General features: G+C 45.8%; 4 protein-coding genes across 9 annotated transcripts; 3 read left to right on the forward strand and 1 right to left on the reverse strand.

Moving 5' to 3' along the window:
- The first annotated feature begins 18,105 nt into the window (after positions 1–18,105).
- Positions 18,106–166,731, forward strand: OXSR1 (oxidative stress responsive kinase 1). 5 transcript variants are annotated; one of them, XM_030549993.1, is made up of 20 exons: positions 18,190–18,274; positions 35,661–35,863; positions 36,057–36,261; positions 66,337–66,449; positions 76,527–76,635; positions 88,016–88,157; positions 111,843–111,898; positions 119,646–119,755; positions 122,786–122,887; positions 132,275–132,408; positions 133,730–133,778; positions 135,738–135,803; positions 136,074–136,196; positions 144,661–144,696; positions 146,717–146,875; positions 159,512–159,597; positions 161,103–161,155; positions 162,295–162,363; positions 163,347–163,411; positions 164,104–166,731. In XM_030549993.1, the coding sequence occupies exons 2-20, from the start codon at positions 35,822–35,824 to the stop codon at positions 164,176–164,178; spliced, it is 1,794 nt and encodes a 597-aa protein (XP_030405853.1). In that variant the 5' UTR covers positions 18,190–18,274; positions 35,661–35,821; the 3' UTR covers positions 164,179–166,731. The 5 variants fall into 5 exon arrangements, with proteins under 5 accessions (XP_030405855.1, XP_030405853.1, XP_030405858.1 ...); XM_030549994.1 differs by lacking the exon at positions 18,190–18,274 and adding an exon at positions 25,500–25,571; XM_030549998.1 differs by lacking the exon at positions 36,057–36,261.
- A 14,411-nt stretch (positions 166,732–181,142) lies between these two features.
- Positions 181,143–216,746, forward strand: LOC115647283 (solute carrier family 22 member 13-like). The gene is given in 11 exon segments (XM_030554182.1): positions 181,143–181,209; positions 181,212–181,480; positions 188,739–188,842; positions 196,177–196,331; positions 196,924–197,092; positions 199,262–199,382; positions 208,000–208,015; positions 208,018–208,078; positions 212,347–212,555; positions 215,484–215,583; positions 216,533–216,746. Coding segments are annotated over 11 exon segments (1,485 nt in total).
- A 7,252-nt stretch (positions 216,747–223,998) lies between these two features.
- Positions 223,999–245,669, forward strand: LOC115644831 (solute carrier family 22 member 13-like). Its single transcript, XM_030549292.1, has 10 exons — positions 223,999–224,370; positions 226,309–226,412; positions 230,130–230,284; positions 231,281–231,449; positions 231,903–232,023; positions 235,461–235,555; positions 236,277–236,491; positions 238,137–238,245; positions 239,118–239,327; positions 245,560–245,669. Exons 1-10 carry the CDS (start codon positions 223,999–224,001, stop codon positions 245,633–245,635), a joined length of 1,626 nt encoding a protein of 541 aa, XP_030405152.1. The 3' UTR covers positions 245,636–245,669.
- A 19,837-nt stretch (positions 245,670–265,506) lies between these two features.
- Positions 265,507–278,249, reverse strand: XIRP1 (xin actin binding repeat containing 1). 2 transcript variants are annotated; one of them, XM_030550000.1, is made up of 4 exons: positions 278,113–278,144; positions 276,309–276,362; positions 269,747–274,438; positions 269,170–269,262 (listed from the first exon to the last, which is right to left on the reverse strand). In XM_030550000.1, exons 3-4 carry the CDS (start codon positions 274,436–274,438, stop codon positions 269,254–269,256), a joined length of 4,701 nt encoding a protein of 1,566 aa, XP_030405860.1. In that variant the 5' UTR covers positions 276,309–276,362; positions 278,113–278,144; the 3' UTR covers positions 269,170–269,253. The 2 variants fall into 2 exon arrangements, with proteins under 2 accessions (XP_030405859.1, XP_030405860.1); XM_030549999.1 differs by having other exon boundaries at positions 265,507–274,438; positions 278,113–278,249.
- Positions 278,250–288,358: the final 10,109 nt, after the last annotated feature.

Consider the following 288,358-nt stretch of genomic DNA (forward strand, 5'->3'; position numbering starts at 1 on the left):
GCTGTGGCTATCTCTTTCGGCTAGAAAGCCTTACAACTTACGCAGGATTGGTTTTGTCTATTACATTTCTGATTCATTGTGGCAACTTTGACTTCAAACTTTAGCCATTAGCCTCTGATGTGCAAAGCTGTCCAGATGGTGGTGTTTTAGTTTTTTTGTTTAGCTGGGTTTTTCGGACCCATAGATATGACGCTCACGTCTTCCTAGCTCCCTTTTCCTGCTATAGTCTCCAAGAATCCAAGCAACTTCAGGACACTGCCAAGGGGAGGAACTGAGGCTTCCTGTGGAAGTTTCTTATGAATCTTTCTGTTTAAATTGCAAGAATTGGGGGGTTCAGGCCTAAGGCCTCAACATCCCTTGAGATTCTCATGGATCTTGAGAATCTGCTGGAGGAACAATGGACATCTGAACAGAAGCCTTCTATTTCTGTGCTGCCTACATGCTCTCTATGGCTCTCCTCTGGCCTTTTGTCAGCTGGCAGGGCTTCTCCTGTGGACAGTAGTCCCTGCAACCAATTTCAAGGTCCAGGATGGGAAGTGAGGGACCTTACAACATGAGAGAGTCAGCATTGGTGCCTGTAAGATTTGGTAAAATACAAAGAGCTGATCCTCTCCCCCAAAGGCAAAACAGCACAAAGGCAGCCCCAACATGTAAAAACTTGGTTCTGGTATAATTTATTCTTTTATCTGTATAATCCCAATGAAACTCTTTTTATAGTTAGATTACATCTATCTGTTCAAAACATTCCTAAACTCCCTTAGAGGACTGCAATTACAAGTAGTTCCTGATTCTTCTCTATACAAAGTACTTGGTTTCCTTCTCCGACTATCTCTCTGATTCTAGTCCTTCCTAGATTTTATATACACAGAAACTGACCTATTTTTTATAACCAGCAATCAAAGAAATAGGAGTTCATGAGTGGGGAGGAAAGGGTGTTAACTCTCCAAATTGCATTTTTTAAAATGATCTCTCTTTGCATGGCTATGTCTAAAGTAATACGGAATGAAACGCAGTTGCACAGCATCGTTATGCTATTCCTCTAAAATAACAGATTCTGATTATGTGATCTTAAAGCACTAGCCTGTTAGCATGCTTGGAGGTGGAAGACTCTCTTACCTTTCCTGGCCTCAATTTAGTAACATTCAACGATTGAATATTTATATGGATAACAAGAATATCTCCTCCCACTACTTATTTCCAGTGAGATTAAATTTTCCTTTGTTCTGCTTCATCCTGCTATTCCAAGCAATTTTTATTGCCCCCCTTCTAAATAATTTTATCTTCCTTGTGAGTTTGCTAATGGAAATTCTTTCCTTTCCTTTCCTTTCTCTTTTTCATTTCAAAGGGATTGTAAAAGGAGGCATATTGCACTTTTCAAGGCCATAAGACCTAAATTAATTTATGTCACACGTAGTTTGAGCAGTAGCAGTGAATGCTTCCCACGCCTTATACCACTAATGCAGGGGTTCTCAGACTTCATTGCACTGTGACCCCCCTTCTGACAACACAAATTACTACAGGACCCCAGGAGGGGGAACCAAAGTGTGAGCACACCCAAGCCCTGCCACACTGGGGTGGGGGACAAAGCCACATTCCTGGAGCCAAAGCCCCATAGTCCTGACCCATAGTTTGAGAATTGCTGCATTAATGTTTCCCACTGGGGAAATCCCAGGGGACCAAGATGATAGTTCAATCCCCAGGGTCCAGGACATTTAATCTTGGGCTCTGTATGGAGACTACAAAAGAAGTGACAATTGTGGTATACGCATGTGCCCATTACAAACTGGAATGAGGCCATCCAACTCCTTGCACATAGGCCATCAAAGAGCAACATCTGTGCCAGTGGTGGATTCAGACAAGTGATCAAGAGGTGAAAGGCTTCATAGCCCATATCAACCCCTCTGAGCCATTCACCTGCCCAGAAAACCTTTCTTAATGAAGAATACCCCTTTGTTGAAAATAGCTCGGGAGAAGCCTGTCTCTCACACAATGAAAAGTTGTTCCAAAGAGACAATTATACCCCAGTGGCTAAAACCATGCTAGAATAAATGTGGAGTGTCTTTTACAGACTTATTAGAAGACAAAGTAATATAAAAATGCGACTGCGATCCCAGTGGAGAAGCTAGCTGAAGTCACTCAATTAGGGTGAACTGCAAAGAATGGGGCAGACAAACCCCAAAGCTGGTGGCAATACTTAAATACTTAAATTTACCAAGCCAGCATTAAACAACTTCTGTTTTACCTTACTGGTTACTCAGAAGTCCAAACAACACAATTCCCTTGAAGTAACCCAGCCTCAGGCCTCCATCCAGGTAACCAAGTCAAATATGATGAAGATTTCTGAAAATTTTATTACATCATATAAAAGAAAAGTTTCTACCAATCAGATTGCCTCATAGTAAGGCCAGCCCTGGTGCCACACCATGGGCAGTGTCCCTGGCAGGCAGTGTGGCTGGAGGCTGTCTGGGAGAGAGCAGCCGCTGCGTGCCACACCATGGGCAGTGTCCCTGGCAGGCAGCATGGCTGGAGGCTGTCTGGGAGAGAGCAGCCGCTTTATGCCACACCGGGTAGTGTCCCTGGCAGGCAGCGTGGCTGGAGGCTGCCTGTGACAGAGCATTAGTGGCTCCACATGTGCCAAAGGGACTTGAGCAGAGCCCCCACCGCCAGGTAACGTGGGATGGGGAGGAGATGGGGAGAGCGTGGGGCTCCCGTGCTGGGAGTGCGGTGGGGATGAGTCATGTGTGGAGGTCATGTGGAGAGCAGTCACAAGAGGGGGTTGGGGGGGGCAGGGATGAGTCACGTGGGGGGGGGTGTCATAAACAGATAGTTAAGGGTTAATGTCTCTTTTACCTGTAAAGGGTTAACAAGCTCAGTGAACCTGGCTGACACTTGACCAAAGGACCAATCGGGAGACAAGATACTTTCAAATCTTGGTGGAGGGAAGTCTTTGTTTGTGCTGTTTGTTTTGTTCTTTGTTCTCTCTTGGGACTAAGAGGGGCCAGTCGTGCAACCAGGTTTCTCCAATCTTTCTGAAACAGTCTCTCATGTTCAAAATAGTAAGTACTAGCTAGAAGCCGGATCAGTCTTTTGTTTGTTTTCTTTATTTGCAAATGTGTATTTTGCTGGAAGGATATTTTACCTCTGTTTGCTGTAACTTGTAACTTAGGCTAGGAGGGAGGGAGTCCCTCTAGTCTATGTACAGCTGAAGACCCTGTAAACATTTTCCATCTTGATTTTACAGAGATAATTTTTACTTTTTCTTTCTTTAATTAAAAGCTTTTTTTTTTTAAGAACCTGATTGATTTTTTTTCTTGTTTAAGACCCAAGGGGATTGGGTCTGAACTCGCCAGAGAGTGGTGGGGGGAAAGAAGAGGAAGGAAAGGTTGATTCCTCTCTGTTTTAAGATTCAAGGAGTTTGGATCACAGTGATCTCTCAGGGAAAGTCTGGGTGGGGGAAAGGAGGGGGAATTGTTTATTTCTCTTTGTTTTAAGACCCAAGGGGTTTGGGTCTTGGATCCCCCAGGAAAGGGTTTGGGGGACAGAAAGTGTACCAAAACACTATATTTTTTGGTTGGTGGCAGTGCTATCAGATCTAAGCTAGGAATTAAGCTTAGAAGGGTACATGCAGGTCCCCACTTTCTGAACGCTACAGTTCAAAGTGGGAATAATACCTTAACAGGGGGTCACATGGGGAGGTCACATGCCCCTCTTTAGCTGGTGCCCCCTTTGTGTCCCTCCCACTAGTTCCCTGTCACTTAAAACTATGGAAGCATTTTCAGTGAAGCAATATGTGGAGAGAATGTAATGTTTCTGTTAACTGGGAAGAGGTGTGGATGGTATAAGGGGAAACTGTTTATGGAGCAAAATGAGAGCAAAATCTGGATTCCATAAACGTACTCTGAGAACCAGAAAGCACCTGTTCAAACCTGGCATTTGGCTACTTCAAAGTGACCTCAAAGGTGAATTTAAAATTACTTAATACACTAGCATGGAGTGCAATGAATGACCGGAGGTACTCAATATTACACAGACTAGTTGGTGCAAACCTATTTAGCAGTTTAGGCTTGCATTTGGCTTATGTTTTGAAAACATTCTGCTGAGCTGATTGTAAGAACAGTGCATTGGTCGGAGGGTTTGAAAGCAAGGCTCCTTGCTGCACTGTCCAATCCTAGTCTTATTCTTTTCTCAAGAACAATCAAAGCACACATGATTCGAGAGAGCCCAGGAGATAAAGTGCAGTCCTGCCTTTGTTGGCTACAGAGCAAACTGCCATGTAATTCGTTTAAATAATCATCCACAATTTGAGAGAGTAAATTCCCTTCAATAAGCCTGAAAGGATTTCCATCAATGAAGAACAGCATGCAAATTTCGTACTGAAACAAGGTCAGGCATTCTGCTTGCTAATGCACACTTGCACTATTATGAATGCAATAAGACAGGCATTGTTAGGTTCCCTCTTGCTTTAGTAAACCATGACTGTACCGAGCAGTTCAGTAAGCACATTAACTACTATTGTTTGTGAGAATCATGGTAGCTAATGCACAGTCACTTATAAACACTGGCTTATGGTGCCTTAAAAAGCTTTTCACTAGAAATGTGGTAGCAAGTTCCATGGCCCTAAACCACAACTGAACTGTAAACACTAGATACTTCTGTATGGCTGTTTTGAAAGAGCAACTCTTTAACTCTAGCTAAAGGATAAAGTGTACATGAATAGTAGGATGATATATGAAATACCTGAATTAGCAAGATGGAGCTGCATCAAATTAGCTTTGCACATGCTAGAAGTTGCATCCCTATAGTTTCACTGGTGTTAATAAAACTTTGTACTTATTCTCTCTACCCAAAATTCTTACATATATTAATTCTTACAACATCCTTGTGTTGAATACTAAAATCATTATAATATCACAGCTAGATTATCTCTGCGATGGATGCTAATATCATTATAACAGATGGGGAAACTGAGGCACAAGGAGGGGGAAGGCTGAATTGTGCCATTAAAGCACAGGCTTGTATTGAGGCCAGTGTGGAGCTGTCTCTCCTCTTGGGGAATGACAGGAGGCATTCAGGAGAGCACAGGAGATAGGGGAGCTCCTTGTTCTCTATTCTTCCCTTGTACACCCATGTAAGGGTCACTCACCATGTGACACTAAGTGTCTTTCCCAAGGTCATACCCTAAGTCAGTGTCAAAACCTGGAAAAGGACTCACAAGTCCTGACTTCTGGGCCTCTCCTCTAATCACTGAACAATAGACCCCCATATGGTAAACATGGTAACCCCAGATATGAGATCAGCCTTGGAAGAAGGATGAACTGTACCACTCTTGAGTATCCCTGAAAGCCTGGCTCAGAATGGAGGTTCAGGCACAGAAGGCTGTGACTTCATTTCAGATTTCTATTAAGATTTAGGGCTATTATTATGACAAAACACTTACACAGCAACATAACTTCACCAGTTGCTTTACAAACAGAGATAAAAGACACTTCCCCTGCCCTCAAGAGCTGACAATCTAAACGAAACGAGACAAGACAAAACACAGCAAAGAATAATAGCTCAGAAGAAGTTGAGCAAGGGGACTATTAATGATAAGAGGTAGGGACATTGCTTGAAGTTTTGAAATTGCACAAGGGTTATGATTTTCCCCCTTCTTTTTTTAGACTGTATCCAATTCTGGTTAAAACAGACATTGAACTAATGACATTGCAATTTCTGACGTTTGAGGAGTTAAAGAAAGAAAGCTTGGAGTCATCATGGTTTGTGCCCTGAAAACATACACCCAGTTTTTTAAAAAGGCTCCAGAGGTGATCCCAACAATTACAGGCCAGTAAGCCTAACTTCAGTACCAGTCAAATTGGTTGAAACTATAGTAAAGAACAGAATTATCAGACACATAGTTGAACATGATTTGTTGGGGAAGAATCAACATGGTTTTTGTAAAGGGAAATCATGCCTTGCCAATCTACTAGAATTATTTGAGAGGGTTAACAAGCATGTGGACAAGGGTGATTCAGTGGATATAGTGTACTTAGATTTTCAGAAAGCCTTTGAGAATGTCCCTCACCAAAGGCTCTTAAGCAAAGTAACTTGTCAGGGAGAAGAGGGAACGTCCTCTCCTGGATCAGTAACTGGTTGAAAGATAGGAAACAAAGAGTAGGAATAAATTAGGGTTTTCAGAATGGAGAGCAGTAAATAGTGGTTTCCACCAGGGGTCTATACTGGGACCAGTACTGTTTGACATATTAATAAATGATTTGGAAAAGAAGGTAAACGGTGGGGTGGCAAAATTTGCAGATGATAGAAAACTACTCAAGATAGTTAAGTCCAAAGCAGAAAGTGAAGAGTTCAAAGGGATCTCACAAAACAGGGTGACTGGGCAACAAAATGATAGATGAAATTCAGTGTTGATAAATGCAAAGTAATGCACATTGGAAAACATAATCCCAACTATATATATCTAAAATGATGGGGTCTAAATTAGCTGTTACCACTCACGAAAGAGACTTGGAGTCATTGTGGATAGCTCTCTGAAAACATCCACTCAATGTGCAGCGGCAGTCAAAAAAGCTAACAGAATGTTGGGACTCTTTAGGAAAGGGATGGATAATAAGACAGAAAATATGATATTGCCTCTTTATAAATCCATGGTATGCCCACATCTTAAATACTGCATGCAGATCTAGTTGCCCCATCTCAAAAAAGATATATTGGAATAGGAAAAGGTACAGAAAAGGGCAACAAAAATGATTAGGGGTATGGAACAGCTTCCATATGGGAGAGATTAAAAAGACTAGGCCTGTTCATCTTGGAAAAGAGATGACGAAGGGGGGATATGATAGAGATCGACAAAATCATGACTGGTGTGAAGAAAATAAATAAGGAAGTGTTATTTACTCCTTCTCATAACACAAGAACTACGGGTCACCCAATGAAATTAATAGGCAACAGTTTTAAAACAAACAAGGTGAAGTGTTTTTTCACACAACACGCAGCCAACCTGCGGAACTCCTTGCCAGAAGATGTTGTGAAGGCCAAGACTATACAAGAGTTCAAAAAGAGCTAGATAAGTTCATGGAAGATAGGTCCATCAGTGGCTATTAGCCAGGATGGCCAGGGATGCAAAACCATGCGCTGAAGCCTAGCCTCTGTTTACCAGAAGCTGGGAATGGATGAATACTTGTTCTGTTCATTCCCTCTGAAGCACCTGACGCTGGCTGCTGTCGGATGACAGGATAGTGGTCTAGATCAGTGGTTCTCAACCAAGGGTCTGGGGCTCCCTAGGGGGTCTTCAGCAGGTTTCAGGGGGGCCTCCAAGCAGGGCCAGCATTAGACTCGCTGGGGCCCAGGCCAGAAAGCCAAAGCCCCACGGCATGGGGCTGAAGCCCAGGTCCCTGAGCTCCGCCACGCGGGGCTGAAACCTGATCAATATAGCTTTGTGGGATCCCCTGTAGCATGGGGCCCCAGGCAACTGCCCCGCTTGCTACCCCCTAATGCCAGCCCTGCTTTTATATGCAGGAAACCAGTTATTGTGGCACAGGTGGGCTGTGGAGTTTTTATAGCATGTTGGGGGGCCTCAGAAAGAAAAAGGTTGAGAACCTCTGGTCTAGATGGACCATTGGTCTGATCCGGTGTTCTTATGTTCTTATGTAATGTGCCATGGAAGTCAAACAGGCTAACAGAATGTTGGGCACCATTAGGAAAGGGTTAGATAAGAAAACAGAAAATATTACAATGCCACTGTATAAATTCATGTTATTCCCACACCTTAAATACAGTAACTCCTCATTTAACATTGTCCCACTTAAGGTTGTTTCAATGTTACAGCCCTGCTCAATTAGGGAACATGCTCATTTAAAGTGTGCAACGCTCCCTTATAACATCGTTTGGCTGCCTGCTTGTAAGGTTCTGTGGAAGAACAGCAACTTTACAAGGGAGCATTGCACAAGTTCCGCTTCTCCGTCTCCTCCCCCTTCACTTCTCCGTCTCCTTCCCCCACCGCCAAACAGCTGTTTGACAGTGCTTAGGACTTTCTGGGAGAGGGGGGCAGGAGCTAGGAAGTGCCGTGTCTCCACTCCTCCCCCTCCCTGACAGAAAATCCTAAGCGCTGCTAAACAGCTGTTTGGCAGCGCTTAAGACTTTCTGGGAGGGAGGGTCAGGAGCAGGGAAGCGCTGCATCTCCACTCCTCCCTCTCCCTCCCAGAAAGTCCTAAGTGCCGCCAAACAGCTGTTTGGCGGCGCTTAGGACTTTGCAGGGGAGGGATGTGGCGTGCTCTGGAGAGGAGGTGAAGTCGGGGTGGGAAGAGGTGGTCCTGGAATGGAGCAGGGACAGGAAGAGGCAAGCCTGGAGCATCCCCTGCAAAATCCGAGCCTGTTCTCCGGAGAAGCTGCCACTGCTGCAGCAAAGGTGCTTCCTAGCGTCCTTGCCTGCAGCGGGCTGTGCCTGTGTGAGGTAAGCCAGGGACAATTCCCAACTACAGTACAATACTGTACAGTACACAGTATAATGCCTTTTGTCTGCCCCCAAAAAATTTCCTTGGAACCTAACCCCCCGTATTTACATTAAATCTCATGCGACAATTGGATTCGTTTAACACTGTTAAAGTTGCATTTTTCAGGAACATAACTACAATGTTAAGTGAGGAGATACTGTACTACATGCAGTTCTGGTCACCCCATCTCAAAAACAATATATTACAATTGGAGGAAGTACAGAGAAGGGCAACAAAAATAGTTAGGAATATGGAACAGCTTCCACATGAGGAGAGATTAAAAAGACTGGGACTGTTCAGTTTAGAAAAGAGACAACTAAGGGGAGATATGAAAGAGGTCCACAAAACCATGAATGGTGTGAAGAAGCAGAATAGAGAAGTGTTATCTACCCCTTCACTTAACACAAGAACTAGAGGTCACTTGATGAGTTTAACAGGCAGCAGGTTTAAAACAAACCAAAGGAAGTACTACTTCACACAATGTACAATTAATCTGTTAATCTTGTTACTATGGGATGTTGTGAAACCCAGAAGTATTAGATAAATTCACGGAGAATAAGTTCATCAATCAAGATAGTCAGGGACACAACCCCATGCTCTGGGCGTCCCTAAACCTCTGACTGCCAGAAGCTAGAGCAGAATGACAGGGATGGATCACTCAAAATTACCCTGTTCTGTTGATTTCCTCTGAAGCATCTGGCACTGGGTTCTGTTGGAAGACAGGATACTGGGCTAGATGGACCATATGTCTGACTCAGTCATCCTTATGTTCTTAAAATATTTATTTTATTTGCAGAATTAAAATGTTAAAGGATTATCCGGGTTTTATGCATGAAGTGATTTTTGTGTGGAAATGGATAATTCTCCAAGGAGCTAAAAATTAAAATACATCTTTGATTTGTGTATGTTGATATGACCACCAATTGCATCATCAGTGCCTGCTTTATAATGTTGCTTTTGTCAGAGTCTATACCAATTCTTAGAGAACAATACTTACTATGGGCTTGATACTGCTCTAAGTCAATGGGAGTTTTGCTATTGACTTTAATGAAAGTAGGATCTGGCCCTAAAGTCACAGGAATTCAGAATAGGGCCCTGACCCTACAAACACTCGCTCAAGTTAGGTGGATGTGTAGTCATGGAAAGTTTAAGCGTGTGTGGAAGTATTTGCAGGACTGGAGCCTTACTCTTTTGTTGCTGCAGTGGTGGTGGTAGCAGGGGCGACTCCAGGCCCCAGCACGCCAAGCGCGTGCTTGGGGCGGCAAGCTGCGGGGGGCGCTCTGCTGGCACTGCGAGGGCGACAGGCAGGCTGCCTCCGTGGTTTGCCTGCGGAGGGTCCGCTGGTCCTGCACCAAAGCCGCGGGACCAGTGGACCGTCTGCAGGCAAGCCACGGAAGGCAGCCTGGCTGCCGTGCTTGGGGTGGCAAAATTCCTAGAGCCGTCCCTGGGTGGTAGAGCCTCAATGGCCATCTGAAGGCATTTTATTAGCAAGGTAGCTGATAGTCAGCACAAAAATTTGGAGTCACTAGCTTGGTGGGGCCATGGTAAAAATTCATAGCTAGCAACCTATGTAAAAAGACTATCAATTCTAACTTTTCTCCTTTGAAACCAACATTTGCCAGCAGATATCACAGTGTTTCTCTAGGGCAGGAATTAGAATAAAAAATAATAATTGCATAGTGCCTATCTGACAAATGATGGCTTTTTAATGGTGCTCACTATACTGCAGGTTGGAACTTTGGAGCCTGGAAATAGGCATTTGAGAGTAACACCAAAGGCTTTCTAATGAATACGATTCTTAAATACTAAAATTAAGAAATAAGCCATAAGAGAGGATGCATTAGTAAGCTGTTGATACGTGCCTCAGATGCATGTTGGCAACACATCTTCAGACATCAAAAATGTACCAATAGCCTTGTGGCCAGGGACTCTCTTCGTGCCAACTGGCCGAGGGAAAAAGGGTGCATATGGATGATAGGAGTCCCCTGTTTCTGTTATTTATATAATAGTTTACCAAAGGGTGAACTCTGCTGAAAATCTGTGTCACATTGGTAATTATAATAATTGCAAAATGTATGTATGGATAATATGTAAGGAGTTATGTATGTATACTGGAAATTAAATGTTCTTAAGGAGGACTGATCACCAAAGGTGATAAACAAATGTCTTTTGGGCAGGAGATGCTTATCTATCTGTCTGGCTATGTGTAAATCCTGTATTGTCTGTCTCACTGAGTCTGAGCAAAATGCTAATAAAATGTGGAAATATGCTAATCAAGAGATTGCAGAAACCTATAGGAAAGGACCTCTGCAGTGAAGCAGCAGCGAGGTGTCCTGTTTACAAGCAAAGGCAATGGATTGTTTGGGTTAACTAGGGGTACAGAGCTACACCCAGCATCCTTTGCCAAGGTGGCAAGCTGCCAGCGACTTGTCTCGTGAACAGAAGATCACAGCTAAGTCTGGCTGTTAAGTGCGTAAGAAAGATTTTGGGTGAGCTAAACTTCAATAGACAAAGGGGTAACTTGTTAACAAAGTTTAGGCTCTAGAAGATGTATTAAGGTTTTATTTTGTATGATACCTGTTGCTTCCAATTATCCTACTCACCATCACTAGACTCTCTAAGCTTCATTAAATAAACCTCTTCTTGCTTTCATTAAAAACATATCTAAGGGCTGTGTGTTAAGAGGAGCAGTGATCTGAGGTGTGACTGGTAAGCTGGGGTGTACTGTTCTTCTGGAAGAGTGAGTCTGTGGATTCTGCATGTATCATGTGGATCAGGGCTGGACACTCCAGGGAGACACTCAGGGTAAGAAATACCTGCGCTGCTGGCCCATGCCAGCCAACTTGGGCTTGCAGCGCTAGTGCTGTGGGGCTGTTTCATTGTCGTATAGACTTCCTGGCTTGGGCTGGAGCTTGAGCTCTGGGACCCTCCCACCTTGCAAGGTCCTAAAGCCTGGGCTCCAGGCTGAGTCCAGAAATCTACACAGCAATGAAACAGTCCCACAGCCTAAATCCCACGATCCCAAGTTGGCAGGCCACAGGCCAGCCATGGGTTTTTCTTTGCTGTGTAGACACACCCTCAGAGGAATCAAGGCTTGGAGTCTGCCTATTGCTAACCTGTAAAGAAGAAACGGAACCTGTGCAGTCCTGGAGGGCAGTGCTTGTGTTTCCAGAGGAACTGGGGCACTGACCCATGGCAGATGTACACAAGGCTTCCTCCTGGGTGCCTCGTAACCCTTGGTACTTCCAGGAAACATCACAAGCTCCACCAATGTATACCCTGGTACTGACAATTCCTTCCATAATAGAGATGATCTAGATAATACTTAGTCCTGCCTTGAGTGCAGGGATCTGGACTAGATGACCTCTCGAGGTCCCTTCCGATTAGCCAATCACAAGAGATAGTGTGGACTATAACTGTATTATACTTAACAAAAATAATTGTGCTGTGTATCACTCTACCAACCAAAGGAAAGAAGTAAAATTAACACTGTTTTTTAGAGGGTAAGTTCTGTGGAACAGGGATAATCTTTTGGTTCTGTGGTTATACAGCACCTAGGCATAATGAATTCCTGGTCCATACATATAACAGAAGAGGGGGTTGCTGTCGAATACATTAGGCAGTATTATGATGTCAGATAAAAATGGTGGACTCACATCATGCATTTTGCAGGATTTTGTGGATCTTCTGTGAATCTTGGTTTATCAGCTGCACCTCAGGGAACTTGTTCTAATCAGGTAAAAAATATGTATGACTGATGTTCCTTGTGGGAGAAGCTCAATGAGGTAATATCTTTTATTGGACCAATTTCTGTTGGTGAGAGAGACAAGCTTCTGAGCTTACACAGAGCTCTTCTTCAGGTCTGGGAAACATACTCAGACTGTCACAGCTAACTACAAGGTAAAACAGATTGTTTAACATAAATAAATATATTTCAAGGGACTATTCAAAGTGAAGTGGCCTATTGACACCTCTCAAGTCATGAGAAAGGGGGCGGGTTAGGGGATTATAGATCGTTGTAATAAACCATAAATCTACTGTCTCTACTCAGTCCATGATTTTCAGTGTCTAGCAAAGTTATTAATTTACCTTCAAAAGATGAGCCTGGGAGTTTATTGTGTAAGTTTCCATTGAGGATAAGAACTGAGAGGTCAAGTATGGAGTGAACATTTTGTGAAGTGGTCACTCACAGGTGATGTGGTGTTTTTGTCTTCTATCATTTTTCTGTGTGAGTTCATTTGAGAGTGTAGTGATTGTCTGCTTTCACCCACATAGTTGTTATTGGGATATTTAGTGCATTGGATGAAGTACGCCACATGCATCTGGAAAGGTATATTATGGGGGTGTTGATCATCGGAGCAGTGGAGATATGTCTACAGGTTTTTCAGCTGTTATTCTGACAGGGTCTGGTGCTGCTTTGGGTTGGTATGTCCTGGTATATGGGGATCTTGCTTCTGATGATGAGCTTAGAGAGGCTGGTGGGGTGGTTTGGAAGGCCAGAACAGGGATTCAGGAAAGATTTCTTACAAGATGTGGTCTCCATAAAGTATGGGTTGTTATTGTTTATGATACTCCTACAGGTTCCAGTGGGAGGTGACAAGTAGAGGTGCATGGCTGGACGGGGTTTCATTTCTGTATTGAAGCAAGTTCTCTTGGGGTATTTGGATGGCCTACTCCATGATGCAATCTGTTTCTCTGGGGAAGCATCCTTGTTTGATTAAGGTAGCTTTAAGTGTGTAAAGATGTATATCCTAGACTTTCTATTCAGAGCATATGCTGTGGTATCTGAGTGCCCGGCTGTAGATAACAGATTTCTTGGTGTGTCATTACTGAATCTGTGAAGGCAGATATGGTGATCAGTGGGTTTCTTGTATATAGTTGTTTGTAGGGTTCCATTGTTGAAGGTGATCATGGTGTTCAGGACGTTGATGCTAGAATAGGAGTGTTCTAGAGTGAATTTAATGGATAGGTGGCAGTTGCTGAAGTTGTGGTGGAAATCTATGAGGGAGTTTAGGTCATCTGTCCAGAGGATGAACATATCATTGATGCATCTTAGGTATATTATTGGTTTTGTGGTGCAGTTATCCAGAAATTCTTCTTCAAGGTGGCCCATGAAGAGGCTGGCATATTGGGGAACTATCCTAGTATCCATGTCTGTCCCATGGTTTGGACAAAGTAAAGAACTTTTTGCTAGACATTAAAAATCATGGATTGACTAGAGATACTGGATTTAAGGCTAATTACAACAACCTATAACCCACTAACACCTCCCTCCTCTTCCCAAGCATTCTCTCCACTCCCCATGACTGGAGCATTGTTGACAAGCCACTTCACCTTGAAATATGTGTTAACTACATATGCTAAACTATCTGGTCTACCTTATATTTAGCGGTGACACTCCGAGTACGTTTCCCAGAGCTGAAGAAGAGCTCTGTGTAAGCTTGAAACCTTGTCTCTTTCAATCAGTAGAAGTTGGTATCAGCTAAGATATAACCTCATCCACCTTGTCTCTCTAAGATCGTGGGACCCACAGAGCTACAACTGCACTGCAAACAACAATGGAAGATGTTCCTTGTTACTTACAGTAATATCTGATATGAAGCTGGATAATAGCCACTCCAGGTAGACTAGAAAAAGGTTCTGAGGGGGGGCAGTCAGGGGGTGGGAAGCAGGAGGGAGTGGATGGGGGTAGGGCGGGGGCAGGGCTAGGGCATGGCAAGGGCGGGGCTAGGGCAGGGCTCCCTGGGTGCACACCCTAATGAAATGTGCTGCGCACATCTATGGACAGAAGCTTTTTCCTGCTGGCTCACCTGCCTCTTCCTGTAGTGTGCTGGGCTCCTGCCCCTCCTCTGCCTCTCCGTCCCTCCCTCCCTGCCAGTGGATCAGCTGATGGCCCTTGTGAGGGAGGGGATCAGGAAGGAGCAGAGTCAGTGTGCTCACTGCTCCCGGCAGCGGAGGCAGAGAAGAAGTGGAGGCAGGGCCTTGGGGAAGGGGGGTGGAATAGGGGCATATCCCCTCCAGCCCCCTGCCCTGCTCTGCTCCCTCCCAAATGCCCCCAGCCCTCTGCCCCTTCACACCTCCCTAGCCCTCTGCCTTGAGCCCTGACTCACCCTCAGACACACTCAGCCCTCTGCCCTGAGCCCTGCACACCCCCCAGGCCCGTGCCCTGAGCCCTGTGCCCTGCACGCACCCCAGGCCCCTGCCCTGAGCCTTGGACCTCCCTTATACACACCTAGCCCTCTGGTTGACTCCTTCACATCCCACCACAAACCCAGTCCTGACTATGGCACCCCCACACATACCCGGCACCCCCGCCCTGACAACTGCACCCCCTCACATGCCCCCAGCTCTCTGCCCTGACTATTGCACCCCCCCACATACCCAGACCTCCCACCCCCATCCTGAGCACCAGATGAGAGCTCCTGCACCCCCCCACATTCCCACCTGCACCCCTCGCACCAAATGGGAGCTGCCCAAGCAGCCTGCCCTAACCCTGAGCCCCCTCCCTCATTCTAGCTCCTGGCCAGACCCTTCACCCCCAGCCCTGTGCTCAGTGCACTCCCACCCTCAGCGCAGTGCAGAGAGAGGAAGAGAATGGGCCAGAACCAGGGAGCAGGTAGGTACCCACTGTATGTGGGCAGGGCTGGGACCGCAGACCAGTAGTGGGCTGAGAGGGTCCGGCAGCTGGGATCCTGGCTGGCAGGAGCCAGCGGATGGAACCCCTGAGTGGCAGTGGGCTGAGCCGCTCAGTCCACTGATGGTTTGGGGTCCCGGCTGCAGGCCCCGCTCAACCAGCTGCCGGCCTAGGTGAACAGAACCCCAGACCAGCAGTGGGCTGAGCGGGCCAGCAGCGTAAGATCAACATTTTAATTTAATTTTAAATGAAGCTTCTTAAACATTTTGAAAATCTTGTTTATTTTACAATACAACACGAGTTTAGTTATATAATATATAGACATATATATATATAGAGAGAGAGAGAGACCTTCTAAAACACGTTAAATTGTATTACCGGCACACGAAACCTTAAATTAAAGTGAATAAATGAATACGGGGTACACCACTTCTGAAAGGTTGCCGACCTCTGTTATAGGGGCTACATCTTGCTGAGATACCCAGAAGATACTGCCAGGATTTTATGATGGTTAGTAATCAGTCGGAATACTTAGATTGCCAGGTATTTGAATCAGAAAGTCTGGCTGTATTACTCAATATTGAAATTAGGGAGGGGAGTTGTCATAACTCTAGTCCCAGATTTGGACCTTAGCGTCCAAAATATGGGGGTTAGCATGAAAACCTCCAAGCTTAGTTACCAGCTTGGACCTGGTACTTGCTGTCACCACCCAAAAAATTAGAGTGTTTTGGGGCACTCTGGTCCCCCTGAAAAACCTTCCCTGGGGACCCCAAGATCCAAATCCCTTGAGTCTCACAACAAAGGGAAATAATCCTTTTTCCCTTCCCTCCTCCAGGTGCTCCTGGAGAGATACACAGACACAAGCTCTGTGAATCCAAACAGAGTGACTCCCCCTCTCCGTTCCCAGTCCTGGAAACAAAAGCACTTTCCTCTTCACCCAGAGGGAATGCAAAATCAGGCTAGCAAATCCAACACACACAGATCTCCCTCTGACTCCTTCCTCCCACCAATTCCCTGGTGAGTACAGACTCAACTTCCCTGAAGTTTCCCAGTAAAGAAAACTCCAACAGGTCTTAAAAGAAAGCTGTATATAAAAAAGAAAGAAAATACATAAAAATGGTCTCTCTGTATTAAGGTGACAAATACAGGGTTAATTGCTTAAAAGAAATATGAATAAACAACCTTATTCAAAAAGAATACAAATCAAAGCACTTCAGCACTTATATTCATGCAAATACCAAAGAAAAGAAACCATATAACTTACTATCTGATCTCTTTGTCCTTACACTTAGAAACAGAAGATTAGAAAGCAGAAACTACTTCTCCAAAGCTCAGAGAAAGCAGGCAGACAGAAAAAGACCTCAGACACAAAATTCCCTCCACCCAAAGTTGAAAAAATCTGGTTTCCTGATTGGTCCTCTGGTCAGGTGCTTCAGGTGAAAGAGACATTAACCCTTAGCTATCTGTTTATGATAGGAGTATGCAGAAGAGTTGGGCAACTAGGAGATCTAGAAGAGAGGAGAAAGAGTGACCTTCCTTCTACACCAGATGACACCACCATAACCTCTCCCTGTATTTAAATGCAGAATATGGAGCCCAGAAGCATCTGTGGTGGAGTACTGCACCTGCCCTTGAATTAATACAAGCCTTTGGAATATACATACATTGAAGAGGGAACCCCAGTGCCTGGGGATGCTGGTTTAGTTAATTTAACACAATACTCTAAACCTCAGGGCTGAAATGTCTGTGTTCTCTGGATCAAATATTTCATAGCCCTTCATCTTTCAAGATAGGTAAGTTTGTGTTCACACAACTTAATATTGAGGGGCAGGGGGGTGTCATATGTGTGGGCATTAGAAATATTAGGGCACTTTTCCTAACAGGGGGTTAGGTTGTGCCTTATCCAAAATTTTCCTCCATTTATCAGAGGCTCTGTGCCAACTGCTTACCCTTCCCTAAGGATGCTTCTTTGAGATTGTCCAGTTTGGCAGAAACTTATAGTTTGTGATGTTTTGATACACTGCATCAAAACATCATGGCATTGCAGTGTGAAAGGGACCCTGGGGATCTGTTAATATCCCAAAGGATTGCCTGAAGCAGCTGGGATCATCACAGCAAAATCAAATGCTCCTGGACATACCAGGATGGGTGGCAAGTCTGATCGGGGATGGGTGATGTGACCATGTGACAGTGCCTAGGTGGTGATGTACTCAGTGGACATTGTGCATGAAGCCATGCTCCTCAAGCATTCCCTACCGCTGTTACCCCCAACATGGGCTCTGCACGCTAGGTCAGGCTCCAGGAGGAAACCTGGCTCACTTTGTACAGGGCCCCACAGAGGTGCATGCCCCTCCCCTATCCTTTCTGCTTCCCTCCCTTTTCTCCTATCCCTATGCAAGACCATGGCACACATACAGGCTGGGCCGGGGCTTCAAGCTATTGACAGGCTTGCAAGCCAATAGCTGCTGGACAGCTTATAGCCGAGGACCAATCAACACCGGTCTCACAGACTAGGGGGCGAATCCTCTTCCGCTCCTCCCTGGGACGCAAACGGCCGCCATCTTGTGTGTGGCATGTTCTCATTCCGCCACCTTCCGGATTATAGTACAGCCAAGTCTTTATCTTTCGCGGGATGTCTGGCTAAAAACAGCCCTTCATACGATGGTGGGGAAGGGAAGGCAGTGAAATTCTGGCGAGGCCTGGCAAGCGCCTCACTCAAGATGGCGTCGGCAGGCGTGCGCGGGTGACGTCATCCGCGTCGGTGCGGGCCGGTGGAAGGAGGGCCCCTGTTAGTGGTGGGGGGAGGTTGTCATGGTAGCGTTTACCTTGTGAGAGGTTGGTGGGTTTTTCTATTGAACTCTATAGGCTGCCTTTTCTATGGGCTTTTTGGGGGGGGGGGGTGGCGAGGCCCCGCCTCGCATGGCTGTGACGCCCCGCCCCCGCTGCTGAGCCCCCAGCCAATGGGGAGGCGGGAGAGGCGCGGCGCGGGGAGGGCCCGGGCAGGGTGGCTGTCGGGCCGCTGGGCTGCGCGCCTCTCTTCGTCCTTCCCCGCTGCCCTGCCTCGCCCGGGGAAGCGCCGCCATGGCCGAGGACCCCAGCTCCCTGCCCTGGTCCATCAACAGGGATGACTATGAGCTGCAGGAGGTGATCGGTGAGTGGGGCGCGCGGGGAGCCTGTCAGCCGGGCGGGGGCCTGGGCAGCGCGCCCTCTGGGCCGGGGGGTGGCTCCTGGGGGGGGGAGGTGTGTCCCAGCCCGGGGGCTGGGTCTGCACTAGCCGTGGGGACCGGCCTGGCTCCTGCGGGTAGGGTCCGGGGTGTGTGTCTGTGCCAGCCGGGGGGGCGGCGCGTGTGCGGGGGGTGTCTGCGCCAACCAGCTCCGGAGACCGGCCCTGGCTCCCAGGGGATGGGGCTCGGGGTGTGCTGGTGTCTGTGCCAGCCCGGGGGGTGTGTCTGCGCTGGCCCAGGAGCCCGACTCCTGGGGGGTCGGAGCCCTGGCGGGTGGATCTGCCCTAGCCCTGGAGACGGTGTGTGTCTGGCTCTGTTCCTACTCCGGGGGTGTAACGGCCGCGGGGGGGTGTGTCTCTGGTTGTCTCGCTTAGCTCCGGAGTCCTTATCTGTGGGGGTGGATTCCTGCTCGGGCGGGGGGATCTTGGGGCCTAGGGCGGTGATCGCATCGGAGGGTCTTTGTTACAGCTCAGGAAGTGGGAGCGCAAAGGGGGACTCTGGTCTTACTTCTTTGGTGGAGGGGCCTGGGGGGGGGGTGCGCGCCTCGGGTCTGCCGATGCGTTGAGAGCTGTATTTCTGCTCCGGGGGCTTGGGCGATTTTGAGCTTGGGAGCGGGTCTGGCAGCTTTTCTGGCTGTCTGTGTTTCTACTTCTGGGGTGTAGGGCTTCCAGCAGTGGGGGGGGTGTCTCGGCTAGAACTAAAAGGGAAGGGTTATACTTACTCCAGTTCTGTTCCTGGATCTCAAAAGTAATTGGTGTGTGCGTTTCTGGGAGCATCTTCTAGGGGACTCTGTATTTTTTCTCCTGAGGGGGGTATTTTATAGCTTATGGTCTAATGTCCACCCCCCGCTTCTGTTGGGGTCCGTGTGTGGGGAAGGAGTTATCTGTATTTTTCTGATGTTTTGGGATTGGAAGTAACTGCTGTGGGCAGTTGCCTGCCCCCTTTGGGTTTTGGAGGAGGGGTGCTCATATCATGCCATCCAGTAGGTGGTCTGTCTTGGCTGCTGGGAAGGATGAGGATGTAAGGTATTTGTTATGGCAGTTGGGAAGTTGGTAAATAATGAAGGGCAGTTCCTCCTCCTCGGATTCTGGAATATACTGTTTCTTTTATTGAGCAGCTGTTCCAAGCTCTATTCAGTCAGAAGGGAGAGTCCATCCATATGGTGATTATTAATTTCAAGGCACTGTATATTGATCTGTTCAAGGGATGAGGAATTTTGCTGTGTCTTTATAATTGAAATCTTTCTCATTCCTTCTCACTTCAGCTTGAGGCAGCAGCCTTTGCTCTCTATGAATGACTGAGCCTCTCTTGACTTAAATGCCTTCACCAATTCACTTGGTCTTTTTTTTTTAGTCACTTTATCAGTATGGCGGTGTGAAGGCTATATAGCTGCACACTATGGCCTGGTCTACACTACGAGTTTAAACCCAACTTAGCAGCGTTAAACCAATTTAACCCTGCACCCATCCACACAACAAGGCCCTTTATATTGATATAAAGGGCTCTTTAAACCGGTTTCTGTATTCCTTCCCGATGAGAGGAGTAGCGCTGAAATCAGTATTGCCATGTTGGATTAGGGTTAGTGTGGCCGCAAATCGACAGTATTGGCCTCCAGGCGGTATCCCACAGTGCACCATTGTGACCGCTCTGGAAAGCAATCTGAACTCGGATGCACTGGCCAGGTAGACAGGAAAAGCCTTGCGAACTTTTGAATTTCATTTCCTTTTTGCCCAGCGTGGAGCTCTGATCAGCACGGGTGGTGATGCAGTCCCAAATCCAAAAAGAGCTCCAGCATGGACCGTACAGGAGATACTGGATCTAATCGCTGTATGGGGAGACAAATCTGTTCTGTAACGGAGCTCTGATAGAAGACGAAATGACAAAGCATTTGAAAAAATCTCCAGGCTATGATAGATAGAGGCCACAGCCCAGTGCTGTGTGACAAGCGTAACGGAAAGCCAAAGAATCAAACGGATGCTCGTGGAGGGAGGGAGGGGGGACTGAGGACTCTAGCTATCCCACAGTCCCCGCAGTCTCCAAAAAGCACTTGCATTCTTGGCTGAGCCCCCAATGCCTGAAGGGTCAAAAACATTTTCCTGGGTGTTTCATGGTATATGTCATCAATTTACACCCTTCCCTCGCCCCAAAAGAAAAGGGAAAAAAAGTTTCTTGCCTTTTTTCAGTGTCACCCTATGTCGATTGTGTGCTGCTGGTAGACGGGGTGCTGCAGCGCTGAACACCAGCATCCCCTTCCCGGTGGCAGACGGTACAATATGACTGCTATCCATCATCGTCATCAGCCTGTGAGTGCTCCTAGCTGGCCTCGGTGAGGTTGGCTGGGGGCGCCTGGGTAAAAATGGGAATGATTCCCGGCAGATGATACAGAATGGCTGGTAACCGTCTTCATCGTAGCAACTGGAGGCTGAGCTCTATCAGCTCCCCCCTTTCATATCTAAAGAAAAGATTCTGTCCTGCCTGGACTATCATAGCAGCTGGAAGTTGCCTTCCCCTCATTTTATCTCACTAAAAAGTCAGTGTTTCTTATTCCTGCATTATTTATTACTTCATCAGACAAATCGGGGGACACTGCCATGGTAGCCCAGGAGGGTTGAGGGAGGAGGGAAGCAATGGGTGGGGTTGTTGCAAGGGTACTCCCTAGAATGGCATGGAGCTCATCATTTCTGCAGGGTCTCTGGGGCTCTGACACGGAGCGGCTGTGCTCTCTGGTTCACTAGTACACTTGCCCCATATTCTAGGCAGGACTGATTCTATTTTTAAACAAAACATAAAGAAGGGAATGACCCGGGGAGTCATTCCCATTTTTGTCCATGCACCCCCGGCCGACCTCAGGGAGGCCAGCCAGGAGCACCCATGACAGCAGCAGACAGTACATAACGACTGATAACCGTCATCTCATCGCCAGTTTACAATGGCATGGCAGACAGTGCAATAGGGATGGTAGCCGTCTCTGCTACCTTGCAAAGGCAAATGAATGCTGCTGTGTAGCACTGCAGTACCGTGTCTGTCAGCAGCATCCAGTACACATACGGTGACAATGACAAAAGGCAAAAAGGGCTCCATGGTTTCAATGTTATGGCGTCTGCCAGGGCAATCCAGGGAAAAAGGGCGTGAAATGATTGTCTGCCGTTGCTTTCATGGAGGAAGCAATGAGTGATGACATTTACCCAGAATCACCCGCGACACTGTTTTTGCATTGGGATCTCAACCCAGAATTCCAATGGGCGGGGGAAACTGCGGGAATTATGGGATAGCTACGGGATAGCTACCCACAGTGCAACGCTCTGGAAATGCTAGCCTCGGTACATGGACACACACCGCCGAATTAACGTGCTTAGTGTGGCCGCGTGCACTCAACTTTATACAATCTGTTTTACAAAACCGGTTTATGTAAAATCGGAATAATCCTGTAGTGTAGACATACCCAGAGTATCTAATACATTACTTATTGAGTGCTACAAGTGACTGTAAGGTCAGTGCCGCGTGTTCCATTTCACCAGAGAAGCAGAGAATGGAGTGGGTGGAGTGGAGGGGTAGGAGGAGTTGTTGGTCAACATCTTGGAAAAGTTAATTTTTAGTTTAATTTTTATGAGGAACTTTTATCTTTTGATGATTATAAATGAAGATGCTTCTATCGTGCCTTGGCTTTGCGTCTCTGTAACACAGAGACCTGCTTTATATTCCTAGGGTGGGAGAATTTGGGGAAATCATGGTTGCAGAGATTAAATTCTTGACATTGTTTTAAAAGTAGGAAGGATCTACAGCTATGGCTGCTATGTGATCCTTTTGGAAGTACTGAAAATCCCCATTGCTCCATCAGATCAGGTTCCATTCCCTCCCTTAGCCTATTGGGAGCAGCAGTACTGTAGAAGGGGGAGAGTCTAGTCCCTGCAGCAGGGGCTGGGGAAACTAAATAGTGAGAATGAGCACTTCTTAAACCCTTTCCAGGAAAACATGTCGGGGGGAGGCTGGTGTCCAAAAATTGGGATTGTCCTGTGAAGAAGCAAAAGCTGGAAAAAGCTGCCACTAGGCTCCAGTCTCTCTAAAGCTGGGGAGCAATTGCAGCTGTCTCTAGGAAGTGCTTTGCTTGTGAGAGTCTGCTAAGAGGTGGTGCTTCCCCTCTCCCCCACCCCAAGACCAAATCCTGGTGTGGATTTTTTCCGCTATAAAGTTCTGCTCTTATTTACCTTATTAGATGTTAGTCTGTGCTGGGGGAAAAGGGAATTCACAAAGGACTGAGGGAGACATTTAAACTCCCAGGAGCTGCTGACAGACACTTCTCAGGTAGTCTAACAATCACTAGAGGACATAGATACGTTGTTGTCTGTTTGTAACATATTGAGCTTGGGGAATAAGCTTTTTCATTCCTTTTTCGTATCTCCCCCCAACAATCTGTATGCCGAATTTCTGATTGCCAACTGCTACCTGAAAGACTGCATCAGGAGTGTGAACTATATTGCCTACTTTTTGGAACATATACTGAAATGTATTTATAAATTTTTATTGCCCCCCTTATCTTACTCCTTATAAATGTTGGAATGTCTGCCAATGTCTAGGATATAGGTGTGATTTAAGTCTCATAGCACATATGTAATTTGAGGGACAAAATGTTCTAGGGTTGGCTAAGCAACTGGACTTTTCCCCCTCCTGATTCCACATATCCTCTAACTCTCATCAGGGACTTGCTGGGTTCTCATTACTCTAGATTTATAGGCTTACAATTTGTGGTCACGGTCAAAATGGGAATCCGGTATGGAAAGTGCCAAGCCTTGCAGCAGTGCTTTAAAGGTACTTAACTAGATCTGTGATGGATGACTAAGGTTAAGATTTTATCGTGATTATTTTTAGTAAAAGTCATGGACAGGTTACAGGCAAGAAACAAAAATTCACGGAAGCCTGTGATCTGTCTGTGACTTTTACTAAAAATAATGGGAGGAGGGGCTGATGGGTAGGGTGTGGGGAATGACTGAAGCCCAAGCAGGGGGAAAGACAGCCTGAGCCCCACTGTGGGAAAGGGGGGAGAATCCAGCACCTGCTACTGCGGTGGCAGACAGCTCTGGGTCCACCCCAGCAGCTCAGAGCTCCAGAGTCTCCTGCTGGCTGACAGCTCTGGTCCCACCACCCTAGGGTTGGAGCGAAAATGTCACAGAGATCTCTGAAAGTCATGGAATCTGTGACGTAATCTTATCTTCGGTGAGGACAAACATTGTTCTCTAGGTTTTCAGCCTAGCACTCTGTATGTTACATAGTCAGCTATTTTTGATACCCAAGTAAAGGAAATCAGTTTTTCGCTCTTCTGATACCTTATTTCCTCACGCTAATTCTCTTCCTGTAAATATCCATGCAGATAACAGTGGGCAATGTGGCCTCTTCGTGTAATGGTTAAGAGAGAAAACATTCTTCCAGAGTCAGGAAAGAAGTTCCCTTATAAATCACCTTACAGTTTCTATCTAGAATTTAAAACCTGTTAGTCAGCAGTGGATCTGATTAGTTCAATTTTAAAGGTATAGATTATTGCCTAGATTCATTACACTGTGTTAGCTTTAGTGACTAAAGCTGAGTTTTCTCAAATATAGATTCCTTTTTTCATTGTAATGTTGCAAATTGTTTTGTTCAGGATCAAAACTGGACTTAATTTAAACAAACAAAAAAACTTACTGCAAACTGAAATTACAGTACAGTTATAGGGTGTGCCTGTTGTGAGTAGGCACCTTTCCTGGGTGACCTTTAACTACTGTGGAATCTGGCTTTGTTTTAAAATGTAGTCTCTTTCCCTTATGGTTGTAATGATAACCCTCCAGATGTGGGCTGCATGGAAATCAATGCAGTGCTGTTTTCTAAGGTCTGAGGGAAGATAGCCCTATTGCTGCAGCTGCTCAGAGCTTCCCCAAACTGCCATAGAGTGGAGACCAAATAAAATTCTATGGGTTCTTAGAGTTGCTATTGGGGGAAACCTGTGAGCAACAATGAAACTTAGCAGACTCATTTCACTCATATTCATTCTGCTGCATCTTCAGAAAGCTGTGAGCAGTATGTGAAGAAACAAAAATTCACGGAAGCCTGTGATCTGTCTGTGACTTTTACTAAAAATAATGGGAGGAGGGGCTGATGGGTAGGGTGTGGGGAATGACTGAAGCAGAATTCTGGGGGAATTCTGTGCCACTGTGTGCATGCATAATTAATGAGCTACATGTGGAATTTTTTTGCCAGAAAGCTGCTGCTGCAGTTCCACCTTTTGCCCACTAAAAGGAGCTGTGGCGATAGAACAGAGCAGCAGCTCCTGGCCAGCTAGGAAAGAGAGACAGCCTGCTTTCTTTGCAGTGCCTGTCTGGCCACATCAGAGACAGACAGCATGGGGCTGCCTGGGGGTCAGATACGGGCTCATAAGGGCTAGTGTGGGAGGACAGATGGAGGCAGGGGCTGAATGAGAGTAAAGGGCTGTGGGGGGGTAGGGGGGTGCAGGGCCACATGGGGATGGGGAAGGGATTGCAGGGCCACATGGGGATGGGGAAGGGATTGCAGGGCTACATGGGGATGGGAAGGGGAGTGCAGGGCCACATGGCGATGGGAGCATTGCTGAGTGGAGGTGGAGGGACACATGGTCAGGGGGTGCAGGGTCACATGGGGACAGGCAGTTGTGACTGACTGAATGGAACAGACTAGGATTTAGCCAGGGTCTGCAATGGGGGAAGCTCCCTGACAATCCCTCTCTGCTCCCACCCAAAAACCTCTTCCATACTTTTCCCACCCATACCCAACAACCCTCCAAGTTCACACCCCAGGCTCCTTCCCAGCAATTACATCCCTCTCCCTCAGCTCCTCTGTTACTCTGACTCCCCCAAGCCTTTGTGCTGCTTCTGAAGCATGTAGTAAGTACAGTTTTGTATTGTAGTTTAAATGAATATTACTCAAAATTCTGTATTAATATGCCTAGTAAGGAATCTATTTGTCAAAAAAAAATTTATTGAATCTTTTTTGTCGTCTGTATTGTTACAGACATACTTTCTGACAGGTATTTTGAAATAAATGACCAAAAATAATTGAAACTGATGTGATTATATTGTGGTGTTTTGACAATAAAATATGCAGAATTTTAAAATATTATGCACAGAATTTTTAATTTTTTTGGTGCAGAATTTCCCCAGGAGTAACATTGGCACAAGCTATTAACTGAGGAGGAGGAGAATGTACAAAACCAGAGGCAAGGTAGGGGTAAATTAACAGAGAACTCCTTCTTCTTCCTCAAATGCCCCCCCCCGACTCCTGCCTTCACAGCAGTCAGGAGGCTCTGGGTTGTGGGGAAGAGGAGGAACAAAGTGAATGTTAATGTTCCTTCTCCCTTTCAGAAATGAAATCTAAAATAAAGTTAATACTTATTAAGGTTTTTTCCTTTTCTAGCAGCTGGGTATGTGGGTAGCTGTTTTACACAGGCATTGCCCCTGAACACAGTAGAGCTTGCAGCTTAATTCTGTGGCATTTAGGTATGTTGTAAATTTTCAACTCCTGTGGATCGGGGGGGGAATGTGGTTAGGTAGGAGAGGTTGATTACTATTCTGTTGCACCCCCAAGAGCATCTCAATGAACATAGTCTAAGTTCTCTGAATTTTATCAAAATAAGGGACCTATCTCACAAATTAAAAATGCATGGTACAGAAAGAGTACTCATAAGTATCTACACACTGTAATAGCAGTTAGAACACTTTTATGTTGAGGGAGAAGGAGATGGAGTGGGAAAAATGTATCCGACATTAAGCTGTATAGAGTCTGTTGGATGAGAATTGATGGTTCACCTATGAGTCTTGTATGGTAACTGTAGGCAAGTTTCTGAGTGGTAGCTGTGTTAGTCTGTATCAGCAAAGAGAACGAGGAGTCCTTGTGGCACCTTAGAGACTAACAAATTTATTTGGGCATAAGCTTTTGTGGGCTAAAATGCACTTCATCAGATGCATGGAGTGGAAAATGCAGTAGCAGGTATATATACACAGTACATGAAAAGATAGGAGTTGCCTTACTAATGGGATGAGGGGGGTCAGTGCTGATGAGACAATTCAATTAAAGTAGGCAAGTTGTAACTAAGCCTAAATAATTTAAACAAACCATTTTTTTTGTTACTAATGCTATACATTGAAAATGAAAGTCATAAAATCCAGTTCAGTTTTCACTCTTTCTTGCTCTATTTGTTTCTGGCATTTCTCCATTTATTTTAATTGGCTAAGCTAAGTCAATTTCCATTGCAAGTTCTCAGTGTTCAGATTTAGAACACTGTAGGGAAATTTCTGTCTCAAAAAAACTCCGTAGAAGGTTTGATCTGTTCTTTTAAAGTGGAAACCTTTCTGTTGGTCTTAGGTTGTGTTAAAGCTTTTACAAAACCAACTTAAGAGGAACATAAAACGTATTCAAAGTGCTTAGCCTGTCTAGGCATCTATGCTCATAGCCCTCATCGCTATAACTTCTTCTTCGAGTGCTTGCTCATATCCATTCCAGGTAGGTGTGCGCGCTGCGCGTGCACGTCTTCCAGAAACTTTTTACCCTAGCAACTCCAGTGGGCCGGCAGGTCGCCCCCTAGAGTGGCGCCACTATGGCACTAGATATATACCCCTGCCGGCCCGCCCGCTCCTCAGTTCCTTCTTACCGCCGTGTCGGTTGCTGGAACTGTGGAGTGCGGTTCGCTGACCTCCACGTCCCTAGCTCTCCTCGTCGTTTAGCTTATAAACCCTTTTTTCTCAGTTAGTATAGTTACCTTTTCAGTATAGTTGTAGTTAGTTAAGTTTGTAAATAGTTATTGAACATTGCCTGTGGGTGGGCTGTTGCCCTCCCCGGCACCGGGCCCATGCCTGGCTCGCCGGGGTTTAAACAGTGCTCGACTTGCAAGAAGCCGATGCCTACAAGCGACCCCCACGACGCGTGCCTGAAGTGCCTGGGGGAGTCGCACATTAGTGACAAGTGCCGCATTTGTAAGGCCTTTAAGCCGCGCACAAAAAAGGAAAGAGACCAACGTCTCCGCGCCCTTCTCATGGAAGCGGCTCTCTCTCCGGCACCGGCAGCGCAGTCCACCGCTTCGGCTCCGGCACCGGACCGCGCTGGCACCGGCAAGACTCCCTGGCACCGACCATCTCCGGCACCGGGAGCAGACCTACGTCCCTCGACGTCTGTCTCCACACCCAGGCAGACCTGAGTGGACCGCCCGGCTCCTACCTTAGCCGTGGCACTGCCTGCAGGACTGTCGACTCCGGGCCCGGAGGGTCCGTCGAGTCCAGCTCCTCCTAGCTCCCCAATACGATCAGGGGTCGAGCTAAGGGTCCCGTCAACGCCGGAGACTTTCGCCTCGGCTCGGGACTTGATTGCTGTCACGGAGCCAACTCAACCACCCACGGGACGCATAGTATCCACGGGCAAGCCAATGCTTCGTCCATCCTCTCCTGCGTCCCGACGCCGATCACCCCGATGGCGTGACCGCTCACGCTCGGGGCACCGCTCGGAGTCCCGGCACCGATCGCCTAGACGGTGCCGGTCGTACTCGCGGCACCGATCACCATCTGGCCAGTCCCGATCGGCTTCATCTCACCATCGGCACCGAGCCTCCAGGAGTCGTTTGCCTAGGCGTTCGGCACCGCGGTCGACCTCCCGGCACCGACCCGGTGGCAGGCCCCGTACCCGGTCGACCTCCCGGCACCGCGCTGGTAGTAGGTCCCGGTCTCCATTGCCATCTCGGCACCGGGCCTCCAGAAGGTCGCGATCTCGCTCCAGACGTCGTCCTCGCTCCCGCTCCAGGTCGAGATCTCGGCGCAGGTCATCACGCCGCTCTCAGTCCCGGTCCCGGTCCTGGTATGAGTCACGGCACCGACCCCCGGCACCGAGGGCAACGTCAGTCGCAGCACCGGCGGCGCTATAACATTCCAGCTCAGCGCCTCCCTGGCCTGCTACGGAGCCCTCCGAGCAAGATAGAGGACATCCGCAGTGGGGATTCTGGACCCCGTGGGCATACGCCCAGTCGCAAGGTCCTCATCAGATCACCCCCCGTCCATTGGCGGAGCGTAGACCACCGGAGGCTACGGTGTCCAGGCCACCCCTCTCTCCACAAACGGAGGACACTTCCCGGGACCCGGAGCTCCCTCAGGATACCGAAGTGCAGCCCCTTGTGCAACCCCCCGTCGATACTCTGTTGCCCGGAGTCTCCTCATCTTCATCCCCGGATGAGGCGGTGGCCGGTACCTCTTCCTCCAGCCCCCCGCCATTGGATTTAAGGGCACATCAGGATCTCCTCCGCCGAGTGGCTCAAAATCTAAACCTCCAGGCGGAGGAGGTAGAGGAAGTGGAGGACCCAGTGGTGAGCATCCTGGCAGCTGATGCACCAACCAGGGTTGCCTTGCCCTTCATAAAGACCATACAAAATAATGCCAATACTATCTGGCAGTCACCGGCCTCCATTCCCCCGACCTCTCGGGAGGTGGAGCGGAAATACATGGCTCCATCTAAAGGGTATGAGTATTTGTACGTTCACCCGACTCCCTGCTCTCTAGTGGTCCAGTCGGTGAACGACAGGGAGTGCCACGGACAGGAGGCCCCGGCGCCTAAGTCAAGGGAGGCTAGGCGCATGGACCTTTTGGGCCGCAAGGTCTATTCGGCAGGGGCTCTACAGCTCCACGTATCCAACCAGCAGGCTCTCCTCAGCCGCTACTCCTTTAACACCTGGGTAGCGACGGAGAAGTTTGTGGAGCTCTTGCCACAGGACGCACGCCAGGAGTTTTCCACCATCCTGGACGAGGGCAAGAAGGTGGCGAGAACATCACTTCAGGCCTCCCTTGATGCCGCTGACTCGGCCGCGCGAACCCTGGCTTCCGGGCTCACCATGCGGCGCCTCTCGTGGCTGCAGGTCTCCGGCCTTCCGCCGGAACTCCAGCACACGATCCAGGACCTCCCCTTCGAAGGCCAGGGTCTGTTCTCCGACAAGACTGACCCTAGGCTAAAGGACTTAAAAGATAATAGGGTCATCATAAAGTCGCTCGGAATGCATACTCCGGCGACCCAACACAGGTCCTTCAGACAACAGAACCAGCAGCAGCAGCGGCGTCCATACCCCCCGTTCCGCCCGAGACAGGACCCCTCGCGACGCCGGGGCAGGAACAACCGCCGCAGGCAGTCGGGAGGTCAGGCGGGACAAAGTCAGGGTCCCGCTAAGGCCCCCCCAGGGCCTAAGCCTTCATTTTGAAGGAGCACCCGAGGGCGCTGTACCAGCCTCCCCTATGGATCCTTTCCCGCAGTTTTCCAACCGCCTTTCCTCTTTCCTCCCGGCGTGGTCCCAAATAACATCGGACCGCTGGGTCCTACGCACGATACAGGACGGTTATCGCCTGCAGTTTTCCTCACCCCCACCCTCCCACCCTCCTTCCCCGTCCCTCTTCAGGGACCCCTCTCACGAGCAATTCCTCCGTCAGGAGGTGCACACGCTCCTGACCAAAGGGGCCATAAAGGTGGTTCCGGAGAACGAGAGGGGCAAAGGGTTTTACTCCCGCTATTTCCTGATCCCCAAATCCAAGGGCGGTCTCAGGCCCATCCTCGACCTGCGGGAACTCAACAAGTACATCGTGAAGTTGAAGTTCCGCATGGTGTCCCTCGGAACTATCATCCCATCCCTGGATCCCGGAGACTGGTACGCCGCCCTCGATATGCAGGACGCCTATTTCCACATTGCTATCGCCCCCCATCACAGGCGTTTCCTCCGCTTTGTGGCCGACCGCCAGCACTATCAATTTGCGGTCCTCCCATTTGGCCTCTCTACGGCCCCACGAGTATTTACAAAATGTATGGCAGTAGTCGTCGCTCACCTCAGACGATGCCATGTCCACGTCTTCCCCTACCTGGACGACTGGCTGATCAGGGGTACGTCAGAGCAACAGATCAGGGATCATGTCACCAGGATCAGCTCCCTTTTTGCAGCTTTGGGCCTCATAATCAATGCCGACAAGTCCACTCTACTCCCCATGCAGCGGATAGAGTTGATCAGAGCTGTTCTAGACTCTACCCTCGCCAGGGCCTTGCTGCCCCTGCCCAGGTTCCGGTCATTGTCAGGCATTTTTCTCCGGTTGCAAGCGGCCCTGCTGACCACAATCCGAACGTGTCTGGCCCTATTAGGCCACATGGCGGCCTGTACGTTTGTAACGGCGTACGCCCGTCTCCGCATGCGGCCTCTTCAAACATGGCTGATTGCTCAGTATCGACCGACCAAACGGTCCTTGGATTCAGTCGTCACCGTCCCTCAGGCGGTGCTGGACTCTCTACACTGGTGGCTGGACCGATCCGTGGTGTGTGCGGGGCTCCCGTTCCATCCGCCCCAGCCTTCCGCATCCCTAACCACAGACGCTTCCGACCTGGGCTGGGGAGCTCACTGCGGCACCCAGAGGACTCAGGGCTTGTGGACCCCGCAAGAGATCAACCTCCACATCAACGTAAGGGAGTTCAGAGCGGTCCGCCTTGCTTGTCAAGCATTTGTCCATCTCCTCCACGGTCGTTGTGTTGCGGTATTCACCGACAACATGACGACCATGTTCTACATCAACAAGCAGGGCGGCACCAGGTCCTCTCCCCTCTGCCTGGAGGCGATACATCTCTGGGAGTTCTGCATAGCCCATTCTATTCACCTGTCCGCCTCCTACCTCCCCGGAGTGCGGAATACCCTCGCGGATCGGCTGAGCAGATCCTTCCTCTCACACGAGTGGTCCCTCCGTCCGGACTTCGCCCTCTCACTCTTCCAGAGGTGGGGTCGTCCCCGGATAGACCTCTTCACATCCCGGATGAACAGGAAGTGTCGAACATTCCGCTCCTTCCAGGGTCGGGAGCCCGGGTCTCTCGCAGATGCATTCCTGATCCCTTGGACAACACACCTCCATTACGCTTTCCTGCCGATCCCCCTGATTCACAGAGTTCTAATCAAGGTGCGCAGGGACAAAGCCCAATTGATTCTAATAGCCCCGGCATGGGCCAGGCAGCACTGGTACCCTGTGTTGTTGGACCTCTTAGTGACCAACCCCGTTACCCTACCTCTTCATCGGGATCTCATCACGCAGGACCACGGCAGGCTCCGTCACCCGGACCTTCCGTCGCTCCACCTCACGGCGTGGCTCCTCCATGGTTGACTGACTCTGAGCTGCGGTGCTCCGCCCCGGTCCGCGAGGTTCTCTTAGGCAGCAGAAAGCCTTCCACCAGAGCGACTTACACAGCCAAGTGGAAGCGCTTCTCCTGCTGGTGTGCAGAGAAAGCTCTTCGTCCTATGGAGGTTTCCGTCACCACTCTTCTGGACTACGTCTGGTCCCTTAAGACACAGGGGTTGTCATTGTCGTCCCTACGAGTTCACCTCGCTGCCATCTCTGCTTTTCATCCTGGCGTGGACGGCTGTTCTGTTTTCTCTCACCCCATGGTGGCGAGATTCCTGAAGGGGCTGGAGAGGCTCTATCCCCAAATTCGCCCTCCGGCCCCCTCATGGGACCTCAACCTGGTCCTGTCCCGGCTCATGATCCCTCCTTTCGAGCCCTTAGCTACCTGCTCCCTGCTTTACCTCTCATGGAAAACCTCCTTCCTTGTGGCCATTACCTCAGCTAGAAGGGTGTCAGAGCTGCGGGCCCTCATGGTGGACCCGCCGTATACGGTCTTCCACAAGGATAAGGTACAGCTGAGGCCGCACCCTGCTTTCCTTCCTAAGGTGGTCTCAGCTTTCCATGTCAACCAAGAGATTTTCCTCCCAGTTTTCTTCCCTAAGCCCCATTCGTCCCGCAGGGAGCAGCAGCTTCACTCGCTAGATGTCCGACGGGCGCTAGCCTTTTACATGGACAGGACAAAACCCTTCCGCAGGTCCCCTCAGTTATTCGTGGCAGTGGCAGACAGGGTCAAGGGGCTACCGATCTCCTCTCAGAGGTTATCGTCATGGGTTACGTCCTGCATCAGGACCTGCTACGACTTGGCCCAACTCCCGTCGGGCCGAGTGACTGCTCACTCTACCAGAGCACAGGCATCCTCGCTGGCCTTCCTCGCCCGAGTGCCCATTCACGAAATCTGTAGGGCAGCGACCTGGTCATCCATTCATACATTTGCTTCGCATTACGCCCTGGTCCAGCAGTCCAGAGATGATGCTGCTTTTGGATCTGCAGTACTCCAGGCCGTGACCTCTCACTCCGACCCCACCGCCTAGATAAGGCTTGGGAATCACCTACCTGGAATGGATATGAGCAAGCACTCAAAGAAGAAAAGACGGTTACTCACCTTTGTAACTGTTGTTCTTCGAGATGTGTTGCTCATATCCATTCCACACCCGCCCTCCTTCCCCACTGCCGGAGTCGCCGGCAAGAAGGAACTGAGGAGCGGGCGGGCCGGCAGGGGTATATATCTAGTGCCATAGTGGCGCCACTCTAGGGGGCGACCTGCCGGCCCACTGGAGTTGCTAGGGTAAAAAGTTTCCGGCAGACGTGCACGCGCGGCGCGCACACCTAACTGGAATGGATATGAGCAACACATCTCGAAGAACAACAGTTACAAAGGTGAGTAACCGTCTTTTATGTCCCACACTATGAAATCCAAACGCAAGGGCTTGGATTGTAAACCCACTTAAACAGCCTGGTGTCCCTGCCATATCCAAAGTATCCACTCATCTGAACAGTGGGGATTTCTAGCTACTTAAAACCTTGTTACCATCGCTTAGTAAAATCCAACCATTTGTCTTTGAAAGTTTCCTCCTATCTGATCATCTGGGAATGAAGGAAAGAGCTGTACTACAAATGCAGTCCAGCTTCTGTTGCCAGCCCCTACTCCCTCTAGTTGGCGTAAAAGGAGGATAGAAGGGAGGAAGTGGAAGTAGGATGGGGGCATTTAAAAATAATCAAGCAGCAGTAGCATATCTCTTCTAAAGAGGAGGGCTGGAAAGAGTTCCTCACAGAATCAGCTTGGCTGCCTTTCCAGCTGACTTGAGGGGAGGGCAAAGGACTCAGCTTCCTTCAGCTATTTTGGGGTGAGTGAGATACAGGGAAGCCTTAAATAGAAGCAGACCGCTGTGGTTTGTTCCTGGATGGCAGTTTCTTGGAAAGATTAATATTTTGTACTTTAATTTGTCAATAAGCCATTTTGTAAGTATAGTGTAACAGTCTGGGGTAGGCATTTCTCAGCCAGTAGTCAAATATCTTGGGTGCCCTTGGCTCCTCTGCATACCCGAGGGGTGCATGTATTGGCTGACAAATGCACACTCTAGAATGTTATTACTTATGTAACCGACTGAATCTCAGAGAGAGAATCGATTCTCCCCAGAACATTCAGCTTTTAAAGTTCACGGTGACTATTTTATTCCAGAGGCTGGAGCTGTTGATGGGAACAGGAGCTGATCCATTAAGACTCTAGATGTTGACTTGAGTTCTTCTGAAATTTAAATATCTGAGCCTTTAAAACTGCAAACAACTCGAGCTAGATATTTTAATTACAAATGAGTATTGAAACTGTAATCTGGTAAAATTTGATCTTTTGTGAAGTGTTTTCTCTGGTCAAACTGTTTCACTTGCAGTTTGGCTACTAGGGTGTCCAGTGCTAAATGTAGTTTATTAGACTTTTTACGTGCAAGTTTAGAGGATACAAAGCTGTGAGCAGTGTGAGGATAGAAAATAACCATGGAATAATTGCCAGTAAAAAAAGACTGCTGTATTAGGAAAATGGAAATTGCTGTACTAGGTCAGCCTAGCAATCTGCCCAGCCCGTTTTCCTGACTCCTGTCATAGCTGAGCAACTGAGGTGCAGAGATGAAGGGCCCAACTTTCAAAGTGCTGTAGTTCCCTTTGACTTTAGTAGGAGCCGTTCATACGCAGCCCTTCAGAAAATCAAGCCTTGTGTGACTTGCCTGGAGTCAGGCCTAGAACCCAGATTCCTGACTAATGATCCAGTGCCTTAATCACAGGACCACCATTCTGTTGAATTGTACTTGAAGAAGACTGGTGGTGTCTGAAAGGACTACGTCGTAGGTGCTGTCAGCATATTTAGTCATAACTATGTTAGTGAAGAGAACATATATTTAAAAATGAAATCTGAGTGAATGAAGTTAGATATTATGTTAGTAAGTGGTATGAGTATACTTGAATGGAAAATGTAGGCTTGGAAGGATGAAATTTTTATCCGTATATGTCAGTAAATGTTGATTTCACCATACATATACAAACTGATGGAAAAATATTTCCATTGATTAAAAACATGCTGGTTGGGAACTTATTGGAGTCAAAATCCAGTGTTTGACTTTTGAATTAGGCTTGTTACAAAAGGATGAGTAAGTGAATAGTAAAAACCAGTATGACTTGTTGATTTAAGCATATTTACTTCATATATTTTGACATGTAAGGGGGGACAGTTTGCGTTTTGACAGTTTATAAAACTTTAAATTTTTGAATCTCAGTGTGTCCTGTCATTAAATAATTGTGACTCCCAATAACTTCCTGCTACTGTAAACATTTAAACAGAGAAAAATCTAAAATAAAGCTTTAAAATATACAGCGATATTATGAGTTGAAATTACAAAAAAAAATAATAATAAAAATTGAATTCTGCCAATTCTATAGCTAGGTATATCTAAAGTGGCAGATAAAACCTTTATTGTATTGAGAAATGCTGTGTGTTCCCAGTACTTAAACAGCAGGGGGCAGAGCCAAGGCTTCATGTGCAACCATAAAGGGATACTAGACAATTGAAACAGTTTTTGTCCTACACCTGCCCTGAAATGCTCTGCCAACTTCTGTGGTTTTAAAATGACAGTTTTTGCTATCTTTTACATATCTTTCTCTTCCCTGTTGCTGTATGCCAAACTCACATGATCTGGATATGTCTACCTGTGGCTGGCCTATGCCAGCTGGCTTGGGTTAACAAGCTATTTAACTGTAGTTTAGATATCCAGGCTCTGGCTCGAGCTCTGGGACCCTCCCACCTCACAGGGTCCTAGAGTCCAGGCTCCAGCCCCAGCCTGAACATATACACTACAGTTAAACAGCCCCTTAGCCTGAGTCAGCTAGCATGGGCCAGCTATGGGGGTCTAATGGCAGTGTAGATGTACCCTCTGAGTAAGCTGACTAGGCTGAAAGGGTTCTCGAATGCACAAAGTGAACAAATTAGAAATGGAAATCTTTAATTTCTCAGTCACAATAGTCTTACTGGGTGTTACAGCTAACAATGGAATGTTTTTTAAAGTAACTTTAAGACAGTTATGACTTTTTTTGAAGTCCTTTAACTTTGTCACTTCCTGACTTTTGAGTGTTTAACGTGGCTTTTATTGTAATCTCCTAGGGAGATTAAAAGAAATTCTGTGGTATGGAACTGTTTGGCTACACAACATGACAACATCAAATGCTGCATCCCACACACCTTACAAGGTTTTCTTAGAGGGAGCTCTTCTACTCTGCACTCTGGGAAGTCTGCAGGAGACTGCTCTCTCCAGCAAGCCTTAAATGCTGCACAGATCATTTCTTTCGAGATGCACAGGGAATGAGGTAAGAGCTCTGGATTCACTCTGTGCATTTACTTTTTCGCTACACTGTTAAGTTAGCCCCAGTCTCCTGCTCAGTGTAGCTGACGTTTTCTGCAAACACTGCTTAAAGAAAGGCATACCAATTGTATTGTGTATGCATGAAGTGCAACTTTCAAAGGCTCATAACTCGGTCAAGTTAAAATGTGTTTTCACAGGAACACACAAAGGCTCTTCTCATCAAGGGCCTAACTTCTGGCCAAACTTCAACTTTCTGCCCCAGCCATCTTCACTCCCCTCATACTCAAAGGACAAAACTGGTTTTACTGAAACTTCCCAAAAGAAACGCCTGTTTGATCAGAGAGCAAGCCTGTGTCAACCCAATAAGTGAAAACTTCAGAAGGCGATGGGCAAATGAAAGAGGTGAAATTTGATGACAAACTGAAACACAAACTGTAGAATTATCTCCTGCTATAATAAACCCAAGCTGCTTATTGCTTATAGTTCTGCTGTCCTCAGTCATAAATAACTGTAGTCAAACATAAGCTTCTCCCCCCCCCCACTCCTTCTAGTGCCTCATCATCTATCTATGTAGGAGGGAAATCACTTCACTTTTTCATCCATCCACAGAATTGTTAACTAGATTCAGATTACAGTATCAAATTCTGTTCTGTTATCCCCCACTGAGCATTTGGGGTTGCCCAACATAACTGATTCCAGAACTTGGCCTGCAGTATCTCCTCCTAGAGGTGATGTGTGAGAGGAAAGAATTTTAATTGTCTCTCAGAGCAAAGGATGAGTTCCTAAGTTTGGCTGATGGGGGTGGAGGGTGTCGTCTTAACAGAGTAGATGTCACTGGGAAATGGCTGGACCACATATATGGAAAGACAATTCTGGTGAGCTTGACACAGGGTCACTAGATCCTGGGGTATTCTGCAACAGTTTCAGATAATTGAAAACCTTGCATTTTTTTTAGTTTAAACACACAAATCATAAATCAGTATAGTAGTTTTCTTCATATTCAATCCCTTTGTGCCCTTGTCATGTTGTCAGGTTTCAATATGCTGTACATTCTTGTCCTGAAGATGCTGGACAATTTAGTAGAAGCTTTTATGAGGAAATTTGGAAGTTTTGACAGAGTAGGGAATTCTGGTCTCTGGGAACTGAGAACCAATTTAGAATTGTGGGGGTAAGCACATCAGATTGGTGTTTCTGCTAAAACCATCAGCGGTGAAATAGCTATGTTGATATTGTCATCTCTAGGTTTCATAGTTAATCTCATTGAGATGATGAGTGGTGCAATTCAGACATCAGAGTTCTTATTTCAGAATGTTTGCAGACTTGTGCAGACAGTACAGCATTGGTTGAGTCCAAGATTAAGGTTTTCTTTACATCCATGAGGGCTAGAAACAATTCTTTAGTTTAAAAAAGAGCCTAGGTTTGTGAAAACAATTCTGTAACAGCCAGCTGAACCACTACGGAATCATGGACTCCATGGGGCCCTGAGCTTTCTGATGTTGTGTGTAATTGCTTCAGAACTGAAGTAAAGGGAAACATCTTGTACAATAGGATCCCCGAGTTATGAACACCTGGCGAATGGAGGTTGTTCATAACTCTGAACAAAACATCATGGTTGTTCTTTCAAAAGTTTACAACTCAACATTGACGTTATACAGCTTTGAAACTTTACTATGCAGAAAAAAAATGCTGTTTTCCCTTTATTTTTTGTCCTAGTTTAAAGACTTAACACAGTACTGTACTGTATTTGAGGGGTTTTTTTTTGGTCTCTGCTGCTGCCTGATTGTATACTTCCGGTTCCAAATGAGGGGTGTGGTTGACTGATCAGTTCATAACTCCGGTATTTGTAATTCTGAGATTCTACTGTATTTCGAAATGCCTAAGTTAAATTAAGAGGGCTGATTAGTGAATACATGGTGTCATAAACAGATGGTTAAGGGTTAATGTCTCTCTTACCTGTAAAGGGTTAAGAAGCTCAGTAAACTTGGCTGACACCTGACCAGAGGACCAATAGGGGGACAAGATACTTTCAAATCTTGGTGGAGGTAAATCTTTGTTTGTGCTTTTTGTTTTGTTCGTTGTTCGCTCTCGGGACTGAGAGGGGCAAGACATCATTCCAGGCTCTCCAAGTCTTTCTGAATCAGTCTCTCATGTTTCAAAATTGTAAGTAATAGTCAGGCAAGGCGGATTAGTCTTATGTTTGTTTTCTCAACTTGTAAATGGTTCTTTTGCTCGAAGGATTTTTACCTCTGTTTATTGTAACATTGAATCTAAGGCTGGAGGGAGGGGTGGTCCCTCTGGTCTATATGAATGTGAGTATCTTGTAAATCATTTTCGATCCTGATTTTACAGAGATAATTTTTACCTTTTCTTTCTTTAATTAAAAGCTTTCTTTTTAAGAACCTGATTGATTTTTCCTTGTTTTAAGATCCAAGGGATTGGGTCTGAACTCACTAGGGATTGGTGGGGGGAAAAGGAGGGGGATGGTTAATTCCTCTTTGTTTTAAGATCCAAGGAGTTTGGATCAGTGTGAAGCCGCTCAGGGCAACCCGGGGGGGGGGGGGGAGGAGGGGGATGGTTAATTTCTCCTTGTTTTAAGACCCAAGGGGTTTGGATCTGGGTTCCCCAGGGAAGGTTTTGGGGGAACAGAAAGTGTGCCAGACACTAAATTCTGGCTGGTGGTAGCGTACCAGACCTAAGCTAGTACTTAAGCTTAGAAGTGTTCATGCAGGTCCCCACTTTTTGTACTCTAAAATTCAAAGTGAGGAAAAAACCTTGACACATGGTAAATCTTTTCTAAAGTGCACGTGAGAATTACATGCATAAGTTGCATTAGTCCAGTGGTCACCAACCTGTCGTTCATGATCGACTGGTTGATCCTGGGAACTCTGTCAATCACAATGTCTGGGGCACTGTGGGGCTGGCTACCTGCTGCGGCCCCATGCCACTCTCGGAAGCTTCCAGAACGCCCCTGCGGTCTGGGGGAGGAGGGGGTCCGTGCACTGCTCTTGCCTGCAAGCACTGTCCCCGCAACTGCCATTGACCGGGAATGGGGAACTGTGGCCAATGGGAGCTTTAGGGGCAGTGCTTGCAAAGAGGGGCAGCGCGCAGAGTCATGTGCCCCCCGTGTTCCCCCTAGTCGCATTGGCCCCTTCTCAGGAGTGGCATGGGACCACGGCAGGCAGGGAGCCTGCCTTAGGCATGCTGTGCCTCCGATCGAGATAAGTGCCACCTGGCGGGAGGCTGCACCTTGAAGCCCCCCTCCTGTGCCCCAAACTCCTGCCCACACCCTGAGCCCCCTCCTAGATCCCGTAGCCTGTACCCCCTCCTTCATCCCTATCCCTTGCCTTAGGTTGACCTCCTTCTGAACCAGCACCCCGCACTCTCTCCTGTATCCCAACACTCCTGCCCCAGCCCGGAGCCCCCTCCTGCCCCCAAACACCCTGCCAGAGCTTGAACCCCTCACCCCACCTACATACCTAACCCCTGCTTCTGCCTCAACCGAGATCCCCCTCCCACACAGCAAACCCATCAGTCCCAGCCCAGAGCCCGCACCTCCTCTCGAACCCTAACCCCTTGCTACAGCCCAGTGAAAGTGATTGTGTGTGGGGGGGATGAAGTGGGAAGAGGTGGGGCCTTGGGGAAGTGAGCGGGAAAGATTCTGGGTTGCCCTTAAATTCAAAAAGTGACCTTGGATCTAAAAAGGTTAGAGACCACTGCGTTAGATTTCTGTGTGTGTGTTGTATGTCCCCTGATGGATGAATTCCTATTTATCCTCTTATTGTTTGTTCAGATATTTCTAATAGACGTGTAAAGGTAAACTGCTATACCAGGGAGTAAATATGCCCTCTACTCCCTCTTTATGATGTATAGAGACACTGTTAATGTTTCTTCAACTTTTTTTCTGCTGCTTGTTCTACATTAGTGATGCTGGTCCTGGCAGCCTCTTTTCTGGGGTGGTTGGGTGATATTTGGAGCTTCTGTATGGTGATATTGCAGCTCTTTTTCTTTAAACCCAACTGAATATCCCCTCTTCTCATTTGGGGATGGGAGAGCTGCAGACTGATATTTCAGCACTGAGCTGTTTTATCTTTCAGATTTTCCAAACATTTCCAAATACCTCTATTAAAAAGATGACAATTGGAACTTGATTTAAAATAGAGTAGTAGAGGATGCAAACTCTTGTCTAGTAACTACCTTGATATTAACATCCAACAAACAGCATTTCAACAGAAGAATTCTCATTAGATTGACATTTCTGCATATCACCGACCCAGACCTTGATTTGAACAGCTGTGAGGGCATGAGGGACAAGTATCCTTAACATAAAATTATTCATTCTGCATATAGGATCCAGAGTAACTCTTCTTACTCATGCTTAGGAAATACTCTTTCTAGCAATTCAACTAATCCTGTGCACTGAACCCACTAATAGAGACAGAAAAGATCCTATTACATCCAGCCTGTGCCTTGCAATGACAGGATAACTGCCTCCAATAAGGCAGGGGTTCTCAGCCTTTTCCTGTCTGAGGCTCCTGTCTGAGGCCCCCCTCGACATGCTATAAAAACTCCAGGGTCCGGGGGGGGGGGCGAGGGAGAAGGGCCTTGCGGCAGGGGCTTTGGGCATAGGTATAATTTGACTTCTGTTTTGGGGGAGCAGGGGCCAGTGGGGCTCGAGCCAGCCCTGCATGGCGGGGTCTGTGGAGGGAGCTCCACTTCCACCCCCTGACTCACCTCAGCAGGCCACACAGCCTGTCTGGCTTGGTGGGGATGCAATCAAAAATTATAACTCAAAGGTGGCAGGCTTAGCTCAAAAATTTGAAAACAGCTCAGGGTGCAGGGAGGGGGTAGCTCATGGTGTAGGGAGAGGGGTATTAGGGGCTGTCTGCTGGGAGAAGTCGCATGCAGTCCTTGTTCCCGGAAGGGTCTGCCAGCCACGGAGCAGGTTCTCCCCATCCGGGCAGCTCTGACTTGCTGCCTCTGCGGGAGCAAAGACGCCTGGGAGCTGAGGAGCAGCTTCAACCCCAGGCACCAGCAGGAGAGGAGGGAAGGCTGCTGCTGCTGGGTCCATGGCACCAGCTGGAGCAGCAGCTGCCCTGCATGGCCCGGTAACAGCAAAGACAGCAACCAGCACATTTTCCCACCTTTGGGTGAGCATGCTCAGTACAACCTAGATAGGAAATTCTTCTGCCAGGGAGCTGTTTGTGCCACTACACCGGCTCTGGCTTCCTGCCTCTGACCTGGCAAGTGGGCTGGGAAAGGAAATGGGGGAGATGGCAGGGGAGAGATGTGGAGCTGTGCTGCCCCCGGGGCTGCCATGTTCCTGCGCTGCAGTTTGGGGGTGACAGTGCTCTCCATGTCCCCAGCTCTGCCCTGGGCTCAAGGCTTCTGCCCCATAGGGAGCACCAGGGCTGGGGGATTTAGTCTGGCACCTCCCAGCTTCAGCTCCGCAAGGGGTGCTGGCAGGGATCAGGGCTTCAGCCCCGTTGGGGGTGCCGCAGCCTCCTTGAAAGGGCTCACAGACCCCCATGGGGCTGTGGATCCCCAGTTGATATCCTCTGCAATAGTGGACATATCAGATGGTTAAGCAGCTATATATAAAAACTTATTTACCTAAAATAACCACTGCTTTTACTATAAACATCTACTCTGTATATGGACAGCTTGTTTTTTCGGTGGAACTCCAGCCAAATAAAATATCCCTTACAGTTGACACATATTGTTCCAGATAAAATTCAGAGAGAGAGGTTGGGAGGGGAGGAGTGAGAATACTTGCTTGGCTACTGTATCAGGGCTGTGTTTTTGAGCCTTGGTAATAGGAATGCAGTAAGTATGGAATTTATGTTCATGGAAGATTAGGGTTGGAAGAGACATCAGGGGTTATCCAGTCCAACCCCCTGCAAAATATATTGCAGCATATACCATCAAGACAACTGAAGTGAATGCATTACTGGGTTTGGAAATAAGATGTTTTGGCTTGCCTTCCATCCCGAAAACTTTAAATTAACCAAGGAGGCTGGCAAGTAATGAAATAAATAGTTGGTTCAAACCGCAAATCTAATGTGGGCACGTTAACTAGCATCTTAGGTAAATGTGGCAGATCGCAAAGGACTTGTGTACCTGACCCTCGGTGCTTATCATGGTTGCCAATGTGTGGAATGCCTTTCCTAGAGACAATTCTCCAGATAACCCAGGCATCATAGAGGTACTGGAGAGTCTTGTGTACCCTCTGATGAACCTTGAGTTATTCTAAGCACCTCTGAAGGCTTGCTTATCCAAACCCATGGAGGCCCTGAGTGACACAATCCACTACAAAATCCTGCACCTGCTCGATATAGGATATTTCAACCAGTCTTTCTTGGAATGCAGAAGGATCTGAGGCCTTTTTCTTACTTAATTATTTGTATTACCACAGTTCCTAGGAGCCCCACTGTGCTAGTCACTGGACAAACAGCGACTGTCTCTGCCCTAAAGAACGTGTAATTTAAGGGTATGTCTACCTGCCAAAAAAGGTGTTCTTAACTTGGGTTAGCTAGCTCAGGTTAAAATAGCAACCCTATGATGCTGTAAATTTAGTTGCAGTGTCTTCACTGCTTTTAACCTGAGTTAAGAACACATTTTTTGGCAGCGTAGATATTCCCTTCCTATAAGACGAGAGAAAACAGATGGATGTGGACATATGAGGGATTATAAGGAAACAACTCCAACATTGGTCAGCGTCATATTCCTTCCACAAACATCTTTAGATGGGGCACCTCTCCACTTTTCTCCTCGCTGTAGTATTGGGGGAGATACAGTGGTTGGCTGAAGCTTCCATGGCTGGCCAGCAGAATGGAGATGGATGAGGAGGTGTCTGCTCTGCTCTGCACAGCCCCCTTCTAGTGGCAGAAAACCAGCTTAAAAAATCAGGCTGCTCAGCTTCCTGTGATATTAGCCGGGACTTAATATTTTTCTTTAAATAATATGGGTGCAGTGGTCAGGTATGGTTAACTGTTGAGAGAGGGGTTTCTACATAGTTTTCCAGGAAGCCAAAGTGCCTCAATGGCAGTGTATCTAACTCATCTACATTGATTTATATAGAGTGGCTACCACCTATTCTACTTTAATTATCTTCTAGTATAAGGCAGCTCCTTAGTGTTTGTGGCAGATTACCCATAGCCCCCTTTGTCCCCAAATCATCTGATTCCACTAGGGAAAGATTGAGAACCACTGCTGTAGACCCAGCCCATTCGGATGTTGAGGGCAGGTGGAAGAGGAGGAATGGGGGAACAGATCATTTTCCTGGCGCAACGCTCAAGTGATATTAAGATGTATGGGCAAAGGAGTAAAGTGCATATATAAGGGTGGTCAGCAACGAGGATAAGATTCCTCTTCCTCACTGTAAAGCCCTGATATGTCTGGTGAAGTGAATTGACCACTCGAGCTTCCCAATAATTCATCAATAAACAGTCCTATCTAATTATAGCACACAATACAACAGGATGGGGGAAATGTACCAAAACTGGCTATAGCAGCCTATTGGTGGCTGATGCCTTTGAGGACAAGATGACTCTTGCCAAGTGACTGATAAAATGTTTTCTGCTCATTTTTACATAAATTATGGAGCTGGGCAGTAATTCTAATTGTCTGTAAAATACTGCTTGAGCCCTTATTGATGTGGGGGTATTGGAGAGAATATAGTTAAATGAGTGTTAACATCAAACTATTTTTAGCTGTCCTCTTGGTACTTTCCTCTGTGTATGCTGAACATCAGGAATCTTGAATTAAAACATTGTCTGGTCTTGGACAGAAACACCCATGCTCTGAACTCAATGCTTGTTTTTGAATGGCACTGTAAACAGCAAGAGCTCTCATCAAGATTGTGGATTATTCACTGCCAGTAACTTTATATGCAGTTCAAATATTTCACATATAGCCATTTATTATAGTTGTTTGTGAATTCTGCATATCTTGGTTCTGTGTATATCTTTTCTGAAAACACTGGATCGATACTGAGATGCTGATTGAGTCTACTGATGTGACCAAATGCACGCTTTTATTCACACCGTACACACTGTTATATTTTGTACACAGATTATTACACCTTGTGAGGTATCAGTTGAAAACTAATAACTCACTGGTCAATAATATGGTGAAATATGTGTAGCAACATTATATGTAAAATTATGAACATACACCTCTACCCTGATATAACGCTGTCCTCAGGAGCCAAAAAATCTTACCGCGTTATAGATGAAATCCCATTATATCAAATTTGCTTTGATCCACCAGAGTGCACAGCCCCCCCCCGCCCCGAGCACTGCTTTACTGCGTTGTATCCGAATTCGTGTTATATTGGGTCGTGTTATATTGGGGTAGAAATGTATTAAATGGTGGCTGAAATGTGTTTAGCAGACAAGTCTGAGAAGGGGGTAAACCTATTCCTCAAAGATAAGGGACAGGCTGATGCCTCTAGCTGGGTGTCATCAAAGTTGATCAGTAATCACCAGTCAGGTGGCCATTCGGGGGCAGGAACAGATCGATCTGCATTGTAACAAACAGTAACCTGGAAGCTCTTTCACCACGAGACTCTGTGTCTCCATCTTTACAGTGGGAAGAAAGTTTTTCTGGGGGTAACTCTCAGGAAAATGCATTTCGAAGGGTGACTGGTCTATTAATAGTGAGAGGCAAAAACACTCTAGGTACACACACACACTGTCTCTCTCTCTCTTTTGCACACGTTTTCAAGATGACAAATCAGTATTAAGACTTTGGGCGGGGTTCTGAACTGAGAATTTGGTCAGTCCTTTTTCTGGGAATATGTATTAAGGATTTTAAATTGAGCCATGTCTAGCTTGTTAAGTTTTAGCTACTATGATTTTCTTTTTCTGTTGTAATCATTTGTGACTTTAATACCTTATACTTGTACTTACTTAAAATCTGTCTTAGTAGTTAAACTAGTTTTTATTTTTTAATCAAAACTAATCCATTGTTGTGTTTAAGTTTAGCTGTTTGGTAACTCCATTTAAAGTGGCAAACTTGCATATTGACTCCTTACGGGGCAACACACCTCTAATAACTGTCCAGGAGAGGGCTGGACAGTGCAGAATACATGTTTTTGGGGAAAATTTTGGACTGGGGGTGTCTTGGGGTTACCCTGCAGATAATAATCAACACTGTTGGAAGCCAGATTATGACTGGTGTGTCTCTGACAGGTTGCTGAGGTCAGAGTTGCTGGACTAGAGCTGTAGCTGTACAGACACTCAAGGTGTGACCTGCAGGCTGTTTGTGAGCAGAGCATTGTAAGACACCCACAGTTGCAGGGCAGGTGGTGACACAGCCCCTCACTGATCTGGATTGCACCCTGGAATGTGATAGTTGGCCACTATAATGGGTGAGGGATAAAACAAATGAGAAATGATTCAAGCTTTGGAAATATGAGATTAGAAATTTGTATTAAATTCTAACTTAAATTTAAGTATCTTTTCATAGGAACAGTGACTGAAACAAATAAAATGGCTCTGTGACTTGCAGAGAATTATGAACAGTCCTGGTATATTCAGGGATTGAATTTACCAGACACTATACTACAAAGTTACATTGACATAAGGCAACTTATGTTGAGCTATATGTGCATGTGTCTACAGTCTGTTGTCTCTGGCGGATGAAAGTGCCTTGTTGCAGCAATGCACTAAAACCACATCCCTAAATGGTGTAGAGCTGTGGTTGACCCTACTAAGGTGATAGTGAGAGAGTGTAGACCTTGCATGACCTGTGTTGACCCTAACAGTCCTCCAGCAGCTGTCCCACAATACCCCATTTCCTGAAACATTGACTGCGCTGGTCACAATTTTAAACTCCACTGCCCAGGGATGAGGGAGACCGGAAGCTGTCAGCTCAATTAAAGTTCCCCATGTGTTTTTTGAAATGCCTTTTCCTGATTGTCCACCTTGGCAAGCACATCTAGCAGCTCACCTTTGCTGTGTGCAGCTGCCCAGCCGACCATGCCGACTCCACGTACGCAGACAGGTACTAGACAAGCTCCAGCCCGGAGCATACAGGAAGTATTGGATCTCCTGCACCAGTGAGGAGAAGAGACTGCAAGCACAGCTACAGACCAGCTGCAGATCTCCACTTTCTGTGAGCAGATTGCACAGGGGATGTAGGGGTCAGCAGCAGTGCTGCATGAAAGTGACGGAACTTCGTCAGGGATACCACAGGGCCAGGGAACGCAACAGATTTGGTGCTGTGCTGTCACATTGTCGGTTCTACAAGAGCTGCATACCATACTTGGCAGAGACCCTATCAGCACTTCACAGACAACCATGGATACCTCAGAGGAGACAAACTCTTGCTGTGAACAGCGTGAGAGCGGAGGAATGGAGGGATGTGCATAGTGAGAACTTGAGTCATGCTGCGAGCCAGGGCTTGTTTGAAACGCTACCAGAGTGAGCCTGATGAAGGGGAAGAGAATGTGGGTAAGTGTGTGCCTATTTTCCCCTTATGAGCTTTCGTGCTCTTGAGGTCTCCGCAGTTCTCTCCTGAAGGTTTCTAGAGTGGATGCTTTATTTCTTTCTCTGCTGTAGGATGCTTTCTCACACCATTCTGATGGCTTTGGCAGGCTCATTGCAGTCACCAGTATATGGGCCTGGGTGGCTTTGGGACACCAGTAGCAGCTGTTCTGTGCCTTCGTGATCCTCAGTTGTGAGATGTCAGCTAAAATCACCACCACCTGTGGAAAATAGTGCCATTGCCATGTACTCAGACACACGGGAAAAATGGCTGAAAATTTTATAGCTTTGTGGAACAGAAAATCCACCCTCCCCTACTCGTGGTGGGTTGTATTCACCAGAGCTGGGCCTGGAGAGCAGTGTTGTGCCAAGGTGCTGCAAAGTCGACGTATCGACAAGTATCTCTTATTAAGTGTTTGTGGGAATGAGGGAAGAGTTTTGAAACATATCTTTCCTTTGCCGTTGGCGGCTGTCAATCCAGTAGTTTTTATCAGCAGCTCCTCCTGTGATGGCGTGAAGGGATGCCTGCTCCACACCTGCAGAAAGCATGACTTTGAGGAAGAGATGTTCTGTGAGATCCTGAAGGCATATGCTCCTCTGGATTGTCAACAAAGGGTTTGCAATGTGAATAGGCTAACAGCATGGAAAAAGACAGAGGACAGGAAAAAGGCCCAGGAGTCCAAGCAGGACAAGGGCTGGGAAATGCACCAGGACATAATGGGTCTTCTCAAGAAGCAAACTCAAATGCTGCAGGACCTACAAATCTAGAAATCCCAGCCTTTCCATCTTTTGTTTTCCTTAGTCATTGCTCTCTACACCCCTCTCCCCAACATAGTACGTGTCATTACAGGGTGCATCACCAGAAATGGAGGACAAGCTGGAGGGAATGCAGGCAGGAGGGACTTAGCCTTCCATGTGGACTTGGACCAAACCTAGACACTTAAAAAAAGGGACGAGATCAGGCTGGAGGGGATTGCATTCAGGAGTGTGTTTTCCATAGATCTATAACTCTTGTGCTCTTTAAGAATAAAGTGTATGTGTTCAAGAAATTCCTTGCTACCATTGTTTTTCCTTGTTCTACTTCCATGCTGTAACTAGAAACCAGAGCTCCCACAACGAGGTTGTCGGGGTGTATGTGTGTGTGAGTGCAGTGGCACTGGTTCGAGGGCCTGGATGGCTGGATTGTGGGTGTCGCTGCTAAAAATGGGTGTCAGACGTGGGTTTTGCTTCTGGGGAGTGTGCCTGAGTGACCCCGAGCTAGGAATAGCGATCAGTCACTACCTAGACCCAGGCCACTTAGCAGCACATGGAATTCAGTGGTAGGATCTCATCATAATAAGATAGATGCTCATTGAGAGATCTGGAGTGGACCAGTTGTGAGACCCTACGGAAAGGGATTGGAGTAATCGCTAGTGTAGGATTTGTAATGGGCAGCCACGGAAATTTCCTTGCCCCAAATAGTTTTGTTTCCTGGTTCTAAATGTTCAATGACTTCCCAGCCAGGCAGTGTCACCTCTCCTGAGCCCCCCTTCCTCCATATCTGTAGGTTGCAGTTTCATTTGCTGAATATACTGTGATGCATAAATCTTGATCCACTGCTTTAAGATTCTTGTCTTTCCCCTCTCCTGTCTCTTCCTCACTCCCAAGGAATTTCACAAATAAATCAAATAGCTGCAACTCCTTAAGCACCCTACCACTCTATGCAAGAAAACCACAGCTTCATATACGTTAATCTGTGAAAATCATGGTTGGTGTATGTATAGCATTAATGGACTACATTTGTTTACTCAAAACGGACATACATTTTTTTTGTAATTTTATATTTCCACTCCCATTTAGTTATGTTAAAAATGTATATAACTCTCTCTCTATGGGATTTTTCACACATTGAGTGAGAAAAAGAGCACCGAAAAATCATAGTTCTATATTTGGCGAATCACGTTCTTTATTAGTTCAGAGCAGAATGCATAGTGGTTGCCAAAGCAAATGGTATTGTAAATTCACACCAAGCACTACATAAGTCATAGCTTCAGGAAAACAGCCAGTCATATTCATTAATGTGTACAGCAAGCACTACACAGATCTCAACAACCAAAGCTCCAGGCCCAGAGAAACTCTGACTGACCATTAAAGTGCTTTTTCAAAGCCTCCTTCCACCACATAGCTCCATGCTGGGCTCTTAACAATAGCACTTGTCTGGCTGTTCAAAGTCATGGTGGCAGCTTTTCCCAATTTGCCTCACAGATATTACGCAAGACACAACAGGCAGCTATCACCGTTGGGATATTTTTCTCACTGAGATCCAGTTTAGTGAGTGAACACCACTAGCGTCTCTGCAGTCTATCAAAGGCACATTTGACAGTCAGTCTGCACCTGCTGAGTGTGTAGTTGAATCTTTCCATGGTGCTGTTGTCTAGTATATGGCTTGAGAAGCCAGAGGCTACCCCTCCCCGAATTACTGTTGGCATTTCAGTGTTACCAATGGTAATATGCTGGTCCAGTAGAGAACAGCTTTCTTAATAATCCCATATTCTTAAAGATGTCAGTGTCATGCACTTTTCCTTACCAGTCTATGCTGATGTTCGTGAGGTATCCTCAGTGATTCACCAGTGTTGCATAACCATAAAAAAATAACCCTTTCTGTAGGTGTACTCTGTGGCAAGGTGGGATGGTGCCAGAATAGGGATGTGCGTGCTATCTTATCGCTCTACCGCGGTTTGGGAACCCCAATGCTGCAAAACTATCTACTGTGACCTACACATTGCTGAGAGACAGTCATACATAGCAGGAGACAATTAATGACCCTACACCCTTGTATGACCACTGGGATTTTGCAACTTGAAAATGGTTTCCCACTGATCAGTAGCAATCTGCCATTGCATGCTCCCAGAAATGCCAAAATTCGCTAGTTTCTTCACTGTCAGTGCAGCTCTCAGTTTGGTGTCCATGTTGCTGGAGGCCTTGGGCTAACATGGCGCACAGAACCAGGAATGTGGCCTTTTGCAGTCACTGCTTGTTGTCCCAGACACACTTTATGATGCAATCCCGCCAGTCAGTGCGTACTTCTCAGACCTAAATGCAGTGCTCAACTAGTTGCAGCTGCGGCATGAATGGCACCAACAACTTTGAAGTGTTTTCGCTCTCTCTCTCAGCAAACTGTCTTTGAAGACATCTTGCCTTCCATTGTTCGAACCTCCTGTGGATTTGCAAATCAGGAGATAGTGTGTTCTGTATTTGCAGTGTTCATGAAAATAGTGGAGGTCTGTGGGCTCTGCTTCTGTCAGAGATGGCAGACCCCAAAAAATGCCGCTTGGGTTTATGGGCTTTTTTAAAAAAAGCGAAAATTATAGGATATGGGTGGCGTAATAAGCTGGAGAACATTGCATGTTGGGAGTTGAACCTCTGCTCCCAGAGATCTCTGATCCAGTCATCTCTATCCAATAATGCATTGCCAACATTTCCCAAAAGGCTTCGCACAGGATGGCGGCATGTGGCATCGATGCAGGCAGGCAAGTATGCAGTCATATAAGCAACAGACAAACTTTGGTGGCTGCATCCCAATGTAATCTGCCAACTTTGTTTGATGCAATGTAGACATAGCCTTAGGGCATGGCTACACTTGCAGATGTAGAGAGCTTTGAGTTAAACCAGCCTTTGTAGAACGTGGTAGGGAAAGCGCTGCAATCTGTTCACAGCTGCAAGTGCACTGGCGTGGCCACATTAGCAGCTCTTGCAGCAGCCACAGAGAGCAGTGCATTGTGGTAGCTATCCCAGCATGCAAGTGGCTGCAGCGAGCTCTTCAAATTGAGGGTGTGGTGGAGTGTGACAGGGAGTGTGTGTGTATGTGGGGGGAGAGTGAGTGGGTTTTTGGGGGGCTGAGAGCATGTCAGCATGCTGTCTTCCAAGTTCAGACAGCTGTGGACCCCTCCCTTCCCCCCGACACACTCCCTCTCTCACAGCATTCCACGCTAATGGTTGCTTTGTCTCGGAGCAGATAAGCAGCTGGCTGTCAGAAACAGAGCTTTCAAAGGGCATATCTGCATTCCTGCAGTGATTCCAAAACAATGACCAGAGTGGCCTCTTGACTTAAGGGAATTATGGGACATTTCCGGAGGCTGCTCAGAGTGCAGTAATGCAACACCTTGTTCACAGTAATGCCCAGGCATTTCAGCCAAGGCGCACCAAGTGTTGATCTTCTCGCTGAGGTGCAGTACCAGGAGCGCTCTAGCCCTGGAGTCAAAGCGCTCTACAGCCCTTGCCAGTATGGATGAGGGTAGTGAGCTAGGGTGCCTGGGGCTGCTTTAATGCGCTCTAACTCACAAGTGTAGCCAAACCCTTTAGTCAGGACTCAGCCTAGTACCAAGGGTAAAAAATACTTATCTTGGGCCATAAGAAAGTTACATTCTGGAAATTGAAAGGAATAGAACATGTGTGGTATTTAATTAGAACATTGTCAATCAACTTCCTGAACTTGTAACTTACCCACATCTCTTTTGTTAAAGTTGCTTTCCCTTTCTGGCTTCACTCACTACTACTTTGCTATAATGGATCATTTATCTCATTCCTGAAATACATTAGTGTATTTTTTTCTCCCTTCTCTCCACCCCATATCCTTGTTCTTTTCCTATGCTGTATTCTATTTCCTTCCCTGATTGTTTTCTCTCCAGTCCTGGACCCTAACATTCTCTTTGCCCTACTTCCTTATTCTCCCAATCTCTTTCCCTATTCACTACTTCACACAAAGGGCTTGAAAAAACTTTTCACACTCTCAGCCCTGGTGAAGCTCCCGCTGCTGGACGCTCACCGGGTTCCTGTGTTTGCATGGGCGGTGCCCTGAGCCCCCCACCAACCTGCCCGGAGAAGCACCAGGCTAGCTGGAACCACCACAGCTGCGCCTCCCCTCCATAGACTCCAAGCCGCGCTGTGGGAAAATTCAAAAGTTCTTCTCTCTTCCAGAAGAAGAACCTGAGCTTTTGCTATGCCCTATGCAGGTTCCGTGGCAGCTGAGGAGGCGGCATGTGTTACTCAGCTTCCCAGGGCTCCTTCATCTGCTGGGGGGAGGAGGGGGTACCAGGGGTTCTGGGGGGGTCTGGCCACGAGGCGAGGTGGAAGGGTCAGAGCTGGGGGCAGCCTCCCCAAAGTGGGGCTCCACCCGCCACCCTTGTGAGTTTGGGACTCACCAGGCTGGACCCAGGTGTTAATCAGATTCTCTTGGTCTGATAGACCCAGTGCTGGAGCCTTTGGCCTCTCTGGTATGCTTCCTGGTCACAGACCTTGTCTGTTACCCCTTAAAGGAACTACCGTTGTGCCCCTCCTGTGTCATCCTCAAAGACTTAAGTACACCTTTTCCCAGAGCTTCAGCCTTGTGGTCACTCTGGTTTTCAGTTTACTTCTTCAGGGACACATGATAGTTGAAGCACATAACACACAGGCTTTTGTAAAGATTTCCAACACTATTCTTTATTTTAGAAAGCACAAGGAAAACAGATCTATGCAAGACAAAACACCTTTCTCTGCCTCAGTTTTCTCATTACTCTTTAGTGTTCTTTGGGATTTGGTTAAAGTCCTCTAGGAGCATCCAGAGCATCCCCTCTTCTGTACGTTACTTCTCTGAATTGTGTAGTTTCTCTCTCCTGCAGCCAGCTTCCTTCTTCCTTAGTTGGCCTACAGTCAGAAAAAAATTCCCTTTTGTTACGAAAGCATGCCTTTCTCCTGCACAAGGTTCCTTTTGTCTTTTTAGAACTGCTGCTCTGTCCTCCTCTTAGTTCTCCTGTTTTAGGGATTTTACCTTTCTTCTCTCCTCTCCTTTTCTTCCCCCCCATCCCTCCCTGCTCCACCCCAGCTAAACTTGAACAGACTGGTTTTCTAGCGCCTGCATGCTCCTTAGCATACCCATTATTCAAACAGAACAATCATTAAGGCTAGTGATGACTCCTATTTGTTCTGTAGTGCCGTGACTGTCAATCTTTCTGGACTACTGTACCCCTTTCAAGTGTCTGATTTGTCTTGTATACCCCGAAGTTTCACCACACTTAAAAACCACTTGCTTTCAAAATCAGACAAGAGTCACAGCACACTTATTGAAAAAATTGCTGACTTTCTCATTTTTACCATATAATTCTAAAATAAATCCTTTGGAATATAAATATTGTATTTACATTTCAGTTTTTAGTATATAGAGCAGTAAAAACAAGTCATTGTATAAAATTTGTTTGACTTTGCTAGTGCTTTTTATGTAGCTGGTTGTAACACGAGGCAAATATCTAGATGAGCTGATGTACTCCCTGGAGGAGCTCTGTGTACCCCCTGGGATATGTGTATGTTCCAGAGAAGGTGACCAGATGTCCCGATTTTTGGGTCTTTTTCTTACAGAGACTTTTATTACCCCCAACTCCCTGTCCCGATTTTTTATATTTGCTGTCTGGTCACCGTAGTTCCAGACAGTGTGGGTGACACCTGTCAGGGACCTTGCCAGCTTGTGGCTAATTCACTACAGCAAGTTCTTAAAATCAAGCACAATTCATAAATTGTACACAGCTTCCCCAGATTGTCACAGACAGCAGAGGGCTAAGATTAAGGGCAGTGCCCAGTTTGAAGCCAGATGTCTCCCATCCTCTCATGACTGCTAGAAAAGAGAAGAACATTGGGATTGTGAATGGTGGCCGTTGCTTGGGAGCTCTTTTTTATATTTTTTAGCAGGTAGGTGTTGAATAAATGTGAAGTCTGCATGCCTCTGACTGCTTTATGGGAAACATTGCTCACGTTAATCCCCCACTCCCAACACTCATAACTGCAATGAGGGTGGTGATGGGTTCTTCTATCCTCTTGCTCTTCCAGCCTCTTGTTTTTTGTCAGCCTCTTCCCGGGAATGGCTGCACTGTCTGTCTCTCAACTAGTCCTCATAGCTTTGCCAAGCAGCTGTGGAATGAAATTGACCTGCTTCTTGCTGGTTTCACTGCTGCTCCCATGGATCCCTGTAACAGCAACAAGGACAGACAGTACAGGGCTGTGCTGCAAGCTTGGGTGAGATCCAAGCAGCAGCAAAGGCAGGCAAAGGAGCAATCTTTCTGCTGACTCAGGATCATAGCACTGCATCAGTTACTCTGTTCCTGAATTGAAGCTATCCTTGCAATCATAGGCGCTAGAGATCTCATGTTCTATAAATGAGAGCTTACATTCTGTAGAAGTTGATGGCCCTGGACAAGTTCCTCCTCCCCATCGCTGAGTGAATTTCTCAATTGTGACCATTTGGAGACTGTGTCCAATTATGAATTCATTTGATATTATGAACACCACTTGTTGAGGTTAATCAGCCATTTTGTAGCATGAATTTGACACGCAGATAGTGGAGAGACTGGAAAGCTGTGACTGACCAGTCAAGGGCCATCAACATTGAATGTTGCTCCACTGTGTGAACAATGGGGTCACTTGCAAGTACTGTAGGGCCTTTGACTTTGGTCTCTTCAGAGAGGAGCTGGAACACCCAATCCCTCTCTGCTTCCTGATCTAAGCACATGTCTGGGAGAGCTGCAATTTCTTCACCTGACTAAAAAGGTGACAATGGTTTTTAAAAAGAGTCTGTGTATGTGAGCAAGGGGTCCATTTCATCACCGGAAACGGAGGACAAGCTGGAGGGAATGGAGGTAGGAGGAATTTCACGTCCCCTATGGACTTGGACCAAACCTAAAACTTACAAAAGGGTGAGAACAGACTGGAGGAGGTTGCATTCAGGCGTTCCGGAGTTCCATAGATCTATACTCTCTTGTGCTCTTTAAAAATAAAGTGTATATGTTTAAGAAATTCCTTGCTAAGCCTGTTTTTTCCTTGTTTTACTGCCACATTGCCCCTGATTGTGTTAACTAGAAACTAGAGCTCCCACAACAAAGTTGTTGGGGTGGGGAGCGAGAAAATGTGTTTAAGCACCTGTGGGTGTGGGAGTGCTGTGGCACTGGTTCCAGGGCCTAGATGGTGGACTCTGGGTTTCGCTGCTAAAAATGGGTGTCAGACATAGTCTGCTCCTGGGGAACGTGCCTGAGTGACTCAGAGCTAGCAACAGTGATTAGGGACCATGTAAAACTGGGCACCTTGGCAGCACATGGGATTCAGCAGTAAGATCTCCTCATGATATACTGATGCCCATTGAAAGGGCTGGAGTGGGACCAGTTGTGAGGCCATGCATAAAGGGATTGGAGTATTAGCCAGTCTGGGATTTGTAACGGACAGCCACGGAAATTCCCCGCCCCCTTCCAAACAGACAGACAGACAAACAAAAAATAACCAGCATCCCCTCCTCCCAAAAAAAACCCACTCCCCTCCCCCCCCAAAAACTCTTTGCTGGTTCTAAATGTTCAATAACTTCCCAGCCAGGCAATGTCACCTCTCTTGAGCCTCCCTTCCTGCATATCTGTAGCTAGCAGTATCATTTGCTAAATATATTGGATTGCATTAACCTTGATCCACAGCTTTAAGACTCTTGTCTTCCCCCCTCTCCTCCTTCCCCCACCCCCCAAGGAATTTCACAAGTAAATCACATAGCTGCAATTCCTGAAGAGGCTTTGTTGCTATGTTTTCACTACTCTCTAGAGGAACCTGGAAGCCTGTCTTTGTTCAGTCTCTAAGTATGGCATGCTGCTGCAGTTACCAAAGAACAACTCCACTTGTGGCACATCCTATTGCAGCTTGGCTTAAACCTTGCTTGATATGCTTTTGCTGTTTCATTGTTTCTCTATAATTAACTGCTATAGTGGGAGCTGAAAAGAAGGAGAAGCAAGGAATATTGAGGGTGGGAGTAGCAGAAGAGCAGATGGTGACTTAACAATGAGAGCAGCAGGGAATTATACTTTGAGTCCTCAATTTAGAAGATTCCCTTCGTGCTTGGCCTCAGAAAGCTATTTGGATTTTCACTGTAGAGATCAGGTCTCTATTGGACTAGGTACTGAACAAACGCACACAGAGATTGTGCCTACCCTGGAGAGCTTACTGTCAGGTCAGACACTGGCTGGGAGAGTAGTTAAATACATGGTTTAGCCTTTGGCTAGTCTGCATCCAGGGTTTTTGGTAAAATGGCTTAAAGAGGAAATGCAAATCACAATAGCTTTTTCCTGCTTCTTTATTCCATTGGGCTGTGACCCGTGGTGCCAGGGGCAGACCTCACTGGAAATACCAGGGTCAGGGCAGGCTGCAAAAGGAAGAGCAGATACTCCCAAGACTGGTGGATAACACTGAAGTTAAACTCCCGAACCAGTCACAAACCATGCTTCTGATCCCCCACACTGGTTACCAAGAAGCAAAAAAGAAATCACACAGCCTTCTTTATTGCATTCCAGTCTCTGGCTCCCAATCAGCACCTAGATCCAGTACAGTGAGTAGTTGTTTTAAAAACTCTGCTCACATATACAAACTGTTTTTCTGACCCCAAAGGGTCAGCCACATTACCAGGTCACTATAGGTTTGGATCTTACCCAAAATACCATGCTGCCAGACAACCCTTTACTGGTTTATTATAAAGAAAAAAGAACAAGAAGAGAGATGTTAAATGGTAAAACAGTCACATACGTACAAAGACTTCAGCGTCCGTATATCAGGTTCCTAGCTGTATTGGTGAGTTTGCTGGCTTGAAAGTCCCATTGGGACACATCACAGCTTGGATGGGTCATTTAGTCCTTTGGTCAGAGCTTCGGTTTGTAGGAAAGTTCCTCCAGAGTTAAGAAGCAGGATTGAAGACAAAATGGAGAAGCAGCAGCTGACTTTTACAGTCTTTTGCTGTGCAGCCTGTGCTTCCTTTGTTTCAAACATAAGCTGCCCAGGACATGGCTTGAAAGCCTGAGACTTCTGTCCATAGGTATGTCCCTGCATGCCTTGCTGAGTCATAAGGTGTATCTGCTTTCTCTCAATGGGTCAGTTATATAGGTGATGGTCCTTAATGGGCCATCAAGCAGGCTAGGCAGTGCTGATGCCAAACTGTCTAGGGATGTCACCCAGAAGCATTGCACAAGTTTGAAATACAGACATGCATACATATCTATAACTCGTAATACAAAGGTGATATAAACACACACATTAGATTATCATCTAATAATAATAAGGGGGGAGGGATAGCTCAGTGGTTTGAGCATTGGCCTGCTAAACCCAGGGTTGTGAGTTCAATCCTTGAGGGGGCCACTTAGGGATTTGGGGATTGGTCCTGCTTTGAGCAGGGGGTTGGACTAGATGATCTCTTGAGGTCCCTTCCAACCCTAATAATCTATGATCTATATCTAGCAAATTATAACATTTTTGCAGATACCTTACATGGCCTATCTGAAATAACTCATTGCAATTTTCAATATTAATATTCATAATATCCTCAAGTGTCCCCGAGATTCCAAACAGCGTCACATGGGCTTTGACTCTTTTTGCTGGAGAACTTAGCTTACAGTTGTGACGTGTTCTGAAACATCTGCAATTCTGCCAGCCCCAGTGAAGAGTGTAGGGGAGCTGTGCAGTAGCCATGGTGGGATGTACAGCGCAATGTTGGGGTTCACTCAGTAGAGTCGGAGTCCTTGTCTACACTGGTGAATATCTTCACAGTAAAGCAGCTTTTTGCATTGTAACTCCTAAGGTGTACACACTGCCAAGCCACTTAGTGCCCAGAAACTGCACAGTTGCTTTCTGGGCTAGGGCTACTGCAATGCCAGTGTAGACACCCTGGTGAATTACAGCACTGCAGTTGGCCTCCAGGAGGTGTTCCACAATGCCTGTTCGTGCCTCTCTGGTCATCGGTTTGAACTCTACTGCCCTGCCCTAAGGTGACCAACCGTGAGCCCCTTAAATTCTTAGGGAATTTTGGAAGTTCCCTTCCTGCTTGCTCAGTGACGTGTGCAGTGGTCTCGGCGCATGTTTCCAGGTGACCATGCCTGCTCCATGCACCAGGCGATCCCCTGCTTGGAGCAACGCCGAGCTGCTGGACCTCATCAGCATTTGGGGAGAGGAGGCTGTCCAGTCCCACTGCGCACCAGCCGTAGGAATTATGATACCTACAGGCAGATTTCACGATGCATGACAGAAAGGGGCCATGACTGAGAGGTAATGCGTTGTCAAAATGAAGGAGCTGCGGAATGCCCACCACAAGGCACAGGAGGCAAACCGCCACTCTGGTGTTGCGTCCACGAGCTGCTGGTTCCACAAAGAGCTGGATGTGATACTTGGTGGCCACCCCTCCTCCACTGCAAAGACCACTGTGGATACTTCAGTGGCTTGCATGCCAATCGAGAGTGGACCGAGCCAGGAGGAAGAATTCTTGGATGAGGATTTGGAGGGGGACCCAGAGGCAGAGGATGACTCGGAGATCAGAGATACATGCAGCCAGCAACTCTTCTGTACCCCGGTGGAGGCTAGGCAGTCACAGCTGTTGGAGTTTGGCAAAGCGCAAACAGAAGAGGAGGCCCCTGGTAAGTGGCTTTGATTTTTGGGAATCATTGAAGTGAGTTGTTGGGGGCAGGAGGGTTGCAGAAAGCAGGCTTGTTTCTATATGATGGCCATACCACCACATACCTAGCCTGAGTGGCGGAATAGGGTATTGATTGATTCCCTCACTTCATGGGAATCTGCCTCAGATCTCCACAAAACTCTCATGGAGATTATACTGAGCAATCCGCTGCTGCAGGTTCTTTGGCAGAGCTGCTTTGTTTCTTGCCCCATTAAGGGTAACTTTACTGTGCTGCTGTCATGGCGGGGAACACCATTGGTGCACACAGGCGAGCCACATAAGGGCTAGGGTGGAAGCCAGAATCTTGGAGAAGACCCTTCCTTGATTCTCTGCTCACCCTCAGCAGTGAGATATCTTCCATAATGATCACCTCCTGTGGAATGTATGGGGACAGTAATGATTATAAGGCCTCCCCGCCCCACAGTGCTGGCTCTCCCCAGGAGCCATGTGCCCAGTGTACAGTACGGTCTTGGAACACTGATTTTCCCTGCCCTGTGGTTACTCACTATTTTGGGGGTTTTGTGGCTCATGCGTGCTTGCCTGTGTTGATCCAGTTAGTGACAGGTTTGTGAATAGTGGCTGTGTTTTAAATCACTGAATCAGTGGTATGTGTGTTGCAAACAATACTTTCTGTAAAATGTTGCATTTTGGTGTTACAGATACCCCTCTACCTCGATATAATGTGACCTGATATAACACGAATTTGGATATAACGCGGTAAAGCAGCGCTCCAGAGGGATGGGGCTGCGCTCTCCAGCGGATCAAAGCAAATTCGATATAACGCGTTTTTACTTACAACATGTTAAGATTTTTTGGCTCCCGAGGACAACGTTATGTTGGGGTAGAGATGTATGACGTTGGGAGCCCAGCCTTCCTCTTCATTATCACTGGCTGAACGGCTACACAGAATTAGAAAGCAGCCATGAAGAACACAAGAGGACTTTCTGCGTCATGTCATGATGCACTCCGCGGCTGAAAAACAAGACTTGAAGGAGTGGCGGGACAGCGAGAAGAGGGACTGAAAGGAGAATGCGGCGTGCCAGAACGAAGCTATGGAGCAGCTCTTAAACATTATGGAGTGCCAAGTGGACATGCTCCAGGTGCTACTAGCACTGCAAACTGAGCAGCTCCGCTCCCGCCCTCCCCTGCAGCTGCTGTCACAAAACTCTTTCCCATGAGCCCCTCCAGACACCACCAACACACTCTTATTAACCTTCTGGCTCCAGTCTGTACCCGTTGCATTCCACTCCTTCCTCCCACAGTCCAGCACTGCAGACTCCCAGTGCCCACTGCATGCAACACCCACCCCTTTGCAGTTTAGCCCTGCTGAAGTACAGTAACCGCTGCACTGTACACCAAAGGAGAAGGTTTGATATGATTCCTGGACATAAGCAAATTTTTAGCCATCCTGGGACCCTCTCTTCCCTGATCCCCCTCACTGCCAATGTGTTTTTTTTGTTTGTGTGTCCCCTCCAGTTGTTCTTTTTAAATAAAAGAATTGTTCTGGTTTGAAAGCAATCTTTATTCCACTGATTGAACGCAAACGGAGCCCTGCAAAGCAACTGCAAAGCAACAGTTTTCTTATACCTTCATAGTGCATCGTCTGCACCAATCGCAATCACCTGCTAGCATTACAAGCGCTGCACTCCTGAGCATAGCAACAAATATTAGCGTCTTTCAGCTTAAAATTGCTGCCTCAAGGTATCCCTGATCCTTACAGCACAGCGCTGTGCCCCTCTAATAACCCTGGTCTCTGACTCTTCAAATTCAGCCTCCAGGCACTGAGCCTCAGGGATCCAGCCCTGAGTGAAGCGTTTACCGTTTCCTTCACAAATATTATGGAGTGTACAGCATGCAGCTAGGAGGCCTTTAAATGGCCAAAAGCACACTCAACAGGCATTCTGCACTTGCTCAGCTTGTTGTTGAACTGCTCCTTGCTGCTGTCAGGGTGCCCCATGTATGGGTTCATAAGCCGTGGCATTAAAGGGTAGGCAGGGTCTCCCAGGATCGCAGTGGGCATTTTGACTTCCCATATGGTGATCTTCTGGTCTAGGAAGAAAGTCCCTGCTTGCAGCTTTCTCAACAGGCCAGTGTTCTGAAAGATGCGTGCGTCATGCACCTTTCCAGACCAGCCTGTGTTAATGTCGGTGAATAATGTCGGTGAAATGCCCACGGTGATTCACAAACGCCTGGAGAACCATTGAGAAATTTCCCGTGCGATTACTGTACTTGGTGGCTAGGTGGTCTGGTGCCAGAAATGAAATATGCGTGCCATCTATCGCCCTGCCACAGTTAGGGAAGCCCATTTGTGCAAAGCCGTCTACAATGTCACGCATGTTGCCCAGAGTCATGGTCTTTCAGAGCAGGATGCGATTAATGGTCCTGCACACTTCCGTTAACATGAGTCCAACGGTCGACTTTCCCACTCTGCACTGGTTAGTGACAGATCAGTAACAGTCTGGAGTAGCCAGCTTCCACAGTGTAATCTCCAATGGCAGGGCAGCTCCCATCTCATGTTCTTGCGCCACAGGGCTGGGACAAGCTCATCAGAGCCCCATGGGAAAGTTCTTCAGCCACTGCTCGTTGTACCAGACGTGCATGACTACGTGATCCCACCACTCAGTACTTGTTTCCCGAGTCCAAAAGTGGTGTTCGACTGTGGTCAGCACTTCAGTGAATGCCACAAGCAATCTCGTGTCGTAGCTACTACGTGTGGCGAGCTCAATGTCGCACTCCTCTTGCCTTTGTAGTTTAAGGAATAACTCCACTGCCACTCGTGATGTGTTAGTGAGAGCAAGCAGCATATTGGTCAACAGGACAGGATCCATTCTTGCAGATTGCAGAGGCAGAGCATGCAGTACACAGACTGTTGAAAGATGGTGCCAGATGTGGACAGAAGCACAGGGATTGCTGGGATGCAAAGCAATGCATCATGGGGCATTGGGACAGGACCCAAGATGCCCCGCAACCTCTTTGCCTTCCCACAACTCTTAGTGGCAGAAGAGGAAGAGATGCTCTGTGGGAGAGCTGCCCAGAGTGCACTGCTCTGAATACCACTGCAAGTGCCACAAGTGTGAACATGCTATCGCGCATGCAGCTGACAGTGTGAACACACAACAGCAGTTTCCCTTCAGCGCTCTCCGAGCGACGCTGTAACTCTGTCAGTGTAGATGTACCCTAACTTGTTTTCAACCTTCAGCTGTGATTTTTTTCTTTACTAGAGGACTTGAAGTGAAGACACTTGTATTTCTAATATACAAGAAGCCAGCAAGAAAATCTTGTCCAGAACGTTGGACTTGCTAAAGGAACAGCGAAGGCACAAAAGTGCTTCGTTGTTTACTGCTGAAAAGATGCTTCACTAGGGAGAATGGGAGTACGAGGAAATACCAACACTGCACTTTCCTTGCCTTCGTTGTCACTTCCGTGTATTCTGTACATGAGTATCATAGATTATTAGTATTGGAAGGGACCTCAGGAGATCATCTAGTCCAACCCCCTGCTCAAAGCAGGGCCAATCCCCAAATGGCCCCCTCAGGGATTGAACTCACAACCCTGGGTTTAGCAGGCCAATGCTCAAACCACTGAGTAATCCCTCCCCTCCTTTCCTCTTGAGTGAGTTTGTTGTGTTTTCAGTTTGCTTCTCAAGAAGAGCAGAGTCTTTACAATCTACAGAAGCAGACTTAAAAAAAAATAAAATAAAACTAGTAAACCTGACCGACTCCTCAAGTGTGAGGAATCACAATGAAGCCCCCAATAAAGATAAGAATTCAGCGTGAATATAACTGGAGCACAGTACCATGCAGGCATAGTAATCATGTTTGGTTTTAACACAATGGTTACATCTTGCAAGCCTGTCACACAGCTAATTTTCTCATCCTCATTACTGCATCTGACTCCTGATAGCTCCCCACCCTTACATCCCTTTTCCCTCTAGTCCAGCCAAAGCCACAGCTGTCATGGTCTTCCTCTCCTGCATCTCTAAGCATGTCTTCTCTTTTCTGACTGTCTGCACAGATTCTCCATGCCCCCTCCGCCAAGTTCATCCCCGGATTCTGTTCCTCAGCTTCATGTTTGAAGCACTGGATGATAAGGATTAATGCTAATACGACAGTTCTTCTTACCCTTCCTCTTCTCCCTGTGCTCCACCCAAGCCTCTCCTGGCAGCTTTCATGTTGTCCCCTGTGCTAGGAACAGTCTGTGAATTAATGAATGTCTGCAAATAAATGGCCCTCTTCCTCAAAACTTCTCACAAGCCAGCTGCTGCATGATACAGTCCAGCTGTAACGACCATGGACTCTTGTGCTCTGCATTCCACAGCCTTTGGACTGTATGCCTTTAGACTGTAACCAGTGGTAGTCAATAGGCAGACTGTGGGTCAAATCCAGACCGCCCAGATGCTTTCAAACAGACCCCGAAATGTTTTTATTTACTCATCATTATTAGTGGTTTTTATTATTATTTTTCCCTGGAGTCTGGACCTTTACTATACCTTGGCCAAGAAATGTGGACCTTGGGGGGTGGGGGAAAAAAATAGACTGCCCTGCTGTAAACGCTTAAGTTAAGGGACTCAGCTAGCAAAGTGTACCTATTGTAGAGAGTGCACGTTCCACACCACATAAAGAGAAAGGAGCTCTCGCATTTCCAATCTGCTAGATACTGGAAGAGAATCTGAAGAGTGAAGGCATTGGGTTGGGTCTTCAAGGTGTTATTTGTCAAACTTGGATCACAGCTGTCCTCCTAAATCTTCGTTCTCCACCAATGCTTTTATTTAAAGATTTGCCTCTGGCTTATAAAACTTGCTGTAAGGAAAATGTTGACGTTAGCAATTTGTGTACAGCTTCAACAGCCTTTGTTTTAAAAATTGGACTGTCAAGCTCTCCCCTTGTTCTCTTTCTATACAGCTCATTGATTCAAATAAATAAAAATGGAGGGAGAGAAAGCTAACTGTGCTTCAACGGTGTCACAGAATAATGGAGTGGATTTTGTGGTATTAAAAGTGGAAGCTTCTAACTCTTCTGTCTGCAGTGAAACAGCCACGCAAACAGGAAAAATTAACACCAGTGCCTCTTCCTACCTACCTGCCAGCCTAATTCAATTTCTTAAAGGTTTGAGAGCTATGTGCATTATTTTTGTGAATGACGGTGTTGCTAGGTAGTATTTAGAACAGATATTAGCTTGAGTTTGTATCTTCTCCTCAAATGCTGCATTGTTGCCTTTTCTAAGACATGGCAGGAATAGCAATGACCCAGGGATGGGCAACAAAAAATGATCAGAGGAGAGTGTGCATCTGGGGGGCCTCAGAATGTGAGTTTGTGGGAAGGGAGCTTGAGAAAACTAGGATGACTTAGCTTGGGAAAGGAGGTGTGTATAAATAATGGCATAGCTGAGGCCTTTTGGAAGCTTCTTTTAAATTAGAGATGCCAGGTGTCCTTTGTGCCAATGGATTTGTCCCAAGGGCAGAGCTAAGATGACTGCAGGTCATTTGTAACTTCTTAGCCTTCCTGTGCTGTACTGGGAGACAGCTCTCTCCCACCATTGGGCAGTCTGCAGCTGCCAGCTCTCACTGCTTCCCTCCTGACTTCCTGCTGTTTCGCTGCACAGAGCAACAGTAATGGGAGAAGGATACTGAGAGCTATCCCTGCCTTCACAGCCCAGGATCCCCATCTCTTTTAGGACCTTGGTGGAGAGGGAAGATGGTCGAAAGCTGGAAAAGGGGAAAGATGATGCTGGTTTTAAGGATAGAGGAAAACGAGTTGGACGCTCAAATATTGTGCTAGTATGAGGCCTGGTCTACACTACGTGTTTAAACTGATTTTTGCAGCGTTAAACCGATTTACTGCTGTACCTGTCCACACTACGAGGTTCTTTATATCGATATAAAGGGCTCTTTAAATCGGTTTCTGTACTCCTCCCCGACGAGAGGAGTAGCGCTAAAATCGGTATTACCATATCGGATTAGGATTAGTGTGGCCGCAAATCGACGGTATTGGCCTCCGGGCAGTGTCCCACAGTGCACCACTGTGACCGCTTTGGACAGCAATCTGAACTCGGATGCAGTGGCCAGGTAAACAGGAAAAGCCCCGCGAACTTTTGATTTTCATTTCCTGTTTGCCCAGCGTGGAGCTCTGATCAGCATGGATGGCAATGCAGTCCTAAATCCAAAAAGAGCTCCAGCATGGACCGTACGGGAGATACTAGATCTGATCGCTATATGGGGAAACAAATCTGTTCTATCAAAGCTTCGTTACAGAAGACGAAATGCCAAAGCGTTTGAAAAAAAAAAAATCTCCAGATTACACAGTGCTGCGTGACAAGCATAATGGGAAGCCAGAGACTCAAATGGACGCTCATGGAGGGAGGGAGGGGGTACTGAGGACTCCAGCTATCCCACAGTTTCCAGCAGTCTTCGAAAAGTATTTGCTTTCTTGGCTGAGCTCCCAATGCCTGTAGGTTCAAACACATTGTCCGACATGGTTCAGGGAATAGATCATCAATTTACTCCCCTCCCCCCCCCCACAACATGAAAGAAAAGGGGAAAAAATCATTTCTTGACTTCTTTCAATGGCACCCTATGTCTACTGAATGCTGCTGGTAGATGCGTTGCTGCAGCAGTGAAGAGCAGTATCCACTCCTCTCCCCTGCCCGGTGGCAGACGGTGCAGTAGAACTGGTAACTGTCCTTATTATCAACCCGTGAGTGCTCCTGGCTGGCTTCAGGTGAGGCTGGCCGGGGGCGCCTGGGTGAAAATAGGAATGATTCTCGGTCATTCCCAGTAGATGGGACAGAACGGCTGGTAACCGTCCTCATCATAGCAACTGGGGGCTGAGCTCCATCAGCCCCCTCCCTTTCCTGTGTAAAGAAAAGATTCTGTACTGCCTGGACTATCATAGCAGCAGGATGCTGGGCTCTTCTCCCCCACACCGCTTAATGTCCTGCCTGGACTGTCATAGCACCGGGAGGCTGCCTCCCCCTCATTTTATCTCATTAACAAGTCATTGTTTCTTATTCCTGCATTTTTTATAACTTCATGACACAAATGGGGGAGACACTGCCACAATAGCTCAGGAAGGTTGGGGGAGGAAGGAAGCAATGGGTGGGGTTTTTGCAGGGGCACCCCCTGTGAATGGCACGTAGCTCATCATTTCTGCGGGATCTGACACAGAGCAGCTGTGCTCTCTGGTACACTGGTTCTCTAGTACACTTGCCCCATATTCTAGGCAGGACTGACTCTATTTTTAGAAATCATAAAGGAGGGATTGACTCGGGGAGTCATTCCCAGTTTTGCCTTTGCGCCCCCGGCCGATCTCAGCCAGGGGCACCCATGATAGCAGCAGACAGCACAGAAGGACAGATAACCGTCATCTCATTGCCAATTTACACTGGCAGCAGACGGTACAGAACGACTGATAACCGTCTCTGCTATCATGAAAAAGCAAATGAATGCTGCTGTGTAGCGCTTGAATATCGCCTCTGTCCGCGGCATCTAGTACACATACGGTGACTGTAAAAAAAAAAAAAAAAAAAAGGCTGAACGGGCTCCATGGTTGCCGAGCTGTGGCATCTGCCAGGGCAATCCAGGGAAAAAGGGTGCGAAATGATTGTCTGCCGTTGCTTTCCCGGAGGAAGGAATGACTGATGACATTTACCCAGAACCACCCGCGACAATGATTTTTGCCCCATCAGCCACTGGGCTCTTAACCCAGAATTCCAAGGGGCGGGGGAGACTGTAGGAACTATGGGATAGCTACAGGATAGCTACCCACAGTGCAATGCTCCAGAAATCGACGCTAGCCTCGGACCATGGACGCACACCGCCGAATTAATGCGCTTAGTGTGGCCGCGTGCACTCGACTTTATACAATCTGTTTTATAAAACCATTTTATGTAAAATCGGAATAATCCCATAGTGTAGAGGTACCCAGAGAGATCTAGAGTTTAACACATGAAGAATGGATACGAATGAATACAATTAATGCATCTTCATTGCCCAAACTGAGGAGAATGTGAAAAGTTATTTAGACTTTTTCCAATGTTTTTTAGTTATAATCTGTTGTAGCAGAACAGGTAATTGTTCTGAAATTGAAAAATTAGAATAGATGCATCAGGTTAAAGACTTATTTTAGTCCCATTACTTGCCGCCCAATATCAATCGGGTCAAATCCCTTGCTTCCCATTCACCCAAATAGTCCTGTTGACTTCAGTGGGGCTGTCTGAGTAAGTAAGAGCAAGATTTAGCTCATATTTTGTTTGCCCAGTTCTGATGATCTCTCATAACGATCTGCATTGTTTCTGTTCTGCTAACTTAGTGCTTCAATAGGTGCATTCTATTTGGCTTGCTGAGCTGTTCAGAACTTAGTATGGTAGAACTTTCCCTTTTTAAAGGGATTGGATTCCTCAGGCCTTCACCTGGCTTTGCGGTTAGCAGCCACCAGGATTTGTAATATTGCTTTCTCCAAATTCTCTACCTTCCTGCAACAGTCCTACAAGAGCAGGTATTAATTATTTGTTTCTCTTTCCCTCCAGGGAGTGGAGCAACAGCTGTGGTGCAAGCAGCCTATTGTATCCCGAAAAAAGAGAAGGTGGCAATTAAACGGATCAATCTCGAGAAATGTCAGACCAGCATGGATGAGCTCTTGGTACACAATTATATACATTTTGTTTGGGAAAACTCTACTCCAGTTAGCATAGTCTCCTGCTCAGCTCTGAGGTGCCTTTAAACAACCTTTCTTGGAAAGTTATGATTATGAGGAGGATGAGCCCTCCCTTTCTCTTTGTGGTTGCTTGGTTCAAAGATGCACCCATAAGATCCCAAGTGTCGGACACAATGTGTGACCAAAGACCCAGCGGGTCAGATTATGGAGGCTTTATTAACACTGAGCATTTACTCAGGTAGTCCCACTGATCTGAATGGGACTAAATGCATATGAGTAAGGACTCGGCCAGTGTTTTTTGAGGACTCTACAATCTGAACCAAAATGAGGGGGACATAATTACTCTTGTAGGAGATACTGTGGGATTCATTACTTATACGTGAATATTCCTCCACTTCCCCCCAGTCCTTCACAGTCTCTCATTCTCAACTAGTAGCAACTTTTGTGGCAGCTAGTAGCCCTGTAAATAATAACACCAGCTCTGTTCAGGACAGATGTAGCAGTAGCATCACATTACTCCCATTGCATGCTGGCTTACCAAAAACCCTTTGTTTGAACTGCTGATTCCATCAGGCTGCTGTTCTAATTCATGGTTATTCTCTCTTTGCTGTAGTGTGCATGGTGGCGGGCTCGCTTTCTAGCCATGTGCATTCCCTTCAGTAACATCTATTCCCCCTCCCCCACCTCGTATTACATAATCTAATAACCCAAGCCAGCCAAGGTCACCTTTTTTTTATTATAATCTCTCCTTTTGAGGGAGGGGAAATTATAACTTAAATCCTGGCCAGGATTTCCGTCCCTTTGGGTCCTTACAGCCAGTAATAGTAGACTTAACCACCAGCCAAAAGTTCTCTTCATGATGATACTTCTCTCTAACAGGCAATGTGGTTTGGTGGCCGGTGATTAGAACACAGGATTGGGAGCCAAGACTCCTGGGTTCTGTTTCTAGCTCTCGCTGTACAAATTTGGGTAAAGCACTTGAAGTTCTGAGCTCCAGTTGTCATCTATTAAGTGGATACAATACTTGCCAGACTCTCAGGTGTTGTGAATCTGTACTTGTGGTGGGGAGGACGGGAAGGTGCTGTACAAGTGCAGGTATTTTTAACATATCTGTAGGAGTTTTAAGCTCTGTCTCTGACCAAGTGTATCTAAACACCATTGTGGCTCTAGCTTGTCGAGGGAGATCTGGATCTCTCTTCCCTTCCATAATCATGATCTTTCCTCTTGACAGCCTATCCTGCCACAATTTTAATGCCTTTGGTGTAGTTTGTGGTCCCCTGTCCTCACTATATTCCTAACTGCTTTGCCACAAACTAAAACTGAGCTCAGTATTTGAGTAATTGCCAATTTCAGCTAAAAGGCTTATATTGAGAGAGCTCTGCAGTGGAGACTTGGCATGTAATTTTAGATTAAAATGTCCCCTAATTACATATCTTAATCTCTAGCTGACCCATTCTTCAAAATACCTCCATTTTATCTTGTAATGAATAGGACTTAGAATGAATAGCTGCTTTCTTCTTTCATGACATCCCATTTATGTGACATGATTCAGTGCTGGCCCCTTCTGCAGGCTTGATTACAGGCTGTTGTGAAGAAGACATGTCAAGTCATGTTTTAGGATGACTCTCTAAACTATGATCATTTTAAAAATAAAACATACAGGAATAATCTCTTGGGCAGATACTTGGGTTAAATACATGAATCAAAGGGTGTCTTTCTGCACCGGTAAACTGAAAAGTAGACTCTTGCAGGTTATATCAGAACATAAGAATTGCTATACTGGGTCAGACCTATGGTCCATCTTGCCCAGTATCCTGCCTTCCAACAGTGGCCTGTGCTACATGCTTCAGAGGGAATGAACAGAACAGGGAAATTTTGAGTGATACATCCCCTCTCATCCAGTCCTAGCTTCTGGCAATTGAAGCCTCATGGACACCCAGATCATGAGGTTGCATCCCTGACCATCTTGACTAATAGCCATTGGTGGACCTGTTCTCCATGAACTTAGGTAATTCTCTGTTGGACCCTGTTATACTTTCACAATATCCCCTGGCAATGAGTTCCGTGGGTTGACTGTGCGTTGTGTGAAGATGTACTTTCTTTAGTTCTAAAGCCTAGTGAATTGATATAATAATCACTACAATATCTATTAAAAGGGGTCTGATGGACTGTAATTTGGATACTGCCAATGAAAACAGCCATGTGCTTGAAGTTGTCTGCTGCTCAAGTGTTGTGGTCGTCAGTGATTTGGCTGAGAACAAAAGAAGCATGAGATAGCAAACGAAATATTGATTTCCCAACTGAGAACAATAAGTCTCTTAATGTTAATTTCAGAATAAAATATGGTTAGAGTTCTCTGTCCCTCAGTCATGGCAATGAAATAGCATGTGTGAGGATGGTCCGTTTCTGTTTAACACAGTGAGTCTTGAATGGTCAGAACTAATTAGTGGTTTTTTTGCCACCCAACTGGAGACACATGATTTGTTCAGAAGATGGTGCCCAATATCCTCTGAAAACAGGGACCCTTTAAAGTGTCTCTAGTTGGGTGAAAATAGCCCTTTTCTGAAACCTGTCTAGTTCTGCAATATTCATCCTTATATTTATAGGGTTTTTTAAAACCTTGTTTTGAGAAGGCCAAAATGGAATCCAAGAGTAAATATTTTGAAAGAGAAATGCCAGAAGTGGTCGCTGGTGTATCGTATACCCCTATGTCACGCCATTATAAACATAAACTAAACTAGTGTGCTTTTCCACCTATAGAGTATATTTTGCCAGAGGATTTCAAAGTAATTCTTCATGGTTTTTCAGATCACCTTTTGCCACAGTACTTGTGAAAGGAAAAGTCAGGCAGTGTGGGGTCCACCATTGTACTTGGAAGTAAAAACTGAGTACAGTTTTCAAAAGCACCTAAGCCTGAGCCATGTCTTATTTTTAGAAGTGACTTAGGAGTCTAGGTATCACTGAAGATGACTGGTACTTAGGCTGCGAAGTGACTTAAGTGCTTTTGACAGTTTTGTTAAAGGTTACTGTTTCCTGCTGCGGAGAACTTCAAGCTGGACATTGTTCACTGTGAATGTCTTTACTCCACCTCCTGTGCTGCACCTTTCCTCCTCCAGCTTCGTTGTCCCTGTTGATCATAGCACTCATGGTGTGGTGCAGAGAGTTTCACAGTAACAAGGTGTCATGGTATAATCCCCACTCTGAACCTTAGCGTCCAAAAAGATGGGGTACCAGCATGAATTCCTCTAAGCTTAATTACCAGCTTAGAACCTGTAGCACTGCCACCAACCAGGAATTACAGTGCCTGGTACACTCGGGTCCCCCCAAAACCTGGCCCGGGGCCCCCAAAACCAGACCCTCTGGATCTTAACACAAGGAAAGTAAACCCTTTCCTTCACCGTTGCCTCTCCCAGACTTCCCCTCCCTGGGTTACCCTGGAAGATCACTGTGATTCAAACCCCTTGAATCCTAAAACAGAGAGGAAAATGCACCTTCCCCCCTCCTTCTCTCTTCCCCTCCCAGATTCTCCCTGAGAGAGACAGTAACCCTAACACAGAGAGAATTTAGCCTCTCTCTCCCTCTTCCTTCCTCTCTCCCCACCAATTCCCTGGTGAATCCAGACCCAGTCCCCTGGGGTCACACCAGAATAAAAAAAAAATCAGGTTCTTAAACAAGAAAAACTTTTAATTAAAGAAAGAAAAAACAGTAAAAATTATCTTTGTAAATTTAAGATGGAATAGGTACAGGGTTTTTTAGCTATAGACACTGGGAACACCCTCCCAGCCTAAGTATACAAGTACAAATTAAAATCTTTTCAGCAAAAATACAGTTTGAACTCCTTTCAGCCAAATACACATTTGAACTCCTTCCAACCAAATACACATTTGCAAATAAAGAAAACCACCATAAGCCTAACTCGCTTTATCTACCTAGTACTCACTAGTCTGAACTTATAAGAGCCTGTATTGGAGAGATTGGAGAGAAACCTGGTTGCACGTCTGATCCCTCTGAGCCCCCAGAGTGAACAACAACCAAAACCTAACAGCGCAGCACAGAAACTTCCCTCCCTCAAGATTTGAAAGTATCCTGTCCTCTGGTCGGGTGACAACCAGGCTCACTGTTCTTGTTAACCCTTTCCAGGCAAAGAGATATAAACTTTTCTTATCTGTTTATGACACAATGCCTTTGCCCTCCAGGAATGGGTGCAGTTTTGCCATTTTTGAGGTGGGGAGGCATTTCTGGCCAATGATGCAACCTTATGTCCATGTGCAGAGCTGAGTTGAGTGGCTCCTGGAACAGGCATCTCCTTGTCGATCACATTGATGGCCATCCTGAGGGAATCGTCATGGATTCTAATGGTTTCTACTAGTGTAATGTCTCGAACCTTATACAAACAGTAAAAAGGCACATTCTTGTTCAGAAGAGCTAACAGTTTAGAAGGCCTTAATTAGTCCCCTATACTCACCAGCATCATCTCCATCTTCCTTAAGTTAAGTGTAAGCCAGTTAACTTTCATCCGGTTGTTTGTGTTGTGGTAGCTGGGTGAAATGGATTGTCTGCTTAATGTCCTCTAATAGTTAGCCTAAAAGTTGAATAACAGAGGGGAAATCATTAAGCTTATGGAACTTCAAATAGGGATCCTACTGAGTGGAAGCAGATGCCTGCCATGACTTTCAGGGAGTGATTCCATGGATTTCTAGATTGCAGATCACAGAAGTAGAATAGGTTTAGAAACAGATGACAAATGATCAGAGACGTGGAATGGTTTCCATGTGAAGAGAATGAAATGGCTAGGTCTGTCTAGTTCAGCAAGGTGATGGAGTAGACTGGGCATGACAGATGTATAAATAATCAGTAGCTAAGAAAAATGTCAACTGGGTTGCCTGTTTGCCTCTTCTTATAATACTAAGCAGTCAGACAATCAATTGAAGTGATTTTCAAGAGGTTTAAACCTGATAAAAAATCTATATACTCCACAAAATACTGAGATCAATAGCTGTGAATTTTTTTTTAAAAGTCCGATGCATGGATGAGAATATCCAAGGTTAAAGCATGAGAATTTATAATCCCTTAAGGTATAACCAGTTGCTAACTTCCCAGGCTTAGTCAGAAAATTTCCCCTATGGGCACGCTGTTCATATGCCATCATGTGCCATTAGTGCTCCTCTGCCATGTACATTGGCCAAACCAGACAGTCTCTGTGCAAAAGAATAAATGGACACACATCTGACATCAGGAATCATGACATTCAAAAACCAGTAGGAGAACACTTCAATCTCTCTGGTCTCTCAATAACAGACCTAAAAGTAGCAATTCTTCAACAAAAAAACTTCAAAAACAGACTCCAACGTGAAGCTCCTGAATTGGAATTAATTTGCAAACTGGATACCATCAGATTAGGCCTGAATAAAGACTGGGAGTGGTTGGGTCATTTCAAAACCTAAACTTAATTTCCGTTATACTAATTTCTCCCTACTGTTCCTCACACCTTCTTGTCAACTGTCTGTAATGGGCCACTGTCTTACCACTTCAGAAGTTATTTTTCCTCCCTTGGTATCATGCTGTTAATTGAGGTCAAACAAGATAAATCGCACTTGGTAAAGCAACCCCCATCCTTTCATGTATTTATACCTGCTCTTGTATTTTTTCACTTCATGCATCTGATGAAGTGGGTTCTAGCCCACAAAACCTTATGCCCAAATCAATTTGTTAGTCTCTTAAGGTGCCACAAGACTCCTCGTTGTTCTACAATTGCCCATGATAGGCTTCTTATGCCATCTTTTGAAGGACATTAGCTACTGTTAGGCAGGATACTGGACTAGATAAACATCTGGTCTGGTAGGCCAATTCCTATGTCCCACAAGTGGGTTTAACAATACCAGATGGGGGGTAAACTCAAAGCAGCAGACTGATCCAGTAGGATCAGCACAGATGTCTTATCACTGTCCATTTCTTACTGGGACTCTTATTTTCTGATAGTTTATAGAAACTGGAAATATCCTTTAAATTGGTTGATTGGGGGGAAGTTACAAAACCCTCAAAGTATTTCAGATTCTGAAATGTAAATGTGTAACTTGACATACCAAATAACCACAGTTGGTATGTGATTGATGTAAATATCTCATGTGATAGGACCTCAGCTAACAGAAAATGGAAACCTTAAGGCTACTGCAGTGCTCTGCCATATCATTCCTCAGTACATGAATATCAGAGCTGAAGCTGAGCAGTCTTAATTATTTTACTGATGGATGTCAGATCATGTTATTGTTCAGTTTGGACATCGATTCTTGAGGGAAAGTGGAAGCCTGGCCTCTAAAAGAAAACTGTAGTCCACTTGCCCCTGTTCTGATGATCCAGACAAAATGGTATATTAATAAAGAAAATACCCATAATAATTATTTACAGGGCAATAACTTGTCTAATTTAAGCTGATTCAGAGTGTGCATGTAAATCTACATCAATTTCTGTCACTATGGTGAACAATATTGGAGTCAAAAGAAAGGATGCGACAATCTAGTTGACATAGGAGGTGGCAGTGGGCACAGAGGTTGAGATTGGCCAGCTGGAAAACTCTTAGTATTCTTGCATTTACTGCTTTATATCTTCAGTGGACTTTACGAACATCAGTCCTGATAACACAAGTGTGGTCCTGAGTTTGCAGCTGAGGAGAATGGAAGCAGATGTTGAGTGATTTTTCTCAAGACTGTGTAGTGAGTTAATAGCAGAGTAACATATAGGAACATGTGAATTGCCACAGCAGATCAGCCCAGTGGTCCACCTAGTCTAGTATCCAATCTTTGAGAGTGGCCAGTACTAGCATCTTCAGAGGAAGGTACAAAACATGCCAAAGTGGACATATGTGCAGTGACTTGCTCATAGGAGCAGTTTCTTCCCATCCCTTCAGATTGACTTAATCCCTGAAGTGTGAAGGCTTACAGGTCTGTCGCATCTTACGTGCATTTAACATGCATGATCAGCTTTACGCGGTTGGCAAAAAAAAAAAAAAGAAAATTTAATACTGTACTTGTAGTGCAGGCAATTCCACCTGCCATTCAACTCAATGTAATTTTAACTATACACAGTTTTCGCTTTATGCGCTAACTGCGGAATGGAACCCCCGCGTAAGATGAGACTTGCCTGTATATCCTTTCCAAGCTGTTTGTTTAATCCTTACTAATGTAGCTCTGGATGTTCTTGTTTTCCATATAAATATCTAATCCTTTTTAAATCCTTCTAAGCTCTTTGCTTTAATGATACCTTGTGGTAATGAGTTCCACAGGCTAATTTTGTTAACTCTGATTAAAACAGTTCCTGGCTTCCATATCTGCCCTCCCTTTTTTCATATCCTGCTTTTATCCAGTTTGATTAGGATACAGGGAAAATTGATTTAAGATTTCTTTTTTAAAAAAAAAAGTGCATTCATGTTATCAATTCATAGCCTCAACTTAAATGTTAAAATTAATAAATAGAAAAGTTGAAGGACTGTTGCTTCTTGTGACTTCTGAGGCAGTTACTTTGTATAAATGCTTTATGGAGCAAAACCACAGTGCTTTCCCCCATACTGTGTCTATTGAGTTAATGTGTAGAAAGGAAAACTAAATTTACCAGGATCCTGTGCTCAGTGTTTTAAGGAGCAAAATTCTTCCAGAGGAAAGTGCGTTTAACGTACGTACATATGCCTGCAATCACGTTCAGCTGGTGGGTCAGATGTTTGGCCTGCTAGCTTCCCACATCTCCACTCCAGTTAACTCAAATCTGAGTCAGATATCAGTGGGTGAGTAGACCCACTTTCAAAATAAACAAAATGCTATTCCCAGTCTTCCATTGACGCATTTGACTATTTTTTTACGTAAGGTGTCTAGTCAATATCTATGATGATTCTAAATTATAGTTTGTAGTAGTTTTATTGGCATTTCAAAAGCTTCCAAGTGCTCCATTTACTGTAGAGAGATGTGGTTATGGTATTCATCATGGCACTTAATGGGAAGACATCAGAGCAGTTAGAGCTGATCTCTGGATACAAGCTTTTGGAGTCTGACAATGAGGATATTTTAATACCCAATTCAAGGAAAATGTGCCTTTTTCAAGACTTCTGCATGTCTTCAAACCTGTTTTTGTCAGTATTTCATCCTCAATATCGAAGCAGGCAACACTCTAAATACTGTTTCCCAAATTATTAATCAGAAATAAGTCTTTGCTGAAGACAGCTTCAACTACTTCAGCATGTTCAGGGAAAGATAGGACCAAGTACATTTATCTGAAGTTTGAGAAACTCTTGGGAAGATACAGCTTGAGGTTCTACCTGAAGTTAAAATAGCCACAAAGACTGAACATAGAGAAATGGGAGCCTGCTTCCAGGAAAAGGACTGTGTGAAACTTGTTTCTGATTACTTGATATCAGGTGGCTGCATAGGATTCCCCAAAGTGAAGGGAGGAGTGAAAAGGAACATGACAAAGAGCAAGTGTAATTCTCTCATGACTAAGGCCTTACTTGAACTGCGGAATGATTGTCAAAAAATTGCATCTGAGTTGTAGACAAGTCATGGAAAATTGTGGAAAAGTCATAATGGACTTTATTATTTGCGGTAATAAAGTCCATTGTTACTCTTCCCTGATTTTCCGCTGTTGGCCGCCTGGGGCTGAGAGCAGGAGCTCCCACTGTCAAAATTGCGGTGGAAGCCTAATATTGTGGAGTCTGCAATATTGCAAGTTAAGTAGGACCTTACTCATAACTGCTCTGCTCTGTGACGAGGGTAACAGGGCATGGGCATTGGTGGTAGCAGCTTTCACTTCTGCTGTCTTTGTCTGACAATGTGCTCCCAAGTCACTTCACTTAAAACCAGTCTTTAAACCTTATTTATTTCTAGAGGACATCGGAAAATTACTGTAAACTGAGGATGCAATAAATACACATGGATTTTGGTTAGTCTTTCACATTTCTCCCTATCCCCCATCCAATATGCTTATAAAATAAGGTTCCTGGCTGTTCAGTACAGCTCTTCAGCAATTGTGCTGCATTTCTATTGCTCTAACAGAGCTATTGTACATATATCTGGTTTCAGTTATGAGAGGAAGCATTTTTAACCACAATGCCCATTGTGATTTACAATGATCAGTTAAAACAACCGTGTGTGCCAAGCCTCCAAGGATATTGATATTCTCTGTGGGCGCAAGAGAAGCCCTTATGTAGCCAATGAGAGAGTAGAATAGAAGATGAGGGTTGTTGAGGTTGGGGGAAGAAGCTCTGCTTCTGTTAATAGTTTTTTCTCAGCTCTAATATTGCATAGGTCAATTGCATTCCTAGAGTCATAGAATGTCAGGGTTGGAAGGGACCTTAATTATTCATGGCCTTACCACCTCGTATGAGGAATGGAACATTTGTTAGTCCCCCGTATTACAAATCAAATAGCTGACAGTTTTTTGACTGCATATGTTGTGCATGTGACTTTTTTTTCTTCCTCAACATTCACACAAGCATATGACAAACTTTCTGTTTTTTTTTTTTGTTTTTTTTTTTTTACTGCCCACCCCAGCTGTGACTTCTGGAAATAATATCCTCTGAAGACTTCCTCCTTCTCATACATTTTTTTAAGTGCTTTACCATATTCTCTACTGATCATTCAAAGTGCAGCAGTAGCCCCATTGAACGTTATAGTGGGCATAAGGAAGAAGCGCCTATTAACCAGAGGTTGATAGACAGATTGAGCCACTATGCAAGTTCTAGGGGGAGCAACCTGGTGGTAGTCCCAGAAGCCACCTCCTCTTTCATTTCAGCTGAGCTTGGTAGTAGGGGCTTGGGATCTTGCCAGGGTTTTGCCCTTGACCCTTGTAACTGGAGGTCCTCCACCTTGGTCTTTACTAGCCAGGACTTGATATCTTAGTCCTGTATTCAGGAATTTCAAATTTCAAAGTTTGATCTGAGCAGATCAAACAGGACTATTGCATTTCTGGATCTTCACTGTTATTTTCACCTCGCGAACATCCTGTCTTGATAGAAATAGTAGTAGTAGATGGTAATTGTTTACCAGGCATTGAAAAAATAACTGTTTTTTCTCTCTGCAGAAAGAAATTCAAGCCATGAGTCAATGCCATCACCCTAACATTGTATCTTACTACACATCATTTGTGGTGAAAGATGAGCTCTGGCTAGTGATGAAGTTACTTAGTGGAGGTGAGTGGTACTATGTTCATATACCCTAGACCATATGGAAAAAGTATGAGAAGTGGTTGGCTTTAAATGCACCCTTTCCTCTTTGTACCATCTCTTCTCTTCCCCCCCCCCTCAAAATCTGTAGCTAAAGATGCTGAAATAACTGCAAATATTCCCTTTTTACTTGCTCAAAGTTAAAGGAATCCAGTCAAATTTAAGAGTGCTTCTGTTTGAACATTTGTTTGCTACTAGTGTTACAAATAGCAACTAACACTACTGTAACTGAAAGATTGGAGGAGAAAATTATTTTTCAGTTTTATTTTGTTCATTTGACAGCACTTCATATAGTCACTATTCCCCTAGTACAGTCGTTTTTCTGTCCTCCCCATCCTTCTTTGCTATGTAAAAAATTCATGTAAACACAAAAATAGGAAAACATGACTATTGAGCTATACAGATCGTAGTAACTGAAGCTATTTTATGCTTGTTTTTGAAAATTGATTAATGTAAAGCTTCCTGGGCGGGAGGTCTGAAATATTGTTTCTGTACTCATATTAACAAGGAAAGCTCCGTTTCCAGAGTGGCTTTCCCAGGGGAGTTTTCTTCCCTTTTTTCCACGGCACCTAGCATGGGCTTTTTAGCTGGAACAGTAGATGACTGACTCTACATAGCACATACTCTTGTTACCTCCTTCATCAACAGCATCACTCTCCACTGACCTGTTTTTTCAGGTTGAAATTGACTTAACTTTAGCCTAATTCAGGCTTCTCATTACTTTGGCCCACAAAAAAGACAAAGTATGAATGCAAGGACTGGGACTTCTTTTCAGATTTATGTCAGTGCAGATAAATCTTTGTCTTGGGGCACCAGTACTGCTGAAATCTGAAAGGAGCAGTAATGTAACTGCTGTAGAAATAGTCCTAAAGCGGAACAGTCTAAAACCTATTTAAGTGTTAGCATTCTCTTCTGATAATACACAGGCAACTGATTACACAACTACGGTTTAATCTCTTCTGGGCAATTAGGCCAACACTTTAGGCACCTAGTATTGAAATGTACTCACTTAAACAAGTGGCCTTGCTCTCAGAGTTACTGAGTATCTGCTGTTGTCATTTTGTTCAGTGGAAGCTGCAGGTGCTCTGTACCTGTAATAAGCCACTTTTTCTTAGGTACCTGCTTTAATCATTCAGACTTGAAATTCTGGCCTTTATGCACCAACATTGCTCCAAAGCAATCAGCAGTGTCTGATATTTCTAAAATGGGGCAGATTTGCATTTGGCCCTTCTAACAGATCCATGTTATGACTTTTAATTGTACCTTTTCTAAGTTAACTGCTGGCAGTTCTGCTCTGTGAATTGTGTAGCTTGCTCATTTGTTAAGATGAGGAGCCATTATCCTTGTTCTCAGATCTTCTCTGATTTGCAAATCTGCTAGCTCCTTTAATATGCTTTCAGTTAAGAACTGTCATTTGAACCGTGACACAAAACACTTGTTCATCGAACAGCTGTCTGTGACCGCTTTACTGCAGAGAGCAGTTCTTACCATTCCACCCTCTAGCATGAGAAGCCTCCAATATATTTTTAAATTGTGCAAGTCTTTGAGGTGTTGAAACTCTGTGAGCTGGTCATGCACTCTGAGCTTCTGTCACATTTCAGGAATTTAATCTATTTGGAAGAATCACTGATCTACCAACTTCCAAGGCTTCCTAATGACCAGTGATTTAATTAAGATCAATGGACAAACAAACATTCTTAAGAAATCTTTGTTTAATTTGAATTACCCTGTAATCATGAATAGTGTCCTGGAGAATACTTCACAGAAAACAGTATGTCATTAAGGATTTATAATCAAATATGGTGTGATGCAACAAGTGAGTCCAGTTAAGTAATGAATGAGTTACAGCAGTTGACATTTGGGCATGGGGTAGGAAAAGAATGAGGGTATCTGATAAGATCCATATATTTGCTCAGTGTGAGGCTTGTTTGCATTTTGGTAGGTCCAGTTTTAATATGTTAAATATAAAAGATCAAGTTAAAAAGAGAAGAGGGAAATTACAGAAAGCCCTAATATAATGCACTGTACCATCTGTCGTCATTTTCATCACTTACACCCTTTTCCCTTCTGCTGGTCTAATCTTGTTTTCTGTGTACCTACACCTCTCTGCAGATGGGCCACTGTCTGGAGAGAAAGGGCAAATGAAAGAAATCTCTTCCTTGAAATTGGCCATGACATATCTTGTCTGTGGTGACATGGTTTACCCAATGACATGAATAAATTCAGATCCGTGAACTTGAACTTATTCAAATGTTTTCTTCTGTTCTCCATGTCACTTGTTCCTTTTCTCTTATCTAAACATTGTGTGGTGTGTGTCAAGTGTGTCGATCTTCCTGTTTTATTAATTCTGTCTCTGCTCTGTAAGGCCAAGCAGTTATCTATATTTCTGAGGTTTATTTTTCTCAGGTAGTCAGAGGCTGATCAGTCCAAGTAGATGTAATTCTTAGAGCTGATAATGGTGCTCTTTAAATTGTTCACTACTGCTAAGCGTGACTATATAAGAATCCTCTCGGTTGAAGCCTGTTGGGCCCAATCCTGCAAATTGCTCTGTGCTGCCAGACTCCTGCATCAAACCCCATGGAAAGATTGGGCCCTGAAGTTGAAAGGGGACAATATTTGGTAACTTGTATTCAAGACTTTCTGATCCTATAAAAATCATGTATGTAACATCCATAATTTAAAAGCAGCGTGTCTAGATCGTGTATGCAAAACCTCATACTAGCCAACAGAAAGCAGTTATTGGCTGTGCACCGTTGACCTCAGTGTGATGTCTTGGCTGAAGTTTTTTTACACATACTTTGGGAAATTCAGAGTGAGTTTTCTTTTCAAGAGCCTAACTTGTGTTTTGTGCATTTTTAATATTCTGTGAGGTTCAGTTACTGTAGTTTAGGTTGTGGAGTGCAACGTGTGGCTGATTTTATTGCTGTGGGAACTATACATTTCTTGCCTTTTGGGAGCATGTAAAGTTTCAGCCATAGTGCTTCATATGTATCTTTAATCTATTTTTAAACGTGCTTTGTTTTGTTCAGGTTTTTATACCATTATCACAGTATCTGAGTATCTTCCACTGATACATTAAGCAGTGTGATTAATAACTATCACATGTAGTTCTCTTTTTTTCTTCCTTCCTCTTCTGAAGAGGAAAACTGCATGTGGATTTCTTAAATGTGTGCTTCATGGATATGTTGGTCTTGGTGAGATCAGAGAAATATGCCTTGCACTTGGGATGGAAGGTGGTAAAGTGAGATTTGTAGAGCAAGTCAGACTTTTTCACCGTCAGTGGATGAGCATCCACGAGAGCACTGCGCCCTATAGAATGCTGACAGACCTGCTGGGGGCCTCGTGCACTGTTTTAGACTTCACATAGTTGTGTACTTGAAGGCTATGCACTATACCAAGTTTAACTATTTGGTACATGGTGTTTGGAGGGAACAATGAGGAGGCTAGATTAGCCAGGAGTTGGGGACGATTCATCTCAGCTGGTGTGCACTGTCTCAATGTGTAATAAGTACGAAACTGGCCTATGCAAGAATTAATAGAAAGCAATGCCTTATGGAAGGATGTTTATGTGCAAATTCATACATGCTAGGTACTGGTTCTTACTGAAGACCTAAGGCAAACTGTTTTCAAGTTTGGTGCTTAAAATTTGACATCTAAATTAATGGTGTGACTTTCAAAGGTTGCTGATCTCATTGACTTCCGCAGGAGCTGTAGTGCTTGCTTTCTCTGAAAATCAGTTCTGTTTTTATTAGGTGACTAAATATGGATTTTGGGGCCTAACATTAGGCATCCACTTTTTAAGATTTTTGGCTGGAGAATGTGGCAAGACGGAAGATTTAAGTCTTATAAGTGGAATACAGAAAGCTCTAGAGTAATTGCTTTGATAGTAAAGCTGCTTTTTGATACATTAAATAAAGTATCTGGGGGATTCTATGTGGTCCAATGCATAGAGCACTAGACTGAAACAGAGGAAAACTGGTATCTATTCCCAGATGTGCCAGAAATCCTCTGTGACCTTGGACAAATGCCTTTCCTTCCTCTCCCTAAGTTTCCCCCACCTCTAAAATAGATAGTTGTAAAGGGTTTTGTGTTGTACAGATGAAAACTGCTATATAAATGCAAAGTATTCCAAAGAGCCAAATTTTTTCCCCCCAAGTTTTTTCTAAAACAATCAGTTTTGGGCTGAGGAGGCGCTTGAGATTGGAGCCCAAAAAGTAAGTGCTAGAAAATTGGGACCTGGAATAAAACATGTTGCCTCAGCCACAACTATAGCTCACTACTGTTTCAATAAAGTTTCAGAGTTGTCTGACCCATAAAGGCTTCCATGGTGCCTGCTTTCATGTTTTGCCAGGCGCTCTGATTCCCCAGTACGATGTTCTGCCTTTTGATCTAAAAAGGTGTCCTATGGGTGTTTATCCATCATGTAATTGCTGCAGCATCAGCAGGCTGCTTAGGGAAAAGCGGTTCATGACATATATGCAGTACCTAGGCAGATTGAGACAAGTTGCTTTATACGTAACTCTGGTATGTAATCTTTACTAGAGCTCTAGTCTTCCATGAGTGTTTGTCCAAAGAATAAGAAACCAAAGACGCATGTGTAATTGGTTCAATGTGTTACATGCTTGCCTCTTGTGTTTGGCCACAAGATAAGAGCACTGTATTGCTAGTAGCTAGTGGTGTTACTCCTTTACCTGATTCAGTAGAGGCCCCTGCTTCAGTGTTTATGACCCCAAGTTCATTCCCAGCTGAGATGACTCATGGTGGGAGAGTCATTACACATGCACTTCCAGTGTTTCAGATATTGACCTGCTAATAAACCTGTTGTGCCTTCAGTCTCTTAAGATACTGTAGTGATGGGTAAGGTATAAATACTTGGTGATGATTATGGAAAGTCTGACAGCTATTCGATGTTCTGTTCAAACAGGATTGACCTAATTTGTAGGTTCTCCTCCTCTGCAATCGCGTTATGAAAAAGGGAGAAATGGAGCCATGATCCACCTCCCTCTTCTGTCCTGGTAGCACAGTGGGAAGGGGAGCTGAAGATTCTTGTCTCTGGTCTCACATCCGGACAGAGATCAGGCCTGTGTGTGAGTTGCAGAGAACATAAGAATGGCCATACTGGATCAGACCAGTGGTCCATCTAGCCAGTACCCTGTCTTCTGATAGTGGCCAGTGCCAGATGCTTCAGAGGGAATGACCAGAACAGGGAAATTATCCACTGTTGTCCAGTCACAGCTTCTGGCAGTGAGAGGTTTACGGACACCCAGAACAGGAGTTTGTGTCCCAGACGATCTTGGCTAAGAGCCACTGATGGACCTATTCTCTATTGAACTTATCTAATTCTTTTCTGAATCCAGTTGTACTTTTGGCCTTCACAACATCTCTTGACAATGAAATCCAGAGGCTGACTCTGCATTCTGTGAAGAAATGCCTCTTTTTGTTTGTTTTAAACCTGCTGCCTTTTAACTCCTATTAACTTCTCCAGGTGAACCTTGGTTCTTGTTATGGGAAGGGGTAAATAACACTTCCATATTCACTTTCACCACACCATTCATGAATTTATAGACTTCTATCATATCCCCCTCTCCCTCCCGCCCCCACTTAATTGTCTCTTGTCTAAGTTGAACAGTCCCAGAGCTAACCTCGGATGTTGGGACACCAATAAATCATTTGCTTTTCTTGTGCTGGACTTGACCTGCAATGGCTGTAGGCTGTATTATCTGCTGTGGGAAAAATCTATGTACCACAAAGGTTCTCTTGGAGATGTCTGCTATCATTAGAAAGTATTGCAAACTCTGGTGCATTTGTATCTTTCAAGGCTAATTATGGAACATGCAAGTTGAAACAGAAAACCACTTAACTTTTAATTACAGTATAATTTGCACCATGGGATTGTACTTTACTAAATAGAGATAATATAGTTGTTGATGGGTTGTGATTGGTGCTAAATGATAGTGGAGGTTTTGAATTCAAGGGGAATAAACAGTAATTCTCAACATCTTACTGCAGTGCATAGTATCTTGCACCAACTTTTTGTATACTGCTTTGCAGGCATCTGATGCACTGAAACACTCTCATTTGTTGCATTTTTTCATATTACAGTTCCAAGTAAAACTCTGTTTTAACAGCATGTCTCATCTCTTTGTATTGGAATCCTGTAGTCTTTGACTCTGACCCATTGGTGATTCTTCATCAGAGCTTCCTCTCTACTCATGCTTAACATTTCAGTGAATTAAATTTAGACGCCAATTGCTGGGTGTCCCCTTTACAAGTTGCCCTGATCACTTGAAATAACCTTTCATTCAACGTTTGCCAAGCTTCTTCTGTCTCCTTGAAAGAGCTTCTTACAACTCACCAGTTTTCTGAACCTTTAGAGCAGGCCTGCACAACGTGCGCCCTCTGGGCCGCATGTGGCCCTCATGAGCTCACTGTGCAGCCCGCTGGCAAGTGGTGGGGTGGGGCTGCTGGGTTCATCCCCTGCTCGGGGGGTGGGCACTGCCTCACAGCCCCACGCGCGCGCAAGGTTCCAACTGCCCTAACGGCCAGAACTGCACATGTCTCCATCTCCCACCCCCCTGCCTAGTGTACAGTAGGTGCGTCACTTCTGGGGCCTGCTGAGGCGGGAAGTGCTGGGCAGGAGGCAGAGCCGGTAAGTGTGAGCGAGGGGAGAGGCACCCAGCTTGGGCTCGAGCCACAACTCGGGGTGGGGGGTGGGACTTTGATGAAATAATTGAATGTGCCCATTTTATTTCGCAGACTTTAGAAATATGTAGCCCAGATAGGAAGATAGTACTCCATTGGTGGCAGAGGATCTTTAAGGTAAAGGTAGAAAGGCCTCTGTGCAAGACTCTTATAAGTATTCATCAGTGGCAGTGAGAAGTCTGTCTAAATCCTAAAGCAATAGTGGTCTTGGACTAATAAGTATACTATAGTTGGCTCTAGTTGCTCAGGAATGGCTTTGGTCTGGATTTATCAGTTTATTTTGTATGCTCCTTTTATTTCTTAGTCGCTCCATATCAAACTGACTTAGCTAATATGTTTGAAGTAAGATTTCTAACTTGGAGCTGAATCTTGTATGGGAATGGAGCTCAGTTTAGTTCTTTGTATCACCCAATGTTGTCATATGTAGTTGCAATCAGGAGTCTGGAATCAGAGCTTAACTAGCAATTTTGTTGGTGCGTGAGGCAGAATAAATATAGCTCTTACACTGCTGTGGTGACAGTAGTAAAGCATGTTTTTCTTTTAGTAAACTATGTGGGGATGAGAGAGACAAGGTGGGTATGACTCAGACAACACTTGGTTAAATAGGAAGGTGACATTTTCAGAGTTTAAATTCTTACATTTCCCAGGGTCCCAACCCCCCCCCCAATCTCAAACACGCTATAAAAATTTCCAAGGGGTTGAAATCGGCTGAAATTAAACTCTAGGCATTTTAGTCACTTATCTGCTGTCTGCGACATTAAATATTGGTTGAGAGAGGTTTTTGTCTTTCTCCTTTGTTTGTTGTTTCTGTGGAACACTTCCAAATTCCTCCATTGTTCTAAAATCCTCACCTGAAAGTGGAGTCTAAAAATACATTAGCAGACTTAAAATGTCAAGCTGACCTTGTACCAATTATACACTGAGTCTATGTTGGCTGTAGCTATTCTATAAACAAAATTGCTGTTTTTCTGTGTTAAACATAAACTCTAACTTACCTAAACCTTTTTAATGATCCAAGTCTGAGTGGTGTGACAGACCCAGACCAGTGGGGTGCAGGAGTCTGGTAGAGGGCAAATAGGAGCTCACTCCAGTCAGGCGGGGAGGAGCCAGAAGAGAGGAAGTGCGTGTGAGGAGCTGGGAGCAAGAGGCACAAGGAGCTGAGAGTGAGAGGGTGTGCTGCTGGAGGACTAAGGAGTACAAGTGTTATCAGACACCAGGAGGAAGGTCCTGTGGTGAGGTTAAAGAAATGTTTGGAGGAGGCCATGGGAAGTAGCCCAAGGAGTTGTGGCTGTCATGCAGCTGTTACAGGAGGTACTATAGACAGCTGCAATCCACAGGGCCCTGGGCTGGAACCCGGAGTAGAGGGTGGGCTCGGGTTCCCCTTAAACCTCCCAACTCCTGATCGGACACAGGAGGAGTTGATCCAGACTGTGGGGAAGATTACTGAGGTGAGCAAATCTGCCAATAAGCGCAGGACTCCCCAAGGTAGAGGAGGAACTTTGTCACAGTGCATATACTCTGTATGCTCTCCTGCCCCTGTGCTTTCCAGAGCTTCTTGCAGAAGAAGGAAATCTTTTTTTGCAAAGTCTTCTGGTAGAGTGGGGTGGTGCAAGGAGGATGAAGTGAGAACACAAACACAGTATTCTTACTGGGCTTCTTATTGCATTCGACCCTCCAGATAGAAGTGTATTTGAGGGGGAGGACCAAGCAGTTTTGTACCTGGTATGCTCACAAAACTATCTTCTGAAATAGAGATCAAGGCATATGCCCACATCAGGTGTTTCCTAAATACAAACACTTTGTCCAGTCAAACTTTAGAATCCACTACGTAAATTACAGTAGCACTGAGAGAACATACACAAGGCCACTTTATGTTAAGTGCCATACAAAAATGTTTACAAGAGACATCCCTTGTCCTAAAGACCTCAGCATCTAAAAGCCAAAACTTCAGAGTCTAGCCCTTCTGGGGTAAAATGAAGAGGCACATACTCTGATTTTTTGGTATGTGTTTTGTGACTCTTCTTTAGTAGAAACAAGTCACATTCAGTCATTCTCTGTCACACAGTAAATGTTGCTCTCCCTGTAGAAAATGCAGGCATGTGTTTATAACTCAGGTTGTTACGGTAAAAGGGGATCTTTGGCTAAGAATAAACGTACCTTTAGACACTTTTGATATGGTTATAAAATGCATTTTACAGTCCTAGGAAGGTGGGGGAAAACTGAACATAGTTAAGAGACCCAATCTCTAGAACATTTAGGCAATCAGTGCAGAGGCAGATTCTGAAAACTCTTGTTTTCAGTCTTCTGTTATATTTGTTCCTTTCGTATTCAAAAATTCCAACACCACAAGGGACCGTTGTAATCATCTAGTCTGACCTCCTGTGTAACATGCCATAGAATTTCCCCAAAATAATTCTGTAAGACATGTTTTCTAATCCTTTAATCATTCTTGTGGCTCTTCTCTGAACCCTCTCCTATTTTTCGACATGCTTCTTGAATTGTGGGCGCCAGAACTGGACACAGTAGTCCAGTAATGGTCACAGAGGTAAAATAATCTCTCTGCTCCTACCCAAGATTCTCTTGTTTATGCATCCAAGGATTGATCTAACCCTTTGGCCTTAGTGTCACACTGGACGCTCACATTCAGCTGATTATACACTCAAATTTGGCTTGTATGCACCTCCATCATGATGGAGGGGTGGCGGTGCCAAACCTGGAGAGCACAGTGACCCTGTGTGTGCCAGGCTGCAAAGTCTGGGGTGGAGAGCTGAGCCCAGCTCCGTGTGACAGCAACCACCACTGCAGGGTGAATGCAGGGAGTATTCTTCTCTGTGCCCCCAAGGCCTCCAACCCCCCCTCCCCTTGTGGATAAAATGGATAAAACAAAATAATGCAAAATTTCCAAAAACAAAAAACAAAAAACCCAAGCCCTCCCTCTAAATTATATATATTTTTAAAAAACAATAATTTCTTAAGGGTCTATAACAGCACATGTGTGTGTGGGTGTGTGTATGTGTGTGGTTTTTTTTGTTCTTTAAAATCTTTACCTATGTGTTTTCCATAAGGTTCTGCTTTCTGTCTGCTTACAAATGTTAACTGGCACATTCTTGAAATTCATTATTAATCAAAATTCACATGACTAAGTCTTAATGTTTTTAATACATGCCAATTTTAAACACTTCTGGGCTTTTCACTGTTCTTTAACAAGTTGAAACATGTTCTGTTTTCTTTTGTAATTTTAATCACAAGTTAGTCAGAATGAACTCTCTTATAACTAGCTAAACTGGTACCGAAATGTTCCTTATCTAAGTATGCTACTCAAAGATTTAAAATAGAAAACTTGTGGTCCTAAGCTAATTCTTTCCAAAACCCATCACCATTGCTGACATTGTCTTGTTTTATACCTGTATCACTAAAGCTCCCTACAATTGCATAAACAAGGATTAAACAACAACAATAATAATAATAATAATAATAAATCAAAACCAGATTGGAGTTGCTTAACCCCCAAACTGAGCTGCTAAACACAGTTAACTCATGAGAATAGAGACAGGCTATACACCGTGCTTTGAAGGTCAGGCTTTCTGGCCAATGGGAGTAGTAAATACCAAATATACGGCCTTCCATTCCCCAGATGAAAATACAGAGATATTGGCACAAACACATGAGCAGGTCACAATGTTGTATGAGAAGAGGCAGTCTCTGAACTAATTCCCGATTTATTCCCAGGTGCAATTCAAAGAGCTGATTTGGTCTGTAAAGCGTGGTTTGTCATCCAGGATGATGTAATTCACATCCCTTCTAGAAGAGGAGCTGTGTTGATGCATCTCAGGAGGGATTTAAACTCTACTCCAGTTCTGTACATAATGAGGAAGTAATTTGTTACCAAAATTTTAAATTCATCTGTTCTCTCCATCTGTTAGAGATGCTCACCATTAAGTATTAGGAATAGGAATGCTATGAGGAATGCTAGGAACTGTGTACCAAATGTGTCTTTAGAAACTGGAAAATAAAATTCTACCAAATTTTAGTTTGTGCATAGTGGCAACTCCCTCCCCAATTCTTCATTTCCTCTCCCTGCTCTTAAGTTGAATCAGTGCCAAAACAGCTGCCTCATCAACATCTGTGCTCCAGTATCTGTATCAACTGGCAAACTATCCTTTTGTGATTTTAATCTCAAATTAGTCAGAATGAACTTTAACTCTTACTACTAGCTGACAAACTAGGTCCCCTTTAGGCTATAAGGCATTGACCTGGTATTGGACTTCTTGGCAAAGTTTTCAGTCAAGCTAGAGGTGTATGTTTTTGGTGTTTGTACTATTGAGGATCTGTAAGACCTTCCCCCCCACTGACCAGATTAAAATGGAGGGGGGGGGGATTTAAACAATTTCAGTAAAACCATGAAGAAAGTGCAAGTGAAAGTCCTTTCAGTGCATCCCATTTGGAATGGAGAAGGTACCCTTTTATCTGGATTTTTATTTGGAAATAAAACGGATGCTACTGACTTTAACCCTAACCCCTCCACCTATTTCCCAGGCTTCCTTGATTTACCCACAAGATGACTGTGTAGATGGCATTTAATCACATGGAATAATTCCTTCCAGTTTAAGCTAAAGAACAAGTTTGACTTTTGTCTTCTCTCTAGGCTCTGTTTTGGATGTTATTAAACACATAGTGGCAAAAGGGGAACACAAGAATGGAGTCCTGGATGAACCTAGTATAGCCACAATCCTAAAGGAGGTGCTGGAGGGGCTGGACTACCTGCATAAAAATGGACAAATCCACAGGTACTTTTTTTGCTTTCCTGTAGTGCAAAGCTTTCCCAATACTGTAGAAGTGCTTCTTGGCTTGCTCACACACTGTACATGTGGAAAATGTTTCTTCTGAGCAAGGCTTAAACCAGTTGTAATGCTGTATGTAGGGCTTGGCAGAAATGAGGGAATTGAAACAGTACAGTATGCCAAGGTAAAAGAACAATATTGAAAGGGGCTGCCATATACTTTGGCCTGAGGGGCAAGGCAAAAGAGTATAGTATATTTGAATTGCATGCACAGCGGTATGTTAAAAGAACATTGTTAAGGTTACAACGTCAAGCACTCAAAAGTTAGGAAATCGCCTTGTGCATATGCATTATGGTATGATATAGTTTTTAATTAAAGGATCACATATTGACTTTTCCACAGGACTTTGCCTCATTCACTGCACAGGATGGACCTGCTGTGGGGATGAATCAGGGTTGTGTAGTAAAGGAGACTTGTCTGTTGAACCCCTTCCTCACTTGTTAAAGAAGTTCGAAGGTGTGTAGTGAACAAGGCAGGGGATTGCAGGAGTAAGAAGGATGGTTAACTCAGTCAAATGCTGCCCTGGAGGATTGGGTTCTGTCCTTGCCTCTATCAGAGTTCCTGTTTGATGCTAGGCAAATCCAATTAAATCAAACGTTTTGCAGGTGGTCACAAAGTGTGTGTTCCTCATTTGCTGAGTATCCAATTTGAGACCCGGGGGTCTGGTTTACAGAAGTGCTGAGCACTCACAGCTGAAGTGAGTGGGAGCTGGGCTTGACTATATAAAGTATAATATAATGCTAAGTACGCTGAAAAATCATGTGGCAGACATTTCAAATTGGGCACTTAAAATTAATGAATACCTTTGTCTCTAATCTCGCTGTGCCTGAGCTCCCCATTAGTCAACTGGGAATAATACCTACTCATCTCACATGGGTTTTGTGGATCTGATTAATGAATGTTTGTGAATGGCTTGGATACTATAGAGAAGACCACGAGGAAATTAATACTTCAGTCTTCAGAGCAGGGTTTGAATAATGTGCAGTGAACAAGACGTGGAGCCACACACTGAACAATGAGATGAAAGCAAAATATTGAGTAGCTGTTCATTGAATAAGCACTGCCCAGCCTCTGCACTGTTTAAGACTGGTCCTATGGGAAAAATAGTATGTGATCATGTAAATAAATAGTTTTGGCATTTCCTCATTTTTGAGTGCTCTAATTTTGCATCCTTAATGTGGCTCTTAGTTCCTAGATTATTAAAAAAACAAACTGAGAAAACTGTCATATAGCATCCTATTGACACCCATGTGGGTTGTCAGCTGCATATGAACTTTTAGATCCATTTCATGGACCTTTCCCATATGGACTAATTGAATTCATGATAGCAGTGGTAGGTTGTCTTCCTCTGTGTGGACCAGCACAAGAGGAGGAGATGCAATACTTTTCCAGTGGTTGTCAGCAAATATCTGTGAAAGTGAGGCGTGGTGAGAATCTTGAGTTTCATTTTAAGCTCTGGAAGAGAGTGTTCTCTAGTGGTCACAGACTCTTCTGTTCACTTCCTCCAACTTTAACCCCTCTGCCCCATTCCCTGCAATCTGTTTCTGTCCTGTCATTTCTCCACCTCAGGCTTCTTGTCCCACTCCTTATGTATCTAATCCGTTCCCGTCTCCTTGCCCAGCCAGTCCTAGTTCCCCCTCCAGGCTTGCTGTCCAACTCTCAATCTTCTCCCCCGACACCCAGTCCCTTTCTCCTTGTCCATCCCATCCCAGTTCTCCCCTCCTGGCTCCTTGTCCAATCTCTCCCCACCTCCCCCAAGCTGGCTGTCATACACTGTCCTCCTCCCTGGACTCCTTGCCCCAGTCTTTTTGCCCAGGCAGTCCCAGTTCCCCCCCAATACCCTTGTTGTAGGTCTCCCTCCTCCCCCCCCTCCCCATTTGCCACACTGCCTCCTAGTCATATTTCACCCCTCCCCCCGTGTTCTCCCTCAGCTTCCAGTCCCAGCTTCCCTCCAGTCCCAGCTTCCCTCCCAGTCAGTTTTTCTCTGCTCTCCAGTCCCAGTCTCACCAGACTCCTTGTCCCAGTGTAATCCTTTCCCACTCTCCTGGCCCGGCCTTTGTCCCCTCTGCATTCAAGTCAGACTGCTTCCTCTTCTATGCTTCTTGGGGGCTAGCATAGTGTCACTGAGAGTACAAAGAGAGACAGGCTCCCTGCTCTTAATTCTGGTGCCTGGCCCGAACCTGGCCTGGAGCAGCAATTACAGGGAAAGTCATCCTGACCCCCTTGCCTTGGGCTGGAGCATGCTCAGTTATGCTGTGGGAATGGCACATGCACAGCTGGTATCATGTAGGAGCTTCAAGAAGATGGAACTTGCTCAATGCAGATGGAATCTTCATAGTCGTTAGCTGATAGCAAGCTTTAGCACAATGGTTTTCACCTTTGGTCCCCTGTACGTCCACAGACTAAGATTTCCAAAGGGGTCCACACCTCCACTTGAAATTTTTTAGGGTTCTGCCAATGCAAAAAGGTTGAGAACCACTGCTCTAGCAAGTCTCTACTGTGCATGTACAAACTGACTTTCAGAGGTTTATAGCTTGTCCGAATTAGGGCAGATATTCACAGGAGTAGCAAAAGGCACATACCTAACACTAAGGCCATCCCCTGCCTAATTTCACATCCCTGTTCCAGAGCACAGAGGTGCTAGAGAATTTCAAAGAAAAGGTCTCTAGAATTTATTATGGGCAAAATGGCATTTTTTCCCCTTAGACTCATTCTCAGAAGCGGCTGAACCATTTTGGCTAAAATTTTCCAAAACCTTCAGCCTGACATAGCATGGAAAACTTGAACCCAAATGGTTAGTGTGACAGAGTTTTATGAGCAACTGGAAACAGAGTCTGATAATAGGAAGCGAGGGGTATCCTTAATAGGTACTGCTGCTCCAGACCCACCTATAATAAAAGGCTAGTTGCAACATTTACAGGACAACTTCATATCAGATAGTGTCTTGTACAAAAGATTCCAGAAAGTTTTAAAACTGGATAATTGTCTACCTTCATCTAAGTGAAGGAGAAAAGAAAACCCTCTTACCTTTGTAATGAGAATCCCATATTAACTCTCTTCTTCTTGATTATGCTGGGCTTGGCTTACTTTGGGAACAGAACAAGGAGGATGCTGAGTCAGTGTAGTCTGTAAGTAAAAAGAATGAAATTACTTTTAACTTAAATACATACTGAAAATAGAACTTAACAACCTCATTCCAGCCATGAGGTGACTGCTGGAGAACAATCTATACTGGGGAATGCATGGATTTGAAGATGATACTGGTCTCCTGCTGCTTTGATACACGCATACATATTACTCTTGTAATGCTGGGATAATGTCATTTCTACTGCAGTTGGGTGACTAGTAGAACTGGTCAGAAAGTTAATTTTTCTCAGGAAAATATTTAAAATGTTCAGGTTTTCCAAAATCTCCATGAAAACTTTGTGGCTTGATGAAAACCCAAAACTGAAAATGAGAGTTGAGATTTTGAAAGCTGTTTTTGATTGAAACTTTTTTGTCAAAAACTGAAAACATTTACCAACATTTTAGGTAAATAGCAAAAACGCTGTGCTGGGCATTTCAATAGATCTGTTTAGCTGATGTTTTGAAGCTGGTAATTTTTCAGTATAATCTTATTGACATGCACAACTAATGTCACTGCCTTTATTTAAAATTACGTATTTTTGTAGGAATTACTTTTAATAGATTCATGAATTCTAAGGCCAGAAGGTACTATTACGATCTAGTTCTAGTCTGACCTACAGTTTAACACAGGTCGTGGAACTTCCCCAAAACCATTCCTAGAACACATCTTTTAGAAAAGCATCCAATCTGGATTTAAAAATGATCAGTGATAGAGAATCCACCCTAGCCTTTGGTAAAATGTTCCAGCAGTTAATTACCCTCACCATTAAAAATATATGCCTTGTTTCTGAATTTGCCTAGCTTCAGCTTCCAGCCATTGGATCATCTTTATACCTTTCTCTGCTAGATTGAAGAGCACATTATTAAATATTTGTTCCCTGTGTAGGTATTTATAGACTGCAATCAAGTCACCCCTTAACCTTCTCTTTAGCTTAACAAATAGATTGAGCTCCTTGAGTCTGTCACTATAAGGCAGGTTTTCTACTCCTTTAATCTTTCTTTTGTCTGTTCTCTGAACCTTCTCCAATTTATTAACGTCCTTGAATTATGGTTGCCAGAAGTGGACACAGTATTCCAGCAGCAATTGTACCAGTCCCAAACAAAAATACTCTTCATTAAAAAAGAGATGATGGTCTCTTTGTTTGACTTGTAATGAAATAGTATGAAAGTAATTATGGTAAAGATTCTTTGGGGCATTGCGTGGATATTTTTAGTGCAATTGACAGAAAACTGATTTCCACAAAACATTTGGTACTTGGAGCCAAACGTGCTGTATCCATTTTGGATCCAGTTACACCACAAATACCATTGTACTTTTCTAATCAGTTAGGTCAGTGTCCCGAATTAAATACAGCAAACTTGGTTGTGCTTTGTCATTGCTGTATATTTATGTCCCCAACCATGAGTCACAAGTACCACACTCAGAATCTTGTTTGTGTCCGTGCATTCTGGGAAAATTTGGACAGCTATCTCATAATGCCGCTGCAAGAGAATACACACACTGAAAGTAAAGTGATACCAGCAGCATGTGGGGCAAAGCAGTCTGGAAAGTTCTACTGTGTAAAGCTGGGTGGAAGGATGACTGACCAATCCAACTACAAAGGCAAGGTTTTGGAAAGTGTCCCCTCTGCATTGCAAAGAGAGGATTTCATACTGGTTGCAGGAAAAAAACAATGTGCCTGTGAGAAACAAAAGAACTAGCCCCCCCCCCCATGAAATTGTTTTAAACCTGCTGTCTATCAAACATAAGGAAGTATTTCTTCACACAACACAGAGTCAACCTGTGGAACTCCTTGCCAGAGGATCTTGGTAAGGTCAAGATTATAACAGGGTTCAGGAGGATAGGTCCTTCAGTGGCTATTAGCCAGAGTGGGCAGGGATGGTGTCCCTAGCCTGTTTACTAGAAGCTAGGAATGGGCAATATGGGATAGATCACTTGATTACCACCCGTTTTCTTCATTTCCTGTCAAGTCCCTGGCATTGGCCACTGTTGGAAGACAGGATACTGGGCTTGATGGACCTTTGGTCTGACCCTTCCTGGCCATTCATATGTTCTTATGAGCGGAAAAAAGGTTTGCGGCTGCAGTTCTGACAGGAAGTGTTTAATGTAACTAATTTTGACTCACTTTTTGAGCAGACCAAAGATCTACTGGTTCTGGAGGAAATCCATCTGGTGATCACTGACCACCTTGAATGATGCTTGTAACGTGGGGCTTTTGAGTGCAGGTATAAAGCAGGGTGAAATGGGGTCAGGGCTGTGGAGTACAAGCCTTATGTTAGCTACTTGTGCTCTTATTTTTTTAAATATCTAGCACAATGAAATGTTGGTTCAGTCAATTACACAAATGTAGCTGGAACACTTGAGTCATATCACACCTAGCAGAAAATTGTCTGAATATAATTAGTCACAGTACTGTGGAATAAATGTAAGTAGCACATCTGGCCAACCTTGACACCGGGCCATTGGCAGAGCCACCCTAAAGGATGACTGTGAGAACTCTTGACCTAATCAGAGGACAAACAGCTATTGCTGTAAAATCAGTGGAGACTGAATATATATATTCAACTGATGTACTTTTTAAATAATATGCCGCCTTAAATGGGGACATTAAGTTACCACACGGCAAACTAGCTTAATGAAATCCTGCTGTTGCTTTTCACTCCACACAAGCTTGTCATAGTTGCAGTGTTGCTTCCAATTAAGCTTTGAGCAACCGTCTTTTCATTGTCACTAGAGTGAGTCTGTTGCTGTTTTGGGTAGGTAGATGTAGTTGGATAATACTCTTTGGGGGAAGTTGGAAAGTCAGTCATCTAGGGAGGACTTAAATGTTTCCTGAAATTCTTGTTTAACCTCCTTAGCGGGCAAAGTGAAGCACAAGCGTCTCTGGTGAGAAGTTTCATATTTATCTTAGATTCCTGATTGTGAGAAGAATGCCCCAAGGTTAGGGTGCCAGCATCGAGCTTGGGAGACACAGTTTAAGTTGCCTGCTGTGCCATAGGCTCCATGTCGCTTTGTCTTGTTCTGTCTCAGTTCCCCATGTATACCATGGGGATAATAGCATTGTCCTACCTCACTAGGCTGTTGAGAGGGTAAATACATTAAAAATTGTGAGCTCAGATATACAGTAATGAGGGCCATATAAGTACCTAAAATGGAGCCAGGAACTACTGCTTTGAAATCCTCCACCTCTTCCTTAGTGGAAGAGTGTGTGTGTGTGTGTGTGTGTGCGCGGGTGTCCAGTAGTACTCACAATGTGCTAGGCAGAGTCCCTTGCCCACAGAGCTTACCATCTGAAAAGCAAAGGGAAAAGTGGTGCATGTCAGTAAAGGTTGTCTGCACTTTAATGAGATGCATTTTAAAAATACAGCTTATCTCCAGTTGCTTTTCAACCTTAACATCGCTAGTTTGTCAATTTCTTGTAGGTTTCAAATAGCAGAAGCCGCACTTCCTGTTTGCCTCTTAAAGCAGGAGGCACAACCTCCAGTACCCCAGAACCAGAAGCAGTCAGTCTTATGTTATACACTCATCTGCACTTGGCCATGTCTTACTGCATACATCCATTGTTTGTCCTTATTTGACCTCCAGAGCCAGAAGTCAATCCTCCCTTCCTAGCACAGTGACCCCACTGACTGTCTGAAACCCTAGGAATCTAGCCAGTGTCTAAAGTATTAAACACTTGAGAACTAGCCAGTGTGCCAAAGATTAAGGGCCAAATTTTGCAGCCACTGTGTGAGCAATCTGATGTCCGTGGAATTGTTTTCATGAGCAGGGCTTCAGGACTGCACCCGATGAAGTTTCCACAGAAGTGAAACAAGCGAGACAAGCCCATTTTATGATTAAGGTGACAAGTCACTTCCAGATAATGCTGTAGATATTTGCACCTCTCCTGATTTGGACTTTGATTCTTCTCTGTATATGATCAGGGATTATCAGAGGTCCGGGAGTTTGATGGATGACTCCGTGCAATATGTAACTAAAGCAAAAGTAACCAAAGAGCTTTTGAAATTACTGAACTTGCAATGAATTCATCAAAGTTAAGTTTAGTGCTTTTTCACATGACACTTTTTGTGTCAACCTGACAAATGAATCATGCTGATTAACTCCGTCAAGGTCTCTGTCTTTCGCTCTATATTAATTGAGCTTATTTTTCTGTTCATGATTAGCTGTTGTGTAACTGAAATTTCAACCCAGATGAAATGATAAATCACAAATACTCATATGTAAATTAAGACTTTTCAGGATCCGAGAATCACAGAATTCTTTAGTCAAATAATGTTTTCCAAATATGAAAAGGTTCAGTAAGTGACTAAAAATTTTATATATTGAAAATATTGGCCTTGCATTGAAAACAGGCAGCAGTACAGTTAGATATCCACTTGCTGGCTCATCTTTACCTGTAGAGGCAGCACTTGTGGTGTTCTCTATTGAGGCTGCCTGTACACTGATGCAGGGCAATCATTTATCTTGAAAATATTCTACCTCTTCAGAATTGTCAGTCTTATAGGGGAGAGTGCCATGGTGTCCAACTGAATGTTGTGAAGAAGAAACACAGTTCTTGATGTTCATGCCAAATGAGGTGGCTTGGTCTCCTGACTTGGGAGGGCGCAAGAGGCAAAATGCGGTGAAGGAAATCAAAGAGGAGGCTTAATAGGTGCTTGCCAGATGAATGGGAAAATGCAGAGTGGTGGTTGTGGGGGTGCACACGTGTGAGGGAGCTAAAGAGACAGTGTGAGGTTAACAATCCATTTTTTTAACTTCCCTGCCCATATTACAACTAACTACAACAAAGTCACAGCTGAGAAATTTGGTTTGTGGCTGAGAATAGTAGTAAAAGATTGCACCTTTCTATGTGAATACAGCTGCAATAAATTGGAAAATACCTACTCTATTGCTGATTGCAGTAAACTGGCTCTGGTAGGGGTTTATGAAGGTGGCTCTGGAAGTGTATTGGCAGAACTGTGTATACCAGCTTCATTTCCTTGTAGCTGAGTAATGCATTGACAGGTCTGCTGGTAGGTGGTGCAGTAAAACAGGATTCCAGTATTCTTATAATTGCCGTGGAGACTGTTAAGTACCGTAGTTCATTATTTTAGTAACAATAATGTAACTTTTTTTTCCAGCACTACAAATTTGTTTTAGTGAGTGCATTTGAAAAAAGGCAAACCCAATGGGAACTGAATAGCTCAAGGGATTGGTAACACGATATGGAGCCTTTCATCTCTAATTGCCAGTTTGAAACCAGGCCAAGCTGGTAGTTGCTGAAAGCTGTTACTATTTTATGGCCATTCTGTAGCCTATGGGAAATGAGCTGGTATCCTGCCAAAACCCAGTACGCAGTAGGAAAGTGCCTATACAGAAATCTACTGTGATTGGTGCACAGTCGGGCTCGAGAGACAAGTGTCTGAAGGGGAATGGAAACTGAACTACCTTGCCACCCGTGAAGGCTGTTTTAGGTCTGGGGTGAGGCAGACCGATAAGCAACATTTGTTCTGTGGACAAACAGAGGTCGTTGGTAGTCAGTGTTATCAATATGGTGCCTTTCAAGGACTCTAAAGTCACAGAAACCTGGATTGAGTCACTCTTCTCATGGGATTTAGTATTCGTCTTTCTCAGAAGAATGAGGGACAGCAGTAACTGCTAGTTAGCTCATTATAAGTTGCTCATTTCTGTTTTATTTGCAGACTTTATCCAAAGCTATCCGAATTTTTGTCTACAGCCTTAAGCAATCATTGTAGGGAAGAACAGACCCCAAGCATTTTTGATCTGTGGAAGCAATAAACTTGCTTCACAGAATGTCTAGCACAGTATCTGGCATAAGAGGGCACATGGCACTGTCACATCTCTGTGTCTAAGAGCAGGAACCAAATTAGATCAAATTGTGGTGACCTAGCAAACTAGTGCTCGGTCCTGGTGGCTGAAACTTATACTTTATCATCTTGGAATTCATTTAAAAAAAGTGCCTAACCTGCATCGTCTCTCAGACAACCGTCAAATATGAACCATAGGTAAACCTGAGACCATGACATTTGCCTGAGGCTGCAGACAGCCATAAACAATAGTTCCTTTGAAGAGTGCCCTTATCCACGTTAAGGGAACTGATGATGGCTCTGAAGTCTACTGATGATATTAATTGTCACTGCTGATAAAAGCGTGTAAGCAAGAGAGCTGATCAGATACCACTGTGTGTATGCAGTTTGTAAAACCTAGAAGATATATTCAGTATAAATCTCACTTTGGTACTTCAGGCTCTGACCACTTCCAGCACTGCTTACCTTTCCGTTGTGATCCTTGACCTAAGTGTCACGTGCTTCACCATTACTGTGAGTGCTGGCTTTATCAAAACATTTTATTTGTATTTAGGAAATGAACTCCACACTATTTTTCGTTCTTCACTTCAGACCTTTGTCATGAGCCAGAGAGCGATGCTTGCAGGGAGATATGAAAGATTTTAATATTACTGATTCTCCTTTCCTTTGTTCTTTTTAGTCATACCTGGAAATTACTAGGAAATTTAAAAGCAAGAAAGCTTGTTTGAATTTCCTCCTCAGTACTTGGTAAATCAAGCTGCTTAGTAATGAATGGAGAAAAATCTATCATGAATTGCATGAAATAGTAACCAGGACAACTTTCAAACTTGCTGTGTGGGTTCAGCTCTGATTGTGTCTTGGAATTCAGTGGTCTGTAGAGAGATTACTCAGTAACATATGAAGCTAGTGACATTTTTTAGCAATTCCTTAGTTGTTAGACTTACTTGGGGTTGGGAGAGACATTGACTGGATTATCTCCATCCTCTCCTTGCATCACAGCAACTGTTAGTTATTGCAGGTGAAACACGAAACTACTTTTTTCAGTTTTAGAAATGGAAGGATCGTTCACTTCAAGAATGTCATCACTGCCTTTTTTAAGGCACCTTCCTATTTGTTAACACTGTTATCCAATATAGGTGCATCTTCCCACATCATTCTAGTCAATAAAGCAATGGATTCAATAAGCAATCTTCATCTTTTTCCATTTACCGTGCAGCATGTCTACAGTGATTAAACCACTTCAAAGACCATTTTAAGATGGATATTACCCAGATTTTCTTTGCTTAGTGTAACTTAGTTACTTAATTGGGGATCCCTTAAACCCAAAGTCAGTGAAGGTTCCTGAATTATTCCAGGTTGGTATTCTTTCCAGGCTCTCTACTTACTGGACTATAGTGTTTCCAGGATGGGGAAAATGGTGTTGGTATTTTTATTCCATCCATCACAGAATTCCGTTAATTCATGAGAAATAGACCACTTACTATATCAGTTTAGTAATATACACTTGAAATTTCGGAAATCTGTAACAGAAATGGTTTTGGATAGAAGGTGTAAATATATAATAGGCCACATTGTATCCTCTCTTCTATTAAAAACAGAAATCCTGTAAAGCTTTATACATAGGAGAGAGAGAACATTCAGCAGTCAGTGAGTCTCTGATTGTTGTACCAGAGGGAGAAATGTAACATGCAGTGGAAACCTGGAAAGCAACACTGATTTAAGATCAGTGGCTGAAAGGATGACTGTTTCCATTTTAAAGGTCCCTTTACATGTGTAAACATCCAATTTAATTATAAATTAAGGGAACTTACTTTCCCTCTCACTACTTTGGCCTAGCCTGAGAGCTACTTCCAGCTTTTGGGGAAGGAGGTTGAGAACTGGGAAGTGCCACCTCCTGCTTCTTTCCCTCAATTTTCACAGATAAACAGACATATGAGTTAGGAATGTATTTTAAATGAGCATATATGAGAATTGGAGCCCTGTAGAGTGAGTGTGTGTGTGTGTATATATATATATATATAAAATCAGTATTGCCACATCAGCAAGTATATCTAGCCATTTACATAACCTAAATCTGACATTAGGTTTTGAAATGCAAACCAAGCTCAAACCTGGGATCTCTCATCCATTACTAGTGCCTGAGACTGGGCACTGCAAAATTTGGCTCCCTAGAGGTAAGAAGCAGACGTTGTGACTCCACAATATGCCTTCTCATTGATTTATGTAACAGCTTGTAATAGCTGTTAAAGGAGCTTTGTGCTCGCCCTCTATTGCTATAGAGGAAATGAGATCAGGAAATCCAAGAATTCAGTGGATGAATACGCAGGACAGTTTCCCAGTCTATTTCTAGCCTCTGGACTCTGACATGGAAACTCAGGTTTCAGGAACACCTGGGCAGAAGCCCCCTGCTGGGTGGCAGGGAGAGTATGGGTCAAATTTTCATTTAAAATAGCCTAATTATTCCAGTAGGGTGGGATGATGGATGCATTTTTCCCTCTCCCTTTCTCCTATGTTTCTCACCAAATTCAATTATAGATAAGGCTATGTTTTAGTCACGAGTATTTTTAGTAAAAGTCATGGACAGGTCATGGCCCATAAACAAAAGTTCACGGCCCGTGACTTGTACTATATACCCCTGAGTAAAACGTGGGGCGGGGGCGAGGGCAAGGGGATTGGCAGGCTCCCTACCTGACTCCTGGAAGCAGCTGACATGTCCCTGCGGCACCTAGGCAGAGGCGCAGCCAGGAAGTCTCCGCACACTGCCTCTGCCCTGAGTACCTGCTCTGCAGCTCCTATTGGCCGGGAACCATGGCAAGTGGGAGCTGTGGGAGCAGTGCATGCAGGTAAAGGCTGTGCGCAGAGCTGCCTGGCCTCACGTCTGCCTAGGAACCAAGGTAGGGACATGTTGCCACTTCCAGGAGCCCCCTTGTCCTCCCCCCCGAGGTAAGCACTGCTCAGAACCTTCACCCCCTCCCGCACCCCAACTCCCTGCCTCAGCCCTGAGCCCCCTCCTACACCCAAATTCCTGCTGCTGCTGGGGAGGAGGAAGGGGCATGGTGGCTCGAGACTGCTCCAGCAGCAGTCAGTGTGGCTGGCTTGGGCATCACCCGAGCTGCTCAGGGAGCCCTGGGTCAGCCGCACCAGCCACTGCAGAAGTCACAGAGGTCCTGGAAAGTCACGGAATCTGTGACTTCCATGACAGACTCGCAGACTTAATTATAGGTATTCTGTGCTTGCACTACACACCACTTTTCACACTAATCTGTTATGCTTCACAATATCTCTGTGAGGTAACTTACCCTGTTTTATAGCTGGAGCACCAAGGGTTTGTGACTTCCCCAAGGTCATACAGCTACTTGGTCTCGGAGCTGAGAATAGAAACCATGCCTCTGGGCTCCCAGTCCCTTGCATTAGCCACTAGCTAGTGGTGGCATGGAAGAAAAATAAACTTTTAAAAGTGAGTAGTAATATTCTGTAGAAAACAGCAGGAATTGTAACAAGATCCTGATGAACAGTAAAACTGCAACCTATCTATTGCCCTCTTCTATTCTAGAATTCCTGATGCAGACACTACTAGATCATTCGGTGCATCGCCTTCTGTGTCTGACAGACACAGCAGCATTCACAGTGTGAATTATTATAATACAATTTTTGCAACTTTTTTTACTACATGAGCAGTTCAGTATGTCTTATAGCTACTCAAATAATCCTGAGATGATGCAATGTGGCTTTGGGGGCATATTTTAATTGGGCTAGAACTGATTTGTTTGGTACTCTTTCCCTTTTCTAAGTAGAAGTTTGTGACTAGAGATCCTTGTTTAGACGTAAGACGTGTTGGGGCTGTTGGTACCTGATTTTGTACAAAGTACCAACAGCTGCTTTCCATTTTATTTTTTCAAATTTCCATAACGTCTTCCTATTCTATATCCTAAGGATAGATGGAAAAGACTCTTGTGCTGGAACTATGTACTTAAAACATTTTAATAATGTCAACTATGGCACTAACCTCACTCTCAGTACGGTATGAGAAAAGACAATTGTACAACACAGCATGGATCCACTGAAAGAAGTGATACATTTCAGCTAAAATAAGCTATGGTATCATATTAATATCTTGTATGTCCTCTATTGGGATTAAAACCTGCCTTTGCAGGGAAGATAGGCTTGATTATTTCTTGTGATAGGTTTCATCCATCTCTACCTATTGTGGTCTGTGGAGGTAGGGAGACAAGCATTTGCCAAGAAGACACGCATTTGATTGGCTTGTATAACTTGTCATGCTGCAAATGAAGAATCCTTTCCCCGTAGGTGTTCTGTTACATAACTGTGTGTTCATAACACACTTTCTGTGGTGTTAGAGTACTTGCACATGTCGATTCCACTGTAGGTGTGTGTGCACCCCGAGCACAGTTGCCAGAAATTTTTCCCTCGGTGATACACATTGGGATATTTCTGGCGTCCCCTGGTGCTGTGCCCTCGTGGCGCTGGTATAAGGGGCCTAGCCGACCCTGCGCCCACTCATTCCTTCTTACCACCTATCACAGTTGCTGGGACAGCTTTCCTTGCTGCGACAAGCTGTTCTCAGTGGTCTTTGTTGTTCTTTATTTTTTCATATTGTGTATAGTGAGAGTGTAAACAGTCGTTAGTTTAGCTAGTGCTTCTCTGTCAGCAGAGTTTTGTCTGTTTCCTGTGCCTTTGAGCGACCTGCATTTTTTGTTGCCTGAGGTGCTTGGGTGAGGCTCATGCTGGGCATCGCTGTATAGATGTGCTGCAAGTTTAAACCCCATATGAAGAAAGTCTGGGAGGCCAACTCTCAGACCTTCCAGTCAGACTCGGCACATAGTACCTCATCATCGGTGTGGAGTGCTTCTCCTGCCATACGGGAGTCCCGGCACCATTTGCCATCCCTGGTGCTGAGAAAGAAGCATAAGAAGCATCTGGCAGTGAGGAAGCATTCCCCTACTTCGAAGGCCAGGCATAGAGAGCAGAGCAGGATGCAACCTAAGTCACGCTGCTCCTCTGCCTCAGCATCGCAGGTGGCATCATTGCGAATGAGCTAGAGGCAGACACCATTGAGTCTGCTTCTAGGTGAGCAGTCAACACTGAAGGTACAGTGCAGCACCAGCACTATTGCAGAGCTGTCCACTGTGGAGGCGTTTGCTGTGGCCAGAGACCTGCTGGCGTTCTCGGTAATGTCGTCGCTGACAGTATAAGAGTCTGTGGCATCAGTGCCATTGGACAGGTGAAGCACATATTCCTTAGCTGCTGTCCAGTTCTAGGCCCCATGGTACCATCCAGAGGGAAACCATCCTTGCTGGCCCAGGAGCAAGTGTCTCTACCCCAGCACTGGTTGGAACCCTACCTCCATGGTCCCTGGAGGAAGGCTTATCGTCTGAGTCGAAGTTTGAGTCATACTTCTGTCATCTGAGGAGTCATCTTTGGTATACATCCAGTCAGCCCTATTTGGCTGTGGACTCAGGCAAAGGAGTACCTTTGAGTGCTTGGCCTAGCAGTCACTGGCCAATGCAGTGTCCCTTTTGGAATCTGGGGATTCCTCCCTGGATGCCAGGGCCCCACTCAAGATGCTCTTACTCGGTGGGTTCTGGGAGAAGGGTGCTACTGTCCCAGCAGGCAGTACTTGACCCAGACTCTGATACTGAGCCAGGTACCACCCTTCAGGATCCGGGTCTGTGGGACCCCATTGGCACAGAAAGAGAGGAGGAGGGCCCTCTGCTGGAGCAGGTTGCCACTGGCTCTTCTCCAGACAATGCGGTTTCAAGGGTGGGCGCGTTGCCCCCTCAAGATGACTTCAGTATCCACCAGGAGCTGCTGAAGAGGGTAGCCTCGAACTTAGGCTTGCAAGTGGGGGTAGTAAAAGAATCCTCCGATAGGCTGGTTAACATTCTGGCCACTGCGGGCCTTTCAAAATTGGCCCTACCTGCCAATGAGGCCAGTGAAGGTCCTGTGGCAGCCCCCATTTGCTTTCGCTTCTCACATCAAAAAGAGCCCAAAGGAAGTACTTTGTACCTGCCCAGGGTTATGAGTTCCAATACTTCAATCCTCTCTTCTATTAAAAACAGAGGAAGATGGAGCAGAGGTTTTTAATGCTGATACCCACCCTCATCTGCTTCAGCACCAACATCTGCCCAGCCATCTGAGAGGCTCAAAACAGATCTTTTGATGGGACACCTGAGAGTGTTGTACCAGTTCTTGTCGGATCCTTTATTTTCGGACCGCTTGTCCCACATCACAACAGCATGGTCTCATTTCACCACAGATTGTTGGGTACTGAGCACTGTAAGTGTTTATTTCTACCCTCCAACCAGCCCTCCCTGTCCCTCTTCAGGGACCCCTCTCACGAGCAACTTCTAGTCTAGGAAGTACAAGCCCTCTGAGTGGAAGCTGTGGAAGAGGTTCCACGGGATTTCAGAGGGAAAGGGTTTTACTCCTGCTATTTCCTAATTCTGAAAGCCAGGAGTGGTCTCTGACCTATTCTTGACCTGCATCTACTCAATGGCTACCTCAAGAAGCTGAAGTTCTGCATGGTCTCTGGGAGCCAGGGAGAAGATAATGGAAGCCAGGAAGAGACTGGTACTCTGCCCTTGACTGAAATATGAAAACAGAGATTCCTTAAATCTTTCAGAGCCACGGAAGGTTCCTCAGGTTTGTTGTGAACCAGGCCCACTAGCAATTTGTGGTTCTCCAGTTTGGCCTGTTGGTGGCCCCGTGGGTGTTTACAAAGTGCATGGTGTTAGTGGTGGCCTTCCTGAGAAGATAGGGGTGCAGGTCTACCGTTATCTGGATGACTGATCCAGGGATCTACAGTGAGAAACAACATGAGCTGAGGAATCAGCATCAGTCTGAGTTTCCTGCATGCTGCCTCCTTCCTTCAGGGTGTGCTGGGAACTGCAGCTGCCCAGAACCCTCCGGTTCCCTCCCCATCTGCCAAGCAGCAATTTCTATTTGCAAGCTGGTCTTTCCTGTGTCCAGTGGTCCCTAGTGGAAGCCAGCAGCTCTGCAGCCCATTTCTGTGGTTGAGGGGAAAAGGAAATTCTGCTGAGGGTGCAATTCATCTCATTGTCCAGACCATTAATAAAGATGTTGAACAAAACCAGCCCCAGGACCAAACCCTGGTGCACTCCGCTTGATACCGGCTGCCAACTAGACACTGTGCTGTTGAACCTGACAATCTAGCCAGCTTTCTATCCACCTTATAGTCCAATCCATACTTCTGTAACTTGCAGAGAGCACCATTTTAATAGACATCTTAACAAGCACCTATGAGAACTTAAGGAATTCAAGAAATAGAAGGATTTTTCTACTGATATTTTTACTAGATGCATTCTAAATGCCTGCCTTAACTCTCTTCATGTCCCAGTATTATTCAGCAACATATCCTGGCAAAGGTGGGGCAATGTAGCATTCTCTGAGTCTGCATGGAGCTTGTTACCCAATTGTTTCTGTGTAAATGGAAACATAACTGGTTTCTAAATAACACAGTGCATGACAGTTAATGTTTCTCCCTTAGCTGACTCTGCTTCATAAATGTCAACCAAGTTTTATCTCTAGTACTTGATTGAATATACATGAAATTCCACTTAGTGGATTAGCCAGCTGTGATGCAGTGTAGGCATAAGGTGAATTATGAAAGGCTTTGTACCATTGCAAAGGCCAGTGATGGACCAATCTTACCTCGAAAACTACTATCATGCCAGTTCTTCCTATGTTAGGTGGTCCAGCCACATGGAGCCATGCATGTCGTTCTGTTTCTCCCAAACACAACTCTCCCCATCTCTCCCCTACCCCAACACCGTTTTAAGTTGCAAGTTGTTGTAAATCAGTATGTCTTGGAGGAGACACAGGGGCAGCCAGAAGGAAATGGCTTGGAGAACTTGCTGTAGGAAGTGACTTATTCTGCTACTTATCCAGAGGGCTTCACTCAGCAACCGTTGCCCATGGGTAAGTGCCAGGAGGGATTCTTGGAACTGGTTTTGCATATATCTAGCACATATTTCTTGCTGAACAAAGGCCATATCTGTAGCTAGTGAACTGGTGGCATTTGCAGTCCAGCCTTTAGCACCTTCTAAACTTTCCCAGCTACAGCTGCTGTTAATGATAGAATCCTGGTGGAATCCATCCTCATGTGCACCAAGACAGCTTGCCTGTGACAGAATGCAGTAAAGGCTTCATTTCTTACTGCTTTAAAAATAGAGAAGAGGAAACAGCTCTCTCAAATGCTAATTGTACTGCGATTTTAAATGTTGTCCTCTTACTGCAATATTACAAGAAGAGATTGGGGGAGGAAATGATACAGCTATATTTTTAACATAGTTTTTAACCCATTGTTGTCCCTCTTCTTCCCTCCCCCCCTCCCCCCCCCCAAAAAAAAAGAAAAATAGTGCTGTGATACTCTTCGGAATTAATGGAAGTGTATAAATGTAGGTTTGTAAAACGAGGCCTTAAAGTCTCTAACACATAGAAGCTGATCTGTTTGCATGGTAGTGCTTTCTTGACCACACTGTGTGGAGATTTAATTATAGGAAAAAGTGCATAAGTAATGATCATCTTCGCTATGAAAACTGGTTTCCTTTTTGATAATAGCTGTGTGTGTGTGTGTGTGTGTGTGTGTGTGTGTGTGTGTGTGTGTGTGTGTGTGTGCGCACGCACACACACAAATGTAGGTCTTCGACATGCGTGAAATGAGTTGATGGTCTGTCTAGCTTGCAGTGGACAGTTGTCCTACTTATAAATGACCCCCCTTATTGTTTTTAGTTTTGTTGTAGTTGTGTTGGTCCCAGGATATTAGAGGGACAACGTGGGTGAAGTAGTCTTTTATTGGACTAACTTCTGCTGGTGAAAGAGAGGAGTTTTCAAGGTGAGGTGTTCTATTAATATGCATTAACTATTTATGCTAAATAAGCTGTTCCACCTGGTGTTTAGCTACGACACTTAATACCTTTTCCAGACCTGAAGAAGAGCTCTGTATAGTTCAAAAGCTTGTCTCTCTCACCAGCAGAATTTGGTTCCAATAAAAGATATTACCTCACCCAGCTTGTGTCTCTAGTCCCTTGTTAGAGAGAGAGGATGGGTGAGAGGTAAGAGACCACTCAAGGTGAAGTGGCCAGTCAACATCTCTCCAGTCATGAGGGGGAAGGGGAGGGTGGGGGGAACACAGCTAGGGGTGGGTTGTTAGAGGGTAATTGTTGTAATAAGTCATAAATCCAGTGTGTCTACTCGGTCCATGATTTTAGTGTCTAGCAAAGTAATAAATTTGTTTATGCTAAACAATCTGTTCCACCTTGTACTTAGCTGTGATACTAAGGCCTTGGCTACACTTGCAGCTGTGCAGCGCTGGGAGTTACAACTGTCTTCGTACAGCTGTGTAGGAAAAGCGCTGCAGTGTGGCCACACTGACAGCTACCAGCGCTGCAGTATGGCCACATTTGCAGCATTTGCAGTGCTGTTGGGAGTGGTGCATTATGGGCAGCTATCCCACTGAGCACCTGGTCTCATTTTGGCGCCATGGGTTGTGGGAAGGGGGCGGAGGGTGTGGGTCATTCTGCTTCCTGTCCCAGCGCGCCGTGATGCATCGCTTCATATCCCAGCAATCCCTGTTTTTCCGTCCACGTTTGGTGCCATCTTGACTCTCTCAACGGTTTCTGTGCAGCGCGATTTCTGTGGGAAATGGAGCCCAAACTGCTGAGGAGTATGCTGATGAGTCTCGCCAGCACATCACGTTTGGCAGTTGAGCTATTCCTTATGATCCAAAGTGATGAGGAGTCCGACGATGATAGCGAGTCGCCTGACACATACGACACGAAATTGCTGCTGGCATTTACGGAAATGCTTAGCACCGTGGAATGCCGCTTTTGGGCTCGGGAAACAAGCACTGAGTGTTGGGATCACATCGTCATGGAAGTCTGGGATGACGAGCAGTGGCTGCAGAACTTTCGGATGAGAAAAGCCACTTTCATGGGACTGTGTGAGGAGCTCGCCCCCACCCTGCGGTGCAAGGACACGAGATTGAGAGCTGCCCTGCCGGTGGAGAAGCGGGTGGCTATTGCAGTCTGGAAGCTGGCAACTCCAGACAGCTACCAATCGATCGGGAACCAGTTTGGAGTGGGAAAGTCGACTGTTGGGATCGTTTTGATGCAAGTTTGCAGGGCCATTAATCGCATCCTGCTAAGAACTGTGACTCTGAGGAACATGCAGGACATTGTGGATGGCTTTGCACAAATGGGTTTCCCTAACTGTGGAGGGGCGATAGATGGGACACACATTCCTATTCTGGCACCACCCCACCTAGCATTCGAGTACGTTAATCGGAAGGGGTATTTCTCTATGGTTCTCCAGGCGCTTGTGGATCACCGTGGGCGTTTCATTGACATTAACACAGGCTGGCCTGGAAGGGTGCATGATGCACGCATCTTTCGGAACACTGGCCTTTTCAGGAAGCTGCAGGCAGGAACTTTTTTCCCAGACTGGAAGATCGCAGTAGGGGACATTGAAAGGCCCATTGTGATCCTTGGAGACCCTGCTTACCCGTTAATGCCTTGGCTCATGAAACCATATACAGGGAAGCTTGACAGGAGCAAGGAATGGTTCAACTGCAGGCTGAACCGGTGCCGAGTGACTGTGGAGTGTGCTTTTGGCCGTTTAAAAGGGCGCTGATGATCTCTGTGTGGGAATTTAGACTTGGTGGAAAGCAGCATCCCTGCGGTTATATTTGCGTGCTGTACCCTCCATAATATTTGTGAAGGGAAGGGTGAAACATTCAGTCAGACATGGACCTCTGAGGTTCAACGCCTGGAGGCTGAATTTGCACAGCCAGAGAGCAGAGCTACTTGAGAGGCCTAGCACAGGGCTTCAAGCATTAGGGATGCCTTGAGGGAGGAATTTGAGGCTGAAAACCAACAGTAATGTTTGGTGCCTTGCACGGGAGTGAAGTGCAGTGGTTACAATGTTAGTAGGAATCTGTTTTTCCTAAGCTGATTTGCAGTGCCTGTTTCTTTCCTGGGCTAAGGTATCTTTTTTCTTTCTGCAATAATAAAGACTGTTTGCAAAGCCAAGAATTCATTTATTGAAAATAAAATAACTTTATTGACAGACACACAGCATTTTGGGAACCTAAAAGGGCACGGGGGGTGCGGTGGGGAACTGTATAGTCACAGGTTTGAATATGTCATGTCTGGAGTGCTGTGCAATGACTGCTGCATTTCAGGATGCCTATACTGCGTGGTGATGGGGGTTGAGTGCAGAGGGTAAGGGTCGTAGTTCTCAGGGCTGGTTGGTGAACGTACAGGTGTTGGAGGCAGGTGGGGGTGGTGGTAAGAACCTGGATGCTGGGGAAGGGGGTTTTGAGCTGACATTGCGGCACAAGTGAAAGAGCTTTGGCACGGGGAGGGGAGAGTGGGGGTTGGCACGGTAGTGCTCTGCCTGAATGTCTATGAGGCCCTGGACAGAGTCCGCTTGCCGCACCAGGATGCTTATCAGCTGCTTTGTGCTTTTCTTCCTGGCCACTGCGTTTCTCTGGCGGATCCTGCTTTCCTTTTCCCTCCAGTCCTGCAGTTTTTAATTCGCTCTGGTAGAGTGATCCATAACTGCTTGCAGCAGGCTGTCTTTGTTTTTTCGCGGCTTCTTCCGGAGGTTTTGGAGTCTTTCAGCTGTTGATAATACGGGCATTCGAGAAGTCAAGGTTGCTTGTAGAAAGGCAAAAATGGCAACAGTTAACAGAGGCAGCATTGTTTATATCTCAGATAGTTTATATCTCAGACAGTTATTCCCACACAGTGAAGGAGTTTACCGTCTTCTCAATAGCATAATTTTCCCATGCCAAAGAGAGCACGCATAACCAAAGAAGCCCCGAAATGGTGAGTACGGGGGACTGATTGATTGCTTCTAGGCTGTACTGGGGTTTTTGTGCATTGGGGAGAGCAAACAGCTGCAGGGGGCACCTACGCTGAACACTCTCCCAACATTTTCAACAGGAGTTGATGCTGAAAGATATCTCGCTGCTGCGGGTCACTTGGGAAGGGGGAATGATTGCTTCTGGGCTGTACTGGGGTTTCTGTGCGTTGGGGAAAGCAAACAGCTGCAGGGGGCACCTACACTGAACAGTCTCCCAGCATTTTCAACAGGAGTTGATCCTGCAAGATATCTCGCTACTGTGGGTCACCAGGGAAGAGCAGGAGGGTCTTCTACAGCAATGCGGATTCCGCCCTGGTCCCTGTGCAGCTTGCCTGTGTGCAGCAATGGTCCCCCCACCCCTCACGGCCCAGTGGCGTGGACGCGTTAGCCTGACTGGGACAAGGACCACAGTGGCTCTCCCAATAAACTTGCACAAGTGCATTGCCCACGCTCTGGCTGAAACTTTTGAAGAGATTACCGACGCCAATTACCGCAACGTGATAGACCATGTCAATGGGCTATTCCACATCTAATGTTGCACATGCAGCTGTAACCCTCTCTCCTCTCCCGAAATATTTCCATCCTGAAAATACAAGCCATTTACCGGGAACCCGCTTCTCTGCTTGTCCTTCACCAAGTACCGGCTGCTGCGACTGGCTACCTTCCTCCTGGCTTGAGAAGAGCTCCTGGCTGCATGCTTCCTGGGACTCCGGGCTGTCTCCCCCCCCATCCCAGTACCCTCACTCTCGCTTTCCTCTTCCCCCACCCTCCTCCTCCTCCTCTGCTTCTCCTCCCCCTGCCCCCCGCTCTGAAGTGTCCATCGTGGTCCTCGGATTGGTGGTGGGGTCACCCCCAAGTATCGCGTCCAGCTCTTTGTAAAAATGGCAGGTCGTGGGGGCAGCACCAGAGCGGCGGTTTCCCTCACGAGTTTTGCAATAGGCACTCTGCAGCTCCTTCACTTTAACCCTGCACTGCAGTGTGTCCCGGTCATGGCCCCTTTCCATCATATCCCTTGATATCTGCCCATAGGTATCGTAATTCCTACGGCTGGAGCGCAGCTGCAACTGCACAGCTTCCTCCCCCCAAACACTGATGAGGTCTAGCAACTCGCCATTGCTCCAAGCTGGGGCACGTGGAGGCAGGTCACCTGGAAAGATTCACTGATTGCACTCTGCACCTGGCTGAGCAAACAGGAAGAGGATTTTTAAAATTCCTGGGGCATTTCAAGGGCGGGTCACCTGAGGCCAGGGCAGTAGAGTTTGAACTGATGAGCAGAGTGGCTGAACAGGCATTCTGGGATATTTCCAAATACCTCTGGAGGCCAATAACAGCGTTTTTGGTGGCCCCATTGGCAGAGCAGCGCTGCATCACCAGCGCTGCAGTCGTTATTCCCCAGGCAGAGGTAGAGTACAGCCAGAGCTGTATCCAGGGAGCTACAGCGCTGGATGTGCCTTGCAAGTGTGGAGAGTGTGTTAGTTGCAGCGCTGTAAAGCCACCACCAGCGCTGCAACTCTCCAGTGTAGCCAAGCCCTGAGTACCTTTCTCAGACTCAACAAGAGCTCTGCATAGCTTGAAAGCTTCTCTCTCTCACCAGCAGAAGGTGGTCCAGTAAAAGGTATTACTTCACCCACCGTGTGTCTCTAATATCTTGAGACCAACATGGCTACACCACCAATGCACATAGCCCCCTTCTTGGCGGTCTCAGCAGACACACTGAGAATTGAATAATCCATGGAGAGAACCCATCCACGTCTAGGTTTAGTCACATAGTGGCAAATCTTTGTACTGCTGCAGCCTTGTGATGTCCCTGCTCTGTAACTAGAAGACTTGATTATCTAAGCCTGTCCATTCAGCATCCTTAACAAGTAATTAATTCACTTCCCAAAGACCTTTTTCAACAAGTCACACTTACATGCTATAATATTACAACTTTTCTAGTATTCAGTGTACATCAGTGATAGGCAACTAAGTGGGGCTTTTTCACAAACATATTTCAGGCTTGTAATATACGAGAAGGTATTGCATTACTGTATTGAGGATGTTCAGTAAACACTGGCGGTATACTACCTTCATAGAAATAAGATTTATTTTTTGTCACTGATACTTCACAATGCAGCAGTTTCTAAATAACTTATGTGAATCCCATTAAGTTATAAAATTGGCTTAACATGCAGAATAGTAATTAATATTAATATATTAGTGCTCCCATGAATACGCCTTTAAGTTCTTAGATTAAGGCAGATTGGAATCTGGTCACTCTCTACTTAGCTCTTGCACTACTGATGCAAATACATGTCATCTCAAGATGGCCACAGCTAGAAAACAGATTCACAATTGGCAGGATGTTAAATAGTTATTTAAATAATTTTCAAAATGATGCTCTCAACTCCAATTTACTGTTACTAAAAGAATATTTAGAATCCCTATCCCTGGGCAGTTTTTGTCTAATTTTGTTCTGATGTGTGCTTTTGGGAGACAGGGGGTCAAGCAAATATCCTGCGCTGGTGTTTGGAAGAACCTTGCAAACATTAACTTGAGAGTGAGCATGTGGAGTTCAGCCCTGGAACAAACTGATCTACACCCTGAGCTGCTGCCACTTTCAGGACTTCTCCAGAAGAATAAGAGGAGCTGCTTCTGAGGAAGTCATGAAGGAGAAAGAGACTTTCAGAGCCCTAATACATCCCCTCACCCAGCCAAATCCACATTCCAATCCTGTGTCATGTGCGGGCGAAATAGTTTGTAGTATCTTTGCTTAATAAGTAATACTTATTGTTGCTTTATTTTCTGCAGGGATGTGAAAGCAGGGAACATTCTTCTTGGAGAAGATGGCTCAGTACAGATTGCAGGTAACTTCCTTATCAACCTGGAGTAAAGAGAATATGGACAATACTGCATTGCTTCATGTTTGGCCAAAGTGGCTTTCAGTGGCACGTAGAAACCCAGTTAAAAAGTGCCACACTGTCAGATGGTTCCATATTTCAAACAAGATTTCTAGGAGCAGTTTTGTTTTTTTTTGGCATATTTTTCTCACTATTTTGATATTTTAAGATTATTGTGTTAGAAATGGTTTCTGTCAATGTGAATAAATCATTTCAGCATAAACCAAAAGCCACTCCTTTAAATCAATTGCTTGGACAATATAGTTTTTTTAAACTAAGCAGCAGAGCTAGTCAAAACCATAAAACAGTAGCTTCACAGGATTGAAGAGTACGTTGCATAAAGTACACATGGTACTGATGTGTAACACCCTGCTGGAAAGTGGGTAGAATTGTTTGAAGTAAATTGCTGATGCCCATATTCTTCATGGGGAAAGTGTAGGTCCTCCACTTAGCAGGACAAGAGAACTAATAACAGATAACATCAAAAAGACTGAGGTATTTAATACCTGTTTTGCTTCATTCTTCACTAAAAAGGTAAATTGTGACCAGATACTTAATAAAATGAATGTTAACAAGGGGGAAGGAATGCAAGCCCAAATAGAGAGAGAATGGTTAAAAAAATATTTAGATAAATTAGATTTATTCAAGTTATTCAGTCAGGATCAGGGCTCCAGTGTGCTTTCCACATAAGCAGTCTTAGTGATAATTCCTGACCCAAAGAGTTGACAGATCAGATTGAGACAAGATGCAAAAGGAGGGAAGCATGAAGATGAGGGTAACAAAAAGTAGATGTTCCTGATGGTTCAGAGGGTTTTTTGGGTGCATAAGTGGGAATGGGGATTAATTTAAAAATAACTAAGGTCAGTATCCCCCAGAAAGACTGTATTATTTTAGTATCAGAGGGGTAGCCGTGTTAGTCTGGATCTATAAAAGCAGCAGAGAGTCCTGTGGCACCTTATAGACTAACAAACGTATTGGAGCAGGCTGAGGTTGGACCAGTCTACACGGGAGGTCCACTTCCTAGACACCACAGTGCAAATAAGTGATTGTCACGTTAACACCACCCTATACCGAAAATCCTCCGACCGCTATGCCTACCTTCATGCCTCCAGCTTCCATCCTGGACATACCACATGATCCATTGTCTACAGCCAAGCACTGAGGTACAACTGCATCTGCTCCAACCCCTCAAACAGAGACCAACACCTACAAAATCTTCACCAAGCATTCTCAAAACTACAATACCTGCACGAGGAAATAAGGAAACATCAACAGAGCCAGACGTGTACCCAGAAGCCTCCTATTGCAAGACAAGCTCAGGAAGAAACCAACAGAACTCCACTCGCCATCACATACAGTCCCCAGCTAAAACCCCTCCAATGCATCATCAGGGATCTACAGCCCATCCTGGACAATGATCCCTCACTTTCACAGACCTTAGGTGGCAGGCCAGTCCTTGCCCACAGACAAACCGCCATCCTGAAGCATATTCTCAGCAGCAACTGCACACTGGACCATAGTAACTCTAACTCAGGAACCAATCCATGCAACAAACCTCGATGCCTACTCTGCCCACATATCTACACAAGCAACACCGTCACAGGACGTAACCAGATCAGTCACACCATCACCGGTTCATTCACCTGCGCGTCCACCAATGTAATATACGCCATCATATGCCAGCAATGCCCCTCTGCTATGTACGTCGGCCAAACTGGACAGTCTCTACGGAAAAGGATAAATGGACGCAAATCAGATGTTAGGAATGGCAATATACAAAAACCTGTAGGAGAACACGTCACTTCAATCTCCCTGGACACACAATAGCAGATTTAAAGGTAGCCATCCTGCAGCAAAAAAACTTCAGGGCCAGACTTCAAAGAGAAACTGCTGAGCTTCAGTTCATCTGCAAATTTGACACCATCAGCTTAGAATTAAACAAAGACTGTGAATGGCTAGCCAACTACAAAAACAGTTTCTCTTCCCTTGGTATTCACACCTCAACTGCTAGAAGAGAGCCTCATCCTCCCTGATTGAACTAACCTCGTTATCTCCAGCCTGATTCTTCCTTATATAACACACACACACACACACACACACCCCTCTCTCTCTCTGCCTCTGGAAATTTCCACTACATGCATCCGACAAAGTACCCACGAAAGCTCATGCTCCAATACTTCTGTTAGTCTATAAGGTGCCACAGGACTCTTTGCTGTTTTTACAGACTTTTTACACTTGATTCTGACTAACAGGGAGGAGTTGGTTGCAAATCTGATGGTGAAGGCAATTTGAATGAAAGTAATCATGAAATGATGGATTTAATTTTTCTAAGGAAGGGAAGGATTGAGAGCATCAGAATAAGGATAATGGACTTCCACAAAACAGCCTTAAGAGTCTCCAAGAACTTCTAGGTGAGGTTCCAAGGAAATCTAAAGGAAAAAGGAGTGGAAGGGTGCTAATAGTTTTTCAGAGACAGTATTAAAGGCTCAACAACAAAGAATCCTGATGCAGAGGAAAGATAGGAAGAATAGTAAGAGGCCAATATGGTTCCATTAGGAGCTCTTTAATGACCTGAAAATAAAAAGAGGAATCACCCCAAAAGTGGAATAATTGCTAAGGATGAATACAAAATAGGGCAAGCATATGGGGACAAAATGAGAAAAACTAAGGCACAAAGTAAGTTGCACCTTGCAAGGAACATTAAAGGCATGGAGGGGTGGCTTATAAATACAATAGGAGCAAGATCTCCTGTCCCACTAAGTAGTGGACCTACACTTTCCTTTGTATTTCTGTTGCTCCTATTGTATTACTATTGCCTAACACAATTAACAGCAAGGAGGATGGACTGCAAGCCCAAATGGGGAAAGAACAGGTTAAAGAATATTTAGATAAATTAGTTGTTTTCAAGTTGGCAGAGCCTGATGAAGTTCACCCTAGGGAACTTAAGGAGTGAGCTGAAGCAATCATGGAAGCATTAGTGATTATCTTTGAGAATTTATGGAGAATGAGTGAGGTCCCAGAGAATGGAAGAAAGGGAAAATTAGTACTTATCTTTAAAAATAGGGGAAAGAGGATTTGGTGACTTATAGACTAGTCAGCCAAACTTCAATAGCTAGAAAGATATTGGAACAAATTATTAAACAATCAGTCTGTAAGCAGCTATAGGATAATAGTATTATAAAAAATAGTCAGCATGGATTTGCCAAGAACACATTATGCCAAATCCACATATTTTCCTTTTTTTTTTCTCCTCCCAGGGGTTCTTGCCTAGTGGATAGAGGATAGGGAGCAGTAGTCATGATGTATCTAGATTTCAGTAAGGTTTTTGACACAATCTTACATGATATTCTCATAAACAAGCTAGGGAGATGAAATTGATGCAAGACAGTGGTCCGCAAACTTTTTACCTTATGTCCTCCACCTTACCCCTGCCCCTCCCCATGGGGCTGTGGCTTGGGGAGGGTGGGGGGGATGCAGACGGGATAAAGGGGCTGAAGCCACAGCTGGGAGCGGGGCCGGCAGCCAGGGCCCCAGATGTGGGAATGGAGTTGGGTGACGCTCCCTTCCCGCCCCCATCATGGTATGTGGTATACCACATCCAGTGCACTAAATGCCCCAATAACCAGACAATCACTATGCTCTTGAATGAACTCTCACAGGATAAAGATAAAAGGTAAAAACTCTATCACCTGTGAGTAACCACTTTTCACAAAGTGGTCACTCTATATCTGTTCCCTCAGTCCTTATCCTCAAAAGAAACCTCCACAACATTTCTAATAGATGAGCCTGGGAGCTTAAATTTGTAACTTTGTTAGACACAAAATTATAGGCTGAATAGAGACACTGGATTTATGACTTATTGCAACAATCTGTAACCCACTAACAACCCCTTCCAAGTACTCTACCCTGCTCTCCCCCTTCCTCTCTCTGACTAGTCACTTCACCTTGGAATGGTTCCTTGAAATACGTAATTACTTATGCTAAGCAATCTCTTCCACCTTGTATTTCACAGTGACACACTGAATCTGTTTTCCAGACCTGAAATGAGCTTCATGTAAGCTTCAGAGTGGTAGTGTGTTAGTCTGTATCCGCAAAAAGAACGAGGAGTACTTGTGGTGCCTTAGAGACTAACAAATCTATTTGGGCATAAGCTTTCCTGGGCTAAAACCCATTTAATCGGAAACAGCACAGACATAAGGATACTGCTGCTACCTTATTTCCACCTCAGCAGTAAGAATAAAGTTTAAACTTGTGAGCAGCTTTTTACAAATATTTCTTGCTATAACAGCCACTCTGTTTTTTTTAAAGCAATAGTGCACACTTACAGGGGGCTGTTTCAGCAAATTCGAAATCAGTAAGTTGATTGGAAAACCATTGACTAAATCAACCATGTAATGGAATACAATTTAATTCCACCAAGGCTTTCTGGTGACCTCAAGACAAATGCAGAGCTCAAGGGATTTGTTGCCAGAATTCCAAGATAGAATTTATAAAATTATTACATTTTTCTGAAATGTATGCGCTGTTTAAAGGACTTTTATTTTTGATGCTGGAACATTTTTACCTGAAATGATATTTCCTTTACTCTGCATTGAAGTAAGATGATAGTTCATTATTTAAAATACATGCCTGTGGTACTTCAAAAATTTACCTCAATTGCCATCTGTTGCTAGAATTTAAATTACCCTTATTTTTAGAAACAATAGAGGTTTCATAAAAAATACATGTCATGAGGGGCAAATGTCAGTGACTTTTGGTAAGACCACAAATTGAGACGAGGATGATTTCTATCCAAACAAATTCTGAGGCTTCAGCTAAATACACCTAATTTTAGCTAACCTTGTTTTGGAACCTCATGAGAGCTTACAGGTTCAACAGGAATGAAACTAGTCAATACTTGGATAGGAGGCCTCAAAGGAAAACTTTGACACTGCACCTTTGGTCACTCTGTAGAAACACAGGGACTGCTGTACAGGATCAAGGTAATGGTCCATCTAGACCTTTATTCAGTACCAGATTCTTCAGAGGTCAGTGCAAGAAAGGATAAACAATTTGAAGTTGAGATTATGGAAAGTTGTTTATACTCAAGGGATGAATCCCACAGCACTTTAGGCTCCTCAACAGGTAGTGGTGGTTTTAGGGCTTGAAGCATGAGATCATATAAATGGCCAGTGTTTTTCCTGGAAAAAAATCTTCCTGTAGTTACAATTGGATATGGTCTCTTCCATTTCCTCCATTAAACTGTCTTTTTTGCTACTGTGTGCTGTTTGTTTGGTGGGTGAAATAATTCCTGTGTTTAGGTTCTGGTCCTCCAAGCCCTGCACACACTCGCACTGGAGTTACTTGGAATCTTGTATAATCAGAGCTTCAAGGATCAGGCCCATCATTTGTATACCAGTTTGTCAAATAACTGGGATCCTTTGGGCTAAAGAGAGCTTTACACAGGTGTGGTACCAGATATCCGAAGTCTATACAGGGCTTGGAGGAAGTCTCTCTGTATGTATAAATTTTCCTATATAAAAAAGATGATAGAAATAGGATAGATTGTATTTGGGACTACCAGCTCCCAGCTAGAGAGGTTACATCCAGAGCCATCAGCCAAAATTCTTCAGCAAGACCTGTCCCCTTCAGCAATCCAGCACTGCAGTCTGTGTAGCAAATTGGCATTTTGGGGCACTATGGAATAAATGGAAGAGAGCAGGGGTGAGGACTCGGAGAAGATTTTTTTTTAAAAGCAACCTGAAAGGACCATCAGTTGAATTTTTTGTTAATTTTGATTTGATTTTTCCATAGATATTAGGCACAAATCAGGACAGTCTTGCCAGGATTTCTTTCCCATCTTGTGATTATTTTCTCCTCCTTTACTCTGCCCATACACTTAGAGCCTCCCATAAAAAAAATTCTCCTTGGCTCCCTCTTGGACCAGTGACTGTCATGTTGCCATATTTGTTTATATAGTGCTCCTCTCATTCTGAGCAGAGAGCTTGTATCACACTTTGTTCCTGCGTGGCAGCGTCACTGTCCACAAACTCACTGTACCACACTTGTATCTGTTGCACAAAATATCAGCATTGTGATTGCAAGCTCAGATTAAACTTCCTTTAAAATCATGATTTAATTAAGTACTAGAACTAAAATTAAACTGTGAGGTACCTCCTGAATAAACATTTTTCATGTTTCAGCTTGACAAAGGAATTATAGTCCAGGTTGGACTGTGGTGGCGGGGGAGGACTTATTTAAAATACTGATATAATAGAGATACCAACATCCAGTCCCAAATTGTCTCTGCATAGCCTCTTTCAGTGGGAGACAGTTACACTTCTTGATTCCAGTAACATTACCACTTTGTCACTGATTGACAATAGCTTATTAACTTCAGGTACCCAATTAAAGTGTTGTTTGACTAGGGTGACCAGATATCCCGATTTTATAGCAACAGTCCCGATTTTGGGGTCTTTTTCTTATATAGGTTCCTATTACCCCCCACCCCCATCCCAATTTTTTATACTTGCTGTCTGGTCACCCTATATGTGACCTAGTTATAGGTCATTGACATAATATACTTCGCTTGGTAGTATAGTATCGAAAACAAAGGTGTTGTGCATCCCACCTGCATGAAACAGTTGTGGTCCACGTGACACTTTTCACGTTTTACCAATTTTAATCCTTTATTTAAACACCTAACTCTCCCGCCCTCATTCTGATGCAGTCTTCCTAATGAGCAGAGGACTAATCAGTGCCATGCTGTCTTCCCGAGGCTGCAGACAGAATGAAATAAAGGCTCTGGGTGGTATCTCTTAACTTGCCCAAGGCTCAAAAGTGGGACAGGCCTAAATGAGGGATGCGAATATTTCCGGAAGCCTAAAATGCTGTGGGATTCATCCCTTGAGTATAAATAACTTTCCATAATCTCAGCTTCAGCTGTTTATTGTTGGAAAACTATTTATATCAGACATAAAAGTGATGGGACACTTTCTTCATGTTAGAATGTTGGTGACTTTGAGACTGAAGTGAATGACCTCCATCAATGAGATGGTAGGTAGATGTGATTTCCCTGCCTGCCCTGTGCTCTTATTGGGATATTTACATTGTTGCTAGGCTTTCAAATTAACATCAACATTTATTGCTAATCATTTTAGCTGATGGGATAGGGAAGAAGGTGAGTAAAACCTCTGTGGGTGGGGAGTTACCGCAGAGAGAAGAGAAGACTGTTGCAGATACTGGAAGAAAAGAGAAACTAAAAAAGAGGTTAGGGGCTGGGGGAGAGGAAGAGGAAAGGCAGAAGCCTTTGATCATACAAGTCCAGGATGTTGCTAAAGGAGACAATAACTCACTTAACTGAACTCTTATTGTTTTACTGTATAACAATCATTTTCTGCTTGGTTTCTGTGTGAACTTCCCATGGACACCATGGGAGATCTGCTGTGCATTGAGCGTGTATGTAGTCCTTCATTCATTCGCTGGCTCAAAGACCATTGTCAAAAATTAGAATACTGCACTTCCCACCTCTTGAATGTAATTGAATAGTATCCATGGTTATGAACATTGTCAAAGGACTAATTTGCCTTAGTCGATCATTCTTAGTCCTTCAGAAACTTCCCCATGTAACCATCGGCTGCATAGCTGAGATTTCTTGTGGGCTGTTTTTTTTTTGTTTTTTTTTTTTCATGTTCCAGATATATTCTTCACTGTAGGCATTTTTTTGCTATTTCAGACTTCGGTGTTAGTGCATTTTTAGCGACTGGTGGTGATATTACCAGAAATAAAGTGAGAAAAACCTTTGTGGGCACCCCCTGCTGGATGGCACCAGAAGTCATGGAACAGGTAACTGTTTAATTGGTAGTGTCTTGTTAGCTCACTTGTCATGTACAATTTTCTAAGTCATTGATGTTTGTTTATGAAAGCTTTGGTCACTGTGGTGGCTCGGTTCTCATGTCACCCACTGTGGCTTTCTGAAGGTCTCAGAGGACATCTTAGTACTCGGACCGCTCCGTATAGTACAGGCTGCTTTCTTTAAAATTTCAGACTGATTTGAGCACTCACAATTTCAGGCCCTTCTTCTATCTGTTAGGTTTTTCTCTAGCACCCTTTGTCATCCCAACTAGCCTCTGATAAAAGGCTATGCAAGATCTAGGACTGTTTCTTAAACTCAGACAATGGTTGCTGCTTGTTTCAGTGGAGCTCCTTGCTCCATTAAAGTGAAGGATATTGGGGATGATGGGAGGGATAAAAGAACATTCAGTGCAGACTACTCCCAGCAAGGCAAAACAAATGTCAATGTCAGTAACTGGTGTGGACGAAAACTAGGGGCTGGGAGATGGGACCCAAGGGACGACTCATTACCCTGACGAATTTTCCACCCCTACTGAAATCCTGGTTAGCATTTGTATCCCTTGAAAAGGAGTGGCTGCCTCTAGGATGTTGGCTTCTTGCTCCTTCCTTGAACTGCTGATCAGCTGGGAATGGAAGTGATGTCTGCTCTTGTCTCATGTAACTGGAGGCACAAGGGACAGAGCAGCAGGGCAGACAAACACCTGTCAGGGATGGTCTAGATAATACTTAGTCCTTCCATGCGTGCTGGGGACTGGACTAGATGACCTCTTGAAGTCCCTTCCTGTCCTATGATTCTATGATGTTGCCTGGGCCTTACTGGACTTCTCCAGGCTGATTGTGTCCAGAATGTCTGGATTAAGGAGGTGAGGGGATTAAATCAATGAAAAACCAGCTAATCAAAGAAAGGGGTTGAGAAAGGGGAAAGCTGAAAGGATAAAGTGGTTATAAAGATTTTTAACCAGGAAGGAAATGTAACTAAAATGAAAAGACTTATTTATAAATATGTCTAGTATTTTCTATTGAGACAGATATTCTGGGGACTATAGGAGTTAGTAAGGACTGTGAGTGTGGAGTTATTACAAGAAAGTATTTTGGAAGTCTGTTTATACCATCCCATTCTCTTCCAGCAGGTGTCACTGTGAGCCAATTTTATCTTGCGTTATAGATAAATAGAAAAGGTAGATATCAAAGAATTTTTGACCCAATTCCATTTCTTAATTTTGGGATAAACTTCCCTATCCCACTATTATCCCTCTAAATGCTATGCACATTTTGACTTGAAAACAATTTATGGCAGACACTGAAGAGATAAATTTCATTGATCTAAATCCATAAAGTTTAAACAAATGAAGGCTGTTGGTATATTCAGGATCAAAATTCAAGTGAAGAGCTGTTTTCCCTTTGAGTAACCATTAGCTATATTAAACTAATATATAGGAATTTGAAAACTTCCCCACTGACTTCAGTTTACAAGCAGGATCTTGTACTGTAATTGGAAGCTATAAATTAGGTGTTAACATTTTATTGAAAAAAAAATTGATGTTTTTGTGCACCTACTACAAGACTAACACTGTGCTTCACTGTTGTTTTTGTCTCTTTGATTATAGTTTAAATTTATTCTCCAGCATCATTGAGCCACATACAGTGTGATGCAATGTAATTTTATTTAACTTTACAGAGATTTTTTTTCTCTACTAATGTAATCATGTAAAGCCAATTTTACATAGAAACTGGTGGTAGTAATCTGCTTTTACTATCACTTAAATCCCATCCAAGTGGAGTATCCCAGGCAGGCCCCCCGCCCTCCCCACACACAGACACACACACACTCTGCCTGCAGAACTTAAGGAACTAGTACACGGTAAATGAAGTATAGTGAACTTATCAAATTTAATTTAACCATATGAATATAGAATAAGATGAACCATAAATTGAAATCTGCACGTGTTCTTCAAAATGCAGCAATAGTCTTGTTCCTTAAAGGTAGTTTGTGCAAAACTTTTGGCTTTCTCAGAATTAGTGTCTTCTCCTAAATTAATTGTTAACTTATCTAGTGCAATACTGCTATTAAGTTTGCACTTATTCAACTATTGCAGTCTTCTCTCGTTTGTCTAGAGAGAAGGAAATGTGAACAATTTCATTTTGGCAAAATACTTGTGGTTTGTAGTTCTCATTAAAGTTAGTACACAGTGTCTCTTCCCTGCAGTGGATAATGTAAACTTTCCATTTCAGATGCCAAAACACTAGGTAATGTTAATAAGGAAAAAGGCGTATTGGCATATGAAATACTTTTTTTCTTTGCATGGTGGAGGTAAAAATGTTATATGGCTTTAGTGAGCAAATCTGCCCATCTAATGTGGAAACTACTAATATCCATTAAACCAAAAGACAATCTAATGGAAAGCAAAATATTAAATATCAGCAATGGCTTCTATAAGCAGGAATGAGGAATTTCTCAGTGGCCTGGCTCAACTCCAGGCTGGCATGGACTTCCCAGTGCAAAGAGTAGAGTGCTAACCTGTTTCAGGACTGAACGTGATTGCAGTTAGTTTAATAAAGTAGCTGGTTAGACACATGACTATGTGTGGGGCTGTGCCTATCAGTCTCCTAACTATGACTATTTCAATAATACCCAAGCAATCTGACTTTCCATATTAGTATGGAAGCCAAAGCCAGGTTGAACCCAATGCCTAGTAGCCATCTTGATGTAACCTTTGTACTTGTAGTGTGGCGTATGAAAACTCTTTTACAAGCTACTAATATGGTCTTCCTCAATTATGACTGTTCTACCTAAGATTTTCTGATTTGCAGCCAGGAAGAAACTGAAAGGTAAAGAAAGGCATGTTCTTTCCTGGGTACAATTGCAATACCAGCGAAGGTTAATGGGAGATATGTGCCTTTCAGAGTCCTTGAGCGTGAAGAAATGATGCAAACATTTGACAAGCTCCATTCAAAGCCTGTAGGCAGAGGTGTACTTGGGATAATGAAAAATATGTAGAGTAATATCTTGTTACTTTTCAGGTCAGAGGTTATGACTTCAAGGCAGACATCTGGAGTTTTGGAATCACTGCTATAGAGCTGGCTACAGGGGCAGCTCCTTACCACAAATACCCACCGATGAAGGTGAGCACTAATCTTCAAATACTTGTGACAAAAAAACAGTATTAAACAGTATTTCTTGAGATTATTTGAAAGAATGTGGTCAGTCCAATTTTTCTGTCGTTGAAAAGCTGCCTCTCCCATGTGATTGTATTCGTAAAATACACCAGACTCACGGAATTGCATTTTATAATCTCTATGGGGAAGTCCTTTTAAAAATTGCATTCCTTTTTTGTGTTTGTGCTTAAAATAGAGAATAGTACTGTTCAAATCTATGCCCTTCCCTGCAGAGATACTCATGAGTAGTACTAGACACCTCACCTGGATCCTTTAAAAACAGCACAGCAGTCTTTTCTCTTAGAGTTGTAGAAAAATGAATGGTTCAAAGGCATCTAATAGGGCATCCAGTGACTCCTGGTTAAGGAGATAATCAGGCCTCTCCTACCTCAGTGTTCCTTCTATCCATCTACTCATAAAATCTGGAACCAGTTGTCCCAGCTGAGTTTTTAACGGGGAGCTTGGATACTTCATTGGATCAGTAATAGAGGTAAGAGGCTGTACGTTCTTCTCCTGGGTTGAACGTTAGCCCAGCTGGAGACTGAAAGTTGCTGTCTGGTGGCTGTTGAGTAGTCTGTGTAAAATGAATGGAGGGTCTCAGCCTTGGGTATTCCCGAAAGGTAATTGGGTTCATTCTATCAGAGAGAGAGTACATTTCACCATGTTTTTTGTCAGCTCCTAACTGTCTGATATCTTTTTGCGGGAGTTATGACTATGGGAACTGAGCTAGGATTTATGTGTAATATGGTATTTTTGTTGGTTTAGTTCAGATGTTTCCATTTTAAAGGCACATCACTTAAGCCTGGGGAAGGTTGTTGCTCTAAACTAGAGCCCTGTGCAGGATATTTTTTGAATACCATTTTTATACTGCTCCCACCTGCAAAAACTTTAGATCCTGCAAGAGAGACAGATTCCCCCATGCTGCTACTTAAAATAAATAAATAAATAAAAATAACATTTTGGCATGTGTATTTTTATTAAAAGTCACAGATGGGACACAGGCAATAAACAATAAAATCACGGAAATGTACAAAGGACCAGTGTTAGGGGGTAGCAAGCAGGGCAGTTGGCTGGGGCCCTACTCCACAGAAGGCTCCGTAAATATAAGTTACAAGCAACAGGGGTTAGCCTCGGGCTTCAGACCTGCGCAGCAGGGCTCAGGCTTGCTCTGAAGTCTGAGCCCCACTCGCTGGGGCTGAATTAGTGCAATTTTGAGGAAATTACAGAGGTCTCATAAAATCCCAGAATCTGTGACCTCCATAACTGACTCGTAGCATCTATCTAAAAACAAAATTCAGACACAATTTTTACCATTAAAAGAATAAAACAAACCTTGCTTAAGCCACATAAAAAACCTTTAACTTTTGTTCTTCTTAGAGTGATTGCTCATATCCATTCCAGGTAGGTGTACGTGCCGCGCGTGCACGTCTGCCGGAAACTTTTTACCCTAGCAACTCCAGTGGGCCGGCAGGTCGCCCCCTAGAGTGGCGCCAGTATGGCACCAGATATATACCCCTGCCGGCCCGCCCGCTCCTCAGTTCCTTCTTACCGCCGTGTCGGTTGCTGGAACTGTGGAGTGCGGCTTGCTGACCTCCACGTCCCTAGCTCTCCTGTACTTGTTCGTCGTTTTTAGTTATAAATAGTTCATAGTTAAGTAGTAGATAGACTGTTAGCATAGTAGTTAGTTAGAATCTTGTATATAGTTGTCTAACATCGCTTGCAGGTGGGCTGTTGCCCTCCCTGGCACCCGGCACCGGGCCCATACCTGGCTCGCCGGGCTTCAAGCAGTGTTCGGCATGCAAGAAGCCGATGCCTACGAGCGATCCCCACGACGCGTGCCTTAAGTGCCTGGGGGAATCGCACATCAGCGAGAAGTGCCGCATTTGCAAGGCTTTTAAGCCTCGCACAAAGAAGGAGAGAGACCAAAGACTCCGCGCTCTCCTTATGGAAGCGGCTCTGTCTCCGGCACCGGCGGCGCAGTCAGCCAGTTCTACTCCGGGACCGCGCCGGCACCGGCAAGACTCCCCGGCACAGACCATCTCCGGCACCGGGAGCAGACTCACGTCCCTTGGCGTCTGCAACACCATCCAGGCAGGCCCGAGGGGAGCGCCCGGCACCTACCATGGCCGCGGCACCGCCTGCAGGGCTGCTGTCGACTCCGGGCCCGGAAGGTCTGTCGAGTCCAGCCCCTCCTAGCTCCCCCTTAAGATCAGGGGTCAAGCTACGGGTACCGTCTATGCCGGAGACCTTTGCCTCGGCTCGGGACTTGATCGCAATGACGGAGCCATCGCAGCCTCAGCCAGCACCACCGGGATGGGTAACCTCCAGGGGTAAACCGATGCTTCGAGCGCTGTCTCCCGAGTCCCTGCACCGATCACCCTGGAGGCGTGAACGCTCGCACTCGGGGCGCCGCTCGGAGTCCCGGCACCTCTCTCCCAGGCGGTACCGGTCGTACTCGCGGCACCGATCGCCATCTGCACGGTCCCGGTCGGGCTCGTCTCACCGCCGGCACCGAGACTCCAGGAGCCGTTCACCTCGGCGTTCAGCTCCTCGGTCGACCTCCAGGCACCGAACTGGTGGTAGGTCCCGATCCCGGTCGACCTCCCGGCACCGCGCCGGTGGCAGGTCCCGGTCTCCGCTGCCGTCCCGGCACCGCGCTCATCGAAGGTCACGGTCCCGCTCCCAGCACTGACATCGATCCCGATCCAGATCCCGGCACTGGTCATCACGCTGTTCCCGATCCCGATCCCGGCACCGATGTGGGTCGCGGCACCGAGCCTCGGCACCGAGGGGAGCATCGGTCTCGGCGCACAGAGTTGCATACCAATCAGGCTCAGCGCCTCCGTGGCCTTCTAGGGAGCCATCGGTCTCTTCCCAGACTGACAGCGCCTATGCCATGGGCCAGGACAGACACTCGGCCCTGTTCCAGGACCCTCCCCCACAAGAGCGAGGGCCTCAACAGTGGGGGTTTTGGACCCCATGGGCGTATTCCCAAGCCCAGGGTCCGCAACACATTACCCCCCGCCCTACGGGGGAACGCAGACCTCCGGAGGTGACGGTATCTAGACCCCCTCACTCCCCAGAAGCAGACGGCAGGTCCAGTCACCGGGACCCAGAGCTCCCTCCAGGGGCGGAGGTGCAGCCCCACATGGACCCCCCCGTGGACTCTTTGTTGCCCGGGGTTTCCTCGTCCTCTTCTCCGGATGAGGCAGTGGTGGATACCTCGTCCTCCAGTCCTCCCCAGCTGGATCTTAGGGCATACCAAGACCTCCTCCGCCGGGTGGCACAGAACCTGGACTTGTAAGCGGAGGAGGTTTCTGAAATTGAGGACCCGGTGGTGAGCATTCTTTCCGCCGATGCGCCCACCAGAGTGGCCCTGCCCTTTATAAAGACAATCCAGGCCAACGCCAATAACATCTGGCAGTCACCGGCCTCCATCCCTCCGACCGCTCGAGGGGTGGAACGAAAGTACATGGCCCCCTCGAAGGGCTATGAATACTTATATGTTCACCCGACACCCTGCTTGTTGGTGGTCCAGTCGGTGAACGACAGGGAGCGCCACGGGCAAGAGGCCCCAGCGCCCAAGTCGAAGGAGGCGAGACGAATGGACCTCCTGGGCCGCAAGGTCTATTCGGTGGGGGCGCTACAGCTCCAGGTCTCAAACCAGCAGGCCCTCCTCAGCCGCTACTCCTTCAACTCTGGGTAGCAGCGGGGAAGTTCGCGGAGCTCTTGCCTCAGGACGCCCGCCAGGAGTTTTCCACCGTCCTGGACGAGGGCAAGAAAGTAGCAAGAACATCGTTACAGGCCTCCCTTGATGCTGCCGACTCGGCCGCCCGGACCCTGGCCTCGGGGCTCACGATGAGCCGAATTTCTTGGCTGCAGGTCTCTGGCCTTCCACCGGAGCTCCAACATACAATCCAGGACCTCCCCTTTGAAGGCCAGGGCCTGTTTTCTGATAAAACAGACCCTAGACTAAAAGACCTCAAGGACAACAGGGTCATAATACGGTCGCTGGGAATGCATACGCCTGCGATACAGCGCAGGCCATTCCGGCAGCAGAACCAGCAGCAGCAGCGGCGGCCGTACCCTCAGTTCCGCCCGCTGCAGGACCTCTCTAGGCGCCGCAGCAGGAACAACCGCTGCAGGCAGTCCGGTGGCCAAACGGGGCAGAACCAAGGCTCCGCCAAGGCCCCTCTAGGGCCTAAGCCTTCATTTTGAGGGTGCGCCCGAGGGCGCAGTACCAATTTCCCCTCCGGATCCCTCCCCGCAATTTTCCAACCGCCTTTCTTTTTTCCTCCCGGCGTGGACCCGAATAACGTCGGACCGTTCGGTCTTGCGTACGGTGCAGGCCGGTTATTGCCTGCAGTTTTCTTCGCCCCTCCCCCCCCGCCCCCATCCCTGTCCCTCTTCAGGGACCCCTCTCACGAGCAATTCCTCCGTCAGGAGGTACACACGCTCCTTGTCAAGGGAGCCATAGAGGCGGTTTCGGAAAACGAGAAGGGCAAGGGGTTTTATTCCCGCTACTTTCTAATCCCCAAATCCAAGGGCGGCCTCAGGCCCATCCTCGACCTGCGGGAACTCAACAAGTATATCGTGAAGTTGAAGTTCCGCATGGTATCCCTTGGAACCATCGTCCCATCCCTGGATCCCGAAGACTGGTACGCTGCCCTCGATATGCAGGACGCTTACTTTCACATTTCCATTGCCCCCCAACACAGACGTTTCCTCCGCTTTGTGGTCGGCCGCCAACATTATCAATTTGCGGTCCTTCTGTTTGGCCTCTCTACGGCCTTGAGGGTGTTTACAAAATGCATGGCAGTCATCGTCGGGCACCTTCGACATTGCTGCATTCACATCTTCCCCTACCTGGACGACTGGCTGATCCGAGGCACATCGGAGCTGCAGGTCCGCGTCCATGTCGACAGGATCAGCACCCTCTTTGCTGCCTTGGGCCTCGTCATCAATGTGGGCAAGTCTACTCTGCTCCCCACGCAGCGGATAGAGTTCATCGGGGCTGTTCTGGACTCTACCCTGGCCAGGGCCTTGCTACCCTTGTCCAGGTTCCAGTCGCTGTCGGCCATCATTCTACGTTTGCAGGCGGCCCTGCTGACCTCTCTACGAACATGTCTGGCCCTTCTAGGCCATATGGCAGCCTGTACGTTCGTAACGGCTTATGCCCGACTCCGCATGAGGCCTCTTCAATCATGGCTCATTGCGCAGTATCGGCTGGCCAGACATTCATTGGACACAGTCGTCACCGTTCCTCAGAGGGTGCTGGACTCTTTTCGCTGGTGGCTGGACTAGTCCGTAGTCTGTGCGGGGCTCCCGTTCCATCTGCCCCAACCCTCGGCATCCCTGACCACGGACGCTTCAGATCTGGGTTGGGGGGCACACTGCGGCACCCAGAGAACTCAGGGCTTGTGGACACCTCAAGAGATCTACCTCCATATCAACATACGAGAGTTGAGAGCGGTCCGCCTTGCTTGTCAAGCTTTTGTCCATCTCCTTCAAGGTCGTTGTGTCGCGGTGTTCACCGACAACACGACGACCATGTTTTACATCAACAAGCAGGGCGGCACCAGATCCTCTCCCCTGTGTCTCGAGGCAATGCGCCTCTGGGAGTTTTGCATAGCCCATTCAGTTCACCTTTCCGCCTCCTATCTCCCGGGAGTGCGGAACACTCTAGCGGATCGGCTGAGCAGATCCTTCCGTTCGCACGAGTGGTCCCTTCGTCCGGACGTCGCCCTCTCACTCTTCCAGAGGTGGGGTCGTCCCCGGATGGACCTCTTCGCGTCCAGGCAGAACAGGAAGTGTCGAGCATTCTGCTCCTTCCAGGGTCAGGAACCAGGGTCTCTAGCAGATGCATTCCTGATCCCATGGACAGCCCACCTGTGTTACACATTCCCTCCTGTTCCGCTGATACACAGGGTTCTCCTCAAGGTGCGCAGAGACAGAGCCCGGGTGATTCTCATAGCTCCAGCATGGGCCAGACAGCATTGGTACCCCATGTTGCTGGACCTCTTAGTAGCCAACCCAGTTACCCTGCCCCTACATCGGGACCTGATCACCCAGGACTACGGCAGGCTCTGTCACCCGGACCTTCTGTCTCTACACCTTACGGCATGGCTCCTGCGTGATTGACAGGCTCCGAGTTGCGCTGTTCTATCCCGGTTCGGGAGGTTCTCATGGGCAGTAGAAAGCCTTCCACCAGGGCGACTTACTCAGCTAAGTGGAAGCGTTTCTCCTGCTGGGGTCAGAGAAAGCTCTTCGCCCTATGGAGACTCCCGTCACCACTATTTTAGACTACATCTGGTCCTTCAAGACCCAGGGTCTGGCGTTGTCGTCCCTCCGGGTCCACCTAGCAGCCATCTCCGCGTTTCATCCTGGAATGGACGAATGTTCTGTCTTCTCCCACCTTATGGTGGCGAGATTCCTGTAGGGACTGGAGCGGCTCTATCCACAAATCCGCCCTCCGGCCCCTTCATGGGACCTCAACCTGGTCCTAACTCGGCTCATGGGCCCTCCATTCGAGCCATTAGCTACTTGCTCCCTGCTCTACCTCTCGTGGAAGACCCCCTTCCTAGTGGCCATTACCTTAGCTAGACGAGTGTCCGAGCTGAGGGCCCTCACAGTGGACCCACCGTATACCGTCTTCCATAAAGACAAGGTACAGCTGAGGCCTCACCCTGCCTTTCTTCCCACGGTGGTCTCAGCTTTCCATGTTAACCAAGAGATTTTCCTCCCAGTCTTTTTCCCAAAGCCCCATTCGTCCCGCAGGGAGCAACAGCTCCACTCGCTAGATGTCCGTCGGGTGCTAGCATTTTATGTGGACAGGACCAAACCCTTCCGCAAGTCCTCCCAGTTATTTGTGGCGGTAGCGGACCGGGTCAAGGGGCTGCTGATTTCCTCCCAGAGGTTATCTTCCTGGGTTATCTCCTGCATCAGGACCTGCTACGACCTGGCCCACGTTCCGATGGGCCGTGTGACTGCTCACTCCACCAGAGCACAGGCATCATCGCTGGCTTTCCTTGCCCGCGTGCCAATCCGAGATTTGTAGGGCGGCGACCTGGTCATCGGTCCACACATTCGCTTCCCATTACGCCCTGGTCCAGCAGTCCAAAGATGATGCGGCCTTTGGCTCTGCATTACTCCAGGCCACGACCTCTCACTCCGACCCCACCGCCTAGGTAAGGCTTGGGAATCACCTACCTGGAATGGATATGAGCAATCACTCGAAGAAGAAAAGACGGTTACTCACCTTTGTAACTGTTGTTCTTCGAGATGTGTTGCTCATATCCATTCCACACCCGCCCTCCTTCCCCACTGTCAGAGTAGCCGGCAAGAAGGAACTGAGGAGCGGGCGGGCCGGCAGGGGTATATATCTGGTGCCATACTGGCGCCACTCTAGGGGGCGACCTGCCGGCCCACCGGAGTTGCTAGGGTAAAAAGTTTCCGGCAGACGTGCATGCGCGGCACGTACACCTACCTGGAATGGATATGAGCAACACATCTCGAAGAACAACAGTTACAAAGGTGAATAACCGTCTTTTATAATAGACATCAAATCTTTCTACCCCTCGCTTAAATTTAAGTATTAAAGCCTTTATTTTTAAAAAAATAACCTCCTGTTGTAGTGATGCAATTGGCTGGATAGGATGCAATGGATTTTAAGACTTCAGCATTCAGAAAATAAGAACCTGTTTCTACGTGTTCAGATGCCCTTATATTCAGACATACTCGTTTACTAGAAATGAGTAACTGAGCACATGGACTGAAAAAAAAAAAGTTTCGGTCATTACTGGTCTGCTGTGTTGTGACTGTACTAGCTGTTGCTTGCTACACAGCGTTATGGGTTAAGAGACCTGGAGACTTCATTGCTATGCAGACATATTCTAGACTAATATGGTAATTGTTTTGTCAGATATTTGCTGGGCAGAAGACTTCTCCTTTCTCTCCAAATACTTGTTTCGTGTTCTCCAGATTTTTAAAGAGGGGTTTTAGAATTGTGTTGCTGTTGCATATTATTCAAATTCTTGCACAAAATTGCAACCAGGTACCTTGATTATCACTAAGGAATTAAAGGCAAGTTTTCACCAGCTAGCATCAATGGAACAAACATGTTTTCTGGAGAACAATTATATTTTATTCAAAACTGAAACATTTAATGGGTTTGACAAATAGTCTGAAAACAGGCCTGCCTTATGCCTTGTCTATGCACAGAAATTGCACCAGTTTAATTTAAATCGGTTTTTAAACCTGTTCAGTTAAACATGTGCAAAGCCTTTTGTGGCCTCTAATTTCAGTTTGAGTATCAAATTTTGGTTTAATTTAAGCACATTTCTTATTGCCTAATGCTAATCTGAAATAAACTTGTCTTAAACTGAAATAAGAGTCTATCCAGGAGATTGCACGAATTTAACTAAAATAAGTTAAACTGATGCAACTGACCTTTGCAGACAATGCCTTTTAACAACTGAGTTGGTTTCAAATGCAGTGTTCATGTTAACAATGCCTCTGGTCTGCAAAGCAACAGTCAAATATTCACTGATTTAGCAGATTTTTTTTCAATAATACTTGTTTGATGATGGAATTTTAAAAACATTTTACAGTAGGTTTTGTGGCCTGCACTCAGTTCTGCGATTACTATATTCAAACTCCACACATTCAGATCCTGGAATATAAAGGTCACTTAAGTTGTAATTATGTTTTCATATTTGTGACTTGGGAATATTAACTGCCATTTACATTTGATTGTATAATCTGCATGAATTGATGGACCACTGCATTTTTAGAACAGTGGAAACCTTTAAATATGCTGCAGGCTGGTTCCTCTTCTAAAATTGGTGAAACCTGTGTCTAGGCGACAGAGTAAGACAGAGGCAAGAATTTTCTTTTTTTCTTCAGAATGTTTTTGTTTTGTTGAGTGGAATAGAAGAAATCATCCACTTGGGGTGTGTGTATGTGTGTGAGGGAGAGAAAATTATCCTTTGTTTTTACATTCATAATTAGCCATGCTTCTTTCTAACTCCCTCTCTCACAGTAAAATACCTGCAGGGAAATCTGAACTGAGCATTTGAATCTAAGATCTCATATGACCAGTGCTTATAGAAGAGCAGGCTTGGCAGAAATGCTGCGCCCTTTTCTTCCCTTTGGGGCTTCATCATGCTGGCATGACTGACCTGAGAACTTGCTCTGACCTTACTTTGAATTTGAAGCCTGTATCTCAACCCCTAACATGTTCAAGATGTGCATCTCCAGAATGCATCAGGCTGCTGTATGTGTGGGGTTCCCTATACCACACTTCTAAGAATTTTTGGTCTTCCTAGATGTTTCCAGTGAATTTAATTCTTTCAGGTTTTGATGCTGACACTACAGAATGATCCACCTTCTTTAGAGACTGGTGTGCAAGATAAAGAAATGTTGAAGAAGTATGGGAAATCATTTAGGAAAATGATTTCATCATGCCTACAGAAAGACCCTGAAAAAAGGTAAAACTACCACCAACATTTTAAAATAAAAGTTGTCCTAGTTAGCTCTCCAAGACGATTGCAGAGGACCTGCTGTCTGACAATAAGTTCTCCTGGCGTTCGTCATTTTTTAAAAATAGGGATAAACGTTCAATACTATGTACGACTGGCAAGACACACAACGTCCATTCTGATTAACCAGTTCTGACTAGCTCACTGCTCAGTGTTGTACTCTAAGAGAGTTAATTGCGATTTTTGTCTCACTTCTGGTTCAAGCTTCACTGTGTTTTTTGCACATCAGAAATTATAGATTGTGAACTGTGTATTTACCTGTGGAGCTTTTAAAATATACAGATACCCCCTGACTTACACAATCGTTCCATTCTGGAAAACCTTGCGTAACTCAGATATTGCGTAAGTCGGAAACATATACCTGTACGTTACGCAAAAATTTCCGCAACTTGAAAATCCTATTTCTGGCTTATGGAACTTTTTCCGTAAGTGCGAATTTGTGCAAGTCGGGTCTTATGTAACCCGGGGAGCATCTGTACATTGTTTTTAAATGTTCAAGTATAAGAAGGCTCTTAGTGCAATCTTGACTCATTTGGTTATAAGAACTGTTTATTAAGGGCAACTACATAAAACATTGGCAAATTTCCCATAACGCTTTCTCTCATCCATGCAAATCCTTTTAAAATATCCTGATACAGCAATTTAAATCATCCTCTCCCTGCAAGTAGACGGTCGTCTATTCAGTGTTAAGGGTGTGATGAGGTGGGGAAAAAGCGAATGGACTTGCAATTCTCAATTTATTACTATTTCTCTCTTTCTCTCTTTCTTTCTCTCTTTCTTTCTATGATACGGGCGTGAAGCCCCACTTAGCATCCCGTTGTGCTAGAAAATGTACAGATGAGTAAAACAAAGGCAGCAACCATCTAGAAGAGCTCACAAACCAGTTTCAGGCAAATGTTGCCAGCAGATAACCAAAGGTGTATCTGTGCACCTCCTAAATGTGTAATGTCTATATATGTCACTTTCTAAAGATAACTAACCTAATCCAGAGTTCATATTCAGTAACTGTCTGCCTTAAAGCAGAGGCAGGAACTGAAGTGCATACATCTGGAAAAGAGCCATTGCTTTTCCTGTTCTTATTGGATATGTCTGCACAGCAACTAGACACCCACGGCTAGCCCGGGTCAGCTGACTCGGGGTCTCAGGTTGTGGGTAAACAGGTGGCAAAGTTTTTTGTTGTAGGCAGGTTGTGGTGAAGGAAGCAAGCACCTTGGAAGAATGTTAAATTTCAAACTAACAATAACTATTTTTCTCCCTCCTTTGTTAATAGACCAACAGCAGCAGAGTTACTAAGACACAAATTTTTCACAAAAGCAAAGGTATGATAAAACTTTTTAACTCAATTTATCATTCCAAAATTGTGTGGAAGGGAAACATTATGTATAATGAAATATGTAGGGCGGTATAAGGCTTTACTGTGAGTTTGGGATGGCTGTTTTATTTACAACCATTGCTACTCTGAGTTAGGCTGCTTGTTGCAAATTAATGAAATAAAACCTTTGTATGCTATCAAATCATGTATTCTGTTAAAGAAACCTGTTTCATAGAGACTTCTTAAAAAGAAGAAAAGACGGTTACCAAATCTGAGACTTCATCTACATCTTAAAAATAACCAGCCAGAAAACAGTTTCCTCATTTCCATCCAAATATGGACTTCTCCCCATATCCTCTCTCCGCACCCACCCTCAACCCTTGACCTAAGGCCTAGAACAAGAGAGAAAAGACAGTTACCTTTTCCGTAACTGGTGTTCTTCAAGATGTGTTGCTCATGTCTATTCCATATCCGCCCTCCTTCCCCTCTGTCGGAGTTGTCTGGCAAGAAGGAACTGATGGTGCGGGGAGTGCGCAGCAGGTGGGAGCAGCAGGGAGCAGTACTTACGGGTAGGGGAAAAACTTCTGGCAATGGTGCACTTGGTGAGCACGCATGCCTATTGTGGAATAGACAGCCTAATAATACAAGAACTCGGCATCCACCAATGAAATGAATATGCAGCAGGTTTAAACAAATGTAAGGAAGTACTTTTTCACACAAGGCACACTCAACCTGTAGAACTTTTTGCCAGGACATGTGAAGTCCGAAAGTATAACTGGGTTAAAAAATGAATTAAATAAGTTCATGGGGGATAGATCCATTAATAGCTATTAGCCAAGATGGTCAGGGACAAAACCCCATACTCTAGGTGTCCATAAACATCTGACTGACAGAAACTGGTACTGGACAACAGGGGATAGATCACTCGATAATTGCCCTGTTTTGTTCATTCCTTCTGAAACATCCAGCACTGGCCACTGTTAGAAGACAGGATACTGGGGTAGATGGACCATTGGTCTGACTCTTCTGTACCCTGTCTGTGAAATAGACAAGGGTATAAGAGGACTTTTAATGCAAAGGGATACTGCTTATACCTGTAGAGATTTATTCCAGTGTATGCAACATACTGGGCTTCCTGGAAAACACACGTGCTGTGTTCTGTAACTCTCCCTGGCCCCAGCGATGGATTGTATTTTCCATGTATTGGGTTGCACTATTCCTGACCCCTTTTGCTGGCATCTGAGATGACTTGCCACTGACAGCGGGGAAGGGACCAGTTTAAGAGAGCAAAGGGAAAAGGGAATTGAGTTAAATAGTATTAGCATTCTAGCAAGACAGTATATGACATGCATAATAAAATGGCCTCATAAAAGGCTCTACAATTGCCAGTTTTTCGTTTTTCTTATTTCTTGTCCAATTTTTTTTAATTTGGTCAATTTCTTATCAGGGGCTAAATATTTTGCAGTGATTCAGTTGCATTTTAAGGAAAACCAAAGTTTCATGTATGCCACTTCTCACTTGCTAATCCTATATCATTTTGCAGTGGTAAATCTGTCACAGATGAAAAGGTATATAGGATTAGCATGCATATTAGAGAAATTCTGACTGCAGTCCCAGGGAATTGCTTCTTGTTACATCTCGCAGATGTTCTTAGAAAGAACGATGTTGACTCCCAAACAACACAAGTTTCCTAGTTTTATTAAAATTAGATTGAAACTGGGGTTTATGGCCAAAAAATGCTTGACCCATAAAGTATCAGAGGGGTAGCCGTGTTAGTCAGGATCTGTAAAAAGCGACAGAGTCCTTTGGCACCTTATAGATTAACAGATGTATTGGAGCATAAGCTTTTGTGGGTGAATACTCACTTCGTCACATGCAGCTATGAACTCTTTGTCACTTTGAGCCATAAAATGACTTTTAACAGTAGAAGAGTGAAGTAGACACTTAAAATCTTTTTCTTTTCCAGAATAAAGAATTTCTACAAGAAAAGATGTTGCAAAGAGCACCAACAATCACTGAAAGAGCTAAAAAGGTACCAAGATGCAATGGGCAATGACCACCCTTGTTTAACATGGATGTCACAGTTCTGCTGGGTTTTATGCTTCACCATGCTCAAAATTTTTTGGACTAATTCTTAGTTAGCACTGTGATATTCTAATGTCTTCTAGATATAAATTCACTGATCCCTTATCCGTTCCTGTTAGAATCCAGGATTACAGCTTAGATGATACTTGGACACATTTTTCCTAAAAAAGAATTATCTGCTTCATACACCGTTTGATTCTGTGTCTCTGCTGAACAGGTCCGAAGGGTCCCGGGTTCCAGTGGGCGTCTTCATAAGACTGAAGATGGTGGCTGGGAGTGGAGTGATGACGAACTAGATGAAGAAAGTGAGGAAGGCAGAGCAGCAATTTCACAGCTCAGGGTGAGCCACTGGATTCTGCAACAATTGTATTATTTGTATCACAGTAGTGCCTAGATGCTCCAGCTGACTTCAGGGCCACATTGTGTGAAGTGTTACACATACACAGTAAGACAAACGCTGTCCCGGAGAGTTTACAGTCTAACCAGACAAGAGAGAGAGAAGATGAGAGAAGTAATATTATCCCTATTTTACAGAGGGTATCCTGAGGCACAGGGCTTGTGACTTTTTCCCAAAGTTGCACACAAGACTGTAGTAGAGCTGGGAATTTACAGATCTTTTGGGTCCCAGTCCAGTGGAATAACAGAGAATCAGGATATTCATGTGGCTAATTTAAAACTCGAGTGGTTTAAACTACCAGATTGTTTTCGTAACATTATCTTAAGTACTGTAATGAAGTGATTAATGTGGATATCACTGCCTCCTACATGACAGAATCAGCACTGCTCAACTGCATCATAGGTCTTACACAGCCAACATTCTCCCTGAGCTCAAGTAACTGGGACTTGCGATTGGACAGGTGGAACAGCTCTATCCCAGCAACTGCCATGGAGTTGCATGGCCCCAGTGTGCAATCAAGTGACATCCGGGAAGTCCAAAGTAGCTACGGATTTTACCTTATTATATTGTGTTTAAAAAAACAGGTGTAAAACTTAGTGTTAAATCCTTTGTAGATCTTAAATCTTCAATGATATTTATGCTCATCATTCCGAACGCTACCATTTCAAAGATGTTTTTTCTGAATGTAATTCTTCCCTTTCGTAGCAGCACATGGATTTTAATGGTTCTCAGGTTTAACTAAGGAGAGCCAAAGAATGAGCTTTTGGAGACTTCTTCAAATACTCTTGTACTAAAGTTATTTTCTCTTGGGGTGTCGTTTAAACATTTGTCCCTTTAAAGCATTAATCTTTCTCATTTCCATCTTCTGGTTCATTACATCCCTTTTTATGATCTGTGTAGAAATTTCCTTAAGTCTCTGCAAAATTATGTGTTTTTCGCAACCTTGCCATTTTTTTCTAATATGCTTGGTGGTTACAGTTATTCTGTTTTTATTTGTTAGCTTTCCAGTTATAAATTTGACTAGCTTTCTCTTTGTGCTCAGACTGTTGCTACTCACCCAGAGATGATCTTACCATATCAGATAGATAATTCTGAAAATCTTGATCTAGGACACTCTCAGATATAAAATACAGTCTCTCTATATTTTAAATTATAAGGCTAATTTTAAAGGAGGCTGATATTCCAAACCTTGTTTCAGAGAAAATTAAAAACTTTTTGTTCCCATATTTTGTCTCTGAAATCACGATACCCTGATTTAGTACTGGCCCCTGTTGTGTTTTGAACATGGCTTATTTGTTTTTTCCTATTGAGTGAGAGAGAATTGACACTTTCATTTATAATCTCCATTTCAAATGTTTGGACTAGCTAAAGATTCTTTGAAAACTGAACACGTTATTCCTTATATTGTGATCCATTCAGATCTCACAAGTTAATCAGGGTCAGGCTGGGTGAATACTTGGATGGGAGATCTCCGAGGGGCACCTAATAATAATGACATTAACAGTACAACATCAAAGCAAAATTCTCATCTTGCCGCTAGCCTAACCAATGCCAGACGGTAGCAACCGTGTCTGGCGATAATCATTTTCAAATATCCAAGACTGACTTTGGCTAATTTGTAACGTACTACTAGAGCCTCTCTTCCAAAGAAAGTACAAAGGTCTTGTTTGCAGACTAGTCGGTTGCAGAGAATACTGTGTAAGAGGAGCTCCTCCACTGTGATCAAATGCTGATAGTGCCAGGAGAAGAGAGTAATCCAGGTGGAAAGGTAAAATCTGAAATCCATCCCACCATTAAGCCTCACTTGACATGTTTCCAAGCAAGATGTAGAAAAACTTTTTGGCATTATTCCCACAGACCCTTCTCCTGTGTAACATCCAGCTTTACTATAGCCCTTCATTTGTTTTAAAAATGCTCATTTCCAAGAGTCTGAATAGCACAAGAAATGAGTCCGTGTAGCTTAGAAGCATTGTTTGTCTAAGAGCTCAAAAGTACGCTAGACACTGCACGGGGCAGGTGAGGGCAATAAGAATACAAACAAGACAAGGGAAGAGGCAGGACAAGGATTAAAGAAATAGGATTATATGTTAGGAGTATCATCATGTTATACATGTATCAGAGGGGTAGATGTGTTAGTCTGGATCTGTCATGTTATACATGACTCTAGGTTTGTTTTTAAAGTATATTAGCCCACTTAAAGAATGCAGAAGTAATTACCGAAGTGTTGTGGTTAACTAGTGAGTGTGAACATTCAGTGTGCTGTTGGACACTGATACATTCATTTTATAGTGGAAGATAAATCATGTAAGAGCATGTGTTGTGATTTATCTTTAATTTGAATTTCCAAACTACAGAGGGATCAAACAGCTCAATTACTATCTCTGTCCAAAAGTAAAAATTGAGCCAATTTGCTCAATGGGATAGTAGTTAGAATTTTCTTAGTTTTCATTTTTAATAATGAATAGAAATGCCATTAGTTTGTCTATTGTTGAAGTGTGAGAGTAAGCAGCGCTGGTGAGTTAGAAAACAGATTTGTAGAAAACATCTCTAAATATTAAATGAGCTTAGTTTTCTTTAAAGAGGGAGCTAGAAAAAAATCCAAGAAGCTTTCATCCAACAGAGTCCCAAACTGTGCATCTGTTGCTTAACTTTGCTAAAGCAAGCTGTCACTTTATTTAAAAAATGTTAACATTAAAATGCAGTCATATCCCAAATGAAATGTGACAGCTATTTAAAAGAAGCAATTCTGTTGAACAGTTTAGTTCAGGGAACAATTTATCCAGTTAAAATCGCATGAGGAATATAAGGAGGCTGAATTTAAATCACCCAAAGTGGAAATATGGCCAAGATAAGGGGGTTAATATCTACTCTTACAAAAAACACGATGTTGTCTCTGATAACCAAAAAGAGGTTAGGATCTCTCCTGGCATTGTGATCGTTCACGGGGTGCCCAGGACTGAGAGTCTCCTTGTTACCCTCTGCTTCCTGTAATACCATATGTAGTAATACTTTACTATCCCAACTGCAACCCCATTTTTTAGACCATTGTTTCTCAGTCTCCAGGGGGATTGTGGGACAAGTTTAAGGGGGGCTGTGGGCTTGGTCTGTCAGCCTTTGGTGGTGGGGCTCAGGATTAGTCTATCAGCTCCCGGGGGCTTCAGCCCCGGCCCCGGGTGGCTTCGTCCCCTTACTGTTAGAACTCCGCATGGGTATAAAGCAATATTTGCGGAGTTGCAGAGCTTTAGTGACAAAGAGAAAGACTCCTATCCGTGAGCGTGTAAGCCGCTTGCACACGCTAGCATGACCAGGAACCAGTGAGGCTGGTGCGCGTTCTAGTGTGTAGGGCTGGGGGTGGAACAGCCATGCTGGATGAGCTGCCCAGGCTGGGCGCTGGCTCCTGCAAGCAGCTGCCTGACATGCTGCTGCTTTCACTGTTGTGGTTCATGGCCTGCTTGCTGACCTCTCTTGTTGTCGCTAGAGCCTTGCAACTCTGTGGATATCTGCTTTATAACTGCAGATATCTGTATCTGCGGATATAAATTTTCCATCCACCCAGGGCTCTACCTACTTTTTCAAATCTGAGTAAGTCCAAAGGGGGTCGCCAGCACAAATAGGTTGAGAAACACTGTTTGGGGCTATTAATTCTTTGGAGAAGGGTCTGTTCTGTGTTTGTGTAGCACCTAACACACAGTTCCCCAAGGCCATGGCTACACTTACAGTTCTGCAGCGCTGGTAGTTACAGCTGTGTTCGTACAGCTGTGTAGGGCTAGCGCTGCAGTGTGGCCACACTGACAGCTACCAGCGCTGCAGTGTGGCCACATTTGCAGCACTTGCAGCGCTGTTGGGAGTGGTGCATTGTGGGCAGCTATCCCACAGAGCACCTCGTCCCATTTTGGCGCTGTGGCTTGTGGAAAGGGGACGGAAGGGTGCCGATCTTTCCACTTCCTGTTCCAACGCCCCTTGGTGCTCTGCTACACATTCCGAGCAGTTTGGCGGCATTGTGAGTCTGCAGCGCGATTTCTGTTACAAATGGAGCCCGAGCTGCTGAGGACCTTGCTGATGAATGTTGCCAGCACATCACGCATCGCAGTGGAGCTATTCCTTCAGCTGCAAAGTGACAGTGAGGAGTCAGACAATGATATTGATTCGCCTGACGCTCAAGACAGTAAATTGCTTGTGGCAGTAACAGATGTGCTCAGCACCGTGGAACGGCGCCTTTGGGCTCGGGAAACGAGCACTGAGTGGTGGGATCACATCGTCCTGCAAGTCTGGGATGACGAGCAGTGGCTGCAGAACTTTCGGATGAGAAAAGCCACTTTCATGGGACTGTGTGCTGAGCTTGCCCCTACCCTGCGGCGCAGGGACACGAGATTGAGAGCTGCCCTGCCAATGGAGAAGCGGGTGGCTATTGCAATCTGGAAGCTGATAACTCCAGACAGCTACCAATCGGTGGCGAACCAGTTTGAAGTGGGAAAGTCCACCGTTGGAATAGTGCTGATGCAAGTTTGCACAGCCATTAATCGCACCCTGCTAAGAAGAACTGTGACTCTGGGGAACGTGCAGGACATTGTGGATGGCTTTGCACAAATGGGTTTCCCTAATTGTGGAGGGGCAATAGATGGGACGCATATTCCTATTCTGGCACCACCCCACCTGGCATCAGAGTACATTAATCGCAAGGGGTATTTCTCCGTGGTTCTCCAAGCGCTTGTGGATCACCGTGGGCGTTTCACTGACATTTACTCAGGATGGCCTGGAAAGGTGCATGATGCACGCATCTTTTCGGAACAGTGCCCTTTTCAGGAAGCTGATGGCCGGGACTTTTTTCCCAGACCGCAAGATCACAGTAGGGGATGTCGAAATGCCCACTGTGATCCTTGGAGACCCCGCTTACTCCTTAATGCCATGGCTCATGAAACCATATACAGGGAAGCTTGACAGGAGCAAGGACCAGTTCAACTACAGGCTGAGCCGGTGCAGAATGACTGTGGAGTGTGCTTTTGGCCATTTGAAAGCCCGCTGGCGTTGTCTTTATGGGAAGCTAGATTTGGGGGAAAGCAGCATCTCCGCTGTTATATCCGCGTGCTGTACCCTCCATAATATTTGTGAAGGGAAGAGTGAAAGATTCAGTGAGGAATGGACCTCCGAGGTTCGACGCCTAGAGGCTGAATTTGCACAGCCAGAGAGCAGGGCTACTAGAGAGGCCCAGCAAAGGGCTTCAAGGATTAGGGATGCCTTAAGGGAGCAATTTGATGCTGAGAGCCAACAGTAATGTTTGGTGCCTTTGCTATGCTCGTTTTTCCCTTGGGGTACAGTATTTACCACTTTCTGCAATAATAAAAACTATTGTAAAAGCCATGAAATCCTTTATTCAAAATACAGTACATAAAAGGGCAGGGGGGTAGGGTGGTGGACTGTACATTCAGAGGTTTGAATATGTCCTGTTTGGATTGCTGTTCAATGTCTGCTGCACTTCAGGATTAATATGCTGCAGCGTCATGGTGGTGGAGCGCACAGGGTAAGGATTGTAGTTATCAGGACTGGTAGGTGATCGTACAGGTGTTGGGGGCAGCTGGGGATAGTAAGAAACAGGCTGCTGGAGAAGGGTGTTTTGTGCAAATACTGGGGAACAAGAAAGAGAGCTTTGGGAGGGGTGTGGGTTACCACGGTACAGATCTGCCTGCATGGCTACGAGAGACTGGAAAGAGTCAGTTTGGCGAGCCAGGAGGCTTATCAGCTGCTTCAAGGTTTTTCTGGTAGCCAATTCCTTTCTCCTGCTTTGTGTTTGCCTCCACTCATGCATTTTCTCTCTCCATTCCTGCGTCTTCCTACTTTCTCTGGCGTAGTGATTCATAACTGCTTTGATCAATTCTTCTTTTGATTTTCGCGGATTTTTCCTCAAGTTCTGCAAGCGACGGGCAGACGGTGATCCGGCTGCATTATTCAAGGTCACTTAAAAAAACATAGATAGAAACATGTAATACACAGAGGCTACATTGTTTATTATCACACAGTGAAGGAGTTTGTAGACTTTGTAGCATCATTCCCACGTACCTAACATAGCACAGAGAGGCCACGGAAGCAAAAGCATGGCGAGCAATGGGGTGAGTGTTTCTGCCCCGACTTCACCTGGGAATGGGAACTGCCTGATGGCTCACTGGGGTTTCTCTGCACTGGGTAGAGGAGGGAGCTGGGGGCCTGCACAGGGGACAGGAGGGAACAGGAAGCTGGCGACCTGCAAGGGGGGAGGACCGCGAAGCTGGCGACCTGCAGGGGGGGCAGACTGCGAAGCTGCCGACCTGCAAGGGGGGGACGACCGTGAAGCTGTCGACCTGCACGGGGGGGGACGACCGCGAACCTGGCGCCCTGCACTGAGCAGTATCCCTAAATTCTCAACAGGGTTTCCTACTGCCAGATATATCACTGCTGCGTGTTACCTGGCAAGAGAGGGAGGGTCTTCTACAGCAATGTGGATTCTGCCCTGGCCCCTATGCAGCTTGCCTGTGTGCAGCAATGGTCCCTCCACCCCTCGCTGCACAGTGGCTCGGACGAGTTAGCCTGACCGGGACAAGGACCACGGTGGCTCTCCCTATAAACTTGCACAAGCACATTGCCCGCTCTCTGGCTACAAGTTTTCAAGAGATTACCGATGCCGATTACAGAGACGTGATAGAGCAAATCAATGGGCTATTCCACATTTAGGCATGCATGCAGGCAGCCATAACCCAAACCGTCCTCTCCCAAAACATAAAATCTGCTTACCCCGAGCACGCTCCGCAGCTTCTTCCTCACCAGCAACTTCCAGCTGCTGCGACTAGCTAGCTGCCTCCTGGCTTGAGAAGAGCTCCTGGCTGCATGCCTCCTGGGACTCTGGGGTGTCTCCCTCCACCCCAGTAGCCTCACTGTCGGCTTCCTCTACGCCCTCCCCCACTTCTCCCTGCTCTGAACTCTCTATCGTGCTTCTCGGATTGGCAGTGGGGTCACACCCAAGTATGGCATCCAGCTCCTTGTAAAAACGGCAGGTCGTGGGGGCAGCTCCTGAGCGGCGATTTCCCTCATGGGCTTTGCAATAGGCACTGCGCAGCTCCTTTATTTTTACCCTGCACTGCAACGCGTCCCGTTCATGGCCCCTTAGCAGCAAGGACTTTGATATCTGCCCATAGGTATCATAATTTCTCCGGCTGGAGCGCAGCTGTGATTGCACAGCTTCCTCACCCCAAACACTGATGAGGTCCTGCAGCTCGGAACTGTTCCATGCTGGGGCTCGTTTGGGGTGTGGAGGCATGGTCGCTGATTGATTGATTGATTGATTGATTGCACTCCACACCTGGCTGAGCAAACAGGTGTGGAGGGGGGGGTCAGCTGAGTCCAGGGCAGTGAAGTGTGAAACGATTACCAGAGTGGCTGAAAAGGTATGCTGGGATACCTCCTTATACCCCGGAGGCCAATAAAAGCACTATTGGTGTCCACACTTGCTGACCAGCACTGCATCACCAGCGCTGGAATCACTACACCCGAGGCAGACCAGGTGTACAGCCAGCGCTGCAACCAGGGAGTTGCAGCGCTGGCTGTGCTTTGCAAGTGTGGCCACATCCTGAGTTGCAGCGCTATAACCCCCTCACCAGCGCTGCAACTCTCCAGTGTAGCCAAGCCCCAAATCTATTTAAATGTTGAATAATTTCCTTTTACTCTGTCTCTTCCACTTGTTTTCTGACACCTAGAGTCTAAGGGACTGCCTCTTGTTAGTTGTTTCTAAAATGCCTAGCATAATGGGGCCTTTGAGGGACCTAGGCATAACCATAACAGAAATTAAAACTAATAGGAAAAGGTAATATTGTAAATAAGACTATTTGTTCATTGTTTCAGCTGTAGAAAGGAAAAAATACTTCATCGTTCTTAGGAATTGTTTTTCATTGTTGTGTATATTGCTTGTGACTTCAACTTTCTAATGTATTGAATGCTTATGACACCTTCAATGTTCTAATTGCTTTTCTGACTGTTATGTTATCCTCTTTAAAAGTTGGGAGTGGCTTTAAAACGGACTTTATTGGCTTGGCTTGCTAATGAAATCCAAATCTGATCAGTGTAGTCCTCATTAATATTAGATTTCTCTGCCAGTAAAGAACTCCAGCATTTCTTATTATATGCTACTGTATATAAATCTAAACTGTAAGTAATAAGCCAAGCCATGACAATGCATTTCCGGGGGATAGAGCATGGCTAGGCTGCTGAGAAATTATCTGGTTTGATTGCTATTGTGCATTTTAATATGTAGATAAAAGTAAGACCAGACCCATGTATGTGCATTTAGTGAATATTAACATGGTTGAGACAGTACATGGCTAGTCAATAAGGTTCAGTTTTGTTACAGCTTATAGTAACAACTGATCTTTTTTTCATTTTTCAGTCTCCCAGAGTGAAAGAATCTTTACAGAATTCTGAGGTAAGTTGGACCTTTTGGAAGTTGTTACTCTTTGAATCTGACAACTCCCAATCATTGCCAATATCACAAGGAACATGTTCTTATTGGCCTCTAAAAATAAAATCCCCAGGCTTGGAAGCTAGTTCTTTCCCTAGAAGGTGAATCATTGACTAGCTAGAGAGAGACTCTTAGCACTAACCTTAACAAACCTTTATAGTAGGGGTTCTCAAACGTCATTGCACCGCGACTCCCTTCTGATGACAAAAATTACTTCACAACCCAAGGAGGGGGGACCAAAGCCTGAGCCGCACGACCCTGGGCGGGATGGAGGGGAAAGCCCAGGCAAAGCCCAGACCCTACTGCCCTCAACGTGTAACCTGAGTCCCACCACCTAGGGCTGAAGCCCTCAGGCTTCGATCCTAAGCAGTTGGGCTTGGGTTCAGGCTTGGGCGCTGTCTCTGGTGACCCCATTAAGATGGGATTGTGACCCACTTTGGGGTCCTGACCCACAGTTTGAGAACCACTGCTTTATAGAGAATGTTGTTTTCAACTTAGTTTATCATGACAGAGGCTCATGTAGGAATTGAGTTAGGTGCTATGTTCACACCCTTGTGGGGATCTCTGATTTCCTTGTCAGATAAAATCCTGAAGATTGTTACTGCTCTCCAGCTTTGAGGTTGAATCCGCTATTTCAAAGTCTGTCAAATTCTTCACATCCTTTCCCTCCAAACAACTTAGTCAAAGGGTTTGTCTACTTGTAATTCAAAACCCACAGCTGGCCTGTGCCAACTGATGTGGGCTTGGGCTAAGAGGCTGTTCAGCTGCCGTGTAGACATTTGGGCCTGAGGATTAAATAGCCCATTAGCCTGAACCCTGCAAGCCTAAGCCATCTGGCTCAGGCCGGCCACGTGTTTTTAATTGCAATGTGGACATACCCAAAGTGCCCATTTTACAGGACCTGGTCTGAGTCATTCTCAGCCTACAGCTAAGCCTCTGAGCTAGGCCCCTTCAGTAGTCCTTCACAGTTGGCAGTGGAGCCAGAATTTAATGACAGTTAAAAATCTTGCTTCAGAACTCTTTGCAGTCTGTAAATCTTACTCAGGAATGTTATTCGTGTATCTTAGATATTAGCATATGGTTGATTGCTGATTTGGTGCGCAGATATTACTTATTTCCTTCCCGACACACACGGGGTGTTAAACTGGCATGTCTTGTAGAATTCTGATGAGGTTTAGCCTACCTGTTCTAACTTCAGCTTGCAACTGAGAACTTGATCAATTACAGAGAGATTCCCTGGAGCCATCTCAAAATGAAGTCAGAAGATTTATAATTGCAATAACTCACATTTCACCCATCCTTCTCCCCTAGGTTCCTGCTTTTCCATATTTTTTCAGCCAGGAACTAGAGCATTAAATCTATACCTCCAGTCTCAATCATGCTGCTCTTACATGCTTTGAAGAGCCTGCACTCTGTTTGCGTTACCTCAAAATTGAGTGCGGAACTGTTTTGACATCTTAATACCTGGAATCCTATTTCTCTGGAAACAAATAATTATCTACAAAGATTTAATTCTTCGCTGTGTTGTGTGTGTATCCCCTCTGAAAGGAATCACAAGCTAGTTTTAATAAAGCAGTGTGGGAGGTTGACCCGATGACTTGGCAAATGAGACATGTCAATAATGCTCATGTTCCAAGAGAAGGGAGACTACAGCATATGATTGTATCTTCCAGGGAAGAGCTCAGTTTGTATTACTATGTAGCATTCAGTCCTTCTGTCATACAAGTTTCTTGTCCATAGTAATAGAGAGGACAAGCATTTCAGGAGATAATGAGGGAGAGGAAGAATCATCTTCCAGAGCAAGGAGAAGTTGAAGCCCCTTAACACACACTTGGGTCTGACTTAGTGGTTTGAGGGGATGGAAATGTAACTGGCAGTAAACTTGTCAGTTGTGCTTTGGCAAGTGGGGTCAAAATGCACATCATGCACAACCACCTACTTTTAATGACATTTCTTTTCTCATTAAAACGTCTTGTTCTTGTAGCTGTTCCCACCAGCTGAACCGACAGGTCATTTACTCCATGTTCCAGCACAGACTCCTGCTCAACTACCTCAGCCAGCAGGGCAAGCACCTGCGCAGCCTTCTCAAATTGCTGTCCCTCCACCTACTCAGGCTCCTGCAGCAGCTCCAGCAGCAGGGCAGGTAAGGCTAGAAACCCTTTATACACATGTTTGGTTTTGTAGTAGACCCTCCTTAAAGTATCAGTCTCACTAGAATTTACTTAAGCCAGGAAAGCTGCTTACGATAAGCTGTACTAGCGTGATGAATTGTCCAGTTCAGTAAGAGGAGTAGGCAGGCCCTGGTGGCTTTGAGGTGCTTAGCTTTGCAGAATGCTGCAGAGATCTGCTTGCTCTCTGATTTTCTTTTCTCTGAACTAGCAGTGGCTTTTAGTGCTGTACGGGGAGTGCATTGGTTAGATCAGTGGTCTCCAAACTTTTTTGATCGTGCACCCCATCAGTAAAAATTTTTTGAGCACACGCCTCCAGTATATGTATATTTATTTATACATAAATAAATATATGTACTACTGTACTAATATATTATGTATATTTTAAAACATACACAAAAAATAGAAATTAAAAAAGGATGAGAGAAAATATTTTTAAAATAATTTATTTATTAGCTATTAACTTTTTGCTCTCACTAAAAAAAATTAATATTTTTTAGTGAGAGCAATGTGATTGAATATGCTTCATTATTTTTGAAAATCTTGGTTTAACACTTTGTGATACAGTGATTCGAAGATCTGGTTCTAAGTTCAGTTTATTTTGCACCTTGATTTTAATGGCTGTCATAGCTGAAAAAGATGCCTTAGAAAGATACGTAGATCCAAATGGAAGAAGTTTATTGTTGGCTGCGCTTACTAAATCGTGATACTCATTTTTCAGTCCCATCCACCAATTATGCAAAGGTTTTTGTTGAAATTCTGCTCATAAATTTCCATCTTCCTTGATGTCAGTCAGTTGTTCTTGCAAACAAATTGGAAGGTGTTGCATTATTTTTATTTTTAACAAATGGATTCAAAACCCATTGAAACTCTTCATTTGGAAGATTTTTAAACAAGTTAGAAAATTCTCTTTCCCAGTTTGTGTGCAGATGTGAGAGCTTTTATAGGTGACACACTTACATCGTTTTCAGCAACAAACATCACATAACAATGGAAACATTTCTAAACATCCATTTTCAAAATGCTTTCTCCGTAGCACGAATTTCTTTCGAAAAGCAGTTACTTTCTCACTCATTGTTAAAACGTCACCTTTACCTTGAAGGGACAGATTAAGTGTGTTTATTTTTTCAAAAATATCTGCTGGATAGCATACTACTGACAACCACTTCTCATCACAGAAAAGGTCAGCAAATTTGGAACACTTGTCTATATTTGTAAAAGAAAAATGCGTAACTCATCTTTAAGTTCTACAACTCTTGTAAGGACTTTGCCACGAGATAACCAGTGAACCTGTGTGTGGTACAAAAGATTTTCATGGTCACTCCTCATCTCATTACAAAGTATTGTAAAGATTCTACTATGTAAAGGTCTTGTTTTTATAAAATTAATCACATGGATAACATCCTGTAGCACTTTGTGCACTTCTGGCTCCAACTTCTTTGCAGCAATAACTTGCCTGTGAATGATGCAGTGAACGAATTTCTCATGTGGTGCTATCTCTGTAACCTTACCCTGGAATCCTTTCTTTATTCCAGTCAAAGCAGCTGCTCCATCAGTGGATACACTTACACAGTTTTTTCCATAAAACATTGTTTTTATTAAAGAAGTCATTTACTGTTGACAGTACATCTTCTCCGGTATGTCTTTCCTTTAGTGGCTCACAAAAAAGTAGTTCTTCATGTATTTCATTATTGAAGCAGAATCTAGCAAATACCATAAGCTGAGACATGTTAAAAACATCTGTACTTTCATCCAACTGTATAGCAAACCTCCCACCCTGTGTAATTTGTTCTAATACTTGTCCTTTGAGTCTTCAGCAATGTTTTCTATGCGTCTTCCAACAGTATTTGCTGACAAAGGAATGCATTTTAGTTTGTCGCCATATTGTTTTCCGTGTATTATTTCATCCATTTTTACTGCGTCAGGAAGAAGTGTTTCCCCAATGGTATGTGGCTTTTTGTTTTTCACTATTAAGGAAAAAAAAAACCTCAAAAGAGGCTGTCATAAACAGAGAGCTAAGGGTTAATGTTCTTTTACCTGTAAAGGGGTAACACCAGTAACCTGAAACACCTGACCAGAGGACCAATCAGGAAACAAGACTTTTTCAAATCTGGGTGGAGGGAAGTTTTGGGTGTGAGTTCTTTGTCTTGGGTCTGACCCTCTCGGCTCTGAGAGTGATTTTTCTATCTCCAGGTTTTCTAATCTTCTGTTTCCAAGTTGTAAGTACAAGGATAGTAAGACAATAGGTTTATATTGGTTTTTTTTTTTGTATTTACATGTGTGTAGTTGCTGGAATGTGTTAAATTGGATTCTTTTGGAATAAGGCTGTTTGCTTAAGAAAAAAAAGTGAACAATTGACCCTGTATATTGTCACTTTAATACAGAGACTATTTTTAATGTCCTTTTTCTTTCTTTTTATATAAAGCTTTCTTTTTAAGACCTGTTGGAGTTTTTCTTTAGTGGGGACTCCAGGGAATTGAGTTTGCAGCTCACCAAGGAATTGGTGGGGGGAAGAAGTCGGGGCAAAATCTCTTTGTGTTAGATTTACTAAGCCTGACTTTGCATACCCTCTGGGTGAGGGGGAAGAGAGATTAGATCTCTCGGTACTTGTGTTTCCAGGACTGGAAGCAGGGAATCTCCTAGGGTCGTCCAGGGAGGGGAGCCTGGGAGGAAGAAACAAGGAAACAAGGGGAGGGGGTTATTTCCCTTTGTTGTAAGACTCAAGGCATCTGAGTCTGGGGGTCCCCGAGGGAAGGTTTTGGGGAGACCACAGTGAGATAGGCCTTGTATAATTCCTAGCTGGTGGCAGCAATTACCAGGTCCAAGCTGGTAACTAAGCTTGGAGGTTTTCGTGCTAACACCCATATTTTGGATGCTAAGGTCCAGATCTGGGAAGAAATGTTATGACATAGTGTGCAGCATTGTGGGAAAGATAGAATCCAGAAGCCAGTAGGAATATTATATTTTTCTTTTCTCTGCTAGGGGCTTTTAAGCAGAGAGGGTTTGGTTTTAAAAGGAACCAGAGAGAAATTTTTTTTTCTGTTCTCTCCTGGCAGTAGCTTGCCTATTAAGCAAAGAATATTTAAGGGTCTTTTGTTATACTATAGCAGTCCGATTGAGAGTCAAGTACCCAGCACAATACACATGCAAATAAAGTGGTTTTTCTAGTTTACTTTAGATTTAAAAGATTAGCTAGGAAAAAAAAAGAGGCACTGTTGCTAGGCAGACCCCAGGAGACAACAGAGCCAGCAGTTCAGACAAACAACACCAGAGGGCACCCCAACACAAGAAAACAGGAACCATGACTTCCAAGGAAAAAAGGGAGGCAGAAGAAAAAATCAAAGAAGCAGACCACAGGCGACAACTGGAAAGAAGAGAAAAAGAGGTGGAGCTGAAAGAAAAGGAAGAAAACATGAAACTGGCAGCCTACAAAAGAGAACAAGCAGCCAAAGAGGCAGCCCACAAAAGAAAACAAGAAGAAGAGATGGCCCACAGAAGGAAACAAGAAGAAGAAGAGGTGGCCCACAGAAGGAAACAAGAAAAAGAAGAGGCGGCCCACAGAAGACAGAACTCCAGAGGGAGACCCACCGACAGGCCATGGAATTAGAAAAGGCTAAGCAACAAAACGCAGCCAATCCTATCAACCCTGCGCCAGTGATTGCTCAACAGCATAGGAAATTTCCCACCTAAAAGGCAGGTGATGACACCGAGGCCTTCTTAGAAAATTTTGAAAGAGTCTGTCTTGGGTACAGCATCCCTGAAGACCAGTACATGGTAGAATTGAGGCCACAGCTCAGTGGACCTTTAGCAGAAGTGGCAGCTGAAAATGCCTAAGGAGAAAATGAACAACTATAAACTTTTTCAAACCAAGGCCAGATACAGAATAGGGATAACCCCGGATCATGCCCGTCGGCGTTTCAGAACCCAAAAGTGGAAACCAGATGTGTCATTTCCCAAACACGCCTACTACGTTGGAAAGAATTATGAGGCCTGGATATCAGGAACCAATGTTAAATCCATAGACGAACTGCACCTCCTCATACAAATGGAGCAGTTCTTGAATGGTGTTCCTGAGGACATAACACAGTACATACAACATGGAAAACCCAAAAATCTCACCGAGGCGGGGGAGATTGGAGCCAGATGGATGGAAGTGGCAGAAAGCAAGAAAGCTACTGTCAAGGGGAATGAATACCCCAGAGGGTACACCGACAATAAACCCTATAACCGAGGGCAGCCAAATACCCCACCTACAACCCAAGGAAAGCCACAGCACCCTATTCTTCCACCTCACCAGTCTCCAGTAACTCACCTCGACCCAGTAACCAATCAGCTGGAAGATGCTTTAAGTGTAATGAACTGAGACATATAAAGGCCAACTGCCCAAAGAACCCAAACCTAGTGCAAGTCGTTACACTACCATCACACCAAAGATCCCCAGGCCCAGATGCCTCTCAAATACCCTTGGAGCGAAGGGAAACTTTGAGAGTGGGCGGAAAGAAGGTTACTGCATGGAGAGACACGGGGGCACATGTGTCAGCTATCCACCAATCCTTTGTCGACCCCAAATTCATCAACCCAAAGGCCCAAGTGACAATTTACCCCTTCATGTCACAAGCTGTAGACTTGCCTACAGCTCAACTGCATGTCCAGTACAAAGGCTGGTCAGGAATGTGGACTTTTGCAGTCTATGACAAGTATTCCATCCCCATGCTACTGGGGGAAGACTTGGCCAACCAGGTGAAGCGGGCCAAGAGAGTGGGAATGGTTACATGCAGCCAAACCAGGCAAGCTTCCAGACCCATTCCTGTTCCTGAGCCATCCACAGATGCCCCGTCTGTGTTGCCAGAGACCCAGACAGAGGTAGTGGACCCGGATTCCATGCCAACCACTGAAACAGCCACAGCGCCTCTAGTCCCAGGCCCAGAACTGGAACAGCAACCAGCGCCAGCAATTGCAACCACATCTTCAAACTCAACGCCAGAGTGCACCAGCGAGCCAGAACTGGCAGAAGCAACAGACAGCCATACCCAAAAGGCTCAGCCAGAGCCTGAAATACCCTCAGGTGCACCAGCGGAGAGCGGTTCACCAGCAACAGAAACAACCCCATCACCTACATCGCTTCCAGAGGGACCAAGCCCAAGTCCACAGTCTGAGGAAGAACTGGTGACCCCAGCCTCAAGGGAACAGTTCCAGACTGAGCAGGAAGCAGATGACAGCCTTCAGAAAGCTTGGGCAGCAGCACCGAGCACCCCACCGCCTCTCAGCTCTTCTCACCGATCCCGGTTTGTTATAGACCAAGGACTTTTATACAAGGAGATTCTTTCTGGTGGACACCGGGAAGAATGGCAGCCGCAAAAACAGTTGGTGGTTCCAACTAAGTACCGGGGGAAGCTCTTAAGCTTAGCCCATGATCATCCCAGTGGCCATGCTGGGGTGAACAGACCCAAAGACAGATTGGGGAAGTCCTTCCACTGGGAGGGGATGGGCAAGGACGTTGCCAAGTATGTCCGGTCTTGTGAGGTATGCCAAAAAGTGGGAAAACCTCAAGACCAGGTCAAGGCCCCTCTCCAGCCACTCCCCATAATTGAGGTCCCATTTCAGCGAGTAGCTGTGGATATTCTGGGTCCTTTCTCAAAAAAGACACCCAGAGGAAAGCAGTACGTACTGACTTTCGTGGACTTTGCTACCCGATGGCCGGAAGCAGTAGCTCTAGGCAACACCAGGGCTAAACGCTGTGTGTCAGGCCCTAACAGACATTTTTGCCAGGGTAGGTTGGCCCTCCGACATCCTTACAGATTCAGGAGCTAATTTTCTGGCAGGGACAATGCAAAAACTGTGGGAAACTCATGGGGTGAACCACTTGGTTGCCACCTCGTACCATCATCAATCCAATGGCCTGGTGGAAAGGTTTAATGGAACTTTGGGGGCCATGATAGTAAATTTGTCAACGAACACTCCAATAATTGGGATCTAGTGTTGCAGCAGTTGCTGTTTGCCTACAGGGCTGTATGACATCCCAGTTTAGGGTTTTCACCATTAGAACTTGTGTATGGCCACGAGGTTAAGGGGCCATTACAGTCGGTGAAGCAGCAATGGGAGGGGTTTACGCCTTCTCCAGGAACTAACATTCTGGACTTTGTAAGGAACCTACAAAGCACCCTCCGATACTCTTTAGCCCTTGCTAAAGAAAACCTAAAGGATGCTCAGGAAGAGCAAAAGGCCTGGTATGACAAACATACCAGAGAAGGTTCCTTCAAGGTAGGAAACCATGTTATGGTCTTGAAGGCGCAACAGGCCCATAAGATGGAAGCATCATGGGAAGGACCTTTCATGGTCCAAGAGCGCCTGGGAACTGTGAACTACCTCATAACATTTCCCAATTCCTCACTAAAGCCCGGAGTGTACCATGTTAATTCTCTCAAGCCTTTCTATTCCAGAGACTTACAGGTTTGTCAGTTTACAGTCCAGGGAGATGATGCTGAGTGGCCTGAAGGTGTCTACTACGATGGGAAAAAAGACGGTGGCGTGGAAGAGGTGAACCTCTCCACAACCCTGGAACGTCTACAGCGGCAACAAATCAAGGAGCTGTGCACTGGCTTCGCCCCATTGTTCTCAGCCACCCTAGGACAGACTAACCGGGCATACCACTCCATTGACACAGGTAATGCTCACCCAATTAGAACCCCACCCTACCGGGTGTCTCCTCACACCCAAGCTGCTATAGAACGGGAGATCCAGAACATGCTACAGATAGGTATAATCCGCTCATCTACCAGTGCATGGGCATCTCCAGTGGTTCTGGTACGCAAACCAGATGGGGAAATACGCTTTTGCGTGGACTACCGTACGCTAAATGCGGTAACTCGTCCGGACAACTATCCAGTGCCACGCACCGAGGAGCTATTGGAGAAGTTGGGAAGTGCCCAGTTCATCTCTACAATAGACTTAACCAAGGGATACTGGCAAGTACCGCTAGACGAACCCGCCAAGGAAAGATCAGCACTTGTCACCCATGCGGGGGTGTATGAATTTAATGTGCTTCCTTTCGGGCTGCAAAATGCACCCGCCACCTTCCAGAGGCTGGTAGATGGTCTACTAGCAGGACTGGGAGAATATGCAGTTGCCTACCTCGATGATGTGGCCATTTTTTCAGACTCCTGGCCCGAACACCTACTACACCTGGAAAAGGTCTTTGAGCGCATAAGGCAGGCCGGACTAACTGTTAAGGCCAAAAAGTGTCAAATAGGCCAAAACAGAGTAACTTACCTGGGACACCAGGTGGGTCGAGGAACCATAAACCCCCTACAGGCCAAGGTGGATGCTATCCAAAAGTGGCCTGTCCCAAAGTCAAAGAAACAGGTTCAATCCTTCTTAGGCTTGGCCGGGTACTACAGGCGATTTGTACCACACATTGCAGCCAAATCGCTGCCCCACTGACCGACCTGACCAAAAAGACCCAGCCGAATGCAGTTAAGTGGACTGATAAGTGTCAAAAGGCCTTTACCCAACTTAAGGCAACGCTCATGTCTGACCCTGTGCTAATGGCCCCGGACTTAACATTGATCATTAAGTAGAAAATTTCACTAAAAAGTACTGGACTGAGTATCACATGACTTTAAACATGGCTGAAAAAATTGTAGAGGTTTGTCTTCATGTTCTGGATGCTTAGTTTTTAAATGTCTTGCTAATTGTGATGGCTTCATACTATCATTAGCTAATATCTCAAGGCACAATATACTTAGGGCGAGGTTCATCATTAACGATAGTGGATGTAAATCCATGTTTCAAATAGTCTTCTTGATAATTTCGAATTTTTTTGGCTGACTTCTTGTCATATCTGATTAGATCCTCATTGTTTTTACCTCATAATGTGGCTAATGAAGAGCTCGTACTAGGAGTAGGATAACTGTCAGCTCTGCCATTTTCTTGTTGTTTGCTTGTCTTCGTATTATTAGTATTATCTTCAATCTGCGGTTTCTTTGCAGGAATCTTTTTAAGCCACTTGTCCATTTTGTGAGGATTAGTTTAGTTCAGACGAGATAATATGATCCATAAATCCACTTAACCAGGCACACACAAACTGTAATACGTTGCAATACGCTGAAAGCGAACGAACAAGTGAGGGCTCCACTGTCAACCCCTCCGTGCTATGGAACTCCCTTTCTTCCCTCAGGATACCTAACAGGGCCGGCTCCAGGCAAGAGCGTAGGAAGCACGTGCCTGGGGCAGCATTCTGGCCAATCTTAAGGCGGAGCTTCTCCGGCCGTCTCTTCCCCTCCTCCCCCCCTTTTCCCCCTCCAGTGGCGCTCCTCCAATCACGCCACCCTGTTTGCTCCCGCAGCGCTCTTCCGGCCGTGCCACCCTGTTTGCTCCCACGGCACTCCTCTGGCCGCAGCCCCCAATGGATGGTCTTGCGCAGGGCCGGCTTTAGGAAGTGCGGGGCCCAATTTGAACATTTTCGGCGGGGCCCTGGCAGGGATGACTTAAAAAAGAAGTGGAAGAAAAAGCCTTTCATTTCTTTCATGTGTTATTTACTTTCCATAACTATATAAATAATAAAATTATATATTATGTACATTGCATCATATATGCTGTTGATTGGTTATTAATGATTGCTGTTTCACATGTGTGGGTGCCAGCTGCTCCCTGCCCCCCTCAATGAGGCAGGTGTGCAGGGTTACTGCCCTGGGAACTGCAGGGCACAAGTGGACATGGGGCTGGCTGGAGGCAGGGCAGGGGCTGACTGGAGGGTAGGGTCTGGCTGCAGGCAGGGCAAGGGGTGTGAGGCTGGTTGGAGAGAGTGGGTGTGTGGGGCAGGCTGGCTTCAGGCAGGCCCTCAGGTGGATGCAGCAGGGGTTGAGAGGGCTGGAGACAGAGGAGTATGAGACTGGCTGGCTTCAGGCAGGGGGGTGCAGCAGGGGTTGGCTGGAGACAGGGCAGGGATTGCAGGGCTGGTGCGGGCAGCAGTGTGTGTGGGGCTGGCTGGCTTTGGACAGGGCCACAGGGGTGTGTGGCAGGGGTTGATTAGAGACATGGCAGGGGCTTTGACAGGGACTGGCTGTGGGCACAGGGTGCAGAGCTGACTGCAGGCATGGGGAGCGGGGCTGGTGTGGGCAGGGCAGGGGGTGCAGCAGAGGCAGTTGGAGCCCCAGCCCTTTAAATAGCCCCCAAGCTCCCTGCTATCCCAGGGCTTTGGGGGCCCGGGGCTCCCCAGCTTCTACCCCGCCCTGGACCTTTTAAATAGCTGCGGGAGCCCTGGGGAATGCATGGGTGTGGCGGGGCTCTGGCTGCTATTTAAAGGACCGGGGTGGCAGAGGCAGCTGGAGCCCTGGCCCTTTAAATAGCCCCCGGAGCCCCTCACTACCCCAGGGCTCTGGAGGGTATTTAAAGGCCCGGGGCTCCGGCCAGGAGAGCGGGGCCGCGGGGCTTGCCGGGCTCCGGCCAGGAGAGCGGGGCCGCGGGGCTTGCCGCGCTCCGGCCGGGGCTCTGGCCAGGAGAGCGGGGCTGCGGGGCTTGCCGCGCTCCAGCCGGGGCTCCGGCCAGGAGAGCGGGGCCGCGGGGCTTGCCAGGCTCCAGCCTGCGCTTCGCTCAAGGGAGCAGGACCACCCGGAAGACCCCGGAGTAGATCGCAGCCAGGGACCCGGGGTAGGTTTAAAAAAAAAAGTGTCTAAGGCGCGGGGCCCGATTCCTGGGAATCGGGCGAATCGGCCTAAAGCTGGCCCTGGTCTTGCGCACCCCACTTTGGTTAGATCAGCGGCTTCTTAAGGTGATTAAGGAGTAACATTGACAGGGCTATCAAGCAGGTGCTGGCCAGACCTCTCAGCAGCCTCAGAGCCTCAAGGGTATGTCTATAAGGAGGTGTAGGAGGAAACTGGAGGTGGAAGCAGGAGGTCTTCCAGGCTCTGAAAGGAGATGCAGGACACGTGCATTGAAAAAGCCTTCATATTAACAAAAGGCTAATAGAGAAACCAGATTTCCCTGAGTTTGAGGCTGTTTTTTGACAGGCTCCCGTTTGGTGCAGAAGAGAAGTGATGTGTGTGAGGAAACCTAAAACCATGCTAAGTAGCACAGAACTTAATTCTTTTCTGTATTGTTTTAGTGCAAAGCCCAGCTAGGAGAGCCTACCCAGGAGGGAAAAAGTGAATTCTGATGTCTTGGGCTGAAGGGCAGTGGGGGGTGGAAATTGCCAAAATAAACTATTCCAGAGATATTTGGAATATGTCTTACAGTTTGTCTAGCTTACTGTGCTGCTAAATTTGCCAGACTCCTGAATGATGGTACTTTTAAATAAGAAACTAATGTTCATATTTGCAGTTGGGGAGAAGCATTTAATATTAGAAAGGATAAAACTAACATGATCTCGCTAACAGCCACATAGGGAAGAGTTTTGGCAATGCTACTAGTAAAAGTAACACTGGTCTTCATTTTTTCCTAGAAACTTTTTTTCGGTAGTAGAATTATATATAAACTCATTGCACTTAATTCTTATTTCCATTTTAAAGATAGCCATTACTGACAACATACTAGTCTTAAAGAGAAATGGTACAGTTTGGGGTAGACAGTCACTTTGCTCCATTAAATCACAGCTCAGAATCTCTGATGCTTTTTTTTAAATAGGGTCAGCATTTAGACCAGAGATGGGCAAACTATGGCCTGCGGGCCACATCCGGCCCCTGGGACCCTCTTGAGCTCCTGCCCCAGGAGACTCGCCCTGGCCTCCCCCTCCTGCTGTTTCCTCTCCCTCGCAGCTTCAGCTCGCCCCACCACAACGCTCTGGGCGGTGGGGCTGCGAGCTCCTGGGGCAGTGCAGCTGCAGAGCCAGCCTGACCTGGTGCTTTGTGCTGCGTGGTGGCGTGAATGGTTCCAGCCTGGTGCTCTGGGCAGCACAGCTCTAGCGCCACCAGCCACTGGTGCTCCAGGCAACGCGGTAAGGGCGTGAGGGGGTGGATAGAGGGCAGGGGAGTTCGGGGTGGTGGTCAGGAGCGGGGGTGTGGATAGGGGTCAGGGCGGTCAGAGGGCAGGAGACAGGAAAATTGAATGGGGGCAGGGGTCCTGGGGGACAGTCAGGAAGGGGGAGGTTGGATGGGGCGGTAGGGGGGACAGTCAGGGGCGGGGGTTCCAGGGACAGTCAGGGGACAGGGAGAAGGGGTGGTTGGATGTGGCAGGGGTCCTGTGGGGGATGGGAGGCAGTCAGGAATGAGGGATGGGGTGATGGGGGGCAGACAGGGGCGAGTGTTCCGGGGCGGTCAGGGGACAAGGGAGCAAGGGGGATGGATGGGGCAGGGGGAGGGGTTGTCAGAGAACAGGGAGGGGGGTTGGATGGGGCAGGAGTCCTGGGGAGGGGACATCAGGGAGCAAGAAGCAGGGGGTGGGGATAGGGGATGGCAGCCAAGCCATGCCTATTGTTTTGGGAGGCACAGCCTCCCCATAACCGGCCCTCCATACAATTTCCGAAACCCGATGTGGCCCTCAGGCCAAAAACTTTGCCCAAGCCAGATTTTTTTAGAAAAGATAGTGAAATTAGTATCAGAGTGAAATACCTCGTTCCTCAGTCAAGCTGTTTATCTGAATCACTCTCACAAAAGAGAGTGATTCAGATAAAAAAGGGTCTTGGGTAGAGTTTCCATGCTTTGTCAGCCTAGTATGCTGTCCTATCCTATTGCTTCAAGCTAAAATCTCTTGTGCAGCATCTGAAATGCAGACCAAGGTTTAGACAATGAAAGAGCAATCAATTCTCCCCCCACCCCCGTGCCAGATTTTGATTAAACAATATATCCCTTTACTAAAATCTATCACCAGCAATATAAAGATCTGGAAATGTACTACTGAAGAGCATGAAACAAATATCTGACTACAAGCAGAAATAATCGGCCATAATTCAGCAGTGAAAATGGGCAGATAAACCACTTTTAGAACTTTTTAAAATCCATTTAGTTAGGGAATCTATGAAACAACCATATATTCAGGAATGTACCTTGAGGTAAAGAATGTCCGTACTAATCTATAAATTCACTGATTTATGGTTTTATGGATTGTGGCTAAAATGTTATAAATCGCCTAAATCCCACTGAAAGTCAATTGGGCTTAAGGCTCATAAAAAACTTAGATTCTTTTGAAAAATTTGTCCTGTATCTTCAAAAAGCCATGCAGGATATCTTGAAGTAGGGGATAGAAAATCTATCATGATTTATCAAATATTTTATCTATCAAATATCTTAGATTCCAGACAAATCAATTTTGCCTGAAAAATTATTTGATAAATGTGCTGAACCTCTTCTGAAGCCTCTGGCCAGTTTCCAGTTCTCTAAAAGGCAAATACCTGTTCCACCATTTATTTTCTCTGGAGACAATTCCAGACAGGATTGTCGTTCTAAATATTGCTATGTAGTATAGTTCAAGTGTACATTAATATTCCCCTCATTTGGGTTTTCATTGTGCTCTCATTATTCCTATGAGTGGTTATATGCCCACACATTACGTAGTATTTGATAGTTGTATGGTATTCAGTATTTATACTCAATTGTTGTAATCTGTGTTTTGTGCTTATAAGACTGGGAGGAAGAGGGGTTGGTGCTAGTTGATTTTAAAATAATCCAATCCCATTTTAGGCACCACCAGCCCCCGTCCCTGCCCCTGCTGCAGCACCAGTTCAGGAGGATATAAAAGTCCCCATCAGCCTTGTGCTAAGGTTAAGGTAAGTGTGCTACTGTGGAACTGTTGGAAAGGAAGGCGCAGTGGGTGGGGCCTGGGCTGTTAAACTAGGGAGCTCTGGAATTGTAATCCGGGATTTGTCACTGAAACATTGTTTCCTTGAGTAAATTATATAACCAGTTTTCCCCATCTGTAAGAGAGGTAGGTGAAGTTATCCCTACCTCGAAGGGTTGCTGTGAGGGCGACTGTTTGTAGAGTATTCTAGAAGTGTTGTTAATTTCATAGATTGTCGTGTCTTCTCCCTTGTTGCATTGAAGGGATGGTGACCGTACATGTACTCCAGTTTAGTTTCCATCCCATGCCTCTAACTGGGACCAAAACCTGGCAATGTTTGGCCATGGGCCTGGAGGGCATGAGGAAATCCAGGAGGCCCAAATTCTTTTATTCAGACTCCTCCTTGTAGCTTTGCAAATTCTATATCCTGAAAGGTATCAGTCTTGGTTTAAAGCATACCAAAGCCTGTGTACTAGGCAAGAATGAATTATCCCTGTTTTCCCCATGGATGTTCAGGGTTATTAAGTTGTTTAAAACAACAAAAATCACATATGGTACCTGTTCCCTTGTGGGCTTGCTCAGCTATAATGGGATTCTGTGTTGGCATGCTGGGAGTGTCTCATGGAGTAGCAGCCAGTGGTCTGCACAAGAGACCTGGCGTTGTACTGAATGGCCTTCCGTCGTGCTTTTGTAAGCACAACCGTGTTTAACTAACTTCGGCGTGCGGGGGGGGCGCTTCCTAAAGTTCATTGTATAAGGATATCAGCTTATTTAGAACAGTTTACCACTGTGTACAGTGCCCTTCTGTAGTTAGGTACAAGAAAGAGAAAACCAGTTATAAATACAATCTAAATTGGCAACATCAGCAGTTCCATTAAAGAACATTCAACTCTCAGGTGTCTCCTGAAGAGTCCCTTCATTGAAAGCTGGGAGAAGGATGATCTTATGGTTTAAGGCACTGGACTGAGTTGCTAAGATTTGGGTCTGCCACAGACTTCCTAGGCAAGTTAGTTAATCTCTCTGGCTCAGTTCTCCATTGGCAAAATGGGGATACTTCTCCTACCCCACAAGGATGCTTCAAGGATGAATCTATTAATGTTTGCATGGTGCTCAGATACTGGAATGTCTTTATGTGTGTGGGGGGTGGGGATGGGGAGAGCATGCTCATAAGTTCCTGGATAGAGGGGCTTTATATATCCCGAGTATCAACAAGCACGGGCTCTATCAAACCAATGGGGGAAGCACATTCCTAAGTATATGGCCCTCCACTGAGAGCTTTCCTCCCAGGCACAAATCCAGGGACTGTCTGTGCATCCCTGTTGGATAGAGTAGCTGGTATTTAAAAATTAAAACCCAGTTATCTTTTTTTAAAACTGATTTTTGAATGACTCCCCTTCAACCAGAACACTGGAATCCCCAAACAGTCCGAAATACACTCTGTACAACATCTGCTGTTTCATTTTAATTTATTAATACTATGTATTCTTACCACAGGAATTCAAAGAAAGAACTAAATGATATTCGGTTTGAATTTACCCCAGGGAGAGGTGAGTAGTTGTGGAAATTAAATGTATTGAAGTGGGGGTGGGGGGCTATCTTTGTGATGGGTTTTCTGTTTCATTTTTCTTCTTGGCAAAAAATTGAAATGAATGTGTGGAGATCCAAGCAGAAGTTCAGATTGAGATGCGTGCTCCACTGGAGTGTGCTTGTTCTACTCGTTAAATGTTTGAGCTATCCAGAGCAAACTGCCTGGATCATGCCTTCTTGGAAATTTTGGTGCTGAGGCAATGGGACATATCTCTCCTCCTCCCCCCTCACCTCTCCCCAAAAAAAGTCACTGTAAGACTTCAAGCCCTCATTTTTCCCAGCCTGACTCACAGGAAGGCCTGCAAGCAAACAGACCCATCCACAGTCAGTTGTCCTGGTTGATAGGAGCCATCAAGATTCCAAACCACCATTAATGGCCCACGCTTTGCATAACTACAGCAGGACGTCAGAGTTATAGTTCATATTTCTAGTTTCAGATACAAGAGTGATACATTTATATAAATAGGATGCCCACACTCAGTAGATTATAAGCTTTGTAATGATACCTTACAAGAGACCTTTTGCATGAAGTATATTCCAGCGTGTTTCATAAAATCATATAGAGTGCAACGTTACATGATGAATGCAGGATTTGAAGGCTGCTGGGCCAGTTCCTTCAATCTGAAAGTTCTGGGGGTCCCTACAAGACCTCTGGATAATTGAGGTGGTACAGTGTAGCTAATTTTAAATCGTGTCCACCTTTTAGGTTTTGGGTGGTGGTGGAGGTAGATGTGGATATTTTCAGAAGTCTCTAGTGGCCTTAAATTTGCCTGGCCACCTGTCAATACCGGCTCAGGGTAGAAAAGAAGCAAAATTGTAACTGACACTGTTATAATTGCATTCTGATGTGACCATTTAGTCATTTTTCTCGCTCAGCCAGCTCTGCAAACTTTTATTGTATCATCAATTATAATCTGTGCAATTTGTGCAGGTTTTAGTTGTTTGTTTTAACCTTGCCAAATTTCTGATTCCCAAATCATTTGGGTTAGTGAGAAACTTGATTGTCCAGTGTTGTACTTTGTTGTTTGAGTGACCATAGTGTAAGTTCTCCCAGACTAGTTGTAATGTAAACTGAACAATACTTATTTATCCCTTACAGATACTGCTGATGGTGTGTCTCAAGAACTCATCTCAGCTGGGCTTGTTGATGGCAGAGATTTAGTAATAGGTAATTACAAGTGATGCTATAGTATTTCTCTGTATGCATGTGTATGCTTTACAATAAATACCTTTCATTACATAGCATGTGGAAAATGACCAGATCTTTAGGTACTTAGTTCTTCTGGGAAAGCTCACTTAGGCCCTGATTCTATATGTCATACTTGGGCAAAACTGACATTAATTCCAGTGGGAGTTTTGCCTGAGTGTATGGGTTTGAGCCCCAGAGTTCAGAGAACGCGTCCTGTTTCTGAGAACTGTGAAGAAAAGGTTCTGTTGACTGTAATGTAATACAAACTAAAATAAACAGCATCTAGGCAGTGCAGTGAGCACACTTGCCTTTCACCTCCTTTTACTTCTGGAGGCCCTTGGCTGGTGTCCCATTTTGAAACGGGAGTAGATCAAAGTTCACTACAAAACATTTAGTATGTTGTAGTAGGGTCCACACAGACAGTGCACAGCAGGCTAGTGCAGGGTACATATGCACCCCAGTAGACAAGCCTTAGATCCCCACGTCCCACAATCATTTCCTAAACAAATACATCCTCTTAAATGGTGCATGTTACTGCTAAAACTAACAACAGTCTGCGGTGCGTGAGCACTTCTCTTCAGCTATAGCATCTCGAATAGCATTCCATAGAGACTGGCTTTGAAAAAGGGCTCGCCCCAGCCTTCCTCTTAGAAGATAGAAATGCTTCCAGCTAGCAGCTAACCTGATTTACTGGCACAGTCAGGCATTTAAGACTACATCTGCATAAACAGAGTTTGCTTTTCAGAACCAAGCTATAATATTTGCACAGTTTAAAGGTGTAGATTAAACATAACTTTTTATTTTGCCTAGTTATGAGCCTAAAGATTTCATACGTTAGCCTGTATTTGTAAAGTGTTTTAAGCTTGTACATACTGAGCAGTGTTTAAAAAAGTGCCTAATGAATTTGGAATTTACTGTATCAAGAGTGTCCTAATGTAACATTTGTGTGTGTGTGATTTCAGTTGCAGCTAATCTGCAGAAAATTGTGGAAGAACCCCAGGCAAACAGATCCGTCACTTTCAAATTGGTATTTATTCCTGTTCCCTTGTTAAGCAAGTTGCCATTTTTGCAAATAAAACACTGCATATTTAGTGAAAAGCTTCCTGAACCCCTTACTTATTGTCCTGAACTTTTCAATAAGAGTATTGAAATAGTGTGGTGGTTTTATCTGGACTTGAAAACCCCATGTACCCAGCAAGAATAGAAGTGTTTTGGCCAGGTAAGGTGCCATGGGCTCCTTTCTGGAGGAGGAAAGGGAGGCTCCAGATGACAGGAGGTTTTTTTTTGAGAGGAGAGGAAGCAGAAGAAAGACCAAATGAAGACGAGTTAGGAGGTTGAGGGTGTCCTTGAGCCCAAGAAGCATGGTGGTAGTGGCAGAGGAGCCCTGCAAAGAAGTAGCAAAACCCAGAATTGTTTATCAGTAGGGGGTTGAAGACACTCCATTATAAATTTAGACCTATCTTGGGATAGGGAGTACCTGTATTTTTCACCCTGGCTAGTGGGCTTAGCCATAAAGTGAATAATTGTTGATGAAACTTTTGAGCACAGCTCTTCATAGCTGAAAAATGCTCATAGGTAAACTTCAGACACTGCCATCTGCTGAACAGAACCAAAATTGTCCTGTACCTGCTTCTTCCCTGAACTAAACTCACTCAGGTCAAGCTATAAATAATGCATAACATAGTGCTATTGAATTTTTCTTTCCTATTGTGTTTCCAGGCATCTGGTGTGGAAGGCTCAGATATTCCTGATGATGGCAAACTTATAGGATTTGCACAGCTCAGCATCAGCTAAACTGCAATCCCAGGAGAGGTTTCCTTACTGAAAACCTATATGTGCATATTTCTCATGCTTCTGTTGGCCTGAAAAACAAAACAAAAACCACTACTGCCAAAGAATTGAACTATAGCCCCCATTCTAGGAGCTTTAATGTTTTTTTTCCGAAATAGGATCACAAACCTATTCAGCGTCCTGAAATTACTGATTCCGTTTACTGCTTTTGTAAACAACTCTCTCATGTTTTTATATCCCCTTCATCTCACACGTGCAGATCCAACACTTCATTGCCTGCATGGTCATTTGATTATTGCCTTACTTTAAAAAAACAAAAAAAAACTACTGAGTACGAAACAGGGGTTCCACTACTCTAATCATCCAACCTAAATGTTTGCTTACATATGGTTTCATTTATTTCACTTGCTGTTTTTGCACAAGTTTAAAAGGCCTTTTTTTGCTTTTGTTTTTTGCTCTTGAATCTGCTTTGAACCTTGCATCTGAAATGGAGGTGCTGATTGGTCAGCCGACGTGCTGGGGAATCTTGCTTATCTTTGGCTGTGCTTTTAAAACTGAACGGATTTGAATGCTGGCCTCTCAGAAAGCGAGCCAAGTCTTACCCGTAGGATAGCTGAAAATTTTCTTTTATCACATTTCTGAGAGATTCCTTTAAACTGAGATCTTGGGTGCCAGCCATTTATTCATCTGTCCCTTTGGTAAACTGCTAATAGCCTTCCTCTCCCTTCATTCCACATTAGTGCTAAGTGTGGCATTGGGACAGAACCTTTTAATTTACCATGATCAGGTTATTGCTTAAAGTAGTCCTCAGATGTAACCCATTCTTAAAGTAGAACTGGGAGGCTTTCCAGAAATTGACCTTTCAGGTAGATTAGTAATACTCATTTGTACAAAGGAGAGGAAATCCATGCTGCTTGGCACTTCGAAAGCCTGCACATTGAATTATTCTTTAAAACCAATCCCTCTGCCCTGCTGAGAGTCCTTCCTTATGTGCTTTGCAAACAGGTACATGTGGAACAATCCCTGTTCTGTTTTACAGCAATAAAAGGATTGCCAGTAGATGTATACTAGGCAAGTAAGCTCTGGACCTTGTGTCCACCCTGCACTAACTGCTTGGGTTTTCAGATGTCTTCTCGACCCAAGTGTCGAAGTTTGATCAAGAGGTCACTGAAACCATGTAACTCACATTTAGGTTTCGTTAGTATGTGGTGTTTAGTTTGAATTTCTACATAAATAATATAAATTATACTTTTAGTTTAAAAAAGACACTTGTAATGCAATATGTGAATAATAAATGGTGTTGATTTTTTTCCTACTGTTTCACAGTTCGTTTTTGTATCTTCTATTGGCTTTGAAATGTTTTATACAATTAAATTGTAAGCCTGTAATTTAACACAGAAATATGGAAATACGTTCTGTTTATATCAGTTGCATACCATTCAGAAAGGAGTGTTAAAATGGGACAACTGGGTTCAATTAGGACTTTTTTATTTCTAAGTCTTGTAATGAACAATATATATTTATATATTTTTCTCTATGAGCAGCTATGGAAGCTTCTTAAATTTTGCATGGTTTTATACTGCAGTTGTTTCTTTAGCCTGTAGTTTAATATCTTCCTACTGGGACTGCCAGTTATGCACAATCCCATCATTAAACGAGTGCACAGGGAGGGAAAGGGAGAAGGGGATGAGAGTCTGAGCAGCGTTGAAGTGCTGAGTATGAGAGCGAATAAAGGAATATAAAGCACATGACAATTTTTAATATAATGGGGCAGTTCTCATTTTAAAAGTGTATGAAAAGTTTTGGCACCTTTTCGTGTTGTGTGACGCAAAGCACGCTCATGGCTTATCCTCTAAAGTTCTTATTGGCTTTGGAAGAGCTGGTTGTGATCTGCACATTCATGAAGGCCAGTGGGTGATACTTCTTTAATTTTTAAATATTAGACAGAATATGGAGACCAAATAGCTTTGGTACAGTATTACTTCTGCCTGCATGCCATGCATACCTCACTGTTCATTTCCGCACTGGTGCTGAGAAATGTCAGACTCAAACTGCTCAAATGAAACCATGTAGTATCTATTTATTAAATAATCCCTGGCCCTCCCTAATTCAGAACTAGCAGAGACAGTGAGTTTGCACTGACATTGAGGCTTCTGTGTGTTTTAAATTAAAAATAAAAAATAAAAAGCAACTAAAGTGTATTTGAGATTAGCTCTCTAGACATTTTTGGTAGTCATTCAAAATTTTGCTTGGGATACTACAGTGCTAGATAATTTTGTTTCTAAGTGCCAATGCTGTTCATAAAAGATATTTTTTTTAATATGTCATTAATGGATTTGGTTTTTGGTACTTCTGGTCTGAACCTTGGACCAGGTGGTATTTTTTAATTTAGTTGATACTCTAAGGATAATGCTACATTAATGAAACAGGATCCTCTCCACAACTTGGTTGTAGATTATAATGACAGATGTAAAATATTCCACCTTTTTTCCTTTGACTTTGTATTTTATTGCATGTATCTCTAATTTTTAATCAATAAAGAATAAATTGTCCATGGCCATGCTTTAGGTGCCATTTTGTTTTAAAAGTTGGGTCTGACGTTGCGTATCGGAAAGCTGGAATACGGGACTGTCATGGATAACAGAATTCATGTACATAACTGAACTTTAGAAGCCCATACCCTGACTCTCCAAGTGAAAACGTATTAATGTGTGTCTGCGCTGCAACAAAAACCCTACAGCAGTGAGTCTCGGAGCCCTTGTCAGCTGACTTGGGTTGTAGGGCTAAAAATTGCAGTGTAGACGTTTGGTCTCAGGCCTGGAGCTTGGATACAGAGACCTTCTTTGTCCTGGGTGCTCAGACCCCAGGCTCCAGCCTGAGCGTGAATGTCTACTCTGCAAGTTTAAAGCCTCCCAGCCCAAACCCTGTGAGCCTGAGTCAGTAGATCAAGGCCAGCCACAGCTATGCCGCAGGTAAACATACCCTAGTGGCGGTGGGTTTTGAAGAATTGGGAGGTTGCACTGGGGTTTCACCTCTGCAGAACTGGGATCTAGCACGGTGTACTGGGTTATAAAGAGCCAAACTTTTTTTTCTCCTTCTGTCTTAAAATATTGTCAGGAATCCTCCACAGTAGAGGATCTGATTCAGGAATTTGTGAGAACTTTGCTTCAAATTTTAGGAGAAATCAAGAGTGCACTGAAATCTTTTTGCAGAAGTGAGATGCTACGATTCATTTTATCTTGTAATATATCACTAGCTAACTCTAATCATGCAACTCATCCTCTTAAACCCTAATAGCATGGGTTCTTCCAAGCCCCTCCTTGTTAGCAGTTGCTTCTGTTTGACTGTTACAACAGGAAGGTGCCCCATGTTAAAGATCTTGTTGCATTGTGCGGATGCAAGGAGGCCACCAATCGTGGCAAGCTACCAAGAGAATTCCAAGGTAAGTACTTGAAACTCTTACTCTAACCTGGTGTTGAACCACAGACGTCCTCTGTAACTAGTATAACTGTGCCAAAGATTAGTGACCAGTCAAGTGAATGACTGGATAGATCTATATAAGTGATCAGTCTTTAAAAGCATCCCACCCCAGCAGTCTGTTGGTAGATAAATTTTGTTCCATCAGCATCTTGCAGCATACAGCTACTGGGCTAAAAATGCAGAATTGTTGCCCTACTTCATTATTGCACCCTATTATGAAACAGAGTAAGCAGTTGGCTTCCTATGGTGTAAACCTTCGTTTTCAAACATTCATCCCCATAGTCCCAAGAAGAAACCAGTCCTGCTGAAATTTCATATCTTCCTTCTCTTCCCTGCTTAGTTTTTTCCAGGAAGTTCAAAAATGATCAGAATTGTTACTTATGTTTAAAAAGTAAAACGTAACATAGATTCCTGTTATTGCCTGTTGGAAATCTTTCCAAACTGCCTGGCTTTGTTTGGCTCCTAGTGTTGAAGTGCCATGGCCTGTACACAGCAAATTTATTTTGTTGGCCTTGCTGAGATACACCTTCCGGTTTTTTTGACGGGCCCTTGTAATATCCCCACTAAGATATTATATGATAGGGGTGTAAATATCACAATACGTTAGGAAGAGAAAGGGTTAACTAGAACTTGTACAGCAGTGATATAAAGAGGAGGCATAGAGGCCTTGTGGGGAAAGGGAGCTGGGCATATTCATCTAGGCCTCTTCGATGAGGAACATGTTGATGTTTGTCTCATCAGACCATAAACCTGTGCTGTGGAAGCTGGCTAGAACAAACTAGTTCCCATACTGCCTTGTCAGAGGGCATCTTACCGGCTGCTTTCTCACTCAGCTCCGTGCTACATCTGGCTTCTGTGGTACTTGTATTATTTTGCGTTGGGGCCCCATTGTGCTAGGCACTGTCCAGATACATTAGACAGTCCCCGCCTCCACAAGGCTTGCAGTCTAAATAGGCAAGTCAGACTCATGGAAGGAGGGGAAGTGCCCAGGGTCACCCAGCAGCCAGTGGCGGAGCCAGGAATAGAACCCTGGCCTCCTGACTTCCAAGTCCAGGCCCACTGGAGCACACTATCTTCCTGTGATGCTTGCAACATTATAATCCTTCAATGTAGGCAATCGTGAGCATTTACCCTGTCAGGAAAAATCCCCTCTCCCGCTTTCCGTGAGAATCAGTGTAGGGCTGGAAGGGACCTCAAGGGGTCATTGAGACCCAGCTCCCTATGCTGAGGCAGGACCAAGTAAACCCAGACCATCCCTGACAAGTGTTCGTCCCACAAGTTTTTAAAAACTTTCAGTGGTGGGGATTCCAAAGCTTCCCTGGGAAGCCTGTTCCAGAGCTTAACTGGAGTTAGAAAGTTTCCCTAATATCTAACAAATCCCCCTTGCTGCAGATTAGGCCCATTACTTCTTGTGACTGATCCCTGTCCTCTTTAAAACAGCCCTTAACACATCTGAAGAGACTGTTCTCAGGTCCCCCTCAGTCTTCATTTCTAAAGATGAAACATGCCCAGTTTTTTTAACCTTTTCTCAGGTCAGGTTTTCTAAACCTTTTAGGGTAATGAATAAACTCATTTTTACTAGGTCAAAAAAAAATATTAACATGGTGAACAGAATTTTGCTTGGCTGGTAGCTACATTATCCTGTGTGCTGTCCTGCCTGAACAATCATCTGTTTCTATATATGTTAATTCCTAAACTGTTGTATGTCTTTGGCTGACACACTTTTCTGACTTCTCTCTGGGCCCTGGTAGCTGACAAAGCTGTTGGTTAGAGCTCCTAAGAAGTCTTATTCTTGGGAATTCTGTGCCACTGCACGTTCAGAAAACATGTCCCCCACAGATTGCTTTGCTTCTCTGCAGAAAGTGATGGGGAAGCAAAGGGAAGCCGTGCCCAGCGTGGGGATGCCTGTGGTCATAGTTTAGGGGGGCATTGCCCCCAAACAGAGGTGGAGGACACATGGGGTCATGTGCTACTGCCCCCTCCCCGCCATTTCTGTGAGCGCAGAGCTGCCCGGCTGAAAGAGTGCAACTCCGCTCCACTGACTTTGCAGCTAGATGTCACCTCCTCAGTCCTAGAGCCAGTTTTGTTCCCCTTCTGTGTGCTGCGACGCATCCTGTTTTCTGTACAACAGTGAGTGCCCACGGTGGGGAAGGCAGTGGGGAAGGAAGGGCAGTGGGATCGGGAGTGGATGGGGTAGGCTGCCAGTGGGGAAGGGGCATGGGATGGGGAAGAAAAGGAGATAGTGGAATTGGGGGTGGGGTGGGGGTAGCGGGAGCCCAGCATGTTACATCCCTTTGGCTGGAGCTGAGGGGCTCCCCTGTTAAACAGGCCCATCGACCCCACCCCCACCCTGATGAGCCCCACCTCCCCTGCCCCTGGGCCACCCCTATGAGATCCTCAGATCCCACCCCACTGAGCCCCAACCAGCTGCACCTGGACCCCCACCATGACGAGCCCCGCCTCCCCTGCACCTGGACGCCCCCGCTGAGCCCCAACCACCTTCACCGGGACCCTTCTGCAGTGTCCCATTGCCCCTGCACCTGGAACTGAGCCACCCACACCTGGATTGCCCCACACAGCCCTCTTGCTCTGGATCCTGCTGGTCACACCTGGTGCACCTGGCGCAGAGGGACAGGGCCCCAGGGTGTTTCTGGGGCAGACCCAGCCCTTGCACGGGTCAGGGATGGGTGCAGCCTCACTACCGACTCCACGTCCCAAGCGGAAGTGGTGCAGGGTGATCTCCCACCACTATTCAGCCAACGGCCTGTGTTCCCCACTGCCATGCTGGAGCCTCCACATTTGTTGACAAAATATGCAGACTTTTAAAATACTGTGTGGAGAATTTTTATTTTTTGGTGCAGAGTTTCCCCAGGAGTAGAATTCTGCTTGGTGGGTAACTGGTGGCACAAGTGAGCTAAGAAAAGGGCCCTGTAGCCATACAGGTTTAACAGTATTCTTCCCACTCAGCTCAGCCTGCCCTGAGATCGCAGCGGTTCTGGCTTCAGGATATTCCAAATGCCCAGGGATCTCGAATGGTGTTGTACTGCAGCTTCCCACACGTGCCGAGCCTAACTGTAGCCTGCACACGCCTTCAGGGCAGACCACGCTCTCTCCCTCGTCTCTTCCCCTGCTGGGTCTTGAGAAATGGCCTGATTACACCATCCAGGTAACTAGTTCCCTTTAAAAGGCCGTATCCTGCTAGGCTGTAACCATTTGTTGTAAGTATACCATATCTCTACTATTTGCTTAACAATAACTTTCATTGACTTCCTGTCCTGGTCTGGACCAAATATGTAACTATCATACGGTACCTAAAGCAGCCAAAGAGCAAAAGCTATTCACAGAACTGGGTCTACGTTCCTGAATTTCCCAGCCATAAGATACGTTAATTTAGACTAACGATGTGGTGATTTATACAGGCATTGAACAAGCAGGGTCGCTCCCCCTGAAGAAGAGGGTGTGAAATGCAGTCACAAGTGATGCCAGCAAAAATTAGTTGTTTAATAGAGGTGGGTCTTTGACTAGGTAGTCCAGGGTTTAATTGAAACCTTAGGGCTATTCTGAAGTGGTTTCTTCAGGAAGAAGCATTCTCTGATGGAGCAAGAATCAAATTCATTGAAGGGATAAAGGACATGGGGCTGTACTACAAAGGGACAGAGGAGTGCCCTTTGAATAGTGTTTGAGCTGTCTAGTAATGCTCAGCTTGTTCTGTTTTAGAAGCCGCCAGAACAGGAGGGTTCATGAAGCTGGGCCTCACATTTGGGTATATTTAATCAACATGGTGGCTTCTTCATGTTGTTTTTCTTGTGTAAAAAGCAAAGACCCAGCAGCAGGAGTGAGGGCAGGTGAATGTGGAAAGAGGAGGCTCCCGAACAATGTTCCCTTTAGACCCGACAAGTATTTTAACTGCGCAGTCCCTTGCCAGTCAATCAAAAGTTTGCAGAGAAACCAAACCCAAGTAGCTTAGTTGTTTAGCGCAAAGACTGTCACCGAATGCCCTAATGCTGCAGGCCTTGAAAGCATCTGTTAATTTACATGAGAATTAAGAACCCATCCTGCTGTTGGATAAATGCAAAAAATAGTTTATCAATTATTTAGCAGATCCTGTGACACTGCACTTGGTCTTCAGATGGCCTCTTTGGACTAGCTATTGAAACCGGTCTTATTAATCAGGTTGTGAGCAGCAGCAGCTCTGCTAGACTCACTACACTGTGTTGGGTTAGGAAGTATGTGTGTAGGCAGGGGTGGCTCCAGGCCCCAGCACGCCAAGCGCATGCTTGGGGCGGCATGCTGCGGGGGGTGCTCTGCCGGTCGCCGGGAGGGCGGCAGGCAGCTCCGGTGAACCTCACACAGGCACGCCTGCGGAGGGTCTGCTGGTCCCACGGTTTTGGTGGACCACCGGAGCCGCGGGACCAGTGGACCATCCGCAGGCACGCCTGCGGGAGGTCCACCGGAGGCGCCTGCCGCCCTCCCGGCGACCGGCAGCGTGCCCCCCTCGGCATGCCGCCCTGCTTGGGGCGATGAAATGTCTAGAGCTGCCCCTGTGTGTAGGACAGCAACTCTGTTCTTATTGCCTCAGTGCAGATGTCACACATGCACGGAGCATTCCCATGATAATGTTATTTCCGTGAACAGGTTACCCTGCCATAGTAACTTCCTGTTTAAACCAGTTTGTTTCAAAACAGCTCATACCGTGACTACACAACCACGTTGAAGCGCTGAGGCAGCAGCTAGTGAAGATGTGCCCTAAGTGTTACCCTCATATTACCAATGGGGAAACTGACAGGTTAAGCCCCACATTTTCAAAAGTCACATTGAGCTTGTGGGTGCTCAACTTGAGACTCCTACGGTCTGATTCACCAGTGTGTTACTCTGCTTATCTGTGATGCTTTGGCCCTTATTAACACAGTATCTGAGTGCCTCACGTTTAATGTATTTGCCCTCACAACATTCCTGTAAGGTAGAGAATGCTATTATCCTCATTTTACAGATGGGAAATTGAGACAGACATACAATAAGTGACTTGCCCAAAGTCAAACCTGGGTCTCCCAAATTCCAGGCTACTATCGTAACCACTGGACCATCCTTCCTCTCTGCCCACTCCAGTCTTAAATTGATGTAACTCCACTGAAATCAGTTACTCCAGCTTGATGTCTGTGTAATCTTTGCTAAATCAGATACCTAATGCTTGACTTTCATAGGTGCTGAGTCCCCCAGAACAATTGGAATTAATGGGAGATGCAGGTGCTCAAGGGTTCAGAAAATCGGGCACTAGGAGCCTGGATTTAGGTGCGCAAAATTAGAGGCTGCTTTGCAAACTGATCGTTAGCATCTTACCCAAGCTCACGCAGCTGGATCCTGCTAGAGATGACAATATAATTCATGTCTCCTGAGACCAAGTCCTCTCTAACCTCTAGTATACACTGCCTTTCAGACTTCAGCACACAGGGAATGGCTGTTGTCTGTTTTGTTAAAAGGTGATTAATACATTACACAGTGCAGCGTGTGAACTAGAAAACATGCATTATATTTTATTAACGTGGATCCTGATGAAAAATTAGTTCTTTGCCTTAACTATGTACTTCCGAAGAGTTTATTTTATATTTAAAGGCTGGCTCAGTTTATTTATATGAAAGGCTGGCTCAGTACTATCTGCCCACAGACAAAGCTTACAATGACAGACTTTGGAGAAATTCTAACAACAGTGTTAGGCCCCCTGTTCCACAGTGGGACTAAACCTGGTTTGGCCTGTCTCACGGGACCCCCGTTTGAGCCACTAGCCACATGCTCCTGGTCACACCTCTCATGGAAGGTGGCCTTCCTGGTTGTGATCACATTGGCTAGGCGGGTCTTGGAGCTCAGGGCCCTGGACTCTGGGCCCCTGTACATGGTGTTTTATAAAGATAAGGTCCAGCTCCACCCACACCCTTCGTTCCTCCCGAAGGTGATCTCCACCTGTCACGGGGCAGGACATTTTTCTGTCAGTCCTCTGCCCCAAGCCCCATGAGTCCAGTGAGGAGCGACGTCTCCACAAATTTTATGTGAAACGGGCTCTGGCTTTCTACCTGGAGTGGACTAAGCCATTCCGAAAGTCCTCGCAACCCTTCATTGCCTCAGCTGAGCGCATGAAATGTCGGCCGATCTCCACTCAGCAGCTCTCCAATTGGATCACTTTGTGCATCCGTACCTGTTATGACCTGCCAGAAATCCCTCCGCCACCACTTGTGAAGGTGCATTCGACTCGGGCGCAGGCCTTGTCAGCTGCCTTTTTGGCCCATGTCCCCATTCAGAACATTTTGCAGAGCCGCCACGTGGTCTTCAGTTCACACATTCACCTCACATTATGCGATTATCTCAGACCAAGGAGGGCGCCGGGTTCGACAGGGCCATTCTCCATCCTCAGAGTTGGTGAACTCCTTCCCATCTTCAATAGATATAGCTTGGAATCACCTATTGTGGAATACACATGAGCAATCACTCGAAGAAGAAGAGAGTTACTTTTTCTGTAACTGGTGTTCTTCGAGATGTTGCTCATGTGTATTCTGCATCCCGTCCTCCTTCCCCTCTGTCAGACTTGTCTGGCAAGAAGGAACTGAGGTGGAGGGAGTGCACAGTGCCCCTTATACCGTGCCATGGAGATGCCACTCCAGGGGTTGCGGGGAGCACTTCCTCCTCCCCCATGGGTACTGCTAGGGGAAAAACTTGCGGCACTGGTGCACGTGCATACCTATCATGGAATAGGCATGAGCAACACATCTCAAACGCCAGTTATGGAAAAGGTAACTGTCTTTTTCAATATTTCCTTGACTTTTAGATCATTAAAAATATTTAAAATGAACAAAATTGAAAGGAAGTGTTTGAAAGAACATTTTGTTTGAGCCAAAGTTTTTTCTTTTCAATTTCAATTTCTTTTCTTTTCAATTTGACAACAATTTGAAAAAACACAGAACCCAAAACTTTTTTTTTCAGAACTGCAATAAACCAAAAAAATCTATTTGCCCAGTTGTCATTAGGTTTCTCTCTTTCTGTTACTGCTCTGCTGATTCAGAGAGAGAGTTGGGGGTGGGGTTCAAGTGGCAGGAGTGAATTGCATCCCCAAGGTTCTGTATTTGGGCGAGATGGGGGAGAATCTCCATAATGGAGAGAAGAAATCTAAGGTGGGGACCTTCCTCTTGGAAATACTTTGGAGAGATTCTCCAATCTTGTGCAGTTTGGCCTCTTCTCACTAAGCACAAATGGCAAATTTGGGATGTAGCTCTGGGCCTGAATTTAGAGGATGGTAGGATCCAGGCTTTTTTGCTGCAAGCTCCTTCTCATTCCAAAGACTTTTCAAATAATAACAGACTTCTGCAGAGAATTATGTATTTCTGTCAAACACAGAGCCGTGAGTGATCTCTGGGCTGCACACTCCCCAAGTTGCTGTGTTTTGTCCCAGTACACTGGACCTGTGTGCTCTTAAGCTTCCTTTGATCTGACTAAGTTGAAGCACTGTCTTTTTCCCTTGGCTTCTTTCATGCTTTCTAGGCACAGACTGTCTGTTATCCCTTCACAGAAGTGGGGTCCCTAGTCCCCCAGGACCAGTGCTGCCTTCTCAGTAGCTGCAGCACACCCTCTCCCAGGGTTCCACTTCCTGGACACTCTGGGTTTACGGTGTAACTCTTCCGGGGCCTGTGAAAGCTGAAGCACATACAGAGACTTTGCACAGGAGTCTAAAGCAAATTACATTTTTACTTCAGGCCAGCAACATCCAGATAAAACAATACAGCATCTACACACTAGTCACATCAGGCTGATATCCAGCCTTTGTTCGTCCTAGGGGGTCTGTCCATGTTGAGGTAGGTAAGGTTCCCTCTTGCTTTTTATTTGAAATCATGGAGTCTCTCTCCTTCAGCCTGTCTCCTTTGACCTTGACTCATCCCTCAGTCACTCTCCTCTCCCATTGAAAGACTGTCTCTGTATTCCTCCTGTGCGTCCTTTCTGACTCTCCTCCATCACCTCTATCCCTGTGTCCTACTTGGGAATTTTCCACTTTGCCACCTCCCTGTCCCTGTGGAGAAGTTGGGACTAGTTATTCTAGCTTTGTCTAAGCCATTGTTCCAAGGCATTTCCACCTGAATATGTGACCAATGAGGTTTAGCAAGCCACCATTGTCTTGGTCTGGCAGATAGGTGACACAGCCCCTGTCAACCCACGGCTGACTCACTGCACTCATTCCATGATAGTGATTTCATGGCATCAACTATAATTGATAAGTTGTGATGACTTGGGGAATCTGACTACACACAGCCTCTCCATTGTGATAGTTTCTAAGGTTCTTATTCTGCACGGACTTGTTCCATGTGACTGGAGCGTCTGATTTTAACCAATAAACACTGATCAAATCACCCCAAATACAAATACATATATCAGTGTTTATCCAATAAGCACTAGTAATACTTACGTAATTCATGTTGACTTCAGTCCCTTCCTAGCATGGTTTGTTTATACAGCTGTCTCTGCTCCCTGGCTGCTATCTCTGGGCTTGTCTACATAGAGTAGTAATGTGGACTGTAGAGCTTCGATTTCTAGAGTGCACTAATGTGTTGGGCTTTAAGTGGTCCATATAGACCCTGCTAGTGTGCGCTATGTTGTAGTGTAGACATATCATACATGTTCCCTAGTGCACTTTAACATAGTGCTATTTGAAACAGTACTGTGTGTACACCCCTTCAATTTTTGTACATCTACATAGAGCTTAAAAACTTCAAAAAATAACCCCCTCAAAATGAAATTAATAACCTCCCAAAGCCAAAAGCCCTACATACGGCTGAACTGGCAAAGAACTCCGATGATCCCGTTTGTGTTAGCTGTTCCATGTAGAAATCTCTCTGATGGCTCATGTCAAACCCTGCTGTCCAGAATAACAAAAGTGCAAGAGGGACATTGTGATGGTTTGGATCACAGAAATCCCCTTGGGAACTGCCAGTCGATGTGCCAAGACTACTCCTGCCCCTGCTTTCCCTGCCCTCCTGGGACACCAGCACCCTGTCTTGTGAGCCAGACACGCCAGTCTGCTCCATCACAGACCAAGGGCTGAACCACATGCCCCAAAGCTGCAGGCTTAGCTGAAAGCAGCTTTCAGAAGTGTTTCTGTCTTTAACACTCAGATGCCCAACTCCCAATGGGATCTAAACCCAAATAAATCTGTTTTACCTTGTATAAAGCTTATGCAGGGTAAACTCGCCTTCTGTAACACTGATAGAGAGATATGCACAGCTGTTTGCCCCCGCCTTCCAGGTATTAATACATACTCTGGGTTAATTCATAAGTAAAAAGTGATTTTATTAACTACAGAAAGTAGGATTTAAGGAGTTCCAAGTAGTAACAGACAGAACAAAGTGAATTACCAAGTAAAGTAAAATAAAACATGCAAATCTAAGTCTAATACCGTAATAAAACTAAATACAGATAAAATCTCATCTTCAGATGTTTCAGTAAGTTTCTTTCACACACTGGATGCCTTCCTAGTCTGGGCACAATCCTTTCCCCTGGTACCTCCCTTGTTCCAGCTCAGGTGGTAGCTAGGGGATTTCTCATGATGGCTTCCCTCTTTGTTCTGTTCCACCCCTTTATATATCTTTTGCATAAGGCAGGAATCCTTTGTCCCTCTCTGGGTTCCCACCCCCTCCTTTTCAATGGAAAAGCACCAGGTTAAAGATGGATTCCAGTTCAAGTGACATGATCACATGTCATTGTAAGACTTCATTACCCACTTGCCATCACACACATATACAGGAAAACTTGCAAGTAAAAAAGCCATCTGTACTCAATTGTCCTGGTTGATTGGGAGCCATCAAGATTCCAAACCATCATTAATGGCCCACACTTTGCGTAATTACAATAAGGCCCTCAGAGTTATATTTTATATTTCTAGTTTCAGATACAAGATACAAATAGGATGACCACACTCAGTAGATGATAAGCTTTGTAATGATACCTTACAAGAGACCTTTCGCATGAAGCATATTCCTGTTAGTCTATTCATACTCATCAGCATACTTTCATAAAATCGTATACAGTGCAACGTCACAGACTTGCTAGAGCTTGTGTAGATAGACCTATTGGAATTGTCTTCCTAAGAGGACCGAGATAGGTCTATGGGCTTGTCTACACTACTGCGCGGGGTCAATCTAAGATACGCAACTTCAGCTACGTGAATAGCGTAGCTGAAGTTGATGTGCTTAGATCCACTTACTGCGGTGTCTTCACTGAGGTAAGTCGACAGCTGGCCCTCTCCTGTCGACTCTGCTCGCGCTTCTTGATCTGGTGGAGTACTGGAGTCGACGGGAGAGTGCTCAGCAGTCGATTTATCGCGTCTGTAGTAGATGTGATAAATTGACCCCTGCTGGATTGATTGCTGCCTGCCGATCTGGGGGGGTAGTGTAGACAAGCCCTATGTCTCACTTTGCAGATGTTCGTTATAGTCACTTTGCAGCATCGCTTTTCTGTATAAAGTGTTCAGTCTTTAATGCTCATTCTGCTTGTCCAAGCATTTATTCCACACGTATCTAGGCTTGCCAATGTTGGTTGGATGAAATCCTGGATTTTCATCACATGACATAATCTTTAATGACTAAACTTTAATTCCTGGGGACTCCAGGACAATTCTGGAGGGTTGGCATCCCTATGCTCATCACTGCAGGTACCGAACACTTCATTATAAAATCCAAAGATGATCCAATTCTTTTCCTTCCCTCTTTCCCCCCCCCAATCCAGTAGGGTTTTTCTCTCCTCCTTTTTCCATCTTGAGGTGGGAAAACTAAGATAAGCCACATCTGCTCTCTACCCCTTTCCTGACCCACCCAGTCTCCCCCCTGTAGACCCCAGGTGCCTTCTCTTAAGCCCCTCTGATGATCAGGAGATAAATCTTTCACCAGTTACGGGTCTGAATTGCTTCTTCCTAGGGGCAGTCTCTACATTTAACCTTTTCATAAGGTCCTCACCCCCCCCCCCACTGTTTTATTAGCACTGCTGCAGTTTCATGGGTGGTGGCTGTGGTCAGAAAGCTCATGTAACTTGACTGCCGTCATGATCATGTTACTTAAATTATACTTAGCCTCCTGGTAGCCATTATAAATGTGAGCAATTTGTTCAGATAGTCCAGCAATGGCTTCTGAGGACAAACTGACTTCCACATCGCCTGAGTTCCAGCTTTGTTGCTGTTGTTTACCGGGCACCATGGTGTGTCTGGAATTTGGCACAGTATGTGGAGACACCTAGTGGCTATATAACATTCTGCAAATTACAGCTTAAACAGGGTGGTGGTACTTTCCTCCCTGAGAGAACCCAAAGGGTGATGCCATGCAATCACTATTCTGTCCCAAGGATGCTGTTTTCTGAGAGTTGCATGGTTCTTTATCACTCTCCCTGGTTAGTCTCCTTGTGTTCTAGTCCTTACACATGAGATTAGCTGAGACACTTGTTACCTCCACTAGTAACTCACTAAATACTTGGCCAGTGGCAGAGTGTTCTTGGCAAAAGGCCCTTGTGTTTAGAATTCTCTCCCCACTGTGGTCACTACAGGGAGCAGATGGGATTCTGAACATGTGCAGGAAACAGATCTCTAGAGGCGATAGAGCAGTACCAGTCTCAGTGAGAGCAGACTCCTTTGCTGGCAATGCTGCAGGGGGCAGAAAGAACCCAATTTGCCCCTAAAATAACAGGCTGAATTGCAGGGTTGGGGAGGGGGGCGGTGAAGGAGAGTCTATTGAGGTGCGCATATTTGCTATGGAATGACAGCAAATCACTCAAATGCTGTATTTTGCACCGCTTTTCAACACATTCTCAAATGTAGTTACTCCCTGAGCTCAGGGAGCAGGCATAGCCAGACTTTCCTGGCTAAATGAGGCGTATAAAACAATGAGCCCAATTACATTTTATTTTTGAGCAAATAAAACCTTTTACATCCCTTCTACACTCTCCTCCAAAAAAAAATAGTTTTCAAAGCACTGCGGGGGTGTTAGCCACATGTTTTCTGTTCAAATCAATACAAGGTCCAGGGAAATAAGACGTAAATGCTTAACAAGGAGGGGAATTAATCATTGAAACAACTTACCAAGGATCGAGGTGTGCCAATGGTCTGCCACCTTGGAGTGCCCCCTTCTGGCATGGGGTGGCCCTGCAATCCCCTGCCCTCATAAGAACGTCCATACTGGGTCAGATGAAAGGTCCATCTAGCCCAGTATCCTGTCTGCTGACAGTGGCCAATGCCAGGTGCCCCAGAGGGAATGAACAGAACAGGGTATCATCAAGTGATCCATCTCTGTTGCCCATTCCCAGCTTCTAGCAAACGTTTCCTTTTCTCAGGGTTCCTCAGGAATACTTCTCCAATAAAGACAGGAGTATGCACTGGGTTAATGTATGAATAGGGACACCTCAAATCACCAATTAAAGTTCAGTACCATAACTCAAAAGATTCTGGCTGTCGTCTTCTGTGACTCCAGGCTCTTCATCAGTCCGTCGCCCCCTTCAGACTGGAGAGCTTTCAGGCTCCCCCCAGAGTCCCTTGTCCCACATCTGCTCTTTGCTCTTTCCTGACTCCCCCTGTAGGCCTCTGCTGCCTTCTTTTAAGCCTAGCTGGGGGTCAGCTGGCCCAATCACTGGCCTTTTCCTCTTAAAGGGCCAATTCCATCGTGTGGCATGGTGGATTCTCCATCACTGGCAATTGTTAAATGAAGACTAGCAGTTTCTCTAAAAGTTCTAGTCTGGTTCAATCAGGAATCATGTCAGGGACATAATATGGGTTGTGTTATGCAGGGGGTCAGACTAGATGTCACAATGGTCTCTTCTGACCTTCCAATATATTAATTTGTCTTTTACCTATGTTAGATACTTATATGGCCTCCTTTACTGTCACAGCTGAGTGTTTCACTTTCCTTAATGTATTTATGCCCACACTACCCTTGTGAGGTAGGGAAATACTATTATGAATACATGCAGTCTGCTTCAGAGCAGAGACTTGAATCTGGGTATCGCAAGAGCTAGGCTGGGGCCCTACCATTGGACCTTCCTTTCTTTTGTTTTTGTTTTGACGTTTGTAATTAGATCAGAGTTTGAACCGAAAACACATGGTTGTGTGGCTAACTACCATTTCTCTTTGAAAATCGCAACCACTGCTTCCTGACTGCCAGCCAGGATACCCGGGCTTTTGCCTTGAGAAGTCTGTTGAAGTCACTGCTAGTTAAATCCCTGTCTGTTGGTTTTATCTTAAAAGCTTTACTGTTGCACATGAAATGTGACACTGGTGGAAGTTAAGTAGTGTACAAAGTAAGTTCATGAAGACCAACGTGTATTTCATAAGGCTGCCATGAGGATGGAACATGATATAACTTCATCTTAGTTGATTATTTTAAGGAGTTCTCATTTTGTTTAAACATTAATTTCACTCTGTGACAAAGTCCAGCCATGGCCAACTCCACAATGGCAAACTTGGAGACATTGTCTAGGTTATGGGAGGTGCTGAGACATTTAAAAAATGGCTGGTGCTGATACTCAGCCTCGCAAACTTTCTGCTTGTCTCATGTTTGGCCAAGTGTTCATGGTTATGAATATGACTCATCATTGTTATACAAGCTGCATTTATGCCATTAACTCAAACCTGACCAAAGAACAGCAGCTGAACATAACCATCCCTAGGAACACACATGGATCTTACAATGGATGTCACATGGATGCTCCTGTGGATCCGGATATTGACTCCATCCTAGAATATGGATTTAATTCCACTGAGCTGTGCCAAGTTGGCTGGGTCTGTCCTTCAGAACGAAAACCAGTGTCGGTGACTGAGGCCTGTAACTGCATTGTGAGTCTACATGTATCGCTAAGAAGCATCGTACTGAATCGAAAGGTATCAAAAGGGGTTTTTGTACAAGTAATGGTTATGCTGGTTTTTAAATCAGTTTAAACCCATGCCAGCCCGTGTGGATGCAGTTAGATCAGTTATGGTTCACTAACACTGATTTACCACCACTCCAGAGCTTGGCAGAGGGGCTTCCCCATGCCAGCTCTGTGCAGGGCTTTGGCACATGCAGGTCTCAGTACCTCATGGCTTTCCCGGGGTGCCAGCCCAGCCGGAGGCAGTGGGGGAAGGAAGGAGCCTGACAGCCAGGCTGCTAGTGAGCTGAGCACTCCGACTAGGGGCTGGTTCTCCATACAGTGCTGGGAGCGGGACGCACTCCACTGGGGGATGGGGATATGGAGGAGCAAAGCAGGGAGAAGACAGCAAGAGGGGGAGCATGTAAAGGGCCAATGGGCGGGCAACAGTGGTGACACGTCACTGGCCACTGCCTGGCACCTGCCTGGACTCACCAGCCATCACGGTTCTCAGCGCGCAGTCAGTGCCAGCTGGAAACAGGATGAGGGGCAGTCCCCTGCTTTCTGAGAGCAAGCATGCAGTGGGGGCTGCACTGATGGACCAGCAGGAGGAGTGGCTGGCCCCGTGCACTGCATCTTTGCCCCCACCATCAGCTTTGCACACCCAACCCCATCAGCCACCACTGGACCCGCTGGTGGGAGGTAGGAGGGCGGCTGATGAGCAGGGATCCAGCCAGCAGCAGGACCCGCCAGTACTGATGAGGTGAAGACTGAAAATACGGGACAATTTGCCTGTTTTTTAAGAAGTCATGACACCTGCGGGAGGGCTTAAATACAGGACTGTCCCTTTAAAAATGGGACGTCTGGTCACCCTACCTAAAAGTCATGGTTGATGTCATGGAAATCATGGGCATGATAAACATACAGCTTTATCTTTGGTTTTCCACACTGTGCATTCATATAAGGACAGCCCACACTAGCTGAGATTCAGCATTGGCTCCATTCTGTCCAAGTTACTTATATGGCTCCTATTACCATCATATCTGAGTGCCTCACAATAGATAATGTATTTGTTAGTAGGTGAAAGCCCTTGTTGTCACTCAAGTGTGCGAGTTGGGCCAAGTAATCCAGCATCTGTGCAGTCTCTCTCATATAACCAATGACACTGTTGCATGCAAATTAGCTGTAGCATAAAGGTGATAAATGGTTGAATTACTTTTGATATGACAATAGTCTAGACCAGTGGCTCTCAACCTTTCCAGACTACTGTATCCCTTTCAGGGGTCTCATTTGTCTGGTGTACCCCAAGTTTCACCTCACAAAATTGGACATAAAAGTATAGAAGTGTCACAGCATGCTACAGTGGTGGATTAGCCATTGGGCCAAAGGGGCTGTTTTAAAGAAAAAGTCGGGACACCTGTAGAAGGGCTTAAACATGGGACTGTCCCTTTAAAAATGGGATGTCTAGTCACCCTACTTTTATGGCTTTTCATAAACAGTCATGATCTCTGTTGTGCCTTTTCTTTGCGGAAGAAAGTATTTGGAAATTAAAGGAGAGCTCTCAAATTACTGAAGAATGTAAAAATGGATTGTAACTGTATTTTAGTGCTTTTATCATTTTTACATATTTTCCTATATGCTCATACTGTTAATGGCATCTATGACATACATTTCTAAAAAAAAATAAAAAAATTCATGGAACGCTAATTAGAATGTTGAACATGGTGACTTCCTTTTTTCTAATTAAAATTATGAAAATTCACAAACGTTAGTTATGCTTAAGCAAGAAAAATATCATTTGGAATAGTATCCAGCTGGCTGGATGCTTAGTCAGATGTTAATGTCTATCTGAATTTCTTAGGCCTAAAAATCAGGGCAGAAGAACCACGAGAATGGTCTGCTTTAAGATATTTTGGCGCTTAAATGTTTGGGCAAAGCCAAGAAATGCAGATGTGGCTAGGGACAGATTAAGGCTAAGAATCCTAGAATCCTAGAATATCAGGGTTGGAAGGGACCTCAGGAGGTCATTTAGTCCAACACCCTGCTTAGAGCAGGACCAATGCCCAACTAAATCATCCCAGCCAGGGCTTTGTCAAGCCTGACCTTAAAAACCTCTAAGGAAGGAGATTCCACCACCTCCCTAGGTAACCCATTCCAGTGCTTCACCACCCCCTAGTGAAAATTTTTTTCCTGATATCCAACCTAAATCTTCTCCATTGCAAGAATCTGATCCAAAACTGATTAAAGTCATTGGAATGACTCCCCACTTTCTCACTTATTAATTACTGGCAAATCTGGTGGGGGAAATGGTTTCATGAACAACTGAGAAGGTATTTCCATTTTGCAGGGTTAGAAAAGAATCCATCATCACACGCGTGCACACACACGTGCTTTACAAAATGCTTTGCAAATTTCAGATTACCAAAACCATAGTCTTCTACCAGAAATGCTGATTTTCGTAACCTAAAAATTTCAAAACCAATTTTGGTTAAAAAACCTTTTAGAAAATGTAATACCTTTGACAGTTGCAAAATATTTTGCTTTTGAGAAAGCCATATTTTGTTGGAAATAACTTTGTGCAAAAAAACCCACCCTGGCTCTAGTTATTAGCCAGTTTGAAAACAGGCTTCCATTTTAATTTTTGCTTTTACTTAGGAGCTGAAAACTTTCCAGTAGGTCTAAATGCTGATAGAGTGCCATGCATAAAGTCTCATGAATAAACATCCCCACTTATAACCACACTAGCAATCTCCAGTCACAGGGTATGCCACTTGGAGCCTTGCCATTGACTTAAATTGACTTTAATGATGCAGGATTGAGGTTATTTAGCTGAAGATAGCTAAACCACTTGGTAACAACGACCACGATGCAATTAAATACAATATCCTTGTGTGTGTGTGTGGGGGGGGGATACCAAAGAAACCATCACAGTAGCATTTAACTTCAGAAAGGGAGCTATGCAAAAATGAGGAAGCTAGTTAAAGGGAAATTAAAAGGAACAGTCACAAGAGTGAAATGCCTACAAGCTGCATGGAAACTATTTAAAAACATAACAGAGGCTCAAACTAAATGTATACCCAAAATTAAAAAAAACAGTAAGAGGACCAAAATATGTAACTAAGGCTAAACAACAGAGTAAAAGAGAAGTTTAGAGGCAAAAAGGCATCCTTTAAAAAGTGGAAGTTAAATCCTACTGAGGAAAATAGAAAGGAGAATCTATCAAGTGTAAGAGTATAATGAGACAGGCCAAAAAAGAATTTGAAGAGCAACTAGCAAAAGACACAAAAACTAGCATTACATTTTTTTAGAAGTACAACAGAACCAGGAAGCCTGCCAAACAGTTAGTGGGGCCACTGGATGATAAAGGGGCATTCAAGGAAGACAAGGTCATTGTGGAGAAGCTAAATGAATATTTGCATCTGTCTTCACTGCGGGCGATGTGAGGGAGAGTGCTACATCTGAGACATTCATTTTAGGTGACAAATCTGAGGAACTGTCCTAGATTGAGGTGTCAATAGAGGTGGTTTTGGAACAAATTGATAAATTAAACAGTAATAAGTCACCAGACCCAGATGGTATTCACCCAAGAGTTCTGAAGGAACTCAGATATGAAATTGCAGAACTACTAACTGTGGTATGTAACCTATCACTTAAATCAGCCTCTGTATCAGATGATTGCAGGATAGCTAATGTAACACTGTTTTTTTAAAAAAGGCTTGAGAGGTGATCCTGGCAAATACAGACCAGTAAACGTAACTTCAATACCAGGAAAGTTGGTTGAAACTATAGTAAAGAACAGAATTATATGACACATAGATGAACTTGATATGTTGCGGAAGAAAGTCAACATGGCTTTTTAAAAGGGAAATCATGCCTCAGAAATCCGTTAGAATTTGTTGAGGGGGTCAACAAACATGTGGACAAAGGTGATCTAGTGGATATAGTGTACTTAGACTTTCAGAAAGCCCTTGACAAGGCACCACACCAAAGGCTCTAAAGCAATGCAAGCTGTCATGGGATAAGAAGAAAGGTCCTCTCATGGATCAATAACTGGTTAAAAGACAGGAAACAAAGGGTGGGAATAAATGGTCAGTTCTCACAATAGAGAGAGGTAAATTGCGGTGCCCCCCAAGGATCTGTACTGGGATCAGTGCAGTTCAAAATATTCATAAATAATATGGAAAAAGGGTAAAAGGTGAGGTGGCAAAATTTGCAGATGATACAAAACTACTCAAGATAGTTAAGTCCAAATCTGACTATGAAGAATTACAAGGGTCTCAAAAACTGGGTGTCTGGGCAACAAAATGGTAAATGTCATTTACTGTTGATAAGTACAAAGTAATGCACGTTGGAAAAAAAAATCCTATCTATTCATACACAATGATAGGGTCTAAATTAATCGTTACCACTCCAGAAAGAGATATTGCAGTCATTGTGGATAGTTCCCTGAAAACATCTGCTCAATATGCAGTGGGAGTCAAAAAAGCAGACAATGTTAGGAACCATTAGAAAATGGAAGATAAAGCAGAAAATATCATAATGCTACTATATAGATCTATGGTATGCCCACACCGTGAATGCTGCGTGCAGCTCAGGTTGCCCCATCTAAAAAAAAAGATATATTAGAACTGGAAAATGATCAGGAGTATTGAATAGCTTCCATACAAGGAGGGATTAAAAAGACTGGGACTATTCATCTTAGAAAAGAGATGACTAAGAGGGGGATAAGATAGAAGTCAATAAAATAATGACTGATGTGGAGAAAGTGAATAAGGAAGTGTTATTTACCCCTTAATATAATGCAAGAATCAAGGGGTCACCCAATGAAATGAATAAGCAGCAGGTTTAAAACAAACAAAAGGAAGTCATTCTTCACACAATGCGCACACAACCTGTGGAACTCATTGCCAGGGGATCTTGTGAAGGCTCAAAGTATAACTGGGTTGAAAAATGAATAAGGTAAGTTCATAGAGGATAGATCCATCAATAGTTATTAGCCAAAATGGTCAGGGACTTAACCTCATGTTCTGGGTGTCCCTAAATCTCTTAATTGCCAGAAGCTGGGACTAAACAACAGAGGATGGATCACACCATAGTTGCACTGTTTTGTTCATTCTCTCTGAAGGATGTGGCACTGGCCAGTGTCAGAAGACAGGAGAGTGGCCTAGATGGACCAGTGATCTGACCTTTATGGCCATTCTTATGTTCTTAGGAACTGATCTTCTAACAGCATACAGTAAAAGCTCTGTCCCTAACTGTACCTCACCCTTGATTTCCCTGCTCTGCCCTGTGTTCTCTCCTTCCATCCTCTTCTCCTACTCACAGCCAGGGGTGCTTGGAACAGTTTGTGTAGTGGGGGTGCTGAGAGCCATTGAACCAAACTGTAAACCCTGCATATGATGGAAACCACTTCAAGCCAAGGGGTGTGTCAGCATCCCCAGCACTCCTAGCTCTAGCACCTATGCTCACAACTTCCAGCCCTTTTATCATGCTGCCCCCTAGGTTTGGAAAAGCCATGCTCACAACTACCATCTTCCCTCTCCATATTTAAAGGTCTCCTAGAACCCCCTCCCCACCTTTTTTTTTGTTTTGCCTTCTTCTACTGATTGATTATGGCTCAATCCATTCCCATGCCTCATCTTCCCTTCACTTGAGATTTTAAGCTTTCCCGGACAAGCACCAATGGGAAACTCTTTTGTAAAGTGCAGTTATGGGACAACTTGGCACTTTATATATGGTGTCACTAAGTTCCTTCCTGAGTCACTGGCCAAGCATAAATCAAATTATAGATTCCAAATCTGTGCATTCTAATTGGACTCCTTAAGCCTTCTGGAGTACTGTGTTAATTGTCACATTTTATATCTACTCTAGATGCTCCGAAATTGCCTTCTAAGCATCTGAATCCAGGCTAGATGATGGATCCCCTTCCTGGCTCTAGTCTAGTCTTTTATTGTGAAAGGCTTTGAAGAAGTAAAAGTTCGCCCACTGCTGTCAGGAAGACAGAAGCTCAGGATAGCACCCCTCTGCCTTTAAGTGAGCTATTTTTGAACAGGCTGGCTATAACTATGCTAACTTGTCTGAAAGAAGGGTCTCTGTCTGTAAGGAGTTGGTTGACAATACATAAGAACATAAGAGCGTGTACAGGGCTGAGTCATGGTGATGGATGACCTCAAAAGAACCTTGGTGGATAGGCCACAGCCTATCCATGTAGCGGTGTTACAGCGTGGGGCAGTGAGAACAGGTTCTCCCGGTATCTCTGGTGCAATGCACTTGAAATATTGTGTTTGGTTCTTGACACCTTGTTACTGCCTCCGGTTGAAAATTTGTTAACAAAAGACACCATTTTTTGCCAGAAAATATGTATATATTTATATAAATATAATTTTGCAAAACAAAGTGGGTTTTTTAATTTCCCAGGTTTTTAATGAAAACCAAAATTGTTCAATTTCTTATTTTCTCCCCTATTGCCCCTCCCCCCTTTTTTAAGAGACAAAAAAGAGAAAGGGGGGAAAGGAAGAAACTGAAACATGTAAAGCTTTTTTGTAAATGTTTTTGAAGAAATAAATTTAAAATAAAAATAAAAAGTTTTCCAAACATTTGCAAGCTCTTGTTTTTGGTTTTGACCAGCTCTACTCATTGCCATTTTAACAAAGTACAGGAAACTCAGAAGAGAGTAAAGAATCAGGAGGCTGAAGTTCTTGTACTATTGAAGAAAGAGTAAAAAATGTGAATTGGTTGGTCAACACATAGCAAAGGAGGACACGTTTTACACCTCTCTGAAGGGGTCTAACACTAAAAAGGAAGAGGAGCAGTTTACTGTGACACTTATTGTATCAGAGAAATGAAGGGTAGTAGGATCAATTTATGAAAGGCTGAATATTGAGAAAAGCATCTTTACAGTGAGATCCCTTAGATGATGGAATAGTCTCTCAAGGGAAGTACTGAGATCTCCATTGCTTGTGGACAATCCTGTCCTGACAGGGAGAGGGACTGAATGACCCTGTAGGTCTGATCTTTCTTGTTAGTATTACCTATGAACACATCAAAGACTCAAGTGACGCTAGATGCTGACTGGGGTGGTGCTTTGGTAGGTGAATGGTGGTTTGATGTTATAAGCCGTGTACCTTGATCTCCAGTTCTCTCTGGGAATGTTTGTGCTGCTAGCACATCATGAATCCAGCCACCAAACCAGGCCCCTTTAAAATGAAACCTACTTTGTTTCCTTCTTTCAGTTTGACCTGGTATGTGACCGAAAAGAGCTAAATGACATCTCCCAATCCATTTACAGGCTGGGACTTCTCCTTGGAGCTGTGATCTCCTGTTCATTAAGTGACAGGTAAGGAGAAAGAATGATCAACCTGCACAAAGTCAGCAGCATAACCTCGCTGGGGGTGGATAGTATAGAGCCTCGCAGCCACAGGGCTGGTGTAGCTTGAGCATTGGAGCCTAGGCCCTGACACTGATGTGCCCTGTAGACTAGGGCAAGTTACTCAGTCATTTCTGTGGCTGTTTATTATTAAAGCTGGTTGAAAATGGGGGGATTCTATGGAAAATTCTGAGGAAAATGGTTAATTTAATTTTTGTCTGCATTTTCCACAGAAAAGTTTGAGACTGTGAAAATGTAAATACTAGAAACATTTCAGCTGAAAACAGGAAAAAAAATTGCTTTAGCAATGCTGCCAATGTGCCTCATGGTCATGGGGGTTGTAGTTTGGGTGCCTTGTGTATCCTTTCTTTTCCCTAGGGCAGTGTCATGGGCTTGCCCTCCCAAAGCTCCCTGTTGGTGCGACAGGACCCTGTACTCACCCAGCATCCAATACACAATGTCTGGGTGGTTGGCAGCATAGGTCTGGTTGAGCCCCAGGAGTCTTCACTTTCCAGGGCTGTCAAAACTCTGAAAAGGAAACCAAACTAACTGACATGAAGGGAGCAGGCTCCCTTCCGTCAAGGAGCCTTTGGCAGGCCATTGTCCTCTGGCAAATCAGTGTAAGAGGTTTAATGGGCCCCTTCAGGGTCTGGCCCACCTTCTCCTCAGGGGGCTTAGACAGCAGTTGTCTGTGTTCTCAGTCAGGCCCTTTTCTGGAAGCTGTGGTTTGAAGGTACCAGGTCCTCAGTGTGGAAGCTATGGAAGATACCTCTGCAGATCCAGCTGGTCCAAGGGAATGGAGAGTTATATGGGACATGACTGCAGATGGGAACTTGGCCTAACCCTTAAGAAAATCATGCTTGCCCCCAAAGACTTCTCCAACTGCCTGTCTGAGGAAGTCAGACAATCCTTGTTGGGGATTCAATACTCAGAAGAACTGAAAGAACAGTCTAGAAGGGACAGGTGGACAACAAGACAGTGTGCTGCCTTCCCAGAGCCAACATATGATATGTCACTCTCATATTGGATAGGATTTTGAAATTGATGGGAAAGAATCCATTGGTGATAGCTCATATTGGCACTAAAGACACTGCGTTGCAGGCTCTCTCACAGGTAGTAGATGACTTCAGGGAACTCGGAAGCGTGCTGAAGAGGAAAAATGTCCAAGTGATCTTCTCTGAGATTGCTCTTGTCCCATGAGTGAAGGAAGACAGAAGGCAGAAGATTCTGGAAGACTGCTGTTTAGATAAGTGGCATAGAAAAAAGTGTTTTGATCTTGTGTAACATTGGCTCACCTTCCATGGGGATGGAGCAGTATAGTTGGATGGCTTCCACCTCAGTAGAAGCAGAACCATTCTTCTTGGAGCAGGCTGGCTAGAGTTGTCAGGAGGGCATGAAACTACTAACAAAAGGGGTAAGGTAGAAAGAGAGAAGATACAAACACAATGCAAAATTGAGATGTTGAGAACAAAATTAATCAAGGAACGAAAGGACATGGAGAGAAGAAATTCTTTAATTGCCAATACGTCAATACTAGGAGCCTGGGTATAAAAGAAGAATTGGAATTGTTTGTTTATGAGCATAAATTTGATATAGTTGGTATTACTAAAATCTGGTGGGATGATTCCCATGACTGGAATGTTAAATCAATGGTTATAACCAATTTAGGAAGGATTGAGTCAGCAAAAGGAAAGGGGGAGCGGCACTCTGTCAAAAATGGCTTTATCTGTTTCTGAGTTACTGATAACTTGGAAGAAAATTATCTTGAATGCTTAAGGATCAATGTCCTAACAGATAAAGCACAAGATGGGATATTCGTTGGTGTCTGCTGCAGATCACCAAATCACACTAGGGCACAGGATGACTGCCTCCTTACACACCTATCTATAATGTGTAGGGGAAAAAAGCTGGATGATCATGGGAGATATCAATCTGAGTGACACATGCTAGAGTTCTCGTGCTGCCAGTACTAAAACATCCTTGGAATTTCTAAATATCACAGATGACAATTTTCTAACTCAAAAAGTGTTGCATCCAGCATGGGCGAATTCTATTTTTAGACCTCATCTTAACAGATAAAAGGAACTAATTACAGAACCAAAAATTAATGGTAACCTTGGGTACAAGTGATCGTGACTTGGTCATATTCATAATGCGCAAATAGAATAATGTCGAGCTGGGTGATATGTATACTTGGTACTTTAAAAGAGCCAGTTTCATAAAGCTGAAAACAATTATGAGCCAGATCAGTTGGGAGAATGAATTTAATCAGAAAAATGTGAATGATAATTGGGAATTGTTTAAGAACACTTTACTAGATGCCCAAAAAGTCACAATCCCACAATTGAGGAAGAAGGTCATATTGGTTTTTTTTTTTTTTAAAAAAGACCTGATTTAGAGGGGAAGTGAGGGCAGCTATAATATATATATAACAAGTTGAATAAAGGCAAAGTTGATAGTAATAAGTATAAATCAGAAGTTAGGAATTGTAGCAAATTGATAAGAGAAGCTAAAGGACACAAGGAGAAGTCTGTGGTCAGCAGCATTAAGGACAATGAAAAGAAGTTTTTTAAAAGTATATTAGGAACAAAAAGTATGCTAAAAATATTATTTGTTCATTACTGGATGTAAATGGTAGACTTATCAATGATAATGCGAAAAAGGCCGCAGTGTTTAATAAATATTTCTGTTCTGTATTTGGGGGTAGTTTCATCCTATGATGGTGATAATGCTTTCCCCATTCCAGTAATGTCTCAGGAGGATGTTAAATAGCAGCTACTAAAGTCAGACATTTTTAAATCAACAGGTCTGAATAATTTGCACCCAAGAGTTTTTAAAAGAGCAAGAGCTTGCTGGACTGTTAATGTTGATTTTCAATAGATTTTGGAACACTAGGGAAGTTCCATAAGACTGGAAGAAAGCTAATATGCCAATATTGAAAAAGGGTAAATGGGATGACCTGAGTAATTATAGACCTGTTAGTCTGACATCGATCAAGAGCAAGATAAAGGAAGGCTGATATGGGACTCAATTAATAAAGAATTAAAGGAGGTTACTATAATTAATGCCAATCAACATGAGGTTTATGGAAAATAGATCCTGTCAAACTAGGGTGACCAGACAGCAAATGTGAAAAATCAGGACAGAGGGTGAGGGGTAATAAGAGCCTATATAAGAGAAAGACCCAAAAATCGAGACTGTCCCTATAAAATTGGGACATCTGGTCACCCTATGTCAAGCTAACTTGATGTCTTTTTGATGAGATTATAAATTTTGTTGATAAAGGTAATAATAGTGTTGATGCAATATAGAATTATAGGATCGAGACATCATCTAGTCCAGAGAAATGTGAAAAAAATACAAGGACATCTGGTCACACATGAAACTATTGCATACCTTTGCATCTTAGCATACATTAATCCCTGATACTCATAGACTATGTTCTCACTTATATAGCTATTAAATCACTTCAGTAATTAATACCCTACATGACCTTTATGGGTTCAGGGTTTTCTATTTTTGTTTGTTTTTCAATGAACATTGAACTTTATTATTTATATGCTATTGCCACTTTGTGTACATATTTATATCTGTTTTGTTTTATGCTTATATTTTATATAAAAACAGTAAAAAATAAAGTTTAAAAAAAGTGGTTAACTGATAGGTCTCAAACTGTAATCGTAAATGGGAATCATCATCAAACAAGGTGTGTTTCTGGAGGGGTCCTGCGGGGATTGGTTCTTAGCCCTGTACTATTTAATATTTTCATTAGTGACCTGGAAGAAACATAGTCATTACTGATAAAGTTTTCCAGTGACACAAAATTGGGGGAGTGGTAAATAATGAAGATGACAGGACACTGATACAGAGTGATCTGGATCACTTGGTAAGCTGGGTGCAAGTCAAAAATAGGCATTTTAAATGTGGCTAAATGTATATATCTAGGAATGAAGAATGCAGGCCATACTTACAGGCTTGCCGGTGGGTGGGTGGAACTCTATCCTGGGAAGCAGTGACTCTGAAGGATATTTGGGGGTCATGGTGGATAATCAGCTGAACATGAGTTCCCAGTAGGACACTGTGACCAAATCCTTGGATGAATATAAACAGGGCAATCTTGAGTAGGAGTAGAGAGGTTATTTTTTTTACATTTGTATTTGGCACTAGTGTGACTGCTGCTGGAACACTGAACAGTTCTGGTGCCCAGAGTTCAAGAAGGATGTTGATACCTAGGAGAAGGTTCGGAGAACAGCCATGAGAATGATTAAAGGATTACAAAAGCTGCCTTATAGTGATAGATTCAAGGAACTCAACCTGTGTAGTTAAACAGAGAGAGCGTGTATTGATTACAGACTATTAGTACCTACATGGGGAACAAATATTTAATAATGGGCTGTTCAGTCTAGCTGAGAAAAGTATAACAAGATCCTTAATCTAGACGAATATAGACTAGAAATAAAGTGTAAATTTTTAAGTCAGAATAATTAACCACTGGAACAATTTACCAAGGGCTGTGGTGGATTCTACATCACTGACAAATTTTAAATCAAGATTGGATGTTTTTCTAAAAGATCTTCACTGGGAATTACTTTGGGGAAATTCTATGGCATGTGTTACACACAGGAGGTCAGGCTTAGATAATCACAATGGTCTTTCTGGCCTTGGAATCTATGAAGGTCTATTCCCCTTCCAGGGCTGCTGTTGCTGACAGAGCTAGACTTTGCCTTTTCATGCCTTACCTCCAAGCCTGATATACCTTCAGGTATGGTGGGGCAGGGCTGCTTAAGCCCATAGCAGTGCATTAACCCTCACCTGGCTGGCACGGAGTTTGTGCACTCTGCCCCAGCCAAGCTCCCAAGTTGGACTACATCTTCCATGAATCACCACTGTTACCCCTCTTGGAGAGGGAATCAAGTGCATCATGGGAGGTGTATTTTGACAGGTTTCAGAGGGGTAGCTGTGTTAGTCTGTATCAGCAAAAACAACGAGGAGTCCTTGTGGCACCTTAGAGACTAACAAATTTATTTGGGCATAAGCTTTTGTGGGCTAAAACGCACTTCATCAGATGCATGGAGTTGAAAATACAATAGCAGGTATAAATACACAGCACATGAAAAGATAGGAGTTGCCTTACCGCATGGTTGGGGGGGGGTCAGTGCTAATATGGCCAATTCAATTAGGGTGGATGTGACCCATTTCGAACAGTTGACAAGAAGATGTGAGTATCAATTGAGGGGAAATTAATTTTTTTTAGTGACCCAGCCACTCCCAGTTTTTATTCAGGCCTAATTTGATGGTGTCAAGTTTGCAAATTAATTCCAGTTCCGCAGTCTCTCTTTGGAGTCTGTTTCTGAAGTTTTTTGTTGAAGAATGGCCACTTTTAAGTCTGTTATTGAGTGTCCAGGGAGGTTGCTCTCCTACTGGTTTTTGAATGTTACAATTCTTAATGTCCGATTTGTGTCTATTTGTTCTTTTGTATGGAGACTGTGCAGTTTGGCCAATGTACATTGCAGAAGGGCATTGCTGGCACATGATGGCATATATCACATTGGTAGATGTGCAGGTGAACGAGCCCCTGATGGTGTGGCTGATGTGATTAGGTCCTATGATGGCGTCCTTTGAATAGATATGCGGACAGAGTTGGCAATGCGGTTTGTTGCAGGGATTAGTTCCTGGCTTAGTGTTTCTGTTGTGTGGTGTGTAGTTGCTGATGAGTATTTGCTGCAGGTTGGGGGGCTGTCTGTCCTATCTCAGGGCCTCTCCTTCTGCCCCACCACCCCCACGAACATGATACAGTTCTGCGGTAACCTGGAATGCTACTTTTGCCATCTCTGACTCAAGGAATATTTCCACCACACCACTGAACAGCACACTAACCCACAGAAACATTCCTACCAACACTACAAGAAGAGGCAGTGGACTATAACTGCCATGAGTAGCTGCATGAGTATATCCAAACTAAAATATTTTGGCTTTTTTCAGGCATTTGATTTCAAATGAAAAATGAACTTTTCCTGACAGAAAGCAGCCACTCTTTGTGAAAAATTTCAAATTGTGGAACACCCAATTTTCTGTCCAACATTTTGACAGAAATTTTTCAACCAGCCCATCTTATTAGAGGCTCCAGCTGAGATCTATGGCCCATTGTGCCATATGCTGTACAAGAAGCCAATAGTAACAGTCTTCCCCAAAGAGATTGCAATGTAAATAGACCAGAAAGACACAGATTAAAAGGTTGCTGTTGGTGATGGTGGGGCATTTTCTGAACTTCTTCCTTCCCGCCTCCCTCAACAACCTCAGTCTCACTATTCTCTTCACAATTCCCTGCTCCCATTTTTCCTCATCCCCTTCTACTTGTGTTCTTTTCCTACACAAAGCAGGCAAGTGCTGGGCAGTGACAGGTACCCTCTGTCTCTTTCTTATGTTAAGAAGGAGTGTATGGAGCTCTGCAAGCTTGTATTTACTGCTAACAATGCACTAAAGTCGCTCCTGCCCTAAGTTGCTAAGCTTCTCTAAGAGACACAGAAGATAGAATGTACAGGGCAATTCAAACATGGGGAGAACTGAAGTGGATTTGGTGGGTATGATTGTGTTTTAAGTATAAACTAAGAAATGAACGTCTTTCTGGTGTGACCCCAGTTACCTCAAAAGAGGAGAGATGTGAGTCCCTCAGGAAGTGTCCCATTATGATGGTCTCTAATTAAATGTCCTTTGGATGTTTCTCAAATCCATTCAAAAGTGTCCATTGCTTTGCCTTCTGCTCTGTCCTGTGGAGTCTTTCAGAAGGTGTGTCCACACACTGATTGTCTTCTAGCTCCCATTCACAGTCCCTCCCAGGGAGATCGTCTGCTGTTAGAAGAAGTCTTTTTGGGTACCCAGCTAGGGTGACCAGACAGCAAGTGTGAAAAATCAGGACGAGGGTGTGGGGTAATAGGTGCCTATATAAGACAGAGCCCCAAATACCTGAACTGTCTCTATAAAATCGAGACATCTGGTCACCCTATGCTCAGCTCACACCACTTTAAAGGGATCAGTTTTTTCAGAAAGTGTCGAGCCACCCACCCTGTGAAAACGAGGCCTCTTTAAGGTATGTCAAGTTGAGGGTCCAAAATCAGGAGTCACTTCCAATAATCTTAACCAGAAATCTGATTCTACAGCAATACTATTTAAACACTTCCTTTTGGCATTGTATCAACCACCAATAATCCAGGCTCTTACATTGATGCCCATCACAATAGTACTCAGGTGCCCTTCTGGCTGTTTTAGGAGAGAATGCTGATTTACAAATATATTTCCTCTCCCAGGATAGGACGGCGTCCGGTTACATTGCTTTCCATGCTTATGATGGGGGCATTTGGTGTTGGAGTAGCCTTAGCACCGAATTTCTATGTCTACATGGCTTGGAGATGTCTTGTGGGTTTTGCTGTGTCTGGTTTCACTATAAGCACATTGGCCTTAGGTAAAATTTCCTCACTGCTAAAGATGTTTTAGCTTCACAATATCTGTGGTCTTAAAAAAAGCAATGAAAAAGCTGCTGGACAAAAGTGCTGTGTAATTACGCACTACATGTTTTTAAAAACGTGCTTCCAATGTAATGTCTTTTAAATACAGTGGGACTGATCTTTCTCTCACACTGGTGTAAATCAGGAGTAATCGCATTAAAGTCAGGGGAGCGGCACCAGTAAAGGGAAGAGGAGAATCTGGCCTAGTATTTGGTGGGAGGCAGGCAGAAAGCATAGTTGGAGAATGTGAAATGTTGGTTGGTTTGTGCTCGGGTTGTCATTAGTATCTCTCATGAGTGGTTATAGGCTATTGTATCTCTGAGATCACTGTCTACACACAGTCATGGAAGCCCCTCTCTTAATAACATACTTTACATGTATGGAGCATTTTTCCTTGGAGATTCACAAAGGTTAGTTAAGCAAGACTCTCAGCAGTACTGAGAGGTAGGGAATTATTATTTTATACTTATCTGGAATAGAAAAAAAGTCCTTTAAATGGTGCTGAACCATTAGGATTCTTAGGAGTTCAATCTGTGTTAATGTTTCTAGGCACTGAATGGGTTGGAGTCTCCTGCTGGACACATCCAGTAGTTATCTCTTTTTGCTGCTTTTCCATTGGACAGATGGCTTTGGCTGGCTTAGCTTATGGGGTTCGCAGCTGGAAGCTGTTGCAGATTGCTGGATCGGCCCCAATGTTTGGTCTTTTCTTTTACATATGGTAAATATGCTTTTGCCAGAGAGCTCTTCCCACCCATTGCAGTGTTGTTTGTAGGATGACCAAACAGCAGGCCAGCACAACATGCGGCCTGTGGAACCTGAATGTGCGGCCCGCGAGGGGATTCTAAATCCCCCACCCCCTACCTGTCCCCTGATAAATCCCTGGGACTCCCATGCCTACCCAACTGCTGCCTATCCCCTGACCCCCTCGAACCTTTGCCCCATCCAACCCCCCCTGCTCCCTGTCCCTTGACTGCCCCCTGGAACCCCCTACCCCTTCTCCAACGCCCAGCCCCCTTACCGTGCCACTCAGATCAGTGTGTCTAGCTCCATGCAGCTCCAGACACATTGCTGCCATACTCCCCCGCGGAGCCCACAGCTCCCCCCTCCAGCACCTGCCTTCCAGATTTGAACACCTCAAAATTCAGGAGTGCTCGAGCTCAGTCTGGGCAGCTGTTACTTCCTTTCTCCCAAATCAAATATACTGATCCACTGTAACTTGCTGTAGAAAAAGTAGGATAAAACTGAGCAAGAAATGCTTATTAGGACTGGAATTGCTATTTTCAACAGCCATTGTCTTTTTGTTTGTTTAAAAGGAAGCCAGTGATATTGCATTGACAAATTCCCCATAGAAAGAAAGAGTGGAACAAAAGAGTAATAAAGGCACCTCAACTTTTCCTCATTTATGGAGGACAGTCTTATAATATGCATCCAGATATCCTCCAATCACACAAGCTGAAAATTGTTCCACTTTACTGCAGTTCTGTAACCATATGGGAACCAATCCTGTCTGTGTTTTGTGCACATCCAAAATTCCTGTTGAATGACCTGCCCTGGGAGCGAGTTACCAGTGACCCAGGGCTGGGGCGGCAGGAGGTGTGTGTGGAGGGCACTGGTGGGGGGGAGCCCAGGGCTGGGGCAGCAGCGGGGTCAGGGAAGGGCACTGGTGGGGAGGAAAGGGGGAAGCCCAACCCTGTGACAGCAGGGGGTGTGGGTGGGTGAGGGGAGAGCCCAGGACTGGGGCAGCAGGGGGGTACGGAGGGGAGCCCAGGGCTGGGATGGGGGACAGCCAAATTTTTTTTTGCTTGGGGCAGCAAAAAACCTAGAGCTGGCCTGGCTGGGTTCCTCCAGCCGTCGGAGCCCCGGGCCCTATAATTTGACCCTGAGGGCTCCCAGCCACCTCTTCAGCTGGGAGCCTCTGGTTGATTTAAAATAAACTATCACTTCCCCACCCCCAACTTTCCTTTTTGGCCCACAGCTGTTTTGGTGGGGCGGCGCTGGGGAAGGAGGGTTTGTTTCTGCAGGGCTGGGCGGTCCTGGGGCGGGGTGTTTCTGCGGGGCTGGGAGGTTTTGGCCCTCAGCTGTTTTCTTTGGAGTAAGGTGGCCCTCGCTGCTTTACGAGTTGTGCAGGCCTGCCAAAGAGCAAGTGTGAAAAATCGGGACGGGGGTGGGGGATAATAGGAGCCTATATAAGAAAAAGACTCCAAAATTGGGATTGTTCCTATAAAATCGGGATATCTGGTCAGGGGCGGCTCTAGACATTTTGCTGCCCCAAGCATGGAGTGTCCGCTGGTCCCACGGCTTCGGCGGACCTCCTGCAGGCGTGCCTGCGGGAGGTCTGGCGAAGCCGCAGAACCAGCGGACCCTCCGCAGGCAAGCCGCCGAAGGCACCCTGCCTGCTGCCCTCGTGGCGACTGGCAGAGTGCCCCCAGTGGCTTGCCACCCCAGGCACGTGCTTGGAGCACTAGTGCCTGGAGCCGCCCCTGCAACTGGTCACCCTAGTTGTTTGTGATCCAGGTTACACACGGGCTTTACGGAGTGGATTCATCTACACATCAAAGGCGAGGTTATTTCACATTATACCCTGATCTTGTAAAGTCGTATACAAAGTTAATGGGAGCTCAGTGTATTTGACTATCAGGCCACTTTAATTGAGGTGCCTAAATATGGATTTAAGAGCCTAACTCTAGGCAGCACAATACAATTATTTCTATTGAAACAAAGCACCCCCCAAATACAAATCTGAGCCATATTGCCTCAGAAGACCTGCATGTCTGCTGTTGTAAACACGCTCAGTCAGATTGAACGTAATAGCACTGAGAACATATCGGGTAGATGAAGTTAGGGATACAGTTAAGTGGGTAACTGTGGTTTTTCAACCACTTTGTAGGGTCCTTCCAGAATCTGCTCGCTGGCTTGCAATGAAAGGGAAGATAGAGGAAGCCAAAAAACTGCTTCAAAAGGCAGCGTGTGCAAATAAGCAAAGCATCCCACCAGAACTGCTGGACCAGGTAACGAATGTTGAGATGGGAGTCGGTCACTCTCCTAAAAGGTTTGGAGTCAGGCGATCCGTTTGATAAACATGCTGCACATGGGGAGTCAGAAATCTCTTGTGGAGGGTGGGGGGGAGGGGGAAAGAGAGCCAGAGGATAAATATTTATATAAATGGATACAAGAGCTTTAAAAATATTTTAATGGCTCTTGTGCTTCCTGTGAACAAACAGTTATGTTCAGAGCATACACACACACAGAAGATAGATAGACAAAAAAAGCCTTGCTGGAAGTTACAGTTCAAGACTCTTATTTCTTAGAATTCTGAAGGACACACAAGAACCCCAAAACAGAGCAAGACAAAGTTGGCTACTCCCTAAAATATAGATACATAACTCATGTTGTCTTATTTTAGGCTGCTTACTGCTAGGCCTAGCTAGCATCATTCCCTACAGAACCCCATAGAGTGCAAGCAGGAGCCCTGCCCCTCTCCCCCACTTTTAAGGTGACAGCTTGCAATGTCAACACAGCCCTTGCTACACTCTCCAAATCTTTCCCAGGCTCAAGCATTGATCGCCTGGTTTCAGGCCTTGTAGTTTCAGTGCCACAAGGACCATGAAGGAAAGTTTTCTTGGTAAGCTGCTCTTGGGGGAAATTCTCTTTGAATCTTCTTGCAAATGACCTAAAATGGGGGGGGGTAGGGGGAGAGATTTTCAGAGGCAACTGTCGTAGTATAATTCCCAAATCTGAACCTTAGCATCCAAAATATGGGTGCTAGCATGAATCCCTCTAAGCTTAATTACCAGCTTAGATCTGATAGGCTGCCACCAATCAGGACTTAGGTAGAGCATCTGATAGACTCTGGTCTCCCCAAACTCTTCCCTGGGGACCCCCAAGACCCAGATTCCTTGAGTCTCAAAACAAAGGGGAATAAACCATTTTCCTTCCCCCTCCTTTCTTTCTCCCAGCTCTTTCCCGCCCTGGGTACCCTAGGAGACCACCGTGATTCAACTCCTTGAATCACCCCTTCCCCCTCCCTTCTTCCCCGGAGAGAGATACAGAGATAAATGCCGAGAGCAGGTTTTTCTTCCCTCCTCCCTTTCCTTTCTCCCACCAATTCCCTGGTGAGTGCAGACTCCCTTCCCTGGAGTCTTACAAAAGATAACCAAAAAAAATCAATTAGATTCTAAGAAAAAGAGGAAAACTTTAATAAACAAGGAAAAACATAAAAACTGTCTCTGTAGTCAAGATGGTAACTATACAGGGTTTTTCTAGTTTATAGACAATAGAAAGAAGCTTTCTCCAGCAGAAACACAATTTAAGCTACTTCCAGCAAGTACACATCTGCAAATGAAAAAAAACAAGTTAAAAGACTATATCCGCCTTTACTTACTCCTTTTCTGAATAGATAAGAGACTGTAGCAGGGAGATTGGCAGAAACCTGGTTGCACCTCTAGTCCCGTCCAGGACTCAGAGAGAACAGCGCACAAACCCAAAACCCACAAACAAAGGCTTCCCTCCCCCTAGATTTGAAAATATCTTGTTTCCTGATTGGTCCTCTGGTCAGGTGTTTGGGTCCCTGTTTGTTAACCCTTTACAGGTGAAAGAGACATTAACCCTTAGCTATCTGTTTATAACAGCAACTAATGGATTTAGATGCACGTGTTTCAAGTCAGTGGGACTTCTGTGCATAAATTCCTTGGGGAATTTTCAAAATCTCCCCATAGAAACAGAATGCTCTCAAACCTCATATGAGCAAAAACCTTATCGCTGTGCATTCATGTTATTTTCTTGTCCTCCAAAGAGCCTCTAATGCCAACTCTTGTTTGCCAAAAATGGGGTAAGAAGGTCAGAGGTGGTGCTCCTTTGATGTGACTTTTGCAAACGCTTCACAAGGAAGTAACTGTACTGTCTCTTCAAAGTCCTGCAAGTCGTTGAAAACTCCAACTGCCTCCCATTGCCCTGGATAACAAATTCATGGCCAGACCACGTACATGGGGCAGGCCCTTCTAATTAGAGCTGTTCAGGAATCTTTCGATGAAAGGTTTTGGGTTTTTTTTGGTCAGAAAAATACTGATTGGTTAAAACCGAAACTTTTTGCACAAAAAGGTCAGTTCTTCTTCGAGTGATTGCTCACATCCATTCCAGTTAGGTGTGCGCGCCGCGCGTGCACGTTCGTCGGAAACTTTTTTACCCTAGCAACTCCAGTGGGCCGGCAGGTCGCCCCCTAGAGTGGCGCCGCCATGGCGCTCTATATATACCCCTGCCGGCCCGCCCGCTCCTCAGTTCCTTCTTACCGCCGTGTCGGTCGTTGGAACTGTGGAGCGCGGCATAGCTGTCCTCCACGTCCCTAGCTCTCCTGGTTATCTATCGTTTATCTATCGTTCATCACTAGTTCCATTATAGTTGTTAATTAGTTTGTTAAGTAGATAGTTTAGTTAAATAGTTGTTAAGTAGTTCTTCGCCGGGGGCTTAGCCCTTCCCGGCACCCGGCGCCAGGCTTATGCCTGTTTCGCCGGGCTTCAAGCAGTGTGCGGCCTGCAAGAAGCCCATGCCTACCAGCGATCCCCACGAAGCGTGCCTGAAGTGCCTCGGGGAATCGCACAGATCCGACAAGTGCCGCATCTGTAAGGCTTTTAAGCCGAGGACAAAGAAGGAGAGGGATCAAAGGCTCCGGACTCATGGAGGCGGCACTTGACCCGACGGCTTCGCAGGCCGTGGTATCGGCACCGGCACCGGATCGCTCCGGCACCGAGAAGACTCCTCGGCACCGACCCTCTCCGGCACTGGAGTCAGAGCCAAGGCCGTCGAAGTCTGATACTCCGGCCAGACAGACCCGGCTAGAGCGCCCGGCCTCGACATCGGCCGCGGCGCCGCCGGCACCGTCAACACCGTTGACTCCGGGCCCGGCGGGTCCGTTGAGTTCGGTGCCGCCGAGCTCCCCCATGAGATCTGGGGTTGAGATAGTGGTCCCATCCACTCCGGAGACCTTCGCCTCGGCTCGGGACCTTATTGCCCTGACTGAGCCCACTCGGCTGCCACCCCCGGTACCTCCGGTGCGGGTCGTGTCCAGAGGCAAGCCCATGATGTCGGCGCCGCCCAGAGACAGTCGTTCGCCATCCAGGTCCCAACGTCTTGGGCGCTCCAGATCCCGACGCCGCTCGCAGTCCCGGCACCGCTCCCCTCAGCGGCACCGGTCGCACTCGCGGCAACGGTCAGCATCGAGGCGGTCGCGGTCAGGCTCCAGTCGGCGGCACCGATACCGCGACTCCAGGAGCAGGTCCCGACGCTACTCGCCGCACCGGTCGAGCTCCCGGCACCGAGCTGGTGGCAGGTCCCGGTCTCGGTCGACCTCCCGGCGCCGAGCTGGTGGTAGGTCCCGGTCGACCTCCCGGCACCGAGCTGGTGGCAGGTCCCGGCACCGAAGCGGCGCCCGGTACCGATCAGGATCCCGGCACCGTGACAGATCCCGGTCCCGATCCCGGTCCCGGCACCGATATGACTCCCGGCACCGGTCCCCGGCACCGAGACGATACTCCGTGCCGGCCCGCGCAGACCCTTACCATCCGGGGTCGGCCCCACCATGGCCCTCGAGACAGCCGTCCGTATCCTCCCAGACGGACAGCGGGTATGCGCTGGGCACCGACCGCCAGGCGGCGCTGTTCGGTGATCCGCCGCTGCAAGACCAAGGCCCACAACAGTGGGGATTCTGGACACCCTGGGCATACCATCAGGCCCAGGGCCCCCAGCAGCTCCCTGCTAGACCGGCGACTGCGGAGCGTAGGGCCCCTGAAGCCTCCTTGTCTCGCCCCCCTCCCTCCCCGGAAGGGGAGGAAGGGTCCAAACAGCAGGACTCCGCTGCAGCTCCGGAGGCAGAGGCGAGGGCTGAGGAAGACCCTCAGTTAGACACTCTCGTGCCTGGGGTCTCATCATCCTCTTCCCCGGATGAGGCGGTGGCGGGTACCTCCTCCAACAGTCCCCCCCCGCTGGATCTCAGGGCGCACCAAGACCTCCTCAGGCGATTGGCTCAAAATCTGAGTCTGCAGGCAGAGGAGGTCTCGGAGATAGAGGATCCAATTGTCACCATCCTCTCTTCCGATGCTCCCACCAGGGTCGCCCTGCCCTTCATACGGACCATCCAGGCCAACGCCAATACCATCTGGCAGTCCCCGGCCTCCATCCCTCCGACAGCGAAAGGAGTCGAGAGAAAGTACATGGCCCCTTCTAGGGGATACGAATATCTACATGTTTACCCGACTCCAGGTTCACTGGTGGTGCAATCGGTGAACGATAGGGAGCGTCACGGCCAGGAGGCTCCAGCCCCCAAATCCAGAGAAGCCAGGCGGATGGACCTCCTTGGCCGTAAGGTGTATTCGGCTGGGGCGCTGCAGCTCAGGGTCTCTAACCAACAGGCCCTGCTGAGCAGATACGCCTTTAACTCCTGGGTGGCAGTGGACAAATTTAAGGAGCTGCTGCCACAGGATGCTCGCCAAGAGTTTACGGCCATCTTGGACGAAGGCAAGAAGGTCGCACGCACGGCCTTACAAGCCTCCTTGGACGCTGCGGACTCGGCTGCCCATACCCTCGCATCAGGAGTTACGATGCGTCGCATCTCCTGGCTGCAGGTTTCCGGCCTTCCGCCGGAGCTCCAGCACACGATACAGGACCTTCCTTTCGAAGGCCAGGGCCTGTTTTCTGATAAGACAGACCCCAGACTCAAGAGTCTAAAAGACAACCGGGTCATTATGCGGTCCCTCGGGATGCACACCCCCGTGACGCAGCGTAGACCCTTTAGGCCGCAACAACAGCTACAACGTAGGCCGTTTTCCCAGTTCCGCCAGCGGCAGGACCTTTACAGGCGCCGCGGCAGGAACGGCAGGCGCAGGCAGTCTGGGAACCAAGGGGGGCAGAACCAAGGCTCCTCAAAACCCCCGCCTGGTCCTAAGCCTTCATTTTGAAGGTGCGCCCGAGGGCGCGGTAACAGTTTCCCCTATGGATCCTTCCCCCCCGTTTTCCAACCGCCTTTCGTTTTTCCTCCCGGCGTGGTCCCAAATAACATCGGACCGCTGGGTCTTAAGCATGGTGCAGACGGGATACCGCCTGCAGTTTGTTTCATTTCCTCCTTTCCGCCCTCCTTCCTCGTCCCTCTTCAGGGACCCCTCTCACGAGCAATTCCTTCGGCAGGAGGTGCAGACGCTCCTCAGCAAAGGAGCTATAGAGGCGGTTCCGGAAAACGAGAAAGGCAAGGGGTTTTATTCCCGCTACTTTCTGATCCCCAAGGCAAAGGGGGGCCTCAGGCCTATCCTCGACCTGCGAGAACTCAACAAGTACCTCGTGAAGTTGAAGTTCCGCATGGTATCCCTGGGGACCATTATTCCATCCCTGGATCCGGGAGACTGGTACGCCGCCCTCGACATGCAGGACGCGTATTTCCACATTGCCATTTGGCCGCACCACAGACGCTTTCTCCGCTTCGTTGTGGGGGCTCTTCATTATCAATTTGCAGTCCTCCCATTCGGCCTGTCCACGGCCCCGAGGGTGTTTACGAAATGCATGGCAGTTGTCGTGGCGCATCTTCGGCGCAACCGTGTCCACGTGTTCCCTTATCTGGACGACTGGTTGATTCGGGGCACGTCGGAACAGCAGGTCAACAGCCATGTCCGCATGATCACCGCCATGTTTGCACGTCTGGGCCTCTTGATAAACGCAGACAAGTCCACTCTGAGGCCCACGCAGAAGGTGGAATTTATCGGGGCCGTCCTGGATGCCACTGTGGGCAGGGCCTCGCTGCCTCTGCAACGGTTCCAGACCATGGCGGCGATCGTTCAACGTTTGCGGTCAGCCCCATTGACGTCAGTGAGCACGTGTCTAACCCTGTTAGGCCACATGGCGGCGTGCACTTTTGTGACCGACTACGCTCGGCTCCACATGAGGCCTCTCCAGCTGTGGCTTCTCAGTCATTACAGGCCGGCAAGGCAACCGTTAGACATGTTAGTCACAATCCCCCAGAAGGTCTTAGTTTCTCTCGGCTGGTGGTTAGACCAGTCCGTATTATGTGCGGGTCTTCCCTTTCACCCCTCTCAGCCCTCGGTATCCCTGACAACGGATGCCTCAGATCTAGGCTGGGGGGCCCACCTAGGGACCCTGCGGACACAGGGCCTGTGGTCCCAGGAGGAGGTGGGGCTCCACATCAACGTGCGGGAGTTGAGAGCGGTCCGCCTTGCTTGTCAAGCGTTTTGTCATCAGCTTCAGGGTCGTTGTGTCGCTGTGTTCACGGACAACACGACGACCATGTACTATATCAACAAGCAGGGCGGCACCAGGTCCTCCTCCCTGTGCCACGAGGCGATACGACTCTGGGACTTTTGCGTAGCCCACTCCATTCACCTCAGGGCTTCCTTCCTCCCTGGAGTACGGAACACTCTGGCAGATCGATTGAGCAGATCCTTCCTGTCCCACGAGTGGTCCCTTCGCCCGGACGTCGCTCTCTCCATTTTCCGGAGGTGGGGTTATCCCCGGGTGGACCTCTTCGCGTCCAAGGGGAACAGGAAGTGCCAAGCGTTCTGCTCCTTTCAGGGCAGGGAGCCGGGGTCGATAGCGGATGCCTTCCTCATCCAGTGGTCAACCCACCTGTACTATGCATTTCCCCCGTTCCCTCTGGTCCACCAGGTCCTCCTGAAGGTGCGCAGGGACAGGGCTCTCGTGATCCTGGTGGCCCCAGCATGGCCCAGGCAGCACTGGTACACCATGCTGCTAGACTTGGCCATAGCCGACCCAGTTCCCCTGCCCCTTCATCCGGACCTGATTACCCAGGACCACGGGACCCTCTGTCACCCAGACCTGCAGTCACTGCACCTAGCGGCGTGGCTCCTGCGTGGCTGACTGGTTCCGAGCTGCGCTGCTCCACGCCTGTGAGAGAGGTGCTCTTGAGCAGCAGGAAGCCGTCCACAAGAGCCACATATTCGGCGAAATGGAAGCGCTTCGCCTGTTGGTGCGTAGAGAGAAATCTCCGCCCTATGGAAGTTTCGGTAACCGAAATCTTAGACTACGTTTGGTCCCTCAAAGGGCAAGGTCTGGCCTTATCGTCGTTGCGAGTCCACCTAGCAGCTATCTCCACCTTTCACCCGGGTGCGGACGGTCGCTCCGTTTTTTCTCACCCGACGGTGTCGAGATTCCTTAAAGGGCTGGAACGTTTATTCCCTAACGTCCGTCCCCCTGCTCCAACCTGGGATCTTAACCTGGTGTTGTCCCGGCTCATGGGGCCCCCCTTTGAGCCGTTAGCTACTTGCTCCCTGCTCTACCTCTCTTGGAAAACTGCCTTTCTAGTGGCTATCACCTCAGCTAGACAGGTGTCGGAGCTCCGAGCTCTTGTGGTAGACCCCCCATATACGGTCTTCCACAAGGACAAGGTGCAGCTGAGACCACACCCTGCTTTTCTGCCCAAGGTGGTCTCAGCCTTCCACGTCAACCAAGAGATTTTCCTTCCGGTTTTTTTCCCAAAACCTCACTCCTCAGGCAGGGAGCAGCAGCTCCACTCGCTGGATGTCCGTAGGGCTCTCGCGTTCTACATAGAGAGGACTAAGCCCTTCCGAAAATCCCCCCAGCTTTTCGTGGCGGTAGCAGATCGTATGAAAGGGCTTCCTATCTCCTCCCAGAGGGTATCCTCTTGGGTCACGTCCTGTATCAGGACCTGTTATGACTTGGCCCATGTCCCTACGGGCCGTGTGACTGCGCATTCTACCAGGGCGCAGGCGTCGTCGCTGGCTTTCCTCGCCCGTGTGCCCATCCAGGAAATCTGTCGGGCAGCGACCTGGTCATCGGTCCACACCTTTGCTTCCCACTACGCCCTGGTCCAGCAGTCGAGGGAGGATGCGGCCTTCGGAACTGCAGTGCTCCGTGCCGCGACTTCTCACTCCGACCCCACCGCCTAGGTATGGCTTGGGAGTCACCTAACTGGAATGGATGTGAGCAATCACTCGAAGAAGAAAAGACGGTTACTCACCTTTGTAACTGTTGTTCTTCGAGATGTGTTGCTCACATCCATTCCACACTCGCCCTCCTTCCCCACTGTCGGAGTAGCCGGCAAGAAGGAACTGAGGAGCGGGCGGGCCGGCAGGGGTATATATAGAGCGCCATGGCGGCGCCACTCTAGGGGGCGACCTGCCGGCCCACTGGAGTTGCTAGGGTAAAAAAGTTTCCGACGAACGTGCACGCGCGGCGCGCACACCTAACTGGAATGGATGTGAGCAACACATCTCGAAGAACAACAGTTACAAAGGTGAGTAACCGTCTTTTTCAATGGGAAGGATTCTTAGGTTCGGGATGGAAGAGTGTGTGTGTGTATGTGTGTGTGTGTGTGTGTGTGTGAGTGTGTGTGAGAGAGAGAGAGAGAGAGAGAGAGACCCCAGAATAGCTTGCTGATTAGGGCACTCACCTGGGTACAGGTCCTTGCCCCAACTCAGGCAAAGCAGGGAATGGTCATGCCGCAGTTCTCTGCCTCTCATCACCAGAACCCTCTTGGTACCAGTCTCCTTTCCCTGGGGTTGCTGGAAGTCTTTCCTTTGGCTTCAGTAGGAGTTGGATCCAGCCATTGGTTTCTCTTCTATATTTTGACTCTTTTGCTTGTGAATTTTGAAGATGACACCTGAAAAAAGAGCAAATCTGGAAATATCCTGGATCTCTTCAGGAAGCCGCACTTGAGGAAAACGCAGGGCTGGTGCAACCATTTAGGCAAACTAGGCGGCCGCCTAGGCGCCTAGTGGTTGGGGGCACCTAAAAGCCCCCTCAGGCGAGGAGGTGGAGGTGAGCTGGGTGGGGGGGCGCGTGGAGAGGGCTGCCCGCAATAACGAGGTGGGGGTGCACAGGGGAACAGCTCCCTGCCCCAGCTCACCTCCGCTCTGCCTCCTCTGCTGAGCACACAGCCCAGCTCTAAGTCTCCTCCAATCAGCGCCGCAAGCCTGGGCGGGGAGGAGAATTAGAGCAGCGCCAGCATGCTCAGTGGAGGAGGCAGAGCCGAGGTGAGCTGGGGTGGGCTACTCAGGCAGGCTTAGTTTCAGCAGAAGGTCTCCCCAGGCAGGGTTAGCTGCCTGGTGGGGGGAAGGGGGGAAGTCTCCCCAGGCAGGGTTAGCTGCCATGGGGGGATGGGGGGGAGATGAGTTAGCTGTCACGGTGGGGGGGTAGCTGCTGTGGGGGGGCTCCCCGGGTAGGGGGCTGAGTTAGCTGCCATGGTGGGGCGGGGTTAGCTGGGGGGCATGCAAGGTGGAAGTTTCGCCCCCTAGGCGAAACTTCCTTTCACTGGCCCTGGGAAAACTACTTTAATTATGTGCTATGCCTGATAAGTCCTCCAAATATTTCTCCATTTTATAACTTAAAAAATAGGCATGGATATCTGGTGCACCAAAATTTTGTAAAGCCACCTAATGTGCCTTCGGTTTCATATTAACGTGTCCTCTTCTTACTCCCTTAAGAGATGAATGAGCAAATGTACTGTTCTGCGAAACACCACCACATGTTTTTTTCATGAGTAATAAAGATGAAAGATGGCCTTGTGATCATAATGCTAAATTGGGACTCAAAAGATTTAGATTCAGTTCCCAGCTTTGCCACAGACTCTGTGTGACCTGGGGCAAGTCACTTAACCTCTCTTTGTCTCAGTTCCCCATCTCTAAAGTGCAGGGTAACCCTACCTCTCATAGATGAAAATGAATGTTTGTAAGAGGCTGTAGAAGTGCCGTATACTAATGTCAAGGTAGGTCATTGATTCAGCAATGACTCAGAGTGCCACCTGCTATATCAAGAGAACCATTTCCTGTAGACCCTGGGCTATCCTCAAAGGTCTCCCATCTGATTACTGCTCTCCTTGTGAGATCTCCACAATCACTGCCCAAGCCTATATGGCTATAGCAAGGATCTATTAAAAGCACTAGTGCAGATATGACTAGAGTGATATCTTATGGATAAGTGGAACAGTTTTAGATAATCCCTTTAGTAAGCACAGACACTATGTATAGAAATTAGGTAACAAAATTTCCTACTATTCTTTAGTTGCAACCTCTGACTTTGCTCTGTCCTATGTTCCTATGTTTCTCTTACCCAGCATACAATGCCTCACTGAAAAATGATCAAATGATTGCAGAAAGAATGCACTCTCTGCACTCCGGAGGGGCCTTAGTCCATAGCACCCCTTTTCTTTTTCAGAGCCCTTTTCTAAATTTTGTAATGGAACTAAAACACTATTAAATTAAACTAAAAAAAACTATAACAATTACAGTAGCTGACTGAACAACCCTCGATCAGTCTCTGAAACATTTCAACAGTCTTCCAGTCCTTGTATGTACCTCTGTTCAGACTCATTGTCCATAACAGGATCACTTTGTGAATTATTTTCAAGTGATCTTGTCTTCCCACGCTGAACATGTGAATTCTGACTTTGTCCCATGGACTGTGAGTTGCTTTTGCAATATCATTGATTCTTCCTGCTGAGAATCTATGCACATCTGACACATTCCACATTTACTCACTATTTCTTTGGTATCGCTATTCATCCATGGCCAGAATACAATCTCTCTTGCTCTCCTTTTTGATTTGGTCTTTCCAAGGTGCCCTTCATGCATTCATTCCAATATTTTTATTCTCATCACTGAGGGTACCACAATTGGTGTACCCTTATTATGCATAAGAACAGGTCTTCCCTTCACGTGAGGAGTCCCATTCTGCATTTAATTTAATTTCCTGCTTCTCTGCGCACTTGAGCACAATGGTTGGTTTATTACAGTTTCCACATATTTGCCCAAATGCTGGGTATTTCCTATGGTCATGCTGGTTGCCACATTGTTGACATTGTTTCCTGTTTTCTATTTTAATTTCTGTGAATCTTTCCCTTACTGGCTTAGCTCTGCTACTGAGTCTGCTTTGTGACTTTCTCTAGGGTTTGTATTTGTTCTGCTGTCTGGCATAAACATATTGCCCTTTCTAGTGTCAGATTCATCTTCCTTAGTGACCATTCATGGAGTTTTTTATTGGTACACCCCAGGACACTCTGGCCTTTAGTGAGGAAATCTTTTAGTTTTCCATATTGACAGACCTGTTTGGAAGTCTAACAAACCTCTCTATTGTTTCCCTTCATTCTATGTTCTGCGTTCTCATTCTGAACATATATCTTCCACAAATAACATTTTTTTTCTAATGACACAATAATGCTCCAACATTTGCTTTATTTTTGCAAAGCTTTCCTGTCTTTCCCCACCTGGAATGCATTGTGTACGCCTAGGGCTAATATGCCTGCTACTGTTAAGAGCAGGGCAACCTTTTGTTCCTTCTCCAGTTTATTTGCCCCTGTGGCTTTCATATGTATTTCATTCTGCCTGTCTGAGTTGGCAGCAACAAGGGCCGGGTTCAGTATCTAGGGGTTCTGTTTCAATAACGCAATGCAAAACCAGCTCAATCCCTCCCTTTTGACCTCGGACAATTACATACCACCCCCTGGGCGCCTCTAGGAGGCAATACTTCCCCTCTCGCAAGCACGGAGTCTGAGTGTAGCAAAAGCCTTTTAATAAAGGAGGGAAACAATGCTGCATTATGTTGGGGAAACACCACAACCAGGATTAATAACACAAACGGTGAGCAAAAGACTCATCCCAAGTAAGGTGTTCCCCTCAGAGTCTTAAGTCCAGCCACCCAAAAGATCACCTCAAAGTCTCAAAAGTCCAACACCCCAAAAGTGTCTGTTCCTGCAGCCCCAGAGTTCAAAAGTTTATCTATCTATCTGCAGAGTTCTACACACACATACCCCAGCTGGATGGAAATGGGGCTGAGGGAAGAAAGGGGCATGCAGGGTGTTAAGGGGCACCTTATGTGGTCCAAGGCCGACTGCCTTGCCTCTCTGTGGGGTTCTGCTGCAGCCTTCACCACAAGCCACTCCACTCCACCAGCCATCCTGTGAGCCGCTCCAGCCATCCCACAAACTGCCCCATTCTGCACCGCTTCACTCAATTTGCCATCCCATGGGCCATTCCAACTGTCTCACAAACTGCTCCGCTCCGCTCTGCTCACCGTCCCGTGGGCCACTTCAACCATCCCACAAACTGTTCCACTTTGCCAGCCACTTAGCAATACATCTTCAGGCTCCTCCACTAGTTAACACAGCACTCAGTGATCTTAGCTCTTTAGTGATTTTAGCTCTTAATGATTTCTGCTTGTAGTAGGGGTGCCATTGGCCCAAAGTGAATTCAGCACAGCAACCTATAACTAGACTCTTAATAGAATCAAAATTAGCTTTGATATTCAACAGTGGAGAGAAGAATAGGAGGTGCAATTATTGTTTCAGGATCTCAAAGGGGGCCCATCCCATCAGATACAAATACCTGTCACCAACCTCTTTCAATTCACTGGGTTTTGGAACCCATGTCCCTTGTCTAGCTAGTGCTACTTAGTTGATGGTGAGTCCCTTGGTCATAAAACAGTTCCACTGGCCTTGATTCACATAATCAGGGTAACAACACTGTATTCTTCCTGCTCCAATAACAGAGAAACCGGGGATCCCCACAGCAGCCTAAGTGACCATTTGGGGTAGCTGTGGGCTCATGCTAGGCAGAGTGGGTGTGGCTATGCAAACAAGACCAGCCCCTGAAGTTCTTTTCCACAACTCACCACAATTCATCACCAGATGTCAGAGTAGAGCTCATCCTGACTCTGCTTACACATATACAGCACAAATTGCTGTTTGAACCTTTCTCAGATATATTCAGCACTTCCCCTGGTCCTCACAGCCACTGGAATATTTGCTTACAGTGGTACAGGCTCAGTAGTAGCCATTTTGATATTACCTCCCTCATTGAGTCTTCCAGCACTCCATGCCTTGGCTTTCATGGAGTACTTACTCTATAGCACAAGCAATGGATGTTTCTCCTCCCCATGGAAGAAGGGGTCACCTAAAGCTAACCACACTCCTGGGGATGTGTACACTCTACTCTGCTTTGCTTTCAGGTTTGTGAACGGCCTGGTATACTGTGGCCTTAACGTGGGGAGTTTTGGCTTGGACATTTACCTGATGCAGCTTGTGTTCGGGGCTGTTGAAATACCAGCTCGCTTTGCTTGTATCCTCCTGCTGCAGTGGTTTGGGAGGAAGAAATGCCAGGGCTGCTTTCTGCTCCTGGGCGGAGCCACGTGTCTCATCATCACCTGCATCCCAAAAGGTACACAGCAAGTCCCTGGAGTGCAGCCCAACCCACCCGGTACCTGGAGCAGTCGAGTCCCAGACACTTTCCTTTTGTACTCCATTTTCTGTCCTTCCATAGCTCAGCTGACTGGGGCCCTCTCTATTGACTCCTAACACTTGCTTTCAGTGCCTGAGCCACCTTTTCTGGAGATGACACCCACACGGCTCCATTCCTGATGTATTTCTGGATTTTCTTAGTGTTACTTTCTTCTCTCTTTACATTACTGGTTCCATAGATGCCGACTTCTACTGGTGCCGGTGGCTGTTTGACCCCCCCTCTACCCCCAGCCCTGCCCCAACTCCACCGCCCCGCCCTGCCCCCTCCTGCCCCCATTCCCCCCAACTCTGCCCCCTCTCTTCCCCAATTCTGAATCCTTCCCCAAATCCCCACCCTGGAACTTGCTTCAGATGTTTGGTGGCAGCAAGCACTGGGAGGTAGGTGGAGGAACGGGGACGCGGGGGAGGAGGAGGAGGTGGAGGTGAGGTGAGTGGGGCGGGGAGCTTGGTTGCCAGTGGATGCAGAGCACCCACTAATTTTTCCACGTGGCTGCTCCAGCCACGGAATCAGCATCTATGCCTGGTTCTTTAAAATTCCCCCAGTCTCGCAGGGAAGCTCTGTGGAACAACGTGGTGTGCGTGTCAAGGAGACACTTCCCTCTTGCAAGCCAAGGAGAAGTTTTTAAGGGCTGGAAGTGTTTTTCTTTTCCTCCTACCCTCCTCATTTTTTCCTCCTCTTTTCCCTCCTGCTGCCTGTGATCTCACCGCCTTCCCCTGTTGTTGTTTTGGAAGTGCCGGCAGTGTGCTCAGCACTGTACAAGATGCAAGGAAACCCGTTACAAATTGGTTCTGTACTAGCACTTTTCAAAGGGACTGAAGCGGGCTGGAGCGATTCATGCTTGCTTCAGCCTTCGCCAGTGCTTGGGGCTTGTGCAGAGCCAGTGATTTGAGTAGCGACAATAGCCTGCTGGCATCTAGGTAGGTAGGTTAGAAAATCTGAATCCTCTGTGCTAGTTAACTAAACTAAAAAGGGCCACCTCATTCCCCAGCAGCTCTCTGGACCCAGAACTCTACAGACCCCCTCGCTCCGGGTGCACTAGGACCCAAGCAGGGGACTTCTTGAAGTTCCAGCCAAAACTGTATGACTGTTCTCTGACTCTGTTCTGTGCTGACTGGCTGTTTGCCTCAATTCTCCCTCTCCCTCCTCAGAGTCTCTTCACCTCACTTTTACTCCACAACTGCCTCTGTTTGCCAGAAGCTGGGAGTGGACAACAGGGGCTGGATCACTTGATGATTACTTGTTCTGCTCATTCCCTCTGGGGCACCTGACATGGGCCACTGTTGGAAGACAGGATACTAGGCTAGATGGACTATTGGTCTTGACCCATTTGATCGTTCTTATGCCTCTCCACCCCTGCGCTGTCCCATCTCCCCCTTCCCTTCCCTTTTCTTTTCATGTAGCTGATCCCTTCCTAAGTAACTCTCCCCTCCTCTAAAATTATGGAACTAATATGCCATTAGCCAACATCACATTGATCACTTTGCTTGTATATTCTACCCCTGCCCCCATCTGTGTCTTTCTGGTCTATTTACACAGTATTGTCTCATTGTTTCCTTGTGCTCCACTGTTTGTGTTTTCTCTTGTCTTGTACTTAAATTGTACGGCCTGTGGGGCAGGAGCTGTCACTTTGTTCTGTATTTGTACAGCACCTAGCACAGTGGGGTCCTGGTCCATGATTGGGGCTCCTAGATGCTACCATAATAACAAATAAGAAACAATCATAAAAATAAGAAAAAAGAACATAATGGGAAAGATTTGCAAAGACACAAAGGGCAGTTTTGCAGCCAGCTCTGAAAGTTAACCGCTGAAAGTTAATTGGAATTGAGGGCATAATTCTTATTTGTAGCTTTGAAAATCTCCCTCAGAAGCATCACGAGCTACGTTTGATGTTAGTGTAAATTCAGTGAAGTCAGCGGCTGATTGAACTCTGCTGACTTCACCTGGATGATTCACTGCCCCTCTCTATCTGGCTCCTAGAGGGTATTACAGTGTAACTTATCTCAAACAACCCTCCAAGAGAGCAGCTGCAATTGATTACCTAATACAAGTTGGTCTTTACTGGAGTTGGCTGAAGTTGCACTGGAAACCTTGGGGATTCTGTAAAGTGTGGTTCTAGTCTGACAAGGACTTACCCCATGGATTGACTCCCTGTGTGTGTCTCAAGTAGTATGTGTCGACTTCAATGCCAGAAATAAGTTTTCACTCCTGTTGATTCTGCAGATCCAGGACGTCTGTGGGAACTGGATTCTAAGTGGGCTAGTAAATCATTCGCACAATTGCAAAAGTTCTAATTGCAGGGTCAAATTCTGCCCCTCATTACGCAGTTGTCAACAAGGGCATAGTCTGAAGTCAACTGGGCTGCACAGGGGTCACTGGGGGAGCACGTGAAGATGGCGAGGGTTACACAGGAGTAAATAAAAGCATGATCTGAAGGTAAGGGGCTAGAAGGTATAACTGAGAGCATAATCTGGTCTGGGCAATCTCTGATTACCAGTTATAGTGATGAAGAGGAAAAAACACTCAGCTTATTTTTCAGAATCCAGGGTGAGTTTGTAGGGCAGGTTGCTAGGGAAAGGCTCTTGGCACTTGGTACACCGAATACATTTGATCTAGGAATTGGGGAGGCGTGATAAACGCGAAACCCTGAGATGCCACCTCTGCAGTCGCTTTCCAGAGCCTTTGATGCTGGTTCTGGTGGTTCCCATTGGAGGTGTGTTCCTTAGTGTAGCGGTACATGTATGCTAGCTTTGCCTCCTGGCAGGCCCGTATGGGACAGCCCTAATTGTGCTCACTGCTCCCCAACCCCCTATATAAGCTTTGTATAACAGTATTGCCTTTTGCCACCAGATTTGCCGGTGGTGGTCATGACGCTGGCTGTGATAGGGAAGTTTGCCTCTTTATCTACCTCCTGTGTCTATTGTGCAGAGCTGTTCCCCACCGTCCTCAGGTGAGCTCCCCTTCCTTTGCCCAGGAACTGGGTTTACTCTAAGATTGAAATCCTTAGGCTATTTTCACCACTAGGTGGGTTTTATTATTTTCACTGGTAATGGAGGCTTTCAGGAACGAAATAGTGGCTCAGAAAGTCCAGAGAGTTCTTTTTGCTATGATTCCAGATGATCTGGATCAATCCCTGATGAAAAAATAGCCCTTCTTCCTATACTCCACTCTAATTCCTCAGCAGCCCCACTCTTTATCTTTTCTGCAATTGTAGAACAGGCAGTGGTCAGTCTCCGGTTATGATCTAGAAATCAAATGGATTAATTTGAATCCAAGATGCTGTGGTGATGTGGGTCACAGACATACTGATATAGAGAGATAGTATTGCTCTGTATTAATGGCTTTGGGTTGAGACAAGACACCAGACTGGGTGACCACCTGCGTCGCTTACTGTCTGAGAGGCAGCATGGCCTGGGAGCATGGAGCTGGGCTGGCTATTTGCCTCAAAACCAGAATCCTCTAGTTGTTGCTTTTTCCTCCCATCTACCCACTGATGGATTGTGTTTCATCAAGTTAACCTGTTTGGAAAACATCTTCCTTTGGCCACTGTTTTTTTCCCGCAATAATCAATTACAGTCAGTGATAAGACCCCACTGATTTGAGCCCTGTGGTTACTTTAAGCAGCCTTCTCCAAACATTGGAGCCCTATCTGCAATACTGCCCCTACTGATGGTAATGCAAAGATGGAAGATTTCTGCAGATATTTAAAAACAAAAGGCTGTTGACTGACTTCCAACATCACTTAACGTCCTGGGAAGTAGGGCATTGATCAGGTCTTGAACTGGGATTCTGCCATGCTGCAGAACAGAACAAGAATCTAGACCACTGGAGACAACCCCATAAGTAAAGGCCTTCTACTGCATCCTATTCACACCTTCTCTGCTTTCCTCTGTTACTAGGCAGACCAGTTTGGGTTTATGTTCTATGTTAGCCAGAATGGATGGCATCATCTCCCCTCTGGTTGGTCTCTTGGACAAGTACCACTCTGCTATTTCCATAGTGATATTTGGAAGCACTCCAGTGATTGCAGGAATCCTCTGCTTCCTGCTTCCAGAGACTTGTGGCAAAGTGCTTCAGGATTACATAGAGGCAGCTGTGGCTAGCCAGCGGTAAGTCCTCAAAATGCGTTCGCAGCGTTTCCCATCCCCCTCACCTTTTCACATGTTGCTAAGTAGTAGTAGTGGTGTCTTTTGCTTCCCTCTTTAGCGGTATTCAGGCAACTGAGACAAAAACTATACCCAACTGAGCTGCCAGCTCTTTCAGACCCATCCGTGAATTAAATGCACCACTCACCCACCTCCCACTTGCACTGTCAATAGTCATGCTAGCGGGCAGCTTGATTCTGAAAGGAAAAGGCTAAGCAATCTGATTGTGGGGGTGCGAAGGGGAGTCAGGTGTTGTAGAAAATGGGGAAGCCAACCCGTAGGGAAATGCCAATCCTTATGTGCCTCTCATCTGGGCACTAACTTCCTAGGAATTGGGGAAACACATGTACCACCTCTATGCCTGATTAGCTCTCTTGTGCAAAGTGCGTCTTGATTTGCCCCATCTGGAATCTGCTCCCAATCCTTTTCCAACTCTGCCATCGGGCTGGGAGCCGGAGGGGAAGTCAATGTGCATTGGCAACAACTGCCATGGAGACCAGTATAACCGCATGGGAGGGGAGTAGGTGCAGAAACATGGCCAATGTGCTGTGAGCATGAGGCTTTTTGCTTGCTGAGGTGAGCACCATCTTCTGGTGGTGGCAAGTGGGGTCCAGCAGGTTGAAGGGGGCTGTGATTTTGTTCAGGGAAGGGAGAAGGGATGAAATTGAGGTGCTTCTGTGGGTTGGAAGGTGCTGAAGAGAGCAGCGGAAGAACTGTGGCTAAGTATATATGCTCTCAGTGGCTCAGAGTAGGCTGTGTTTGGGGCAAGGGGAATGTGAGCTGGGTAATCATAGAATATCAGGGTTGGAAGGGACCTCAGGAGGTGTCTAGTCCAACCCTGTGCTCAAAGTAGGACCAGTCCCCAACTAAATCATCCCAGCCAGGGCTATGTCAAGTAATATGGAGATATGCCTGTCTCATAGAACTGGAAGTGACCTTGAGTCCAGCCCCCTCCCTTCACAGCAGGACCAAGCACCTTCCAGTTATGGGGGAAATGGCCATGGTTCCATGGCAAGCCAGTGGCAAAGCAGGAACGGCTGCTGCAATTTCGAAAAGTGTCATTTTCCTGTACCTAACCATATTGCCTTTCATTAGGGCCTGTGAAAATGTCAATGATAGCTATGAAATTGGAGACCTGAAACTAAAAGAAGACAGCCAAAATGTTTGGACCCAGGAGCATGCGCTTCTAGTTAAGCCAGCCATAAGATGCTGAGGAATAAGGACTTCAGGCCATGGTGGATTCAGCTTGGGTTCTTCATTCACACTAACTCCTCAAGTAGACCACCCCCCTGCCAGCTCTTCTTCTCCTCTATCTGATCTGCCTTCCCTAAGGTCCCTCTTAGTGCTTCCCAGTAAGCACTGCAGTTAGTCACCCCTGCTCTGGTCAGCGAGTGTTCGATAGAACAGCCTGGCTGGGAAAAAACTGGAGCTATGAATTTAAGATACAAATCTGAAATTAGGACACAATAAATATCTTTTCTCTCCTCGCTTCCCGTCATGTGTGCCATGTTTGGAAACTTTCCCCAGTGTGAGTTCTGTTAGACAGTGGAATAGCCTTGCAAAGAAAATGAATTGTGCAATATATAAAGGTAGACTGGATACAACCCGAGAAAACAATCCCATGGATAGATTACACTAGATAGCTAACAATCCTTTTCATCTCAAATTCTCTCCCTTATCTACTCTCACTTCAAAGCCTTGTACCTTTTACCTAGTGTTACCCAAGAAAGAAAAGTCTAGTCGGGTTTTTGCTGCAAATACAGCAAGCAATGGACTGGCATCCCTAATGGGGCGTAGCTGTGCTTAGTGAATACAATGAAAACCTGTGGAGAATCCTTTGTGTTCCGGAGGGCCTGTTTCCCTTTGTGGTAGAGGACCTATTTAATTCGTCCATCCAAGAAGACTGATGGGCTTTTTGGAGTCTGACCACTCTTAGCAGAGAAAACTATACAGATAGTACCTGCTCTAGGGATGATTTGGCAGATGGTCTATTGGCTTTCTTATGCCACCCCCTTGGGTACGGTGAATTGGGGCGACCGCCCCGGGCCCCACAGGCGGGGAGGTGAGATGAGAGGTGGGCGGGCGAGTGGGGTGAGGTGGCGAATGGGGAGTCGAGCAGCAGGCCAGGGGAGGGGGAGGGATGGACAGGTCACAGGCAGTAAATAAAAATTCATGGCCTGTGACCTGTCCATGACTTTAACCAAAAATACCCCTGACTAAAACTCTACTTCTGTGGCCATGCTGCTCTTGGGGGGCCCTGCTGAAGGAGGGCTCTGCTTAGCTGCTGTTCCCAGGTACCACTCTTCAGATGGCCTCCAGGTGCCCCTGGGGCCTACTGTTCCAGCCGCCCCAGGACTGCTGCTGCTCGGTTAGTCCCCAAGGCAGCCCCAGGACCATGGCTCAGGTGCTCCCTGGAGCTACCTGAGTAGCAGCCAGTGTAGCTGGTCCTGGGGTCCCTACCGCCACTACTGACTATAGCCGCTAGGCAAAGCGGCCACTGACTTCCGCCATTGGGCAATATGGCAGTGGACTCTCACCACTGGGTGACACATAGTTGCTAGGCAAAGTGGCCACTGACTCTGGCCACTGGGCAAAAAAACAAGTGGTCCCAATTGTTAGGCAAAGTAGCCACTGACTCTTGCAATTGGGCAATTACTGCCACTGACTCCAACCACTAGGCGAAGCAACCATTGACTCTCACCACTAGACGACACAAGCCAGAGTATCACCAGGAGGTGGTACTGCTGGCCTTGGACTCAACCTCCTTTTGACAGCCCCCCCATTACAATGATCTGTCATTTACGAAGGGCATGTCTATGCTTACGGCACTGCAGTGGGTGCAGAGCGTGTGGTCAAGATGGTCTATGCCAATAGGAGTCTGTTTCTGTTTGCTTCATGAGAGCTCCAGTGATAGCCCCAGAACTCTTGAAGTTCTTCTCATGTGTGGGATTTCCTTGCAAAACACTAACAGATCTAAGGGACTAACTTCACCTCTCAGGTGATGTGTGGATTATGCGCCTTTCTGAAGGTCAAGTCCCTGATAACTCAGTGTCCCAGCTACAGACTGTTGGCCTAGTAGAGAGGTTTAATAAGACTCTGAAGGGAATGTTGAGTTGCTTTGTTAGTGACAACCCCAGGGGGACCAGCTACTCCCACCACTCCTGTTTGCCATAAAGGAGGTCCCACAAGCCTCTACAGGGTTCTTTGTGTTTGAGTTGCTTTATGGAATCCTGAATGTGCCGCAAGAAGGTTGGGTGGAACAGGATGCAGGTGCCTTAAGCACAACCTGAGACATCTGACAGTGAGGGAACAACTCAGAAACATAGGGGTGTGCACCACAGAGAATTTGAGAGAGGCCCAACATGCGCAGGAACAAAATTATAATAGAGAGGCATGACTGTGAACTTTCCACCCGGATGACTGTGTCCTTCTGCTAATACCCTCAGCTAAGTTTAAGTTAATGTCCTGATGGCTAGGTCCATTTGAAGTGGTCAGGCAGGTACGGCTAGTGGACTATGAGATAAAACTACCTGGGAAGAAAAAAGAAACCAAGGTCTATCGTGAGAATCTTCTCAAACCTTGGAAGACATGAGAGGCCCTGCTGAAAACTCATTCTTCTACAGAACCTGAATTAGGGCCCCTGTATCCAGCAGTCAAGAACTAATCACAGTATGGGGAGTGAGGGACTCTCCCCTGTGCAAAGGAAGCAGCTCCGCTAGTTGATCAAGGACTTTGTGACTGTATTCTTTCCCACCCAGGGATAATGCAGTTGGTCCAACATCATCTGGAGACCACCCTGGACCATCTAGTCAGGGAGAACCCCAGGACTCCAGACCACTGCCATGGAGGATGTGAGATACAGTCCGAGAGGAAGTGGGATCGAAATTGGAGATGGGGGTAATTGTGGAATCCAAAAGTGAATGGAGGAGACCCATAGTACTCGTTCCCAAACCAGATGGTTTGGGTTGGCTGGGTCTGGTTTTACTTTGACTTCAGCAAGGTTAATTCCATCTTGAAATGTGACTCCTACCCAGTGCCAAGGGTAGACAAGTTACTAGAATGGCTTGGACTAGCAAAGCATGTGAGTACTATTGACCTAACAAAAGGTTATTGGCAGATCTCTTTAGCTGTCTCCTCACAAGAGAAAACTGCTTACTCCACCCCTTTGGGGCACTTTCAGTTCAAGACTCTGCCTTTTGGCCTCCACGGAGCTGCCACGACTTTCTAAAGGCTTATGAAGAGGATCCTCAGTCCTCGCCATCCATACGCTGCTGCATACATAGACAAAATTGTTGTCCGTAGTCCTACCTGGGAAGACCACCTGTAGCACTTAAAGACAGTAATAAAAGCTCCCAAGGACAAGGGACTTACGGTGGCCAACCCTGCAAAATGTAGATTAGCTATAGATGAAATAACCTATTGGGGTTCCGCTTAGGAACTGGCATTATGAAACCAGTGGTTGAAAAGGTACAGGCCCCAGCAGCATGCTCAATTCCCCCAGACAAAGAGGGAAGTGGGGTGTTTTCTCAGCCTGGCTGGCTGTTACCAAAGGTTTGTCCCTGGTTTTGTCTCAATCATGGCCCCCCTTATGGAACTCATAACTCCAAGAGGATCCAATGGGATGAGAAATGCAAGGAAGCTTTTAGTGACTTGAAAGCAAGACTATGCTCTTCAGCCCTGATTTTTCCCATGACGCCTCCGACTTCAGACTCAGCGCTGTACTCTAATGAGACTTCGGAGGAGAACACCCACTTCTACATTTATTTCCTAGAGAAAAGGCTTCCTCAGTTATTGAAAAGGAGGCATTAGTGATTAAATGGGCTGTGGATTCCCTCAGGTATTACCTGGTGGGTAGCCTCTTCCCCATGATCACAGATCATGCACCCCTGCGCTGGATCCACACCGTGAAAGATGCAAACCCACATATAATGCCATGGTACCTTGGGCTACAACCCTCTAGCTTCAGAGTCTGACACTGGGTGGGAAAGGACCCTGCTGATTTATTTTCACAGGAAATCTGAGTGCAGCTTGTCTCCATCCCTGAGCAGCCTTTCCAACTCGAGAGGTGGGATATGTGAAGGGACATGCCCTCACTCTAGTGGAGAAGGGGCTAACGAGCTCTTCTGGGCCTGTGCAGCACTAAGGAGGTGCACCTGTATGGCCTGCTGTGCTTGGAGTGTGTGGGTGGGTGGGCTTATGAGGGGAAATCCTGCCACCGGAAGGGGCAGCAAACAGGAGTGGGGGCTGGACTGCCATTCTTCGGATACTGCTGACCACAGAGACAGATCAGCCAAGAGGGAGTCAGTCATAGGCCTCACGGCCCCCGAAACCCCATGGACCAGCTGCAAGCAGGACACCCAAGAGGAGGGGCTGGACGTAGACCCTAATAAAAGACGATAGACCCACCAATAGGCCAAGCCCAAAGAGCTGAATTCAGAGAGAGTGCCTCAGAGCCAGGCCATCTTGGCCTTTCTTTTCTTTCATTCAGATTTCCCGCTCTCATAAGGGAGAGAGAGAGGAAAGGACCTTTCTTTTGTCGGTGTTGCTTAGAGAACCCCTCATATGCTATGAACTATGGACATTATAAGCAACATGAAGCGGGATCTGGAGGAGACTCCCTCTCACAATCCCCCCCACGTGACACTGTCATTACCATTCCCCGACCTGAAGAAGTGCTCTGTGTCACACGGAAGCTCATCCCTCTCACCCATAGGAGTTGGTCTAATAAAAGATATTACTTGATCCCCCTTGTGTCTCTCATATCCTGGGACCAACCCAGCTTCATTAACACTGCATGCTACAGGAGGCACATTTTCCCTGACCCCTCGATGTTATGGGCCAGATTTTCAAATGAACTAAGCTTCCAACAGTTCCCATTTAGGCTAAATATCCAACACCCAGAAGCCACGAGTCCCTGTCCAATGTCTTAACTGAAAGCATCTAAAGCCAACTGAAGTTGGCCGGAGTTCTTCCATTGTCCCCAGTGGGCTTTGGATCAGTCTCTGGTGGTGATAGAGGATGCGCAGCAAGATAAGGGTGGTGTTGGTGTTTAACTGGTGGACCCCGTTGCAGCCGTAAGGTACACAGCGTGGGAGAGTTTATTTGTAAAATGTTTGTCCTTTGCTGGGCTCATCACAGTCTGGTCAGTGGAACCTTGAACTCTTACAGGAACAACTTGGTGCAGAGCCACAATTCTGTTTGTCAGTCGTGACCCATCTCTGTTGGTTCAAAGCAAGCTCTGCTGTCCAGAGTAACACAGAAAAGGAGGAGTGTGTTAGGGCTTGCATTAATAGATCTGCTGGAAACGTGTCCTTAAGAGAGCCACACTAGGTCTATATCCGATCCTGTGAATGCTCAGTATAGTCACACGCCAGCATCACATGTATATTTAAAGCGAACAGCCTTCAACACACATTCTGTCTGTCCAACTCATATCTCTAAGGGCTGGGCTACACTACCGCTTAAGTCAATGTAACTTACGTCACTCAGGGGTATGAAAACGACCCACCGACCCCTCTCTGAGGGCTGTAAATTACATCGACTTACAGCAGGGTCCACGCCATGCTATGTCATGGGAGACACTCTTCCATCAACATAGCTTCCGCCTCTCCCATTGGCATAGTGCATTTTCTCCAGACATGCTACAGCTGTGCCAATGTAGCGCGGTACTGTAGACTTGCCCTGAGACACAGGAATTCTGTGGCGGAGCAGGGACTTGCACCCAGGATTCACACATCCTAGGCTAGCACCTAATGTTCCTTCTTTTCTCTTCTTAAACCTTTAGAATTAGATCAGTGTTCGGATCCAGGATTTTTTTGGGTCCAACTCCCTCACATGTGTGGCTAAATCCCCTGCTTTGCTTTGGAAAATCCCAACGAATGCTTTCCGGTTGCATCCGTTTTGCCAAAGCTTCTGCCTTCAGAGGCCAGTTAAAGTCATGACAAGTTCAACTTTTGTGTGTCTTGGTCTTATTTGTTGTGGAAATGCTAACAGACCCTTCACTATTGCATGTGAAGTGTGGATAGTAATTAGTGGGTTACAAAGTACATGCTTGAAAATTAAAAACATATTTCATTAGGCTGACATGAGCATGGAGCATGCAACAACATTTCATGTTGTCTTAGCTGATAATTTTTTTGAGTCACATTGAGTTTAAACATTAACTTCAGCCCGTGTTAAAAAAGCTAACGTGCTACACTCCAGCATTAGACAAGCAAACAATGACAAACTTTGGAGATATTATCAACGCTATAGGAGATTTGGGGCCATTTCAAAAATGGCTGGTGCTGATGCTCAGCCTTGCAAACTTTCTAACGGCTTTTCCCATGTTTGGCCAAGTGTTCATGGTTCTGGATGTGCCTCATCACTGTAAGACAAGCTGGATCTATGCCATTAGCCCAAACCTGACTGAGGAACAGCTGCTGAACCTAACTATCCCTAGGAACACACAGGGATCTTATGAAGAATGCCTTATGTACACTCCTGTGAATTGGGATATTGACTCCGTCGTAGAATACGGCCTTAATGTAACTAAGAAGTGCCAGGAGGGGTGGGTCTATTCTTCAGAACAAACCCCAACGTTGGTGACTCAGGTTTGTAACTGCATTTCGAGCTTATATTTATTGCTAAGGATCATGCTGATTTGAAAGTGTACACGCACCCTGGGGATTGTCTCCACATAATGGATATGTTGGATTTTAAATCAATTTAAACCAGCCCAATCGTGTGGATGCACATAGATTGCTTTACACCTGAATTATATCGATTGAGCTTAGTCTGGTCATTTAAATGCCAATTTTTTGTTAAATGAATGCAGCTATTAGGTGTAGAGCAGCCATTAGTGTTTGCAGTTTGCTAGCAGCCAGGCAGAAAGGAGAGAGGAAGCATTGTTCAGTGGTTAGAATACTTCTAGCCCATGGGGGATCTAGCTACAGTTCCTCCTCTACTGCAAACATCTGGTCTGACCCAATGCAAGGCACTTAGGGTGCATCTACACTGCAAATGAAAGTGTAATTGTAGCACAGGTAAGCATGTCTGCACTAGCTTTAGTCTAACTAGTGCATGTAGCAGTGGTAGTGGTGGTATGGACTAGGAGCTCCAGTACAAGACTATGGGGGAACCTGGATAGGTACCCGGGTTGCTGTGGGTCCATGCCACCACATCTTCACTTTTATTGTTACCGATGTTAGCTAGATTAAAGCTCTCATGGGCATGGCTGCCCTTGCTACAACTAGACTTTAATTTTCAGTGTAGACGTACTCTATGCCTCAGTTCTCCATCTGCATGTAATGGAACAAAAGCCCATCTCACAGGGGTGTGGTGTGAGGCTACAGCTGTTAAAGCTTGCAAGGTGCTCCGATACCAGGGAGATGGGGCTGTGTAAATGTCATAGATTGATAGATGGAGCTAGTGCTGGTTTTCAGCTTGTCTCTGTTGTCCTTGCACAAATGCCCATTGCAGGAATGAAGCTGTATGTTAATCATGCCTACAATTTCTGCGACACAAACTGTGTCTTCTAGGTTTCTGTTGTTGCTTTTCTTTGTGCAAGGATGTGTAGGAGATCATCAAACTATGTAACTGAAGAATTGGGCTTTACCAAAACAAGAGAGACTAGCCAGAGCTTTGCAAACACTATACCTCTAAGTCCATGCTTTGTCGTCTTTACATATTTTCCTATATTTTCCTAATGATGGCAGCTATGTAACATTTTTCTAATGGAAAGTCCGTTGAGCAATATTTAGAATATTGTATGCTCTGGCTTTCCTTTTCTAACTAAAATGATGAACTTTGCTTTTTTCTGTGACAAAGCAGAAAAGGGAGGAAAGGAAGAAACGGAGAAGCTTAACAATTTTGAACAGAATTTTGGATAAACAAACCATGGGTGCTTTCTGAAATCTTCAAAAAACACCAACCCCAAAACCATTGTTTTTCCAAAATACATGTTGAGGTTGCTTTTGGTTTTTGACCAGCTCTGCTTGTTATCGTGTTAACAAATGCAGGAAGCTCAGGAAAGAGCAACTGAAATGGATCTGGGGGTTGAAGATGTCGAGGGAGAGTCAAAAAGGAAAAAGACAGAAAGAGTGCCTCCCTGAAGGGATCTAATACCAAGAAGGGATAGGAACTATTTACCATGGCACTTATTGTAGCAGTGTAATGAGGGGTATTGGGATGAATTTATGGAAGGCTGAATATTGGGAAAAGCTTTGTGACAATTAGAACCCCTGTGATGAGAGAGTTTCTCCACAAAGCCTCATTGCTTGGGGTAATCCTGCAGGGAGAGGGACTGAATGGTCAGGTACGTCTGTTCTATTTGGAGTTGTATTACTTACAAACACATCAGAGCCTCTCAGGCAATCCTAGGTGCTGACAGGGGTGGAGCTGTAATAGGTGAATGGTGGTTTTGGCGTTATAGGCCGGGTACCTTAATCTCCGGTTCTCTCTGGGAATGTTTGTGCTGCTAGCACGTCATGAATCCAACCATCAAAATCAAGCCCCTTTAAAATGACACCTACTTTGTTTCCTTCTTTCAGTTTGACCTGGTATGTGACCGAAAAGAGCTAAATGACATCTCCCAATCCATTTACATGCTAGGACTTCTCCTTGGAGCTGTGGTCTTTGGTTCCTTAAGTGACAGGTAAAGAGAGAGAAAATCCACTTGCAGTTACCTGTGCGAAGTCAGCAACATAACCTCATTTTGGGGCGTATTGCATAGAGCCTGGGGGGTACAGGCTGGTGAGGTTATAACACTGGAACCCAGACCCCTAGGCCCTGGCATTGCTGTGCCCTGTAGGTGGGATTTGGCTCTCCTAGAGATGGAGTGCAAGATATAAGCATCAGCCACTGTGCGTGGGGCTGTAGGAGGAGTGAGACAGGAGAGCTGAAGAAGAACTGGGTGGAGGGCTGGATTGGGGAAGTTGGAGTGGAACTCAGGGGTTCTGGATCAGAGCTTGGGAAGCTGTGGGGGTGTGTGGCGGGTATTGGAGTGAAGCTGAAGGGGGCCAAGTGGGGGGGTCTGGGGGAAGGCTTGTGAGGGCCTGAAATGGGGCTGGGGGGAGGATGGATCAGGGAAATGTGGGTCAGGAAGAGAGCTAAAAGGGCCTGGGAGCTGATTGGATTGGGACTGGGGGAGCTTCAGGATAGACTGAAGGAGGCTGGAGATGGTGGTTGACGGGGAGTGATGGGGCATGAAGGATCTAGAGGAAAGCTCGGCATGAGGTGAAGGATGAGAGGGCTGGATTGGGGCTGTGGGGGAGCTAGGTAGGAGGTGGAGACAGGAGATGGTTTGGGGCAATGTAGGGGCTAGGCAGGAGGTGGGGGATGGAAGGGCTTGGGAATGGGGGGGCTAGTCAGGAGGTGGGGGTGGGAGGGCTAGACTGGGACTGGGCGGGCTAGGCAGGAGGTGAGGGACAGGAGGACAGGATTGGGTCTGTGGGGGATGGAAGGGCTAGACTGGGACTTGAGGGGTAGGTAGGAGGTGAGGGACAGGAGGGCAGGACTGGGGCTGTGGGGGATGGGAGGGCTAGATTGGGACTTGGGGGGTAGGCAGAAGGTGGGGGACAAGAGGGATGGGTTGGGGCTGTGGGGGAGCTAGGCAGAAGGTGGGGGATGGGAGGGCTGGATTGTGGCTTTGGAGGAGCTAGGTGGGGTGGATTGGGGCTAGGCAGGAGATGGGGGATGGGAGTGTGACGTTCCCCTCTGGTGTTATCTGGACTGCTGATCTGAGAGGTCACTCCAGTCCTTGACTCTGGGAGCCAGGCTTACCCTGCTCTGCTGTGAGACCCCCCACTCCTGGGCTGTTCACACACAGCCTCTGGCATGTATGCTGCTCCCAGCTACTTGCAAGCGAATGACACTAGCCAATATCTCAGGTCCCAGAAACAATCCTAGGAACCTCCATCTTGCACTGTCCAGTTATGCCTACTGGATGCTGCAAGCTTATGAAAGTTTGTCAATTTAACAAAGAAATTGATATGTGCCAGGCTTGTTGTCCAAGGGGAGTCTCTGCAAACCAAACACACTGCTTCAGCTAGAATAAACAAACAGATTTACTAACTGTAAAGGTAGATTTAAGTGATTATAAGTCAAAGCATAAGAAGTCAGAATTGGTCAAATAAAATAAAAGCAAAATGCATTCTGAGCTGATCTAAACACTTTCAGTGTCCTTAAAAACTTAGATGCTTCTCACCACAGGCTGGCTCTTCAGTCAGGCTCTCCTCTTTGATCAGCATTTCAATCGGGTGGTGGTGGTGGTGTCTGTAGATGTAGGTGGAAGAGAAAGAGCATGGCAAAATGGCTCTCCCTTTTATCATGTCCTTTCTCTCCTCCTGGCTTTGCCTCCCCCCGTTAGTCAGGTGAGCATTACCTCATTGCAGTCCCAAATTCCCCAAAGGAAGGGGGTGACTCCCTCGAGGGTCTAACAGACTTTTGTTGCTGCCTAAGCCAGTGTCCACTGTTCCTGTGAGGCTGGGATGGGTTTGTCCCATCCATGCTCTAATGAGGTGTGAACTGCCTCTCTGTTCTTGGAGAGTTTTTGCATAGGCTTGCTTTAAGCCCCGAGGATACATATTCAGCCTCATAACTATATACATGAAATTATAACCCGTAACCTCACTGCAAAATTATTGTACCAATTAGTATAACATCACTATAACAACCATGCTCAAAAGTCCTGTGGCACCTTATAGACTAACAGACGTTTTGGAGCATGAGCTTTCGTGGGTGAATACCCACTTCATCGGATGCACCATGCTCAGTGCATTGTGAGCCTTCCGAAGACACCCAACGTGACAAACTTTGCACTGAATACCACACCATCATTTCATAAAGATGAACATGACGGTGTTGGGTGTTCCCCCAAGGTACGGAGTGTCACAGGGAGGGCTGAATTGGAGCCGTGGAGGAACTATGCAGGATTGGGTGGATGGGAGGGTTGGATTGGGTCTGTGGAGGGGGGGAGTCTAAGCAGGAGGTGGAGGACAGGAGGGCTGGACTGGGGCTGTGGAGGAGCTGGGCAGGAGGTGAGGGGTGGGAGGGCTGGACTGGGGCCGTGGGGGAGCTAGGCAAGTGGTGGGGGGTGGGAGGGCTGGATTGGGGCTGTGGGGGAGCTAGGTGGGGGATGGGAGGGCTGGACTGGGACCATGGGGTTGCTAGGCAGGTAGTAGGGGATGTGAGGGATGGATTGGGGCTCTGGTGAAGGCAGGCAGGAGATAGGGGATGAGAGGGCTGGATTGTGGTGTGGGGAAGCTAAGCAGGATTGGGGTGATGGGAGGGCTGGATCAGGGCTGTGGGGGAGCTAGGCAGGAAGTGGGGGATAGGATGGATGGATTGGGGCCATTCGAGAGTTAGGCAGGAAGTGGGGGATGGGATGGATGGATTGGAGAGGTGGGGGATCTAGGCAGGAGGTGGGGGATGGGAGAGCTGGATTGGGCTGTGGAGAGATCTGCAGGAATGGGGGAAGCTGGAATGAGGTGGATTTCAGAAATGGAAATGGAGCCCCTAACCTATTCTTGCACCAGTGCTCTGTGGGATCTTGCTTTGTCACTGCTGGGGGAGGGCATTGTCTGAATTTCTTCCTACCCCAGCCCTAGCCACGTCAATCTCACTGGTCTCCTCACAATTTCCTGCTGCCCACTCTTCCTCAACCCCTTTCTTCTACTTGTGTTCCCATCCTCCCTAAAGCAGGCAAAGTGCTCACTGCTCTGGCACTTTCTTATGTTTAGAATGGGCTTCAGAACCTACCATAAGTTTTATTATTATTTACTGCTGAAGGTGCACTGTGCCGTAAAAATAAAAATCTGCCCCTGCCCTAAAGAGTTTAACTTCTCTAAGACAGGAGGATGCAGAGGGTAACTCAGAAGTGGGATGAACTGAACATGTGTCTGATGGAGAGGATGGTGTTGTAAATATAAACTATACATTATTCTCCCCATTTTATAGATGGAGAAACTGAGGCACAGACTGGTGAAGTGACTTGCCCAGGTCCTCCTGTCACAGAGTCAGGAATAGAACGTAGGGCTCCTGACTGCCAGTCCAATGCTCTGTCCCCCAGGCCCCACTGCCTCAAGTTTTGGGTGACCGGCTTGACACACCTTAAAGAGGCCTTTTAAAGGTGTCCCACTTTAGGCACCCAAAATCACTTGTCACTTCTGATAATCTTGGCCAGAACTCGGATGTTGCAGCAATCCCATTTTAACTATATTAACTATTTCTGCACTATATCAACCAACTAGTGTATCCAGCCAAGTTCTTACACTGATGACTATCACTACAGTATCCAGGTGCCTTAGCTGCTGTATTAGGAGTGAAAGCTGACAGTAGCCTCAGAGATTTACAAAAATGTTTCCTCCCCTAGGATTGGGCGGCGTCCCATCATTTTGCTTTCCATGCTTGTAATGGGGACATTTGGTGTTGGAGCAGCTTTTGTGCCAAATTTCTATGTCTACGTCATCTTGAGATGTCTTGTGGGTGCTGCTGTATCTGGAATCTTCATAGGCGTCCTGGCTTTAGGTAAGACTCCCTCACTGCTAGAGATGTTTTAGCTACACAGTATAAGTGCTCTGACAAATGGCAATGAAAAGAACCCATGGACAAATGCTCGGCACAATTACATGCTACATGGTTTAAAACAATTTACTACCAAATTAATGTTGCTTGAAATACAGTGAGCCTGATCTTCCTCTCACCCTGGTGTAAATCAGGAGTAATCACATTAAAATCAGGAGAGTGACACCAGTGAAGGAAAGAGGAGAATCTGGTCTGGGTATTTACATAGTTGGTGGGAGGTGGGCAGAAAGCATAGGATCTTTTAGTTGGAGAATGTGAAATGTTGGTTTATTTGTGCTCGGTTTGTCATTAGTTATCTCCAGTGGTGCAAGTAGAAATAATTTCTTGCTGGTACTGCACTCATGGGAGGGACACAAGTGGGGGCCCGTGTCCTCCCCAAGTGACTCTCCATGTGACTCCTTCCCACCCCGCCCCAGCCTGGGGCCCCCATGTTCTCCCCATCCCCTCCGACACCCTCCCTTACCTGTCTAAAATTTTACAACTGCATCTATTAAACAGATTCTCTATCTCTCACCAGTACTGGAATTATTATTATTATTATTTATACTCATTTTACAGATGTGTAAACTGAGGCCCAGAGATTATGGCAGAAATTTTCAAACATGACCAGAGAATCTTGAGTGCCTAACAAGTGTCAACTTAAAGAGGTCCAAGTTTCAAAAAGTGCTGAGCACACAGCTTCTGAAAATCAGACCCCTTTAAAATGACTCTGAACATTCAGAAATGGAAGCCCCTAAAGTCACTAGGCAATTTTTGAAAGCCTGGGTGTATGTGACTTATCTAAGGTCACCCAGTGGCCAAATCCCAGAGTACTTATTCCAGCTACTAGATAACATTCCCCAAATGAAAGTGGATCTAGTTTGGAATAGAAAAAAAATCCTTTAAATGGTGCTGAATCATTAGGATTCTCAGCAGTTCAATCTGTGTTAATGTCTCTAGGTACTGAATGGGTTGGAGTCCCCTACCGGTCACATCCAGTAATTATTACCCAGTGCTGCTTTTCCATTGGACAGATGGTTTTGGCTGGCTTAGCTTATGGCGTTCGCAACTGGAGATTGCTGCAGATTGCTGGATCTGCCCCTGTATTTTGCCTTTTCTTTTACATATGGTAAGCATGCATTTGCCAGAGAGATTTTCTCAAGCATTGCAGTGTTGTTTGTGATCCAGGTTATACACGGGCTTTACAGAATGGATTCATATACACATTGCAGGGTTGGTCCTTCCCAATATAACCCATATCTTGTAAAGGTTTATACATAGTTAATAGGATCTGCTGGGCCCCCAGCATTTTTGGCTGTCAGGCCACTTTTATGTAGGTGCCTAACTTTAGGCCCCAAGATTTGAAAATCTTGGCACTACAGTAACGTTATTTCTATTGAAACAAAACAACCCATATACACACAACCAAGCCATAGTGCCTCAGAAGAATTACATCTCCTGTAGTAAACACACGTCGTCAAATATATTTTACTGCTATGGAAGATGCATCAAGTGGATGAAGTTAAGTGGGTAACTGGGGTTTTGATAGCAAAGAACTCTTTGGAATTCACATGCTTTGTAGGGTCCTTCCAGAATCTGCTCGGTGGCTCATGACAAAAGAGAAGGTAAAGGAAGCCAAAAACCTACTTCAAAAGGCAGCATCTGTGAATAGACGGACCATCCCTCCAGAACTGCTTGAACAGGTAATAAATCCTGAGACAGGGAGCTTTTCAGGCCTTATTTTTCAGTGTTATAGACCATAAAAACGGTTTTTTTGGTAAGCAACTCTTGGGTGAATTTCTCTTTGTCTTCTAGCAAACAACCCAAGATACAGGGGGGAGATTTTCAAAAGCACCTAATGGATTTAGGTGCACATGTCTCAAGCCAGTGGGACTGCTATGTCTAAATTCCTTAAGAATTTTTTTAAATCTCCCTCTAGAAACAGAATTATCCGAATATTCTCACATCTCATATGAACAAACAATCCTCACTTGTGAAGTCATCTTATCATCTTGTGCTTAGAGAAGCCCCTAATATTTTCTCCTGTTTACCAAAAGTGGGGAAGAGAACTTCAGAGGTTGTGTTCATATGATGTGTCATTTGTAGATGCTCCATAAGGGTGTGACTGCACTGTCCCTTAAAAGTCCTGCAAGTCATTTCTCCTGGGTGAAATTTTGGCCAAAAAATTAAAAATTCTGTGCACAATACTTTAAAATTGTACAAAATTCTGCTTATTTTGTCAAAATAACACTATATAATCACACCTCTTTCAGCAAATATGTCTGTAACAATACAAAGAACAAAAAACATTCTCCCAGGAATAGAATGTTAAAGGAACTCCTACAACTCAGTTTCTGTTTGTCTGTTATGCTTTTGTTGGGTGTGTCAGTCTGGGTGTGTCACATGCGCCACATGGTCACATCTTGGGGGAAAACTCATCCCTTCTGGTCGCAGACAACTGCACCCCTTACCTCCCAGAGTCCAGCCACGCTCCACCACAGCCCAGACACCCACACCCACTACACTCCAGAGCCAAGCTGCAGGACGCCCTCCCCAACAGACAATCACGTCCCTCCCCGCCAGGGATCCAGAGAGTACGGAGTTTCGTGCATGTTGCCTCCTTCCTTCAGGTCATGCTGGGAAGTGCAGCTTCCTGGAAACCTCCAGCTCCTCCTTCCCCTGTGTCCCCACAGTGCCCTGTATTTGCGAGCTGGAGAGCCAGACTCTATTGGGTCCAGCAACCCCCAGAGCAGCCAAAAGCTCTGCAGCACCAACTGTTGCGGGGGGAATGAAATTCTGAGCAGAACATTAATTCTGTGCCAATTCTACATTGCACAGTGATGCAGAATTCCCCCAGGAGTAAAGTAATCGAAACTTGCAAGTCCCTTCCATTGCACTTGGCAAAAATTTCATGGCTGGCCGTGTTGAACCCCATGGCCACCAGCCAAACCATGCATGTGTGATATCAAAGGACCCAAGACCTTCCTTTGAAACAACAGAAAGGAACAGTCAATAAAATTGCAATTGCTGATTCATATCATTTTGCCGGAGGTAGAACTGTGTCAATTTTTATTCCTTTATTGATTTTAGCCCCTCAGAGAATGTAACTTATATGTTGTATTTTCCTTCATGTTACTGTTTCAGTAGCACCAAGAAGCTCAGATTAAGATCAGGCCCTGTTCTGCTAGGTGCTGTCCAAGCACATGGGCCCTCCCCCAAAGAGCTTACTATCTAATAAAACAAATCCCATGCTGAAGGAGTGGAATAGGGATACAAATGTACAAGTTTTATATGCATATATTCATAGCCCGTTGGTTAGTGTCAGCACGCTGTGACCAATCCACAGAGAATATGAACCTGTCACATGAGCAGGTAAAGAGGCTGGATCTTTAGTTTGAGCTGTAGTGGCTCGTGCTTTTAGTTCTGGAGGCCTCAAGTTCAATTCCTTGTGTTGGCCAAATGGGGGTGCGGGCTTTATACCCACATTCACACTTTGTTTTGATTATTGTAAATAAAGGGAATGTTAGCTATCCCCACCTGGCCTTCAAGACATCAGTGACTGAATGATTCCATATAGGCGCCATGGCAGAGCTGGGTCTTAATGAGGAGAGGGAGTGGACTTTGCAGACCAATCCAAGGAGGGCATTCTATGCCAGGGCACAGTATGGAGATGTACGCGAAAGATGAACTTTTCCGTAACCTGCCCCAGCACTTTTACATTTTAATCCTAAATGTAAGAAGGATTTTTAACTTCTCCCAAATTCAAAACTGTCATTGTATTTATATCACCTGATTTTATTTTGGGTATGAGCCGACATGGTCCCACTAGTGTGCAGCTGTGTGACTTTGCCATTTGCTGGGTACAGCGTTAAGCTTGGTCAGATGCACAGGACTGTTGCCCTCTAGTGGTCGGCCTATAAAGGATGAAATCCTCAATCACAAGCGACGGCTAATGGAAGGAATTGACCTTTAGCTCATAGGATTGAAGGCTATGTTTCTGAAATCCTGGATTCTGTCCTTGGATCAGGAAGTGCACAGTTCAGCTGGGCCTGCAGTGCCTATTTGTGCCCATGAGTTTGTTGCAACTCCAGCCGATGATTAATAATGATAATTTGAATGATGCAGATATAGCACATAAATCTTACATGGGTCAGTGTTGCAGGTGGACACAAAACCTGTGCTGGACACAGTCTAACAAAAATAAAGGAGCAAGAAAGGCCAGGCAGGTTTCTGATGGGACCCTGCTTGCCAGGCAGGTTTTGACACCAGCCTGGTTTCCTGCCAATTTGCCTGCCTGGCTCTTTGGCAGCCTGCCAAGCACAATGCCATAGAATGGGGACTTCCAGGGTCTTTGGCTCTTGGGCAGCACATCAGGCTGGCTGATGATGAATGAGAGCTTCTAGGTTTGCAGCTCTTTGGCAGCCCCAAAGCCTTGGGAGACCTGGCTCCTAGGCGCTGGGCAGCTTGGACAGCTGGGAAACAATTAAAAAAGATCAAAATGAAAATGTTGTTTTGGGATTCCTGATCCACAGGAGATTCTGAAATTGCAGTATTCATTCCATTTCAAACTATTTTTTTTTGTTGTTGAAATTTTGGAACTTACCATGGAACGGTCATTCCAGCTTCCAGCTGGCTCTACTCAAGGCTGTATATTGTAGAAAGCAGATCAGGGAAAAGGACAGCATTTTAGCACATTCTTGGGCTCTCGCTATCCTGTGGTCCATCTATGGTGTCCAAACATGTTGTACATAGACTCTCAAGCCATACAATGATTCTTCAGATGTTTGCTCAAATGCCACAAAATTTGTTGGATATTTCAGTGCTTCTTCTCTTTATCGCATTGCAAAAAAACAAACAAAAACCAAAGCCAAACACCAAACGCAACATTTCTACCACATTTTCCCAAAATTGACTTGTCAGAAAATGTTCTTCGTGACCGAAACATTGCAATTGGAAAAACAGACTTTGGTCATGTAAATCCAGCATGTCGGGTACTGCAGTGCTCTCTACCTTTCATAACCAGAATACTTTTTGGGTCCCATCCACTTCCCTGATATTGGTGAAAGTCTTCAGTATGAATTGGATCAGGCCATTGGTTTCTGTTTCATGTCTTGACCCTTTTGCCTTGTGAATTTTGAAGCTGACGCTTGAGAAGAAGGTTAAGTCTGGAAATATTCTGGATCTCTTCCTGAAGAAGCGCCTGAGGAAAGTGACTTTAGTTATGGCTTATGCCTGGTAAGTTGTCCAAACATTACTCTATTTTTATAACAGTGTAATGGTCCGCACTTGGGGTATGGTAGGGAAGCGTGCCCTAGTGGTTAAGGCTGCACTCCATGATTGGCCGGACGGTTGTGGGGAGCAGATTACCAGTGTCCAGGATCCGCAGGCAGGGCAAGAGAGGTACTTCCCTCTGATTGTTTCTGTGGTGGGTCCTCCCTTTCCTCAGGGAGGGTCCCTTTGGGCAGCTGTGTCAGAGACCTCAGGCTTCCCTTTGCTCTGCACTACTGGAGCTGTGGCTACAGGTCTGCTCTCTTCTCGCACTGTGGCCCAAATGAGCTGTTTCTCTGTCTTTTAATTGCTCCAGCAGATGGAGCATTTGCTGCAGGTGTGGCAGGGTGGGGCTGACAGGGCCCAAAATAATCCTTTAACCCCTTGTTGCTCAGTGTGGGGTTTGTATACCTCATCACAAACAGCTATTTAAAAAACTAAGGGATTTTTGTGTGTGCAGATTTGGTCCATGGAAATTTTGTAGTCACTTAATGAGCTTTCATCTGACCCTACTCACCTTGTGAGATCTCCCAAGATCACAGCCCAAACCTATACAGCTGTAGCAATGATAAATTAAACTTGCCAGTGCAGATGTGACTAGTGGGTATTTCTCATCCCTATGGAAACTAGAATCCTCTAGGCTAACCACACTCAGAGATGAATACACTCTGCTCTGCTTTGCTTTCAGGTTTGTGAACAGCCTGGTGTACTATGGCCTCAGCCTTAATGTTGGGAGTTTTGGCTTGGACATTTACCTGACGCAGCTTGTGTTCGGGGCTGTTGAAATACCAGCTCGCTTTGCTTGTATCTTCCTGCTGCAGTGGTTTGGGAGGAAGAAATGCCAGGGCTGCTTTCTGCTCCTGGGCGGAGCCACGTGTCTCATCATCACCTGCATCCCAAAAGGTACACAGCAAGTCCCTGGAGTGCAGCCCAACCCACCTGGTACCTGGATCAGTCGAGTCCCAGACACTTTCCTTTTGTACTCCATTTTCTGTCCTTCCATAGCTCAGCTGACTGGGGCCCTCTCTATTGACTCCTAACACTTGCTTTCAGTGCCTGAGCCACCTTTTCTGGAGATGGCACCTGACTGGCCAATGATAAGCTGAATTTTCTCAGTGTTACTTTTTCCTCCCTCTGGCTCTTTAAAATTCCCCCTTCCTTGCAAGCAAGCGCCATTGAACAACATTGTGTTCCTGCTTCATCCTTAAGCAATGCTTGGGGTTCATTGCATAGCCAGAGATTTCAGTAGCGAAAAACAGTTGCCTGGGTAGATTAGACAATCTGAATTCCCCTGGGCTAGTTACCTGTCAGGGTTTTTCAAATAAAGGACATTCAAGGAAAGATTTTCAAAGGCACAATGGCAGTTTTGCACACTGCTCCTTCTGAAAGTTAACTGGAAGTGAGAGCATCTAATTCTCATGTGTACCTTTTGAAAATCCCCTTCTGAAGTATCAAGTATCATCATAAATTCAATCCTGGAGCAACTCTGTTGAAGTCAGCTGTAGGCGGAACTTGATTGATTGCACTAGTGTGAGTCACTGCACCTCTCTGTCCAGCTTCTAGAAAGTCTACAGCATAAATTATCTTAAGTAACTGTCTCAGGGAACTGCTGCAACTGATCATCTAATAAAGGTTTGCCTTTAATTGGCAGTTGGCTGACGTTGCACTGGAAATACTTAGTCCTAATACTTAGTCCTGCCATGAGTGCAGGGGACCGGACTAGATGACCTCTCGAGGGCCCTTTCACTCCTATGTGTCCATGAAACCTTGGGGATTCTGTAAAATGTGGCTCTGATCTGGCAAGTGACTGTGTACAACTGATTCCTTCTTAACCCATGGATCAGCTCCCTGGGTGCATCTCAAGTTGTATTTACTGACTTCAGTTCCCAAACTGAAATTTCATAGCTGTTAGCTCTGCCGATCCAGCTTGGCTGTGGGAGCTGGATTCTAATCTGACTCATAAATCATCTATGGAATTACAAACATTTTATTGAAGGGTCAAATTCTACCCTTCGCTTCACAGATGTCACCAAGGGCCTAATCTGAAGGTAGTGGAGCTGGACAGGTGCCATCGAGGGAGCAACATGAAGGCAGTGGGGGTTACACAGGAGTAAATGAGTACATATAATCTTAAGGCAACAGGGCTACACAAGTGTAATTGAGGGTATAATCTGGTCTGTGGCACCTTTGATTAATGCTTATGATGATCAGAAGGAAAAAAGCTCAGTTTACCTTTCCAAATCCAGGGTGAGTTTGTAGGGCTGGCAGTTAGGGCAAAGGTCTTTGCACTTGGTACACTGAGTGCATTTGATCAGTGAGGTACAATAAAGGTGGAGATGCCATGTGTACAGAGTCACTTTTCAGAGCAGAACCGTCCTTTGTTCCTGGTTAGGGTGATGCCCATTGGAGGTGGGCTCCTTAGTGGAGCTCTCACCGTATTCTGTACATGTATAATAGCTTTTCTTCCTGGCAGGTGCATGTGGAGCTGCACAAACTGAGCTAACCTCCCATATGAGCTTTGTATAAAATCATCTCCTTTTGCCACTAGATTTGCCGGTGGTGGTCACGACACTGGCGGTGATAGGGAAGTTTGCCATCGCGGCCTCTTTTTCTATCTCCTATGTGTATTCTGCAGAGCTGTTCCCCACCATCATCAGGTGAGGTGTCCTTGCTTTTCATGCTGCCTTAGCCCCGGAACTGGGTTTAATACAAGCTTTTAATATGGTAATGGAGGATTTGGATATAGGCCTGCTGAAAGAGTAACCTTTTCTTCAATAGATCATTGTGATCAGAAGCTCTGTCCACATTTACAGGTCCTGTACAGCAATTCCGGCCTGTTTCCCAACTCTAGAACAGACAAGGGTCAATGGCCAGGTTTTGATATACAAGTTAATGTGAGAGATGTTGTCCTTGTTAAGGCTCTGGAGCAATGGTTTTGGATTGAGATACGATACCAGACTGGGTGATCACATGCATCCTTTACTGCCTGAGAGACAACATGGCCTAGTAACATGGGGACTGGGCTGGCTATTTTCCTTAAAATCAGAATCCACTTGGTGCTTTTTTCTTCCCTTTACCCACGAGTGGTTTATGTTTCATCAATTACTTTTTTTTTTGGCAAATGCCTTTCTTTGGCCACTAATATGCCCTGTTCCTAAAGTTACTAATTTTTAGCTGAAAGGTCAATAATCAATTACATGTGGTGATCAAGAATTCACTGAATGAGGACCTGTGGTTGTTTTTAAGCAATTTTCTCCAAACATTGGAGCCCCATCTATGCTACAGCTTTTTCTAATGGTAATGAAAAGATGGGAGATTTCCCCCAAAATTATAAAGGCTAAAGATCCTAAGTTCTCCTCTAGCACTACCTACACTTGTGGAAGGTGAGGTGCTGATCAAGGCTTGAACTGTGATTTTTCCCAAACTATCGACTAGAACAAGGATCTACACCCCTGGAGACATCCTCATAAGCAAAGACTTTCTTCTAATGCATGCTGTTTACACCTTCCATGTTTTGCTCTCTTACTAGGCAGACTGGTGTGGGGTTGTGTTCAATGTCATCCAGAGTGGGTGGCATCATCTCCCCTCTGATTGGTCTATTGGACAAGTACCATCCTGCTATTCCCATGGTGATATTTGGAAGCACTCCAGTGACTGCAGGAATCCTCTGCTTCTTGCTTCCAGAGACGTGTGGCAAAGAGCTTCAGGATCACACGGAGGAAGCTAAGGAGAGCCAGTGGTGAGTCCTCAGAACATGTCTGCAGATGTTCCTATGTCCCTCATCTTTTCACTCATGGCTAAATGGCACTGGTGGGGTCTGTTGCTTCCCTCTTTGATGCTCTTCAAAGCGGTGCTGAGGCCTGACTTGTAGCTCATGAAAAACTTTGCAATGCACAAAGTGTTTGAGCATTGAGGTGGAACAAGGAGCTGTCCCCAACTGAGCTGCCAGCTCTTTCAAACCCATCAGTGAATGAAATGCACCACTCGGTCACCTCCCACCTGCACTGTCAGTCTTCAAGCCGGCAGCTTGACAAGATCTAATGCTGAAGGGAAGAGACTAAACAATGTGACTGTGGGGATCAGAGAGGGAGTCAGGGGTGTGGAAAATGGGGGGACTATCCACTAGGGAAATACCAGTCCCCAGCTGCTTAACTTCCTAGGTTTTGGAGGAACCCCTGGGGCCCCAGTGCCAGAACCGGACTGGGACTTTTGCTTGAAGCAAGTCTTGATCGACCCTGTCAGGAATTTACCCCGATTCTGTCATGTTCTTCTGTACCAGATATGGACTGGTCAGGGAGCTTCCTCTTACATACCAGATGTGTTCATCATAAGATTTATTAATGCTCTGCCACGTATGGCTAAAGTTAACTTTGAATAAGGTATTTTGCACACAGTACCACCTAGTGGCTGAACAGCATTCCATTACAGCTCCCCTTTTAGTTCTACATTTCTAACATATACGAAATATAGTAAAAGCTTTGTTATCCGACATGTTGGAGGTATGGGGCCAGGGTGCTGGTTAGTCAATAATTCCAGTTGACTAAGAGTTATACTTACAAATGGAATACCAATTTTCAGAGAATTTGAATATAATAAAATGAATAAAGTATAAAATAGTAGACAGGCACAGACCAATTCAGAAGTACTGCACTGCAGAGAGGTTGGTTTCTTGAAGCACTTAGGTGTGTACAGGTTATCTTATGATGCTACGTATCACTATGGGCAGCGCATGGCGTACACCCAGATCACTAAACGTACACTTGACACTACAACTATATTGAACATAATTTAGTCTTTGATTCAGAAGGCCCTTCAGGATCTTGCAGTGCCTCAGGGTCATCATTATCAACATCAATTATCACTGTAGATCTAGGCAGTGTAGGAGATTGGGTTGAATCTGTAACGACCCTATGACACACCCTGGAAGCTGCTTTTTTGAATAAATCCCTGATATTAGCTCACTGACATGTCTTTTGCCTAAAAGTAGAGTGCAGAATGTGCAATTGCATAACCTCCTGGGCAGTATACTAGTCCCAGTTACTAGACTGAAGATTTGTATTGGGAGATATCAGAAATGCCGGTTAATAGAGCTTTCCGATTGATAAAGTGCCAGATAATACAGCTTTTACTGTATAAACCATCACACTGTCTTTGAAGTTCAGTGTCTCTGAATTGTACTGGTTTTCTAATTACATGACCCAAATGCGTAACAACTTGGTCATCTGGTTGTCCATCAGTTGAACTGGCTGTGGTTGGTCTGGAATTTGAGTCATTGTTGCCTTGTTCTGCATCCACAATCTGTAGAGTTTTTGCTGTGTTGATTGATCTTCCTGAGGAATAATTTGTAGTCTTTGACAGTTTCTGTTGAACTCTTCACTGTCAGTCTCAATCACATATGATCTGGGCGCTGAATTCTTTTTCTTTATGCCAAACTGGAGATGTCCAATTTGACATGAACTCAGTCACTAGGTTCTAGACACTTAACTGCTGACCAGGATGTGGGCAGTCATGCCTAGTGGTGAAAGCAAGAGTCCAGCCTACTGGTTGGAACTGGATCCAGAGTGGGTGGAATCCAGGAAAGAAGTTGAGGGCCAGAAGCCAAATGCCAGAGCTGGGAGAAGAGGGGAAGTTAACCAGAGTCATAAGCCAGAAGTGGAACCAGCAATTGGCACCAGAGTGACAGAAGCAGGGGCACTGGAACAGGGGGGACTAGGGAGCAATGGTGCTCCCACTTTTTACCTCCCATAAGGGTGAGTGAAGGGAGGGAAGGAGTGGAGAGGAGTGAACAGGGGGAAGGGTCTTGGGGGGACGGGGCAGTGGAAGGGGGGGCAGGGCCACGGTTTGGATGCCAGTGGCTCCCCCACTTTTAGGGACCTTATGTCATTCTTGGACAGAAGCCAAATGTCAGAACCACAGGATCAACCAGAGTTGTGAGCCAGAGGCAGATCTGGGGGTTAAAGCCAGAGGGAAGCAGGGGCTGGAGCAGAGCTGGAGCAGGACTGAAACGAGCAGGAACTGGAAGCAGGCTGAAGCAAGGACTGGAACAAGGGCAAACACAGCTCTCAGCATGATATGTGTTGAGCAGCAGCTGATCTTCTGTGGGGGCCAGGCTTATAAGCAGGACTGCTCAACCAGCAGCCAATCCGGGGCTATTGCCCCTGAGTTCTAAGGCAATGCAGCTGGGCTTGTTGGTTGCCTAGTAGCACAGTTAGTTAGGGAGCAGGCCAGCAGTTGTTCCTACCTAGTCTGGTTTCTGACAGCACCCTCCTCCCATCACGGTTGCCTCCCAGGAGACCCTGGGCCAGGTTTCATGGGGTAGGCCCAGTGGAAGGTGCACAGGAAGTCCAGGGCCTGGATGTGTTCCACAGGTTCCCATGAAAACTCCTGTGGGCTTCCCAGTCAGATATTAGAGTCATCCCTAGACTTGGAGGGAGTCCAGAATCTGCTGGCCCATGTATTCCTCTTGGCCCTATATGGCTATCGGTGGAGGGGAAGGAGTAGTGCATTGTGGGAAGGGATTCTTGATGAAAAGTTTCAGGAGGAAGATATGGAACATGGGTAGATCTCAAGGGGTTCTGGCAGCTGGAATCAAAAGGTTACCTAGTTAAGTTGTTCAATCATTGCAAATGGCCCCAAGTATTTATGGTCCAATTTTGCAAATGGAGCTCAGGTTTTGCCAAATCTTATCCCCTACTTTGAGATTAGAGGTCAGCTGATGGTGTTGGTTGGTGTGGCACTTGTACGCTGGCCTACTGTCTTCTAATCAGTGCCGAATTCTTGATGTACTTGATGGATGTGTGCAGTGAGGTCAGCAGTGATGGGCATTGGCAAGTCAAGGGGGATTTTGGGGTGATACTGAGAATGGAACCTATAATTTGCAAATAAAGTGGTTTTCTGGATCGTGGCATGCGTGGGATGCGCAGCTGAGGGATGGGAGGCCGGGGCGTTCTCTGGGCGCAAGGGGCTGTGCCATGTTCATGGTGTTGCTCAACAAGGTGGTCATCAGTTCTGAGACATAGGTCGATCAGGTCATCAAGACAGGAAGGGGGCTTGACCTGTGTGGGTTTGTCCGTTATATCATCATTTAATCCAAAACTGATGACGCTGCGTGGAGTCATTCCACACAGCGTCCATGGAAAGGCAATGGAATTTGGCTGCGGATTGGGCAGCTGAATGATGCTCTTTCTGTAGTGTTTGCAGCATGGTTTCAGTGGTTTGGGTGTGGGGGGGGATCACTGAAGATAGGCAATGTGGCCTAAATGAACTGCTCCAACTGGCCCAGGATGGAACTGGACTGTTCCGTGGGTGGGGAGGCCGAGGCTATGGCATCCCCAGTGAGCAGACTACTGATGAGCCCTTATCTGTGGGAATCAATTAGGGTGAAGCAAGAAGAGGAGCCAGCATTGGTTTGGGAAACCTCAGAAATGACCATGATCGCCACTAAATTTGTCTGGGGCCAGGATCTTTGGCTCATGAGGGGCAAGAGCTGGGCTTGCCGGTGAAGGCACCTGGGCTTGTAGGGCCACATTCTGCCCCTGCAGGGTGGACACCTGTGATTGCAAGCTCTGTATGACCCCTACCAGATCTGTCGGGAAAGTGTTGGTCCATGACAGTGAGATGGGTCCTTAGCCTTTGCCCTGGGCTGCTTAAACTGTTGCCAATTGGGTCGTCATGCCTAGTGGTGAAAGTGAGAGTTCAGCGGCCCACCTGTTGGAGCTGGGTCCAGGGTGGGAAGAGTCCAGGAAACAAGCCTATGGTCAGTACTGGATGGACAAAAGCCGAATGCCAGAGCCAGGGGCAGGGGGGTAAACAGGAGTTGTAAGCAAGAGGTGAATCTAAGGATTATTACTGGATAATAGAAGCTGAATGCCAGAGTCAGAGGGCCAACCAGAGTTGTAAGCCAGAGGCAAAGCTGGGGGTCAAAGCCAGAGGGGAGCAGAAGCTGGAGCAGAACTGGAACAAGAAGCAGCAGAGACTGGAAGCAGGCTGAAGCAAGGATTGGAACAAGGGCAAGCGCTGCTGTGGGCATGCTATGCACCGAGCACAGGCTGATCTGCTGTAGAGTCAAGCTTATAAGCAGGACTGCTCAACCAAGAACCAATCAGGGCAGTGGCCACTGCGTTTGAAGACATTTCAGCCGGGCTCCTCGATTGCCTAGCAGGACAGTTAGCAGGCTGGCAGCTGTTTTGGTCCCTGACACCTGGCAGTTCTCTAACAGTGATTTCTGTTGTAAACATGTCTCTCAACTCTTTCTGTCTTTGTATCCAGTTTGGCTACTCTCTTCACATCTGGCTACTTTAGAGAGAGATTCTTTTCCAAACTTAGAACAGCGGCTCTGAGTTGTCTTTCCAGTAACCAGCCTCTGTCTGATGTTTTGCATTCCCCAAATCACAGTTTTGAGCCAATGTATGCAGAGAGCTCCTGTTTTTTGTGCATGTTTTGTTTGTTTTTTTAAACCAACATTTTCTCCTGAAACTTGAGTTCTCTGGTGGAAACATGCTCTTTCATAAACTAGATTTCTGAGGTATAAAGTATGCCTCAAACATAGCCAGAACTCTTTCTTAGTCGTCTTTGTGACTGTCTTCATTAAAGTCAAAGGATTTAAAGATATGCTGTGTACTTCCCCATTGCATAAATTAAAGAAGATACCTGTATATCTCCTGTTTCTTTGCCGAGTTCGGTAGCAACACAAAATCTTGCAAAATATTGTTTCCAGTCTGTCCATTCTGAAGCTTTGTCAAAGCTGAGGTCCTCTGAGGCATTGAAGAGTGGCATGCTGATGAGGTCCTGCAACCTTTGTTGCTGTTTTCCTTCCTGTTTCTGTTTAGTTTACTCTTGACACCATGTCACATTCTTCTGTACCAGATATAGACTATCACAGAGCTTGCTTATACACAGCAGAGGTGTTTATTATAAGATCCTTTAATACTCTGCCAGTTTGAAATAAGGTATTTCACACAAAATGCCACGTGGTTATGCTGTGGCTGAACAGTATAACACTGTTAAGCATTCCATTACTCATTCCTTCCTTTAACTGCATGATTGGTCCGGGAACTAGAGGGGGATGCAATATGCATCAGCAACTGCCATGGAGACTAAAACAACTCCTGTGTCAGGAAGCAGGGGCAGCAGCATGGTCAAGTGGGATGTGAGCATGAGGCTTCCTGTTACTGAGCAGAGCAGTGTCTTCTGATGCTGGTAAGAGGGGTTGAGAAGGTGGAGGGGGAGCTGTAATTTTGTTCAGGGAAAGGAGAAGGCATGAAGGGGCTGGGAGGAGCTGAAAAAATATATGTGCTCTCAGTGGTTCAAGGTAAGGCAGCAGCCATGGGGGAAGTGGGATTTGCTCCTGCAGAGTGCTTGGGGTGATTGGAATAGGAACTGGGCTATGGGCTTGTCCACATTTGGAAATTGCCCAGAATAGCTATTTCAGAAAGGCTCTTTGGGTAGAGACTCTGTTCCAGAATAGCATACTGATTATTCTGGAATCAAAGTGGCTTTTATTCTGCTGTCCAGTATCCATATTATTCCAGGCATTCTGGTCAATTTCCCCAAAGAGTTGAGATTAAACACTGCCGTGTTTGGTGCTTCATTTTTATCTGTTAAACAATATCCGGTTGTATGATGACTGGCAGAAATGTTCAGCAGCTTCCACTAGCTCCTCCCCCCCTTCCCCAGGAAAAAGCTCTCTGCCACACAGTCATGTCCCTCCTCTTTATACAGCCACTCCCTGCCTGCTCCCCAGTCCATTAATCAGATAGAATCCCATCTGTTTCTTTTTGTAGTACTCTCAGGAGTTGGTGCCCCTGAGCTGGTGCCATAATCTGGTCAGAGAGAAGTATCATTATCCTCATGTTCTAAATGTTAAACGATTTGCCCAAGGCTACACAGCAAGCCAGTAGCAAAGCTGGAAAAGCTGTTGTGATATTGAAAAGGGTCCTTCTGCTGTATTTAACCATATTCCCTTTCATTAGGGCCAGTGAAAATGGACACTTGAAACTAAAAGATGGCGACCGAGATGTAGGACACACAAGGATCACACGCATTTAGCTGAGCCAGCGAACAGCCATAAGATCCTGAGGAATCAAAGACCACGTAATTTTGTATTGGGAATGAGGTCTGCAAGCCAGCAGTGGACTCATCTTGGTGTTTTATTTACAGTAGTTCCTGGAGCAGAACAGTTGTCTGCCAGCTCGTGTTCTCCTCTTTCCCATTTGCCTTCCCCATGTGCTCCCTCTTAGCATTCCCCAGTAAGTCCCATGGGCCATCCTGATGATCGCTACAAAAGATGATTTTCTCCTGCTGATAATAGCCCACCTTAATGGATTAGTCTTGTTAGAGTTGGTAACACCCATTTTTTCATGTTCTCTGTGTGTATATATATCTTCCTACTGTATTTTCCACTGCATGCAGCTGATGAAGTGGGTTTTAGCCCATGAAAGCTTATGCCCAAATAAATGTGTTAGTCTCCAAGGTGCCATGAGTACTCCTGTTATTTTTGCTTTCCCAAGTATGAGTTTAATTCACCTGCACTCAGCAGGGGCACAACAATGGGAGGGCAGGTCCAAATAAAAAGAATGCTAAGGTGGGGTATGACTCAGAACAGGTTCAGAACTCCTGTAGTAAGAGTTTTCAACTCTAATTCTCTTCTTACTCTGTACTTGCATAAAACCCTGCTGCTTTTATGTAGTTCTCAGTTACCTGAGGGGGAGAAAAATCTAACCAAGTTTTTGCTGCAGAATGGCAAGCCATCAGCCAACATGGTTAATGGGGAGCAATCGTCCTTCAAGTGTCACTTGCTTGGCTGTCAACATGAAAACCTGTGGGGAATCCTTTGAGTTCTGGGGGGATCTGTTTGGAAGCAGGTTTTCACTTTGTAGAGAAGCACCTTATTTAATTTGCCCAACTACAGAGATTATTGAACCTCATGGAGTTGGAGATCTCTCAAGAGAAAATGCTAGACAGACTATCCAGCTCTGGTGGTGCTCTGGGAGATGGTCTGTTCCCTTTCTTATGCTGCACCCATCACTATCATTTCTAATTGCTTGTGATCTTCTTTTGTCATTGCATATGAAGAGAAAACCTGTCCTTTCCCTACACTGCATCTTCACAGGCCACCTTGTTATGCAGATAACTTGCTAGGGATGAAGGCGTAGGGCAGAGGCAGTGCAGCTCTGAGGATATTTGTTTGCAGCACAACTGGTGCATAGGACTTGCAAGAAGACTTCATCTTCCTCCCTCATATTGTCTGCAAAATCACTAATGATGGGACTGTTTTGGGAGACGTGCAGCACAGTTAAAGCATGGTGAAAGCATTTTTACTGTGAGGAGTTTCCTGTTTATTCTGTGGATAAAATCGCTCAGAGGTAGGAGCAGAACCACACCAGGAAGAATAAGTATCACATCTGCTCACTGAGATTCTGGCTCTCACCTACAGGTTTCCTCTCACCTGCAGATGAGGCCTGTGCCCCTCATAGCCAGTAAAATCTAATAGGGAGGTCCTGGGTCCTTTGTTGGTGAGAGTGCTGGTGTGTTCCCTTTCCTTGGGAGCTGTGTTGACAACTTCCCTTAAGCCAATGGTTGTCCGATCTCCAAGTGATGGTGTAAGGCTCTTCTCTTCATTCAAGCTTTTGTGTGAGAGGGTGAGCACAGGGATGAAGGCTGGGGAGGGATAAGGGGTTGGAGATGGAGCAGAATCTGTGTATTGTTAATAAGATGCAGCTCGCCTCCTTTTTCAACATCTAGTACAAACTTCTTGGCTTAAACTCTGTTTATAAATAAAAACCTCCAGGTGTGCAGGCTGTATCGTTCCTTCCTTCTTACCGATAGTTTATGTACCATACACACTATGGCAATTATTTGCTGCAATGTAAAGGAGGCAACTGAGGATTACAAACAGTGGCAGAAAAGTCTGCACGCGTGCCTGTAGCAGCAGATGCTGGACTTCAAGGCCAGCTTTAACAGATGTTGGCCTAGACATGCATCCGACGAAGTGGGTATTCACCCACGAAAGCTCATGCTCCAATACGTCTGTTAGTCTATAAAGTGCCACAGGAGTCTTTGCTGCTTTTACAGATCCAGACTAACATGGCTACCCCTCTGATATTTAGCAGATGTATTTAACAGGGGCTCGGGAATTTGGGGGTGGGAGTGGGTTTGGGAGTGATTTACATTGGGAGTGTTTGACTAGCCCAACAACGTGTATTAAGAGTCCGAGCCAGAGTTGTTATTTTTGTAGAATCATAGGACTGGACGGAACCTCAACAGGTCATCTAGTCCAGTTCCCTGCACTCAAGGCCGGATGAAGTATTATCTTGACCATCCCTGACAGGTGTTTGTCTAACCCTGCCCTTAAAAATCTCCAATGATGGAGATTCCACAACCTTCCTGGGCAATTTATTCCAGTGCTTAACCACCCTGACAGTTAGGAAGTTTTTCCTAAGTAGCAATAGGTTACCGGGCCCATTGTGCTAGGTGCTGTACAGACACATAACAGGCTGTTCCTGCCCTGAAGGCCCTATAGAGGAGACGGAGAATGGGCAGGGGAAAGAGAATATTTATCTTCATTCTACAGAAGGGGAAATGCTGCACAGAGGGTGAGGTGACCAGCCCAAGGTTGCACAGGCACAGTGTGGCAAAGTGGGCAATGAGCCAGCCTAACCCCTGCCTCCTCACGAGGACTGGAGGTTCGTTTCAGGTGCTCACCCACATGTCTCTCCACCTCTTTCGTTTGGAAATCACATGACCTTTACAGCCCATTGTGGTTTTGACTAGACCCGAAGTAGCACCGGCACAGCTGTTCTCAGGCTGTGTTCCCCAGCCCAGCTGGGATAAGAGGATTCACGTGGGGAAAGGAGTGTTGAAATCTGTGTAGCCCCATCCCCTGAGGTGTGGCTTAAGCCTCCTCCCTTTTCTCTCCCAGCTACTTGGGATACCCCGTACTTGGAGTGGCTTCTCCCCACTCTTTTGTGCAGGTCGGGACCTGTTTTGCTTTGTTGTTCTTGGTGCCTAGTGTCTTCACTCAAGGTGACTCCTCACTCTGCCGCATACCCAGGAGTGATGTCCCTTGAGAAATCCAGGGTAACACTGCAAGCTGGCCTGGAGTGCAAAGCCCAGGGCATAGTGGAGAAACAGTAAATGCAACGAACTGCAGCAAAGGAATGCTACACCAAACTGAACAGCAAAACAGAGGGTGGGGGCTCAGATCTGGGGAAGGAAAGGATTAATAATTACTAAACATTTTATAAATAACCCAATTCTCCACCTCCTAACACCAGCTTTCTCCCTGGCACCTCTCTGAGGGGGACAGCATGGCCGAGCTTGTGTGGCCTGAGATAGAGAGGTGGAGTGCCGTGGTACTGGTTGCTTTAAACAAAAGTCACCTTTACTTTATATTCACCCCCGAGTGGGGCAGGGATCTCTCCTGACTCCAGCTGGGCTTGCTGGTTTCCCTGCTCTGCAAGCCTGGGCTCTCGTCTGGCCCTCTATAGCTGGTGGCAGGTTGGATCTCTCTGGATGCTGGTCACTGCCAGAGGAGATGAGTGTGGGGGCCACATGGGTCACATAGCCCCCACTCCCCCTAGATTTCTGCCAGGGTGGGAGTTGGGCTGAGCGCGGTGGAGGGGGATGTGCCTGGGAAAGGCACCGGCACCTAGCGCTCCCACTGAGCCTGTTAGAAGATGCCCAGAGTTGGGATGAGAGATGGGGCTGGCAGTGCAGCTCGGCCAGAGAGGGTGCGGAGAAGCCCGCTGAGTCCTGGTCCTTCCTCACCCTGCTTGGCAGTATCTGTCTGGAGCCTGTTCTGCCCCACGCTGCACTCACAATAGGAGGCGATGGGAGAAGTAAGTGAGGAAGGAGCTGTGTGTGTGTGTGTGTGTGTGTGAGGCACAGGGGGAGTGGGAAAAGGGCCAGAGGTGATGCGTGGAGCGGTCACATTGCCCCTCCCAACCTTTAAATTGTGCCTCCCCTGTCAAGAGTTACTGGTTGTCTCTAGTCGCTGGATCCACTGGATCCGGGCATCTAGATCTCAGAGCAGCGCAAGCTCCTTTGGGGGCAGTGGCAGGGACTCCCTGAGCGGCGCTGCCTCTCTCCCAGCTTCCCAACTTAAACTCGCTTTCTCAGACCTCCCAACAGCCCCAGGTTTTGCAGGACTAGCTCATTTTGAGTCACACAATCCCCTGTCCCGGTTCACATGGCTCCTCTCCCGTGGGGCTGGCTGGGCTTGGCTCCCTGCTCTGCATGTTGTAACCCAGCTCCTGGTGCACTGGGTCACGGTGCTGCTCAGGTTTCATCTGACAGAGGGTCGCAGGGCCAAATGTCAGTGAGTGGCACCATGACATGCCACTCACTCAAACGTGGGCCTGTGAACCCCGCCATCGGGGGGCTAGGCCAAACTTGAGTGGTGCTGTGCACCGGGGTTGCAATGACAAGCTTAGCCAAACCTGCAGGACAGGTGTTGCAGCAGCTGGTACTGGGGGTTGAGTGCAGGGTGAGCTTACTCTGCAATTCCCCCAGGACTCAATCCCGCAGGGGGAGCACCTAGGCTCCCCACCCATCCTGCTTTGGCCTCCTGCACAGTTAGGAGGGATGTCGTCTTTGTCAGACCGGCCCTTCCTCTGTTAATTTGCTGAGGGCTGTGCAGCCCTGGGTTATCATTGTCCAGCGGACTGCTTGTCCAGATCACCCTATTGTCTGTTTCAACCCTGACCCCAAGTATGCTGGGAGTGGGGTCTGCGGGCTTTGACAGCTATCTTCTAAAGGCTCAGTCCAGAGCTCCAGGAGCTGGCAAACTCCATAGGGGGAGGGAAGTGGGTTACACCTGAAACAAATCCATGGCTATCCAAGATGTGACATTTATTGTTAAGTTGCACAGTGTGGCCCTGCTGAAGGTCACAGCAGCAGCAGGGGATAGAACTTCTCTCAAGAAGCACAGGACCCCTGCACTTTAGAAAAAGGAAGATCACTATTAGCAGTATATAGGGCCTATTGCACAGAACTGAGTATCTAGTAGAGGGGAGCAATGCATGCATATACAGGTACGCACTCACACAGGGAGAATCTTGTGGGACTCCCGCTGAGAAAGGGAGATGGGCCAAAGGAGAAGAACTGCCAAAGGACATGCTGCGAAAGCTGCTAGACTGACAAGGGGAAACCATGAGAGGAAGGTGCTACGAAAGCCAAGGGGAGGGTCAGAATGTGCAGGAGGTGGAGAGAGATCACCAGTGTTGAAGGCAGGAGGAAGTCAAGGATTATTGTTGGGTGTTATAGAAACAACATGGTGAAAAGTGATGGAAAGTTCTGTTTCTTTGCACAGTTTGCATCTCCACTGCTGTCATTTTTATTAAGGAGAGGTAGATTCTCAAATGACAGTGCTATTCCCTTCTGGTTTCTGATTGAATTTGTTGCCCATGAAAGCTTACTAGAGTGACATCCTTGAAGCCTGAAGGCCTCTATGAATCTATTATAACTTAGAAAACAGCAATTCAGGCTTTCTCCTTGCTGTTCTGATATTGTGCTTCAGCTCCAACATGAAGAGGCCCTGTTCAAGTGGTGAGAAAAGGTGGGTTAGTCCTTGTGGCCAATTCAGGTTCTCTGTGGAGACTGCTGACAAGGATCTAGCTGTGATCGTGGATTCTGTGATATGGACACTTATCCACTAGGACCTGGGCTGTGATCTCAAACGCTGATCTCCATGCCATTCAAAAATTATCACAGGCATTCAAATTCAGCACTAATGTCACCTCCTGGCTGGATTTCTGATCTGATTTTTGTGAAACAAACGTCTTCCAGTGTCAGCTAATTAATGGTATGTGCATGTGTGTGTTTGTGCTTTTATCCATTAATCACATCTATATAAACCAGTCTTGAGTTTTAAAACCATCATTAAGTAAATCCCGGTTTGCATGGGGCTGGACATCACGCAATACTATGGAAGATCTGGTGCTTGTACACTCTCTTCCACTGTCGTCAGTGCTTGCTGGAGTGCTACTGTTGCCTCAGTATTCAAAGTATCCAGGATATCATTAAGGGGCTCAGAAACGTGGGGAGTAGATGTGGCCATTGGTTGAAAGTTGTCTCCCCAAGTATGCAGATGATCAGTAGTTGGTTGTCTAGTGTCGAGACCCAGTCCAAAAGGATCATTTGTATCCACCTGAAGCTGGGAGTCTAGATCAAACTGCTGTAACAGCTCAGAGTTCCGATTTCCATGAGTATTGTCAATATCTAAACGGTCTTCTTCCATCAGGAGAAGGGAACTGGGTTTTAATAACAGCTGAGGCTCATTTCTCTGCCATGGACTTGTATTGTATAATTCTGAGGAATTTAAATTGAAGGAAGGTTGATCCTTCGCTTGCAAATTTTGCATGTCTGAATCAGTTGGGCTGTGCATATCTGTACCACTGATGCCAGGAAAGTTTTTGCTTGTGTTTTTTAAATTACTGGCCTCTGCAGACAACAAAAGTGTACTGGATTCCAAAAGATCTCTGTCTTCTAAGGGAAGGTCAATTTCTTTGTGTGACACTCCTAACTGACTTAATGTAGAAAAGCTTCCAGTCTTGATCTTTGAATCTTGATCATCCAAACCAGCCACGTTTTCCATTTTATGTAGACATGTGTCATAATGCTTTCCTTCACTGGTCAGACTCAGTCTAGTGTCTGCTGCAGCTGTCAGTCCCATAGAAAGCTGTCTGCCTTCCTTGGTTGCTAGAGATTTTTCGTGAGAGTCCCTTGATGGAATCAAAGATGAGCAATTGGCATCATCCTGTTGTGCAGTTTGCACATTTAAATCAGGTTGGTCATGAAATTCAAAAGGTGCCTCAGGTAAATTTCTAGCATTATGCAAACTGTCTGCACCAGGAGTCAACAAAAGCACATTGGACCCTAAGACGTCAGTGCTGTCTAAATGTGGAAAACTTTCACTTAGTCCATCTCCCACGTGGTACCCTGAACTCTGCGGTGAATCTTGTGGGGCTGCCTCTGCTCTTCTGATCTGAGTAACAGCATCTGATGCGTCCTCTTTCTTGTTGACCTCTTGCCTTGACTGGCTTGAGGAGTTTCCAGTCTGGGAAGGTTCCTGCTGATCTCCATTGTGTGTTTGCTCTGAAAGTTTTGGTGAAGGTTTTGTAAGACTTTGCTTTGGACTCCTTTCTTTATTTGAGGAATAGCCAAATAATGTCACCAAGGCAGACTGGGGCTTAGTGGATTTCTTTTTCCCCGCAAGCTCTTTCTTTGAGGTGCTGCCTTTATTTTCGGAAGCAAAAAGCCTAGCAAAGGGATTTTTCCCAAGGCTGGAACCTTTTGCGAGTGTATCTTTCCTGGCAGGACCATTTCTAGTCCCCGTGCCTTGGGGAGCACTAGCAGTTCCATGTGACTCATTTTCATGTTGGGGTTTCATATTCACATTCCCATTTCCTGCTAGGTGAGTTTCAGGTTGGTCTGCTATTTCATTAGATCTGAAAGCTTCTAGCTTTTTGCCCAGTGGCTCAGAAATGTGGAGGATGCTCTGTCCCAGAGTGTCATCTTGACCCTTTGACTTGAGTTTAGTATCTTCTGAGCTGCTGCGCTTCTCATGTGAGATCCCAGTAGTGCTGGCTGCATTCAGATGTGTGTCCATTGATCCTGAAATGTCCCTAGTAAATAATTTAACATTATCTATCAAAGTATCCCCTTGTGGGCTATTTACTAGGGGATCATACATATTTTGAGATTCTATTTCTGGTAAGTAGGACCCAGTTTGATCATTTGTTCTCCCTGCCTGTCCAGCTGAAGAGATGGCTCTCCCTTCTGGCTTGCTTTTCTGAGAGATATGTCCAGGAATATGCACCACAAATTCATAACACTCTTCGCTCTCTGGCTGCATTTTTTTCACCTTCTCAATCTCTGCCCCAGGGCTTTTGAGGTCTTCTCCACATCCCTGCACATTTGCCTCATAAGTTAGTGGCATTAGCTTTCCAGAGATCTCTTGGCTGTCTGTCTTTGAATCCTCATTTACCTGCTCAGCTGTCTGGAGTAATGGCACCAAAACTCCCAGCTCTGGTGAACCAGCCACTGTGTAAGATGTCATTGCCTTACTGGGGAGGCAAGTTGTTTCATTGCCATTGACAGCGACATGTTCAGCTGGATGTATCTGAGCTTCAGGCTTATGCTGGGAAGGAATGTAGCCCCCTGTTCCGCATTCTGGTACCATGTTTGGAACGCTGTACATCTCAGATTCTCCTAGTATGTGAGAGGCCAGTGGGCCGCTCCCAGTATCCTCGGGATGCTGTTGGTCCTGTGTATTGGAACTTGTGGATAGAGTCAATTCAGGTATATTAACTATAATTTTGGGAACAGATTCAGCTCTCTCTATGCTAAGGTTTATGTTTCCTTCATTAAACATGCCCTTGGTGGTGCGAGTTACACTAAGCTTCTTATCCTTCGGCAGGAGTTTTGCAGTAGAGAAAGCACCAGCCTGAACAGCTATTGTAGATGCCCAGTTAGTACCTCTTAATGCTTTTGAATGGGAGATGAATGAACCACGGGCAGGAGGTTTCACAGGCACCAGTGCTAACGGTGAGATGGCAGGAACATTCTTACTTTCCAGTCTGGGTTTACTCTGCTGAAACACAGCAACTTTCTCTGATACTCTGCTCCCTTGCTTTCCTTTTGGAGCTCTCGCCACGTTTCCCTCCATGAACCCCAGCTTCTTTTTACCATCTCTGAGCTCTCCTTTCCCACCCCCTGCTTTAACCCAGGAAACACCCTGCCCGTCCTCCTTTAGAAAGGTGACCCTAGGTAACAGGCTCAGTTTCTTTTTCACAGCTGTTTCTGCTATTGATTTTCCATCACGTGTCTTGAGCATAACCCCATCTGCTCTGCTGCCTGCAGCCTGGTAGGTTTGTAAATTCAATGTAGTGTCTCGCCCCTCACTCTTTCCAGGTTTGTCATGGTTTCTGGCTGCCTCTGCAGAGCTTTTTTTCAAAGGTGGACAGCTAGTTCTCAGCTGGTTTCTCGAGACAAACTCACTGCTCGGCTGTCTCATTCCATCAGGAGGCCCCAAGCTTAGATGTGGATGTGAATTAAAGGGTCTGGGTTGCAGTTTCTCTGTCTCCATAATTTTCTTTTCTGCCCTGTTATATCTGTTCCTGGGCTCTGATCCAAGGCCTGGTGTTAGCATTGTGTGTACCTGCTGATCTTGTTGTTTGCATTCAGTCTTTTCCTCCTTGCTTCCTTCCCTGGCTTTGGCAAGCTGCTTGTAGTGGACTTTGCAGTAAAATGCCCCCTGGAGGGCAGTGTAATTATGCAAGCTGTAAAACACACACCAGGACAGCAGTTGAGTACTATGTGTGAGGGAAAGAACTATTATTAGTGCTAGCTGAAAAGTTTGCATCAAAATACTTTTATGATGGACATTTTTGGTTTTTGATTAAAATGAAAATTTTTTACTAGAAGTGTCTGCTTTCTACGGAATTTTTGTTTTGTCAAAACACTAAAGACCTGCAAACCAAAATATTTCTATTTGGATATCCTGCTGCAGTGCACCATGGGAGTTGTAGTTCCATTCCCTCATGTCCCCATTCTCCTCTGCAAGTCAGGCTCTCCAAACAGACTTCATCTCCCTTGATGCACCATGACCAGGGACTCCCATGACACATATGTCTCACCTCTCCATGAGGGAAGACCACGGTGCATCATGGGAGATGTAGTCTGACCAGGAAGCCCAGCTTCAAAGGAGAAAGGGAGCAAGAGGCCTCCAAACAACAACTCCCATGAGACGCCACAACAGCATTTCCAAATTGAAATATTTCTCTTTTCAATTTTTCACCAAAAAGCCAAATTTTTCCATGGAAAATTCTGAGGAGAAAACATGATTTTTGTTGTTGAATTTTTTGCAGAAAAAAACCCATTTTCCAACTAAGTCTGATTATTATCACTGTGCATGTGTTAAACACTAACAATGTCTGACGCAGGCACCACACAATGTAGAACAGAGGGTCTGAAACTGGATGGCTCTTTTGAATGGCTGTGAGATTTCCCAGGTGGCCCACAGATCCCCATCTTGAGGATACTGGAGGGGACTGCTGGGCCCACACTTTGTAAGCCACTTTGAGATCCCTCAGGAGTAAATGGCACCTAGTCCCACTACTTACCTTAGCTTCCTCTTGCAGAGCTTGCAGCAGAAGCATGACTGGTGCAGAAGGACCTTGTTGGCTGCCACACACTCCATAGAAGAGATAGGCTGGAGGCATGAGGAACATACCTCCTTCATCATCGACTGAAATGACAAACCCATAGTTAAATAACACTGTGACCCCAACATCTGCAATTAAACATGCAACATCATTTTGCTGATTTGGATCCTCTTGTTGAACTTTCTCATCATACACAAATGATGTTAATTTTTTCTTAAGCTCTCAAATTCTTGGTTGGTGCAAGCTATTTGCTGTCATGTATAGGATCATTGTTTGAGGTCCAGTTAGGAATGAGTGAAGGAGGCTGGAAGCGACAAGAATTGCCCTGAACCTTTCCCCCACACGCAGACAGAACCATTTAACAAGTTTGAGTGAGTAAAAAGACAAATCGACACACATAGGACCTGATGCTGCAAACTCTTAGAGTAACCCTATTAAAACCAGATGGACCAATCCCCAGTCAGGGGTGGCTCTACGCACCAGCAAAGCAAGCAGCTGCTTGGGGCAGCCCATTTGCAGGGGCAACAGCTGCAGGGATCCAGCCTGGGAGCTGAGAACCAACAGGGGGTCCTGGGAGTTGTAGTTCCTTGGTTAGCTCCCTGCCTATAGAGCCAGCCCTGGTGCAGGGAAAGAACTACATTTCCCAGCATTCCCTTGGCAGCGATCAACAGGAAAGGGAGAGGGAGGGAGTATGGTAGCTAAAACCTCATGCTGCCTCTTGCTGTGAATGGAGTGCTCACTGCTAGAGCGAGGTGACAGTGTGAATGGGGAACAAGTGTGTCTAAGGAGTAGAAGGCTTTGGCCCAGAGTTCCCCTTCAGAAGACATCCCCAGACTGGCTTAGGGATACTGGTCTGACCTCACCTTGCAGCCTCCAAAGAAGGAATTGGGTGGACTAAATGGACAGTGCCTCTCTCTAGCTGAAGCCTAGCAAGGGAGGTATGTGGATCCCACTAGAATTTAAAATGAAAAGTAAGGGAAGGGAGACCCTGGACTTGGGCAACTTTAGATACAGTACCAGGCACGTAGGAGGATTTCTACTTCTGAGTCATGGAAGCAGAAATTGACTTTTCCTTTCCAGATTTATCTAATATTCAGAAAGAGAATCTAGAACCTGCCTTCCAGATTTGAACACCTCAAAATTCAGGAGTGCTCAAGCTCAATTTGGGCAGCTGTTACTTCATTTCTCCCAAATCAAATATACTGATCCACTGTAATTTGCTGTAGAAAAAGTAGGATAAAATTGAGCAAGAAATGCTCCCCAGTGGTCTTCAGGACTGGAATTGCTATTTTCAACAGCGATTGCCTTTTTTTTTTTTAGTTTTATTTGTTTAAAAGGAAGACAGTGATATTGCATTGGCCAATTCCCCATAGAAACAAAGAGTGGAACAAAAGAATAATAAAAAGTCACTTCAACTTTTCCTCATTTATGGAGGACAGTCTTATAATATGCATCCAGATATCCTCCAATCACACAAGCTGAAAATTGTTCCACTTTACTGCAGTTCTGTAACCATATGAAAACCAATCCTGTATGTGTTCTGTGCAAATCCAAATTCCTGCTGAATGACCCACCCTGGGAGCGAGTTACCAGTGACCCAAGGATGCGGCGGAAGGAGGGTGCAAGTGTGTGTGTGTGTGTGTGTAGGAGAGCCCAGGGCTGAGGCAGCAGGGGGTGCAGGTGGAGGGGGCAGAGCCCAGGGCTGGGGCAGTAGGGGATGTGAGTGGAGGGCGCAGAGCCCGGAGCTGGAGTGACAGGGGGGTGCGGGTGGGCCCAGGGCTGGGGTGGGGGCAGCCAAATTTTATTTTGGTTGAGGTGGCAAAAAACCTAGAGCTGGCCCTGTCCCCAGTGTAAGAAATGCTCTCATAGGTTGTGCAGTTAAAATCACACAAAGGCAGCAAATGTAAATGTTATTTCTACATTAGCTACAGTAACAAGCCCAGGGCGCACATCCATCCAGTACTTTTTATTATTGCCCATATTTTACAGGGTGTAAGCCCCATATTGAGGCCTGATTCTGCAAACTCTAACTGACGTGAACTGGCCCAGTGAATCGCTTTGGAATGCATTGCACAGCCCTAGAACACCCTTCGCCACTTTGTTTCTGGGGAGCAAAGGAGCAGAGACCCTAGCTCAGCTACTGAAGTAGCCATGAGTAGTTTGTATGGGCAGTTGCCAGGATGGTCTGTAAAGTACCTATTTCATTGAGATCTGTTTTCACAGTGACACTATTCAGCAGAAGCTCATCTGGCCTGATGAATTCTTTCAGAGCCTTGACCGAGATTGGAAGAGGGTTGGTAGGAGCTGATCCCTGAACTCAAGGAAAGCCTAACTCTGATTCATTGCACTAGTGGGCCAACATCCACTGGTCAAATGAGTGAAGAATCTAATTTTTCCTGAAAGGATTTCCATGTTTGCTTTGATTTGGCTCTGCTGTGTGTTTTGCTGCTGTTCTCTGATCACTTGCGCCCTGTGTCTGCTGGCAGGTTTGCCAGTTTGCTGAATGTAATTCCCTAGGGAACCTGTAAGAGACTGAGGCAAATTTACATCCTACCTTTTAGGGGGACTAGGCCTGAGGACAACAGTTTCAGTCCTGACCGAAGGCAACACCAAGGACTATTCCATTACAACATCACACCCACGTGTCTGAAATGGGACTTGATAAGGGACGAAACGTTGTGCTCTTTATTTTTAATTGATGCATAATCATTTTAGACCACTTTTTTACCTTAAAAATACCAGCTGTATGAAGTCATTTTGCTTTTTGCTGGATGACTGACTCCTGGGAGGACAGGTGAGCTAAAATGAGAGCGTTTTCAGCCCTGAGTCTTTCACAAGGTAAGAAAATGTTAACAAATGAGCAAAAAAAAGTATGTGCCATGTGATGAAAAATTCCAGCTCTTCTCCATTTCCCAGTCTGCAGTAATGTCATAATCCCACTAATTGTTTAGTCCGTCATAGTGAATGGAGTTAGGCGCTCTTCCCAAAGTGAGGGGGACTAGCCTCTGCACTGCACTGCTCCATGGGCATCAGCTCAGATATAAGGGTGCAGTGGGAGCTTTGCACTCTATTGATTCTTTAAAAGTATAAGAAAAAAAGGGATGCCTGACTGGGAATATCATAATATAATATATGGAGACATACCTATCTCATAGAACTGGAAGGGACCCTGATGGGTCATTGAGTCCAGTCCAGCCCCATAGCTTCACCAGCAGGACCAAGTACTGATTTTGCCCCAACTCCCTAAGTGGTCCCCCCAGGGGCTGAGCTCACAACCCTGGGTTTAGGAGGCCAATGCTCAAACCACTGAGCTATCCCTCTCCCCAGATTAGTTGATGTTTCAACCTGGTTTTCATTGCCTAGAACTAGATATTGCTAGAACAGCATTCCAAAGAGAGCAGCAGGACTTTAATGTTGCCATTGTAGACTAGCCCTTAGTGCTCTAAAATCCACACTGTAAAGACTCCAGTTTTACTTTAGAAGTATTGTCAAGAAAAACAGCATCAATTAAATAGAGGGAAGATGAAAGACACTAAATAATAAGGGTAATGTGGTAAGGGTAATGTAATCATGCCATTTCTTGAACAATGGGACTGAGTGTCATCAAAGAAAAGCAAGTAGTGGAAACTGTTGATGGCTGTATGATTAAAGGAATTGCTGGACATCAGGAAAGGTGCCCATAATAGAAAGCCCTATTCTAAGGCTTGGTCTACTCTTAAAATTTAGATTGACATAGCTGAGGTGCTCATGGATGTGAAAAATGTACACCCTTGAGCACTTTAGCTATGTTAATCTAACCCCTAGTGTAGATGCAGATAGGTCAATGGAAGAATGCTTCTGTCAACCTAGCTATCATTGCTCGGCAAGTTGGAGTTCCTACGGTGATGGAAAAGCCCTTGATGTTGGTGGTGTTTGTGTCTACACTATGGGGTTACAGCGGCATAGCTACAGTGCTATAGCTAGTCTGTTGTGCCTGTAGTGTAGATATGGCCTAAGAACTGGCCTATGGTTAACATTGACGGATTAGATACCAGATACTGTCCTCAGTCAACACAGTAGCTTACACTTATCATGAAAAATGAACACAGAAAACAAATGTCAACTTTAGACAATAATTCATCCAATCTACATGAGCCAAGGGATCTCACCTATCAGTGTCACTCCTCAAAGTGCTGTATCTTTGGTCTGGTCCACACTACGCTGTTAAACTGATTTTAACAGCATTAAATGGATTTAATGCTGCACCCGTCCACACTACACTGCTCTTTATATCGATTTAAAGGGCTCTTTAAATCGATTTCTGTACTCCTACAAAACGAGAGGAGTAATGCTAAAATCGATATTACTATATCGATTTAGGGTTAGTGTGGACGCAAATCAACATTATTGGCCTCATTCTTTTACAGTAGCTACCCACAGTGCACCGCTCCAGAAATCGACGCTAGCCTCGGACCACGGACGCACACCACCGAATTAATGTGCCTAGCGTGGACGCGCACAATCGACTTTATAATATCTGTTTTATAAAATCGGTTTAAGCTAATTTGAATTTATCTTGTAGTGTAGACGTACCCTTTGTGAAAAAAGGAGTCGGAAGGAAATGTCAGAAGTTGACATGTATCCTAACTTTGTATTTCCTGGTTTTCAGAGGTTTAAGTTTAGCTACTTTCCACATTCTGAAAGGGCACGAGGCAGTCCTGGGTAGCCTTTATTCTCCGCTATCAAAGCATTTGAGCAGTTAATTCAAGTCTACAGCCTGCCGTTAGTATTCTCTGTCACCAGGTGCTCTGAGCAGGAGAGCAGTTGCACAAAGCTTTTATGGCCTTCGGCATTACAGGTGCTTTGGCCTTTTGGCTAAGATCAAGCGTGATATAACTTTACTATTTGATACCTCCTGTATTGGGAGATTAGATCCATTCTTTGTAGGGCACAGAGTCAATGAGTAGTAAGTTGTTTCCATTTCCAGCTACTAAGATTCTGTGATTATCAATCCGGTATTTCTACGAGTTACTGGCCTCCCCAGTGCCCCGGGTATGAATGTGTGAGAAACAGAACCGTTGCTTAGGCCCTCCCAATCCTGAATGCCAGTGGACTTGATTGCAGCGTGAAAGGCTCCTCATGTCCAACTCTTTCCCTGGGGCTGAAGCAAATATATTTAGTTGGGCTACAGGTGAAGGTCTGTGGGTTGACTAATGAAGTTGGGAAGTAATTTTAATAATCATTTGGGAGGCATGCAGAATGTTTCTTTAGTTGAGCTAGTCTAGAGGCTTCTGATTTGGGGCCGTGTCCGTTCTTAGTGATATGAGAAAGTTGCCTGGCTTCTCTTAGGGCTGAGTAAAGAAGAGCAAAGTAGAAAGACCTGAGTCTAGGGGCAGAGCATGAATCAAAGCTGCTTTCCTTTCCCAAGCCTATTTCACAGAGGACAAAACTCCAGCCAACTCAGGGTTGAGGTGGTGATGCAACTTGGTAACAGTTGGGAGGTTCAAATTTCAGGCAGATACTCCACCTCTACTATACTCTATTGTTTCCTAATGTGACAGGAGTATCCTATCAATGATTGATGGGACATGCACTCTACATTCTGCTTCAGCCTTTGCAGGCCTAACTAGCTGAGTAAAGGGTGGCCTTTCAACCTGTTGCTCTCTCCTTTTGTTATTTCATTGCTGTGATATTATTTAAAGGGACACAGTCATGACTGGAAGTTTTGGGTCTGCATAGTAAGTGTGATACATACCCTCCTCTGCCCCAGGCAATCCACCCATCAGATTTCATAGAATCATAGACACGGAGGGCTGGAACCTTGGGAGGTCATCTAGTCCAGTCCCCTGTGCTGAGGCATGACTAAATAAACCTAGTCCAGATGTGACAGGTGTTTGTCCAACCTAGTCTTAAAAACCTTCAATGATGGGGGTTCCACACCCTCCTTTTGGAAACTCATTCCATAGATTAACTACCCTTACAGTTAGAAATTTTTTCCTATAATAGCCAACCTAAATCTCCCTTGCAGCAGATTAAGCCTTGTCCTACTTTCAGTGGAGCACAACTGATTACCATCCTCTTTATAACAGCCCTTAACATACCTGAAGACTGTTATCAGATTCCCCTCTCAATCTTCTTTCTCAAAACTAAACATGTCGAGTTTTCTTTAACCTTTCCTCATAGGTCAGGTTTTCTAAACTTTTCATCATTTTTGTTGCTGTCTTCTGCACTGTCTCCTATCAGACCACATCTTTCTTAAACGTGTTATGCCCAAAACTGGATACAATTCTCCAGCTGAGGCCTCCTCACCTGTGGAGAGTGGGACAATTACCTCCCATGTCTTACATGTGACGCTCCTGTTACTACATCCCAGAATGTTGTTAGTCTTTTTTGTAATTGTATCACATTGTTGGCTCATGTTCAATTTGTGATCCACTATAACCCCCAGATCCTTTTCACAGCACTACTGCCTAGATGGTTTTGTATTTGTGCATTTGATTTTTCTTTTCTAAGTGCAGTAATCTACACTTGCGTTTTTTGAATTTCATCTTGCAAATATACAATGTTTACAATGATTGCTGTTCTCTGCAGACAGACGCAGCAGGGAAAATATTCGGAACAATATAATGCACTATATCCAAAGACCCCCGAAAGCAGTATGCAGACTTGCTTGGAATTTGAGAGGAAAAACCCTCTATTGGTTTGTTATTGTAGGGTCTCAAATGGTGGTGAAGCAGTGAGAATGTGTTGATTTTTCAACATGTATTTGTGTTGCAGGTATTTGCATTTGTTTTTCTTTGGCTCTTTTCATGCTTCAAGAGGCCACATACAGAGCTGAAACAATGCAACATCTATCTTTTCATGATATTGCAATTCCTGGTTAATGAAAATAGCTTGAAAGGAAGCCCTCTCAAATTACTTCAGCCTTATAAATGGCTCACTGAGGCACTGGAAAAGCCCATAAAAAACAGCAACGCAAATAATAAAATGATTATTTATTAAGTGCTGACAGTGCAAGATATTTGGGGTTGAGTTTCTGTGGAACCAGAATACATAGCCCATGCAAGCAATATGCAGTTTGCTAAAGCAGCGTTGCAGCTGTCTTTAAAATTAAATAAAATAAACCAGATACATGGGGAACTTGAAACTAATTAATATTGTGTCAAGGAGGAATAAGAAAAGCAGTGCGGAAACATTTTCTACAGCAACTCTAAAAAATCAAAATAAACCCGGTTAGTCCTGTTTACAGAATTGATCCTGAACAAAACAATGCTGGAGGAGCTAAAATGCTTGAATATCTTTTTATCCTCCAAGACCAGGTGCACTCAGTGGATGGTCTCTTGCATGGACCTACGTGGTTTTGCCCATTGCTTTATTGTTTTGTGCAGCTCTGTTCTTCTGAGTTCTGGTCAGAACTGAAAAGTAATTGGAGATATACCTATCTCCTAGAACTGGAAGGGACCTTGAAAGGTCATTGAGTCCAGCCCCCTGCCTTCACGAGCAGGACCAATTTTTGCCCCACATCCCTAAGTGGCCCCCTCAAGGATTGAGCTCACAACCCTGGGTTTAGCAGGCCAATGCTCAAACCACTGAGCTAGCCCTCCTTTTGCCTCCTGTGTTTCTGACTTTGTCTTCTGGATGTCTCATCATCAACTTCAGTTTAACATGGCCCAAAGTCAAATCCCTTATCTTCCCACTTTTAAAAATCACTCTTGGGTGTGTGTGCATTCTTTCTAAGGGGTGGAGCTGTTCCTTATACTTGTTTTTCCATTTCAAGGGGTCCTCCTATGCTCCAAGAAAGGCTCATCAAGGCTCCGGCTGGAGCTTATCAGGGCTACTACATATGTCATCTGGAAGAGTCACCCTAGTGTTATATGTGAGGTGCTCCCTCCTTCCAGAGCTTAGCTCTCTCAGACCCTGTTCCCCAAGGAGTGAGGAGTGAACTCAGATCCCCACCACATGACAATATTGGCTCACTGGATGAGCCCCTGTGTTCCTTCTTAATGTATCTTCCATGGTGTTCCTTCTTAATGTATCTTCCATGAGTTTCCATTCTGCATCTGATCGTTTGGTCCACCCAATGAGACATCCTACCTTCTGCAGGGACCAATGCCATATGTTTCAAAGGAAGGAATAAACCAGCCATAACATAGCTGACTGATGCATGCAGCACCATATATGGGAGACAAGGTTTCTTCCTGGCTTCCCCACAGTTGATCAGCTTATGTCCTGAAGTATGAAGTCTGATTACCTTTCTCCTTATCTCAGTTCACCGAGTGCTGGGCAAGCATAGAAAGACTCTGACCTTTTAATTTAGCCACTTTAACTTCCTTGGGTATCTCGAGGCAGCGGGTTCCATGCATTAACTACATGTGGCAGGAACAGATATTTTCTTTCATTTTTTTTTCTTCTTGTTAATCATCAGTGTAAGTGTCAAAACCTCTTCTATCTCAATGGGGAATTGGTAGAAAGAATAATAATAATTAATAATAATTCCCAGCTGTTATACTGTGTTTTTCATGAGTAGATCTCAAAGTGCTTTACAAAATAAATCAGTGTCATTAGCCCCATCTTACAGAAGGGGAAACAGAGGCACCAAGCAGCCAAGTGACTTGCCCAAGGTCACCCAACATACCCACTGACATTTCTGGGAAAAGAATCCACAGGGCCTTAACCACTAGGCCGCACTGCTGGGTTAGTTTTTTAATAGATCCTCCATGATCTCACACAGCTTGAGAAAAATCCCGAGTAACTCTTTTCCTTTCCAGAGGAAGGGCTAGATTGTGACTTTAGGCAGATCCTGAGCAGGAGGCATCATCTGCACTGCCCCACATGTAGCCCTGAGGGACACAGACACCTCGCTGAGTCACAACACCTTTGCTTCCTCCTTACTCTGGGGGAGAGGGAGTAATTTGCTGCTGGCCTGTACTAACAGTGAACTACTACACCTTGGGTGTTGGCCAACAAGTAATGGTGCTGGAGCCTGCTCCAGAAAAGGCCTGTTAACTCAAGGTTTGAGCAGCCTGCGCAGAGGGTTCTTAAGCAGGTGTTGTCCCTAATCCAGCTGCAATCCACGCACAAACCCCTCTTGCCCGAGTTTGGTGGTGCTTTACATAGGGTGACCAGATAGCAACTGTGAAAAATCAGGATGGGGGTGGCGGGTAATAGAAGCCTATATAAGAAAAAGACCCAAAAATTGGAACTGTCCCTATAAAACAGGGACATCTGGTTAACCTAGATTTACACCTGGGCTAGCTGGCTCATCTGGGGTATAGGCTAAAACCCAAGTGTTGCTTACTCAGTCTAAACCATTCCAGTGCTGATAATCCTCCAATGCCTTCCCACAACTGTGCTCAGAAAAACAGACAAGTTCTCTCATAAGTCATTGGAAAAGAATCACACAGCAGCTCATTTCACTGTAGCTCTGAAAGCCATAGGCTATGCCCCCAGAAATCCTAGTGAGGCATGTGAGTGAGTGCAGCACCCAGTAAGGACACACTAACAGGGGTGTAGCTTTGTAGTATGACTGCTCACACCAGGCTTGGCTCAGAGCTGGACACCGATGACACAAATTAACTCGGCAGCGCAGAGGTGTTCTTGCTGTCTTGTATGACCAAATCACAAGGTAGCCCAATGTAACTCCAATCAACTTATCAAACATTAGACATGTTCTTTGCTCATGTTTTTATAGCTGGTCAAAGTATGCAGATTTTTTCTTTTAATTCTGAATTTTCAAAAGAATATGGTTGTAAAAGAGCAAAAATGTGGAAAAATGATAAAATCTTTTTTTTGGTTGGATTTTTGTTGTTGTTGGTGATACATTTATGTTGACAATTCATTTTTTTTCTACCAGTTCTAGCTCTGTTTTCTTTTTAGCTTTCATTGATAAAGCTTGGTGGTGACAATGAAAGACGCAACTATTTCATCAGCAGAGGCATTCTAAATACTTTGAATTGAATCAAACATGTGGCAAAAGAAAATAACCAGACCAGAGTATTTTCAGACGTAATGTTTACCTTCAAAATGCAGAAATAAAAAAAAGGGGGGGGCACAAAATATCTAATATCTTGAGTTGAGAATGTACAAAACAAGTTAATAATAAAAAGAAAATTTCTTTACGAAGTTTCAAAATGGATTTAAATATTAAACATAAGAATGCATGGACACTAAAATAAAAGATTTTGTATATAATGAATTATAAATTACAGGTCTAAAAAAGAAAGAAAGGGAAGCAATAACCATCTATTTCTTTAGCTGAACTTGATACAGTCTTAACTAGAGTATCTTTCTTCATGTCCACCTGAGGGGGAATGACACTGACAAACATTCTGGAAATCCTGATTTATACAGTTTTAGGTAGTACTGAATACTTGCTATTGTACTGGTTTCTGCTAAGTATCTCTCCTCCCACCCCTGCGAAAGCAATTTGAAGATGTTCTTTCTTTTACTAGCTGAGCAAAAACTATTCCAACACATCCATGAGTGTGTATGTGTGTGTGTGTGTGTGTGAGAGAGAGAGAGAGAGAGAGATGACATATGCTTGTTGGGAGGTCTGCACTGATATCGGAAAGAGATGGACAAGGTAGGATAAATGAGTCTGTTTCCAAAATACCCAGACAGGCTAGTTCTTTTAGCTGGCTCTAGTTGTCCTTTTTTCCTGCCTGTGTTCAGAGATGTCCTGGACACACCTGCAAACACTATTCAGAGGTGAAGAAACCACCCCGAAACACCCATTTGTTTATTTTCTTGCTTGTGCTGCTATCAAAGACTCAGATCTTCAGATGTGGTGTAACTCCAAGTCTGTTGGGTTAGTGAGGTGAAGGATGTTGTTTACCACAAGTGCTGGCCCTGAATTGTATTTGTACGCCAAACACTAGGAGAATATCCTAAAAGAATCACAAGGCTTGGTGGAGTTCCTGTATGTCACATGGTTATTAAATCAGTGAATTCATTGTTTCTTTACCTGGTTATCATCTCCCACATTCAAAGCCTTCTATTTCTTTGGCTTGGAGTTGCCAAAAGTGACAAAGACCACCCCTGTTTCCTGGAAGCTGCCATTGGAGTGGAAATCTTCACCTGGGCTGTTTAGGTACCTCCGAAGGAGGGGCGAGGCGGTTATCTCATACCGGGGAGGAGAGACCACATTGCACGTAGAGTTTTGGGTCTCTGCTTGCTTGGTGACAGTGGTGGATGAAGTGATGATCTTGTTTCCGAACTCATCCACCTCCTCGTACTGCTCAGTCACAGTTCTGGTGGCTCCGTAAAGCTTGGATCCATCTGGACCTGTCTGTAGTTCTAATATGCTTTTCTGCCTCCTTGGATTCTGTGGGCTAGAGATGTTTAGGGGAGCTTTGTAGTCAGAAAAGCCTCCTTTGATTGCACCATGGCAGCTGCCTTTGGATGAGTCCGGTGCACACATGTCCTTATCACTGTTGCCACTGAGATGAGGCTCCTTGCTGACATGGGGTTGCCTAATTGAGTTTGATCCTATCTTCATCTGGATGGGCTCGTGTTCATTCTCCAAGAGAGCTGGATTGCATCCACCGGACCCCACTGATTTGTGAGTTAATGAGTTAAAGATGTCCTGAGTGAATGTGTCCCTTTTTCCTGGCATGTTGGGATAATCTGGTAAGGGGGTATCCCAGGGAGAATATGCCATCCTGGGTGACTCTGCAGGCTTTCTGGCAGCAGACTCAATGGAGATATAGGAAGGAGATGATGGAGAATTTACGCGCTGCTGAATGATGCAGGGGACCTCTAACTCTCCTTTGGACATCTCTGTCTTTTCTGACCCATTTGCACTTCCCATAGATGCTGCATTCAGCGTCCCTTGTGCTGCTTTTTCTTGCTTGGCTTTGCTGGACACGATGCTGATCTTGCGGATATTGTTGCTGGTTGTGGGGCTCTGGGCATTCCCCAGCGACTCCTTAAAGAGCCCAGAGAGCCCAGCTATGTCTGATTCTGACTTTAGATTAGAAACAGAATAGAGAGCTTTCCTAATGGCCTCCTCAATGTCCAGCAACCTAGCTAGTGTCTGCTCCTTCAGGTGGATGATCTCAGCACTTGCCCTCTCCAGGTCTTCAAAAGCCAGCTCCACAGAGGAGACACTGTCAGAGTCTTCCTTTGCCGTTTGCTCGGCCTTTTCGACCTTGTGCTGCTGCGTCACTTGGTGAGGCTTCTGATGCACCACCCATTCTGGGACATTCTCAAAGAAGCTCTTTAGGGCTTTCACATCCACCTTAAATGTCTCCTCCTCAAACTCTTTCACTCGGGTCAGGATCTCTTGCAGCTCCTCCTGCTTCCGCAGGTTCTCAAAGATCTCCATAGCCTCCTTGACGCTGCCCTTCATGATCTCCTCCTTGTGGAAAGACAGTCTCTTGCGACGTTCATCGTCCGTTTCTCTGCAGGCCTTTTCTCGCATGACCACCACTGGCTTCTGTGCAAGCTGCTCCCTCTTCATTTCAAGATGTCCCCCTTGTCTGCTGTTCACCTGCTGCTGCTCCTTAAAAAGGTCCCTGGAATGCTGATGGGAAGATGCTGAAGGCTCTTCTTGTCTTCTCTGATTTGTTTTCTGGGTGGTGTTCTGGTTATCCCATGGCCCATTGGTACTAGACATGCTTGCACTTTCTGTCTTAGGTGAGGCATTTAGTGCTGGGGCAGATCGTTTTCTCAGAAGGGTAGCTTGATTCTTAGGAGAGGTACTTGGCTTATTCTCACTCTCAGGGTTAGTAAGACCTGTCTGATATCCATCCAGCCATTCTTGTTTTGACGTTAATTTGCAGCTGTTCTCTTGGCCAGATGAAAGTATGTGTCCCTGAATTTCCTCAGCTGGACAGTAGTTCCTTGGAGCTGCTGCCTTCTCTTTGGTCATCACTTGTTCTGTTTCAGAGCCAGTCACTCTATTTTTAAGTGGCTTTGATGGCTTAGAGTCTACTGACTCTTGCCTGCCCTGTTCTTCCTTGATTGCCTTGTACCTTTCCTCTGCTATCTGAAGAGGTGTTTTGATAATGTCTTTTGGTGCTTTCTTCTCAGAGTTCTTTACTGTAACAGTATTGGCCACTGGTGATTGAGGGATACAGCACTTTGAGTGACAGTCCCCACATCCCACCTGTGCTGAGGCATCAGCACAATGCAAGTCCTTTGCCTGATTCATGGATGGGGTTTTTGCTCTGCTTAGCTCGCTCAGGCCTGGAGGTTTAGGAGGCAGTGGGGGTGGGACTAGCTTTGTCAACCTTCCTTTACTGTTGCTAGCAGGGTGTGAAGGTGCCTCCTGCAGGAAGCGCTCAGGTTTTGGAGGTGGAATGGGTTTCCTCCTTGGAGGGGCAGTAATTTCTGGTTTGAGGAGAATCGCTGGTTTCTCTGAAGGCCTCTGATCATTGGCTTTGGTGGAGGTGGGATTTAGGGTCTTAGGGAGAGCGTTGTGCATGGGTGCAGAACATCCCAGGGCTTCATCTTTTTTGCTTGGTTGAGAAGGGGCAGCTTCTCTTGCTTGTGTCGTGGGTGGACAACACTTAGTTTTCATCACAGCAACTGGGGGAGGAGGAGGAAAGTCATTATCAGACTGGGACCCTGAAGCCACTACAGCTGTCTGGCTACTAATTGATTGAGTCTCATTTTCCTTTTTACATATGGAATATGACTGCCCTGCATTTCTGTATATCATAGCGGCTTTAAAATCCCCTTTGGAGACATTAACGTTAGACTTCTCCAGCGACTGAAGAGTGGCCTTTAAGTTACCTCGAACAACATCCTCCTTCTCTACTTGTCTCTGTTCTGTTGCAGCACTTTGCAGTGCCCTGATAGCTGTCTTTACATCCCCTCTGAGCATAACATCCTGCTCTCTTTCTTCTTGCACTGATTGCTCTTTGTACTCAGACTCAGTAAAAGGATTTACATAGGGTTTCACTGGCTTGGCAGTATACAGAACATCCTTAACGCTAATATCTGCACTAGGTACAACTTGGCTTTTCTGGCACAAATGCTGCACTCCCTGTACTTCCTCGGAAGGACTGACCTTTTTGTGAGACATCATGCTCTTCTGAGGCACACTTGCGTGGAACTTGGATGACTCCTGGCCTCTAACGGTGGCGCTGGCTTGATGCTGCTTGCCAGGTGCACATTCCTGTTGGCGAACGGTTGATTGCAGGCTCACTGGCCCCGAAATGCTGGATGCCTGCTGCTTAGAGGCTAGATGGATTTCCTCCGTGCTCTTGTGGCGCTTGCTCTGAACTTGGTGCTGAATGCTTTTCGCCTCAGCTGTGGCCAGCCTCAGACTCTGCATTGCGGCTTGAAGATCACTTCCAAGGGCCTGCTCCTCTAGTTTTTTTGTCGTCTGGCTGGTTTCCCCTGCCACTGAACACTGGCTTCTGGCCATGTCATCTTTCTGAGCTGCCACTTTGGTGGAGGCTGCTCCCTGTGGTGCAATCTTTACTTCCTTCACATCTCTCGAGACTCTCTCCTCTCTCTCTGCCTTCCTGCTCCCATTCTTAGCCTTTTGCAGTGACTGTGGGGTCGCCTGAATATCCCCACACACAATATCTTCCTTTCCCATCCCTGTGGGCAGGCTCAGGGTTTGTCCACCTGCATGCACTGCCTCTCTTTCTAACTTGTTCTCTTTGCTAACAGCTTCACACATGAGCACTCTTTTAGCCCCCTTAATACCCCCTTGTCCCACATCTGCAGTCACTTTTTCTGCTGGCTCTTCCTGTTGCAAGGCATGCATATTAGCCCCTTGCACATCCTGTTGGATGAGTTCAGCTGGCTGCTGTTCTGCTTGAGAGGAGACGAGGGACTCTATCTCGGACTCCCGCTGCAGGTTCTTTAGATAGTCCAGGTCTCCCTTCTCGATGCAGCTGGTGTACAACTGGACATTCCCCTTCTCGTTGTCCTCCCGTTTGACGGTTGCCATCATCCTCTGCTCTTGTGAGGAAGCCAGCAGGTTCCCTATAGTTGACTTCACATCCCCCTTGACAACTTCCTGCTGGACGGAGTGGTGCAGGAGGGAGTAGATAGTCATCTTCAGTGACCCCACCTCTGTCTCTTGCATGACCATTCCCTTTTTGATGGAGGCATCTTGGCTAAGGAGACTTTGGAGAGCCTTAGCAACATCATCCCTCAACTCCTCTTTGCTTTTATCAGCTTCGCTTGGGCCCAGTAGCTGCAGCGGGCTGACCTTGATCTTGCCCTCCTTGTCCTCCTCCACCAGCATCCCCTGAGGCTCCACATTGGTCCTGTGCAGTAGTTGCAGCATGATCCTTTGCAAATTGCCTCCCACAATCTCTTCCTTTTGGATCTCTGGAGTACTTTGCCTGCTGAACTGGTACTTCACCATCCTCACGCTCCCTACGTCATTGGCTTCAATGAGGATCCCGTCATGCTGGATGGCTTGGCAGGCACAGAGGCCTTCCAAAGTTTCCTTCACTGTTCTCTCTTTCACCTCAGTTTCAGTTCTGTGTTTAGAAGAGCTGAGTTTATCCAGAGGGGTGGTTTCAAACAGCCACGTTGTGCTCTTCACATCAGCACAAGGGACCACCTCTGGGGCATTGGTGCTGGCAGACCCCTCGGGGTCTTTGAGACTGTCCATGGGCTGAGTTTCAAACAGCCAGGTGCAGCGCTTCACATCCCCTTTCTGGCTGTCTGCTCTCTGCACAGTGGTCATGCTGGAGCTTCCTTCAGACTCTCCCTTCAGGGAATCGATGGGCTGGTTCTCAAAAAGCCAGGTGGATGTCCTCACGTCGCCCTGCTGGACGTCACTGACGCTGACCATCCTCACATATTTCTTCTGGCTCACCTGCTGAGACTCAAAAAGCTCCTTGTTGGACTGGACATCTCCTTTCTGTACATCATCCACTGTCCTGGCCACAGACCTCTTCCCCCCAGAGAAGGAATCAAGAGGCTCTGTCTCAAACCTCCATCGGGCAGACTGGACATCCCCTTTCTTGATGTCCTCTTGGGTGACAGCCCTGATGATGAACACTTCCTCCTCCTTCTTGATTTGATTCAGAGGTTTGGTTTCGAAGAGCCACCGGGCACCTTTCAAGTCACCTTTCATTATTTCTTCCTTCTTCACTGAGGTGACCTCATGGTACTCCCCCTCCTTGTCCTGGATGGCATATAGGGGCAGGCTCTCAAAGAGCATGGTGCAGGACTTGATGCTGGCTTTGCTCATTGTCTCCTCCTGAATCCTCTTGATCTCCGTCTCATCTACCTTGTCATGAATCTGGTCTAGGGAGTAGGTCTCAAAAATGAACCTCTTGCCTCCGATGTCCCCGCCCTCAATATCCTTCTCGGGGGGGATTTCTTGGATGCCCTCAGTGTTGTTCTTTATAGTATCCATGGGGAAGTTCTCAAAGAGCCAGGTGAACTTGTGCACTGATCCAGCTTCAATGTTCCCATCTGCAGGGACTCCATTCTCCTTCATGGCTGCAGCCAATTTACCCGGTACACCCAAGGGCTTGGTTTCAAAGAACTCCTTCACCCGAGACACTTCCCCAGACTGTATCTCCACGTGGCTGGAATACCTGACCATTTTCTTTGAGTCAGTCTCACTGGAGGCATTGGTGACCAGTGGTTCAGTCTCAAACAGATGTCTGACAGTTTTGATGTTGACTCCTTGTAAGTCATCTTGGCAGTATGCTTTGCTGACCTGCAAATACTGCTCCTCCTGGCCTTTCAGGGAGTCCAGGGGCTGGGTCTCAAACATCCACGTGTACGACTTAACGTCAGCCTGTGGTACAGAGCTTTCCCCTTCCTGCTTTTTCTCCACTTTCTCATACAGGGTGTCAATGGGCTGTGTCTCAAACAGCCACTTGCAGGTCTTCACATCACCCCGCTGCGTAACCTCTCTTTTCATCGAGGAGTGCTCTTCTGTTTGGTTGGCTTGGTGATGGATGACATCAATGGGCTGGGTTTCAAAGAGCCATTTCGCTGTTCTGACATCGCCAGCTATCACTTCCTGCTTTGTGATCCCTCTGATTATATCCACCTTCTCGGTGCTGTCATCAAACTGGTCCAAAGGTTTGGTTTCAAACATCCATTTGTAGTTCTTGACATCGCCGCTCATGACCTGCTCTCTGCTTACAGAAGTGACCTTGTGGAAGTTTCCAAAGCTGTCTTTGATGGCGTACAAAGGTGTTGTCTCAAACAGGAACTGGTTGGCTTTGACGTTCCCAGCTGGTATCTCCTCTTCTTGTTTGGTGATAGGCTCAGCATCAGACTGCTTAATGCTGTCTAATGAGAGAGTCTCAAACAGGTTCTTGAAAGATTTTACATCTCCCTTCATCACCTCTTGTACATTAGAGGCTGAGGGGTGGTCTTCAGAGGATGCCTTGGAGATGCTGCCAAGGGGACAGGTCTCAAAGACATGTTTTCTTTGCTTCACATCCCCCCTCTCCTCTTCCAAAAGCCCCACTCTCTTTAAATGGCCCACTTCAAAATTATCTTTCAGGGTTTCCATTGGTTGGGTTTCAAACAGCCAGAGTGTAGATTTCACGTCACCACCGATGACTTCTTCCTTGGCTGGGCTGCTGTCCGAGACTTCTCCTTTCAGGGAGTCAAGAGGCTGGGTCTCAAAAAGTAGACGCTGCTTACTGACATCTGCCCCTTCAACGAAATCCATGGAAGCCTTGAAATCATTTTCTTCCACTGTCAATTCTTTGATTGCATCAAGTGGCTGAGTTTCAAACATCCACCTTGCTCCACTGACATCCCTCCTTCCTGCCTCTTCTAAAGAAATCCCCCGGATAATTTTCACTTTGGAGGTGTCTTTGTTGATGGTATCCAGTGGCTGAGTCTCAAACAGCCAGCGAGCTGTCCTGACCACATTGCTCTGTATTTCTTCTCTGCAGACGGATTTAATCTCGTGGATGTTGCCGGTTTTGTCTCTGATGGCACAGAGTGGCTCGGTCTGGAACAGCTTGATGGTTTTCTTGACATCGCCCTTTAGCTCCTGGATTTCTGATTTGAGCTGCAGGATACTCTGCTCCTCCACTGAGCTGTAGTGGCCCAGCGCTTCCAGGGAGTGGGTTTCAAAGAGTTGCTTGGCACCTTTCACGTCCCCTCTTTGAACAGGCTCCTTGAGAACTGCCTCCTGCACATCTGTTTCATCTGAGTATATTTTGTTTAATGAGTCCAGCGGCTGGGTTTCAAACAGCCATCGGGCTGTACGCACGTCTCCTTTAGTGTGGACTGTCGTGGGCACTTTGGTCAGTGCAGACAGCCTGTCTCCATTTAACGACTGGCTTTCGAACCTCCTGGAGGTGCTTTTCACATCCCCGCTTGGGATGGTTTCCTCCTCTGCCAACTTCTTGGTGGCTTGATGCTCCCCGATAGAGTCTAGCGTCCAGTTTTCGAAGATCCAGCGCATGGACTGAACCTCCCCCGGGAGCACTGCATCCAGATTCACGGAGGCCTGGGCACTGGGATCTTCTGTGTTGAGCATTTCCGCCAGATCCTCAGTCACAGCTTCCTCCAGGTTCTTCCTCAGCTCAGGATGCATGTGCCTGTACAGCCTCTTTAGCTCATTCACCTGGCGCTGTTGGTAGAACTTTGAGAAGGATTCCTTAGGGGGAGGCAGTGGGTTTGAATCCTGGCTCCCAGCCAGGGAAGTAGAGGCCTGGAAGGAGTCCTGCAGGGGAGGGGGCGGTAAGTCCTCTTCCATTTTCTTGCCATTCACTTTAGATGACGTCTGGTTCTGAAGCTCTGCCATCTTTGGGGAAACAGGTTTAAACGTCAGCATTATCTCTCCTCACTAGTCTGGTGCTCGTTAGTAGAGAGAAAAGCAAACAAGTGAGGAAAACCCATGCACCTACTGAATATGAATTCCATACCTTGGATTCAGCAGCACACAGCACCCAAAAGTATCACGCCACAGCAAACTCTCTCCAGGTTTGGGGTTAAGGTGTTAAATCTCTTTCCACAGCCAGGCAGTTTAAATCAATCCACACATTTCTAGCAGTTATAGTCTCAAGTCAGCTAGAGAATAATGGAGAGACCAGATCTGGATAGTGTTAGCAAGAGAGGATGAGCCTCAGAATAATATTAATGGGGGCACGTCTGAATAGCAGGGAGCTAATGCCCTGCTTAGATCTCTCCCAGGTGTACAGTACTGCAGTGGGCCTGGGGAATCAAGACCCAGTTAGGGAGTCAGAAGGAAGCCAGTGGAACTACAGCTCCCTGGTAATCAGATGGGAGAAGAGCCAGTGAGGAGGCAGAACTCAGGGACTATGATGATGAGTGAAGACCATCTGTATATTTGGGTGGATGGAACACTGCATGAAGTAGTTAGAAAGATGGGTCTTAATCAGAGCTAGTCTTTCTCTATCTATGCCAAAGCCTTTTGTTACAACCTGTGCAACCTACACCTCCAGAATGAAGAAAAACTTGACTGGATTAATGATTTCCTCTGTTGTGGCTCGACCATGTGTCCCATAGCTCCAGGTGAAGCAATGATAGTTAATATGCTTGGAAAACATAAATGCAGATTGGAGACCAAAGATAAGTGACATTGAACTTGGAATGTCATAGGTATTGGGCCAAAATGAGAGTTGGTGTAAGTGAGAGCCCCTCATGCCTATTTGTGATCTGTAAGGGAGAGTAACTTACACATCATGGAGCCAGAAGAAAATGTGCAAAGGTACAATAAAGTAATGTGTGGGCCACTTTAACTTCCTCCTCATTGCTTTTCCTTAGGAGGGCCTCTCTTTTGGCTCCTCAGCATGCGAGTTAAACCAGTTAAGAGGCAATTAGACTTGGTGGGCCAACTTCAGAGATGATACACAAGGAGGGGACTAAGTAGGGAAACATCTAAGCAGGTATAACATACATACTTTGAGGGGCCAGGAGAAGGTGTAAGTTATGCCAGTAGATTCTCTCCAGACCTATTGGGCCAAATTCTGCTCTCGGTTACATGGAAACATTGATATTGAAGTGAATGGGAGTTGCATCTATGTGACATTTGAATTTTGCCTGCTTATATGCTGACTTTGCTCCCTAGTATTTTAGCTTGTGAAGTTTGATTGTGGTATGGCATAATGCTATGTTGAACGCATAGCATCTATACTATAGGAAATTTACTATATATACTATAATCTAAAGGAGATTTTACCAATGGGAGGTTGCTGAAGCTACTAATCATTTCCTAGGAGAGACCATAATTCTAGTGTTCATCTTTCAACACACGCAGAAACCTTTGCGTGCCATTAAACTTGGCATATTTTTTCACTCAAAATCGGTTATGTGCAATGTTATGTCACTCTGTTAAACACACAAATACTTTCATTTAAAAAAATGCATTGAACCTTAGTAACAAAAGACCAAAATGAGTATATTTCATGGCAAGCTGTAAAACACTGCAGTTTCATAGGAGCAGACATTTCTAAATTCCTGGAGCCTTTTTATGTAAGGTGATTTTGAACCTCATAAACAAGTTCTAAATATGGCTGAGTAGTTGAGGTGTCAGACCTCCACATTCTGCATGAGAGTGTGCCTCATTGTCAAGCACAGGTAGTTAAATCGCACTATACACCAGTCCACAAAGACTTTGTTAGACAACCACACGTGTTTTTGGCATGTCCTACCTTGCTTGCTTTCTGGTTGTCAAGAGGATGAGTAGCGCTCTCCTTTGTGGTATTCTGAAAGAGAAATAAAACATAATTATATAGAACTGCACACATTCACATGCTGTGTGTGTGTGTGTGTGCGCGCGTGTGTGTGTATAACATACTAGTTCTTACATTAGACTTTTTATTATTTCAGAATTATGTTTTCCAACCCCAAACCCAAAAGAAGGCATTATAATTGAAAACTAAGAATGCCCTTGTGGACCGGTAAGTGCACTGTGGACACGTTCATTCACAGGAGAGGCACGGAGCGTTACACATGTAAGTACAAAGGAAGGGGAGTGTACGGGAATGAGAGCGTTGTCGTGGGGCTACAATGATACTCTGATTTAGGAGCAGGAGTGAGCCCTAAGAGGGGATCAGGTAGCTAAAGTACTTGAGAAAGATCATATTTAAACCATTGTTCTCAGCTGCACTCCTTCTTTACCTGCCCCTTTTTGGTACCCTGCCCATGTGAGTAAAGGAACTGACATGAATAAAGCTTCAGACTTCCTGCCACTCAGTACGGACGATTGCCCTAAGGCTTAACTCGGCTATGGATACATCCACGTGTGAGCTGGGATATGTGGTTCCCAGCATTGGGAGATGGACCATAGTAGCATATCTGTGGTAGCAGAGGCAGCAGCTTGGGCTAGCCGCCTATGTCGGTACCAGGATGCCTGGGTGGGTTTGTGTTCAGATGGTGCGGCCGAGAAGCCGCTCAGCTACGCTGCTACTTTAGGTGCTAGCTTGAGCAGAACCAGCAAAGGTTTATCTACGTGAGTCAGGCGTCACACCTCCCAGCTCCAATGGAGACGAAGCCTGAATGTAGAGCCTCTCCTCACACCGTTAGAGTGCACCAACGTTGTGTGTGCTGCTGCACTGCCTGCACAGGATGTATTGATGTGTTCTGATATACGTGTTTGATAGAAATGGGATCCATGTAAATGTCAGAGAAAATCTTTTCCTTCCGGCCTGAAATTGATTTATCCATTAGGGTTCACATAGAGCCTGATCCTGAAAGGTACTGACCATCCACAACATCCCTTGAGGTCAATGGAAACTGTGGGTGCTCAGCCTCAGTTAGGATCAGACTCTTGTATGGCACCTTTTGAAAGCCCCAATGCATATTACAAATGAGTATTTTGTATCCTACAGCGCCTGATCCGGCCCCTTTGAAGTCTACTGGACTTTTGCTATTTTCTGCAGTGCAAGTAGGATCAGACCATCAAGGCCAGGGGATGACTTTACTCACTGCTGAAATGCAGTCACCTCTGGGGTGGAATACAGCAGCAATTTAACAGCACGCAGCAAAACTACGCAAGAATGTAGGGACAGGCGTGAACAATATCACAGGCCACTGAAGCTGCAAGAGTACTGTAGATGCTTAACATAGGCACTGTACTTGGAGAAGGTTATTAAATATAGAGGATATAGAATAATGTGTGTGTGTGTGTATATATATATATATATATATATATAATATGAGTGTGTGTATATCATGTACATACAATATATGTGTGTGTACATGCATGTGTAATATAACACATAACCCTTCTACCAGGGGCTTTATATATATATATGGTAAATTAATATGTTTTACAGCTCCTTGGCAAGAGAAAGATGGTGATTTTTGGAGGATTAATTCCATATTCTTCCAAATCTATATAAAACAAACACATTCTCTTTCTCCTCATTATGGCCAGTTGCTGGGAATGGACATTGCTGAGATGCTTTTGGTGACTCATACGAGGGCCAGGAATGAAAAGCATGAGATACTTACAGACTTTTGGAGGTTGCCTGTGTGAGCAGCTGTCTTAGACAGATAGAGAGCTGACCGCTCCTTCACGGAGGGGGAGGAGGGTTTCCCGTGTCCTTGGTGCAGTATGCGTCTAGTGTTGTCTAAAATTGACTGTGTCTTCTCATCTGAAACAGGGACAGAGGTGTGTGTTAGATATATGCCAACATGCCGAGGCAGCAAAGTGGACTGGCCTTCTCAGGGCCCTCCTTAGGCATAGGCAGCTGCGTAGGGGACCTGAAAATTTGGGGCACCACTGGGTCTTAGTGTCCACCCATCTTGTTTTCCTATCCCTGTTCTGACCCTTCCTGCAGGCTTCCACAGATGGCTGCTGCAGCCTGGTGAGTCTTCCTTGGGAGGGAATCTAGTAGATAAAAGTGAAAAAGCCTCCAGCCTGCCAGACCTATTAGCACAACACTGAAACTGTTAAAGAGCCATTCAAGGGGTAATGAAGCCATTTAACAGGCATTTGCCAAACCCCAGGTTTCAGAGTGGTAGTCCTGTTAGTCTGTATCAGCAAAAACGAGGAGCCCTTGTGGCACCTGAGAGACTAACACATTATTTGGGCATAAGCTTTCGTGGGCTAGAACCCACTTCATCAGATGCCCACGAAAGCTTATGCCCAAATAAATTTTTATACTGTCAGTTTCTGACTTTACTGACAAAAACAGTTGTGCATTAATGTAATATTTACACAGAACGTGTCAGTCTACAGGACCTTAGTTTAAAATTTGCTTTAAAACTATTTCATTAGTGAGCTGGTGAAGATTATAAAATCACATCTCTAAAAAATGCTTGCATAGACTTTTAGATGCACAATCATTTTTAGCCTTAAATGTTTGGATCTTCAGACATACAGTTTTTTAAATAAATCCCTTCAGAAGACTTCCCTTATCTAAAATACACATTTTAATTACTATAGTTAAAAAAAAATGCTTCCAAGTCTTCCTGGCCTTTCTGTCCATCCCTTCACCGCCTCTCCCCTCACTCCCCACTGACGAGAGCTCTTAAAGGGACTACAGCCCTTCCCTTTCAGATAGCTGGACAAAGAATTTCTCTTTCTTTAATTCTGACTATCTGATGAACTAGTTTTAAGAGAACCCTCCAGCAAAATCAGTATCTTAGTAAGACATAAAATCCTTGTTATACCTAAAATCTTTGGAAACATATTTTTTTAAAGTTGGTGAAATTTCAGAAACATGTCTATTGTTATGGAGATCACACAAAGTAAATTAGTGTTCCCTTTTTCTAAAAGCAATGAACATTGTTATGAACACACTAAACCTCTCTGATTAATTTAAAATAATGTCTTTGTTTCAGTGAGTTAAATATGTAGTAATCTGGAATATTGGCTTAAGGTTTAAGAGTACATTTAAAATATAAATTCAGCTTAGAAATACTGATTAAGAAAATGTAAAACAGAGAAGAGCTGCATCATGTATTCCATTATATGTAATGTTGTATTCAGCAGGACAGCTGACTCACCCTTACTATGAAGTTTTTGCAAATAAGGCCTGGTCTACTCTAGGGCGGGGGTGTCGCTGTAAGATATGCAACTTCAGCTACGGGAATACCGTAGCTGAAATCGAAGTGTCTTATTCCGACTTACCTCCTGTCCTCACGGCGCGGGATCGACATCCACGGCTCCCCCATCGACTCCACTACCGCTGCTTGCTCCGGTGGAGTTCCGGAGTCAACGGGGAGCGCGTTCGGGGATTGATATATCGCATCTAGATGAGACACGATATATCGATCCCCGATAAATCGATCACTACCCGCCAATACGGCGGGTAGTCTGGAGTACCCTAATCTCTGACAAACTTCAGGGCATATCAAAAAACCTGTGACTGACATTTTTTATTCCCAAGTTTTAGTGCTTTTAATTAGGTACCTTCTTCATGTCCATTCTGCATGAGGGAGAGGGTATGGGGGTCTCTGCGGGGAACTGTGACTCTCCACCACAGTTAGGCAGGCCGGGCGTCTCATTATCCTTTGCTGTCTCATCCCTCCTCCCCCTCCCCCACCAGGCTGTGAGTTTGGGCTGCCATCGGGCATAGGGCACCAGTTTAATAATACTGCGTAGGGCCCCATAAATCCTAGGACGGCCCTGGGCCTTCTGTACAAGGGAGACTAAGGACTGCATGCGTCCTTGAGAGGAGCCTTGGCAACTCCCCACCCAGTCTTTTCAATAACTTCTGTCCCAGTTGCTCAGGTCTCGAGTGGTGGGGAGGAACTGGGTGGTCAGTTGCTGAGGTTGAGGACCCTGCTCCCAGCTCCAAGGACAAGTCGTTGGCTTGTTTGCATGTTCTGCGACTGGATAGGAAAGCAGACCAGGGTGAAATGTTTGGCAGATGGGGAGCCCTGCTGATCTTAATTGTGATTCCTCTTGGGTAATGAAAGAGACATTGAAAGTTCCCAAACTATCAAGGGAACGGAAATTAACTTGTGAGATATGGGTTGGGGAGAGTGAAAGATCAGACAGAAACTAGGGGGTGCTGGAACCGCCATACTGGAATGGAGCTTTGGGCCATCTAATCCCAGGTTCTGCCTATTCCATACCATGTGCTGGAAGGAGAGACCACACCCTGGACTGCCACCTGTGAGCAGCAAGAGACATATTTGCAAGCAGTCTCCTCATTCTGTTGTCTTGTCAGCAAAGCTGCATTTCTAGGACACAGGCCAGCCCAGGCCTCACAGAGCTAAGGCAATGCCACCTTAATGTTGGAATGCAACTGCCAGGAATGGAGGCCTGGGGGGGCACTGACACTGTTATTTACTTGAAACCTTAATCAACACCCCCTTCCTATGGCCCCATCACTATGCTACCAGCGTCCCTCACAAGCAATTAGCTTCACAACTCTCCTGTGAGGTAGGGAAATATTATAAGCCCCATTTTACAGATGGGGAATTGAGGCACAGAGAGGTTAATTGATTTTCCCAAGGTCACGTGGGAAGTCAGTGGCACAGCTGGGAATTGAATTTGCGTCTTAGTCTAACACCCTAATCACAAGACCATCCTTCGTCCCTTATGATATATGTCTGCTCTCCTCCTTGAGCTCCCAGGGCCTACCCCCAAGCATTTGCTAACATAATTCCAACAGAGATGGCCACAGTCTGTTGCTTGCACACTTGCTCACTTTCTTTTTCTAGCTAGCTCTCCCCTGCTCACACTTACCCAAGCAGGGCATGTGTTTGTAGCTAAGGGCCTGATCCTGAAGTCATTGGGAGCTTTGTCACTGACTGAGACGAGATCAGGGTGAGACCCTAATAGAGAGATGGATATTGAAACAAAGACGACTGTTGCGGCCGATTTGACCTTGCCAAAAGAGATCCATCACTCCCTATTCCAGCCAATGTATTTCTATTTTGCTGTGTCATGAGTAAGAAAGGCAGCTATCCCAAATGGATGCCAAAATGTCAAGAAGAACCTTTACACTCTGCCACCACAGCCCATATTTACAGCTATGTCCACATATGAATGCATATGGATATATATGTTTTTTCTCCTTGCTAGCTAAGATTTTATTTCCCCTCTCAGTACAAGAGAGGACCACGGCACCTTGCTTGTATGCTGTGTGCCTCTTAAAGAAAAAACAGTGTTTGTTGCTCTGGAATTTACTGCAGTATTTACAGTGTTTTCTACCTGAACCACTGTATAGGAAATACCACAATGAATTCAACTACTGCAGTGCAGTAAAGGTTGCTTTGATTTTTACAGGTGACCACTGTACACATATTGATGGCGCTGAATTAATAATAATAATAATAATAATAATAATAATTTTTTGGTTCATTATGCAGCATTGCCAGCCCCAGGCATTGAGTCAGGTCCCCAAGAACCACACAATTGGCTTAAAATAATGACACCTTGAAAGTAATAAATTGGAGGTTCATTTTTTTCACAGTCAAGCTTTTCTCTGCTCCCATGAGTGCTAGAAATGCGCGCTTCAAAAAGAATGGAAAGCTGAGAATCTCACACAATAACATGACCCCAGGGGATTTGGCTTTAGATAAAACATCAAGGAGCATGAGACTCATGATAAAATTGCGAGACCTGCTGACACCGACAGACAGACAGACAAAAACACACACACACACACACACACACACACACACACACACACACACACAAAAATGGTGTGTCTCACTCTGTGATTATTGGTGACACTTCTTGGCAGGCCATGGAGAGGTAGCAGGCCACATGGTGCTGGGTGTTCCTCTTTGCTTCCAGTTGCTTCTACAAATGCCCAGGCTTTTCAATGCAGAAAGGACGTTGGATGCCTGGGAAACAGCTGGAAACAATGAGGAATGAACCTAGTTGGATCTGCTGGGGTCACTGGCACATAAGAGGAGGAGAGAAAATAGATACTCGCAGCAGAACATTCCAAATACATGGATCTATCTAAGTATTACTTTTCTATGTAAGCAGTTGTGGTATTTGCCACATCAGTATTTGAGAATGAGAGTGTCAACAAATTGGAGAGGGTTCAGAGACGATCCAGAAGAATAATTAAAGGATTAGAAAACATGTCTTACAGTGATAGACTCCAGGAGCTCAATCTCTATTTAGCTCAACAAAGAGAAGGCTAAGGGGTGATTTGATCAAGTAACTTATACAAGTTACACAAGTTATACAAGTAACTACATGGGGAACAAATATTTAAAATGGGCTTTTCAATCCAGCAGAGGTATAGCATGATCCAATGGCTGGAAGTTGAAGCTAGACAAATCTGACTGGACATATAGTGTAATTTTTTAACAGTGAGAGTAATTAAGTATGGGAACAATTTACTAAGGGTCACAGTAGATTCTCCATCACTGACCATTTTTAAACCAAGCTTGAGTGGTTCTTCTCTACGAGAGATGCTCTAGGAATTATTTTGGGAAAGCTCAGTGGTCTATTCTATGCAGGAGGCCAGACTAGATGATCACAGTGGTCCCTTCTGGCCTTGGACTCTCTGAGTCTATGACCAAGGTATTATGATTCCTAGATTTTAAGGCCAGAAAAGGCCATTAGGACCATCTAGTCTGCACCACAGAGGCCAGAGAACCACACCCAGTAATTCCTGCATCAAGCCCACAACTTCTGTTTTTACAGAGTTATCCAGATCTGGCCTGTGGAGTGCAAGCAATGGATGTGCTTGTCACCATAGCAACGTTTTGGCCTATAGGACTGGTCACATGCAGGTACAATGCACTTCATGGTACCCTAAGGCTGCCTTTGTTATAGCCATATCTTATAAGAGTGCAGTGTAGCTGCCTGCTGAATTATCTTCAGGAAGGTGTCTCTTAAAGTACTCATTGGCCAATAGGAAAACCCTGCATTGCCCTACTTTTTCTTCCTGTTTGCTGAAATGCCTATTAAAGAGGAGATCTTTAAAAAGGCCTATGGGAATTAGGTGCAGGTAACACACTTGAATTTCAAACTCTCAAAGGCGGCTTTGCAAATCTCAGCCTAAATGGTCCCAGTCCTATAAACAGGAGTAAGACTGAGCTGGTACTGGTCAAAATGCCAAGCTAGCACTAATCTGGTGGTCCCATAGCACCTTCATTTAAACACAAAAGTTTCTAGCCCTTCTGGCTGCGATGACAACCTTCCACATGTGACCCCACCCCATGCCCAAGGAATGGAATGGCATCATCCTGTGTCTAGGTGCACAATTGAAACAAAAAAGCTATTGGAGGTGTGGCCTGTCCCTATTCATCTCACCAGGGTGTTGGCAGTGAACCCTAACACAACAGCATTGCTGTCAGCGTTAACTGTTTCACATCTGATCATTTTGAGCAGAAGCACCCAGTTGTTCTAGGGCCTTTTCTACACTACATAATTAAGTTGACCTATGTCAGGTCGACGTACAGCCACTCCAGTAATTACTACGGTTTTTCATGTCCACACTACTCTGCTTCTGCCGGTGGTGTGTGTCCTCACTAAGAGCGCTGGCACAGACTTAACTGGGGCAGTATGAAGTGCAGACAGCCCGGGCTGCTAGCTCCACGTGGAGCCCTCAGCTCTGAGCGCCACGCATAGCTGGTAGGCTGTCAGCCCCTGGCAGTGGGGCTCTGCTTGGAGCCCACAGCCAGGCAGCGGGGCTCACAGGCAATGCAAGGCCTGCATAGACACTGCATCATCCTGATGACTTTGACCTACGCACTGCACCTCTCGTGGAGGTGGAGTTATTAGGTTGGTGTAGTGGGGGACGTACATAGGCAGGAACAGTGCTGTAGTGTGGACACTTACAGAGTTAGGTCGATGTAAGGTGCCTCATATTGACCTAACTCAGTATTGTAGACCTGGCCTAGGGGTGCAGGCAGGGTTTAGGATTGGGGGTGGAGCTTAATTTTCATCACTCCCTCCAGCCCCTCCCCTTGCAAAGAAACAGTCTATGTATGTGTAACACCAACAGACTCTGTTTGTTGGTGGGTGGGATCGAACCTGGGACCTCTGGAGCTTAGTGTATGAGCCTCTAGCGCATGAGCTAAAAGCCAACTGGCTGTTAGCTAAGGCCGTAGAGCAGACTCATTAATCTCTCTCTAAGTGGTCTCGGTGCCGCTAGATGGGACAGAACACCACACACAGGAGGTGCGTGGATTACATATGTATGAAATCTCCTTAAAATGATGAATTCAAACAGATGATAAAAAGCTAAAAATAGCTGGGCTGATAATGCCACAATACATTCAGGTATACAGCCTACAGCTAGTGGGTCCAGGTTTCCCCCTTTAGAAATTAATATTATGGAGCCGCATACATATTGTATATCCTGAAGCCTTCCAGGGATGTGCTGTCTGCATTAGTTACTCTAGACAAAGGTGCTGGAGCTACGGGTTCTGGGGGTGAAGCTGCACCCCCTGGCTTGAAGTGGTCTCCATCATACACAGGGCTTACCGTCTGGTTTGATGGCTTTCAGTACCCCCACTACACAAATTGTTCCAGCACTCCTGATCCTAGGTTTGTATTTTGATGGTTCTGCACAGTATTGTTTATTATGTGTATTCCCGTAGTGCCTATGAGCCGCAGGAATGCACCAGGACACCGCTGTGCTCGGTGCTGTGCAAACACAGAACAAAGTGATAGTCCTTGTCCCAGAGAGTTTATGGACATAACACATTTTTTACCAGGGCTGCCCGGGGGGAATGAGGGGGAAGTGGGGCAATTTACCCCAGGCCCCAGGTCCTGCAGGGGCCCCCACGAGAATATACTATTCTATAGTATTGCAACTTTATTTTATGGAAGGAGCCCCCAAAATTGCTTTGCCCCAGGCCCCTGAATCCTCTAGGTGGACCTGTTTTTTACCACTTAATTGAGATTTATAGTAGACTAAATCATATGCCTAGCAGAAATGAACGACTCCATTGCTAGCATGTGACAAAATTCTTATCCCAAGTGCCTCAAGCATTTAGATCCCCTGAATGAAAGCCCAAAGGGCTGCTCTTTGGATGATGAATATAGTTAGATATGAGACTTTCAGTCAAGTTTCTCCCTCTCATTTTCTTTTTCTTTTACAGTGGTTGGGATTTGCAAACCTGCTCTTTGCTTATCACCATCCTGAAAATCACATGCCTTAGATATAGGGAGTTAAAAATGGCAGCATGAGCTGTGTGCTCTGAAAGCATGGAAAGTATGCAATGACCCACAGCTTTGCAGGACAACATGCATAACAGCCACTCACTCAATCGCTAATTATAGATAATGGCCCACACAGCTGAGGAACAACAATTCATTCTGATAACTAGAAAGTCAGGCTGCAAACTGTCTGCAATTATTAACCAGCATATTATACGGGGTCTCATTATTTGACATTCAGACAGCAACTGAAATCCCGAAGCACTTCACAAACTATAAACATATCGTACTACTTCAAGGTGGCCACCTCTGGCTAAAATACCAGGGCAAATCCTTACTGGTCACAAAAACTGCCATGGAATCGCTTGCATCTGGTTAAAATGTTTGAGACCCTGGAGTGCAACATCTCCTCTGAAAGCTCTAGTAAACTGTATGGAACTCGATGTTTTACCTTCCCTAGATGAAGGGCCAGGCTGACCCCGCTAGAATTTATTTGATTTATTACAGCCATCCCGGTTGTACTGGGCAGATGCGGACATAAATAAAACAATAGAACCAGCTGTGGTCCCAGGGAGGCTAGGGATTTTAAACCTGATACTCTGATTGCTACAGGCATCCTCACTGGCTAACTCATTAAAAATGTGCTTCTGCGATGGCTGCACCTTGTAAACCTGATTAGGAAAATCTGCTGTTGATGATTTCACTGGGAATTTTACCTGAGTAAAGATCATAGGAGCTAGCCCTGATTTCGTTCCCATTGTAGACCACATCAGAATGCCCATTGGCTCCAGTGGAGCTGGAATGTGGTAGAGTATTTATAAATTGAATCTGGGAAGCGGCTACGGTTTCAGTAGCTTGGCAAACACCTCTGGGTAGTCATCTAGTTCTCCTGTTAGACATAACATTCAGCTTGAGCCAGCTGGCCGCCTCAGTTCAATAGAGGCCTGGAGCAGCAATGGCAGGAGAGCTGCAGGTGCAAGCTGAGATGCAGTGGGTAGAAGTCTGCAGTGGCCCAGACATGGACTAGCAGGAGGTGCTGAGCATCGGCAAAGTGTATCAGGGGTTAGCTTGCACAGTGCCTGTCTGAGCTACGCCCAGCTCTAGCTAGTGACCATTAGTCTACTGCTTTTCCAGTCATTTAGGTCATCTTTACTGTAAAACACACACACCTACGGCCAGAATCTCAGCTGTGTAAATTAGTGTAGGTGCATTCATGTTAACAGAGTGATTCTGATTTACACCTGCTGAGACTTTGCCCCGCAAAGTTCAGACGAGAGGACCAAATTCATCCCTGATGTGACTCCACTGAAATCAGTTAAATTACACCCAGGGTAGAGTTTGACTCATATATTTCTGTTGTCAAACCTGTGTTTAAAGCAAGTTTTAGCCTGGTGCTCAGTCTCTAAAGCTAGAATCAGAGTCTCCTAATGTTACAAGGATCCTGGAAAGCTGCATGACACAGACCCTGAGAAACCCACACTTTCCCCAGCTTGGGAAATTATGCATTATATTCATTCACATTAATTGATCAGTTATTAGACTTCATGGGGTGTGTCGTGATAAACCCTAAATCATAAGCACAAACAAGCATTTAACCACTTAACACTGTAGCTAAAACCACCAGAGCACACTGCCTTCTAGTGAAGGTAACACTACAAGATGAAGAGAGCATCAGAGCTACGTAGGAAAAAGGTAATGATGATGCAAAACTCAATACAAAATTCTTTTTCTTTCTTTCTTTCTTTCAACTAGGTTAGGTCCAACAGCCAGAATCTAAGTAAGGAAAAACAAAGTTCTTTTGCCCTTGAGACAAAACCTGTCTTTCAATAAGCTAGCAACCCTGGTTGGCTTCTCATTCCACCTAAACCATTATGTGCTGTAGGGAAACAATGCCACCCACCTGTTAGTGTCCATCATCTTTCTGCTAGGACTTTTCGCAGAGCGACTAGCACCACCGTCCCTAGTGAATTACTGAATGACTGAATCACCTAGTGAAAAAAAAGAAGCTGCAAGCTCAGCACCTAGTCTATCTGGGATGGTCGGCCAACAGCATGTCATCAGCTTTGCTCCTGAAATCATCCACACTGAACAAACACAGTGGCTAAGCAAATACCCTTTGTGCCACCATATGAACCCCACTTTGGCCCTCCCAATTGCGGTGACTCTGTATTTCCCTGCCTGTTACTGTACAGTGGGATGGTGTAATGGGATCTGAGCTCTGCCGGGTGGGCTAAAGTGGGGGTGCCGCAGCTAATGCATTTGAAATTTGTTTTTACAAAGCAAAGAAGAACCATCCAGTGATGTGAAAGGTGAAACTGAGCTCTGAGCTCAGTAAACTCACATCTACACAAGCCAGCGATGCCAGGCAAAATAGCTTCCTCTTCTTGCTCTGAAAGTGTGGCTGATTATAGCCACTAGAGACCTCGCCTTGCATGGTGTTTCCCCAGCCACGGGGAAATAGGTAGCTACTCTCTCCAGTGGGCTTTTCTGAGCCCTGTTTTTGCCAGTCACTAGTGAACCCTGAGTCACTAGCAGATGTGCACTGCGCCTCACTAAACTGAACGTGCAGTGATTATGAAGAGCCACTTGCCCTTTCACAGGTCTGTGGAAGTCAGAGCTGGCAAAGAGCTCTCTCCTCTGTCTGCCAACGCAGGATTGTTCTCCATG

The sequence above is a fragment of the Gopherus evgoodei genome, chromosome 2 (assembly GCF_007399415.2).
Source record: "Gopherus evgoodei ecotype Sinaloan lineage chromosome 2, rGopEvg1_v1.p, whole genome shotgun sequence".
Taxonomy (NCBI): domain Eukaryota; kingdom Metazoa; phylum Chordata; order Testudines; family Testudinidae; genus Gopherus; species Gopherus evgoodei.

Coding starts and splice junctions, on each gene's coding strand:
- OXSR1 (XM_030549993.1), top strand. CDS start 35,822: ATGCTGCACAGATCATTTCTTTCGAGATGCACAGGGAATGAG. Junction 122,888..132,274: donor ACAAATACCCACCGATGAAG/GTGAGCACTAAT, acceptor TAATTCTTTCAG/GTTTTGATGCTGACACTACA. Junction 132,409..133,729: donor CAGAAAGACCCTGAAAAAAG/GTAAAACTACCA, acceptor CTTTGTTAATAG/ACCAACAGCAGCAGAGTTAC.
- XIRP1 (XM_030549999.1), bottom strand. CDS start 274,438: ATGGCAGAGCTTCAGAACCAGACGTCATCTAAAGTGAATGGCAAGAAA.
- LOC115644831 (XM_030549292.1), top strand. CDS start 223,999: ATGACAAACTTTGGAGATATTATCAACGCTATAGGAGATTTGGGGCCA. Junction 224,371..226,308: donor CCCCAACGTTGGTGACTCAG/GTTTGTAACTGC, acceptor TCCTTCTTTCAG/TTTGACCTGGTATGTGACCG. Junction 230,285..231,280: donor CATAGGCGTCCTGGCTTTAG/GTAAGACTCCCT, acceptor TAATGTCTCTAG/GTACTGAATGGGTTGGAGTC.